We start from the raw sequence: 250,107 nt of genomic DNA, 5'->3' as shown, positions 1-250,107 counted from the left end.
GAATAGGTCACTCACCTCCTCCCTGCCCTGCCAACCCAGAGCCACTCTCAATTGCCATTTTTAAATCTGTTACACCTCTTTGTCACTCAGTTTTCCCCATCCTTTCTTCTGGACCCCAAGGAAAAGAATAAAGAATAGGACTGGCTATTACTATTTAGTGATGGATACTGAGATAGCTAGTATTTTTCAAGGACTTTGGCATGTTATAGATTAAGAAGTCAACAAGATCCTGGCAAACAGGATATATGCTGGCCAACATTTACTTAAGAGATGGGAAAGTGAGGCAGAGAAGTTGAGACTGTGCCCAGTGCTACAAGAAATCACTGGTGGGTCTGGAAATAAACCTCGGATTGCTCACTCCTGCCCTGGGCTAGCCATCCCCATGGCCTGCGTTCAGGGGGCAGCTGCGCGTGGTCTGCAGTAGACACTGCCGAGTGTCCTGATCTCTCGTGGGGTTTGCCAACCACCAGAACTTCCTAGCACAGCAGGGGACAGGCCGCCTCTACCTATAGCTTTTCTCTCTTCCCTGGAAGAACGTTTCTAGAAGGTGTAACTGATGGCCTTCGCTTTCCCAGGTGAAAGCCCAGAGCAAGGGAAGTGCCCTGGGAACATGGGAGAAGCTTCAGAGTAAGGAGGACAGGACAGCCCGGCACCCTCCTCCACGGCCCACCTTCCTATGCCGCCAGAAGCCCCAAGTCTCCACTCTCTTCCTTTTCTCCTTCCACGATGTGTAAAAGGTGAAAGAGAATGTGGCATGTGTGGCACTAAAGGAAAGAAGAAATGTAACCAACTAGTATTTAAGCCTATGGCAGGGCTAGCACGGGCTTCAGGCCCGCCACCGGTTAGCCTTTCATCCTCCCCGCATCAAAGTGGTAAAAAACACTGCCTTTGTTTACAGAAAAAAATACTCCCGTTTCTATGAACTCCGGCTGTGAGCAGGGGCACACGCTGGCCATTTCCCTCCAGGTGCTGGATCACCTCCTCCTCAGGGAACTAGAAGCTCTGGAGGTAGCACTTCAATCCCTGTAGGTCTCCACACTCAATGTGGGGGCAGCTACTGTCGCAATGAGTTCAAAGCCCTTTGCTGATTGCTGTCTTCCCACCAGGATCCCAGTACGTCGAGGGAGAGATTGTATCCCACATTTTGATCCTTTAAATTCTTTGGAGGATTAACCAAGGAAAGGCCAGCTCCTTACCTTATTGCTTCAAGTTTCTCTGTTTTGAAAACAAATGTTATATATAAACCATGCTCCAAGCACACTCAAGAAATGGAAGTGATAGAGCAAGATGAATTATTCGATTTGTAAATTGAGAAAATATAATTCTTACTTTGAATGAAATCAGTCGACAACTCCTCACTGCAGAATGGAGGATCAAGCCAAGAAAATGCAAACCAAATCGCAGAAAAGGGCCAAGAGCAGATCTTGTTATCGAGATCCATTCGCTGGGCATATTTCTGAGTTTATTTTTTCAAAGTTCTGCCCGAAAGTTTCCTTCCCTTTCACTATGGAGAGGGATCCAGAATTTTTCCAGACTTTGCAGTACCTTCAGCTCCGGGTTCTCTTTCTTTACTCTTTCCACCGTTACTTTTCTTTCTTTCTTTTTTTTTTATCCTCACCCGAGGACATTTTTGCATTTATCTTCAGATAGAGCGGGAGGGAGAGAGGAAGGGAAGAGAGAGAGAAATATTGACGCAAGAGAGACACATCGAGTGGCTGCCACCCACACGATCCCAACCGGGGCCGGGGACAAACTGCAACCGAGTTCCGTGCCCTTAGTGGGAACTGAACCCGGGACTCTCTGGTCCGCAGGCCGATGCTCTAACTGCTGAGCCAGACCGGCCAGGGCTACCATTACTTTTCTATTTCAATTCAATTTTTTTCTTGCAGTTCCTAACCTGTACAAGTATGCCCCCCTTAAAGAAGACCTGGGAAACACATGTCCAAATGTACAAAACAAATAAAATAGGGCTGGTCATTCACACAGATTAAAAAACACCATTTAATGAATTCACCAGTGTTCTTTAAAAAGGAAGACTTCCCCCAGACACGTTGTGAGGTCTACAGAACGTCTTCATCTCAGCACCATCTCATCAGAAAACAGCCAAAGGCCCTTCCATACCATGGATTCATATCCATCCTTGGAAGCCTGAATAAAACCTTTTTGAGGAAAAAAATGTAACAACTGCAAAAATACATAAACATTTAAAAAGTTGATTTCAAAAGTAGTCTTAGCAAACAAGAGACATCTTTGTAGTGTCCATATATAACTTTTTATTAAGAAAATGAACAAAATACATTTTCTCCATATGTACATTACATACAACAATTCTACACAAATGCAACTGTTCAGCAGATCACTATTCACAAAGTGGTGCTGATAGCACATTCATCAAACCTGGGATCAGAAGATACTGTACCAAACAAACGACAGTCGGGACAGACTGAGCAAGAAGTAAGCTGAAGCAGAGAGGACCATGATGGGGATGGGGAAGTCGGCAGAACACTCAACATAGCTCAACAATGACTGAGAACAATGATGCTAAAAGAGATCTGATGCTAAAAGTGCCCCAGAGCACTTCTGTTGACAAGTTACAACTAGCTCACGCCTGTGGTCCCAGAGTTCCCTCGATTTCCATTTCTGATTTAGGTACCTCAGCTTCCACGTTGCCGCAGAAGAGGGTGAACGAGTAGAACCCTGACAGGTTGCAGTTTTCGCCTTCACACACTAAGAAAAGTTGTCTCAAATGAAATACAGAACTTCTGAAGCTTAGCTGGTGAGCACAGAAATCCATTTCTTGAAGAGACACTTGGCTTATGCATGATTAAAGGAACTCTTGCTTCAAGGACTCCTTATTTACATGTATGGTCCTTTTGCCGGTTTTCCTTTTGCTTTGCTTTTCCTTTGGCCTTTCAAAAGTACCTCATCATTTTTGGGTGTGGGTTTAATTATGGTCATATTAAAAAATACATAGAAACAGAAAGCTCCTCATGGGTATGAATATGTTCCAAATGTCTGTGATGGTGTATACAGAGATTAAAAATTAAAATGAGCTTTTGGGCAATATTTTATATCCATAATTCAGGCTTAAAAGATACATGTCAACACAATTATTTTCAGACTGTCTAGCAAAAAGCGATGCTCTAAGGGTTACAAGGTAGGCACGAATGCTTGTACCCGTCCTCCACACATGGGTAAGACACAATGGGAATGACTGTGTCCATTTTTTTTTTCCAACTTTTTCTGGCCTCTACCATGTTGAATGACAGAAGTCAGGAAAAATAAGTCTCATCAGTTAATATATAGTGGTTTTCCTTCTTTACAATTAGTTGTTTCCTAAATTTCTAGAATAAACATATTTATAATCACAAACATCAATAAATGTTACTAAAGGTCTCATAAAAGATACTGAACACTCTCCGACTCCCGGAGGAGCTTCAGCGCGTGTCTCCGTGCAGGACGGGCCGTGGCAGAGGGGCCACCCACAGCGCCAGCGAGCAGACCGGAGAGCGGTCCACGGCTGTGGATGGGGCTGCATCTTCCTTCTCAATCTCATTTCCAGTCCAACTTTGGTTTTGAGGATCTACATCTAGAGGGATCTTAATTCCTGGCCACTGAGTACTTCTAATTTATAAAAGAAGTAAGAGTCAACTGAGAAACAACTCTCACACATCCCATTTTGGAAGATGGGACAATGTTTGCGACCGAGACGAAGACCACGACAAGAAGAGGAGGTCCTCGCCTCGGCCTCCTGTGCTCTTCTTCTGAGGCTGTAGGCTCAACTGTACAGATTTTTGAAGTGGTAGCAGGGAAGAAATCTCCTTAAGAGAAAAATATATACAGCTGACCACTGAACGAGGTGGGGGATAGGGGCCCTCAACTCCTGTGCAGTCAAAAATCCATGTATAAATTTTGACTCCCCCAAAACTTAATTACTAACAGCCTACTGTTGACCAGGAGACTTACCAGTAACATGCAGTTGAATAACTAACACAGATTTTGTATGTTCTATGTATCGTACACTGTATTCTTACAATAAAGTAAGCTAGAGAAAAGAAAATGTTAAGAAAATCATAAGGAAAAGATATTTACAGTATTTATTTTAAAAAAAAAACACTTATAAGTAGACCTACGCAGTTCAAACTTTTGTTCAAGGGCCAACTGTGTGTGTGTGTGTCCATGTATACATACATATATATATATATATTCATAAAGGAATCTGCTCATAGAAACACGTCACATTATATTGCAATTTCAAAATTGAACTCAAGACTATAATAAAGAAAAATTAATACTATACTATCTAATTTAGACATTTCAAAAGACATTTCCACAAGACAAAAAAGCAAGCTGGCTACAGAGTGACACAATCACAGCATCTCTTGGCCAGGATAAGTATAATGGTTAAGAAAGTCTACTTTTATTTCTCTAAATGGGTGGTATACAATTGAAGGAGAACACAGTTTAAAACTGGTTAGTCACCAAAATAATATTTCTGGGAAAGGAGGAAAAAAAGGAGACCACATGCACGACTTTTAAAAATATATCTTCCCCATAGACTACTCACAATTAAACTTTTGCACTTTCATGTCCTACTATTAAAGTTGGGGTTGGGTAGATAACTACTCTAGTGAAGTATAGCTAAGTGTATATAAAATTAAGCCAAGCCTTTAAGAGAGGAAAGTACCCTCGGGCTTCACACCGTCAAGCCCCTTCCCCTTTCACCGCAAGAAGGTAAAGACAGTAACTCCGAGGCAAAGCGCTGAAACAGGCATTTGCACACACCTGATAGCCCAGCCCTGATGGTGTAATATCCTCTCCTCTCTTTTGTTGCAAAATAACTCATAAGACCCTGCCAGCTGCAATGGAATTAGACTTACTCTAGATACCCTCTCTAATTTGATTAACATTTTACCGATGTGGAGGCAACCTAAAGAATAAATCTGACTTATCAAATACTTCTAAAGCCAGGCCCAGAACTCATGTATTTCTTGGCCAAATAGAACAAACAGAGACCTTTGGGATTATTTATAATTAATTTATTTTAAAACATGGAAACTAAATCGATGGCAGTTCAATTCTGTATGGGTTATACGTTAAGCATGAAATGACAATATATTTCCTATTTTGAAGGGCTTGAAAACGAACACTAACCAAATGACACTAACTGAACAAAGACTTTCTTGAGAAGTTAACAAAGGAGAGAGATACAGCTCAAAATTGGCTACTTGAGCAACTCTTTAATCATGCACACAGGCCTGTTTAGTTTATCAACACCGTGTTTTCCCTTCCCGCCAATTAATTTGGCATTCATTAAGCACTGACTGAAATGAAGAAGGATGATCTCCCCAGGCTGTATTCGCGTGGCAGAAGCTCAGACATCCAAGCTAACTGCTGCGACTGCTAGCATCCCAGATGGCGCAGAGCGGTGCTGCAGCAAGAACTTCAACTCAACGAAAAGCAAGTCCCGTGGGAGCCAAAACTGCATGTTGAAATGTTTTTGTGCTGGCTTTCCCTCTGGATCCTTATCAAGGAACTAGCTATACATAACAAACTGCTCACCTAGTTTAAGATCTAGAGCCCATTACCCTGGGTTTTCTGTTTCAAGATCTCTAGCAGGTATTTGGGAGAAGGTGAGAAAAGAAACTAACCAAGAAATGCTGCTTCCCAATGACTATTCAGAATAACTCAGCTTTGATCCCTTTTGATAAGTCTTCTTTCCAGCACTGCATTAATAAAATTTATTTAGGGTTAGAATGGAAGAGTTTTATTTTTCATTTACATTTGTGGACCTTCAAATCCATAGGAAAAAAATGTTCCTTTTTCCTTTTCTAACATATCCTCATTCTCTCTAGCTCTGTTCCCAAGGCTCAGTATCTCCAAGTGAAAAGGCCATAGACAGGCAGAGTAGGATACTGCAACGAATGTTTAATGGTTCATTAAGATGGTTGAACAACAGACAAGAAGACAGACAAATTATTTCACAATATAAGTGATATCTTACAAATGGTCTACTTCCCCACTAACATTTCTCCCCATTTTTGTTGTTCACCCTATAACTCTCAGACAACATCCACATGACGTCCTGTTTTAAATCAAGCCAGGCAGTGTTTGAGGACATGAAAGTATATTTGCAAACTTTATTTCCAAATAATGACTCTAATGTGAAAGGTAAACTAGAACTACCCTTTGATTCTGGTGTTTTCAAGCTCTGAACTGGATCCTGGGTCAAGGCCTATAACCTGAGCAGAAACAGTGGTATGATGTCCCGCAAGGGCACCTCTCTCTGCATCACTAGAAAATCTGGTTTACAAAACCTCTCACAGCTCCTCAAGGGCTGTGGGATCTCTCTAAAGAGAGCTTTATCATTGGCTATGACTAGGAATAAAATTTACTCTACTGGAATTTGAGCTAAATCCACATTGTTGAGGGGAAGAGACATTTATAAGTCTGTATTATTTTTATTTAAGAAAAAATGGCCCTGGCCAGTTTGGCTCAGCGGTTAGAGCGTCAGCCTGCGGTCCGGAGAGACCTGGGTTCGGTTCCCGCTAAGGGCACGTACCTCGGTTACAGTTTGTCCCCGGCCCTGGTTGGTCGTGCGGGTGGCAGCCACTCGATGTGTCCCTTCACGTCGATGTTTCTCTCTCTCTCTCTCTCCCTTCCTTTCTCTCCCTCCCACTCTATCTGTACAAAAAATGGAAAAATATCCTCGGGTAAGGATAAAAAAAAAAAAAAATTAAAAAATAAAAGAAAAAATGAATACCAATCATTTTATGGCAATCAAAGTTATTTCCAATGCTCAATTATATTGGAAATTAAAAGTCAATTCTTAACACAAATTACAACCTCAGCAGAAAATCAGTGCTACTCGAAGAGTTAGGAGTAGGGGGAAAAGGCTAAGAAGTACAAAAAAAGCAAAAACAATAAGCAAACGGAAATTCTGGTGATGTGCCAAATTCAACGAGCTCTGCTAGGAAATTTGTACCTTCTCAATAACTCTATGACTATTTCCTAGTGCCAGGGAAAGCAGCCAACATTGATTGGTTCCTCCATTAAAGCTGCCACAACTGTATTACTATCCCCAAATGAAAACAATCAGTATTTTAATAGCAATATCTAAACATTATTAATGTGCATTTGTAATTTCACTATTCTGTTGTCATAAACAAGGATGAAAGAGTATGATGCCTCAGAATGATTAAGACCTTTTTTTCTCGAGCAGTACAATGCTTGTAAGCAATGCCACAGAAAACCTAGAAAGTGTAGGGCTAAAACAGCCAAGAATAAAGTCAGAAAAATAATGAAAACACAATTCACAGTATTTGGTGAGCAGAAGGAAATCAAGGTTAAAATTGTGTATAAATAAAATCTCTAAGATAGCACTTTTTAAGAAAAATGAAAAGAGCATTGGTGAAGAAATCCATAAATTGTCAAAACATACAATGGCAACATCACTCAGCTAATCTAGTTGGCTCCTAATTAATTATTTCAACAAACTTGAAAACTTCCACCTTCAACTGATATACCTTCTGACTAGAAGTTTTAGAAAGCCAAGTCATTTCAGTATGAATATAAATCACAGGGAGATATAGGCCACAGTCAAAAATCACAAAAGAATAATGTTATCTGACTAATTAGGAATATAAGAATCTTTGAAAGAGCCCAAAAAACTATTCTACAAATACTGTCATATGCAGACCCTCTAGGATACTTCTCTGATAACTATAAGCCTTTTCTGAGGAAACCTGCACATCCCAGATCAAGGCCATTTCAAGAATTTAAAACTTAGTGAAAATGCAAGCAGGAGTTTCTGCAAAAAGATGACACTGCCAATGAACATGGACTCTTAAGAAAAGAAGGGCTATGAAGGGCATCTTTTTTATAGCTAGATGACTCTGTTTAGAGTACACATCATAATGATCCCCTGGCCCCCACAGAATCCAAACCGTAGTTCTCAACTGCTCTGCAACATTCAACCAGCTAACGAGTTAACACATTCATTCAGGGTATCATCAATGACCCACAAAGTGACTCAATAAATTTCATATGGTGGCAAGAATAATTATAGGATAACTTCTCAGGTAATTCAGAGAACAGTATCAGGAACATACATACTCCTTTCTAAGTGCTTTTTCCATCCACTAAGCATCATTCTCCATCTCTCACTAGAAGATTAAGTATCTCAAATTAGTCTTTGTTTGCAGGTTAGATTTTAAAACTGTTTTATTACATGAAACTGAACATGCTTCTGTAAAATAGCACTTTTATGGCAGATGTGAAAAGACCCACTGGAAGGACTAGCTAGCATCCACTTTTTTCAATATACATATTTCACCTAAGAATAGATTCACAGCCTTGAATCACTGAGCTATGAAGCCAACGAGCCTGTCTCTGATAAACCAAATAATTAGCCTTCTAATGTTCTCTATCAGTTTTTACTCATTAGACATGGATAGGCCAGTTTTCGGATAAATGAAAGCCAGGTTTAAAAAGATGATCTTGCTAAAGGTTAATACTGTCAGCTTTAGCACAGAGTTAGGCACCCAAGTCTAAATTCCTTTGCTTGAATAAGAGATGGATATATTTGAATTAATCAAGCTGGCCACATGAGGTCTCTGTCATTCCACAAAATGCAAACACATTTTAGAAGTGCCTTGCAAATCAGATATCTTCTCATGAAGTACAAGCACTGAAAATGTTAGAGATCCAGTTTACTTCTAGTTCAAATAAACTTGTTCTAGAGTATTACTCTAAAATATATTCCCTGGAAAAAGAGAAATGGGCATGAAGTTGAAGCTAGGGATAATAAAATTGAACAAACTGTACCCCACTAACTAGCATAAGCCACGTGTTTCAATCTGAGATTTACTAAACTAGAATAAGAGATTTTTTAAATAGTAAAACAGCTACTTGGCTATCTAAACACCAAATTAGATTATTTAAATTAAATATGCTGCTGGAATTCTTAAAAAGAAATGTAGCTCGTCATTAAACATGTAAAAATAAGTTTCAAATCAGGGATGTGAACCGTAGGCAATGTGTCAACCTTGGGCACGGATATAAAGAAGCCCTACATGCTCCTACACTCATTACCGGCAGTCTGAAGGCCCACAGTACAAATTCTGACTTACCTAGCCAATCAGCTCAATACAGTCTCTCACTTAAGCACCACTAAATAGTTTGCTATGATTCAACCCCATTTAAACATGTTAGTGGGGAAAAAAACACCAACAAAACCACCAGAAATGAAGAGGAAAAGTTCCACACCTAGGTAAATTAAAAGATAAAATTAAAATAAGCATATGTAACAAAACAAACCAGTACTGTCGGGGGAAAACTAACAAAAACAATCACTGAGGTCAAGAACTGAGTTTCCTCCAAATATGGAGTGTAAATGAATGAAAGAAATGACAAAGCACTATAAAAATAAATGGCCTTGGCCGGTTTTTCTCAGTGGTTAGAGTGTCAGCCCGCAGTCCAAAGAAACCCGGGTTCGGTTTCCACTAAGGGCACATACCCCGGCCCCGCTTGGAGTTGTGCGGGAGGCAGCCACTCGATGTGTCCATTTCACGTCAATGTTTCTCTCTCTCTCTCTCTCCCTCCTACTCTATCTGAACAAAAATGAAAAAATGTTCTAGGGTGAGGATAAAAAAAATAATAATAAAAAAAAATAAATGGTGGAGGGAAGCAGAATTTCATTTGGTTAATGTTTTTAAAGTGCCAGAATTCAGAGAGCAAAATTCAAAGTTTTAAATTTAGAAACTCTTATCAAGTTCAATTTCTTCCCTATCAACATTGATTTGTACTTGTTTTCACAAAATGAGATTCAATTGGCTACCATATTAGTGATATTAATATTTTATGTTCTAGAACAGGGGTGGGGAACCTCCTTTCTGCCAACGGCCATACAAAATTATCAATTTAAAAATTAGCCTGCTACATTTGGCCAGGCTAATTTAGTGAGCCCTGTGATGTTAGGTGGCATTGATTTTGCTGGCCTTTTGCGGTCTGTGGGTGGGACGTTCCCCACCCCCGAGGTTAGACGGTCGCTCGAGAAAAACTACAAGTGTGTAAGTAAATTCTATTTGCTCACCTGTAAAGTCAATTGGTTATTCTGCAGCTATACAATTTGGTACTTACTAAATTATATACTATATCTTTCACAAGGTAAGGTACAGATCTAATTGTTTCATAAATCACTACTGATTGCTTTGGGAAACGTGGAGAGGTAAGGAGCCCAAGATTCAAGCCTAGAACTATGAAAAATATATTTCTGTCCATCCCCAAAAGAAGTGACAACATGCAATACAGTGAAGATGGATCTCAAAGTCTCATTCCTATATGAGACTTTTCAAAAGTGCAAGTCAATTTCTTCTTTCTTTGGTGAGACCTAATCTTGCTACTCAGGGACACATTGAATTTTATAAAGTCATTCACTTTTAAGAGCCACTAGATCGATGGACATTCATTATACTTAGTCTGCTTTAAGCATGGTGGGTATCAGTTGCACACAGCACATTTTTTGAGCAAATGTAAGCGCTGGTCAGGTGAAGGTTTCCTATACTGCATTCCACAGCACCTCACAGAATAATATATATCTCCACAACACCCAACAACAACAAAAAGGAAAAACCCATCTGATTTGTTTTTGTTTTTAGTTTAATGTAAATTATTTGCATCATTATTTTTCTTTTTCTTCATTTAAAAAAGCCTGGTCTGTGTACTTAGTGAAATGCCTGTCAGTAAAATTCCACTGGACAACTACACATCATTATTCTTTAAAATATCAGTTATGCAGAAGATGTACAGAGCCAATGTACATGGATAAACAAAAGCAGAGCTCTGGAAACCCACCCTCCCAAATGAAAATGCTACAAATTAATAGCACAAGGAAGTAATGGAGGTCCTGGCTCTCCGCAGCTCTGTCAGAGGAAAAAGTCACTTTCTTCCAAAACTGCTACAAAGATATCAACATATTAACCACTTCTAGAATCCTCCTGCTGGTAACTTTCGTAATGGCTCTTAAAGGTTCTGAAGGACATGCTTCTCAGTTTAAGGTTTCTGTGACTCAAAGCTACCATAATATCCACTATAGAAATACTATAGACCAATCTCAGATAAGTGCCTGGACCAACCTTGGGTTTCATTTTTTAGTTCTATGCCAAAGAGCATAAATTTGAGCCCCCCATTTCCCCTGTTGCTTAATGTAATACAAGACTCTAGTCAACAGACACAGACACACACACACACCACTTTTACATGTATCAACTGCCCTACAGAACTATATACTGATAAGAATAAAGTAAAGAGGTAAACAAGTGACACCATTTACAAGCAGCTGTGTGATGCAAGGTAAAGTGAAATGGGAAGGGAGGAGAAAGAAAGGCCAAACACCCAACAACACAATCCCAATTCTTGTAGCACTGGGTCTGTTAATAGTGCTTACTTGCCCTAATTTTATAAAAATGAAATAAAAATCAGGAAAGGGTAAACTACCTGATTATTATTTTTTATACTCATTATTAATTCTTAAAAGTTAAAGTAAAAATATATATATATGTATATATATTTAAATGGAAAGTATACCAATTTCACTTTATTATTAACTTAACTGAGAAATGGGATGAGGAGAATGGGGTTGAGGTCAGGTATGAAGAAAGAGGATTAGAACTTGTGATGGTAAAGATCCCTCCAAAGTTCTGGTGCAGTCCTCAGCATTGCAGCCTAATTGTCGGTCAATAGTTGAAATCCAGAATACTGAAAGCAGACTCCTGTTCTCCATTTCTGTCCAGTGACTCTTCAGTTACAGTGTGATGAGGTCTACCAGGTTGCCTTTAGGAGGAGTCATGCTGTCAGGAAAGAAATTTACTAAGGTGTCAAAGAGCTGAGTTCTTTGAGCATAGGTGTGATCCACATCCGAAAACCCTGGTGAAGGAGAGATACAAAGAAATTCATCCACTGTGTTCAAAACTCAACATGTAATAGAAAAGCCAGTTGAGAAAAGCAGTAATGTATAATGGAAAAAACAACACCCAAACAGTCTTTAAAACCAGAGACATGGGTCCTAACCCCAGTTCCTACTACCTGGCAGTATTTTAAATGCACTGATGTGAAAAGAACCTAGCCAAATAACCAGCACTTTAATAACTAATATTGCTTTCTCTTCTTTTCCTTGCAAGCATTTTCCTCTTCTAGTCTGAGGATATTTCACTCCTTTTCTGACTTTTTAATGCTTCTGCCCCTCCCTCCATTTTATTTGTTTGTATTAGTATGTATTAATGGATCCTTTTCTTGTTCAATGTTATATTCATTACTATCATTACTCATTTTAACACTCACATGGTCCCAGATTTGGCCAGTGAGTGCTCTTTTGAGCTCCTGTCTTTTTAAAATATCCCCATTAATCTTTGAGTACTTCCTTACTTTCTGGTAGCTATCCAAGCTCATCTTTACATAGCTCTGGAGTCAGCTATTTTTTCATGGAGCCCTAATTCCTTTTAGTAGTGACTGGTATCTAGAAACCATAACAGTTGTGCTAATTACCAAGGGTGGAGGTGTTCCCAGGCTTATATACATATATGTACACACATTATATACATAGTGGTTTTTTTTCCTTTAATAGAATCATGAGTTCATGTTTTTATTGCCAATTCCAAGTTTTTAAGAACCTCACAGGATTTTTTCTTTCCTTATCCATTCTATTTATGCCTCCTTTCTCCCTCTAAGAAAACCAACTCCCAGAAACATCATCACATTTACTCATTCACTCAACCTAAAACATGTTCCAGAATTATTATACCCATACCACTACCAGTAAACCCTCATGATTCTTTGCTTTTGTCTTTAGAATATATCTGAGAGTATGTAGTCTAAACACCATACTAAAAAGGTTTAATTTTCTCTCCACCCCCTGTTGTGTGATAATGTTATTATTAATTTGATAGACAGGGTTGTTTCTCTTTGTATTGAACTTTAGGGTTTTTCCCTTGATTTCTTTATTTGTGAAAATGTTGTGGTATGTTTTTTGTTTTTAATATATATTTTTTTCTTTACTAATATTTTAGAGAGAGGCAGGGAGAGGGAGAGAGAGATAGAAACATCGATGAGAGAGAACATCAACTGGCTGCCTCCTGCATGCCTACCACCGCCCTCCCCAGGGATCGGGCCCACAACCTGGGCATGTGTCCTGATCAGGAATCGAACTGGCAACCTCTTGGTGCATGGGCTGACACTCAACCACTGAGCCACACCGGCTGAGCAAATGTTGTGGTATGTTTTATTTTCAAGAGAAGGTATTGATTCTATGATAGTACTCTAATGACATAATACCATTTTCATGAGCTCAAATGATCTAGGAGGGAAGGAAATACTTCCTACTATGTGCTAGGTACTTTGTGACCGCGTTTTGTTGTCACAAAAAACAATAAAGGAGTTATCGCAAACCTCACTTTCAGATGTAAAAACTTAGAGAAATTCAGTAATAAGGTCCCACAGCTGGTAAGGGAAGAGAATGGAATGTGAACCCATGTCTATCTGACTCCAAAGCATTTTTATTAATTAATATTCACCGAGTGCTTATTAAGTGTTGGCAATGTACTTAAGTTCACTTATTCCTCAAAATAATATCTTTTACTTTTTTCACCTTTTATCAGTGAAGAAATTGAAATTTACACTATCATTAGATGAATGGTTACATTATGGTAGACCTTTATCATCAGTAAGAATACAATAGAACTAGTGTAATTTCATGCAAACACCTCTAGGCTACATCATTAAAATTAAAATTTACAATGCAGAATACATATTTTCCCATTATATAATAAATAAAACCAGAACACACAAAACTATGTACCTATGTGTGTGTGCATATATACAGTTAACTGTCATTCAGATTCCATGTTTATGCATCTGCCTACTCACTAAAATGTATTTGTAATCCCACGATCAATACTCATGCACCTGGAAGAGATGCTCAGTGCAGTGAAAATCTGAGTCACCACATGCACACGTTCTCAGCTGAGGTCGAAATTGGTGATGCTCTGTCTTCGTGTTTCAGCTCTCATGGTATAAGAAGTCTACTGGTGCCATATTTTTTGCACTTCTGTGCTTTGTGTAGTGATTTCATTGCTTACGACAGCCCCCGAAGTGTAGTGCTGAAGTGATGTCTTGTGTTCCTAAAAGCAAGAAGGCCTTATGTGCCTTATGGAAAAAATTCGTGTGTTAAATAAGCTTTGTTTAAAAATGAGTTTTGAATGCTGTTGGCTGTGAGTTCAATGTTAATGAATCAATATAAATATATAAATAAGGTATCTTTAAACAAAAACACACATAATGTAAGGTTATGTACTGACAGGCTGACTAACATGTGGTGACCAGAGGCTTGCAGGAACCTAACTCTACATGCCCCATAGGAGGAATGGTTCCATATCACTAATTCAGTGTCCTGTGGACTTTATAGAACATAACTACTGCAAATAACAAGCATCAACTATATCTCTCTGTATATATAGTTGTGTTTGTGTAAAGATCTGTCAGGTATGAATGGTTACACTTGAGGAGTGGGGGCAGAGATTGAGGAAAGCTGTTCAAGGATAATCTTAAATTTTTATCTATAGTCAATGTTTTTTTTTTGTTTTTGTTTTTTTAATACATTCAAGAGGGGTGGAGCACTAGGAAACTCATAAACAGTGACAAGACTACTTAAATGTCAGAGCTAGGACAAAAAAAAGGTTGTACCAATTCTAAATCTTGTGTCTCATCCTAATCACTGTTTCTCAGATCATTTTCACCACAGAATGAAATGAGGAACTAATCACTCAGAGTAATGAAAACTGGTAAAGCTCAATGAAAGGTAATATAATTAGTGGTCTAGGGACTGAGCTATCAACCCATACTACTAAGGCTTGAATTCTGGTTTTGCCACTCACTAGCACTATTCCTGGACAAGTTACTTTAGAATACTCTCTGTGTCCTAGTTTCTTCATATATAAAAGGGGATCGTATTAGTAGCTACTTCACAGGGTTCCTGTGGAGATAAAATGAGTTATGACATGTAAAGTGCTTAGAATAGTACCTAGTCCCATAGTAAGTGCTCAGTAAATATTAGCTATCACTTTATCACTAGTATGATGACTGGAGACACAGACTGCTCTAAAAAGAAAGTGACCTATTAGGAATACATTTTTAAGTTAACATCCTACACAGATTAGGTAGTTTTTCCTATTTATGGAGAAGTAGTAGTTGTAGCAAAATGTCTCTTCTCTTGGATACAGGTGTCTTTATTTACACTTCCTAGTCCTAATAAATATATTATTATATAAACATGCTCACTATAAACATGTGAGCTACAGACAAGGTTGAAGAATGTATCTTGCTGTAATCTAAATTTGGTGGGCTATAAGGGCATAGCAAATTCTGTGAAACTGTTAAGACCCCTTATTCACAAATGTCACATAATGCCAATAAGCACTAACTATCTGATATAAAATGTTTTAAATAGTTATCTGAATTCATACATGCACACTGTATTTGGACTGTAAAACTTATAGAGTGAGGTATAAAGATCAAAACGGCAGTACACTGTATAGACCAGATTCCTCCTACTTGTCACATACATTGTTGCAAATACACTTAACTGATCCAAAGCATACTTTATAGAAACAAGACTCTGCTCTTAAAATTAGCAAAATGACTGAGAGGTCTAGTTAGATTCCTGGTCAGGGCACATGCTTGGTTTTGGGCTCAATCCCCCCGGGGGGGAAGGAGAGGGAGTGCAGGAGGCAGCCGACCAATGCTTCGTTCTCACATCAATGTTTCTATCTCTCTCCCTTCCACTCTCTAAAAAATAAAAAATCAATAGAAACATATTTTTAAAAAATTAGCAAAATGTCTAAGTTCAAGCTTAAAAGTGCCCACAGCCACCAGAAACTCTAGAGAGCCCTAGCAGCGGTTATTCTTCTCTGAAGTAATTTTTTATAACTAAGATGCCAGCTACTTATAAATAATTATCTTTTTAATTCTTTAAATTTTATATAACATTAACAAATACTTTTATTTCATTCTAAGAAGTTAAGATAAATTGGATAATTTGGAAGAGAGTCAGAAAGTTAGGCTGAGGCAAATTTTTTTAGAGAATTTAGAATATGAAATATTTGGTTTATCTATATACTAAGGATGTATACATCTACACATGAAATAACCCATTTGATTTCAAGTCCATGTGGAGTAAAGGTAAAACAATCAGAAAATGAGTGAGAACAAGAACCGGGAACTCTAAATAGGCATGAAACCTATAACAGGTATTTTGTTCATAAATTTTTATGCAAAGTACTTTTTGTTCATATTATTGTCAGATTTCTCCTAATTAAAATTATCATGCAATGCGAATTTGCTCCTCATCCAAATTCACCAACAATACGTATATTTTTAAGGGAGTTAACAATAATAGTACCCTGAATGGAACACTTACTAAGCATTTTCTATAATTATTTCACTCAATTCTCTCAACAACTTGAGGTAAGTAACACTCATTACCTCTATTTTATGGATGAAGAAATTAATGATTAAAAAGGTGACTTGCCCAAGGTTGATCTTAAAATTAGCAAGTGACAAGGGTAGGGTGGCGGGAGGGATGGAGGTGATGAACCAAAGAACTTACATGCATGTATGCATAACCAATGGACACAGATAAAGACAAAACCCAACCATAGGGTGGAGGGGGAGGATGGGGAGGAGGGTGTCTAGGGGAAAAAAGGAGAAACATCTGTAAGTTAATAAAAATGGAAAAAAATAAAGTTTTATAAGAAAAAAATAAGAAACTATCTTACTGGGAAAAATTATAATTTTAATAAAGAAAATAATGTACCCGGCCGGTGTGGCTCAGTGGTTGAGCATCGATCCATGCACCAAGAGGTCGCCAGTTCGATTCCCAGTCAGGGCACATGCCCACGTTGTGGGCCCAGTCCCCAGTGGGGGGCATGCAGGAGGCGGCCAGTAGATGTTCTCTCTCATCGATGTTCCTATCTCTCTCTCCCTCTCTCTCTCTAATCACAATAAAGAAAAAAACAAAAATAATGTAGTGTTAAAAAAAAACAGTAAATAAAAAAAAATTAGCAAGTGACAGAGCTACCTAAACCTAGATTTTTTTTTTTATCCTCACCCGAGGATATTTTTCCATTTTTTGTACAGATAGAGTGGGAGGGAGAGAGAGGAAGGGAGAGAGAGAGAGAGAGAAACATCGATGTGAAGGGACACATCGAGTAGCTGCCACCCGCACGACCAACCAGGGCCGGGGACAAACTGCAACCGAAGTACGTGCCCTTAGCGGGAACCGAACCCGGGTCTCTCCGGACCGCAGGCCGACGCTCTAACCGCTGAGCCAAACTGGCCAGGGCTAAACCTAGATTCTTATACTATGTTCTCATCTCTTAACCACTACACATACTGCCTTCATTCTGACAAAGCAGAAAACAAAACCCCACAGAAATTGTCCCTTTCTGTATTTTTTTCTATTGTGTTTGTATTGTTCTCAGTGCATTTGAGGTTTGTTTGAAATCCAAGTAAAACAGTTTCTGACAAAATATATTAGCTGGCAGAAGAAAGGAGTTAAGCTAAAGGTAAAATATTTGCTGACAACAGCCTAACATCTTTAAATGACTGCCAAGAAATTCTTGTGCTAAAGGCTAAATATAAGTCAGCCACAGACATTTTAGTGCTGCCCACTGATAAAGTAAAAATAATGGCTCTGGGCTGTGGTATCCATACATAACAAGTCACATAATTCATTCAAACTGAGTATCTATGTGCCAGGCTCCCAATTCACTTTTCACTAAATCTGTTTCAAATGATAAAATTCAAAAGTGCATGAACTTTCTAAAATAATACTTATACCTAGATTTTCCATCACAAAGTTGAGATTTCTAACAGCCTGAAAACATTTTTTAAAAAGCCCTTATGGCCCAGCCGGTGTGGCTCAGTATTTGAGCGTCGACCCATGCGCCAAGAGGTCGCCGGTTCAATTCCTGGGAAATGCCCAGGTTGTGGGCCCAATTCTCTCTCTCTAAAATCAATAAAAAAAATTAAACTGATACCTCAAAGTGTTATTTTATTGCAGAGATAAAGATTAGTATTCATATTACATATCCTAGAAAACTTCAATACTGGTGCTCAACTCTAAGGCACATAATAATAGCAGTGGCATCAATGGGATTAATATGCTTACCATATGACCATTTCCTATAATGACAAGGGAAAAGCTAGAAATTCCCATACTTCACAAGGCTACTACCTTGCTGAAAAGTAAAACTACAATGACTTACCCTAACAAAAAAGATCCTTGAAAATTCACGTGACTAAAGCTCTAGGTTCTGGAACTGCTACAAATTCCTCATTTTACTACAGTCTAGTTTACTTTAATAATTCATTAATACTAAATCAGAGTACTCCTAAATGAAGATGGATGTTTAAGAAACATCAGTCTTGGTTTCTTTAAGAGATACTTTAATTTCGTCCTGATCGGATAATTCAGTTTGTTAGAATGTCGTCCAGATACACCAAGGTTTGATCCCGGATCAGGGCACACACAAGAATCAACCAATAAATGCATAAGTGGAACAACAAATCGATGTTTCTTTCTCTCCTTCTCTCAAATTAACCACAAAAGAAAAAAGAAACACTCAAGTTTCAAGTAGAATTTGTCTTGAACAGTTAAGATACCAGCATACAAAAATTCCCATTTTCAGGAAAAAGAAAATTTATTTTCTCTGCTCCCAAAAGATTTATTTCATTGCCTATACCACACAACTCCCGAAATAACAAACTGAGAGGAAAAATCATTCAACCAACAAGTATTATCTCCTAGTAAGTACATCAGTAATACAGCCTGCATTCCAAAACAATGCTATGCAAGTTAATTTATTTTGATCATGCTTCTATTGCCATCTGTTTGCATAATAACAAAGCAATTGGTGTAACAGGAAAAGCAAACCAATTTATGAACTGGTGACTCATGCTTGAATAATAATCTTGTAATAAATTATTAGAAAATTTGCATTTTACCTTGAAACTTGCTCCATTGTTTAGATGAATATCTCATCTTATGTTTCATTTAAAAGAAACCAAAACCCAACCTACCAAATGCTAGGGCATCTGGCTGAATACACTACCCTGGAATACTTACCTAGAGCTGTGAAATCTGAACCAGATTTGAATAGAGCTGAAGCGAGGAGCTGAAACTATAAAAAAAAAAAAAAAAAGGAGCAAATTAGTTAGCTAAGCACATTAGAGAAAAATAACTTCTCAAATTTTGACCTTTCATTAGCTAATGTATGTCTCTGCAGTTAAGTCTACCAAATAGTGGCAAGAAGAACACCACATTTAGATGAAAGATGCTGACTTTTCTACTGGACTGCTCATCATTTTCCAAAATATTAGACTAAGTCATGGAATTATTTTATTTAAAAAATATATTAAAATATGCCCTGGCCGGTTTGGCCCAGTGGTTAGAGTGTTGGCCCGCAGACCAGAGTCTCGGGTTTGATTCCGGGCAAGGGCACGTACCTCAGTTGTGGTTCAATCCCCAGCCCTAGTCGGGTCACATGGGAGGCAACCAGTCAACGTGTCCCTCTCATGTCGATATTTCTCTCTCCCTCCCTCCCTCCCACTCTATCTAAAGATAAATAGAAAAATATCCTTGGGTGAGGATTAATAAAAAAAAAACTATTAAAATATGTATTTATTAACAAACAACTGGTGAACTGAAATAAGAAATAAAAAAGAAAATTAGTCATTTGGGAGTCTATCCCACATGAATAGATTGGTGCCCTGGACAGTTACTGAATTCTTGATACATATGCATTCTCATTTCAATAATAAATATGTTACTATAAAACACTTGTCTCTGCTGTGTAAATCAAAACTCTGAGGGAAAAAAGCATGATTATTATATATAGGCCATTCCTAAATTATAAGTTAGACTTGGATTCCATGATCATGCACAATGACACTGTGATGTATTACAGCTGTAATAGAAATAAATAATAATTATACATAATAATACAATAATAAACTATGATTCACATATTCACAACGGTAAACCTCCTTTTGCCCACACTGTTCTTTATATATGCTGGGTATCAGTCCTCTGTCAGAGATATCTACTATAAATATTATTGAGTCTGTGGCTTGCCTATTTTTAAATAATGTCCTTGCCTGGCCAGTGTAGCTTAATGGATTGAGCATAGTCCCAAGGACTGAGAGGTACCGGTTTGATTCCCGGTCAGGGCACATGTCCGTGTTGTGGGCTCGATCCCCAGCAGGGGGAATGTGAGAGGCAGCCGACTGATATTTCTCTCACGAATATCTCTATCTCTCTCTTCCTCTCTCTAAAAAAAAAATCAATAAAAAAATTTTTTAATGTCCTTTAATGAAATTTTAATTTTGTTGAAGTCCAATTTATCACATTTTTTATTTTATTAGTGCCTATGTCCAAGATATCTTCAATCTATCCCAGGATTATGAAGATAATCTGTTTTCTTCTTGAAGCTTTATTGTTTTGGGTTTTATATTTGGAGCCATAATCCATTTTAAATTAATTTTTTATGTAAAATGTAAGATGGGGGTTGAGATATCAGTACCATCTATTAAAAAGATTTTCCTTTCCCCAACAGACTTGGCACTCTGATCCAAAAAAAAAAAAAAAAAATCAATTGATTCCATACATGTGCATCTGTTTCTAAACTCTAGTCTGTTCTACTGATCTATTTGTCTTCCACAATGTCTTTACTATAGCTTTACACAGAATTCTGAAATCAAGTAGTATAAGTCCTCAAACTTTTTATTTTTACAAGATTGTTTTGGCTAGTGCAGGACCTCTGTATTTCTAAATAAATTTTAGAATCACTATGTCTATTTTAACAACAACAATGAAACCCAAATCGGCAGGTATGTTTACAGGGTCTGTATTAAATTAAAAACCAATATGGGGAGAATGGGCATCTTAATAATTTTTAGTCTTTCAATCAATAAATGGTATACATCTCTCCATTTACCTAGATCTTCTCTAATTTCTTACAACAGACTTAAAACTACATATTCAATTTTTTTAATATTACCATAAACAGGTTTTTAAATTTGATCTTCTAATTGTTCATTGCTAAGAAATATAATTGCTTTTTTCCCCTACGGAACTTGTATTCTGTAATCTTGCTAAATTCACTTAGTATATTGTTTTATAGACTGCATGGGGTTTTCTATGTATACAATGTCATCTACAAATGCAAAGAATTTCACTTCTTCCTTTCCAATCTATATGTTGTTTATTTTTCTTAACATGGTAAAGAAAGAATGTCTGTTCTTCATAGATGCCCTTTATGAGATTTAGAAAGTTTCTTTTTATTTCTAGTTTGCTAATAATTTTTATCATGAATGGGTTTTAAATTTTGTCAAGTGCCTTCTTCTTCACTTATTGAGATGATCTGTAGCTTTTCTCCTTCATTCTGTCAATGTGGTGAATGACTGATTTTCAAATATGAAACCAACCTGTGTTCCTAGGATAAACCCGAACTTGGTTATTGTACATTGAACTTTTTATATATTGCTGGATTCAATTAGCTAAAATTTTATTAAGAATTTTGTATCTGTATTCATGAGAGGTATTGGTCTATGATTTTCTTTGCTTGTAATATCTTTGCTGGGTTTTTATATCAGTTAAGCTGCTTCATAAAATAATTTAGAAAGCGTTCTGTCTTCTTCTGGTTTCTGAGGGTCTATGTGTAAAATTGGTGCTTTTTGTAATTTAAATAATTGACAGAATTTACTGATATAGCCACTGAGGTGCAGGGTTTTCATTGTTAGAAAGTGTTCAATTACAAATTAAATCACTGTAATTGACATAAAGTTCCTTAAGATTTTCCTAATTCTTCTTGTATCTGCTTTGGTAAGTTGTGTCTTTTAAGGAATTTGTCCATTTCAGCAAGTTGCTGAATTTGTCGACAAAGTTATTAATAATATTTCCTTATTACCTTTTTTTTCCCCTATTAATTAATTAATTAATTTTCGGGTATGTGCACCTAGCAGGAACTGAACCGGGGACTCTCTGGTCCACAGGCCGACGCTCCAACCACTGACCCAAACTGGCCAGGGCTTTCTCTTTATTAATATTAGAGAAAGGAAGGCAGAGGAAGAGAGAGATAGAAACATCAGAGAGAGAGAACATCGATTGACTGCCTCCTGAATGACCCCACTGGGGATCAGGCCCACAACCTGGGCATGTGCCCCAACCAGGAATCGAACTGGAGACCTCTTAGTGCACAGGTGGACGCTCAAGCACTGAGCCACACCAGCCGGATTTTCCATATTACCTTTTAATGTATGTAGGGCAGCGGTTCTCAACCTGTGGGTCGCGACCCCTTTGGGGGTCGAACAACCCTTTCGCAGGGGTCACCTAAGATATAATAGTAGCAAAATTACAGTTATGAAGTAGCAACAAAAATAATTTTACAGTTGGGGGTCACCACAACATGAGGAACTGTATTAAAGGGTCGTGGCATTGGGAAGGTTGAGAACCACTGATGTAGGGTCTGAAACGATTTCCCCTTTTCATTTGTGATGTTAATTTGTTTTCACTTTTTTAAATGTCTTTCTAGGGGTTTACCAATTTTATTCACCAACCTTTCACTTTTTAAAGATTTTTTATTATCTGTTCCTATTTCATTAATTTCCTATCTTCTACTTATTTGAGAGTTTAGTCTTCCCTAATATCTCAGGTTTATGGGCTCTACATATGAAGGATGGGGGGAAAAACTTGTCATTTAAAAATGTGATTAAGTGGAACTGATATGTATGGGCCTAGGATTTTGACAGGTACCTAATGATAGTACATAATCTGAATAAAGCCAGACCTCTCTTCCAAACTCAGACTTGTATATCCAACTATCACATCAACATCTCAAGTTGGCTGTTTCACAGGCATCTCAAACTGAACATATTCCTGATCCCGGTCAGGAGTCCCCACCCACCACCACAAACCAGTGCCTTTTCATTTGGTTGGCAATAACGCCATCCACTCAGGTCAAAAACTTTGGAGTCATTTCTTTCAAACCCTATTATCTAATCCATCATAAAATTCTGTTAGTTCTACCTTTAAATATATTGAGAATATGCTCTATTTCAACTACTACTACTATTTGGGTCTGAGCTATAATAATTACTTGCTTAGATTTCTACAATCTCCCTCATGGGTCTCTCTGCCTGAATCCTCATTCTTCTTCCTTAGTCTATTCTCAGTACAGTAGTCAGAATGATCTAAAACATAAAGCAGTTTACATCACTCCTCTGCACAATACCCTAAACTAGCTCTTTACTCATTCAGAGTAAAAGCCAAAGTCCCAGCAATGGCTTCCTAAGTCATTCACAGTCTGTTTTCCAATCCCTGCTCCTACCTCTCTGACCTCATCTCAGACTACTCTTACCCATTCTCTACTCCAGCCACAATGGCCTCCTTGCTGTTCTGAACAAAGCCAGAATGCACTCAGTTTTGGGTGTTGGTTCTAGCCCTCCCTCTGCCAGGAATTAATTACCTTCACCACTTTACTATCTTAGATCACTTCCTCATATCCTTCAAGTGTTTGTGAAAATCTCATTTCTAAATGAGGTCTATTATAATTATCCTTTTTAATACTGTAACTGCCTATTTCTCACCCCTTATCATTCCGATCTCCCTTTACCCTTTTCTATCCCTCTTGTGACCAGAATGCCTGGCATACTGTAGGGACTTATTACACATCTGTTAAATGAATGACACCAGTACTTTGGAAGCTCAGCAGAAGTGTCCTTAATAAATAATGTACAATTATAGTTGAAAACTTGCTTTTCTTGTTTCTTCTCTATTATAGAATCCTCTAAAAATGGTAGAATTAACTTAGGCATCCTTTTCTTGGGTCTTTCCTAGGAGGAGGAATGTCATTTTCATGAGTTTACTAGAAGCTCATCACTAATTCAGAATCCATGTTAGGGAGACTGGACAAAAGCAAAAAACCATTATTTGGTATATAATGGTAGTCCATCAGCATCTCCCCAGTAACAGGCAGAATGGTGATCACCATCATGATGATAACCATCCACTACAAAAAGAGCAAAATCTAAAAACCACTTTTAGTTGCTGATACAGTCATTTAGTATAGCAAACATTTTATAAAATGTACATAGAGCACAAAAATAAGCTACTACATACAGAAAGTATTGAATAGCAGTAAGGAATGATTTCTTAAAAGGACAATGAAGATCTATATAACTTACTAAAAATACTGTAAGTGTATATACTGGAACTGTCATCAAGGGATTTCTTTCCCCAAAATAAAATCCATTCACACATTTTTAAGCAAAATAATAATCTTACAAAAATCAATGTTAGGATGTTTTTAGTTTTCGGTTACATGAGATCAGACAGAGGAAAATCTCAGGGTGAGGGTATTGTTCTGAAAAGTTTCCGAAGTGATTCTGATGCTGACACACATGCACAACACCATTTAAACTAACTTCTACTGAGGCTAAACAGCTCCTGATAGAGAAAATTTTTAAGAAATAGAATGTAGAATGGAAATCTGTGGCATACAAAATCATAATTTGAGACTATTAAGGAAGGGAGACAAAGAAAAACCCACTACCAAAATTTTTTAAATTGCACTGTTTGAACTTGAGATACCTCCCTGTCCTGGTTTTCCCATTAGCTTGGCATTGAGAACAAACTGTCCGTTTTCTTTGGCCTGCTTGCAGCTCACACAGCTGAAATTATTTACTTGGCAATATTTTGTTTTGATTTGTTTTTTTAAAAATCAGAGAAAAATTAACATTCCCAGATTACAGCCATTTTGAACTACGGAGAAAACAGTAGAATCATGAATTGACTGAAGATGCAAGGAAAGACAATGAACTGTCTTCCCTTCAGGGAGGTTCTAAAGTGTGTCCTAATGATCCTCTATCTAGTGAAGGGTTGTAACCAATACTGAGTAAGAGAAATAGGACTTATTTTCACAGTAGGCAACTATATAAGAGTATCTCTTCGTTTTGCTGCCAAGGATAGGCAGGCTCTGCTGCTTAAATGAATCTGGTGCCTGAAAGTGGTTCAATATTAAATCTGAAACCTGTATCAATGCTGAACAGAGAAAAGTATTGCTTGATGTTGCTATTACAAAGCCAAAGCAAAGCAACAGCTAACAGGGAAATCATTCTAAGGGACAGAACTACATATAATCAGCACCAGTTCTGTGAGTGGAAGATAAAATGGATTGTGGTTCAGATGCTGCTGGAAGAACTCGAATAAGGACGGTTGGCAAAAGGAAAAAGTGACAAAAGGAATCTCAGAAGTTGGTAGGGAAACAGGTTGCAAAACCATGAAACTTGCAGGTATATTCATACAAATAATATTACATCTTCTGCTTCCATCCATGTTATATAACAAAAAACTGAAAAGTAATGATCTGCTACTAATTTCTCAAACCTAGGGACTACTGATGAGTGAAGTTAGTAGCCTATAGTCAAACTATGCTGCTACAACATTCGTATAACTAGATTTCTAAGACAGCAAGGATTCTACTTCCACCAACCTCTTTATTTTCTCCTTATAGAAAAGGGTTTTCTTTCTTCTCTAAGAGGGTTTTGGAGTATCAACAGAAGTTTATATTAAACCATTATATAATCCTTGAGTAAAAGCAGGGACTATGTGCCCTGCCGGTGTGGCTCCTTGGTTAGAGTATCGACCTCTGGACCAAAGGGTTGCGGGTTTGATTCCCAGTTAAGGGCATGTACCTAGGTTACAGGTTCGATCCCAGCCTTGGTTGGAGTACCATGCAAGAGGCAACAAATCAATATGTCTCTCTCACAACAATGTTTCAGCAAATATAAGTTGGAAAGACTTTTTTTTTTAAGTTCAATTTCTGAAGTTTATCACCACCTTTACCTCTTTTGTCTCTTCTGGGTCTGAATGATCCACAGTTATATAAAGATCGTTCTGTAAATATTTCAGAGCACTAAGAGGATCCACTTGGGCCTTTTCTTCAAACCTAGACAATGTAAACAAGAATAATAAATATCTGGAGTTATAAGAAAACATCAGAAATGTATTTCAGAGCTGGGACACTGTGTAGGAGGAGCTCATGTGGCTATCTGAAACCCTGTGTTTGGGCATCCAGAAATAGAAGACTGTCCTGTAGACAGTGTAGATGTGGAGTCCCTGGGATGTAATGGTGATGCCAGGACGGCACAGCAGCTATGTGCCTAGAGAATGGGTAAGGACACTTCTACCCTCCTCTTAAAACTATCATATCAGCTAAGATAAAATTAACCACAAAACATAGTAAATATGTCAAATATTTTACATAAACTTCAAAAAAGACAAATATGTTTCATAAAAAACAAGTAGAGAAAAAATAAAAATACTTGGTTAGATTTGTATAATATACATTTCCCCCCCACTGGAGGTGCTTAACAGATACTTTAGGAATAGAAATGAGTATAGTTTCTTTTAATGAGTATCATTAACACTGATTAGATATTTTTACTGAGACTATTTCCATGTCCCAGTCAGTAATAACAACAACAAAACTGCAGCAACTTATCATGCCTTTTTCATGTGCTAGACACTGTATCAAGCACATATCACTTGTTTATCCTCACAATAACTCTATGACAATGATAAATTTTATCATCATTTAAAAAAACACATGAGGCCCTGGCCAGTTTGGCTCAGCGGTTAGAGCGTCGGCCTGCGGTCCAGAGAGACCCGGGTTCGGTTCCCGCTAAGGGCACGTACTTCGGTTGCAATTTGTCCCCGGCCCTGGTTGGTCGTGCGGGTGGCAGCCACTCGATGTGTCCCTTTCACATCGATGTTTCTCTCTTTCTCCCTTCCTCTCTCTCCCTCCCGCTCTATCTGTACAAAAAATGGAAAAATGTCCTCGGGTGAGGATAAAAAAAAAACAAAACAAAAAACACATGAGAAACTGAAGCCCCAAGAGTGAATTTGGCCAAGATAAGAACTAGTAAGTGGCAGAAGGAGAATCTAACACAGGGTTATCTGATTCCAAAGCTGAAAAGAAAAATGAGTTCGCTTTAAAAAAAAAAAAAAAAGTCTGTTTGGGACTCTATCTATTTAAATAAGATAAAGTCCTTTTGTTATAGCACAATTATATATGGATTTATTTATAATAAATGTGTATGCTTTTCAATATACAGAGAAAAAGAAAAAGTAGACATTTAATTTCATTTGGGAATTAAAAATAATGAGCTTTTCACAATGGTGTTCAGGCTGAAGGCCTCAATAATTTCCTGTCTTTAGAGTTAATCTCAAAGATAAGGTTACCTGTATTTCAGGCTGGGGCAAAGACTAGCAAAATATTACAGTTCTCTTATACCAGACAGCACCATGACTATTAGCCAGTCTTAGAACCCTCAGAGTTACTTAGGCAGAGGTATGTTACTCTACCATCTTGTCCACAACAAATCAGACCAGAATTCTGGCACCTGAGACAAAAGCAATCACCTCAAGCTTGATGAGCAGTTTATAAAGTGACCTGGCAGAATTATTCCCAATAGGGATACTCTCTTCAGGGAACCCACTCTAAGAAGAAACTCTTTCTGAGAGAATCGGAAAGTGAGATATACAAGACACATATAAGGCAGACAAAACACAGAAGGTACAAAACAGAAGACATGAGATTTTTTTCCCTTCCTATCTTCCTACCGAAGCCAAAGAGATAAGGAGATAGTTATCTACCTACGATCAGATCTCTATCTATCTATCATCTGTCTATGGAAGAAGTCATGAGATTGAAGGAAAGCTGAGTCACGAGTAATCAGAACAGGGAAGCAGGCAGAATGAAGCAGAGAGGCTCAGTTACAAGAAACTCCTAGCTACTAGAATTGGTCCAGTATCCTGAACAATTCTCCATTATGCCTCAGTGTTCAAATGCTGAGGAAATGCCTTAATTCTTTGGATATTCTCATAATAAATTCTCTTTCAGTGAGGTCTCCTAAGTACATATGTCTTTCTTCTTTGCAACCTTAAATAACCTAACCAAAACACTGTACCCACCATCCTATTAAATCCAGTAAAGAGATCAATTTTCCTGGAAATTATGTTTTCTCTTCCTTTCCTAAGCTTTTTTGGCCTACAAAAATTTATCACTGGATTTGTGTTTGCAGTCTAAAATTATATTTCAGCCAACAATTCTGCCCTGTAAAAAGAACAGGAAAGCCCTGACCAGTGTGGCTCCATGGTTAGAGCGTTGGCCCAAGCACCAAAGCGCCTCAGGTTTGATTCTTGGTCAAGGGCATGTACCTGGGTTGCAGGTTCGATCTCTGGCCCCAACAGGGGTGCATTCAGGAAGCAACTAATCAAAGTTTCTCTCTCTCTCTGTGTCTTTCTCCCCACATCCCTTCTTCCCTTCCACTTTCTCTAAAAATCAATGGAAAAAATATCCTCAGGTGAGGATTAACATACACACACACACACAAAGGAACAGGAATAAATCCTATTAAAATTTTTTTCTTTTGCCCCCTTCTATCCCCCAGTCATCAACAAGTTTGGATCTATTTACTATATAATGTGCTACCATTAAGAACCAGGAGACACTTCCTTGGCATACAATATAGTCCCCTCCCTCCAATTTTATACTTAAATGAAATAGAATAAATAATTGTTTCCCATAAGAACAACAAAAATAAATAAGACAGCCCAGTAGTAAAGGGTAAGCTTCTATATAATAGAAGACCTGGTATCTAATTTAATATAAAATTTTAATTAAAAAATTTAGTAGACAAGATTCTTTTTTTATCCTCACCTGAGGACATTTTTGCATTTATCTTCAGACAGAGCAGGAGGGAGAGTGGAAGGGAGAGAGAGAAACATGAATATGAGAGAGACACATGGAGTGGTTGCCACCCACACAACCCTAACCGGGGCCGGGGACAAACTGCAACCGAGGTACGTGCCCTTAGTGGGAACTGAACCCGGGACTCTCTGGTCCGCGGGCCGACACTCTCACTGCTGAGCCAAACCGGCCAGGGCTAGACAAGATTCTTAAGGTGCCCTAGGAGTCATCCTTGACTGTTCTTTCTCTCATACCCGTATCAAATCCACCAAGAAATTCAGTTGTTGCAACCTTCAAAGTTTATTCAGAATCTTACTGTACTTTCTCAATTTCTTTTATGAGTATGAGTATCCCTTACTCTGCCTTCCCTCACACGGTGGCGGTCCTCAGAAAATGCCCTATACCCGCCCTGGCCGGTTTTGCTCAGTCGTTAGAGCGTTGGGCTGTGGTCCAGAGAGACCCGGGTTCGGTTCCCGCTGAGGGCATGTACCTCAGTTAGAGTTTGTCCCCGGCCCTGGTTGGTCGTGTGGGTGGTAGGCACTCGATGTGTCCTTTTCACGTCAGTGTTTCTCTCTTTCTTCCTCTCTCTCCCTCCCGCTCTATCGGAACAAAAAGCGGAAAAATGTCCTTGAGTGAGGATAAAAAAAAGAAAATGCCCTACACCCCTCTACTTTTCTCACTCTTCCTGAGCAAGGTGCTTTTCCTTACTGATGACTCATTAATGTAATACAGCCCATGCCTTCTCCCAAATGCTAACAGATGATCTCTAGAACCTGTGGTGCACCAAACTGAACTACATTAACCTGTTGTTTCTGAAGGATTCCCTGAGTAAAAATAGCCATGACCTTTTAGCCAGTTCTTCTGTCAGAAATTCCAGAATTGTTTTTATTAAAAGCTATGTCTGAATGTGTTATTCCTCTACTTAAAACCTTTCAATGATGCCCTTTCACTCAGAGTAAAAGCCAAAGGACCTGCACAATCCAACCTCTTTCTCTCTCTGAACTCATCTCCTACCATAATTACCTCACTTGTTCCACTTCTAGCACACTGTCCTCCTCAACTTATTTCTCAAATAATCCAGGCATATTTTTAACCTCAGAGCCTTGTCTATTACCTATCTGAAACCTTTTCCCTCAAATATCTACATGATTCACTCCCTCATGTTCTTTAGGTCTCCACTCAACTGTCTTCTTTGCAGTGAGGGCTATTCTAACATTGTTACTTAAAAATCACATCCCCAGCTCCCTCACCTGTATAAAAACAGTTCTTAACCTCATTTAGTAATTTTCATTAAGACTTACTATCTAACATATAAATTCCTTATTATGTCTATTGTTGATCTCTCTTCATTAAGAATGGAAACTTGGGGATAGGAATTTTTGTCTTCTTCACTGACAAAACCATAGAACCTAGGACAATGTCTAGCACTGGTAGGTGCTGAATAAATATTGCTTATATGAATATTTATTGATGTTTATAAAGACCCTGAAGTGGTTGCTTTGGCCATTTTACACACGACTGAAGTAATCTCCAGAAAGATTAAGTTATAAGGCTTGAACATCAACCCAAGGTTCAGGTATAATACTTTTCAAATATAGCTATTAGCTATAGAACTAAAGGCAAAAAGTAGTCAAAATCAGAAACGAAAAAGAGTACCATGTTCCATATTTTTATACTATTACTGTATTGAAAATAATCTATATAAATGAACAATCTATTTAAAAGGGTCTTTAAATATTCTTACATTCCCCTTCAAGGGCTTTTCTCAAGTTCTGAAATGAGCTAGCCTACTTTCTTTCCCATAGTAGAAAATTTCAAAAGTTGATTATTTGTCCAACCACACAAACTTGCTGCCTTTCAACTTCAGTCACTTTATTTTATGACTTATTCTCATACAACCTTTGCAAGAATGTTTGATCATATATTTAAAAGTGCAAAAGATAGCCCTGGCCGGTTTGGCTCAGTGGTTAGAGCGTCGGCCTGCGGTACAGAGAGACCCGGGTTCGGTTCCCGCTAAGGGCACGTACCTCGGTTGCAGTTTGTCCCCGGCCCTGGTTGGTCGTGTGGGTGGCAGCCACTCGACGTGTCCCTTCACGTGGATGTTTCTCTCTCTCTCTCCCTTCCTCTCTCTCCCTCCCACTCTATCTGTACAAAAAATGGAAAAATAGCCTCGGGTGAGGATAAAAAAATAAAAAATAAAAAAAATAAAAGTGCAAAAGATATGTTACTGGTCATTCTTTTATTGTTTATCCACTTCCATTTCTCACTCTAAACCTTTACTAACAATGATGTTTGTACTTAAAACTTAAAACATGCCATACTATGTAATATTTCAGATTCCCAAATCTTCATTTCACCTGCCCACTGGTATATTTTAAAGAAGGAAAACAACTGCTAAACTTGTTAGTTGAAGGTACCTCAAGCTTAAATCTTGTTAATAAAACAGAATTTATCTCTTGCCATCCAGCCAATGTGAAGATTTAGACCTTTCCTCTTATAGATTCTATAGAAAATATATTAATTATTCACAGTAATGCCAAAGAAACAGAACTACCTTCTATTATTAATTTATCTCTCAAGCATAATTTGTGAAAGCAGGGAAAGGAACAATATGATATGATAAAGTAATAGTCTAATTTATACCTAGAGAGATTTTTATGTATTTATATTCCATATAAAATATAGAATAAACACATAAATACACATATACGTGTGGGTGGGGGGTTGGCGGGGGTGGGGGTAGTGATGAAATGAAGAATTTTGGAGTCAGAATACTCAGGATCAAATCCCTTCTCTGTCACTTATGGCTGAGTGACCTTAGGTGAATTATATAACCCATTTGAAAATGTCTCCATTTTGCCCAGCTGGTGTGGCTCAGTGGTTGAGCGTCAACCCATGCACCAAAAGGTCGCTAGTTTGATTCCAGGTCAGGGCACATGCCCAGGTTGTGGGCCAAATCCCCAGAGAGGGGCATGCAGGAGGCGGCTGATCGATGTTCTCACTCATCAATGTTTCTCCCTCTCTCTCCCTCTCCCTTCTTCTCTCTAAAATCAATAAAGAAACAAAAAAAAAAATTTTTAATGTCTCCATTTCTTCTTTTATAAAATAGTGGTAACAGTTCTCACTCCATTGGTTTATTGTGAGAATAACATACAGGATCTAGCACACAGAAATTGCTCAATAAATGGTAGCTATTATCATCATTAAAGGCTAACCTTCTCCTCCCAAACTATAAATTTTTATCATTTAACACAATCAATAATCAAAAGGACAGACACATTTTCCTACATTTTTTAGTAGCTCATCACTGCTAAGACTAAAAGCAAACATGACTCAGAAGACATATATGAAAATGTTTGATTACAGGATTTTACAATTCAATGACAAAGGTAATGATGTAAAACTATAATTCTATTTAAAGTTGTATTCTGAAATATCAAATCATATTATTAATCAACTACATAATCACATTCACATTTAAAGTTATCAACAAGAAAAGCATATGTCAATAATCTAGAACTGATATAATTTCTATTATTTTAACAGTTGCAAAAATTTCTTGTTCTATATTTTAAAAATTTAGCATCAATATCTATTTTCACTTTGTATCTCCCTTTGAAAGAAGAAAGCAATAATAAGGAGAATAACAGGGCATTTACAAAAGTCATGATCTTCACAGTGTTTACACTGTCATGTTACTAACTTTTCAAAGACAAACTCACATCTCCAAAGCTTAGGTAATACTAACAAGGGCAAGGCTTCCATCATTTATAATCTCTCATAGTATCTCTGCTTGCTAGTTGATAAAGTTAAATACAAGTTTTCAGTGAATTATTTTTATACCTGTGTTTTCTTATGAGGTACTTGCAATGCCTCAGTAAGTAATCTTTTGAAGGCCTACACAACTTCAGTGACCAGAAGTCATCTAATCTCATTTTTGGGGAGCAAGATTTTCCTGGATTCCCACCAAATAAATAATGAACCTATAATAAAGAAAACAAACCAGATTTTTAAAAAAATGTGTGCATACTTAAGAAACTATGTAAGTCACAGTAAAATTTCTTCATTTTGCTAGTACAGTGTAATAGGTAATTTCCTTAGCCTTACTCAGATTTTTAAAAAAAATCAAAACATTACTTCCTTTCTATCAAAGGCTACTCGATTTTTCTCAAGTTTCCATTTTACTTTAAATGACTGTGGCTACTTCCTTAAATTACATTTTATATTAAAATAAGTTGTTACATTGCCACAATTATACTGACAATGGAAAATATAAAACAAAAGCAATGATAGTGTGAAAATTAATAAAGGAAACTTCAACTAAAATTGAAGTTGGGATAGGCTATAGAAGTCAATTACCCCAATAGTGCAAGATATCAATTACAGACCCTAACAGGGAGAGGTCCTTTCATTCTCAAACAGACAGTGCAACTGCTTTACTACCCCAGATGGAGGAGGGAAGATTTCCATTTTTATCTAGCAGGAAGCTCAGCCAACTGAAACTCCACAGCTCAGCCAATGAGAAGCCAGTAACACCTGAACTCTTTAGTTTTCTCCATGAACTTCCATTTTTCTCTTACTGATGACTCCCTTTCCTCATCCTCATTTCTATAAAAGACTTCCATCTTAAAAAATAGTTGTTTATTGATTTTAGAGAAAGTAAGAGAGAGAGATAGAGAGAGAAACATCGGTTGCCTCCCAAATGTGCTCTGACCAGAAATCGAACGGGCCACCTTCTGGTGAATGGGACGATGCCCCAACCATTTGAGCCACACCGGCCAGGGCAAGGCTTCCATCATTTATAACCTCTCATAGTATCTCTGCTTGCTAGATGAGATGCTGCCAAATTCATAAATTGCTTAATAAAAGCCAATTACATCTTCAAATTTACTCAAATTTTATTAACAGTAGTAAGGAGCTAATCCAATGTACAGTTTGCTTAGAGGATTATCAAACTAATCAAGTGTTGATTATAATAAATTGTATCTTTTTTTAAAAAGACATGTCAACCTGGCTGGTGTGGCTCAGTTGGTTGGGCATCATCTCATGCACCAAGAGGTCCTTGATTCAATTCATGATCAGGGCACATGCCCGGGTTGCAGGCTCAATCCCCAGTAGGAGGCATGCAGGAGGCAGTTGATCAACATTTCACTCCCTTTCTCCATCCCCCTCTCCCTCTCCCTTCCTCTATCTCTAAAATAAATAAAAAACAGGAAGGCAGGAGGGGGATGTGAGCAGGAAGGAGGTGGTCAATGGGGAAAAAAGGAGGACATCTGTAATACTTTCAACAATAAAAAAATAAATAAATAAATAACATATTAAAGCCCTGGCCGGTTTGGCTCAGCAGTTATAGCGTCGGCCTGCAGTCCGGGGAGACCGGGGTTTGGTTCCCGCTAAGGGCACGTACCTCAGTTGCAGTTCGTCTCCGGCCCCGGTTGGGGTCTGGTGGGTGGCAACCAGTCGATGTGTCTCTCTCACATCGATGTTTCTCTCTCTCTTCCTCCCTCTCTCCTTCCCACTCTATTTGAAGATAAATGCAAAGATGTCATCAGGTGAGGATTTAAAAAAAAAAAAATCCTGAACACTAACTGACACTAAACTTCAGAATGCCAAACTATTTTCACAAGGAGGATGGAAAATATATGTCACTCACAGACAGAAAAAATAAAGACAAAAAGTTTTCTTACACAACGAAAATCTAAAATCAGGAAGTTATATGTAACTTTTCATATCATGAAACATGGAACCCAAATGCTGAAAACTGCACATCTTTTACTTAGATACCCACATTGTAGAGATAATAGGTCATGCTATGTATCTGTTCTATGCAACTAAAAAGCAACCACTGATCATTTTCAAAAGAGGAAAGTGCCAGGAATTATGGACTATGTAAAAATGTTTATTCTCTTAAGGAATTTTAGGGAAAAAATGATATTGAATGACTGCTACATATTCTATTAAATGCCTGCTATGTATTATAACTTTTTACTCAAATCCACTTAAAAATAATCAGAAACAGATATATTTAGGGATTCTTTCTGATTGTAGATCATGGAAAATTTACAGATCAATGTAGTTAGGATACCTTGTGTAACTCATCATATACAAGCTGATGGGCAAATCGTGGACATGGTTCTTCTTCCTGAAGACTTTTACTTGGATTATCCTTTGCAGCTTGATCATTTTTATAGACACAAGACCTGCAAGACATTGCTTTTAAGGCATGCTATCCTAGAACATTAGCAGTATACATAATGTTAATACAATTGTAGATAGCAAATTAATTGCATGTCTAATTACCAACAAAACAATGATAAATTTGTTTACATCAAATCTTAAAGTTCTGGTCATTCTCATAAAATAATCTGATTTGCTCGATCTGAATTCTGAAGTTCTTTTAATATCCATCAAGACCTCACTTAAGAACAACCGAACTCATGAAACATAATGAGCATTATGAAGACTCAAAACGAAGGTTTAAAGAGCAAATAACCCATCTATCTATTCACAATAAAAACTACAGTAGAGTTCATTTTTACTGTAAACAATGTTATATTTAAAAAATAATCAATTCCTTAGTTGCAGAGCATTAGCCTCCATTACTGAATAAAAGAAGTTCTCTGGAGTGCCTCTGTTTTGATATCATAAATACAACTACAAGTAACGATTACATTGGAATTGCAGCACAGACAAGAGCTCCTTACCAACTATTCCTCACTATGTCATAAATCCAGAATGAATTTCTGACATTCTCTTCCCTCTTTTCCTTGTCCTTGCTGAGTCCAGATAAGACATGTATTTCATTCAGTTCAGGGTCAATGGTTGCTCTCTGTGTGAATCCTGTCATTGGAACTATAAAATGAAAGAAAAAATAAATTGACAATATTCATATTAGATAACAGATTAGTGCTACTCTGTTAAAGATTAATAGATCCTTAACCTGCTCTATAGGGTAAGACCACAGCAGTTACTTTTTAACACACTATATAACTTTTTTTTTTGAAATCACCATCTAATGGTGGGAGGGAGAAAGAGAGAGAAACATCGATGTGCAAGAGACACATCGATTGGTTGCTTCCCACATAACCCTGACCAGGGCCAAGGACTGAACAACCACCAAGGTACGTGCCCTTGATCAGAATCAAACCTGTGACCCTTTGGTCTGCGGGCCGACAAGCCAAACTGGGCAGGGCAACACATTACATAACTTTAATATTAAACAATAACAGCCCTGTGTGGCTCAGCCGGTTGGAGCATTGTTTAGTGTTGTGCCATGCACCAAAAGGCTGCGGTTAGATTCCCAGTCTGGGCACATACTGGAAGGAATTAATTGATGTTTCTTTTTCTCTTCCTTGTACTCTCTTTACAATCAATAAACATATCCTTGGGTAAAGAGTAAAAAAAAAAAAAAGTAAAAGTAAAATAAAATAAACAATGGTTTACTGCCTTCTCCTCACTCCAGAATATAGGCTCTACAAGGGCCAAAGCTGTTTGGTTCACTATTTTGTTCCTAGTGTCTAAAATAGTGCCTGGCATATAATAGTTATCAACTATTTGTTGACAAAATAAATAAATGATAAGTACCAGACTGGAGCTAGAAAGAGGTATGCAATATAAACATTTTCATTGAGGAAAAGGGTAATACTTTAATTGATTTATTATCAGCTCTAATTTAATAGTAGAGATAAAATATTCAAATCTTGACCTGGAAAAACAAAATTTGACAAAAACTGAAACAGATTTTTTAATATGGTCCATCATTTAAAATATTTGTTCATGATGTATGATAAAATGCATAATTTCCCAGAAAAAAGTAAAATATTTTGGTGTATAATATGTCCCCAAATATACCCTGAGTGGATTGAACTCCTCAGGGTTAATGTTTTAGTTTTTAAGGAAATCCAGTAAATAAATTCTGCATTACCCAGAAATCTGTAAAACACTGATATGCAAATGCAAATTGTCATTATTGTTATTTGGAAGTATTAGTTAAAATATAATTTTATGGTTCATAACACAATTGCCATGTATCTAAAACAATGTCATCATTTCAACACTACATTTCTTTTTTAAAAAAGTTTTTATTGATTTTTTTAGAGAGAGGAAGGGATAGAGAGAGAAGCATTGATGTAAGACAGAAACATCGACAGGCTGCCTCCTGCACGGCCCTCATGGGGGATCGAGCCTGCAACCCGGGCATGTGTGGACCTCTCGGTCCATGGGACCAGCAAGGCTCAATCCACACTGAGCCACAGCAGCTGGGTTCAACAACACATTTCTCACAGACAAACAATGATCACATGCTCAAAAAGCTAAACAAACATCAAACTAAAAAAAAATATTTTAATCAATCCAGAAAACTATAGTAGGAGATGTTAGTCATACTGTATTTATTTTTTTCCTAGTTTACCTTAAATTCAAGTGTCCTTTTACATTCCTATTCAATAGATTTGAGATACTTTAGAGACTATCCAAATGTATTCCACAGTAAATATATTTAAAAATTACACACACACACACCCCCCCCACAATACATAATTACAGGGGTTGGCAAAAGGTTTACAATTGTTAGTACATAAAAAACAGAGTTTATTCTTGTATTATTAATTTGTATTGCAAGTGTAAACCTACTTTTGCCCATCCCTGTACATTTATACACATCCATACATAGACCTAACCTTAACAGTAACTTTGATCCTTGTGCCATTCATTCTCCTTAGTGGTTATGTCAAGTCTGGTATTTTTTTTAATAATAAGGCTTGGTAAATTTTCAAAAGTGTCAAAATTCTGATCTCTATTCCTAAGATAACCTTGAAAGAAAGATAAAACTGTAAAGAAATAAAATCACTTTTTATTAGTGGTAGAAGTGGAGGACATAATTGCCTATATTTACTGCACTTAAATTTCCTTGTCCTATTTTGTCTTAATATTTAGAATTAAGAATTCGATAACGTGGATTGGCAAACTATGGCTTGATCAGAACTGCCCAGGGTAAAATGAGGCCTCATCCATTCATTTACATTTTGTCTCTAGCTTTCACCCTGTATTAGCAAGGATGAGTAGCTGCAATAGAACACTTATGGCCTGCAAAACTGAAAATATTTACATATGGTTTATCATAGAAATAGTTTGTTGACCCTTGTTCTATAATCTTTTAAAATGTAAATATCAGAAATTATACCTAATAAACTAATGCAACAACTGCTTACCTTAAATAAGGACCCACTGAGTAAATGGAAATTTTTGAATGGAATGAAAATCAGTGGAGAAAAAATTTTTTTGTTTACTTGTTAATCTTCATAGAGGATATTTTTTCAATTGATTTTTAGAGAGAGCAGAAGGGAAGGGTGGAGAGAAAAACATCAGTGTTAGAGAGACCCATCAACTGGTTGTCTCCTGCCCCAAATGGGGTGACGAATTGAACCTGCAACCCAGGTAGTGCCCTTGACTGGGAACAAAATCTGAGACCCTCTGGCGCGCAGGTCAACGCTCTAACCACTGAGAAACACCAGTCAAAGAGAGAAAGAAATTTTGAATTCTATAAGGTGGGGGTAGAGTCATCAAAAAGAGGGGATTAAAAAAGTATTGGGCTAGGGAAGACATGTAAGAATGTAAAACCAAATTATACATGCTTCCTTCTCCATATTGTTATATTTTGCCTAAAAGCATCTTAGTATCAGAAGAGGAAAATGATATGGGTTGCTTAAGCAGTGGACTGGTTTACAATACTCAGGGAGGCAAGACTACCATGTTACCAGAGATATATTTCACATACCATAAAATTCGTCCACTTAAAGTGTACAGCTTGGTGTTTTTTAGTATATGTTCACTGGAAAACCATCATCACAATCTAATTTTACAACATTTGAAAAAATATGTTTTTACTGATGTTTTAGAGAGGAAGGAAGATACAGATGGAAACATCGATCTGGGAGAGAAACATAGATCGGCTGCATTCTGCATGCACCCTACTGGGGATCGAGCCCAAAACCCAGGCATTGTACACTATTTTAATTACTCCAAACGGAAACTATCCCCATTAGCATTCACTCCCCCTTTCCCCTTCACATCTCCTCATGGAGTGGCTGCATCATTTGACATGTCCAACAATTTAAGAAGGTTCTAATTTCTCCACATTGTCAACATTTGCTATTGACTATCTTTTTTACTATAGCCATCTTGGTATCAAGTCATATCTTATTGTGGTTTTGATTTACATTTGAATGATTAATGATGTTCAATATCTTTTTATGTGGTTATCAGCCATTTATATATCTTCTTTGGAGATATGTCTATTTACATTCTTTCCCTATTTTAAAATTAGGTTATTTGCTTCTTTATTACTGATTTTTAAGAGTTTTTTATATACTCTGGATACAAGTCCCTTATCAGATTTATAATTAGCAGAATTTTTTCCCCCATTTTATGGTTGTCTTTATACTCCCCTGATGGTATCCTTTGAAGCACAAAGGTTTTTCATTTTGATAAAATTCAATTTATTTATTTTTTCTTTTGTCAATGTGCTCTAGTATTGATTTTGTGCTAGCCAGAGTTATAGTGACATAATAACTCGTAACATTGTATGCTAAGTGCCGAAACAAAGACATTGTTGGTCAAAGCAAAACAATGAAAAACTGAAGTCAAGTGAAGATATTAAACCACTGGGATCAATATTGGTTTCATATTATCAAGTTATTTCACGTAAATAATCTTTAATCTTTACAAATTCTTTGAGGAACTATTTCAACAAAACAAACAAACAAACAAAGGGAATCCAAAAAAAAGAATGACATGAGATACAAGAAACAGTGGCAGTGATATATGACACAGGAAAAGAAACCTTGCAAGAAAATAAAGATCCATTAATTAATAATGCTGAGCCTCGTCTAATGCATTATGGAGCCCTGGCCGGTTTTGCTCAGTGGTTGGAGCATCAGCCTGCGGAGCAGAGTCCTGGGTTCGGTTCCCGCTAAGGGCACATACCAAAAAAAAAAAGTAATGCATTATGGAATAAAAAAGTTTTAATAATAGAGTATTTTCTTCCCTGTAAGTCCAATCACAATACCAGAATTTGTATGGTGTCCTATTTCCCCTCCCCTACTATGTTTATTGCTTAGAATTTTGGTCCTAGTGTTTTTCTTCAAGCAATAAAGTTTCTCAAGATAATTTCATCACAACTTATCACATATTCCTAATATTTCCTAGATTTTTCATCAAGTCTTGCTTCCAAATGGGTTTCCAATATGGCTTTTCATATGGCAAACTTTCTGAAGCAAATACACCTGAAAGTACTTTATTCTACCCTCACATTTGAAAGTTAGGAGGATATTAATTTCTTGGTTCAGAGTCATTTCCCTTGAGTACCTTTTAACTTAACTGTTTGCTTCCTTTCACTATTGCTGTTGAACTGTATGATATCTATCTTTTTATTTTTTTTTAAATCCTCACCTAAGGACATTTTTTCATTTTTTGTTCAAGTAGAGTGGGTGGGAGAGAGAGGCAGAGAGAGAGAGAAACATCAATGTGAAAGGGACACACTGAGTGGCTGCCACCTGCACGACCAACCAGGGCCAGGGACAAACTGCAACCGAGGTACATGCCCATAGCGGGAACCGAACCCGGGTCTCTTTGGACCGCAGGCCGACACTCTAACTGCTGAGCCAAACTGGCCAGGGCTGATAGCTATCTTTTTGTTCCCTTGTAAGTCGTCAGCTTTTTTCCCCTCTGAACTCAATTTTCCTTTGTCTTTGAAATTCTTAATTTTACTTTAATAGGTTTAGGTATGTGTTTCCCCTTATTTTCCCCTGTTGGCACACTACACTACAATCCCTTTCACTGATCTGAGGACTTTCATCTTTCCTGAATTCTAGGAAATGTATCTCCATTATTTATTCAATTATTCCACCTTCTTAAATTTTTATTTTTCTCTGGAACTACTGTTAAGATGTTGGTACTTGTGTAATTCTTCTCCATACCCTTTGGTTTTTCTTTTATATTTTCTAACTCTTTACCTTTTTTTTCCCCTATTTTTTTGTTTATTCTAATCTTTCAACTAAATAATTCATATCCATTCTATTTGTTGTAGTCTTCATTTCAAATATATTTTTCACATCTAATATTTCTATTTGGTACTATTTTTGTGATATTTAGATGTTATTGATATTACTAATGTGTTTCTTTATATTTTTAACTATACTGATCATGCTTATTTTAAATTCTTGGTTCATCTATTGTAATAGATCATATTTGTTGCCTTACTGATTTGTCAACTGCCTAGTTATATTGGTCTGTGAGGTAATGTTTTTCAGGATATCAGCTATTTTTCCTATTAAGGAAAAATGTATTCAGGGGTACCAAAGGCCAGACCTCAACTAGTATCAGAAGCAGTGAGTTTAAGAAAAATGAGGGAAGAGTCATAGGGTAAGGAAATCCTAGGCACTAAAAACAAGTGTATTACTTCCATTTACTATGACACCCCACCCCCCCACCCCCCGCCCCATGCAAGGGTTTCATCATTTCATACCCTTAAACCCCTGGGGGAAGTAAAAAGCAGTCTCCCTTGACTGGAAAGTGTGGGAAGGAAGAAATGAATTACTAAGAGTGGATGGTCATGAGACAGGACAGTAAGAAGCTAGGAAAATTCCTTGGCAAGTGGAATGGGGAAACTGAGACAGATACTTAAATGACCGAGCAATTTATAGCCAGATAATAAATCAGAAGGTCTTCTTATCCCTAACCAAGGACACTTAGAAGCAAATGGTTTTACATATCCCAGATTGTGCAGGGGCAGACCTACCTAGGTCTGGTCTCTCTTCGCTGACATTCTTTTAAGGTGAAACTGACCATATAATGACCCTGACCCCTCCCCTCCATAGACTTATTTTGATGAATTAGCATATTAAAGCAAACACTTAGAAAGCTGATGAATATTCTATTGAAATCCTCCCCTGAGAACTCCCCTAGAATTCCCACCTTTAGAAAACAGATAAAAATAAGACAAAGGACCTAGTGCATGCTCTCCCTGGAGCATGCCCACACCTTCACCCCTCTTTCCTCAGGCATGTACCTTTGCTTTCTTTCTCCAAAGCTCTAAGGATTCCCAGGAGACTTGCAACCAGGGGAGCAGTGGGCAACAGCAACTAGTCCTGGGCTAACCCCCTGAATCTGTCTTTCTCCAAGGGCTCTCCTTTTGCCCCTGTAACTTGTTTCCTGAGTCTACATAGCCCAGCTGGCTCACTTCTTCTGCCTCTGAGACTTTCTAAAGGGCCATGGCAGCCTTGCCTATACTCAACTCTTCCTCAGGTTTCCAAAGGGCCAAGGCAGCTCCACCTAGGCTCCCTCCTGTTGCTATGACTTTGCCTCTTCTAGCTTAAGCCCTTCCTTTGTTTCACTGTCTCCAGCTTTAATAAACATACTCTAAAAATCACCTGGACTCATATCCTGATATCTTTCTTGCATGAAGTCAAGAACCCACACATTCCCCCTGGCCAGGTGGCTCAGTCGGCTGGAGCTCATCCTGTACACCAAAAAGATCGCAGCTTCAATCCTCAATCAGGGTGCATAGGGGAGGCAACCGATCGATGTTTCTCCCTTAAAAAAACAAACAACAACAAAAAAAAATTAATCAAAATGTCCTTGGGTAAAGATTTTTAAAAAAGGAAGCCACATATTCCAGACCATGCTGCCAGGGCTAACCTATCTCAGTCTTGGCACCTTTCTGGTGACAGTCTACATCTATTTTCATCAATTCTTAACTCCATTAGGGTTTGTGCACTGTCATAATGCTGATCTTTGGATTCTGGGGCTAGTGGTATGGGTTACTCCTGCTAGTTTCTACAGAGAAGGAACTGAATGAAGTTGATTCAGGGGAGAGAAAGCCTTCTATCGCATTTAAAGAATTCCTAAAGGCCAGTTGTCTCTCCTTATTTTTCTAGAGTTGACTTTAGGAAAGAAAATCAGCAGCCTGTGTTAGTTTGCTACTTTGGCAGAAGTCCTTCTCACTTTATATTGTTTGAATTCTATATTTTAAATTATGCACATTGCATTACTCCTATAATAACCTTATAAAAATAAAAACTGGTTGGCAATAGACATAAGAAATAATGCTCAACGTCATTAATCATCAGAGAGATGCAAATTACAACCAGAAAGAGGTATTGCCTCACACCTACCAGAATGGCTGCCATCAATAAATCAATAAACAACAAGTGCTGGCAAGGGTGTGGAGAAATGGGAATCCTAGTGCACTATTGGTGATAAGGCAAAATGGTGCAGCCACTGTGGAAAACAATATGGAGGTTCCTCAAAAAATTAAAAATTAAAAAGAAAACTGTCTCTTGACCCAGTGATCCCACTTCTGGGAATATATCCTAAGAATCCCAAAACAACAATTAGAAAGAATATATGCACCCCTATGTTCATAGCAGCATCATGTTATTTACAATAGCCAAGATCTGAGTAGATGAGTGGATTAAAAGCTGTGGTACATTTACACACTGGAATACTACAGGACTATAAAAAAAAAAGGAACTCTTACCCTTTGCGATAGCATGGATGGACCTTGAGATTATTATGCTAAGAGAAATAAACCAGAGAAAGACAAATACCAGATCTCACTTACAGCTGGAATCTAATGAACAAAATAAACTGACAAACAAAACAGAACCAGAGGCATGGATATATGGAACAGACTGACAGAGGTCAGAGGGGAGGGAGAGAGGGGACTGGACAAAAGAAGGTGAAGAGAGTAACCAAAGATCATATATACAGAAAAAGAAAAAACAGAAAAAAATAAATGAAAATAAAAACTAGTTGAACAAAAATGGTATTATCAAAAACTAAAATGCCTAAAGATTAAAACCAAGAAAAAAGCTTTCATTCTAACATGTTATAAGTACTAATATATGTATTAGTACTAATTTACTAATGTATTAATTTTCTTCCCAAGAAGAAAACAAGGCTATCTTTTTAATTTAATAGTTTCTAATGGGTAGTAGCAGGGGGAGGGGTAAAAGAGGAGATTTGCTACATATATAATATTTTAAAAGCTTTTAGATTCAACTGCCAAAAAGCTTGACTGAATGCCAAGAAGCTTAACCAGTCTTTATAAAATGACTCACAAGGAAAAATTAATCAAACAGATCAGTAAACAAGATCATATGTTAATCATGAATACATTCTGGAAGGACACTTGTCTGAGAAAAGACAGAGTAAGAATTATACAACAAACCAACTATTACTGCCAACCCAATTTTAGAAACTTTCCAGGAAATTACAATGATACTCCTTCAACTCTCCTATTTTTTTGTTAGCATATTTGAAACTTCAACTAGGATAGCTAAAGGGGAAATCAAAGAACGTATTTTATCTGACAATCTGAATCACATTTTTTTTCATTCTTTTTCTTTGGTTTACTCAAATGGGGATATTTACCAGAATCTATAACATAAGGAAAATACACATGAAGGATAAAAAGATAACAAATACTTGTTTTGTTTTTTTGTGGTACGTGCCCTTAGCGGGAACCGAACCCAGAACTCTCTGGTCTGCAGGCCGACACTCAACTGTTGAGCCAAACTGGCCAAGGCATAACGTAAATATTTTTATTTTACGTTACTTTAATTTTAATTCCCAAGGAAGATATATTATTGCATTAAATCATGAACTAATCTGAACTCCATTTTTATTTCATGATCCAACGTACATAAATTATTAACTACTTTAGTTAAGACACAGGAAACATATTTTTCAGAACTGTCGCAAAAATATCAGATTTAATGAAAACAGCATTCTCAAAATTCTCTCTCTGTTAGGATATTCTCAGCTTCAAGTAACAGAAAACCTAAATAACAGTGGATTAATTAATCAGTTCATATAACAAAATTTTGCAAGTAGACAGTTTCACGATTATTTTAGCAATTCAACCAAATTATGGTATTAGGTTAACATCCTTACAATTCTCTGGGCTTTCCTCTCATTTTTTTTTAAGTTGTAAGTGCCACTTCCAAGCATCACTTCCTTAGGGAGGATATTTTCCTCAAATTATCTTCCAGAAGACTTTCCTTATGTCTCATTGGTCAGAACTGTGTCACATGGGAGGCAGGAAAGTGAAATAATCTGGCAAAGGAACAATGACTGCTGGAGACTAATCATGATTCATCCCCTGGGGCTGAGCAATTTGCCATTAAACAAATCATGGTTTGGTTAAGAAGAAAGGCTAATGGCAACCAACAGTATCTGCCACATTCTTATCTTTTAAATTAGGGACATTTTAAATGTTAAACGAGGTCCTATTAAGCTCTAAAAACAACTCTGTTTAAAACTTCTATTATTTTACTTGAATCTGGGTTTCTACCACTCATTATTTACTTTTTGTAAAATTCCAACTAGCTTTTCACACTCAGTATTTATTGATCTACCTCAGTTATATTAAGGCTACAATGAATTCAATTCACTGAATAGATCAACCATAATGTATTAACTGGTTACTGACTGGCAGACAATTTACTCTCACAAACAATATGACAATTAATACCTCTGTGTAAATTATTTTTATACAACTGTACAAGTATATGAGTAGGAAAAATTCCTGAGGGGGAAATGCTGAGCCAAAGAGTTCACGTATTTTATATCTTAATAGATACCAACATTCAGTGAGTGAGCTTTTAATTAAATTTATTGGCTATTTGAATGATTTTTTTCTTCGAACCATATATTCATGTCATTTGCCACTGTTCTACTAGAGGATTATTCCTTCTTTATTGGTTTGTAAGAACATTTGTTTATAGCAGGACATTAACTTTTTCTTAGTTGCAAGTTTGTCATTTACTATTTAATACAAGTATTTTTCCACATATAATTTTTTAATTTGTAAAAAAAATCTAACTTATTCTTTTTTTTTTATATATAACTTTGCGGTTTTATGTCATGTTTGGAAAGATCTCCCAATCCTAAATTATTAAAAACAATTAGACTCACAATTTTATTTCTTAAGTATAAAATGAATTTACCTAGCATTTTTGTGATACACAGACATTAGAGACCCAGAATTCATTTTATTTATTACCAACTCTAAGTAACATCTTAATGTCATTTATTGCATAATCCATTTTCCTTCTCTGAGGGGAAATATCACTTTATCATATACTAAATTCTCTTATGTATTTGGAGATACTTTTATACTATCTGTTCTATTCCATTCCATAAATTTGTACAAAATTGTAGCTTTATAAATATAAATTGTAGTGTTAATACTACTTCATTACCTTTCATTTTCAAAACTGTCCTTAGTGTTTTTGCATGTTTGATGTTTGTTTTAAGATAAACTTTAATTCACATTTACTATCAAATGACAAATTTTATATTAAAAATATGAATATTGTACTTTGATGAACTTGTAACTAGGAAAAAATACTCCTCGGGAGAATAAAAGGGGGAAATTATGAAAAGTTATTATTTTCAATAATGTTGAAAGGAAAAAAGTACATAATCCAGTTTTAGAATAATAATGGCATACCAAATATAAAAGATGCTAAATCAAAAGCAATGAAACCAAGTTACATAGAAAATAAACTCTACCGTTTCCTAGCTGAGTTAACTCATCTAAGTTAATAACAGCAAATCATTAGCCTCATAATCTTCTCTGTACTGATGAATCGGTCTTATTTAGGTAACTGGTAAAAGTCTAAAAGGGTCAAAAACATTAAAACCTTTTATGTTTAAAAACACAATGTCGCCCAGCTCGTGTGGCTCAGTGGTTGAGCATCGACCCATGCACCAAGAGGTCACTGGTTCGATTCCTGGTCAGGGTATGTGCCCAGGTTGTGGGCCAAACCCCCTGTGGGGGGCATGCAGGAGGTGACCAATCAATGTTCTCTCTCATCAATATTTCTCTCTCTCTCCCTCTCCCTTCTTCTCTCTCACTAAAAATAAATAAAGAAAAAAACGGTAAAAACAAAACAAAAAACACAATGTCAACAAGCACATTCCTAGGGCTTAAATGAAAATCAGTAAGATTTTGCTTTTAAAGGTTCATGAAAATATGTTTATAGATAAATCAGATCTTGCAGACATAACTAATATAGCACCCACATGTTAGTTTCATAGTCTGATAACAGAAGGGAATAAAATTGAACTGTCAAAATTTTGGAGCTAGATGAGGACTTAAGATCAATTGGTCCAACCTCTCATTTTCAGATGAATAATCAGGTCCAGAGAAGTTATATAATTTTGCCAAGGTTGCAGATGGATGAGTGGCAGACCCAGATGAAGAGACCAAGTCTTCTGATTCTTAGCTCACTATTCTTTCAATTATAACAATCGGCCACTATGGTTAGAAAAGAACGGAATAAATAGTGGCAGATGTGGGAAAATAGTCAATCAAATTTAAGGAACAAAACAACAGCCCTGGCCTGTTTGGCTCAGCGGATGGAGCGTCGGCCTGCGGACCAGAGTCCTGGGTTTGGTTCCTGATGGGGGCACATACCAAAAACAAAACCAAAAGAAAAAAGTAAACACATAACTACTACAGATGAGGAATTAAGTTGTAAGAGCTCTGTATCACCAGTGCTTGACCTAGCATCTGGCAAATGATGAAGACTCAATATGCTGTTAACTTGAATTTAATACAGATATGAGAAAGCAATCCTGTTATAATATAATAGACTGAGTTTCTTTAGCAAACCATGAAGCTCTGATGGTATGACAGACTACCTTCTAAACATAATTTTCAATTAGTGTTACAGAGCTTACATATGGAGAGTCTGCTAAACCCCTTGTGTTCACAGATTTATTGCCAAAAGTTATTCAGAAATAAACCCAAATTCTATGTGTCCTGAATTTTGATGTTAATTATGTATGTGTTAGACACAATACTAATAAATCCTTTCTTTCTAAGGAGCTGCCAATCCACTCATTTAAATCATAATTTTCTCCTGAGGGGAACAAACAATTGTTATACTCTGGCTAAAAAAAAAGAGTTGAGGTTTCTTCAAAATTTGAGATAATTCATTTAAATAATTATAAAGAACAACCATTTAAGACTGTATAGTATTTGACCAAATACGAAATTATAACAAGAAGCAGCAATTTTAGAATTAGACACATCATCTCTAATTGGTGGTCTCAAACGTTCAAACAAATTTTTTCCATGATTTCAAACAATCCAACTGAAACTCACATAATAAATGAAGTTTTAATCAAATAACCCACATTAATGAATCATAGATAAACAGTAATTATATGTTAAGTCCATCTCAAATTACAGTAATTAACTATAGTAAAAAAAAAAAGCTCTAGAAGGACAGTTAATAAACAAAATGTTTGAATAAGCTACAGAGCATCCATGTGATGGAATGAAATGAGTGTTTCTAAAAATATTAAATATTGTAGACATTTAAATAGTAACCTGCCTTGTCCTTAAAAGGACTTTTCATGCCTTACAAAATAAGATAAAATTAAATTTAAATGGACCTTTAAAACTCAGGTAAAAGTAATTCTATGGGAGGACAATACATTATACCAGCGATTTTCAACCAGTGTGCCACAAGGATCTTTAAAACATGCAATACCTGACTAGTCAGGGGCACTGGCCTCTTTTCCCTTAGGTTGTCAAATTTAAAAAAATGACAATAGCCATTGTCAGATTGGCAAAAAAATGTAACATTTTTTTGGTGTTCCACAGAATTTTAGGAATTAGTTTATGTGTGCCATGAAATGAAAAAGGTTGAAAATTGCTGCATTATACCCTAGTTCTCTGATGTGAGGTTTTCCAAATGGTCTAAATAAATCCACTGAAAGATTTTTTAGATCTAGAGTACTGAAAAGACTAATTGCTCCTTAAGAAATCTTAAATAGCCCTGGCCGGTTTGGCTCAGCGGTTAGAGTGTGGGCCTGCGGTCCAGACAGACCCGGGTTCAGTTCCCACTAAGGACACGTACCTCGGTTGCAGTTCGTCCCTGGCCCTGGTTGGGTCACGCAGGAGGCGGCCTCTCAATGTGTCCCTTTCACGTCGATGTCTCTCTCTCTCTCTCCCTGTCTTCCTCTCTCTCCCTCCCACTCTATCTGAACAAAAAATGAAAAAATGTCCTCGGGTTAGGATAAATAAAAAAGAAAAAAAGAAATCTTAAAGTCTATGTATTTCACCTGAGCTTTTCACAGGTTTTGACAAGCAGTCAAGATTATATTGCCAGATGAACACCTAGAACTGTGTTAACACTGCGGTTAGCACCATATGCTTTAATTCCTAACCTGGGCTTTAGGAGTGAGAGAATTTTAGGAGACAATGGTCAATAGGCTACAGTCTGAAAGAGGAAGACAAGTTAACTTTCGGAGGTGGGAGCAAAGAGTGATTCTGATAGGGAGAATAGCATGAGCAAATAAACCCAAAAAAAACCCAAAGGCAAGAAAAAGTATTCTATCTATAAAGAATTAATACTCAGTGGTCATGAAACAAAGAACTGACGGTAAGGTGGAGGAGGATATCAAGAATGGGGCTGGAACTAAGTAAGCTGGGCCATATCATTAAGGAATCTCTGAGTCAGGATGAGTTTAGACTTAATCATGGGGACAAAAAGAAACAAAAGATTTTAAGTAAGGAAGGAAAACCACCAGGTTTATATTTTTAAAAGAGATTTCTTATCTTAGTAGCAGTAATCACAAGGTAAGGTTGTCAGTCTACTTTTTCCACCCTATGCGCAACTATAAGCTCCACAAAAATAGAGCCCTAACTTACAGTTGTATCCCTAGTGCTTGGCTTATTACCTATCTGACACCTAGTAGGTGACCAAAAAAAGGTTATACAAATGTTAAAGCACATGGTTCTGCACTTACCTGGTAACACAGAACAGTTATATTCTGCTTGCAGTGTGAAGAATGGATTGGGAGAGGGATAGGGTACACAGGAAGAGGAAAGCTAGAAACAGAGGCCAAATAGGTGATGATAGCCTAAACCAGTTGAGTAGCAATGGGAATAGAGAGAAGATGGAGGTAAAACTGACATGATTTGATTACTGGATAGATCAGTGAAACTGTGGGTAGTACTGACATACTCTTGTGAAAACTGAGATACCCAATATTAACACCAGTTCAAATGCTCAACTCGGCCATAAAAATCTTCAGTTAAGGCACCCATTATAGATATAGTCTTTGGATAATGAAATTTATAGGCATATTGTCAAAATTAATCATTTGAAAAAATGTGTATGTACACAAGAGAGTGATATTTTCAGAACTTAGATCAAGACCCTATAATTAAGCCTTTCAATAACCTCCTATTTTATTTAGGGAAAAAAAAGATCAAACTTCTTGCATTTGTAAAAGGCACTGAATAATCAGACTCAACTATTTCAACCTTATTTCAAACCAACTTCCCCGATTCTCAATTTGCACCAGTCCCAACTGTTTCTATAATATGCTTTGGGAACTTTGTACTTGCTCTTCTCTCAGTTCTTAACATGGTTCTTCCTAATTCTCTATTTTTTGACTTAAATCTTTAAGATTACTTCCTCAGAGACGATTTACCAACCTACTCTATCTAAATGGGACCTCCCATGCTACTCATTATTATATCACAAATTTTTTTCTTCCCAGTACATAGAAGGCAACTGCAAGCTTCTCTCCACTACAATGTAAGTCCTTTTTGAGAAGGGATCTTATAACATGAAATCCATAAAACATACCTGGCATATAAAAAGCACTGAAACATGTTGGGAGGGAGGAATGGAGAGGGTCTTAAATGCTAGTAGGTGATCAACAAAGATTATTAAATTAATTAATGAATTTGCACTGTGGGATAACACATAAATTTAAAATTAAACAATGCATAGCAAAATTGGTGATTCTGATTTCACAAAAGTTGATTATAGCAGTAATTTAGAAAATGAATCCACTTCTCTTTTCTACAAATACCTCTAGTCTGTGATAATAAAATTATAACTATGGGAAAAAAATGACAATTTAATGAAAATGTAAAAATAGGATATAAAACTGTGCTAAACTTTATGCAATAAGTAAGTTTAAAAAGAGTAAAAGGAACCTCATCAAAATGTTAACAAATTACACCTGGATGGTTTGATACATTTTCTTTTCTTTCCTTTTTTCTTAATCTTCATCCAAGGATAATTTTCCATTTCTCTTCAAATAGAGTGGGAGGAAGAAAGAGAGGGAGAGAAACATCCATGTGAGAGGGACACACTGACTGGTTGCCTCCCACACGACCCCAACCAGGGCCAAGGACCAAACCACTGAGCCAAACAGGCCAAGGGACATTTTCTTTTTTGAATCTTTCTTATTTTCCAAATTCTCTACAATGAGCATGTTACTTTTATGATCAAAACAAAACTGAACAAGAACAACAAAAAATAAACAATTATCATGCTTTGCTTGCTCTAACCTAGCCATAACCATGAATGAAGCATTATACTAATTATTTTTTTAAATCTTCAAATGATAGTCATTAAAGCCTACTTATGACAGTAATATTTTGTTGTTGTTGTTAGTTTGTTTTTTTTTACTAATTCTCTGCCACTATTACTCTTTGTCACATTTTTCTTTTAATCCTGGGAAGCAGCTTAGAATGATGGGGGGAAAAGCCTTCTTTGGACTCAAACTTCTAAATCCCTGCTCTTTTTTTAGGTTGTGTAATGCTGAATACAGGTATATTACTTCACTGAGTTCAATTTTTCTCATCTGGTAAAATGAGAATAGTTAACCTCCAGTCAGATACTTATAAAGTGCCGTGCTTAGTGACCGGCATACAGTAAGGTCTAAATTAAGAGTACCTAGTATAATCTATCAGAATATTATCACCTAGCTAGATTAGAAGCACTATGAGATACCATGATCATCTTGTTCCACTGTATCCCTAGTCTAGCACTGAGCCAGTGTGTAGCCGTTTTTAACATATTGTCAAATCAATTACTATCTTCATTACCTTTTGTAGGTAGAGCTACATTAGGATTGTACGGAAATATTCCTTCTCTCCTCCTAGTTATTATTATTTTTTCTTTTATTGATTTTAGAGAGAGAGGAAGGGAGAGGGAGGAGAGAGACAGAAACACTGATGAGAGAGAACATCAACTGGCCACCTCCTGCATGCCTCCCACTGGGGGTCAGGCCCACAGCCTGGGCATGTGCCCTGACCGGGAATTGAATCGGCAACCTCTTGGTGCATGGGTCGACGCTCAACCACTGAGCCACACCAGCTGGGCATCCTTCTAGTTATTTTAATGAAAAGTTAGAATAACTCTTGAAAGCCAGAGAAGTCAAAGATTAAATCAATTATGTCCACACTATCCTATGGAAACAGAAAACAAATGAGTAAACAAGACAGACAATTTTAGATAGAATAAGTTATTAGTCATTTCTCATTGTATTTCTCTCCACGTTTCTAAATATGTTTAAGCTGGTACTTCAGACATCACCTACTGACTCCCTGTTACAGCAGATGAAAGACTGTTACCATACTGACACTATGCCCCTCACTCCCCTTACCCTTTCCTCTCATGAAATTGTATCCCAATAGTTGGTTAAATTGATTGTAGTTCTTGCATTATGACCATTACAGAAAACTGCTCACTGTAGAGCCAAAATATGTGTTGTGGTGTCTCCTTTCATATAAAAATTTTTTTCTCTATTATGGACCTATCCTTAATCTTTTACATCAGATGTTATTAACCTATTAACAACTTTTTATTCCAAATGCTCAAACATACCTATTGAGTCTACTTTTATCTGGAAACCTCAGGTGAAGAAGAGAGGTTTTCCTCCCTATGTCCTTCTGCTCCAATTTGAACTAGATGCTTATTAGGTTTGCTGTGCAGATATCATCTTTGGATGTCCTTTCATTGCTTTCCAATGTTAGATCCTTTTTCCCAGCTCCTGTTTTCTTTTTAATTACTTTTACTCTCTTTTGTTAGTGTATATAGTGTAGTAACCTCCTAAAAAAGAGTGAATAAAAGATCTATCATATTTTTAATCTTGTGAGGCAGACACCGTTGATTGCCTGACCCAATAGCCATTTCCCAAACTCCTTCCCCAGTGTACTATATAAATATAGGCTGGAAAAGCTAAATACTTGCTCTCCCAGACTCTGTTGAAGCCAAGTTTCACAGGTCTAGTCAATGCAATATCAGTAGGGTGCTTTCTGGGCAAGTTTTGTTTTCCTTCCTTTTCTTCTATCTGAAATGAAGTCATGGTGTGTGAGGTGCATCACCAACTTGCCATGAGGCTACCACATGTTAAGGATAGAAAAACAGAAAAATTAAAAAGAAGCTGGGGGCCTTCATGGCATTGTTCAAGTCACTGATCAGTCCCAGCTTATCTACCTTTGGACTTCTTATTCTGTGACAGAAAAATTCCCTATTTGTATAAGCCATGGCTCTCTATGTTTTCTATTACTTGAGGCAAACACATTCTATTAATAAACCTTACATATTGGAAAATAGTATTTCTTCCCTCTTGTTTCATTGGTGTTTTGGTTATAAACAGAATTCTAGGTTGATGATCATTTTCCTTCAGAATGTTAAGAACTTGTTCCCCCTTATCTTTTAGTTTCCAGTGTTGTTGAGAATTTCTATATCCACTCTAAGTCCTATTCCTTTGAATGCGACTGCATTTTACACTAGACGCTTTTAAGATATTCTCCTTGCCCTGATATGTAAAATTCCACAATGCACAATGATGGTTTTTGTTTCTGTAAATTTGATGTACTGACTTCTATAGATGTTCATTTATAATCTGGAGTCAATGCTTTTCAGTTTGGGGAAATTTTCTGCTATTTCTTTATTTCATAATCTAGTCTCCCCCATTTTCCATGTTCTGTATAGCTGAAGCAACTTTTTTTTTTTTTTTTTGCATTCATCTTCAGATACAGCAAAAGAGAGAAAGGGAAGGAGGGAGAGAGAGAAACATGGATGTGAGAGAGACACATCATCTGGCTGCCACCCACGTGACCACAACCAGGACCAGGGACAATCTGCAACCAAGGTACGTGCCCTTAGCAGGAACCGAAACTGGGACTCTCTGGACCACGGACTGACTCTCTAACCGCTGAGCCAAACTGGCCAGGGCTGGAGCAACTCTTATTAGTTCAATACTGAACCTCCTGGATTGATTTTCTAAGATCCTTATTTTCTCCAAAATTCCATCTCTATTTTTCAGATTTCTTATAACTCTTCTACTTTTTTATTCTAACAAAATTTATTTTCCAAATACTCTTAGTCTCTTTCATGGTGAAGACCCTAATACAGAAGATATTTAACTGATATTGAAAATGTTATGTGTATCATGGGCAACACCACACTATAGGGGGACTGGACTGTGAAAGTGGCCATTGTGTTGGGGACTAAACAGTGAGATTAGTCATTTTATTGGGGCATGGGGAATCCCCAAACAACAGTACCTGGAAATCTTTTCTCTGAGGCCATATATTTTGTCCAGAGGTGATTCTAGTCTTTTTCTAAGAGACATATGTCTGGTATCCTGGGAACAGGGACATGGCTAGAAGTTCCACTATTCAGTTTATAGGTTTAATTGTCCTATTTTCTACCCTGTCCCCTCTGCCTCCATAGAGCCTTTATCATTTCACTTTAACCCAGAAAACAGAGCGCTAGTAGGAAGTATGGGAGGAGGGTCTTGAAAGCAAACTACTTCACATGCACTTTCTTTTTACTATGGTGCTATCTTTTGTTAAAAAATTAAAAAAGTGTTTCCTCCTAAATATGAATAATTATTACAATAAAAAAATCTGTTTTTATAAATAATAGGTAAAAGGGAAAGCAAGTTGTTCTAAATTCTCACCCTATTGTTCAAATTAGGCATTTTAAACCACTGGACCTTAAACAAAAATACCATTCTTCTGTGTATACTAATCATAGGCAAAGTGACTACTATGTAGGGTAACTATGTATATCATTCAAAATAGGATACTTTTGAGAGTGAATGGGGCAGTATATATAATTACATCATGACAATATGCATAAAACTGTGACAATCTGCCCTGGTCGGTTTGGCTCAGCGGTTAGAGCATCAGCCCGAGGACCAGAGAGGCCAGGGTTCGGTTCCCACTAAGGGCACAGTACCTCGGTTGCAGTTTGTCCCTGGCCCAGTTGGGGTTGCGTGGGTGGCAGCCACTCGATGGGTCTCTCTCACATCGAAGTTTCTCTCTCTCTCTCTTCCTTCCTTTCTCCCTCCCGCTCTATCTCAAGATAAATGCAAAAAAAAAAAAAAAAAAAAAGTCTTCAAGTGAGGATTAAAAAAAAAAATTCAAAAAACTGGGACTATCTTAGACAAAACAGTCACCCTATTACTAGGACAATAATTTCTTAGATGCTGAGCTTCTAAACTTAAAAGGTGTTACCAATTACATGTCAGGACAGACGTATTCTTACTATGCTAATGCATAATATAAATCACTATACTGAAAACAGAAAGTGGAAAGGATTAGGAAATATAGAAAAATTTTTTATAATTGCAAAGCCCCTCCTCCCCAATAGATAGACATATAATTCCCTTAGAAATTCACATACTGTCTTTCTGCTCCAAGGGAATAATGATAATTCATATATTTTAAATACAATTGGATAATTTAGCTTATAGTTTTCTTCCTCTTAGTCAGAATTACTTCATTTAAAGAAATGGGGAAAGGGTGAAGAATGGTTAAAAAGAAAAGAAAATAGGCTATAGTATTCTACCTTACAAAGTAGTTAAGACATGAGAAAATTTAGAATCACTAAATGCCATTACCCATTCCAGAGTCTTTCTTGGTGCCATCTGATATTATGTCTACATGATCAGAGTCCACATCATAACTAAAGAAATCATTCAAATAGGTCTTCGATCGCTGGCCACCAAATACATATAGGCAACGATTTTTCTGAAAAATAAGAAGAAGAAAAAAGGCAAAGAACAGAGTAAATAGTCACTTCCATGAAAAACTCAGAATAATCTTTTAAAAATTTGAACCTCTGTTCTGACAGCTTGGCTCAGCAGTTAGAGTGTCAGCCCACAGACTGATGAGTCAAGGGTTTGATTCCCAGTCAAAGGCACGTACCTGGGTTGCAGGTTCGATCCCCAGCCTCACTGGGATCGTGCAGAAGGCAACCAATCAGTGTGTCTCTCTCACATTGATGTTTCTTTCTCTCTCTCCCTTCCATTCTATCTAAAAAGCAATGGAAAAATATCCTCAGGTAAGGATTAATAACAACAAAAACTTTTTAAACCTCTATTAAAAGTAATTTTATGACAGATTCCACTCAATGGGATACTATACTGATACAAAGAGAACTAAAGAAGTTTTCTATATAATGCTAAGAGGTGATCTTTAGTATAGCCTACTAAAGTAAAAAAGCAAGGTGCAGAATAATGTATGCAGGGTGCTGTCCTTGTATGAGAAAGGAGAAAAAGAAAAAAAGAAAAGAAACCAATAAAAGTCAGTTACTTCTTGGAGAAGGGACAGAACAGAAAGATAGGGATAAACACAGATCTCTCTTTAAGTACCTGGACGTATGGTTTTGCCTTTAGAACCAGGTATAAGTTTTTGTTTAATTAGAAAATAAATTAACTCAAAATAAAAAATATCTCTGAAATTAAAAAAAGAAAGCTATCTGTATATAAAGATATGATCACATTGACAAGTAGTATTTCTAGTGATTTTAATTCATGTTTTTGACTACCCTTTCCTAGTGGGTTATATCCTAAACTGAAAAAATAATAAGAAAGCAATTTTAAACAGCATTCAGTGATTTGGTTGTTAGTTTTGCTATTCTATAAACTATTAGAGCAAGTAACATAATATTGACATTAGGAAGGAGGATTTTAAACTTAAAAGATACACAAATACAAAATCAAAGATATTAAATTTAAAAACTGTAATCTATCATTTGAATCAGAAATATCAGTATAGCCCTGGCCAGTGTGGCTCAGTGGTTGGAGCGTAGGCCCATGGACCAGAGAGTCCCAGGTTCAGTTCCTGCTAGGGACACATGCCTCGGTTGCAGCTTGTCCCTGGCCCAGATGGGGTCATGTGGGTGGCAACCACTTGATGTGTCTCTCTCACAACAATGGTTCTCTCTCTCTTCCTCCCTCACTCCCTCCCACTCTACCTGAAGATAAATGCAAAAATGTCCTCGAGGTTAAAAAAAAAGAAGAAATATCAGTATAAACTCATAATTTAATTTTTCCCTTATTAAAAAGATTATGCATACATACACACACACATACTGGGAGGGCCACCTACTGGCCAAAGATAGAGAACAAGTTGGGCATCAAAGAGAATAATGACATCATTGGATTAAACACATCAAATATATAAAAATTGATGAGTTCATAATAATACTTAAAAAAATCTATTGGTTAACTTTAGAGCCTCAACTCAATATTAAAAAGTAATAAAGGAAAAAAGCAAACATTTATATTACCTATCCTATGCAGTTTACATATCAAGGTAGCCACACTGTTAATGAAAGTAAGTTTTTTGTTTTTGTTTTTAATGTGTTTTTACCAATTTTTTAGAGAGAGAAAGGGAGAGAGAGATGGAAATATCGATATGAGAGAGAAACATCAATCGGCCACCTCCTGTACATCCACTATTGGGGATCCAGCCCACAACCCAGACATGCAGCCTGACCGGGAATCGAACTGGGATCTCTCAGTCCATGGAGTGATGCTCAATCCACTGAGCCACACCAGCTGGGCGAGAGTAAGTTTTTAATAATACAATCAGTTAATAAATGCAAAAGAAATGATATAATTAAGAAAATCACTATTTGACAAATTCTCATGAAATCTAGGCAATGGCTATCATTAATGGCTGCTAGAGCCATGAGGTAAAATGTTGACAGGAAACTATACTTAATAATCAAGCTGATAAACAACCTGAATTCACTGAACAATTTTAACATCACCAACTACACATTAAATGCCTCTTGATATTTTGCTATCAGACCACCTATGAAGTATTGCTGCACCTCTCCTTTGGCACTGCCACCCCTAAAAATGGAGAGTGAATCTAAAATCAAGTACTAGACCTATTGGGGTGATCACTTCATAAGTTACATACATGTCTAATCACTGGGTTGTATACCTGAAACTAATATAATATTGTACGTCAACTGTAATTGAAAAATTGCTTTAAAAAAAGACTCTGGATTTTACTACCAGCTTACAGGAAATATGGATAAAAGATCATATTAAATGACATTATGAGAATAAAAACAGCCAAATCAATAATACAGGAAATTCTAACGCATACATGATTCAGTTTCTTTAACAAATAAGTGGTATATGGGGGCAATAAAATAGAAGGGGCAAACAGTTACGGATTAAAAACAATTTAAGAGGAAAAATTAGGGGACATCTGTAATAGGGTCAACAATAAAAATATACATATAGCCCTGGCCGGTTTGGCTCAGCGGTTAGAGCGTCGGCCTGCGGTCCTGAGACACCCGGGTTCGGTTCCCGCTGAGGGCGCGTACCTCGGTTGCGGTTTGTCCCCGGCCCTGGTCGGTTGTGCGGGTGGCAGCCACTCGATGTGTTCCTTTCACATCGATGTTTCTCTCTCTCTCTCTCTGTTCCTCTCTCTCCCTCCCACTCTACCTGAACAACAACAACAAAAAAATATATACATATATAAAAAAATTAAGAGACATAACAACCAAATGTAATACTTAGACTTTTTTGAACCCTAACTTGAATTTAAAAACTACGTAAAAACATTTTTCATCCCTGACCAGTTCGGCTCAGCGGCTACAGCATTGGCCTGCGGTCCGGAGAGACCTGGGTTTGGTTCCCGCTAAGGGCACATACCTTGGTTGCAGTTTGTCCCCGGCCCTGGTTGGCCACTCGATGTGTCCCTTTCATGTCGATGTCTGTCTGTCTGTCTGTCTGTCTGTCTGTCTGTCTCTCTCTCTCTCTCTCTCCCTCCCTCTCTATCTGAACAAAAAAAATGGAAAAATGTCCTCGGGTGAGGATTTAAAAAACAAAACAAAACAAACATTTTTCAGTATTTCAGAAAAATTCTATATATTCAATGATATTAGAAAATTGGTTGACTTTTATAATGGTATTGCAATTATGTTTTTTTTAAAGTCTTCAGCTGTTAGGGACACACTATAGTATTTACAGGTGTCTGGGATTTGCTTTAAAATACCCCAGCACTTAAAACTCAAAGGGTCATCCTCATTGCAACACTTTGAGGATAACAAGTCCCACCTCTGTGTTGATCCTTTTTGCGCCTTTGTGGTGTGACTCCGCTGGGGTGAGAAGGAATGTGTTGATCTGTGTCCCTACTCCTGAGGGTGACAGAAGTGTGACAGGATGCAGCTGGATCAGATTAGCAATTTCTGGGACATGAATACCTGCCTAAGTCTACCTACTATTTGTTTTCCTACCTTTGAGCCCTTGTTTTGAATAGGAGACTTACCCAGTTTACAAAAATCCATATACATCTGCTGTTTTTGTTTTGTTATAAAAGAAATACATGTTTGTTACAGACATTTAAGACATTCCAAACAAATAAAAGAAAATAAAAATCAGCTTAACCTACAAAAAAAAAAACTCAAAAAAATAAATGAAATATAAGTGGGGTAGATATATGAAAACTTAACAGTGAAATATTGGTAACTACTAAAACTGATGAGTACACAGGAATTTATCATACTCTTCTCCCCACTTTGGTATATGTTTAAAATATTCCATAAAATATTTTTAAAGTTATGTTCATAGAAAGAAGCCCAAGTTTCCACGGTAACATCTGAAAAGGTTAATGCAAATGTCTGTATGTTGGTTTTGCTGATAAATTTTAATTCTAATTCTATAATGTCAATTCTTAATTATTTACACTTAATAAAGAACAGCACAGGGAAAAATAAGAAAAGAAACTGATCTTACAGTTGCTAAGAGAAATAAATAAGTAGAAATAGTTGCAATATCTATAAAAGCAGTGAAGTTAGTCATAAAATGTCTAGATTGGTATTCAGGTGATAACTATTTAGGAATTACTAAATTGATAGGAAAGAGTCTCAATTAGTTAACAGTTTACTGTTAAAGAGTTCTATTTTTGTCTATCATTGCTAACACTAGTTATTTATTTCTAATGAAAAGTTTTGATCTCTTACTGAGGAATTGGATTTCACTTCTTTCTCTGCTGAGATGCACATGACAAAATAACATAACACAATGTACAGAATATTCTTACTGAGTGAAATAGCATGCAGTGTCCTATCCGAGACTGGATATCCTCAGGCCCAGCATTGCAGGAGTCCTCTCGAAGAAGTTTCCAGGTTTGACATTGACAGTTGAAAGCAAACAGCCCACTGAATTGTGGTTCGCTGGCTCTGCTGTCGTCTACGCTGCCATTGCATGTCAAAATTCTACCCCCAAAGGTGTAGATCATATGCTTTTCTGAGTCCATACACATCTATCAGAATAAAAGAATAGATTGAATAGTTTTAGATTGTTCTTGTCATATGTGCTGAAATAAAACTAATGTGTGTGGTTTTAGATTCTCAAAAAAACTGAATTTTGTCTCAATAACACTAAGTACCACCCCTGATTATCATATGCCCTCACTGCAATACTGCTAACCACCTGGCAGATGGATTTCTAAATACCTCTTCAGGTTTCCATTTTTCCCACTGAGAATAAAATATGTTGGGTTAAAGAGCTTTATGCTCTAAATAATTTTTACCAAATCAACCAATAAATAATACATGAGGAATTGACTTATAAACCGAAGAGTGAATACAGCTCATACTCTGGGTAAACAGTGATCACACACTCCTTTTAATCCTCCTTATAAAAACTCCTTTCTATTCTAGGCAAGCATCCTATTAATCTTGCTACCATTAAATAAGAGGGCAGATATGTGAATGATGATGCAGCTAAATTCATCTCTCTGCATTTATTTTACCAAACTCTTCAATGTTACAAAACAGTAAAACAAACAAAAAGACATTTGCAGCAATCAGTTTCCAGACTGACATCTATGGTGTGATGAGTCTTGCCTTCTTTTAACACAATACTATAAATTGTTTTCTTTGAGGTATATTATGCAACTAATGTTTAAAAGAACAGACTTAATTCTTTCAACTCAAGATTATAGTTTTTCATAAAAATATCCGAGAAAAGTCATTTGTCAGAAGATAATAAATAACAATTAAATTCTATTTCAAGTAATATTTAAGTACAAGTTGGAAATTAAATGTTGAACAAAAGTGGCATTTATATTTAAAGAAAAAAATTGTGTTCACAAAACATTACTTGGCTGAAGTACAAATACTAGCCATTGCATATTCAATTCTCTCCTAAAATTACTTCTATTTATTTTTGCATTGTTTTTAATAACAAGTTTTAATAATTGCAAAACTTGGTTTTAAAATTAATATTAAAAAGGATTCTAACCACCTGGCCAGTTTGGCTCAACAGTTAGAGTGTCAGGCCGTATTCCAGAGAGACCCGGGTTCAGTTCCTGCTAAGGGCACGTACCTTGGTTGCAGTTTGTCCCTGGCCCCGGTTGGGGTTGTGTGGGTGGCAGCCAGTCGATGTGTCTCTCTCACATCGATGTTTCTCTCTCTCTCTCTCTTCCTCCCTCTCCCCATCTCACTCTATCTGAAGATGAATGCAAAAATGTCCTCGGGAGAGTATTAAAAAAAAAAAAGGACTCTAACCAATGTCACCTCAATAAATTAATAAAATTAAAAAAAAAAATTCTAGCATCTCTCAATCTTTACCTACCACTAAGAGATCCACTCACTTGCTATTTCCCAGGTTTCTGGCAGACTTTCATAAATTAAGATGAAAATAGCCCAGTAGGTGTGGCTCAGTGGTTTAATGTCGACCTGTGCGCCAAGAGGTCGCTGGTTCGATTCCCAGTCAGGACACATGCACAGGTTGTGGGCCAGATCCCCAGTGGGGGGCAAGCAGGAGGCGGCCAATTGATGTTCTCTCTCATTGATGTTTTCTATCTCTCTCCCTCTCCCTTCCTCTCTCTCTAAAATCAATAAAGAAAAAATAAATACATAAAAAAAGATGAAAATATACTATACCTCAAGGGTGAAATCTTGGTGAATATGGTTGCAAAACTGAGATAAAGTTTCATGTCTCTGGCCCTCCAAAGAGTGTTTCCACTCTTTAATCTCAAATAACCCCTATCATTAAAAGCAATCAAAAAAAAAAAAAAAGCAATCCATACATTCCTGAAGACAACTTAGTATGGCCCCATTTACCTACTCTATATATATATGACTGTCTAGGGTTGCATTAAAGCTGGGTCACATTACCGTGTCCTAAGTATTTAAGGTTCAAGTCTCTTCAAACACCTGGGGATCATGCTGAAAATCCTGAGAACCTACATTACATAAACCAATTTACATTTTCATAAATTCAGTCATACTTATTTTGGCCAATCTCTGCTATCAGGTTTCCTATGGTTATCTAGTCCCTAAATTCTACTTCATATGGCTACAAAGGGATTTTTCTCTTTCTTTTTGGTGTGCCTGGAAGTTCCCATTTGTTTGTCTACAAAGGTAACCAGTTTTCTCTCTGAAGCTTTTAGGATTTCCTCTTAATCCTTGGTTCTGAAATTTCATTAAGGAAGTAGCTAGGCAGGGATATTCTTTTTCATTCATCCTGATCTACACCTGGTGGTGTTTGCTTTGTTCTGAAAATTCTTTCTTCATCTCTAGGAGTTGTCTTCATTTTTACCTTGAGTTTATTTGTTTTGGCATGCAGTCTCTTCTTCTGGAACTCCTATTGGGCAGTATTGGAATTTCAGGACCTTTTCTGTTTCTTAACTTTTCTCTTCAGCTCACTAATTTAGTAAACATTAGAGGTGAGTGTGTCCATACTGCTTTTCAGTTAATTTGCTGAGATTTTACAAAATCTTTAATTTGTAATTTTTCTAGATATATCTTTTTTATAAATGCAATAAATCACCTGAATTGCTCTAAAAATATCACTTAAAGGCTTTTTCAGTTTATACTACTGTTTTTCTTTGTTAATTCTTAATTTGTTGAGTTCAGCACCTGTCTCGTGGTATTAATTATATTCAAATATTTGAACTTGTTGTTGTTGTTCTAGTCCTCTTTGGATCTGAGAATCCCTCGTCACCTGCCTGTTGCATATGCAATCCTCACTAAGGGAACTGGGTGGGGAGAAATGAGATGTGATGCTGTGAAGGGTTCCACAGCTGCCTTTCCAGCTCCAAGGCCCACACTCAACACCTGACCGATGGACAATTACCACAGTTCGGTACTACTCTGTCAAACTGAAGAATGCTCTGCGGTTTAGTCTCCTACCGATCATCTAATGTTTGCCTCAGCTATATCAACTTTGAGACTGTGACTGCAACCTTATATACTCTAGTTTCTTCTGGTTGGATATGATCCTCCTATCTGCTTTCTATCTTAAAGGAATTCGCCCCCAAAATATTTTTAAGTTCCCCAAGGGCATTCTTTCTCATTTTCAACACTATTACTAATGTATTCTCTCGACATTTTATAGGATGTGGGGCAGGAGAATAATAAAAATATGTGTTCAGCCTGCCAATGATCTACACTGACCCAGGGAGAATGTCAAGGAGCTGAGATCTCCAATCCTTTGACTGGTTTCTCCTGCCAATTCTTGGCTAGTTCATATTCCTTTTTCTAGTAATTTCTTCAAAAAGTGGTCATACTTGAAAGACAGTTTGTCTAGATATAAAATCCTTGGCTCACACTATCTTTTCCTATCTTCTAGATGTTACTCTAATATTTCCTAGCACTGAATATAGCTGTAGAGAAATCTGACATCAGTTTCATTTTATTTCTTTTATAGGTTACTTGATAATTTTGTCTAGTTGCCCCTCAAAATGGCTCCTTTATATTTGAAATCCAATGTTTACTAACATATGTCTTAGAGTTGAATACCTAGATCAATCTTCCCCAAATATAGCACACCCCTTTGAAATGTGGAATAGTCTTCTTCGGAAAAAAATCTTCTTGAATTTTATTTATAAATATTTGTTGTTCCAATGTTTTAGTTTCTATATGTAACGTCTCCAATTATATGTATGTTGGCTCACTTTTGCCTGTCTAACTATAATTTTCTGGCTAATCTCTTTTAATCTTTATTTCTATATTATTTGCTCTTCTTATTTCTGTTATATGACCTTTACCTATTCTTCACTATACTCTATGTAGATTAGTCTTCATTTCTAAAAATGCTACTGTTTTTCTTCAATTTCTTTTTTTTTTAAATCCTCACCCGAGGATATTTTTCCATTTATCCTCAGATAGAGTGTGAGGGGGAGCGAGAGAAACACTGATGTGAGAGAAACACGTGGATTGGCTGCCTCCCGCACAACCCCTACCAGGGCCAGGGACCACAACTGAGGTACATGTTCTTGACCGGAATTGAAACTATGACTCTTTGGTCTGTGGGCCTACGCTCTAACCACTTAGCCAAATCTGCCAGGGCTTTCTTCAATTTATTTTTTGAGTTTTACCAGGTCCAATTTCACTTGCTCCTATTATTTGGTCATCTGCATTCTTGAATTTATGCTTTGTAGTTTTCTTCAGAGTTTCAAGCTTCAAGAAATCATTTAATTCATGTTGGATACTAAAATGTAATTTTCATTTGCTGTTGCATGAAGAAAAGTTTTGCTGTTCTTTTTCTTCTTATTGTTTTTCTTTAGAGTATCTTTAAAGATTTGGTGTTTGTTGCTTTTTAGGTTTTCATATTTAAATTAGTTGAATTTCCCTGGACTAGATAACAGAATGTTCCTATGAAAGGGTAATGTTCTTGCTCAAGGACTTCCTCCTCTGTTGCTACTGAATTAAATGGCTTCTTTAAAAAATACAGTGCATCTGTGAAGCCATGTCATTTTTAACTTTATGAACCCTCATCTGGGGTGAGGAGCTCTCAAGACTTGAGCTCCCCCAGTTTCTTCATTAGATATTGCAAAAGGAGCCACACTGTTCCCAGTTGTCAGGGTGTATCCCATACTTTTAGAAGACTGTGCTTTCTGGCATCTGGGCCTTTCTGGGTGCTTTCCACCCATTATCTCACTGACTCCCTCAGAGGCTGCCTTGGGTTCAACTTTCTACCCTGCTCATGACACTTCCCACTAAGATGTACCTCTACTAGACTGTCTCTGAACTCCCAGTTCTCCCCTATTACAGTGCTGTCAGTTTCAATACATGTTCTGGATATTTCAGTTGTTTTTTTAGCTAAACTTACAAGAAATTGGGAGTTGTGGGTTTTCTTTGGCTCCTGGTTTTGCTGAATATGTGTTTTGTGACTTGTGTTTTGAGTTTTTTTGTTTTAATCGTTTTTGTTTGGTTCTCATTGTTCCTGAAAATCACACAAAGCGACATCAAAGGCTTCAGAACTAAGCTGCCACTTTGTTCTTAATAAATCAAAAAATCTTTAAATTTTAAATTTTTAATTATGTTAAATTCAAAATTGCAAAGTAACTTAAAAATGTCTTCATGTCTCTAGCTTTCTCACATACTTCTAAAATGTGAATGTTAAGTGTCAAATCTTAAAGTGTCACGAACAGCCCCAAGTAATTTTAAAGTTCTAACTTACAGCTTTATTTGCATGAAACAGAATAGAAAATAGAGGCTTATAGGGATTATACAAGGTCACAGAGCTACTTGTTACCTGAATTAGTACTGAAATCCTGGTTTCTTCACCCCTAGTGTTCTGCTATAACATCTAATCAGTTGAAAATCGAACATTTAACAGAACCTAGGTTCCAAGGAACATTCTATTTTATTAAAGTTAAGAGAAACAAAGACCATACATAAGGACAATATATTTGTACTCAGAATACCCCTAAACTATTATTTTTTAAACTTGTAAAAATAAAGACATAAACACCTTTGTAAAAGAAATATGTACACAGTTGAAAGCAAGAAAATAGTTTCCCTCAAAATGTTATCTGCTGGTGTTCTGTTTTCAAAAGATCAGAACCAGCTAAATTTTTTTCGAGTTCTTACTTTCCACATGAAAACACTGAGGATGTCAGCAGGGAAGTGCAAAGCTTTGCAGAGCTCAGTTACGGAGAGCCAGCAGAAGTTCCAAATTCAATTTGGGGAGTACTTTGAAGACTAATGTTTTTGATTTTCCATGCACCACTTACTTGATAGGCATATAACCCACTCCTCTTTTCCTTACCATTCTCCTATCACAACTACTTATTAATATAAATATAGTATCAGAATACCTTTAAAGCACAGAATTAATAAAAATATGTAATAACAAATATAAGATAGGAGATAAGTTAGGCCTAAACTAGATTCTATCATAATTCTAATACCACCTCCCATTTCTCAAGTACTAGGTAAATGCTATGTTCGTCATTACAGTGTTACAGATTTTTTAAAAGTGTCTTTTCTCCCCCCTACTCCAAAAGAAACTTTGGACATGGATTGAATCAAGTAAAACTGCCTATAGAATTCAAAGTGGTTACTTTTTATTTGAGGTACTGAACTGATAGGGACTAAGTACTCAAATACAGATAACAATGATGGAGATGATGAGACTTATGTGGATAATATTAAAATGGCTAACAATATCGCTATGTGTATTCTTCCTGTTTACAACATCATTATATGATTTTTATTGTTGCTGAATTAAACTTCATCTAGTTTATGTTATATTATTATCTGTATTATAAAGTTTGTGATTATACACAAAGGTAAATATATTTCACCTGAATTGAAAGAAAAATGCTAGATTTCAAATTCCTGAACTCACTTATAAAGTAATTTTAAATTTCTTCCAAGAATGTAAACTAAAAAGTTTTAAAAGGGAAAACTGTTATTGTTATGATTTCTGGATATTTATTATACAACTAAGTTTGTTTTTCCTAATATGCACTGTTCCATCTACTCTTAAAAGTTTTTATAAATTCACATTTGTGTTGAAACCTCAGTATTTCATCCTGCACTATATAAGAGAAAAAAAAAATTTTAAGAATAACTTTATACCTACTGAAACAAGTTATTTTTATTATCTGTCATAGGTATTTGCAATAGAAATCACTGAGAGACAACTCAGCATAACATGTGAAATAATTAATTCTACCATATATTTATCTGTGCACCAAACCTGATGATCAAACACCAATTTCGGCCCTCCATCAGCAGCAGTATCCTCACTGAGTAACATCCATGTGTTAGTGTCAATGTCATAACGATAGAAGTCACTTTTCAGAGATTTGCTGTTCCTCACAGAGGAATCCAAATAACGGCCCAATGTGTAGATTTGCCTTCGTTGAATGTCAATGCACATTTTATGACATGATCTGGCACTAGGACCATTCTGTGGAGAGAAAAAAAAAAATTCAAAGAACATATAACAAAATAAAAGTAAATGCCTTTATTTGTTGACTTTCATTACAAGCTTTGCTCCGAAACTCATAGCAAGTCAACTAATAAAAGTCCAACACTAGGCTTAAATCTCTAAAGGAAAGCAAAAAAGGTAGTAGGAGATAGAAATCTTATCTTAGCAATGCTTAAAATCTACCCAGAAAGATGAGATGAACTATTCTGTACCCTATGGCATTCTGTTCATAACACTTATATTACATAGTCCATTGCATTTTAGTCATTTGTGCACAAAGTTTAATTATCTGTTATATGTTGATCTATTTAAAGACACATTTAGGCCTTTAAAATATTTCTTATCAGAATTTCTCACCAGAATCTAGCACAGACATTCCAAAAATATCTAGAATAACTGAATTTCATAACTAGAAAGAACCTTCATAAAATCTCTAGTTTAATTATTTCCTTTTCAAGACGAGGAACTAAACGCCAAAAGACAAGAGGCATCCTCCTGAAAGCTAGTAAGGCAGTGACAGAAGCAGAATGAGAATCCAAGTCTTTGACTTCTTCATCTACCACTTTATATTATATAAAACTGACTCTCCTGACTGAGTAAATAACCCGACTAGTGGAAAATACAACGAACCAATAAAATTTAATTAGTTGAGATCACTTGTATCACAGGACTGAATAAAAGGCAAAAATTATTGTGATATAAACCAAAAATAGAGTTCATGAAGGGAAAAAAAACACTGTCAATTGGACAGGAGTGAATTAGTTGAGAGGGGTAAAAGAAACCAGAACTAATATTTATTAAACATTTCCTAAATTCTGTCTATATTATTACTATGTATGTGTGTATATATTTTATTTAACCTATATAACTCTATAAGGAAATATTATCACCATTTCATAAAGTCTAAATTTGTCCACAGTCATTAAACTAGAAAGTAAGATAGAGAATCTAAGTCCCAGGGTAACCAAGGCAAAAACTGGTTCTTTCCACTATTCCAGGTTTTTTCCAGAAGAGAAACAAAAGAATTGAAACATAAGGTAGAAATAGGAAGCTTGGTGACTGGCACTGACAGAGGAAACTAGATATAAACTTGTAAGCAATAAAGAGCTATTAAAGGTTTCTAGAGCAGGATATAAAATAAAAAATTGGTACTACAGGAAGAGTAACCTAGCATTATTATTTAGAGTAAATGAAGCAATGAAGGAATTTGGCATAAAGAACATTATGTGTCATTATGTTTGACATTAGTGTCATTAACCCAGATATTATGTTGATTTAAATCTGCATTTTAGTATTCATACTAATTATTATTCTAAAACTTATTTTTAAAGATTTTTGTCAAGAAAAATCTACAGTAGATAAGGTGAAAGTTTTTGAGAAAGAATTTCTTCCATAATTAAAGAATCTCAAAAACAAATATGGGGTAGTATATAATAAATACATCAATATCATATTACCTAGAATGTGAAATTTGAAATTTTATTACAAAAGTAACAACTTCTTGCTTCATTTAATTGGCACAAGTGCTATTAAAATATTGAGCAATGATAACCTAAAATAAATAAATAAAAAATAGGAACCAATAGAATTATAAACCATTCAAAGGCTAATTTTTTAAAAAGAAAGAGAATATTAGAAATGAAAGCAGAAATATCACTACAAGTTAAAAAGACAGGTAAAAAACACAGGTAAAATTTGACAATGTAGATAAAATAGACATATTCCTTGAAAAAAAATTAACTTACCAAGAATGACAGAAGATGAAAAAGAAACTCTGAAGTCATTATATATATTGAAAAATGGCATTTACAGTTTAAAATGTTCCCACAGAGAGCACTAGTCCTACTATCTACACTGGTAAATTTTATTCAACACTTTAGGAAGAAATCATATCAAATTTACACAAAATTTTTCAGAAAAGGGAAAAAATCTTCCATTTTAAATCTGTATTGTATTCCATTCCTAATTCAGTTTATGAGGACAACATAACACTGAAACCAAGTAACAATATTACAAAGAAGGAAAAAGAGAAATAATACACAGGCAGCTAGTATACCTCACACACAGAGACACAAAGCTAATTTTTAACAAAATATTATCAAATAGAATTCAGCAAGATATAAAAAGGGTATTTTATAACTAAAGGGTTTAGCCCTGGCCAGTGTTGCTCAGTAGTTCGAGCATAGGCCTGTGCACCCAAGGTTCTAGGGCTCAATTCCCAGGGCACGTACCTGGGCTGCAGATTCCATTCCTGCCTGGGGCGCCTGCAGGAGGCAACCAATCTCTCTCTCTCTTTCTCTCTCTCTCTTTCTCCCTCCCTCCCTCTCTCCCTCCCTCCCTCCCTCTCTCCCTTCCACTCTAACTAAAAAGAATCAATGGAAAAGTATCCTTGGGTGAGGATTAACAAAAATAAACAAAAATGGAAAAAATATCCTAGGGCGAGGAGTAACAACAAAAAAAGAAAATAATTAAAGGTAAAAAGCATGACTGTGTCAATATATATAGAGAAAAACATTTTGATAAAATTCAATACATATTCATGAGGAAAAATTCACAGCAAACTAGGAATAGAAAAAAACGTCCTTAATCTAATAAAGAATATATGAAAATCCCAAATCTAATTTTCACTTAAAGGTGAAATACTGAATGATTTCCTACTACGATCTGAAACAAGATAAGGATATCTATTCTCATGTCTTCTATTTAACATTATACTGGAAGTCCAAGTCAGTGTACAGTAATAGGCATTAATTAAAAAAATAAAAGAGAAAGTTATGACAATAAAAAGAGGGGAAAAAAGGAATAAAACTGTTCCTATTCATAGATGACATGACTATTTATTGAAAACAGCCTAAGAAATCAACAAAGAAACTATTAGAAATCATAAGTGGATTTAGAAAAATAACATATATAGCCCGGCCTGTGTGGCTCAGTGAACTGACTGTTGTCCCATGGACTGAGAGTTCCCAGATCAATTCCCAGTCAGGGCACATGCCCGGGTTGCAGGCTCAATCCCCCTGGGGGAGTGCAGGAGGCAGCCGATCAATGTTTCTCTCTCACATCAATGTTTGTATCTCTCTCTCACTTCCTCTTTCTCTAAAAAAAAAAAAAATCAATAAAAACATATTTTAAAAAAAGAAATATAAAAGTAACATACACAAAGGCAATAGATGAAAACCAATTTATTTACTTTTCTTCCCCTCCCATTGACCCCCCTCCTTCCCAATTCCACCCCCAATCTGCTTTCCTCACGCTATTATTGCCTGTGTCCATTGGTTATGCATATATGTATATAAGGAATAGCGGTAATACTTTCAACAATAAAGATAAAAAATAATAATTTACCTCTCTATATTAGCAGCTTGTTTGCTGATAAAAAAATTTAAGTTCCATTTAAAATAGCATGAAAAACAAAATACACTGAGATCACTTTTAAAATATCTAAGACTTCTAACATGAAAATTCTAAGAGTACTGAGAAATATTACAGACTGAAATAAATGGAAATTTAACTATGTTCATGGATTACAAATCTATTATTAAGACATCAATTCTTTCCAAATTGATTTATAGAGTCATCACATTCGAAATCGTAATCCCAAGTTTTAGAAATTGACAATTTGATTCTAAAATTTATATGTAAATGTAAAGGACCTGGAAGATAGGTCTATTTGAATAGTTTTTAAAAAGAATAAAGAGGTCTTATGTTACCTGACCTCAAGGAGTGTTATATTGGTATATGAACAGACCAAAAGATAATGGAGCAGAATAGAGTGTCCAAAAGGAGACAGATATTTATTTTTTACAAAAACCAATAGGGAAGAAGATAGGGAGCAACCACAACTCTCAAACATTTCTAGCAGGAATATAAAATGATACAACAACTTTGGGAAAGCTTCAACAGTTTCAACAATGGATGCTAAAAGAATAAATGTTTGATGAGTAATAGTATGTTTTCATAATCTCAAAAATTATTTATTAATTGTAGAGTGGAAAAATCTGGAGGGCACTTTCCTTGACCAAGTGATCAAAGCTAATACCAGACTTCTGGTCAGTAAACGTGGTCTCTCACCTTCTCCCACAACCACATCAAAATTACAACTAAACTACAGGACAACTATCATTTAAAATTGCCTGACTTGGAGCTGAATGGAAGTCCTACAACTATGAAATTAAAGAATCTACATCGAGACTGGTAGGAAGGGCAGACGCGAGAACAGGCTGGTCCCAAACTCATGTGGGACGGATAAAAATCAGGAAGATATCTCACTATGAAAGTCCTTCCTTAGGACTGAGGGGTCCCTGTCCCACACCAGGCACCCAGCTCAAGGTTCCAGTGCCAGGAAGAGAATCCCCATCACTTCTGGCTGTAAAACCAGCGGCAACTGAGGCTGAGGGAGGCTGAGACTTCTGGAGCCCCAGGCAGCTCCTCTTAAAGGGCTCATGCATGGATTTACTTGGACTCACTCCTTCTGGGCTTCAGTGTTGGGGAGACAGCTTGAAAGGCACCAGAGACATACAGGGAAGAATTAAATTGTTCGGCATCGGGGTGAGAGCTGGAGGGGCAGCTTTCTCCTGGATAGACTTGTTGGGGGAGGCCTTGTTCCTTTGGTGAGTCCTTCCTTGGGGCAGTAGTTGGCAGCCATATCTGGGACTCCAGCAACCTGGCTCACATTGTTTGCCCCGCCCTGATGATTGCCCAACCTTTGGCCTCACCAAGCTGTATCCAGTAGCTTTACCAAAGGATTGGCCTGTCTTGGATTCTGCTTCAGATTTTCCTAAAATCTCTCAAATAAGCAGCATCTGGTCTCAGGGAGCCCCATACCTCTCATTAAGTGGCCCCAGGCCTGGCATTAGAAGCAGCCAGCCTTGGTTCACAGCTTGGCCTTTTCTGGGTACATCTAAGCCCAGCACAAGAAGCAGCCATTTGCAGATCACATTCAACAATAAAGACAAGTTTAAAAAAAAAAAAAAAAGATGAATAAAAAGCACCAATACCAGACAAACCTCTTGATAAGATATACTAAGGAGGACCCAATGTCATCTACATGGTATTCCTGCTAAAAATGCTTAACCTAAAATCCAATCCTAAGAAAATATCAGACAAACCCAACTGAGGGAGTCTACAAAATAATTGCTCTGTATTCCAAAACATTAAGGTCAAGAAAGACAAGGAAAAGTTAAGGAACTATTGTTCCAGACTGAAGGTGACTAAAGAAACATAATACTGAAATGCAATACATAATCATGAACTGAGTCCTAGGTCAGGGGTGGGGATTAGGGTGACAGTGGGACACATACAAAGGACATTACTAAGGAATTATTGGGATAGCTGTCTATATCTGAATGTAGATTGTTGATTACATTAAAGCAACTGTTCTCAGTGCAGTCTGGAGTCTTCAAAAACACTTTAGGGAGTTCACAAGGTCAATGTTATTATCATAACAATACTAAGACAAAAATTTGTCTTTTCACTCTTATTCTCTTATGAATTAGGTAAAATTTTCTAGAGGCTACATGACTTTTGATATAGCAATATATTGAATGCAGAAGCAGATATGAATCCAGCAGCCTTCTTGTAAGCCAAACATTAAAGAGATTTAGAAAACTATAAAACAATGCTACTTGATGTATAATGGTTATCTCAAGAACAACCTATGTGATGGAGTTGCAAGCTGACCTAGCTGCTTTTCCCATGCAACACTATATTTACTAAAAAGAAAACTAACAATCTAACTATAGTTATTCAGACCTTATGGCAGACATGTTTTGAAAAATAAATGAAGTATGTCATTTTGAAGCAAAACTGACAAAATTAAAAGCTGGCAATGATAAAATGCACATTTTTAAATTAAGCAAAAATTAGAATTTTTGAGCCCTGGCCAGTTTTGCTCTGCGGTTAGAGCGTCGGCCCGCGTTCCGGAGATACCCGGGTTCAGTTTCCGCTAAGGGCATGTACCTCGGTTGCTGTTTGTCCCCGGCCCTGGTTGGGTCGTGTGGGTGGCGATCACTTGATGTGTCCCTTTCACGTCGATGTTTTTTTCTCTCTCTCTCTCTCTCTCCCCCTCCCACTCTATCTGAACAAAATATCGAAAAATGTCCTCAGGTGAGGATAAAATAAAAAATTAGAATTTTTGAAAACTACCTGCCACTGTGATCTTGACTCATTCCCAATATTTTAAAGACTTTTCTAATGACATTGATAGCAATATTAACAAACGTATTATTTTTGGATATTATATAATAAAATGTCAACATTTGGAAGATGTGTCTAACTCAGCAAACCAATATTTTTCAAGTGACCAAACACATGGATAAAAATAACCATGAATAAAAGGTCCATTCAAAGAGCAAGATAGACCAATGTGTTTTAATGTAACAGAATATAAAAGGTTAGCTGATACGGCTTCAGAGTCTACAATGCAATTACCTTTAAGAAACAACCACTTGTTAATTTGGGACATGAGATAAAAAAAAACAACATGTGCAATTATCTAAAGAGGCTATTAAAATACTATTTTCCTTTCCAAAAACATATCTATGTGAGATCCAATTTACTTCATATGGTCCACACAAAACAATGTTGCAAGAGATTAAGTGAAGCAGCACGTATGAGAATCTAGCTGTCTTCCACTAGTCTGATATTAAAGAGACTTATGAAAATGTAAAATGAAACAAAAATACATTTTGGCCCAGCCGGTGTGATTCAGTGGCTGAGCGTCGACCCACGCACCAAGAGGTCACTGGTTCAATTCCTGGTCAGGGAACATGCCCAGGTTGTGGGCCAAATACCCAGTGCAGGGGGCATGCAGGAGGTGGCCAATCGATGTTCTCTCTCATCAATGTTTCTCTCTCTCTCTCCCTCTCCCTCTTCCTTCTTCTCTTCTCTAAAAATCAGTAAAGACAGAAAAAACAAAACACATTTTGAACCTATAAAAAACTTACTTGAATATCACTTGCACATTTAAAATAATTATTCTCTTTAAGAGCTGAGCCACCCCATTCTTTCAATCTCTCTCTCTCTCTCTTTGTTTAGAGGAAGAGAGAGGGACAGAGACGAAGAGAGAGGTAGAAATATCAATGAGAGACAGAACATTGACTGGCCACCTCCTGCATGTCCCCCACTGGGGATTGGGACCACAACCTGGGCAAGTGCCCTGACCGGGAATCGAACTGGTGACCTCCAGGTGCATGGATCAAAGCTCAACCAGTGAGCCACACCGGCTGGGCCCATTCTTTCAATCTCTTAAATGTGTTATTAGATACATATTTAAGTGAATTAAATTAATGTTGCTTTTTAATTGTATATCATACTTTTAAAACATATGCCCCAGGGTATCATCAAACAATAACTTGTCCTCACTGGTTTACAAAATAAAATTAAATAAATGAAATATTAATCTCAATTTTGGAAGGGATGAGCATTTATGGTAGGGCCATATATTACTATTCGACTCATAGACAGATCAACAAAGTAGTTTTGGAGTCTATCTATATGAGAACAGTAATAATAAACTATAATAAATCTAAACTCCAGCACTAGGTGACCACATATCTATAGACTTCAAAATAACAGAAACTATATTCTCGTTAAAATAATGCATAGTTTTTCCAATATAAGTTTAAAATATTAATTACATTCTAAAGATTACTTATGACATATATAAATGGTATAAAAGTAGTAACCATGCCCAGCTTCAAAAATAGAACATTAATATTACCATTGAAATCTTATGTAAACCAATCCCGTCCTGCCAAATAGCCACCCTCCTAAATTTTGTATTTATCATTCCTTTCCTTTCTCCACCATTAACTTTTCATTTAACTAATATCATCTATTTACTCACTGAAGAGTAAGTATATGATTTATGCCTTACGGAATTCAAAGTCTAGGTAGGAACACAGGAATGCAAACCACTCATTCAAGGAATATAAGGCATTAAAAGTACACACCAAAATAAAAGCTTCTAATTATGCGTGGAGAAGACAAGAACACTTCACAGAGTAAGTGAACTTTTGATCTGAGTTTTAAAGAATACGTAGTCATTTACTAAGTTAAAGCAGGGTGCATGGGAAAAAACTACTGCCAAGGACACAGATGAGAAAGTTGAGTAACTCCAGCAACTATAGGTATGGCTGGCATTCAAAGTCAGGAGATGAAGCTATAAATGGAAACAGGAACCAAATCATGATGAGAACTTTGAATTTTTTACTCTAAGCAAAAAAAAATTAAGGTAGATAAATTGCTTTTATGATTCTGATTACTTTGTTGTTATTCCAACTTCCCTGTATCTATGCCCTTTGGTTACCCCTCACTATACCATGACTCTGGACTTGGTCACATGATTTCCTTTGGTCAATGGGACAATAGCAAATTTGGTGGCATGTTCAGGTCCACTTCATCCCCTTTGCAGCCTGCCCCTGGCATGAGAACAAGTCCCAGCTAGCCAACAGAAAGGTAAGCAATTACCTAGAACAGAGCCAAGTAGTCACAGCAGAAGCTATCCTGCACTAGCTGACAACTAGCTCACTCCCAACACATGAACAAGCCCAGTCAAACCAAAAAAATGACCTAGACAATCTGTAAACCTTTGAGTAAAATAAATGTTTATTATTATTTGCCACTAAAGTTTTTTGAAGCTCTGAATGAAACAGAATACAACAGATAACTGAATGAACTTAAGTTAACCATGGGGTTTGAGCCCATGGAGTGTCATATGACCAAATATGTTTTCTAAAGACTGTAGTAATGAATGGAAAATAGATATGGGGTCAACAATAGAGGCAAAAATATTTTTTTTTTGTTTTTGTTTTTTTTTATCCTCACCGGAGGACATTTTTCCATTTTTTGTTCAGGTAGAGTGGGAGGGAGAGAGAGGAACAGAGAGAGAGAGAGAGAGAGAGAGAGAGAGAGAGAAACATTGATGTGAAGGGACACATCGAGTGGCTGCCACCCGCATGACTGACCAGAGCCGGGGAAAAACTGCAACCGAGGTACATGCCCTTAGCGGGAACCGAACCCGGGTCTCTCAGGACCGCAGGCTGGCGCTCTAACCGCTGAGCCAAACCGGCCAGGGCGAGGCAAAAATGTTTAAGAAAGAAACCATGAAGTTGAAATTAATGCCAAAAAGACATGTGAAATGCGTATGGGTGCTAGAAGTGTTGGAACTTAGGCACTAATTAAATACACTCTATGAATACGAAGGAGGATTTCACGATAAATCCTAGACTTACTGCAAGAATAATCATAGATGTAGCCCTGGTCGAAAATGCTCAGTGGTTATCACATTGGTCCAAGCACAGAAGGGTCCCGGGTTCGATTCCCGGTCAAGAGCACATACCTGGATTGCAGGTTCAATCCCTGACCCTTGTCCGGGCTCGTGCAGGAGGCAACCAATTGATGTGTCTCTTTCACACTGATGTTTCTCTTTCTTTCCCTCCCCTCACCCCCACCCCACCACTCCCTCCATCCCTTGTAGTCTCTCTAAAAATTAATGAAAAAAACATCCTCAGGTGAAGATTAAAATAATAATAACAATAATAATAATTACAGATGTAATCAACCTACATTTAAAATAGTTGAAGAGAAAAAAGTTAGTTTTTTTTTTTTTAGGTGCCTTTATTTTTGTTGAGGATAAAAATAATCATTTCAGAAAATGGCACTTTAATACTGAAAAACAAAGGTCATTTTTACATACTTTTACAGGAATAATAAACAGAAATTAGAATTTTAAGATATCTTTAGAAAGATACGAATGATTAATAAAGTTATTAATCCATGGAACACACAAATAAGGAAAGAATTCAGTATCCTGGGATTAAAGACATAGCACCAGATCTTTTTGAAATGGCCTTCCTAGATGAAATCAGTGGATTTTAAATTAGGTCTTTTTCTCCCACTTTTCACTTGCAGCTCCTACTGTTTTATTACAGTTTACTTTTAACCTCATAATCTGAAACATCTTAGACAGAAGGTACAATAAAAAATTCTATAAAGATTTGGCAAAAAACTGAATTAATTTTTGCTTTATAACAGTGTATAACTAACTATGTACTTATTTAATTCAAAGTCGTGAATCCAAGCCATACTATTCACTATGGAAATGCTTTATGGATATGTGTATCAACAGATAGACACACACAAATACATACATACAATTTTAGGTAAAAATATATATCATTTGTAAACCTAACATTTAGTCAAATAATGAGGGACCAAAATAGTGAGATAGTGAAGACATCCAAACCACAATTTTCCAGTGGAACTCAAAATAAGATGAATGCTTGAAACAAGAGTAGAGGTGACAGGAACATGACAAAAAAGACAGTTACACAGTTAAATTTCCAGGAAAGTAGTAAAAACTAAATGGTATTAGATACCCAATTCTCTTTATATCTGTAAGATAGATTTGTTCATGTACAAGTAGTTGATGAACCACACATAAAAGCTGGAATCCAAGAGTACTTAAGCCAAATTTGGTTACCACAACTTCTGCTATCACTGCTGACAGACATTAGAAAAGAATACAAATTATCTAGAAAAAGAAGTATACACCCGCACCCCTATTGCAATACTAATGGATGAAAAGTCTGAGAACTTGCCTCTTTCTCAGTGTCTCTAGAGATACATGTCCACTGGTTCTCCTTCACACTGTACGCCCAGAAGTCAGCAAGATCTTGTGTTCCATCCCAGCCACCAAACAAATAAACGGTCTCTATGAAAATTAGAAAAATATGTGTAAAAAGATAAAACTTAAGGACAAAATATAAGTCTAAGCACCCAGACCTAGCCAGTTGTCTCTAAGATCCTTTAAGAAGGTACATCTAAATAAACTTAAAAATTTTAAATTGATAACATTCCAAAGTATTTCAGACTAATGATTTCTTAAACATAAGTATATGGAAAGGCTGCTGTGGAACCACTGCTTTGAGAGACTTATAAAAATACAGACAATGAGGAGGCATTCCCTAAGATTCTGATTCCATAGGTCTTCCGTCGATAAAAAGAATCTATATTTTTAAAGTATCCAGGGTGAATCTGATGTGCAGCTAATGTAGGAGTTTCTGTGTTAGCCCACGAAAAAATTATATGTACCATCTTAATAACGTAGCTTCAGACTGCAGAAAGAAACAAAAAAGAGAAGAAAGCCCAGAGAAATATATAGTATAAAATATAACATAAAGACATCTAGCTATTTCTGGGGGGGGTGGGAAATCACATATTAACTGTTTTCTTTCTAATGCAACACCAAAAACAATAATTAGCTGGGAGTTAAAGTTAGATATCTTAAGAATAAAGTGATGCATATGGCCTTGGTATTCCCATGGAAACTGGGAGAAATTTTTTCCATATATACTGAGGTAAATTTAACTTCTCATAAATCAACTTTCCAGTCATTGTAGGTATCTTGAGAATTTGGTATCCTCTAACTCTGAAGTATCTAGTATATTACAAAACTGATTGCTTACTCAGTAAATAATGAAAATCTTTATACATAACAATGTGTATCATCATCTCATTCTTCTTTATATAATGAGTGCCTTTCCTTTCTTCAAATACCTTCCCTCTCCAACCCCCCCCCCCCCCCCCCCCCCCGTAAATAAATGTCTTATGCCTACTGGTTATAAAAGCACAGCTATTACTTTTTATAAAGTTAAATAAGACTGTACAGGGAACATGTAAAGCCATCTACTCTCTAATTGACATGCTCTAGTCCTATGTACGAGGAGACTGTCACCTAAGTTATGTCCCACCATAAAGGGTTACAATTCAAAGTGCACTTGGAAATACTGTAACACCATTTAAGTCTTGCCATTCATAAAGTTGGGCTGTCTTCTAAGAGGTTTCTCTCATACTGTCACATAATTTCAAACTTTAAGTGAATTTTCTAAGTGAAACATACCATTCTATGCCCCAAGAATCTTGGGAAATCAAAATATACTTCTAGATAAGAACAGACCACTGGAACAGGAATGAGTGCTAGTTCTAACTCAGTGACAAATCACTTAAACTCACTGGTTCTATTTTTTTTTTTTAATCTACAAAACTCTCAGTGTTGTGGTGAAGTTCTTCAGATATGTTACATGAAAACATTTTGAAGGTTGTCAAGTATGAAAAGTATTTCTACCTTTTAAAAACACAGAAATAGCCCTGGCCAGTTTGGCTCAGCGGTTAGAGCGTCAGCCTGCAGTCCAGAGAGACCCGGGTTCGGTTCCCGCTAAGGGCACATACCTCGGTTGCAGTTTGTCCCCGGCCCTGGTTGGTTGTGCGGGTGGCAGCCACTCAATGTGCCCCTTTCACATGGATGTTTCTCTCTCTCTCTTCCTCTCTCTCTCTCCCACTCTATCTGAACAAAAATGGAAAAATGTCCTCGGGTGAGGATTAAAAAAAAATAAAAACACAGAAATAAAAAATACTTTGTAGTTACTATGTACCACAGATGCAATAAAAACAGTACTATTGTGCCTGATTCCATGTCTAACTCAGTACCCAGAACACTGGCTCTGCACAAATGTGAAATAATGGAAATTAAACTATTAAAAATTGTCTTATCCTAGAACTACAAAATAATCCATTATCATGAGTTAAGTAACATTCTGTTTTCCAAATGGCACACAAGTAATGCCCAGATACATATAATTTTAAAGGAAAAAAATTGAAGACTTGTCATCTGCCTTAAAAATTATTTGCCAAGGCCTCACTATAAAGACACTTAACCCTGTTAAATTCTGAAGCCTGGAGAGGGAGGGGCTATATAACCAAAATAGCAATAGCAATTGACCTTTCGTTTTATAGTGTTTCTGGGCACCCTCTGGATAAGGTTATCCTGGTTCATTAACTTTAATAACCCTTCCTCTTGGACTCTGGGTTCTCAATGTTCTTTCTGAAAAGCAGGTCTCTTTGTACGCATAAATTCTCACAGCAAAGAAAACCCACATTTCTACAACAGCCTCATTGATAGCTGAGCAAAATAAAATCTGGCACAGAGCAAGCATCCCAATGGAGTTAATCCAAGATGTCATTCTTGTCCATGAATACTTCATGGTCCCAGTTGAAGTTTAATAGTAAAACTGAATAAATCAGACAGAAACAGGACCTTATGACATACCTGAATGAAATGCATAACAAAATTTTAATTAAATCACCTAATTATTTAATTCAAATCATTCAGATATTAAATATTATCTAGAAAAAAATACCAGCAAAAGTATTATTAAATGTATATATAAGAAACTTTTAAAGAGTATAGAAATAATTAGAGAGAACTATAGTGAGAAGTTAAGAAAAAGAAAACATTATTTGCAACAGGGTAGTAGTTTCGTTTACTGAATGTCCATTCTCATGCTTATAGGTTATATAACAATTCATGTACATCCCTGGGATAGTAAAATCCTCCTCAAGCAGCAGCCCTCTCTATTTTTTTCTTAAAGGAGAATAGGCTATAGAGGCTATCCATTTCTCCCAGCACTCAGAGGAATGTTAAGTCAATATTTTTTATTACTAATCTGAACTGGCAAGGCACTTTAAATGATTTTAGAGAGAAAGGAAGTGAGAGGGAGAGAGAGAGAGAAACACTGATGATAGAACATCGACTGGCCACCTCCTGCATCCTGCATGCCCCCCACTGGAGATTGGGCCCATAACCTGGGAATGTGTCCTGACCGGGAACTGAACTGGTGACCTCTTGGTGCATGGGTCAATGCTCAACCACCGAGACACACTGGCCAGGCTTGGCAAGGCACTTTAGAGAATAATTTTTTTTAAAAAGACATAGTTCCTATCCTTAAGGAGCTTACAGTAAAATCAAGAATATAAAACAAGTACATAAAGCTGGCTGGTGTGGTTCAGCTGGTTGACAGTTCAATTACCAGTCAGGGCACATACCCAGGATGCAGGTTCAATCCCCAGTTGAGGCACACACAGGAGGCAACTGATCAATGTTTCTCTCTCACATCGATGTTTATCTCTTCCTCTCTCCTTCTCCCTTCTTTTTCCTCTTAAAAAAAAAATCAATAAAAACGTATTTTTAAAACAAGTACATAAATCACCATGATTGCAGGGTAGCTAAGTGCCAAAAGAAAGGTAAAAAACTTCATGAGGCTTCAAAAGAGGGAAGCAGGTATACCTGGTTGAACCAGGAAAGGTTTCATGGTAACAGCGGTATTAACAGCACAAAGTAGCTTTGTTGACAGAATGCAGGACAAAGAAGAGTGAAAAAAAAAATGGTACAGCCCTCGCTGGTTTTTCTCAGTGGTTAAAACGTGAGCCTGCAGACCAGAGTCTCAGGTTCAATTCCTGGTCAAGGGTATGTACCTCAGTTGCGGTTTATCCCGGGCCCTGGTTGGAATCCTGTAGGAGGTGGCCAAGCAATGTGTCTCTCTCACATCGATGTTTGCTTCTCTCTCCCCACACCACTCTATCTGAAGATAAATGTAAAAATATCCTTGGGTGAGGATTAAAAAAATAAATACATAAAATAAAGGTACAGAGACAGAAAAACAAAGTGTTTTAAAAGACATGGGCTCTACACTGAGACAGATCTTGAACAGAACTGCAGCTCTACCACAGCTGTATGATCACCACCATGTTCCTTAACCACTAGTTTCCACATCTCTAAAATGGTACACAGCTCTTATCTCATAAAGCAACTATGAGACTTAAATAATGCATGCAAAGTGGTAAAAACTGTATAATGAATAAATGTACTGTTTAATTTAAAAGAACACAAAGGGTAGTAGGTGTAGATGAGGTTAAAAAGACAGGCAGGCCCTGGCTGGTTGCTAAGTGGTTAGAGCATTGGCCTGTGGACTGGAGAGTCTTGGGTTCGGTTCCCACTAAGGGTATGTGCCTCTGCTGCAGTTTGTCCTAGGCCCTGGCTGAGGTCGTGTGGGTGGTGACTGCTCAATGTGTCTCTCTCACATTGATGTTTCTCTTCGTCCCTCTCTATCTGAAGATAAATGCAAAAATGTCCTCAGGTGAGAACTTAAAAAAAAAACAAAAAAAAACAACCAACAGGCAGTGGCCAGAACATGGAAGGGGTTCAATGAAGAACTTGAGGCCACAGACTGGAATAGCTACAAAAGATTTTAGGCAGCCCGGCCAGTGTGGCTCAGTGTCTGAGCGCCGACCCATGCACCGAGAGGTCACCAGTTTGATTCCCAGTTAGGGCAAATGCCCAGGTTGTGGGCCAAATCCCCAGTGGGACATGCAGGAGGTAGTCAATTGATGTTCTCTCTCATTGATGTTTCTGTCTTTCTTCCCCTCTCCCTAAAATCAATAAAGAAAAAAAAAAAAAGATTTTAGGCAAAAATCTCATGGTCAGATCTCAACTTGCAGCATATGGAACTGAATGAAAAGGAGTGAAAGAAAGGAATTGGAAGTAAATTGACCAATAAGAGCTATGTTCAAAATTTTAAACCAATTTCATTCTAAGAGACTATAAATGAATCAATCATCAACCAATCAATAAACTATCATTAATCAGGCCACAAAAACTAAAATTCAACCATATTCTTTGGTACAGGTCTTTTTGGTACCAGTACTGAATAAACCCTACATCCTTAAGTACCAGCAACACTAAACTATATATCTTATGTACACTAAAAATAAGGTAGGAAATGTTAACACAGCAGTGTCTTCACACCATTTTTCACAAAGAAGCAGGCTTTTTATTTTAAGAGTCCAAATGCGATATCTATCCCCTTCTGATTTTTAGGGGATAAATTAGACTGTGCTGACTGCATTATCCTCCAAAAGATGGCACACTATTTTGTAGTTAAATTCATTTTTCCTCTTTGAAATAGTATAGAATACAAATACTGTGCACTAACACAGCGTGGGCTCAACCTTAGACAAAATTCATGTGTCAAACAGAAGACGTAGGAGAAGGGTTAACAGGCTTGTGAAGGAGGTTAACTTAATTCTTAAGTTTAATATAGACACTGAGAGAAAAAAAATCAAGTGGAAAAAAGTTTTAAGAAATACATATTTATAATCAAGATAAAAATTAAACATTGTGAGAGTATTTACTTTAAGAGTTTAATACTTCTAAAAATGTAGTTAGGAAGACCTTAAATGGACATAAGAAATTTTGAAGAGAGTAATAAATAAGAAGGGGAAAGATATTTTATATGCTTCAGCCATTTCCTTGAACTGGCATAACCCAGCAGATAGATATCAACCGTATGCATACACTCCCTTTTATTTATTTTTTATTAATTAATTTATTTTTGTTACAGATGTTTCTCCTTTTTTTCCCCACTGATTCCCCTCTCCCACCCTCCCCACCCTGTCTCCAGCTTTGTTGTCCATGTCCATTGTTCGTGTATACTGCATATAAGTCCTGTGGTTTATCTCTCCCCGACCACTCCCTCTTCTGGAGATTGTCAGTCTGTACCCCACTTCCACGTCTCTGGGACTACCCCATTCCTCAGACTCATACACCTCCCTTTTAAAATGGAGGTATATTCTTAGATAGAGCTATGTTTAAAAAACTATCTAGACACTCATCTTTTTAGTGAATTCAACATAGTTACTTTCTCTGCTAAAAAGTTGTATTTTCTGCCTATGACAGTATACATTATATTCTTAATTAATGCTATATAACAGAATTCCATTGTGATAATTTTATGAAAGGAAAAGATTCATATAATGTATAGCTACAGAAATATAGCCATATGAATATATTTGTAATTCACAATCAAAACCCATTTTTACCTACTTCCTTCAAAGGTTTCTTTAAGGAATGTAAGGAAAACCAAATCAATTATGTGGAATAGTATAACCTTAAAAAAAAAAAAAAAGGACTTGTATAGCATTGGTAGAGAATAGCCAAAGGAACAGATCTCCACAGAAGTGCTCTTCCAAGTGACAAGCACCACCCCCTCAAACTCCTTTTGTAGGTACCAAATACTGGGGCCTTGCCCAGGTCTTATCACCTATTCTGATTGAAAGAGTTAAAAAGGCTGGTACCATAAGTTGTCAAAATTCAGTGAGAATTACATAAGAAAGAACTTTCTAATAGAATGAATATTTAAATTTTCATCTGAACAGACTTGCACCTTGAAACAAAACAGACATGCCTTTTCTCTCTTTCTGTATACCTCATTTTCCCCAGAGCTGAAACCCAATTCAGAGTTGAAGCATGTAATTAGAGAGGTGTCAGGTACAGGGATTATAATCAATAAAACTGACATATACATCCAGTAGAACAAAATACTACATTCCTTCTCTACCATGGTATGAATGATAGAATTTACTTAGGAAGAAAGGTTTGAAAATTAAATAGTAAAATTTATGTCATCATATACTTTTTAAAATAGTCACTCTATTCTTAGAGCTGTAGCAAAATAAATATAAAAACTATAGACTAAAAAAGGAAAAGAAAATGTAGGTACTATTAAGTTTGTAATATCTAAGAAAGCAAGATACATGAAACAGTGCAAAGCAATAACTGCACTGAAATACAAGCCACTTGAAAAAGATATGATGAACTTTATGAAGTTTTACCCTAGTGAAAGTGTTCTTAATTTTTTGAGTTGAGTTTCTTTAATGATCTGAATTCATAGATTATCTTCCAGAAAAATATACATACAAATAAAATTCTGTATATAACTTCAACAGATTAGGAGCCCTGGCTCTGGAAACTTTCAAAATGCATACTTAAAATAACAACTGGGCTTCTCTAAACTCTATTTTACTACTTAGGCACCACTTCATGAAGATTAAACTTCCAGGTTTTTCAAACTCTACTTGGGAAAATCATTCTTTATTAGTAACCCTACCTACTCCTTATCAACAAAATTCTTAAATGGGGTTTACTATTTTTTTCTAAAAATCTTAAAAGTATACTTACAGCCGTGTCCGGTTTGGCTCAGCAGTTAGAGCGTTGGCCGGCAGACCAGAGAGTCACAGGTTCGGTTTCCGCTCAAGGCACGTACCTTGGTTGCAGTTTGTCTCCGGCCCCAGTTGGGGTTGTGTGGGTGGCAACCACTCAATGTGTCTCTCTCACATCAATGTTTCTCTCTCTCTCTCTTCCCCCGTCTCTCCCTCCTGCTCTATATGAACATAAATGCAAAAATGTCCTCGGGTGAGGATAAAAAAAAGTATTCTTATGGCTTCCCTTCCTTTCTAAAATTAGGACAATATATATAACAGATGAAACAAATATACCAAAATAATATTGGGTAAGTTATTTTCTCCTTCACTGCTTTTCAAGATGTTTTAAATTGTTTTTCAAAATTTTAAATTATTTAAAAATATTTCCACTGTGAGATTCTGTCAAAAATCACAAAACTAATCAGTATATACTGCATATTAATGTATTACATATAAAAATATAAATTATATAAATAATATATACTTTACATATAAAATATATTATTTCTTTTAACTCTCATTATAACAATTTATCATTCCCATTTTAATCAAAATTATTATAGCTCATTCAAGATCAAACAAAAAGTCAGGAGGATTCAAACCTAGTTATGTCATACACATACACACACGGCACCTCTCCCGTGAACTCAACCCCCAAACACTGTATTTGGTTGTTATGTAAGTAAGACTGAAATAGAAACGGTTCTTTAAAATATTTAGCCCTGGCCAGTTTGGCTCAGAGATTAGAGCATCAGCCCGTGGACTAATTAGTCCTGGGCTTGATTCCGGTCAAGGGCACATACCTTTGTTATGGTTTGTCCCCAGCACTGGCCAGGTCGTGTGGGAGTCAACCAGTCAATGTGTTCCTCTCACAATGATGTTCCTCTCTCTCTCTCTCTCTCTCTCTCTCTCTCTCTCTCTCTGTCTGCCTGTCTCTCTCTCCCCACTCCCCCTTCCTCCTACTCTGATGATAAATAGAAAAATATCCTTGGGTGAGGATAAAAAATAAAAATTAAAATATTTACAAAAAAATACAGTCTCTTTGAAAATGGTTAAGATCAACCTGATTCAGAGTGCATTGGTAGTCTGGCCAGTGTAGCTCAGTGGTTGAACATTGATCCATGCAACAAGAGGTGGCCAGTTCAACTAACTCTTGGTCAGGACACATTCCCAGGTTGTAGGCCCGATCGATCCCCAGTGGGGGGCATGCAGAAGACGGCCAATCAATGTTCTCTCTCATCCATGTTTCTATCTCTCCCTTACAGTTCCTCTCTCTTTAAAATCAATAAAGGAAGAAAAAAAAAGTGCATTGGTAAATACATGATGAAATAAATACTTAAAGTATATGAAAGCATCTTGGTAAATTCTGCTTTAATAGTTTTATAATAGAAATAGAAGGATTTCTAGAGAAAAAATTCCAAGTATATCCCAGATTCTACTCTTGTTCTCAAATTAAATTCAGAAAGCACTAAATGTTACCCTAAAAAATGCAAAGCTCTATAAAACTTAATTTTTCCACCTACATCCCAAGCTAATGATAACTACAGCTTTAAGAAAGCACAATCTATATACTAGAATAAAACAAGCAGAAACATCACAAAGTGTGAATATATTAGAATATAACCAACTATATAAATTCACCTCAGAAAAATACCAGCATATTACAAGAAATGACATCATGAACATCAAGGTTCACAGCAATATCAGGTACAATTTCCAAATAAATAGTTTTCTTTCCACTTGAAGGATAATGGATTTAAAAATTTTATTCAATTCAGCAAATATTTAATGCATATCTACATACTAAGCTCTGTAGTCAAGAAAATAAATAAGGCAAGAGCCTTGCCCTTCCCCGTCATGAGGATAAGATCACTAGGGCTGGAGAATGAAGAGGGGGGAAATGAAGAGAAAAGAATGGGATACATAACACCTATACAAACAATTCTAAAACAGTAGTAAGAATGACAGTATGAACGAAGTGCTATGTAAATACAGAGGGAAGTAATTATTCTGCATGGACCTGTTCCCATTTCATTCTGAATAAAGACTAAAATTCTTACAAGGGCCTCTCAGATGCAATACAAACTAATATATCTAATTGCTAACTTGACACACCTTCTTGAATGTCTAACTGGCATCCCATACTTAACCTATCTAAAATGAAGTTGCTGAACAACCCACCATATTTGATCCTCTTGTTTTACCATCTTAGGGAATGGCTACTATTTTTCTAATCATTCAGGTCACAACCTTGATTCACCCTTCACTCCTTTCTCTCACACCTCACATCCAACCCATCAGCAAATCCTATCAGCTCTATATGATATCTTTAAAATACACCCAGAACTTGACCAACTATCAACATTATTATTACCACTCTAGCATGAGCCAATGCTATCACCATGTCTCTGGTGAGCTACTGCTTCCTAAAAGGTCTCTCTGCTTCTGCCCTTCACCCAACTTGCCTTATTAAAATGCAAAGTCAGTTCATAGCATTTCTCAAAATCGCCAACATCTTCCCATTTCACTCTGAATAAAGACTAAAATTCTTACAAGGGCCTCTCAGACACAATACAATCTGGTCCCCTCATTACCTCTCTAACTTAATCACCTGTTACTCTCTTCTTTACATACCTCGGATTTAACAACAAATAATTGTGGTGGAGGGGAGGCCAAGAGTAGAGGAGAGAGGTAAGAAACAGTTTTACTTCGTAACACTATTATTTCAACACTGAATACTTATGCTGAGTAAGAAATTTTATTGGAATACCCAGGTCAGCAATATTTACCACAAAATTTCAAAAGTTCATAGACGTATTTAACTCTTTAAAAATATGGCAATGGCCCTGGCCAGTTTGGCTCAGCGGTTAGAGCATCAGCCCACAGAACAATGAGTCGTGGGTTCGACTCCAGTCAAGGGCACATACCTCATTTGCAATTTGTCCCCGGCCCTCAATGGGGTCGTGCGGGAGGCAGCCACTCAATTTGTCCTTTTCACGTCAATTTCCCCCCCCCCCCCCCAATCTGAACAAAAATGGAAAAATGTCCTCAGGTGAGGATAGATAGGTAAATAAATAAATAAAAATAAATTAAAATATGGCAATGCCCCCCCATCAATAAACTCCACAAAGGCATACACAAAAATGTTGCACATCATTTCAAGAGTATCCTGGGCCCCTTGAAAATCCATTCATAAAGCCTCATTTAAGAAAACACTGAAATACCAAAAGGATAGAGAACGGTGACAGGAATATAGATGGTTAGCTGAAATAAAAGACTGGGAATGCCACCCTGGCCAGCGTGGCTCAGTGGCTAGAGCATCAGCCCTCGCACCGAAGGGTCTTGGGTTTCATTCCCGGTCAAGGGCATGTACCTTGGTTGCAGGATCAACCCCAGCCCCATTTGGGGCACATGCAGGAGGTAAACCAATCAATGTTTCCCTCACTGTCTCCCTCTCTCCCTCTCTTTCACTCTCTCTAAAAATCCTTGAAAAAAATATCCTCAGGATTAATAACAACAACAACAAAGATTGGGAATGCCAAGATATAAAAGTTACTTTTCAATGGTGTTTTTTGTTGTTGTTGGGTTTTTTTCTTTACTACTTTTGTTTTCTCTTGATCATAGCAGATTCCTGGATTACCCACTCTCAGAACTAGACACCTGTTTAAACTTAACCTAAAACACAATTGCAGAGTCTTGTGAAAGTTCAAACTTCTTTTTATGACTTCTCCTAGGACATCTTTCCTTACATTTCTCTCTGCTTCCAGACAACTGAATTCTCAGAAGCTGCACTCACACTGGACCCCAAGCCTAATTGCATCACCAGTTCCTCCACCCTATCCCACTCAACCCCCAAAACACACACAAACACACTCTTAACTCAATTTTATTAGAGAAAGCTTCTAAGATTTTTGATGACAAAAGAGTCATGTCACAAGTGTGGCATTATGCCATTCACTGGCTCCATTACCATTCATCTCTATGTTTTTTTTCTTGATCCCTTTCTCTGGTCCTAACAAGCAAGTTCTCCTTAGTATACTGCAAAGAATAGTTCCTTCTATAATCAGTTCCCCTCAGCATTTTACCTTGTACCCTAAAGCACCTTCCCAAATAAATAGTTCCTTTCTAAGAGGAATGCTGGTGAATAAAATTTTCTGTAACTTATATACTAATCATACAAATTTTGATACCGCATTTTAAAGTACAAAATTTTAAACCACTGGTAACTACTGCCCAGACATAACAAAGGCCTTATGGATTCCATTATATTTTCAAAAGGAAAAAAAAAACTACTGGAGACAATCTAAACACAACTTTTTATCTCTATTTTCATCAAGTATTCACTTTTTCTAGATTAAAAAACATTTGTACATAAAGCTGGTTCCTAAAGAAATAAGTGTATGGCCCTGGCCAGTTTGGCTCAGCGGTTGGAGCATTGGCACACGGACCAGAGAGTCCCAGGTTCGATTCCTGCTAAGGGCACATACCTTGGTTGCAGTTTGTCCCCGGTTGGGGTCCTGTGGGTGGCAGCTACTCGATGTGTCTCTCTCACATCGATGTTTCTCACTCTCTTCCTCCCTCTCTCCCTCCTGATCTATCTGAAGATAAATGCAGAAATGTCCTTGGGTGAGGAAAAAAAAAAAAGAAAGAAGCATATGCATATTTATTGGACCCTTACGTAGGAAAAAAAGATGTCTAAGACTCTACAGCTGAGTCAAAGCTGTTTCTGTGGGAGGAAAGAGAGGAGGAGCCAAGATCAGAAAAGCAAATCCCTATGCTTTGAAATGAACCTTTTCCAAAGAGACCCTAATAACAAGTTCATAGGTTATTATATAAATTTAGCAGTTAATTTTAATATTATAATTTCTCTTGTTATTTACAAAATATTTGAGAAAATATATTAATTAGTCTATATTATCTACACTGAATAATTTTTATTCTTATTTTATGAGTCAACTTATTTATTCCTAAAGCACTATGATTGGATGAATATTGGCACTCTAGTAACATTTTCTAAAATCAGATAATGAAGTAAAATTATAATGAAGTAAATTCTTGATATTATTTGCTTTTCAAGATGGTAATTTGAAACCTATTATAATTTTAGCTTTAACCTTTAAATATAATGGTATTTAAGCTGTCCTAGCCTTAGGAACCTAAGAAAAAATTTCAATACCAAATTATAGAAAATGTAAAAGGCAGCAAAAAAGAATAACTTACATAATTATTCATAGAATTATTCATAGTGTTTAGCAATTAAAAGATCAACCAAACTTAAGTTACCTAATTTGATAGTCTCTCCCTCTAAGATATGTGTAGTGGGTGTGTATATCTATATACATCTACATATTATGTGCACATATGTATGTATATATTGCTTCCTTCATTGCTATAATTCCCGTAGTATGGTGTTAAAATATAAATGCACTGAAAATCCAGAAATATGTCAGTTTACTATGAAAATCAAATATAAACAAAACTAGACACACACACAGCTACACATTACATTTAAGTTATCTAATTTCATTTGTGCAGCAGCCTCTTCTCTCTCACAGGTCACTGCCTAGTTTAGATTATACCCGTGGCTAATGCCTGTTTTCTTTGCTACTTGATTATGGGTAATAACATTTAAACTTTGTAATTAATGGGAAGAAGTACATTCATGTTTACCTGATATTTTAAAACGTATAAATTTTTTTTAATTTGCTTTCCATTGCAAGTATCCCTCACCTGTTTGAACATCAATAACCATCTGATGGCCCCCTCTCATTCCTGGTCTGTTATCTTCTCCATCACCTGAAGTAGAAACAATATTTTCCTTTAAAGGAGTAACACAGAACCACCACAAACCCAGAATAACTTTATTCATTAGCCTGTAATGAGCAGTAAAAATAACTTGCACTTATTCTTTCAATTCTAAATAAAAGAACTCAAAAGAAATAAGATGACTCATAGCTATGTTTATAATTATTACCTTGCTCTTTTTTCCAATTGCTTTCAGGCTACTAATGCAATTGGAAGCTATTTTCAATGTATTTATGTCCAATGCCATAAATCATCAAAGACATGGGATATTCCGCAAAAACCTAAGACAAGAAAAATCTAAACTATTGCAGTGACAAAGTGAAGTGGGAAACAATTACAGAATTAGATATTAGGTCTATAATTCAGGCATAGCTGATAAGTAGAATGGACAGTTTTAAAGTTTACAAAACCGGCTACTGAAAACTAAGATGTTATCAAGTTTTATACTAATGATAATTATTTTTATTGTGTTAACTTTGTGTCAGTACTTCAGAAAACAGTTCCCACATAATAGACAACCTATTTTATATGAGTACTGACTGAGAAAACATAAGAGTTGCTTACTTTGATTGTTATTTCCATCACTGAGCTTAATAGGCAGGTTTAAATATAATCAGTGAAATTTTCAAACTTCTGTAGGAGAAAACTATTGCTAAACATATCTTATCTTACTTTATACCAAATTTTATATAAATGAAGACAGAACTTCATTTCAAAGGTTCATCAGGTTACAGGATTCTAATGTCTTACTTGATATAAACCAGAAAACCTAAGGTTTTCTTTATAACTCTCACATTAATTGAAATATATTACTTTGGCTAACAACTTTCCATGTATTAGCTTCCTCTTCTGTAAAATAGAAAACATACGACTTTTTACTAATTTCACAGGGGTACTATGAAAAAGACTAAAATGTTAGTTTGTATATATAAAAAATAAGATGCAAAACTAAAGTTTTCATTATTATGGTACTCAAGAGCTAATCATTCAAAGGTTCTCTGCAAATTCTTTCTCCTTTCTAACAGTTAGTTTTAGAGTTTTCAGTTCATTATCATTGAAGTTTTGTCCTTTTCTTCCTTATTCCCCCAGTCTGTAATGACACTTGCAAGAACAGATTAAGAAAACATTAAAATAAATTTATTGTTGGTATGCTTGTATTTTATATATTTAATCCATTAGTTTTCAAATACATAGTTATACTCTATTTGCTACAACATGTTTCTTTGAAGAAAATTACCTCACATATAACTGATAAAATAGGAGAATGATACTCCTATAAATGCAGAAATTATGGAAGCTCACAGTATATTCATGTTTAACACTAACAGAAGAAAGCTTTCTCACAATTAGTGAAGGCCTCACCCACCAATCAATATATGACGACCAGTCCTGGCCGGTTTGGCTCAGTAGTGAGCTCGTTGGCCTGAGGACCAAAAGGTTGCAGGTTTGATCCCCAGCTTGGTCAAGGTTGTGCAGGAGGCAACCAATGTCTCTCTCACATCAATGTTTCTCTCTCTCTCTTCCTCCCTTCCACTCTACTTCGGGTGAGGAGAGATATATATATAGAGAGATATATATATATATAATGACCATAGGAAAAAGCTGAGTATCTATAGAACTGCCTTGCTTTCATGTAAGTAGTTACATTAACACTTCTACTATGTTAGCCATCTGGCAAAGTAGTGAGTGCAGATGAAGTGACAAAAACTCTCCTCATCTGAAAAAATAGGTTAATGAAGAAGACTACACCAGACTTTAAGTTTTGATTAAAACAGTCTTTATTAGAAGCAAATGCCCTCTAGGTTCTACAGTTCTAAGAAGTAAGCATGAGCCCCAGGATTTAAGGCTCCAAACTCATTTTGATGCTCAATATAAGTGCCTACAAAGACTTAATTATACTAATATTATTTATTTTTATTAGGATTACTACTCTCGTTTTTATTAGTATCTGGATATAAAGTTCCATAGATCTAGAATGGTATGCCCAATTTCTACTTTTCTCACAAGCCCTATTAGCTTTACTGAGCAATTTTACAGAACTTAAGGTTTTTCAGAAATACATTTGGCATCAACACAATGGCCAATAATTTTAGTGTCTCTATAAAAGTAGTTTATGATGGTATTCTATGTAAAAACCACCCAAAAAGGTTTAAAAGGAAAATTTAATATAATAAACTAAGTCTGCCATCTAGCTAAGGAACCTACGTCTTGTTTTAAAACCAGTTTCTCATTAACAGAGCACTGTGAAATTTGAGCTACCTTGGGAAAAATGAAACTGAGACATTACAACAAAAGCATCCACAACCTAGAAGGTAGGCTTACCTTTGGTGCTTTTGGGAATGATCTGACTCCATCGTGGCTTATATTCCTGCTGACTGATATACTGATTGAACAAGCCATCTGCAAATATCAAAGAATGAGAGAGAATTATACCTTAACCAGCTTATACTTTTTATTATAGCAAAAAAGACAAAATCGCCCAGCTGGTGTGGCTGAGTAGATTGAGCATTGTCCCACGAATTGAGAGGTCCTGGTTCAATTCCGGACAGGGCACATGCCCGGGTTGTGGGCTCAATCCCCCATAGGGGATGTGCAGGAGGTGGCCGATGGATTTTCTCTCTCACATCAATGTTTTTCTCTCTCTCTCCCTTCCTCTCTCTCTAAAAAAAATCAATGAAAACATATTAAAAATAAATAAATTCTTTAAAAAAAAAAAAGACAAACTGTAGAAGCCTACATAAAGGGAAATTACTAATATGTCATTATTTCAATAGTACATTTTCATAAAATGTGTCACTTCAGTCTCTATGCTACCTCTAATATAAAAATTAAAGTATTAGCTGACACAACCATGTAAAGAAATTGTTTTAATGGCAGTTCATATTAAACTTACTATGCTTTCCCCATTTTATCACTAGAATCAAGGGGAGTAGAGAAGAAAGTGGAAGCTCCAACAACTTTGGTTTAGGTCCTTATATGTTGGGGGTGGGGGACTAATCCTTTAAAGTGAAAATTCAATTCTTATAGTTTTCTTTGAGTATAAAACTATATAAAGATAATAGTAACAGTTATTAATATATTTATTGCATATTTACTAAATGTTAGAATCCATGCTATCTTACGCATCTAATTTAAATCTAAAAACAACCTGATGAACAAGACATTATTATCTCCACTTTACATATGGGGAAATGTATAAAGAAATTAAGAAACTTAACCAAAACCACACATCTATTAATCAATATTACACATCAATACATTCTTAATGTACTTAAGAGGAGTTGTTCACCAGTTACTATAATGGTCATGGAGATTGAACTCCCCACACATCCATTCTACCCCAAATAATTATCAATCCCTAATCCCATGCCCCTCAACAAAGATTAAGAAAGATATGGGACATCATACTGGCTAATGAAACATGAGGATTTTCTGGGGGGACTTCTAGATGTTAAACAGATGTACAGAAGAAAAAAATCTACTTTTATTCTTCTCAAAATTTTCTTATCTGTATGCAATATACACAATTGCTAGTCAATCTGTAGAAGTATGAGAATGAAGTCAATTCTATAACGATGACAGAGCAGACAAAGATAAAGAAACTGGATCACTGAACTAACCAACCACGAAAACTACCTGTGGACTTATTACGTGATATAATAATTCCTTACTTTTTAAACTAGGGTTTTCCTTTATAGGAGCCCAAATAAATTATAACTTATAAAGTTACCTTTACAATAAATTCTTTCATTTGACTCTGATTTCAATCTGAATAAAGATTTGCCCTTTTCCTTAGTCACTGAAAGTAAATACTTTCCCAAAGAACTTATAAAACTGTCTGTTCGCCATGATTTGTATACTCGCCAGAGACTATGTAATACACAGAAATAGCCCTAATCTCTTTTCTGGGTAAACATGAAGCTCAATTGGAACCACACCCATCCACTTTCAAGTCTTTTCATGGCTTTAATGGGAACTTCCATCCGTATACTCTAGTTTCTCTTTGTCTTTGCCTTTGGGACTTTTCAAAATTCTTATAAAAAGAGTTATAATATTCTTCTCTCCTTTTAAAATTAGTACTCATAAATTAGCATTTATATTTTGTTAAAGTAAGAGGAACAAATAGATTCACAACTTATTTTAGTGAGTTTCTATAATATAATTTACTCTCCATGGGCTTTTCTGACAGTTCTTGCCCCATTCAGCCTATTTTAACCAATACTCTTTTCCCATTACAAGAGCTGGAAATCCTTATTTAAGGTAAAATGTTGTGGGGTTCCTAATAATAGTAAAGATAAGGTTATAGTAAAAATATTAATTACAATTTATAATTATATAAAAATAAAACATAGTAATTAAATGTTACTCAGTTTTGAGAAATGCATATAAAAGTTAAATACTCCTGGGAGGGGAGACTGGATGAAAGAAGATGAAAGGATTAGTCAAAGAACATATATACATAATCCATAGACATAGACAACAGTGTAGTGATGGTCAGAGGTAAGCTGGGAGTAGAGAAGGGCAAAGTGGGGGAATAATGGGACATCTATAATAGTGTAAAAAATAACAAAAAAAATGTTAAAAACTTTTTTACAAAACTTTAAACAGATGAGATAAAATTATTCAAAAAAGAATAATTTTAAAATATACACTAATTCTACATAATGGCTACTAGAGAGAAAAAAACGTAAAAGATGGGACTATATAGAAATGAGTAGAAAACTACGGGAGATAAGCAAATTGCAAACATGAAAAATACAAAGCAGCCCAGCTGGTGTGGTTCAGTGGATTGAGCATCGTCCCATGGACTGAGAGGTCCTGGTTCAATTCCCAGTCAGGGCACATGCCCAGGTTGAGAGCTCGATCCCCAGTAGGGGGTGTGCAGGAGGCAGCTGATTGATGTTTTGCTCTCAGATCAATGTTTCTCTCTCTCTCCCCTCTCCCTTTCTGTCCCTAAGAATCAATAAAACTATTTTTTTAAAATACAAAGCAAAAATATAAAAATTTAGAAAAGTAATAAATTTCATCTCTGGCAGGTTTGGCTCAGTGGTTAGAGTGTTGGCCTACTGACTGAAGGGCTAAGGGTTTGATCCCCCACCCAGGTCAGGGTTATGCAGGGGGCAACCAATCAATGTGTCTCTCACATTGACATTTCTCTCTCTCTCTCCCTTCCTCTCTTCCACTCTATCTAGAAATCAATGGAAAAAGTATCCTCGGGTGAAGATTAAAAAAAAAAAAGTAATAAATACTTTAGTTAAGTCAAGTAAGTTCCTTATCTGAAAAAATGGTGTTTAAGAGTTGAATAGGTCCTGAAGTTCATTCCATATTCAGGCATACTAGAATTTCACCATTATTAGAACCAATACGTTTACTGAAACTATGTACATCTGGCTGATTACACCTTATGTTTATCTTAGAAAAGTCTGTATCTCCTCTTTTTCCTTAAACCTTCTGTGACTACTCCGAAAGAGAAATCACAATCCCACTGGGGAAAATTCTTCTATAAATGCAAAAGGATTGATCATAGAAACAGCTCTAATCAGATGAAAGATCCCATCACTGATCTTAAGTCATTCTGAACACTGCAGGTAAATTCAAGTCTCTAATTGCTTTTTCAACCAATCCTAGCCCCACTCTTACTAACTGAAAAGCTTACAAATACTCTACCCATCAAGATCTTCATGCTCTTTTTCTTTTATCAAACACAACTGTCCTCTTTTTCTTTTATCAAACACAACTGTCCTAAGAAAATACAGTAATTTTCAAAGTGAAAAAACTCTCAAACATTATATAGTTTTTATAAAATAATTTTGCAAATACACACACAGATAAACAGATTGCAAAAATACAACACTGCCCTGGCCAGTTTGGCTCAGCGGTTGGAGCATCAGCCTGTGGTCCAGAGAGACCCGGGTTCAGTTCCCGCTAAGGGCATGTACCTCGGTTGCAGTTTGTCCCTGGCCCTGGTTGGGTAGTGCGGGTGGCAGCCACTCGATGTGTCCCTTTCACGTCAGTGTTTCTATTTCTCTCTCTCCCTCCTGCTCTATCTGAACAAAAAATGAAAAAATGTCCTCGGGTGAGGATACAAAAAAAAATACAACACTGATGCCAAACAGTTTAGAGTAATTTTTTTGTTTGACAAGACTAGGGTAATTTTTGATTTGGGGGTTTCTTCTTTGTACTTATCTCTTGTCTGGATTTTTTGCATCAAACACTATAATTACCAGAAGAAAAGCTACAAAATAACTCTTTTCTCAACCTTGGGAAAACTCTGTAACATATTGTTATTACCAATTTAAGCCTTTTCACATCTTTTGTTACCCCAGAAATGTCTATTCTTCACAGCTCACTAGACATAACCATGCTTCCATAAGCAGTACTTTGTATACTGACATTAGCTTGTTTTTTTGTTTGTTTGTTTTAATCCTCACCAGAGGATATGTTTTTATTGCCTTTTTTTTTTTTGAGAGAGAGAGAGAGAAACACTGATGTAAGATAAAACCATCAATTGGTTGGCTTCCATATGTGCCCCGACCTGGGGTCAAACCCACAACCTAAGTATGTGCCCTGACAGGGAATCAGACCTGCAACCTTTTGGTACAAACAACCTTTTGGTACAAACCCAGCCAGGGGACGTTAGCTTGTTTTAACAAGGACAAAAGAAAGCCCAAATATGTCCAAAGGATTTATAATCAGGCTTGCAGAAGATATTACTTACAAAATTTAAAATATTAAGCACTCCAAACATAAAATATTAGAAATTATGATCTTACTCTAGATAGATAAAATTAATATTCTCCTGTATATTGATAGTTAATAGCATAGAATCAGAGATGCTCAGTATATAATAAATGCTTAGAATAGAAAAAGGGGGGGCGACTTTCCTAGCTACATGGTTGTCATTTCCTCTGAGTCATTTTAGTGTTACGAAGTCCCTTACATTTAAACAGTCTGCTCATAAATGTCCTACTTTCAATAAAGCACATTCTTAGTACATAATGGCACCCTGAGAAGTCATACCAGTTCATACAAAGCAGTTAAGCAAACATTTTTAAAAACTGTTTTGAGCCTGCAGTGTGGCTCAGTGGATTGAGCATCATCCATGGACTGAGAGGTCCCGGTTCAACTGCAGCTCCAGGCACATGCCCAGGTAGTGGGCTTAATCTCCAGTAGGGGACAGGTAGGAGGCAGCCAATTGATGTTTCTCTCACACTGATGCTTCTATCTCTCTAAATAATCAATAAAAACATATTTTGAAAAAATTGTTTTGAGAACTTTTTAATTTGCCTCCCTCTTTTCCCAATAAATTCCTTTTGTCTTCACTAGTCTAAAAGTTACACAATTCCCTTTGATACATCTTATTCTTCTTTGGAGACCATTAGAAAAGCTAAAGAGCCTGGCCAGTTTGGCTCAGCAGTTAGAGCGTCGGCCCACGGACCAGAGAGTCCCAGGTTCGGTTCCCACTAAGGGCATGTACCTTGGTCACAGTTTGTCCACTGCTCCAGTTTGGGTCATGTGGGTGGCAACCACTTGATGTGTCTCTCTCACATCAATGTTTCTCTCTCTCTCTCTTCCTCCCACTCTATCTGAAGATGAATGCAAAAAAAAAGAAAATTATTTAGATATGGCATTATCAAATCTGGAAATAACTTTAAAAAAAGATCTTACCAAACAAAGAAATTACTTTTATTGAGGATGAAGACACCACAAAGGTTTAACTCACTTACTACTTAAAATATACCTATGCAAAGGTCATTAATTACTGAAAATATTAGAAAATCATGGTTTAGAGAAGTTAAATAACATGCCCAACAACTGTAAAGAAAAAAGTATAGGGCCCTGGCTGGTTTTTGGCTCAGCAGTTAGAACGTTGGTCTGCAGACGAAAGAGTCGCAGGTTAGATCCCGGTCAAGAGCACATACCTCAGTTGGAGTTTGGTCCCCAGCCCTCCCTGGTCGGGGTCGTGTGGGACTCCACCAACCAGCTGACATGTCTCTCTCAAGTTGATGTTTCTCCCTCTCTTTCTCTCTCTCTCTCTCTCTCTCTCTCTCTCTCTCTCTCTCTCGCTCTCTCCCTCCCTCCCTCCCTCCCTCCCTCACTTCCTCCCTCCTTTCCTCTCCCTCTATCTAAAGATATCCTCGGGTGAGAATTTTAAAAAAAAGGAAAAAGTATAAAGCCCAATTCCAAAGTCCAAAACGTTTTCAATTCTTCAGACTACATGTGAATAAAGATACATACACATATAACAGAATAACACACATATAATAGACTAGTTTTTAAATGCAATTTAAGATAAAACACTATATTAACAGACATGGCAAAATGAAAAAAAACACAAAAAAACAAGACTTTGGGAAACAATACTTACCATACCAGATCATTCTACTACAATATTAAACAAATTCATTATAATAAAAGAACAATAAAATAAAAGGAGTTGAAATATATCACTTATGATTTAAGATACTGGCTACTCTGGCTAAAGTTTGCTTTGTATATTTTGATTCTTCTCTGGAACACTGGTTTGCCATTACTCCAGACTACTAACTTAACAGAAGCATTCCTGTTAGCTGTAAGTGGTTCCTTATCAATGGCCAGTTTGTGAAGCTAGCTGTTCTACCAAGAAATCAAAACAAAACAAAATCAAAACCAAAATAAAAAAATTCTTCTTTTGGAGAAATCATGGCTTCACATAAGACACAAAAGCTAGCCCTGGCCGGTTTGGCTCAGTGGTTAGAGCGTCGGCCTGCGGTGGCCGGTTTGGCTCAGTGGTTAGAGCGTCGGCCTGCGGTCCTGAGAGACCCGGGTTCGGTTCCCGCTAAGGGCATGTACCTCGGTTGCAGTTTGTCCCCAGCCCTGGTCGGTTGTGCGGGTGGCAGCCACTCGACATCGATGTTTCACTTTCTCTCTCTGTTCCTCTCTCTCCCTCCCACTCTACCTGAACAAAAAATGGAAAAACGTTCTCTGGTGAGGATTAAAAAAAAAAAAAAAAAGACACAAAAGCTAGGTATGGCTCAGTTGGTTGGAGTGTTATCCTGTGCACCAAGGGGTCACAGGTTTGGTTCCAGGTCAGGGCACACAGCCAGGTTGGGGTTCGATTCCTGGTTGGTGTGGGAGGCAAACAAGCGGTATTTTCTCTCTCTCTCCCTCCCTTCTTCCTTCCTCTCTCTCTAAAATCAATAATAATGATAATAATAAAAAACTAGAAACATAAATTCCAGCCTTCTCACATCTCTCTACACTACAAATATCCAACTCTTATTTTACCTTCTTGACATTTTCATTTTATAATATTAAATCACCTAACCACTGCAAACAAAATAAATATTAAAAACAACAACAACAACAAATGTGGCATGTTGCAGAGAAACATGATAAAGAGAAACCTCATTTAATCTATTATATATTATAATACATATTACTGCCCCCTGCCAGGAAAACTAGGTTATCAATAAATAGCCCAGATCAAATCTGGAGCAGCTTACATTTAGTCACTATTTTCCATGAAATAACACGCTTCTTTTATACGTTCAAAAAGAAAAGTAGTAATACAAATGTTTATTAAGGCTTTGGTAAATAGTAAATTCTGTTTCAAAACCGTAAAAGACATGTTAAAGAAACTTTATTATTTAATAGAACAAGTTTAAATTTTAGAAATCAAAGTCATAAGGATGAAATCCTTTGAAACAATCAAAAAAATGCTTCAAACATTACAGCAGGGTAAAAATTTTTCTCAAAATACAATGCTTTCAGTACCTTGTTTTAATGTAAAAGACCTCCCTTTCAGGATCTAAAAACAAATGAAAAGTCCACATCGATCCCAAATACTCTTACCATGCTCCCTGTATTTCTAATTCTTGAAAGTTCTTGCTAAAAGCCTTTTGTTTTGATTTTCTATATAATTCAGCAAAAAAAATTTAGGCTCTCTATGGAAACAATGACATTCTCATTAACAAAACTATAGCAGCACCCACACTGTTTCAAGTCTTAAAAAACAAATTAAAGTGAGTCATTTAAGCATGGCCGCCTACATTTTAAAAATTACTTCTATGCTTTAAAGAGAAAGTCAGGCCCAGCTGGTGTGGTTCAGTGGTTGAATGTCAACCCAAGCACCAGAAGGTCACCGGTTTGATTCCTGGTCAGGGCACATGCCCAGGTTGTGGGCCAAATCCCCAGTGGGGGAGCATGCAGGAGGCGGCCAATCAATGTTCTCTCTCATCGATGTTTCTTTCTCTCTCCCTCCCTCCCTTCCCCTTCCTCTCTCTAAAATCAATAAAGAAAAGAAAAATTTTTTAAGAGGAAAGAAGTCAGGCAGTTGCCAATATTTTTATATGTCTATTTTTGACAAAAATCTAAAGTAGAAAATTAGAAAAGTGAAACTATAAAAAAAGAAGTAAAAAGATAACAAGAGATTTTCAAACTACTTAAAGACTCTAGGTCCAGTACTACCTCATTTGTCCCTTGTGATTATTATAAATAAACACATTTCATACAGTCCTAACTAGGCACAAACTGTTCTTGTCTCCAACAGTGAATACTATCTTAAAAAGTACATGACTAAAAAATGAAACTTGGGAAGGAAGCCTTTACCAAAAGAAAAAAATTAATGTTCAAACCTCATCTAAGATTTTTTTTAAAAAGCATAGATTATAGTACTGCTGTCTGATTTCTTCATCAAAACAAATATTCTGTTTAAAAAATTAAAAATTCACTTATAAGTAAATAATGTGTCAAGCATAAAAACCTTTTTGATAATCAAGAATAATAAGGCTGGGTAAAACAGACTTTTTAAAATAATGCATTTCAGCATTTGTTCAAATTCTGAAGAAACAAATATGAATTAAGGCAGTTATAGCACAATAATAAATAATGGGGAAAACGACCCAGTAAATATTCACTAGGATAGTAAAGCATAGTGGTAAACAGCATGAATTCAAATCTTACCTCTGCCACTTGCTAGCTATACTGTCTTAGACAAATTAATCATTCTCATTTATTAAACGGGGATAACAATAATACTTACCCTAGAAGGTAGGTATGAGAATTAAATAAATTAATTCATATATAGGGTTTTATATATTTCTTTAAAACAAGTTTTTTTAATGACTGATTGTTAGAGAGAGGCGAGGGGGGCGCAGAAAGAGATAGAGAGAGAGACATTGATTTGTTGTTCTATTTATTTATACATTCATTGGTTGTTTCTTGTATGTGCCCTGACTGGGTTTTGAACCTGCAGCCTTGGGGTATCAGGATGACACTCTAACCAATAGAGCAACCCAACCAGGACCTTATATAGAGTTTAGAAGAATAAATGGCACGTTGTTAACACTCTCAAATACGTTAGTTATGACAACAATAATTATGTAATAGTTAAAACTATACTTGGCAGAAAACTAACAATCTTTTATGCACAAAATAAGAAATATAACACAAAGGCTAACATAAGTTAACAGAAGGGAAAGCAATTGGTGTACAAGAATAATAAAAGAAGCTATCTGGAAAGAGCTGGACTTGAAGAATGAGTTAAGAGTGAATAATGATGTAAAGGAAAGTAATCATGTAAGGCAATACACCATAAACAAAGGCATAAAGACATGAAACAACAGGAATATGGAAAGAAGCCATGTTTCCAAAAGCAGGATGTCAGTCAGGTGGGGGTGGTGGGATGGGGGGAGAGATTTTACATTTTGAATATTGCTGAGAAGAAACAGTATCCTAAAGGAAAAAGCAAAAATCTTGCTATCCTAGAACACAGCCATAGCTCCTGACCCATAAGAAACTCATCTAATTCAAAGATTAATAAATAATAGAAAAATAAATCAACTCAAGAGTTATAAACAGACATAAAAAGGAAAAGCAGGAAACTATTTTTTAAGTGGCAAATGAATCTGATTTAACAGAAAAATGCAGGCATGTAACAGATGAAAATGGTCAAATACTTTTGCATGAATATATAAAAGTTAAGTAAGCAACCCTCTCTATAAAACATGAGCACAAATTAAAAATATAAACAGTTGAAAAGTAGAGATATAAATAGTTGGAAAAAATATGGTACAGCAATAAGAGGAAATCAAATAGGAATTGTCAGAGCTGAAAGAAAAGAGAAACAAAAACACGAAAACATCACAGAAATGAAAGCCAAGGTGTAAGACCCTACTAGTAATATAGTAATGGATGTGAGATAAAGAATTCAGAGAAGCTTGAAGAATTCAACATAAAGGTGTCTTTAAAAAGAACAAATGAGAACATTAAAGAAACAAAAGACAGATAAAGGCAACATACATTTACTTAAAAGAAAACCAAAATACACTAAACTAACAGTGCTGCCACACTGGAGTTGCCCTGTTAATATAACTTTAAAATAATCTAAAACTAAGATAAAATACATGGAAAAAAGATTAAGTGAAAGGAGCAACAGTTGAAAATTATAATACATTCTTGATAGGAACAATGAAAACTGGTTAACAGCAGAGTAATATCCAAAACTGTATTTGAAGAAAATAACTGTCAACCTAGAATTCCATATCCAGCAAAAATATCCTTCAAGAAAAGATAAAATTTTCAAGCACATAAAAACTGAGAGAGTTAATCTGCATTAGAAAAATTTATAAAGGAAGTGTTTAAGGCAGAAGATGATCCTCCTTTTAAGATCAACAATGCAAATAGTGATGGAGAAAAAAATTAATAAATATCTGGGTGAAAAATGAACATTGCATAAAACACAAACAGTACTATTTTATAGAGTCTTTGAATAAAATTTCAAAATATAGGACAATAGCATGAGTTGGAAGGTGAGAGTTGAAAGTTGAGAGTTGAGAGCTGAAAGTCCATTAAGTTCTTGTATGGGAAGAGAGAAAAGGTACTAATGAATTGTGTGTATACTTTTTGTAATTCCTAGACTAATCATTAATAAAATACATAGAGAGTGAATTATTTCCAAATAAATAAAAAAAAATATAAAAAGATTAGAAAGTAAGACAACAACCAAAAAGAAGAAAGAACAGACATGAAAAAGAATATAAAGGAATATGGTAGGTTTAAATGTACATATTTATCAGTAATTCAATCATGTAAATAAATGGTCATATCATAAAGGCAACAGATTAAAAAAAAAAATCCAACTAAATTTCCAAAAGATACTTTTTTTTTTAAATCCCTCACCCTAGGACATTTTTGCATTTATCTTCAGACAGAGTGGGAAGGAGAGAGGAGGGAAGAGAGAGAGAAAAACATCGACATGAAAGAGACACATTGAGTGGCTGCCACCCATACAACCCCAAACGAGGCCGGGGACAAACTGCAACCAAGGTACATGCCCCTAGTGGGAACCGAACCCGGGACTCTCTGGTCCACAGGCCAACGCTCTAACTGCTGAGGCAAACCAGCCAGGGCGAGATATTTCTTTTCAAAAAGGATACAGAGGGGTTGGAAAAAAAAACGCCCTGGCCGGTTTGGCTCAGCAGTTGGAGTATCAGCCTGCGGACCAGAGTCCCGGGTTCAGTTCCCGCTAGGCCCTAGAGGCTTAGAAGCACGTACCAAAAACAAAACAAAACAAAAACAACAACAACAACAAAAAGATGGAAAAAGACAGGCTATACAAAACAATTGAAAGTAGATGTCCTTTTTTTTTTTTTAATGTTTTTATTGATTTGAGAGAGAGGAGGGGAGAAGGAAGGAGAGAAACATCGATCAGCAGCCTCCTGCAAGCCCACAACCAGGACATGTACCCTGACTGGGAATTGAGCCACCAACCTCTTGATACACGGGTCGATGCTCAACCACTGAGCCACACTGGCTGGTTGGAAGCAGATGTCTTAATTCAAGACAATTTATATCTCAAGGCAAAATATTACTAAAGATAAAAATACATTTCACAATGAAAAAAGATTTAATTCCAAATAAAAGAATTTAAAATTTATATGTGTCTAGAAACATGCCTTTAAAATATATAAAGCAAAAACAATTAAAGAACTATAAGAAGTAGTGGGAAGTATTAACACATTTTTCTTAGTAATTGCAAAAATTAGAAAGATCAATATTGGTAAAGAAGATTTATGCAACATGATTAGCAGACTGAACCAAATAGACATACACAGAACTGTGCCCCAACAACTAAAGAACTCACATTCTGTCCAAGTGTGTGTGTGTATATATGTGTGTGTGTGTGTGTATATTTTTTTTTTTTATAAAAAAATGAACTAAGTGAGCCATGTAGTAAGTCTCATCAAATTTCAAAGGACTGAAATCATACAGAATATGTACTCTAACCACTATTCATTCACACTAGAAATCAGTAACAAATAAAATAACCAGAAAATCTTTAAGTATTTGAAAACCAAAAACTTCCTTTCTATATAATTATGGTGCACAAAATAACCATATTATTTCATAATGAAATCACTGAACTGGATAAAAATAAACTTCATAGCACAAATGAAAAATAAGTAGAGGTGCTGGTGGCAAAACGGTGCCAGGTGTTAGACTGGTACTTGAGTTCTGGCTGAGAGAGAATTCAGAGCCAAGACTCAAAACTATAACAGAAAATTTATTTAGAAAGTCACAGAGGTAGAAGTGAGCCATTGAAAAAATGGGCTCAGGCCCTGGCCAATTTGGCTCAGCAGTTAAGTGCATCGGCCCTCGGACCAGAGAGTCCCAGTTTCAGTTCCCACTAAGGGCATGTAGCTTGGTTGCAATTTGTCCCCAGCCCCGGTTGGGGTCATGTGGGTGGCAGTCACTCGATGTGTCTCTCTCACATCGATGTTTCTTTCTTTCTTCCTTCCTCTCTCCCTCCTGCTCTACCTGAAGATAAATGCAAAAATGTCCTCAGGTAAGGAGAAAAAAGAAAAAAAAAAGAAAAAATGGGCTCAGGAAACAAGTTACAGGGGCAAAAGAAGGGCCCTTGGAACTTAGAAGAGAGCGAGCTAAGGAAAACGCACCTGCAGGGGAGGGGATGGGGAAAGGTGCAGACATGCTCCATAGAGAGAGCTGCACTGGGTCTTCCATCTTGATGGTATTTATCTAGAGGTCTCAGGAGAGGATCCCAATAGAATATTCATCAGCTTTTCAGGTGTGTCAGGATCGTGGTCTCTACCCATTGGTTGGTGCCAGGGAAGGGGTCATTAGTCAATGCAGCTGTTACTGATGTCAGCCATAGCATCCCTTATCTGGTTTTGCTGCTTTTCTGGGCCTGGAGCTGAAACACAACTGAGGCCTAGATGTATTTGACACCGGTCAAAACCTCACTGTCCTGGAGGCTTAATGCTTAAGGGCTAGTCTCCAGACTCCTTGTTTGTACCCCCTCTAAGGGGGTCTAACCCACATAACTAGCAATATTTCAGAGAAGGGAAGGTCAGGGTATGAACCACATGACCAGTAATGTGTTAAGGAAGGAAAGGTCACTCTCAGGGCGAAGTTCCAACCCAGCTTTGCCCGTTGCTAGGTACCCAGTGACCTTCTGAACCTGGCCCATAGTCCTTGCTTTGTTCATGCCTGTCTAACTGCCTAGAACAGCGGGAAATTAATATTCTTAAATGGGAAAATAACAATGTCTGGAAATTGATAAGCTAAACATCCATCTCCATAAGACAGCAAAGTAATCCCAAAGAGAGAAAGAAGACATTAAACATAGAGCATAAGTCAAGGACATTAAAAATAACAGAAAGAATCAACAATTCAGAAATTAGTTCCTTCAAAAAAACCAGTGATTTTGATATAATTCTGATGAGACTGTGTGATGGAAAGAAAAAAAAAACCAAACAAACTATAAGGAATAAAAAAAGACATTTCAAGAAATCCTGTAAACATTAAACAGACAAGGGGATATCAGGTATATTTTCATGCTCACAACTTTGAAATTTTAAGTGACACTGATAAATTCATAGAAAAATGTAACTTGTCAAACCAAACAAACAACAATCCTGAATATCCTACAAGATTTAAAGATACTGAATTGATAGACAAAAAATACTCCCTCCAAGCAAATTCCAAGAACAGAGAGCTCAATGGTAAGTTCTATCAAGCATATGAGAAAGAAATAATTAAAATCTTACACATAATCAGAGAATAGGAAGAACAGGTTAACTCTTCAACCCATTATGTGAGATTAGCCTAACAATGATACGAAACCTGAAAAGGAAGGTAAGAGAAAAAAAAATTACAAGGCCAATCCTACTAATGCAAATAGCTGGAAGAATTCTAACAGAACATTAGTCAGTCTACATCTCAAATACAGCAAAAACCAATCACTTTTGTTTTTTAGTTTAACATTAGAAAACCAATCACTATGATTTCACATATTAATAAAGTAGGGGGAAAAAATCATATCACAATGAGTAGAGAAAAAGTGGTAAAATTCACTTTTTATTAATTCACTTCTATTAATTTATAACATAAACTCTTAGCAATCTAGGAATCTGATACAGGATCTCCGAAAATCACATTTAGATCAAAAATCATATTAAAAAATAAAATGTTGAAAGCTTTTCTTTTGAGATTATGAAATACACCAGGAAATTTACTATCATTATGTCACCTCAACCTTGTACTAAATATCCTGTACCAAAGACTAAACACAAGGAGAAAAAAGCGTGAGGGTTGGAAAGAAAAATAAGTCATTATGCATAAGCCTTTTAAATGGAACAGAAATGAAACACAGCATAGCAAAATTTGTGATACAGAACTTAGAAACTCTTGACATCAAATGCCTATATTAGAAAAGAAGGATCTCAAGTTAATGGCCTCTGCTTTCACTTTAAGAAACTAGAAAAGCAAATTAAAACCAAAGCATGTAGAAGAAAGGAAATAAAGACAAAAGAAATCAATGAAATAGAAAGAGAAAAATACACACACACAGAAAAGACAAAAGAAACCAAGAATGTTTTCTTAAAACAACATGAATAGATCTCTAGCCAGACTGCTAAGAAAAAGACAAAAATTACCAATATCAAGAATAAGAGATGACATAAGGTATGAAAAGGATAGTAACAAAATAGTATGAACAACTTTATGCCAATAAATTCATCAATTTAGATGAAATGAGCATATTCCTCAAGACACAAACTACCAATGCTCACTCAAGAAAAAATACAAAATATAGTCCTAGAGCTATTGATAATACTAAATTAGCAGTTTAAAAACCCTGCCACAAAGGTAACTCAAATAAAACTTTTAAGGAGCAAAAAGACCTACCATATAATTAATAACCACTGCATAAACCAAGATGAGGGAAGAGACAGATTTAAGAGAGAAAAAGAGGAGGGGAAGAAGGAAGAAGGGAGGGGGGAAGGAGGTAAAAATGGAGAGAGGAAAGGAGATAAAGATTCCCCAAGTTGAAACTTTGGGAAACACTCCAACTACTGAGCCTATTGGAGTGCTATTTATTCAACTTTAGTCCACCCTTATCTCACAAAAGTAAACTTTTATTTCAAAAGGAAATAAAATAAACGCTGCAAAGGGAGGTTTTCTTTGATAATTTCCTTTTCCTAGGTGATTACTTTTTCCCATTATCACTGGATTCTACCTTTTCTCCTTGGCATTGTCAGAGAGGAAGTAGCAATGATTGGTTCAGGAACCACCTCTAATGAAATTAAATGTAAATGCACGATGTTTCTAGGCAAATAAGAAGCTAATTAGACACACTTTCTTAAAATACAGACCATACTTGAAGAGTGTAGTAATACACTACATATATGAAAAGTAATTTTTGTTTCTTCCATTATAAGATGCTTGATAGAAGATACTTTTGATTCTCTCAACTTTCCTAGTTAGCAAGCAGAACTCCTTGCCCTTCTCTGCTATGTTTGTAGTGGAACAGAAGCCAAAAAACTCTGCAGTGTTTACTTCCTTATTTGTCCAACAAATTATCATCAGTGAAGTCAGCAGCAAACTGAACAACCCTGGAAGGAATGTTTATTAACTAAACACTGTTACAAGCCAGTTGAGGAGTACATAAAATATAACTTGGCTCTAAGTTTCAAGAATAGAGTTACTACCAATTTAACTCTGTTCCTTCCTAGAGCAGGAATGTAAGTTAAGTCTCTGGAGTATCCGAGTTGGATGTGATATTAAGAAATTATCTTAAATGAGTATATAACTAAATAGTTTTAAAATATAACTGCTTTTAGCCTAATAATTACAGAAAGTTGTCAGTGGTTTTTGTTGCCATTGTTGTTGTTTACTTTACCTTAACAAAATATTACATGACTTAAAAGATTTGAAACAAAACAAAAAATCCATAAAATTACTTGTGCCTTTCTTATTCTATAAGGTTAAAAAATACATAGAATTAATTCTTTGAAATGGCATACACACACACACACATATACTTTCATTGGTGGCAGTTTAATGGTTTGGGAAGGATTATCATACATATTCTATTTATATTCCAAAGTATATTCTATTTCAAACATAATCATTTTTTTTGCAAGTATCAATTAAATAAGCAGTAACAATGTACAAGGCTGAGAGGCAGGAGGGTTGTTGTAACTCAATGGAGCTAAAAGCAACTCATTTTAAGTTAACTTTAAATTTACAAAGAAGGCAATATTGGTTCTGTTTTCTTCCATTGTAAAATTCAACCAATATCTGATGAGTGAGTACCTAATAATACTGAATGATAACAGTGATAAGATTAAAGGATATAAAAGCAGTGAGAAAGTCTGTTTTTCTTTATTTCTTTCTATAAAAAGATTCACCAAATTTTATTCCTCAAGTTTCATATCAAGCATTAAATGGCTTTTACTCACGTTTCTGGCACCAAGTGTGTGGGGTTTTATCCTTACAGCAACCATTTCTCTAATTCTCTAACACCAACTAGGTATCCAACAATTCAGTTTAATGCTTACATTATCTACCTGGAGTTAGCATCAGATTCCACAAGTTAAATGGCTCAGTCCCACAAGACAATCCCCACTTAGATGCCAAGCACAAGTCCCAGGCCACTGAACTTGTAACACACAGGCTACAAATCATGGCTTCCCACAACTCCCATCAAAGTTCAATAACTCAGAGTGATCACAGAATTTAGGAAAGTGCTTTACTTACTATTATTGGTTAATTACACAAAATACAACTCAGCGATAGTCAAATAGAAGAAAGGGACAGGGCAAGGTACTGGGAGAAGGAATGTGCGCATAGCCTTCATGCCCTGTCTGGGCATACCATTCTCCCAGCACTCTGATGTGTTCACCAAACTGGAAGCTCTTTGAATTCTGTTGTTTAGGGCCTTTTTCTTGAGGTTCCATTTCGTAGATATGATTGATTAACATAATGGCCATTGGTGACAGAACTTAATCTCTGACCCCTCTCCCCTCCTCAGAGGTGTGTGTGTTGCGGGGGAGGGGTGCTACTGAAATTTCCAGTCCTCTAATCTACACGGTTTGGTCTTTCTGGAGATCTGAAGCTATCTAGGAACCCAGCCACCAGTCGTCTCAGCATACAAGACACTCTTATCCCTCCACTGATTCCAAGGGTGTTAGGAGCTGTGCGCCAGGAACTGGAAAAGGATGACACTGTATAAAGCAATGATTTTCAACCAGTATGCCACACGAATTTTCAAAACATGCAGTATCTGACTATTTAGTCAAGGGCACTGACTTCTTTTCCCTTAGACTGTCAAATAAAAAAAATGACAACAGCCAACACAACAACATCCGTCCAGTATGAATGAATCAAATTGTGTCTTATTTTTTTTGTCAGATTGGCAAAAAAAAATTTTGGTGTACTGCAGAATTTTATTAGTTTAATTGTGCCATGAGATGAAAAAAGTTGAAAAGTGCTGCTATAAAGCAGCAGAGATCCCTTTTTATTTTTATTTTATTTTTTAATCCTCATCCGAGAATATTTTTCTATTTATCTTCAGATAGAGTGGGAGGGAGAGAGAGGAAGAGAAAGGGAGATAGAGAGAAACATTGATGTGAGAGGGACACAATGACTGGTTGCCTCCTGCATGACCCTGACCAGGGCCAGGGATGAGCAACCGAGGTACATGCCCTTGGGCGGAATCGAACCCGTGACTCTTTGCTCCACGGGCTGACGCTCTAACTGCTGAGCCAAACAGGCCAGGGCCAGAGATCCTTTTTTAAAATAACAAAACATTTCAGACCTTAAACATTCAAATGGGTGTCATCCTCTAAAATGGTTACTTTGTGAGATTATATTATGTTCTAACATTCACATTTCTTTCAAAACCAGATAGATAAGCCAAGAATATCAGCAATTATGTAGCATTCACACCACAAAGAAGATGTTTCCGATTTAAATTTCCCCATTCACTATAACTGTGGACTAATAACGTTTTTTTGGCTTATCCAACCATTTCCTTCCTCAAATTAGACTAATAAAAAATGACATTTTGCTATCAACAAAAATACATAAAAAATAGTCTACTAATACTGAAGATAACATTAAAAGCCTTTTTCTAATATGGTTTCGTGCTAGTCAAAGTTAGCATTCATTCATAAGTGCACAGTATCCCAAGATGACAACTTAGATTTACCTATGTGAAGCCAATGTGTTTCTTTTTTGTTTTTCAAGTCTCATTACATTATGGACCTAGATAAAAGAAATCCCTAACCAAGGACCTAACAATCTTTATAGTAAAAAGACAGGGGGAAAAAAGGTAATAACTCACATAAGCCTACATTCTTTTTTACAAAGTTTCTTGTATATACTTGAAATCACCCTAGTAACTAAGTTTGATATTTATGACATACCATTTACAGCTTTTTCAATCAGCTCTTCACAAGCATCAAAATCACCCTTCAACACCAGTTTATCATGCAGATCTGTTAACATAGGATGTTCCAGGGCAATCTTGGTTTTCTTTTGCAGTGATTCAAAGGCTTCTGTATAGTTATGTTGTCTAAAATGTTTTAGGCAAAGGCGAATGGCTTCCTGTTCACGGTACTACTGGAACACAGGAAAAAGTATGAAAAGAAGAGATTTGCTTAGTTATTACTATAGGAAATAATAAGTGACAACTAATCTAAAGTGAGCATTTATTATGTTCTAAGCATTGTACTAACCCTATTCATTAGTATCATTATTATTTCTACTTTTAAATGGCAAAACTGAAGCTTAGTCAACTGTAATAACCTGTCAAAGGTCACAAAGAATGTAACAGAAAGATATGAATGAGATAAAGATATACAGTTTTCTGTACATATGTGTATTTCACGAAGATGAAAGATATAAAAAAATGAAACCAGACCTAATTCTAGAGCCTAAACTTTCAAGAAAAGCAGAAAAAATTATTTATGAAATCCCACTTAGGACTGTAAAAAGTATAACTTCCATAGCTTTTACTAATCAGATTATAATGTTGGTATTGAAAGCACAGAAACCATTAAGTAATATACATAAATTATACTATGCTTTTTATTCTTGGTTCTTAGTATTATTACTTGAATGACAAATATAAAATATTTATGTATTTTAAATTCATAAACAGGTTTTATGACTCAAAATCATCAGAGATTATTTAAGTTTTATAATTTTTTCTAAACCTGAGCTACCTCATCCATTTAATAGCAATAAGTAAAAATCTCAATGAACTAGAATCCAAAAAGAGGAATGTTTAATTTACTGAGTATTTTCAGTAAGAGGATGAATGCCAAAAATACAAGCTCATATAAAAAATTTATAAAAATAAACAGTAAGTTCAAGAATGTTTTGAGATTTCTAAATTTTCTACATAAGAATAAACAAAACTAATGACACAGAAGCAATGCATGATAAACAAAAATATGATTTACTTGTAAGTAATATCGTTTAATAAGGCAAGAAAATAAGGTGCTACCTTTTAGGAAGCTTCACAAGAAAAAAAAAAAATCAGTATTAATAAAAGGTTATCAAAAACACTGTTCTTAAGCACTGTAAGTTAACCAAGATTCCCCTCATCGAATAATAAAAGAATGATTCTATATCCAAACAAATTTTACATTATTAGTTTCTAACCCTTGGCCTATAAATAAAAATTTATCATAACTATCCAGAACCTTATTAAACAGTAGTAATACCTTCTTATGGTGTTGACTTTAGGAGTCTGAATTACCTCCCCATTTTAAATTTTCTATCAGGTGGTATATAGATACACAGAAGAGGATTTATGAAATAACAATTTTAATGCTTCAAAAAAGGACTGAATCTCAAAGAAGGTGAAGACTTTCATTTTAATTTCTAGAGTACAGAGTAAATTCAGAGAACTTGAAAAGTAAATGTGGTTGAACAATTTTAAGTTCTCAAATACAATCTTTCCACAGTGTTGGGGAAAGAGGTGAAATTTGTAACCTCCTGCAATATTAAGAGATTCATGTGAGTTTATTAAAGAAAATATACACTTATACCATAGGCTAAAGGGAAATTTTATTCAACTATCAGAGGAGCTAAATCTTTTTTATTTAAAGAAGTACCATTAGAAGATTTTAAGTATATACTATCTGTTATATGAATTACACTGTAAAGGTGATTTTTAATGTTTAAAAACATCATCTTTAACTTAAAAGAACATACAATATTACATAAGATCAAAAAACATACAGAAAATACTAAAAGTCAGCACCTATTTTAAATTGAATATAATCAAATGCCAAAAAGTCAAAAGTTCCTCAATTAAACTAACGAAGAAAAAGCTGAAATTCCATACAAAAAAACCTATATTGTTTTCCAATCTCCTATGAGAAATCATTTACTACAAATAAAAATATCAGGAACTAGTGATTAGATCAAAGCTTTATCACCTCATTGACAAGAAAGAGCCCCCCCCCCCCCGCACCAAATTAGCCAAGAGTCAAATAAATATACATTACAAACAAGAATAAAGCATAAAATATATTGGGGGTAAAAAACCAGAAGGCCTATTTCTCAATTACTTAAACTCCCATTTCTCAGGCTGTATCAATTAGATAAAATGACCTATGAATAAAATTGTTAAATATAATTTTTACTCTTCCCTATAAGCACAAGATCATATTTATAAAAACTGTTTCAAAATATTTTTTTTAAAGCAAAAATTTCTATTTTACTCAACACAAATATAATGAAGAACTATATTATAATAACAGTAATTGGCCTGGCTGGTATGGCTCAGTGGTTGAGTGTCAACACATGCACCAAGAGATCGCCAGTTTGATTCCCAGTCAGGGCACATGCTCAGGTTGTGAGCCTGATCCCCAGTGGGGAGCATGCAGGAGGCAGCTCATTGATGTTCTCTCTCATCAATGTTTCCATCTCTCCCTCCCTCTCTCCTTTCCACTCTCTCTAAAATCAATAAAGAAAAATATATCTATATTAACAGCAATTTAGAACCAAAACTATCCCATTAAAAACTGTATTTAAATATTTCAATCAATATAGGTTAAAAACAAAAGTCAGGGTCAGATGGGTATAATAATCTAATGGCAAACTCTGGATCCAGAATGCCTGAGCCTATATTGGCTTGAACACTTTATAACTGTGTGACCTTAAGCAACATACTTAACCCTCAGTGCTCCATTTCACCATGTATAAAATATGAATAATAACTATACCTATCTCACAGAGTTGTAATGATTTAATAATAAAAACTGCTTAGAAACTGGCAGAACATAAATGCTTTAAAAAGTTAATTGATTTATCATAATAATTATCATTATTCTCAATATTTTAAATTATTTTCAATGAAGACAAGAGATTGACACAATTCTCTCTTTATAGGCATTAGAAACATAACATCAGGATTTTAAAATATAGTCCTACCTTGCTATACCAGTTGAGACAAGGTTGTACTACATCAGGATCATCAATGCCACTAAGTTCAACATACCAGATGCTAAAGTTAAAGCTGGGTCCCCAGGATAAGAGTGGAACTTTGAGGAGAAAAAAAAAAAGAAGAAGAAAGAAAAGGGAGAAGAGAGGAAAAGAAAAAAATTAACATAGTTCAAATAAAACTTTAGCAAAGTAAAATCACTATTCAAGCCTATTAGGACTCATTCAACAAATTTCTGAACACTTTCTATATGCCTAGCATTGTACTATTAAGTGCTGGGGCTTCAAGAGCAAAAAGAAACATCATGAGCTTCCTTTCATTATAAAAATACAGCAAGACCTTCAAATTAAAGTGGTCATTTATATGCCCCAAAACAACGAGCCAGGACTAGATTGATTAAGCAGGAAAATTCTACCAAACCCACAAGAAACAAATACTTATGATATAATTTAAACTATATCAGAAAGAGATTGAAAGATCAAAGTGGCATAATCCTGAAAACAAAACCAGAAGAAATAAAATGTAATGCCAATCTCTGCTCTGAATACATATTAAAATTTGTTTTAAAAGTTGCAAAAAATACTACCAGGTTTTTATTGTTTACCAAATAGAATTAATTTCAGGAATAAAAGGATGGTTAAATAATAGGAGCTATGGTAATGTAATTCACAATGTTAACAAAGTAAAAGAGAAATGAATTTGATTACTTCAAATGGTGCCACGAGTAAACTAATAAAATTTATTTCTAGTCACTAAAAAAAGTACCTCTTAAATAGAAGGCAAAAGAAAACTTCCTCATCTGGATTATTTTTTAAGTATTCAAAAGCCTAAAAATTTAAACCTAATGGAGGAACATTAAGTTTTGCCCTTCAGGCAAGGAACAAAACAAAGAGGCTCCATATCTCTACTATTCGATACTATATGGAGATTTCAGCCAGTGCAATAAAGAAAAAAAATGCAAATTAAGAAAAAATACTATCATTTGAAGATCATATAGCTATCTACCTAACAAAATTCAAAAGTTTGTATGCAAAGTAACATATAAAAATCAACTTTCCTGCTTTGGCTGGTTTGGCTCAGCAGAAAGAGTGTCAGCCTGCGGACCAGAGAGACCAGGTTCAGTTTCTGCTAAGGGCACGTAGCTCAGCTGCAGTTTGTCTCCAGCCCTGGCTGGGGTTGTGTGGATGGCAACCAGTCTAGGTGTCTCTCTCACATCGATGTTTCTCTCTCTTCCTCTCTCTCCCCACCCCACCCCCTCATCTGAAGATAAATGCAAAAATATCCTCGGGTGAGGATTAAAAATATCCTCGGGTGAGGATATAGGTTGTTACCCATAACAACCCACTAGAAAATATAATGAAAAAGTCCTCTTTATAATAGCACAGAAAGCTTAAAATATCTCAGAATAAACTTTAAAATATACAAGATCTATTCAAGAAAACATAAAATTTTACTTAAGAACTGAATAAACAGAAAGACATACTATATTCCTAGATGGGAAACCACAAATGTTGTAAACAAGTTGATTTCCATCAAATTAATTATAAATTTAATGTAATTGCAATCAAAATCCTAAAGGTATATATTCATTTTTTTCTTGACATGTAATTGAACAAGCTAATCGGAAAGTAATACAAAAATACCCTACATAGCCTGACTGGTGTGGCTCAGTGGATTGAGTGTCGTCCTATGGACTGAGAGGTCCCGGTTCAATCCCCAGTCAGGGCACATCCTCAGGTTGTGGGCTCAATCCCCAGTAGAGGGCGTGCAGGAGGCAGCTGATAGATGTTTCTCGCTCACATCGATGTTTCTATTTCTCTCTCTTCCTTCCTCTCTCTCTAAAAAAAAATCAATTAAAACATATTTTTTAAAAAAAGAATACGCTATATAATAAAAAAAAACATACTGAAATAATACAGCAATGGTAAGTTTGATATTGGTGAAGGAAAGGAAGGTAAATCATTAGAGAAGAATGTATTCAAAAATCTCTTAAGGATTTAAAGGAATTTAACATAGGATAATCTGTAATGAAAGAACGGAGTAGAGGATTTTCACATATGATCCATGAGCTCCTGGAAATCCCAACACTTTCAGGAGGTCCCATGTAGTCAAAACTATTTTTCACAAGACAAGGACTGTATCAGCCGTGTGTGTGTGTGTACACGCTGACATTTGTACTCATGGTGCAAAGGCAATGATGAGTAAGACTGCCAACACCTCGGTAGTGCCATGGAAAGTAGCATGAAAGTAACTAGAATTCCTTAATATGATACACATTGCACAGTATTCCTCACCATCACACACTTGCAGCTAAAAAAATAAAGGACAATTCATTGAAGAATATCACCGATAATGCAGTAAAAATTTTAATAAATCCTTATCATTAAGTATACATCTTTTTAATATTCTGTGTGACACAGTGGGAAGTACACATCAAGCACCTTAGCTGTGTACCAAAGTATGAAGGTTACTGCAAGGAACAGGACCTGTACACTTGTTAGTTGTGAGCTAAAACAGTCATCTGTCCAGCTATTCCCTGACCTCCAGGATATAAGTTTTTTTTGAAAGACCATCTATGCTTTATTTAGATTTCAGTATATGTCAGATATTTACCTGTCATTTCAAAGAAAACAGCTGACAGTATTTGTTGCCAAGGATAAAATTCAAGCTCTCAAGGGAAAATTCTAATTTTCGAAAATTGTTATTCACCACTGTGAGCTTAATTACTTTCCAATACTTAAGACTTTTCTGATGAGATTGATGGTGATGTTAATGAATATAATTTTTTAAAAATTATACGAGATGTTTTAACATTTAAAAGATGTGCATAACTCAGTGAATCATATTTTCTAGATGACCAATAATGATGTTACAAAACCATGCATGGATAAAAGATTAATTCAAAGTGCAAGACAGACTAATGAATTTTAATGTAACACTGATATGGTTCAGAATGAATAATGAGACTACCTTTAAGAAATTAACACTTGTCAAATTTTGATTAAGTATCAAAACAGAATGTCTGCTATATCAACATCAAGGGTACTAATTTCCAAGTCCATTACTCTTTTTTTTTTTAAAGCAATATCAAGACTCAAAAAGCTAAGATGTACTAGTCAGATGCTTTCCCATATTGTCATCTAAAGGAAGCTGTGTGAGTGAAAACACACAAAGTCAATAGCAACCAGTCATTAGGATATATGACAAACTCCTGGGATGTTTAATAAGGCTTTCAATTTATATATGCAAACAACAAAAATTCCAAGTTTTATACCAAAAAAATACTAAATTATTGTTTTGGTATTCATTTCTTTATGTAGCAGTAACATTTAAAAAGTCTATCTACTACATGACAATAATAACCATTATGTAGTATAACAGTCAGAATAAAAGAGAATTCTAAACACAAGGTCCTAAGAAGATAGTCTGTAAGTATAACCAGACATCTAATATTAGTTAATCTGTGTCAACACTAAAAAAGTTTAATAAAATAATAATGATAATATTAATTAGAGATCTGAAATCCTCTCTCAAGTACCAGGTTCAAGATCAATAAAATCAGTATGAAAAATTCTTTCTATTATATCTATTCAAGTCCCAGTAAATGTTTATTTATTAAAACCTTTCGAGCAATTATGTTTGTTTTTTAAAAATATGTTTTTATTTCTTTTAGAGAGAGAAAGAAAAACATAGATATGAGAGAGAAACATCCATAGGCTGCCTCCTTGCCCTGGCCGGTTTGGCTCAGCGGTTAGAGCGTCGGCCTGCGGTCCTGAGAGACCCGGGTTTGGTTCCCGCTAAGGGTGCGTACCTCGGTTGCAGTTTGTCCCCGGCCCTGGTCAGTTGTGCGGGTGGCAGCCACTCGATGTGTTCCTTTCACATCGATGTTTCTCTCTCTCTCTGTTCTTCTCTCTCCCTCCCACTCTACCTGAACAAAAAGTGGAAAAATGTCCTCAGGTGAGGATAAAAAAACAAAACAAAACATAGGCTGCCTCCTTTATGTCCCCTACTGGGGATCAAGGCTGCAACCTGGGCACGTGCCCTGCCCGGGAATCCCGGCGACCTTTCAGTGCATGGGACAATGCCCAACCAACTGATCTACACCAGCCAGGGCTCAAGTAATTATGTTTTAGTGAGATTTCTTCTATATACTTAATAGCCCAACAGAAATATTTCTAGAATAAAATTAATCCTAATTCTTAACACCTTTCAAAGAACACTGTTGGGTTGGAAGTTCATTAGGAAGTCATAGCAGAAGAACAGCATACATTATAGATGAATGAAGAATATACAGTTGAGCCCTGGCCAGGTGGCTCATCTTTTTGGAGCACTATCCCATTCACTGAAAGATGGTGGGTTCAATTCCCAGTCAGGGCAAATGCCTGGGTTGCAGATTCCATCCCAGTTGGGGCATATTCAGGGGATGACCAATCAATGTTTCTCTCTCTCTCTTTTTCTTTCTCTCTCTCTCTCCCTCCCTTCCCCACTCTGAAATCCATTTTTAAAAATACATATGCATTTTTTACTAATACATTATATAAGATATAGAGTCAAGTCTAATAATTACCATAATTTTAAAATTATATTTGCTACATTATAAAGTGATGGGAAAAATTTGTAACTTCTATCTGTGACAAGTCATAATTATTGCTAATATTCATAACCGAATTATTGCTTACATTCATAAATGAAAGAAATTATTAGAAGCTGAATATATTAGAAGTTAGAGAACATAAAGATGCAACTTTTCTTCCATCAAGTTCATGAAGCCATTGATTAATCCCTCTAAACTCCTGTACAATATACTCAAAGACTATATATATATTTAAGCCACACTGGCCGGGCTAAGAATTAAACTTTTAAAAAATAAAGCAAAATCTTTCAAACATATTACTATAGAACAAATATATGAAGTAGTCAAACATATTTTTCTTTTAAGGAGAAATCTAATAATTTATACCAACTAGGTTAAACAAGTATCTGTGCTAAATCATCACCAAAAGAGAGCTACCCATCATTTAAGTGCTTTATTGACATGCTTTTTAAATACTAACAGAACACACAGGCTTTTAGTTTCATATTTTTCTTAGATTGTTTTTTAGTTTGTTTTGCATTTATCTTCAGAGCAGGAGGGAGAGAGGAAGGGAGAGGGAGAGAGAGAGAGAAACATCCACATGAGAGAGACACATCGAGTGGTTGCCACCCACACAACCCCAACCCAGCTGGGGACAAACTGCAACCCAAGTACATGCCCTTAGTGGGAACCGAACCCGGGTCTCTCTGAACCGCGGGCCAACACTCTAACCGCTGAGCCAAACCAGCCAGGACTTTAGATTGCTTTTTTTTAAAAACACTTATCAAGAGAATGTTGGGAAAGGTTGGAAAACAAAGATACTGCAGACCACTATTAACATTCTTTAACAGAAAAGTGGGAAATATGAAGTTATCTAAATATTAACATCCTAAATATCAGCTGAGTTAATCAGTGTCTACAATTATTTGGAAAGCTCCAATTAACATTTCGCCCAAATACCATAAAACTAATCCACCAGAGCAAAGTGAAAAACATCATTACGCCCTATAATTAAAAGGTTGAGCCCTGGCTGGTTTGGCTCAGCAGTTAGAGCGTCGGCCTGCGGTCCAGAGAGATCCGGGTTCGGTTCCCGCTAAGGGCATGTACCTCGGCTGCAGTTTGTCCCCGGCCCTGGTTGGTCGTGCAGGTGGCAGCCACTCGATGTGTCCCTTTCACATCGATGTTTCTCTCGCTCTCTCTCTTCTTCTCTCTCCCTCCCACTCTATCTGTACAAAAAATGGAAAAATGTCCTCAGATGAGGATTAAAAAAAAAAAAGGTTGAGCCCTGGACAGTTTGGCTCAACAGTTAGAGCGTCGGCCTGCAGTCCAGAGAGACCCGAGTTCGGTTCCTGCCAAGGGCGTGTGCCTCAGTTGCAGTTTGTCCCCGGCCCTGGTTGGTCGTGCGGGTGGCAGCCACTCGATGTGTCCCTTTCACGTCGATGTCTCTCTCTCTCTCTCTCTCTCTCTCTCCCTCCCACTCTATCTGAACAAAAAATGGAAAAAAATGTCCTCGGGTGAGGGAAAAAAAAAGGTTGATAGAAAGGGCGGGATAAAGGTCCAAATTCTTGTCTTTAGGCAGATGAATGTCTAACTGGTCCATAAGAAACCTCTGTTGTCTTATTATAAAATTTTAAGAAAAGAAACTAAGCAACTACGTGAAATAGACTTTTATAGATACTTTTTCTAATGAATAATACTAGAGGATTAAGCACTATAGAAGCAGTAGTAATAGATAGTTTCCTTCAAAGAAAACTAATGACCACAGAAAGGTACAAAAAGCACCAAGAAGATAACTTAAAAAAAAAAAAAAACCAAAAACAAAAACCACTTCATTTTACATGAATAAGCAAAACAGAAGTTGAATAAATACTTTAAAACTATAAAAGCTAAATGTATTATATTAAAATATAAGATATTTGCACTGCTTATACATTTGAAATAGAACTGTTAAATCTGTGCAAGAGTCTGTTAAGAACTGGGTGGTCTGCATGCAGAGAAAAGAATTACTCATTAACGAAAGAAGAAACACCAAGAGTTAAAATTCTTCCAAAAAAAAAAATTTGCTTGTTCATAAATTCTCACAGGAAAACAGGACACAGGTTTTTACTTACAATTATTTATTATAACAACAGAAACTATGGTTACAAAAACCTCCACAATATACTGGACAGCCCAATTATTTTAAAAATAGTTTTCCCTCCATAAGTAATCTTTATTAAGACCTCAGATATTCTTTTTGCCCAAGAGAACTATCTGACTTAATGAAATAAACAGGCCAACTCTTGATAGAATAGCAAACAATGATTATGAAGTATACTGTTTGTTCCAAAAGAGGAAATTTTCTTCCAAATAAAATATGGAATTCTGGCTTTTGCTATTATTCTTTGACGGATCTGATTCGTTTTAATTCCAAATTTACCCATATTTCCAAAGGTATGCAATATAGATGGAAATGAAAGATTCAAGCCCCTAATTTTTCTACCTTCTGTTAAATAATAAATCTTCAGGAAAACAAAATAACCCTGAAAATATTACTTTTGAGAAGGCATTACAGCCCTGGCCGGTTTGGCTCAGCGGTTAGAGCATCGGCCTGCGGTCCAGAGAAGGCATTACAAATACTTTCTCAAGCTAAAACACTTTGTAAATAAATACATGCCTTAGGCAGTACTTTTCAAACGTTACAACTTACTACTTAGGTCATGAAATTAGTTTTACGTGTTTGAGCAACATTTCACTAAGACAATGAAATACAAAAGAACGAAGTAGAGAATATAATAAACTGCCTTAAGATATTCATCAGTGGTATTTGATTTAAAAATGTTATCGCTTTAGCCCTGGCCAGTTTGGCTCAGCGGTTAGAGCGCTAGCCTACGGTCTGGAGAGACCCGGGTTCGGTTCCAGCTAAGGGCATGTACCTCGGTTGCAGTTTGTCCCTGGCCCTGGTTGGGTCGTGCGGGCGGCAACCACTAGATGTGTCCCTTTCACATCGATGTTTCTCTCTTTCTCCCTCTCTCTCCCATCCACTCTATCTGAACAAAAAATGGAAAAATGTCCTCAGGTGAGGATAAAAAAAAAAAGTTATTGCTTTAGAACAACTGATAAAACTTCAATAAAATAATCAAATCACTATATCTCTCATAAAATCTTCTAATAAACTCGAATTAGAAAATATTTGGAAATGGTTCCACTTGAAATAACTGTCAGTTTCAGATTTATAAAGTAGAGGTCTGGAAACTTTTCCTATAAATGTCGAAATAGTAAAAACATCTGGGACTTTGTGGGCTATGTGGTCTCTTGCAACTACTGAACTATATATACCTGCAAAAGCCAGACATAGACATTATACGAACAACCTGTGTGGCAGTGTTCCCATAAAGTTTTAATTAAAAATCAGGGGGCCTGCAGGATTCAGCTGGGGTGTAGTTTGGCCACTGATGGGATAATGAATTTATTTCTATTTTAGAATGCTAAAAACCTTACCTATTTTAATGAATCGACAAGGAAACATCTGTTCATCAATTTTATGCTTCAAGGTGAATGTTTCTTTGTTATAATCATTCTTTAAGCCACTGTGAAAAAAAATAAGATTATCAAATCTGATTTCAAAATTTAGAAAATGCACTAAAACCCACATTAATACCATACTCAGATTTTAAGGTTAAACCAATGCTAAAAACAAATGATCAAAGAAGTAGTTGAACATGAGAATATAGGTCAAAATTTGTACGTTCAGCCCTGGCCGGTTTGGCTCAGCGGTTAGAGCATCAGCCTGCGGTCCGGAGAGACCCGGGTTCGGTTCCCGCTAAGGGCATGTACCTCGGTTGCAGTTTGTCCCCGGCCCTGGTTGGTTGTGCGGGTGGCAGCCACTCGATGTGTCCCTTTCACGTCGATGTTTCTCTCTCTCTCTCTCTCTCCCTCCCACTCTATCTGTACAAAAAATGGAAAAATGTCCTTGGGTGAGGATTAAAAAAAAAAAATTTGTACGTTCACATCAATTGCATTATTACTGTGCTCTCTTAATTATATGAGAGCAAATGAAAATGTTTAATATTAATTTTAAAATGTAAATGTGTAATGACCTATTGTCCTTAATGTATAACTGAATATAACATAAAATATTCAAGCATTAAGAAAATTTAAAAAACAATTCACCCTCATATTTTACAACTTAAAACAGAATCAAATACTAAAATTTGCCCAGAGATAATTATTTAATACTGACTGAGATGCCAATGTTCGCTTTATAACTCAACAAATTTTCAAAGATAACCTATTCTATTGGTTTAATTGTATCCACTTTTTCCTAAATTTAAAAAACAAAAAAACCCATATCACCTCTCCAATTAATTTAGGATTGACACAAGTATTTATGGGAGTCACTTACCATTAGGTTGCCTTATGTCCTGAAATACTTTCATTACACAAATCAAACACAGTATAAATGTAATATTTACTTATATACAGTATTGTGCTAATGGGACATATCATGTCACAAATATAGTCTAAAACCACATGGCTTTATTTATCCATTCCACTGGCTATTTGATTTTCATTATCTAAGGAGTAAATTAACGCTTTCATTTTGGTGATCTATGTTGTTAAAACTCAAATTAACTGAGCTCTTCTCAAGTAGTAGGCACTGTGCTGGGTGCAGACACAAATGTTTTCTCTTTCTAGTCTCCAATTGAAAGTAATCTCCCAGAATATTACTTCCGAATTAGGGCAACCAATCTTAATATTTTAGATAAAATCTATATTAAAAAAAATTTTTTTTCCCTTTATTGATTTTAGAGAGAGAGGAGGGGAGAGGGAGAGAGAGGAACATTGATAAGAGAGAACAATGACTGGCCACCTCCTGTATGCCCCCCACTAGGGATTTGGCCATAACCTGGGCATGTGCCCTGACCAGGAATCGAACCGGTAAACTCTTGGTGCATGGGTCAATGCTCAACCACTGAGCCACACTGGCTGGACTAGAATCTATGTTTTTACAGCAAAAACTGATTAAAGCTAAATGCATTTCTAAAGTCATTACAATCCAAAACTAAGAGTAAAAAAATAAATAGAAACCTCCCCTCCCCCCAATTTTTATTCTTTCTTGTTGGTAAAAATATTAACTAGTATCTGGTGATTTTAAAAAAAAAAAAGAGCTAACTCAAGCCATAATATTAAAATAAGTCACTCAGAAATAGAATACTGAAAATATTCTTTTCTTCCTTGAAAGAAAAATCAAACCATGCACATTTAGCTACAAAGAGACTAAACTAAGACTGCACCTTGTTTAGAAGGCAACTCTTTCCACCCCATAATCATTTTCTGCCTCACAATCATAACTCACCTGGACAAGAGCTCTGTCATATTTTCTTCATTCATTCCACCAAAGACTTTAAATTTCTTCAAATTACAGACATGCGTTTTCTCATATTTTCCAAATGTGATATTCTGGACTATAGCAGGCCTTTCAAGCTTCAGAACCAAGTACTAAAAAAAGGAATGACCAAATTATATCCTCCTCTATTTAAAAAAGAGAGACAACTCTAAAAGTTAAAATTTTGGACACATAACAGAAGTACATATAAGGTCTATTCTGTCCACCCTGCATTGGTAATTTTTTTTTAATGCTAAAAAATGGTATGCAAAAGCCTTATATAGGCTACCACAACACTACCACTTTTCCCCAGGAAAATGCATCATCATGAACACTGTAGAATTGTAGATGGAGGAGGACAAAAGGACTAGTGGGACAACTTATAATCCAAGGAAAGCCATTGAATAAAAGATGTAACAGACTATGAATAACCAAATAAAATAATATTAGAATGCAAAAATTAAAATTACATTCTTATCTACTATAATAGCAAATTCAGTGTTCAAAATCAGTGATAAAATTTTAAACCTAAAACAAACAGGAGATTTACTAATCACCCCTGCCAATTTTATAAATCAAAAAACCTAGACCTACCATAAATATGTCTAATGTAACTCAAGTTTTCCTACTATACACTGGAAAAAATGGGATCATTCTACCAGTGAATTAGGAAACTCATTTTACATTATGCAAAATGTTTTCAATAATAAAAATTAAAAATGAAACTAACACTGATTGAATACATGGGGAAACTATTCAGGAAAACGATTCAGATGTTTGTTGGAGTGGCTTCATGTTTCATATTAATGGGTAATACAGGTGATAAAGGTAATCAGAATGAAGTTGGTGATCCTACACCTCATTCCATACAGAAAAATTAAATCAATCAAATTAATCCCAAATGGATCCTTTAAGATCAAAGACCTAAATGTAAGAGCTAAAACCATAACACTCTTAGATGAAAATGAGTAAATCCTCATGATTTGAAATATGACAATGAATTCTTAGATATGACACCAAAAGTACAAACAATAAAATATAAATTGGATTTCATCAAAATTAAAGTTTTGTGTATCAAGAAATTGAAAAGACAACCTGCAGAACAGAAATATTTGCAAATAAATATATCTGATAAGGGTTTAATATCCAGACTATATAAAGAATTCTTTTGTTTATTTGTTTTTCCATTGACTTTTAAAGAGTGTGGGGGAGAGAGAGAGGGAAAAAGGGAGGGAGAGGGAGGGGGCGAGGGAAAGAGAGACAGAGAGAGAAACATCAATGTGAAAGAGAGACATCGATCAGCTGCCTCCCACATGACCCCGATGGGCCAGGGATCGAACCTGCAACCCAGGTACATTCCCTTCACCAGCAATAGAACCCAAGACCCTCCAGTCCTGGGGCTGACACTCTAACTCCTGAATCAAACTTGCCAGTGCTATAGAGAATTCTTTTTTTGGGGGGGTGGGGGGGACGTGCCCCTAGCGGGGAACCAAACCCGGGACTCTCTGGTCCACAGGCCAATGCTCCAACCGCTGAGCCAAACCGGCCAGGGCTATAGAGAATTCTTATAACTCAACAACAAAAAGACAAACAACCAAATTTAAAAATGGGCAAAGGATTTCTATTGCCCTTTCACCAAAGAAAATAAACAAATGGCCAATGGGCAAGTGAAAAAAATGTTCATTAGTCATCAGGAAAATGTTAATCAAAACCATAATGCAATAAAACTTCACACCCACTAGGATGGCTATAATAATAATAATATAAAAATAAAGTAAGTATCAGTGAAGATGTAAAGAAACTGGAACTCAAACATTGCTGGTGGGAATGTAAAATGGTGCAGACAATGTAGAACATAGTTTGGTGGTTCCTCAAAAGGTTAAATATATAATTACTATATAGCCCAGAAATTCTACTTCTAGGTATATAAAAAGTGAAAAAAGGTATTTAAACAAACACTTGTATGTGAATATTCAAAGCAGAACTATTCACAATAGCCAAAAAAATGCAAACAACCCAAATGTCCATCAACTGATGAGTGGATAAACAGAGGGAATTATTCAGCCATGAAAAGGAATAGAGTACTGGTATGTGCTACAATGTGGCTATACCTCAAAAACATGCTAAGTGATTTAAATCAGAAACAAAGGTCTTATATTGTATGATTCCATTTAGATAAAATCCAGGACAGGTAAATCCATTGAGGTAGAAAGCAGATTAGTGGTTGCTAGGAGATGAGTTAAGGGTTGAAGGAGAGTGCTTAATTGATACTAGGTTTCCTATGGGGTGATGAAAATATTTTGGAACTAGATATAAGTGACAGTTGCCAACACTGTCAATGTACTAAATGTCACTGAGTTGTACACTTTAAAATGATTAATTTTATGTTGCATGAATTTCACCTCAATAAAATAAAAGAATGAAGCTGGTGGTGACATGAAAGATGACAGTAAGATCAGAGCTAATATTTTGTGAGCAGTAACACTCTCTTTTGTCACATTGCTCAGGTTTTTACACACATTATCTCATTTTAATAGTAGGAGGAATAGGAGTAGTATTTCAGTAACAATAATTGTCCTCTTCATCCTCATTTCACAGATAAAGAAATCCTGCCTTGGAAAGGCTAAATAACTTGACTATAGTTACACAGCTAATAAATTACAGAGCTGAGATTACAAATCAGTCCATCAGATTCTGGTTGACACTGTTGTTTGGCTGGCTGATCCAACCTCCATTCTCAACCCAGTTCTTCCTAGCCACCTTCCAGTCAAGGGTAAATATATGACAAAATTCTGGTCAATGAGATGTAAGCAGAAGTTTGCTGTGGGATAAGTTTTGCTTTCTGAAGCAAATGCTACCTCTCTGCTATTTGAAGTTACAGCTACAACCACCACCATGCAACAATAAAGAAAAAGATCAAGCCCTGGCCGGTTTGGCTCAGCGGTTGGAGCATCAGCCTGCGGTCCCGAGAGACCCGGGTTCGGTTCCCGCTAAGGGCATGTACCTTGGTTGCAGTTTGTCCCCGGCCCTGGTTGGTCGTGCGGGTGGCGGCCACTCGATATGTCCCTTTCGCGTCGATGTTTCTTTCTCTCTCTCTACCTCCTACTCTATCTGAACAAAAAATGTCCTCGGGTGAGGATAAATAAATAAATAAATAAATAAAAACATTAATTCACAGTACATTGTGAAAAGTTATAATGCATCATTAACCGATCATAACCCCAGAGGAACCACTAAAAAACTAATCAAAAAAAAAAAAAAGAAAAAGATCAAGAGAATCTCAGAGATAGCCATCTGTGACCCACTCAACTTTCACCAGCAATTACCTAACTCTAGTTTTCGTGTGTGTGTGTGTGTGTGTGTGTGTGTGTGTGTGTGTGTGTGTGTAGTGGCCATTTAACCCACTGTAATAGGACCTTCTGTTATTTGAAGCTAAAAGCATTCCTGATTCACTGACTCCAAAGACAAAGCTTTAACTGCTACACGATAACAGCTGTTTAGGTTTATGTAATGTTTATACTCTAAGTAGATGTATGACACAATGATTCAACACTTACGTATCTTACGATGTGATAACTACACTAAGTCTAGTAACCATTTGTCACTGTGCAGTTAACAGTTATTAACTATATTCCCCCAGACTCTTTTGCCTATCTCTCAAACCCCCTCCTCTCCAATAACTATCAGTTTGTTTCTGAGTCTATTTTTGTTTTGTTTGTTCATTTGTTTTGATCTTTTTTAAAAATTCCACATATAAGTGAAATGTGGCATTTTTGTCTTTCTCTATCTGACTTATTTCACTTAGTATAACGGTCTACCCATGTTGTCACAAATGGCAGGATTTTATTCTTTTCTGCTGCTTAGTAATACTCCATTGTATATATACACACCACATCTTCTTTATACATTCATCTTTTGATAGTCACCTAGTTTGCTTCTGTATCTTGGTCACTGTAACTAATGCTGCAGTGAACACAGAGGTGCATATACCTTTTCAGACTAGTGTTTTCATTTTATTTGGATGAATACCCAGAAGTGGAATTGATGGGTTGTATGACAGTACTATTTTTAATTTTTTGAAGAAGCTCCACACTGTTTTCCATAGTAGCTGAACCAATTTACAGTCCCACTAACAGTGCAGGAGGGTTTCCTTTTCTCCACATCCTTGTCAAAACTTGCTATTTGCTGCCTTTTTGATAACAGCCATTTTAACTGATGTGAGGTGGTATCTCATTGCAGTTCTAATTTGCATTTCCCTGGTGATTAGTGATGTTAAGCAAGTTTCCACATCTGTTGGCCATTTGTAAGTCTTCTTTGGAGAAATATCTCTCTTCATATCCTTTGCCCATTTTTTGATTGTTTACTTTTTGCTCTTGAGTTCCTTATATATTTTGGAAACCAACCCATATCAAATATATTGCTTGCAAAAATATTCTCCCATTCAGCAAGTTGATGCCTTAGCTGTGCAAAAACTTTGGTTTTTTAATCCTTACTCAAGGGTATGTTTTGATTGATTGATTGATTGATTGATTGATTGATTGAGAGAGAGGCATCGATGTGAGAAACATCGATCAGTTGCCTCCTATATGTGCCCCAACCAGGGATCCAACCCACAGCCCTGGCATGAGCCCTGATGGAGAATTGAGCCAGCAACCTTCTGGCTATGGGACAATGCTCCAGCCAACTGAGCCACCCAGCTAGGGCTGCAAAAGCTTTTTAAAATCGATGAAGTACCATTTGTTTATTCCTGTTTTTGTTTCCCTCGCTAAGGGGACATATTCAAAAAGGTATTATTAAGACTGATGTCTTTGATTTTATTTTTGTGTATGATGTAAGAGAGTGGTCCAATTACAGTTTTTGCATTTATCTGTCCAGTTTTCCTATCATCAATTGTTGAATAGACTGTCATTTCTCCATATTCTTTTTTAAGAATAATACATTGACTTTTTAAATTTTTTATTTTTTTTAGAGAGAGGAAAGGAGAGAGAGAAACATAGGTGTGAGAGCACAACATCAATTGTCTGCCTCCTGCACACCATCCCCTACTAGGAACTGAGCTCAAGACTGGGCATGTGCCTTTGAGTGGGAATCGAACTGGTGATAGAACCAGCAACCTACAGGTGCCATGGGACAACGCCCAACCAACTGAACCACACCAGCCATGGCATCCATTGAATATTTTTGCTTCCTGTCATAAATTAATTGACCATAAAAGCAAGGGTTTGTTTCTGGGCTCTTCACTGTTTCATTGATCTATCTGCCTATTTTTTGTGCCAGTACCATGTTGATTATTATAACTTTGTAGAACATTTTGAAATCAGGGTGTGTGATACCTCCAACTTTGTTCTTCTTTCTTAAGATTGCTTGGCTATTCATGGTCTTTGTAATTCCATATAAATTTCAGGATTATTTGCTCTAATTCTGACAAGAATACTACTGATATTTTGATAGGGATTACACTGAATCTATAGATTGCTAGGTATCTGAGGTATTTTATCCTTTTGATACAATTATAAATGGGATTGTTTTCTAATTTCTCCTTCTGATTGCTCATTACTAGTGAGTAGACTTCTGCATATTAATTTTGTATCATGCTGTTTTACTAAATTCATTTATTAATTCTATTAATTTTTGGTGAATTCTTTAAGGTTTTCAATATACAGTATCATGTCATCTGCAAAGAGTGACGGTTTTACTTCTTACTTTCTGATTTGGATGCCTTTTAATTCTTTTTCTTGTCTGGATGCTGTGGCTAGGATTTTCAGTACTATTTTTGTTTTAAATCCTCACCTGAGGATATGTTTATTGATTTGAGAGAGAGAGGAGGAAAGAGTTAATATCGACTGATTGCCTCCTGTACACGCCTGGACAAGAGATCAAACCCGCAATCTAGGTATGTGCCCTGACTGGGAATCGAACCCACAACCTTTTGCTGTATGGGATGATGCTCCAACCAACTGAGCCACCCAGCAAGGACTTCAGTACTATACTGAATACAGTGGTGACAGTAGACATCCTTATCTTGTTCCTAATCTTAGAGGAAAGGCTTTTAACTTTTTCCCATTGAGTATAATGTTAGCTACGGGCTTGTCATAAACAGCTTTTGTCATAAGCTCCTTCTACACCCACTTTGCTGAGTTTTCATCACAAATAAATGTTGAATTTTGTCAAATGCTTTTTCTGCATCTATTGAGATGCTCATATGATTTTTATCCTTGATTTTGTTGATGTATCACATTAACTGTTTCACAGATATTGAACCATTAAAATGTCCTTATTATAGAAACTGAATAGGAAAATTGAGATCACTATTCTTTTCTTTAAATTTTTTTTTCTTTATTGATTTTAGAGAGAGGAAGGGAGAGAGATAGAAACAGAGACAGAGAGAGAGAGAGAGAAACATCGATGAGAGAGAACATCCATCAGTCTCCTCCTGCATGCCCCCCTGCCCCCCCGAGGATGGAGCCCACAACCTGGGCACGTGCCCTGACTGGGAATCAAACGGCGATCTCTTGGTGCATGGGTGGATGATCAACCACTGAGCCACACCAGCCAGGCTGAGATCACTATTCTTTAGTCATCAATCCTTTTTATCCATGTAATATAGGTGTGGTAATATGATCTTTAGTAATTCAAAGTTTCTTAAGAATACAACTGTTAATCATAGAACTGACTATACAGGTAGGCAAGAAAGATTTCACATCTCTTTGTCATTGTCATTAACGCACACTCCCCACCCCATCTTTCTCTCCTCTTTTCTTTCTTTATTCATCCTTTTAAATCTTGGTTTAGATGTCAGTTTTCCCTGACAAATGATTAGTTAGGTAGTGTTGTAACTGGTAAAAATGTGTCTTTATATAATATGTTGTATACCATCCACCATCCCATCTATGATACCTCTAAATCCAATAGAAAATATCTGCTTGTATATATAATTTTATTAATAACCAAATAGAATTTATTAAAAAATTATATAAATAACATGTAAAAATCTCTACTCACAAGTAAAATACAATGGTCTGACAGAAATACACCTTATTAAATTTTTAATGTATACAACTTTATCGATAAATTTCATAATTTCCATTTTTCCAAATCTTGAGTGTCAATGCTGAATAGTGTTACTATTAAAGTGTTGTCCCATAGTTTAAATAGGTTTCCTTTATTTTTAATTTAGAGAAGTAACTGCTGTATATATAGTAATAGAAACTGTTAAAAATAACTTTCATGAAGAATAAACATTTTAGAAAAACTTTTAGAACCTACATATCAACCTTTAAATTTCATATATATGTGTTGAATACATTAATTTTAACATAAAACATAATAAACTGCAATCTCTTTACCCAAAAGGGAGTGGTGACATGCACAGAAAAATCAAAGAAATATCACAATGATTCTTAATTTAGCCACAATTAATCAACCAATGAAAAAAATTTTAACATTCAAAATTTGTTCTCAATTTCAGCCTAGACAGATTTGTTCAGTGTGAGAAACATAATTTTAAAAATAATATTTAATCATATAAATAATTACAATTTATAAGGAATAAGGATGATACAAAGGAAGAAAACATGATGGGGGAGCTGGTAGTAGGACTTACTTTAGAGCTTTAGATGGGTCTATCAATAAAGTGTCTCTAAGGAGCTAAGACTTAAAAGATAAGACATAATACATTAGTTTCCTTGGGCTGCCATAATAAACTACCACAAACTTGGTGGCTTAAAACAACAGAAATTTATTCTCTCTCAGTTTTGGAAGCCAGACAAAAGTCTGAAAGCAAGGTTTTGGCACGAACATATTCTCTTGGAAGGCTCTAGAAGAGAATCCTTCTTTGCCTCTGCCTGTGGCTCCTAATGTTCCTTGGCTTGTGGCAGCTGAACTCCAACCTCTGCCTCCATTTTCACATGGCCTTCTTCCTTGTATGTTTCTGTGTATTCTCCTTTTCTGTGTCTAATAACAACACTGGTCACTTGATTTAGGGTTCAGCTTAATCAAGGGTAATCTCACCTTGAAATCCTTATCTTAATTACATCTGCTAAAACTTTTATTCCAAATAAGATCACATTCTGAGGTTCCACATTATCTTGGGGCGGGGGGGGGGGGGGGGGTGTCACTATTCAACTGACTACACAGAGCCAGCCAGTCAAAAAGGCTTACGAAAAATAAGTCCCAGGTACAATTAAAAGGTCAGCATAGTTGAAGTTTAGTAAGCAGGGTAAAGAATAATACATGTTGAGATGAAGAGGTAGGTAGTCACCAGATCATTCAGAGCATTCTATGCCATTATATGAAGATTAAATTATAATGCAATGGGATCTGTTAAACACAATGGGAAAGCCAAGATCTAATTAACATTACACACACACACACACACACACACACACACACACACACACACACAGTATGCTCTGTGGAGAATGGATTAGAGGAACTGGTAGACCAGTGATGCTGTTATATCAGGCAAGAGATGAAATAAAGGAGACTTAGACTAGGATAGTATAGAGATGGAGAGGATTACAGTTTTGACATATTTTGGAGATAGAATGGATGGGATTTAGTGGTAGTTTGATATAGTGAGGGGAGAGGGAGGTATCAAGGATGATTTAGTTTCTGACTTGAATAACAAGGTATTGGGACTATCATTTACTCTGATGCTTAGGACTGGCAAAGAGACTGTTAGAGTATGGAAGTGAAACTAGAAAAGTTCAGGTTACATAACCGTATGCCTCAGGCTGTATAATAAATCACTCCAGTGTATTAAAACAACAGTGATTTCTGATTTCTCATGATTCTGTGTGTCCAATGGACAACTGTCTCCAGGGGCATCTCTGGGACTCAATTGTGTAACTGTATCAGCTGGTGGTTAGCTGGGGGGCTGGACTTAGTTGGGGTGGAGGGTTTGGAAGCTGGACTTAGCTGAGATCTCCTGGCCTATTCATGTAGGCTTTTATCCTCAAGAAGGCTACCTCGGCTTTCTTCAGAGCACAGTGGTCTCAGAGTTCCAAGACAGAGAGAGCAAAAGCTACAAAGCCTCTTGAGGCCTTGCTTAGAAGTTACAATAACATTTTCATAGAATTTCCTGCGAGTTAAAACAAATCACAAGGCCAACCAAGATCTATAAGGTAGGGGAACAGACTACACCTCTTGCTGGAAGGAGCTATAAGTTGCTTCAGATTGCTAAAACCTGAAGAAATAATTAACCAAATAGAACATTATATCCAAAGTAGATTCTAGAAAAGGCCCTCAAGACCTAAAATTCCATCGTGATGATTTTGATTTTTTGGAGTCCTTTTTTACTCTTTCTAATTCTCAAACTTGTTCAAGTTATGCTAAATTAATTGTTGGTTACAGTATAGTCACTCTTCATTATTTATGGATTACATATTTGTGAATTTGCCTACTCAGTAACATTTATTTTTATCACCAAACTCAATACTCACAGCACTTTCACAGTCATTCCCAGATACATACAAACAGCAAAAAATCTGAGTCTCCTGATGCACACTGTCTCAAGTAGGTCAAACAAGGGATGCTGTACCTTCTTGTTTTAGCTCTCATAATATAAATAAGTGTCCTTTTCATGATCTATTCCGTGCCACATTTTTTATATTTTTGTGCTTTCTGTTAGTGATTTCACTGTCTAAATTGACCCCCAAGTATAGTGCTGAAGTGCTGTCTAGTGTTTCTAAACACAAGAAGGCTATGATGTGCCTTACAGAGAAAATACATATTAGATAAGCTTCATTCATGCATGAGTTTTAGTGCTGTTGGCTATGAATTCAATGCTAAGGAAAAAATAACATATATAAAATAAAGTGTCTGTAAACAGAAACACACATAAAGTTATGTATTGATTGACTGATGAAAATGTTGGGACCAGGGGCTCATAGGAACCTAATTCTGTGAGTTATAATGAAAGATCCACCAGACTGGCAAAATCTAAAAATCAGCCATAGAAAGATGGAAAGAATACAATGCATAGGAACTTGTATACACTGCCAGTTACAGTATAAATTATACAGCCATTTTGTAAAACAGTTTTGCATTGCCTGATAAAAGATGAACATGGGCCCTGGCCAGGTAGCTCAGTTGGTTAGAGTGGCGTCCCAATACACCAAGGTTAGGGGTTTGATCCCCGGTCAGGGCATATACAGGAAGCAGCCAATGAATGCATAAATAAATGGAATAACAAATCTTTCTCTCTTTCTGTCAAATCAATTTTTAAAAGCTGAACATACATATACCTATGGTCCAGCAATTCTACTCTCAGGTATATACCCTAAAGAAACTCTTCTACATGTGTACCAAGAGATAACATACAAGAATGTTCATAGCACCCTGTTCATAATAGTAAGAAACTGTGGTTTAAAAAAAAAAAAGCTTATCAACTACAAAATAGATAAATACATTCATCATACTCATATCCTGGAATACTAATCAGAAGTGAAAATTAAACTCCCATTATACCCAGCAACATTAATAAAAATCATAATGGTTAGGGGAAAAAAAACAAAGCAAGTCACAAAAGATTAATAATGAGTGATTCATTTTACATTTATAAAAAGTAAAAGCCAGACAAAGCTATATCATAGGATATTTATAAATATATACATATAATAATGTAAGAAAATGCTTAACGAAATATGAAATAGTAATTACTGGAATGGGGTTAGAGGACAGATATTACATGGGGCTCATAGGAGGCTTCAAAAAGTTGTGGTCAATTTTCATTTCTAAAGATGGTTGATCAGTAAATAGGTATTTGTTTTATTATTTTTTATATTGTATATATAAGCTGTGTATATTCTTTGGACATATATTTTGCAATAAAACATTAGGTGATTCAAAAGGTATGCAAACACTGAAAAAAACAATATAAAAGAAAAGTACAGAGACTAGGTTTCTCCAAGAAATACTCTAGAATAAAAAAATAAAGTAAGTTTTATTTATTCATCTGCTTTACCTATGAGAATATTAACATTTCCTCAAGGATATGGACATAATAAATGTTAATACTGAACGTGTATAACTGAAAAAATACTTAACTTTAAATCCAGATTATTTCAGACACCACTTGTCAAGGAAAAAAATTAGCTCATGGTCCTGATGTCATCTAAATATACTACTTAGTGCCCTGGCCGGTTTGTCTCAGCGGTTAGAGCGTCGGCCTGCGGTCCTGAGAGACCCGGGTTCGGTTCCCGCTATGGGCGCGTACCTCGGTTGCAGTTTGTCCCCGGCCCTGGTCGGTTGTGTGGGTGGCAGCCACTCGATGTGTTCCTTTCACATCGATGTTTCTCTCTCTCTCTCTCTGTTCCTCTCTCTCCCTCCCACTCTACCTGAACAAAAAATGGAAAAATGTCCTCGGGTGAGGATAAAAAAATAAAAAATAAAATAAACATACTACTTAGTAAAATAACAAACTATATTAAGTTTATTTTCCCTAAAAGGTAGTCATCAATTTACTGAGTCAAGTACAGCTTACTAACATTTCCTTAAACATATAGAAAATGACTTGATTTTCAGTGTAGAAGTCACAACCTTTGCTCAGATCAACACTCCAATCAATTACTGCTCAGAACAGTAACAGCACCATAACCAGTTCTTTGTAGTTAACATTTTCCTAAAAAGGGATCAAGAAATTTAATTTTGCATCATCACTAATCAAGAAAAAATATAAATTACATTTTAAATATTCCAGTAGGAAGAAGTAAAAAGTCTGTTTCATCAAATCCCATACCGCATTTGCCTGTGAAATAAAAATACTTCCAAAATTTAAACAAACAAAAGAGGAAATAAAAATTTACCTCACAATTTCAAACACTGAATAAACTATTAATGAATTCCATATAAATATCAATCAAGTACCTATTTAAAATTTTTATATCTAAATGGTATCAGGAGCCACACATAATCTTACCTGGGGAGGATAATTGCTCTCCGAAGACCACCTTGAAGATTGGTCATTTGGTTTATCCACTAAAATATTCCTGAAATAAAGAAAAGAAAATTATAGCTATTAATTGAAGAATAAATGAACATAAATATGCAAAGAGGAATAATCTACCAGATGCTAAAATTATTATCAACTTATATAATATCTGGAACTTGAAAAAGAAGAGAAAATAAAACAGAATAAGAAATAGAAAACATCTAGTATGTAGAAGATTCTAAAATATGATAAAGGTAGCATTTCAAAACAATTGAGAAAACCAACAAAAACATAGTTCTACTTCATACCAAGGGACAAAATTAACTATAGATGTATTTAAAAATTTAAGGTAAAAACAAAGCAATAAAATATCTAATAATAAATAAAATACCATATATACATATTATATATTATTATATTAGATACAACTATATTGTGTTATTATATATTATATCATTACATATTATATAATATGTATATAATTAATTTTGGATTAAGAAAGTCTTTTAAGCCCATCATCAAAAGCAGAACTGTAGGTGAAAAAAGAAACTGATATAAATAACTTTGGAAGATGGTGCTTTCACTGGAAAATGTAAACTAAAGACAAATGAAACCATACATACAAACTGTATTTTATTTGGTAAAGTTGTCTTTCACAGGAATATGGGTTAATTCGGAAATACTTTACATATATACCAGGTTGAACAAATAAGTAAAAGGATAATAGATAGTAGGAACCAAGCTTCTCACTTTGGCATGGGAAATTACAGAAGAGCAAGAGGTGGGAGGTTAGAAAGAATCAGAGGTATTGGATTAGGGTCACAGATATCAGTGTGAACTCATGTTTAGTTTAATATAAATAGATTCAGAAGTAATAATAGATGTGTGTACACATACACACACACACACAACACAGTGTTCTTACCTCTGTTCACTAAGAGGGACTAGAACTAGTGACACCTCAGTAGCAATAAGCACACCCAGCTCCCAGATCTTTGTTTCTACATACCATAGTCCAATAAAGCAAACAGGGATTGTTGGGGATTCTAGGGTCAGGGCAGGGAATTCAGAAGATTAAGCCCAGAGCATCACGTAATATTAAAAAAAAAAAAGAATTGGGGCATGTCCAAGGGATGCTGAAGAAATCAACATGAAAGAAAAATAAATGGTCAAAGCTGAAACAATGTAAACAACAAAATAAATAATGTAATATTGGATTATAACCCGAAGTATAAAATAAATATCCACGAGTCCAGACTGATATTCGCCAGTCTAATGATTAGAAATACAACAAACTCAAATTGAAGAACATTCCACAAAATATGATCAGCAGACTAAAAACTCTAAATATAATAAAAAGCAAGGAAAGACTGAAAAATTGTCACAGACCAGAGGAGAGTAAGGAAACATGACAACTAAAAGTAGGTGACCCTTGAACAAGATGAGTTTGAACTGCACAGGTCCACTGAGATGCAGATATTTTTCAATAAATAAATGCAGTACTGTGACTGTATTTCTCTGTTTCTTATGATTTCCTTATAACAATTATTTTCTCTAACTTTATTATAAGAATACAGTACATAAAACAAAGAACATACAAAATGTGAATTACCAACTGTTTATGTTATTGGTAAGTTTGGGAGGGGTGTCAAAAGTTACATGTAGATTTTTTACTATGTGAGGTCAGTGCTCCTAACCAGCATGTTGTTCAAGGGTCAATGATATCTTGGATGAGATCCTGAATCAGAAAGTGGACATTAGTGGGAAACTAGAAATGCAAATAAAATGTGGGGTTTAGGTAATAGCAATGCAGCAATGTTGATATCTTACTTGTGACAAATGTACCATAGTAATATAAGATGATAGCAAAAGGAGAAACTAGGTGAGTGGCATATGGAAACTCTGTACTACCTTTGCTACTTTTCTGTATAGTAAAGTCCTCCCTTAACACAAATGAGTTCTGTGACTTCAAGTAAAACAACGTATAATGAAACCAATTTTACTATAAGGTAAATGATATAAACAAGAGTTAAGTTCCCTGAGCATCTCATCAACATAATAAGGAAACAATGTTATTTGAGGACATGCTATAAATGTAAAATCATTTTCAAATAAAAAGTACTTTTAAAAAGTTAGGTCTATACCTGGCATATAGAAGGTACTTAATAAATATCAAAAAGATGAGTAAATAAATTTTTTTAAAGGCAGAACTATACAGAAAATAATTATTTTACATATACATCTCACAAAGGTAAAAATACATACATAAAACAACCTCAAACAAGATCAAAAGGCAACCAACCAACTAGAAAAATAAAAGCAATGTAAAATACAAAAGGTTAATTAAAATTTGAAAATGTAAAGAGCACTTAAACACAAATACTCTGTATAAAAATAACCAAGACCCAAATATTTAGAATCAATAATAACCAAAAATTGGAGATTAAAACAAAGATGTTTTATCCTTATAACAATGTTATTTATCCTTACAACAATGTTATTATCCTTATAACACTGGGCTCACAACCTCAAAAAATTAATGCTATTTTAATTATAGTCTCAATTGCTGGCTAGAGCCAGTAAATGGTACTCTCATATTTTGCTGATAGGAATGCAAATTGAAAATACACATCAAGAACATTTCAAATGTGCATCTCCTTTAAATAAAAATGATGACAACCATGATGATTCTAGCATCTAACATTTCTGAGCTTTTTTTTATATCCCAGACACTGTTCTCAGTGTTTTCCATATATAAACTATTATCTTCAATGTACAGATTAAGAAACAGAGAGATAAATTAATTTGCCTAAATATACACACCTAAGAGGTAAGGATCTGAACCCAAGGCAATCAGATTCCAAAGCCAATGCTCTTAATCACCACACTATACAGCCTCAGAATTATTTCACTTCTTGAAACTTAACCTAAAATATAATCCAGGAGATGTAAATCATCCACATTCATCACAGCACAATTTATAACAGCAAACTGTAAACAACCTAGTTGTCTAACAAAAATTCATTAGACAAATTATGATATACCTATAATCATAATCATGATGTATTCTACAGCCTGACTTTAGTATAACTGTGAAATGTCCACTACATACTAAGTGAAGGGAAAAAGTAGTTTACTGTATATACATGATGAATTGTGTGTTATATGTAATAACAGCATTCATGCATGGGGAGAAAAGACAAAGAATATATATTAAAATAGCTCTCAATGGTGATATTAGAGTGACCTTTTTGTCTTCTTTGTGCTTCTGTTATCAGTAGGGTACCCTCTGTATCCCCACTTATTAACGGTAGCAGTGAGGTTCTTGGGGTGCGAGAGGGAAAAGAGTTTCCTGTCGCCCCCATGGGAGGATGAGGTATCATGGAAAGTTTATTGATGATATAAAATTAAGGGGGCTCCCTTCCAAGATCCCATCTCCCTCTGTCTTGCCATGGAAAAAGTCCAATCTTGCCTTCAGAAGGGTTAGGATTAAGGCCACTGCCCAGAGTCTCTGCTCCATATTAAAGCATAGTCCAGTCCAGCATCTAGCTAGCTTAGTTTGTGTTCCCTGCAGTTCATAAGTCCATTACATATAGGGTCCACATGGCCCATGGGTCATGTGGCTGCTTAAGGCCACATGGAGGGCTAGTGCACAGGTGAGTGCAGGTCACAAAGCAAGAGAATGCAAGGGAGCAAGAGCGAAGCAAGAGAGAGACTTCCTTGGGGATTTTAATTCTTTGTCTGGGAGCTTAACCAATTAACCCTTCAGAATTTCCCCCACTTGTATTGGCTCCACCCTTCTAGCCAGTGATCTTTGTTCCCCTGACTAGAATGGCAGGCAAGTACCTTCCCTAGGTCACCCCGACTTCCCTGCGCACGCATCCATTTTCCCCTCTGTTCAATCCCTTCATTAATATTAATAACTAGCTAATTATGACAATAACATTTTTATGTACTTTTCTAAAATTAACACATATTACTTTCATAATCAGAGAAAAAGGTGTGCTTTCTAAAGAATGAATTACAAAATACAAAATAAAATTAAGAATTCTGTATGAAAAGATTGCACTATGGTCAAGAGCTAAAGCTAAAAAACTAGAACTGAAAAAATATCACTCTGACATGAATGTTACAAAGCATGATAGAAAACCTAACATATAACTGTGGAATCACAAAATCAACAAAGTATAATAAAACTGGGCAGGGGGAGATCAGATGACATGTAAATGAGCTTCATCTTTCATAATTTCTAACAAGAGATTTAAGAATATTATTTAAATTTAGAATTAAGCAAGATGAAAACAGAAACATATTATAAACCTTCTAAATCATTTGAGACAGAAATCAACAACAAAAGAATATACAGCAAAAAGCAGAAAATAAAAGACTGAATAAAAGCAGGAAAAATTAAACACAGAAAACTTAAAATAAAATGACAATATTAATACCAAAGATTTATTACAGCCATACACAAAAATGGCCTTAAATAACATAATGGGGTATCTATTGAACTGGGTGAATAGTAGAAACATCTCTATCTATTCATATAATAACAAGGTGACTCATAAAAGGTAAAAGATGAAAACCTTGTTAAAATTAGGGAAAATTTAAAGAGAAAAGTATTAGCTGTGTGAAAATAATAATTATACAATAACAGAGTTCAAATCATGATGATTATATAATTTGTGAGTCCTTTTTTTTTCCTTTATTGATTTTAGAGAGAGAGGAAGTGAGAGAGAGACAGAAACATCGATGACATCGACTGGCTGCCTTCTGTATGCCCCCCACTGAGGATTTGGCCCACAACCTGGGCATGTGTCCTGACCGGGAATCGAACCGGCGACCTCTTGGTGCATGGGTCAATGCTCAACCACTGAGCCACATCGGCTGGACTAAAATTTTGAGTCTTAATTAAACAAAAACAAAAATAAGCACTCTCCTGCAAGAAACATCAGAAAATAGTTTAGGGCAACGACTATTAACATCAGCCCTTCATCAAGTTCTTTATTATCCTTCCTTGTAGACTTCTCAAAGACCTATAAAACCCACCATCACTATTGGTATAGCTTTCCTTCTTAATTCTAAGGACTAAGCAGGAGACATTAACCTCTCATATTACATATGTCAATTACAATATCAGTTAATTACAGTCGGCCCTTGTTTATCGCGGTTAATCAGTTCCAGACTCTACTGCGATAAATGAATTTCTGTGAAGTAGGATTCTTTATTTATAAATAAAATATTTTTGCAGTTAGAGCATAGAAAACCTGTTTACAACCTTCTAAATATGTTTTTAACATTAGTAGAGCCCTCTAGATATGAAATAACACCCTTTACTCACCATTACACTCATAATACCAAATATATTAGACAAAATAAGAGAAAATGAGACATATTGGACATTACAAGTATATTATTATTATACATTTTATTATACACACACACACAGTTCTTACACACAACCACCAGCCTATGAAAACAGTACAACTTGTTCAATGATGAAATGACGAAGATGAAGAGATGTACTGCACAGCAAAGAAAAGCAAAGTTACTGCTCCTCTGAAGGCACACCTCAGAAAGAGTCTTCGGGTGGTGCAGTATCTTCAGTAGGTGCGTCATCATCATCGTCGTCTTCCACTGAAGGAGCACTAGGAGTAGGCAGTGGGTGTCTGGGTGCATGGCTGAAGAACATCGTGATAGGCAGTTGCTGGTGCTGTCTTTTCATACGTGTGAGGAGGCTTTTGTAGCGTTCTATCACTTCATCAAGTGTATTCCAGAACCGCAATGCACACATCATTTGTGGGTCCCATTTACCAATCACGTCCTGTACTACCTTAATAGTTCTCACGACTTTGCAAGAGATTCTCAAGCGTAAGGCCAACTTTCTCCTCCTGACCCCCAGGAAACTCTTGCTGCTCTTCCTCCTCCTCACTCGCAGACTAGTCATCTCCACCAGATCCTCGTCAGTTAGGGAATCCAAGTATGTTTCCAGCAGCTCATCCACGTCATCACTGGTCATATCCGCGAAACCTTCTCCTCCCAGTATCCAGGCTAGCCTAACTGCCTTATCCACTGCCAAGTTGCTTTTATCCTCTGGGGTGAATCCTCTGTAGTCGTGGACAATTTCAGGCCACATCTTCCAGCTGGCCTTCACAGTCTCCGTCTTTATGTCCTTCAACACGGCCTGGATGTTCTTCAGACAGGTCACGATGGTATACTGCCACCAGTACTCCTTCAGCAAGAAGTTCTCCTCAGGGTCTAAGCCTTTGACGAGGTGCTGCAGGGTGTTTCACATGTAGAGAGCCTTGAACGCGCAAATAACGCCTTGATCCGTGGGCTGGATCAGTGAAGTGGTGTTGGGAGGAAGGAAGTCGATGTGCACACCGTCATAGGATAGGTGTTGTGCATGACCTCTACCACTGTCCATGAGAAGGACATTAAACCCGAGTCCCTTCTCTGTGAGATACAACTTGACTTGGGGGATGAAGCACTCGTGGAACCAGTCCGATGACAGCTGCTTCATGATCCAGCCCTTGTCATTGTGCATCCAATGCACTGGCAGCAGGTTCTTGTTTTTACTCTTCAGGGCTCTAGGGTTCTTGGCCTTGTAAATAAGGGGGGGCTTGAGCAAAAATCCCTCAGCATTTCCACACATAACGATAGTCACGTGATCCTTATACGCCTTGAAGCCACGGACCTTGGCCTCATCCTTGAAAATGAATGTCTGGGAAGGCATTCTTTTCCAGAACAGTCCTGTTTCACCCATATTGAACACCTGTTCTGGATGATACTCACCCTCCTCAAGGATCTTCTGGAACATACTGTTCACACAGTCTTCTGCTGCAGGCTGGTCAGCAGAGGCAGCTTCTCTGTGGAGAATGACACTCTTCAGACGATATTTCTTCTGGAACTTCTCAAACCAACCCTTGCTCGCCTTGAAATCCATGCACGTTGCAGTAGAGGGTCCTGGTTGAGGTTCATCCACTATAAAGCGCTGGTAGAGCAGCCTCGTCTTCTCTCGGATGACCAGTGAATCGAATGGAATGTTTTTCTTGCAGCTGTTGCTGATCCAAACAGCTAGGGCAGACTCCGTTTTCACTATGAACTTATTATGACTTGTCACAACGTGCTTTGCTTCCTTGTTGAAAGAGACAGCAGCCGTTGTACGGATGTTCTTTTCATTTTTACAGATGTAGCGAATGGTACTCATTCAAGTCGTAATGCCGGGCAACCTCCACAATTTTCTTGCCATCTTTGATCATATCCAAGAGTTTCACCTTCTCCTAGATGATAAATATCTTCCTCTGGTGCTTAGTTTCATCATCAGAAGGCTTAGAAGAAGCAGCACATTTAGGAGCCATCGTGGGGCTTAGATAAAAGTTCTCAGAAATCGCAAACACTTATAAGAGCAAAGATGTTTCCGATGCATAGTGATGTAGACGTGTGTATGAGAGAAACAAACTTGCACGAGGCTGAGCCAATCAGTGACCAGGATAGTAAGAGGATAGGATAGCCAATCAGTGAACAGCACACTCTGATTGGTTTGGTTTCACCACACCCAATTTTTTGGAAAAAAGTTATTGCCCACACACATAAGGAGTGGTGGAGAGGTTGCACCTGGAGTTGAAGGATTTGCGGGGGTGCTCGAATACATAGGCCTACAGTCCATATGTACAGTAGTTTTAATTGTAATTGTAATACAGGGGTGTATAATTGACTCAGACAACTGAGTGCGCACTGTATCATTTTCACTGTCTCAATCAACTTTTTAATGAATATATTTGAAAAAAACGCAATAGAGTGAAGCCATGAAAGTTGAAGCACGAAATGGCGAGGGACAACTGTCTCTCTGTATCTAAAAGGAGAAATAGCCAACCCCCAGCCTCTGCTGTGGAGCAATCACAGGTACATAAGTACCTGTGATGTTCACTTACAACTATCTCAATGTCAGCTAATCCAGGCTGGCTAGTGACTATGGTAAGGCCAGTATGAAAAAAAATATTATATGACAAAAAAATTGTATACATGAACCAATGAAACAGGGAAAAGATATACAGAGTAAGAAGCTCTGTTTCTAGCAACAAAAAAAACAAGACCAAAACACCGTTTTAAGTCCTTCATGACTAATTTTAACATTTTTATTATTGTCTGAAAAAATAGACAAAGGATAAGCAAAGGAAAGAAGTTATAGAAGACACAATTCAGTATATAAATTAAAGGATTAAATAATAAAGATTAATCTACTTAGGTTAAATTAAATACCTGCCATTTTAAAACAGTATATTTAAAATGCAAAATGCAAATAATAACTAAGAACTGGTCAAGAATAATTGATAAGGGAGATGGGTTGAGGACCAAATTGGCTTCCTATCTCCATCAGGGTTAATTTAATTTTAAAATATACACTTTTATTCCTACCATTGCAGGCTGAAAACTGAAGGTAATAAAAATAAACCACATTAGTGTCTTTTAGACTACAAAGGCAAGGCTGTAATTAAATTCTTCCAGTAAGATTACTAAAATTTATAGTAAAACACATAAACAAAAGAAATATAAAATACAGTGTTACTTTTTCCAAATTCTATGTCTCTCTTTGGCATATTTTTTAAAATACTATATCTATACCTATCTATCTATCTATCTATCTATCTATCTATCTATCTATCTATATACTACCAATTAAGTGTCAGAAACAAACTATTAAAATTCATTATGAGAAGATAATTTATTGGACATTTTGGGTTCAATTCAAGTCAGCAAATTAAAAATCTGTTTTTGCTTAAACATGCTCAAACCCTAAGAGTTTTTAAAAGAGTGTAGGATTCGCCCTGGCCGGTTTGGCTCAGCAGTTAGAGTGTCGGCCTGCGGACCAGAGAGTCCCCGGTTCGGTTCCCGCTAAGGGCACATACCTCGGTTGAAGTTTGTCCCCGGCCCTGGTTGGGGTCATGTGGTTGGCGACCACTCGATGTGTCTCTAACATTGATGTTTCTCTCTCTCTTCTTTCTTCTCTCCCTCCTGCTCTATCTAAAGATAAATGCAAAAATGTCCTCAGGTGAGGATAAAAAAAAAATAAAAGAGTGTAGGATTCAAATCTAAAATATTTTCCTTTCTGTAGTTACAAACACCCTACTAAAACCCGTACCCTTTTGTTAAATTATATGATAAAATGGATCTCGAAGAAATCAACTTCAACTGGAATCATAAGACCATGAAGCTTGGCCACAAATTGGTTGGACAACCTTAAGTACATCACATAATCTCACAGGATTTTTTTTTTTTTTTTATCCTCACCCGAGGATATTTTTCCATTTTTAGTTCAGGTAGAATGGGAGGGAGAGAGAGGAAGGGAGAGAGAGAGAGAGAAACATCGACGTGAAGGGACACATCGAGTGGCTGCCACCCGCACGACCAACCAGGGCCAGGGACAAACTGTAACCGAGGTACGTGCCCTTAGCGGGAACCGAACCTGGGTCTCTCCGGACCGTAGGCTGACGCTCTAACCGCTGAGCCAAACTGGCCAGGGCTCTCACAGGATTTTAATTCCTTTATCTGCAGTGCAAAGGAAAAGGATGAATTCCTTGGTCTCAAGTTTCTTCCCGCTCTTATAAAGGCAGGGAAGTTTCACTGCACAATTCTATGAAACACCATTCATGAGGCCACACTGACATTCTACAATTCTATGAAAACCTTTACATCCATCACTCATATTATCACGTATAATCCTCCTTCTACGCATCAGTCAGTGATAATATACAATCCAATGATTATAACAGAGCTCATTATGTGTGATCACTTCACTGGAGTAACACCAAAACAGTACAAGAATGGGTACCTGCGGCCAATGGGATTATAATCTATTTTTAATAAATAATAAATGTATATAGCATAAAATGAGACACACAAAACAGCACACAATAAAAACCCATAATTCAAAATACAAAATATTCAAATCAACTTTGAATATTTCTGGATGTAGAGAGTTAAAGAATATACTATAATAATTATAACTTTTCTAAATATCACTTATATTTGTACATACTATAGAGGTTTAAGACTCATTTCCAAATACATTCCAATTTTCACATAGGAGCATAATGGGGAAGGGGCTCTACCTATCATAAACTGAAAAAGCATTTATTCAACAAATATTTACCATGTTCCATATGCCAGACACTGCTAGGCTCTGGGAATACAGTAGTATATAAAATAGACAGAATCCTTATTTGTGATGCTAACATTCAAATGAGAAGCTGCAGAAAACAGAGTTGTAACATAATTAGACTGATGAGTACCATAAAAGAAATGGGGCTAACACTGGACAAGAGACTTCTTTTATTTGGGGCAGTAAAAAAACTGCTGTGCCCTGGCTGGTTTTCTCAGTGGTTAGAGCATTGGCCCACAAACCTAAGGGCTGTGGATTCAATTCCTGGTCAAGGGCATGTACCTGAGTTGCAGGTTCAATCCCCAGCCCCAGTTGGGGCAGTTGCAAGATGCAACTAATCAATGTGTCTCTCTCACACTGATGTCTCTCTCTCTCTCTCTCTCTCTCTCTCTCTCTCTCTCTTCCCCCTCCCTTCCACTCTCTCTAAAATAATCAACGGAAAAAATATCATTGGGTGAAGATTAACAACAACAAAAATGCTAATTACACTAATTACAAGGATCCACTCATGTAAAAATGAAGGAAAAGTTAATTCTTCACAAAGGAACCAATAAGTTTAAAATCCTAGCAACAGAAAATAATCTGACCAAGGAAATCTGAGAACTGGGTGAAGTCAGATAATGTCCTCACAGGCCCCAAGTAAAGGCAAAGGCGGCAGGGAATCTCTAAGAGGATCTGAGAACATACAAAATCAAAAACAAAAAAACAACAAGGCTGATTCTAGACTCCAAGAAGATTTCAAAACTATCCTACAAATATATTCTTAATTTTAGAAAGACAGAGACCCAGCCTGAAAAGAACTTTCAGGGAACAGAAAACAAATTAAGCAAAGCATACAGAATAACAACTCCCCACAGCCCAGAGTGATAAGATTCATATTCTTTTTTTTTTTTTTTAATCCTCACCCGAGGACACTTTCTCGTGTTTTTGTTTTTTGTTTTTTTGGTTCAGATAGAATGGGAGGGAGAGAGAGGAAGAGAGAGAGAGAAACCTCGATGTGAAAGGGACACATCGAGTGGTTGCCACCTGCATGACCAACCAGGGCCGGGGACAAACCGCAACCGAGGTTCGTGCCCTTAGCAGGAACCGAACCTGGGTCTCTCCAGACCGCGGGCCAATTCTCTAACCACTGAGCCAAACCGGTGAGGGCAAGATTCATATTCTTAATGATTCTTGGTGGGCAGAGGTCCAAGCAACAATAGACCTCAAAAAGTACCACAATAGCAATATATATTAAAGGTGCCTCTTCACAAAGTAAAATACCTGGAAAACATAGATATAAAGGCAAAAAGCCTTTAAAAGGCTCAAGAGAGTCTAAATTTTTAAAATACTTCACAAAGAAGAGAGAGACCTTGAGCACAAAGCTCTAAAACTACATTGGCTCACCCATCCCTTCTGCCTACTTAAGTTCTTCCTTCAAGAACTACTGGAATACTAAAATGAAAGCTGAAGGAAAATACTAAATGTGAAACAAACATTTTAACAGATTTTTAAAAAGTGAGAAAAATATGGCCACCAAAAAGGATGATTATTATTTCAAAATGACCTAAAATTAAGAAAATAGTTGAAGTTTTTAAGCAGCAATAAATCAAAATTACAACAGTTCAGAAATATTATGACAATGGGAAGAGCTATTAAGATTCAAAAAATGAGGGAGAATAGTTTTCAGAAACAAAGGCTAAATTAGAAAGAATACAAAAAGAAAGAGACTTCCCCCACAAAAGCCCAAAAAAGAAAAAACAGATTAGAAGATGAGTGAAAATAATGCACCAGCAACCAAATAAAGCAACAGTAATTAGGTGATCCAATAAATACATAATTGGAACCAGACAGGTATTTCAAATTATGCTGCAAGCAAATCTTCCTAAAGTAAAACCTGAATCTACACAATAAAGGAATACACAGTGATTAAGGAACTTTAACCTAGAATATTCCTAATATAAACTATTAGACTTGAAAGACTTTTTAAAAGTGTTTTTATTGATTCTAGAGAGAAAGAGGAAGAGAGAGGGAAAGAGAGAGAGAGGGAGAAAGAGAGAGAGAGAGACAGAGAGAAGTATCAGGCTGCTGCCTCCTCTATGCCCTCCACCAGGGATCAAGCCTGCAACCCAGGCATATGCCCTGATCCAGAATCGAACCAGTGACCTCCTGGTGCATGGGACCACACTCAACCACAATGGCCAGGACTAAAGACTTTTTAAAGTCATTTAAGCATCCAAGTAAAAAGACCAAGTCACTTAAAAGAAAAAAAAAAATCATGAAGTCAAGAAACTTCATAACAGTCATATTTTATACCCAAACACAATGAAACAAAAAATTTTTAGATAATCAAGCACAAAAAATAATGTGAGTCTAGACTTTATATACAGTATAGTCAAACTGTGCTTCTTCAAATTTAAAAAGCATGGACAGTTAATAATATGTAAAAGTTCTTTGAGCCCTTCCTGAGAAACTACAGTAGTCCCTCGCCACTTCACGCTTCGACTTTCGTGGCTTCACTCTATCCCGAGGAATAACTGTATACTGAATAAAGAATCCTACTTCATGGAAATTCATTTATCGCAGTAGAATCTGGAACTGATTAGCCACGATAAACGAGGGCCTACTGTACTAAAGAACTATATATATCCAAGAAATGACTTGAAGATATTCAGGATAAAATCTGGTCATATGAACTAAAGATATTTAACTACAAATATTTAATCATAAAGATAAAAACGACATAACAGTATGTAAATATGTTCAGCAACAATGTATAAATAATAGACTAAAAAATGGGAGTACGGACAAAATAAGTGGACATTAGAGTAGACCAGAGATTTTCAATAGGTGTACCTCAAGAATTTTTACTAAAACATACAATACTTGACTATTTAGTCAGGGGCACTGACCTTTCCCTTAGACTGTCAAATTTTTAAAAATACAACACCCGTCCGGTACAAATGAATCAATATTATACCTATTTTTTGTGGCAGCTCAGCAAAAAATGTATGTTTTATTGTCCCGCAGAATTTAGTAATTAGTTTATGTGTGCCATGAGATGTAAAAGGTTGAAAATCACTGGAATAGACATATTAACTGCCTCACAAATATTAAGTCCTAGAAGAAAAGGATCATCATTTAATTTAGATGCTGGGAGAGAGGAAGGACAGAAGTAATGAAGAGGTTCCTAGCTTACTTCCTTGGGGAGACTTAAGAATGTTATATTAAAAGACTGAACTGAAGGGAAGCAAAAACAAAACAACAAAATAAACCACACACACACAAACACACAGACTCCATCCTAAATGCCAAAGGAAACTTACTTTAATAAGAAAAAGACACAGTGAAAGATTTTATGTTCATGTGTATATGTAAAAAAAATATGCCACAAAACACTAGGTTAGAATTGAGATCGATATCAATAAACAAAATTGGCTTATTAGTTAATAAGGCAAAAACCCAATTCTATGATAAATACAAGAGACATAAATAAAATAAGGTGATTTCAGTAGTTATATATTTTTAAAAGATTAGCAAAAAGAGATCAGGAAAATGCAGATAATAATGCAGGACTAAAGGGGGAGCAGGTGGAGGTGAAAGAGGGTATATGGGGGGATAAATGGTGATGGGAAAATAATACAGGATTAAAATGTTTATATAAGACACAATGAAATTCAGAGCCATAAGCAAGAACAAAAGAGTACTTTAAATAAATCGCTATAGTTTACAATATACAATAATGCTAGGTATTATTAACAAAATTCAAACTTCAAAATGAAACACCAAAAAATAAATAAATAACTTTCCATGTAAAAAGTTTTAAAATTCTATAAAAATAATTAGGTCAAAGGAGAACTACAAAGCAAATTATAAATTTCTACAAAATAAAAGCAATAACAATGCGACACTTTCCAATGGAGCTTTCTGCAATGATGAAAATATGCTGTATTTGCACAGTCCAATACTAGTCACTAGACCCATGTGGCTATACAGAACTTAAAATGTAGTTAAATATCACTGAGGAACTAAATTTTTATTTAATGTTAAGTCCACCTTGAAATGCTACGTGGATTTAGTGGTTATCAGATAGTATAGCTCCCTACAGTACAGTAAAAAAACAGTAAAATTTAGTAACTACATCAACATAAACTAAAAATTAAACATATGAAAAAGTTTAAATGAAAAGGGAATAGGCAGCAAAATACAAATATCAAAAAGTAACATCAAAGTAGAGACTATTTTAAGAAACACACAGCTACTTTGCACAAGCCAATGGAGATAACTGTTAAAACTCAGATGAAATCTGTAACTCTTTGGGGGAAAAATTGTACCAACTGACCCCAACAGACAGAAAGTCTAAGTAGAGAAATTTCCAGAAGAAAAAGAGACGGTTATCAGAACTCAACCATCAAAAACACCAGGTACAGGTAATCCCAGTAAGAAAATCTATTAAAACACTTAAAAATAAGTGTTTTATTTCCAATATTACTTAAACTTTTCAAAAACATTAATAAAAGATAAAGGCACATTTCAATGAAGACAGCATAAACAGATATCAAACTTGATAAAGACTGCTAATAGAAACACAGAGATAATTACAAATCCTCATTTATACTAATATAAAAAATCACATATGAAAATCTAAATAATAAGTACTAGAACAAAAACCTACAGCATTAAAAAGAAAAAATCAAGACCTAATAAAGATTCTTCTAAAAATGTAAGGGTGGTGTATTATTAGTCTCCTTGTTAATATAATTTATCACAGTAATACAGATAAAGAGAAAACTTATTCAAACATCTCAATACATGCCCCGCAAAAAGCATTTGACAAAGTTTAACACTCAATGAAGACAAAAGCACTAAATTTAAAAAAAGCAAAAAAGTTGACGGATACATCTTTAACGTGTGTGTGTGTGTGTGTGTGTGTGTTATCTCCATCACCCAAAACTAGTACCTTATTTAACAGTTAAACGTGAGAAGCATTTCTGCCAAAATCAAGGACAAAGATGCCCATCATCACCAGTACTATTAACTTAAAATTAAGGTATTAACCAATACAATTTTTAAAAGAGAAGCTTTTAAAAGGAACTTTACAAAGGGACTTCCATATTCAGCGCCAAAATCTAAAAGGCTGTAAGTCATCTATCACTCCCATTTATATAACAAAATAAAAGCTGAACAAACTGAAAATCAACCTTTTCTTTTCTTTGGTATGTGCCCCTACTGGGAACTGAACCCAGGTACTCTCTGGTCCACAGGCCGATGCTCCAACCGCTGAGCCAAACCGGCTAGGAAGAAAATCAACTTTTCTTAAATCACTCAAACAGCTGAGGTCACTGGGGAAACCACCAGCCTGTAATCTGGAGAGACAGGCAAAGTCAGAATCACAACTGAGATCAGCTTACTTGAAGCTGAAGCTACTGGAGCCAATAACTGGTAGGAATAATTAAAAGGTCATTTTGAAAAATTTCTGGAGACTGAACATGGACTAGCATGAGACATACACTTCTAGGGCATTTTCTTAAGGACCCCCTCTCCACTTTTGCAGGTTTTACTTCCAGTAAATGAAGATGAGAGTAAAATCCTTGCCTGAAACAGAGTAAGGGAAAGCAATCATTTTTAAATACCCCCAGAGTATTCATAACAAAGGCCAGCCTTCTAAAGGCAACTAAATTACCAGAGCCTTATACTACCTGGAGAAGGGCAATTAGCCAAGTCCAGCTTCCTCTAGCCTTCCTTTTACACATAAGGGGGAAAAAAAGAAAGGCTAAGAAACAGTTCCAAAAGTAAGAGTCCAGACTCAAACACAGTAAAAACTGAGATGTAAATTAAAATTAGAGAATGCTTCCCCACTCCCTCACACCTAACCACCATAACAGGATTAATGTATAAAAACAGTAAATTACAACTGACAGAGCTATAAGTCATGAACTCTACGTAAGCAGAAGTTTTCAGGGAGCCACTACCCCCCTCAAAAAAAAAAAAGAAAAAACTGGGGAAAGAAAAGAACAAGGATGCTGGAGGAAAATAAAGCCTCTAGCACCTAGGGAAACATCAAACATTAAACAGACCAACTTCTAACCCGATGAACATAAAATCTCAAACTAAAAAACCTAATTATTTCAGTTCCTATTACCCAATATATCTAGCTGGCTTTCAATAATAATAATAACAACAACAACAACAACTTCAAAAGCATACTGAAAGGCAAGAAAAAACAGTCTGGAAAGACAAAGCAAGCATCTGAACCTTACTCAATTATGACACGGGTTTTGGAATTATCAGATAGGGAACATAAAACAACCATGACTAATACTTATGATTAAGGGCACTAATGGACAAAGTAGACAACATGCAAGACTGACAGGTAATATACAGTGGAAAGTATCGGTGAACTTGAAGATATGTCAGCAGAAGTTCCCAAAATAATAAAGAAAAAAAAATTTAAGGAAAAGTATATCAAAGAACTGGAGGGAAATTACAAAAGCTATAAATATGCATAATTTCAATAACACAAGGAGAAAAAAGAAAAAAGGAGCAAAAGAAATATTTCAAGTAATAAAGGCCCTGGCCAGTATTACTCAGCAGTTAAGAGTGTTGGCAAATATATTGAAGGGTCATGGGTTCAATCTCTGGTGAAGTACAATCCCCGGTCCCAGTTGGGGCACATGCTTGGGAGGCAACCAATCAATGTGTCTCTCTCACATCAGTGTTTCTCTCTTTTTCTTTCTCTCTCTCCCCCCGCCCTCTCCATTCTCTCTAAAAGTCAATGAAAAAAATATCCTCGGATGAAGATTAACAACAACAACAAAAATAAATAAATAAAATAATAAGGGCTGAAAATGTTCCAAAATTAATGACAGACACCAAACCACGGATGTAGGAAGCTCAAAGAAAACCAAGTAGGATAAACACCAAAGTCTACACAAAGGCATTATTATATTCAAACTGCAGAAAACCAAGAAACAGAGAAGGTCAGGGGGACAGCATGAAGTTTCCTCAAAAATTTAAAAATGAACTGGCATTTGACCCAGTGATTACACTTCTGGGAATATATCCTAAAAAGCCTGAAACACCAATCAGGAAGAATATATGCACCCCTATGTTCATAGTAGTGCTATTTAAAATAGCTAAGATCTGGGAACAGCCCATGTGCCCAACAGTAGATAAATGGATAATAAAGCCATAGTACATTTATACAATGGAATATTATGCGGCTGTGAAAAAGGGGCTCTTACCCTTTGAGACAGCATGAATGAACCCGAAGACTATTATGCTAAGCGAAATAAGCCAGTTGGAGAAAGACAAATATCACATGATCTCACTTATATGTGGAATCTAATGAACAAAATAAACTGATGAACAAAACAGGTCCAGAGGTATGGATGCATGGAACAGAATAACAGATCTCAGTAGGAGTGTGGGGGGCACAGAAAGAGATTAACAAAAGAACGTATATGCATATATGCATAACCCATGAGGTAAGACAGGAGTTGGGTGGAGGGGGGCAAAAAGGAAGAAAATGAGAGACATCTGCAATACTGCCAATAATTTTTTTTAAGTGTGGAACAATGAAATAAATTGTATATAAATCACTTAAAAGAATAAACAAATTTTTTAAGTTTTCAGAAATTTCCCTAATTAGTTTTAGAGAAAACATTATGTCTACTAATTGGGTTTGATGACTTAAAAAAAGTGTTTCTTTCAGATCCAGCAGGATTCATTTATCTAAAGATATTTATATCTTCAGAACTCACCTGGGTGGATGACTGACAGTTTCTATGTCTGACACATATAAAACACAATAGCCCAAGTGCAACTACAGCCTATGGACTAAAGGGTCTTGGGTTCGATTCCTGGTCAAGGGCACGCACCTGGGTTGCAGGTTCCATTCCCAGCCCTGGTCGGGGTCACATGGGAGGCAAACAGTTGATATGTCTCTCTCACATTGATGTTCCTCCCTCCCTGCCTCCCTCTCTCTCTCCCTCCCTTCCATTCTATCTAAAAATCAATGCAAAAATATCCTCGGGTAAGGATTAACAAACAAACAAACAAACAAATAAAATGCTCAAAGAAATGATGATGCAGCCCTGATGTTTGGTTTTTATTATTCATCAAACTTTTTTAAAGACTAAACATCACAAGAAAAACTTTGAAACTATGTATAAGGACAGATGTTAGCTGGACTTACTGTGGTGATTTATTTCTCAATATATTCAAACATCAAGTCATAATGTTGAACACCTGAAATTGTTACATGTCAATTATACCTCAATCTTATTTTATTTATATGTGTGTGTGTGTATATATATATATATTTTTAATTTTTAATCCTCACCCAAGGATATTTTTCCATTGATTTTTAAATAGAGTGAAAAGGAGGGGCAGAGAGAGATTGTTTGCCTCCCACATGAATCTGACTGGGGCTGGAGATCGAACCTGAAACCCAGGTATGTGCCCTTGACCAGGAATCGAACCCGTGTTCCACAGGCCAACACTCTAACCACTGAGCCAAACTAGCCAGGGCTATACCTCAATTTTTAAAAACGTATTAAGTACACAAAAATATATGGATATGAAAAAAAGACTTGATAAAACTAAATCAATATCTTAAGGGATAAAAACTAGGTGACTTTTTAACATAGAGCATTCTTGAGTTTTAAACAAATTTACACACTGAAATGTATGTGTCCACAGAAAGTAAGTATACTCTACATATCAAAAGCATTTTTCACAATCACACAAGAAGATTTTTTTTTTATTTCTCACCCGAGGACATTTTTCTATTTATCTTCAGATAGAGTGGGAGGCAGGGAGAAAGAGACAGACAGAGAAACATCAATGTGATAGAGCTACATCGACTGGTTGCCTCCTGCACACCCAACCAGGGCCGGGACAAACCGCAACCAAGGTACATGCCCTTGACCAGAATGGAACCCGTAACTCATTGGTCCGCGGGCCAACGCTCTAATCGTTGAACCAAACCAGCCAGGGCTAATTTTTGATATACTATAAAATAATTTGTTTTATAATATCAAAAAGATAATAAACTTTTATAATGTTGATACAAAAAGAGAAGATAATAATTAAAGAAAAGACCCCATTTACAAAAGCAACGAAATAAATTAGATATAAACTTTCCAAATGTTTTAAAAATCTTTTAAAATATTTTTTAAAATATCTGAGGAAAATGTTAAAACAATCCCAAAAGGCATATAAGTAAACATGGAGAAAAAAAAAGATATATGATGTCCCTACACAGAAAGAATTATCATTATAAAGAGGTCAATTCTCTCCACATTAATTTATACCTTAATTTCACCTAAAAATAAGAAGTTTTTTCCTGAAACCAAGCAATAAATAAAATTGATAAAATTCACACAGATAATAGTTTATATTAAAAAGTAAACCAGTCCAAAAAACCTGAAAAAGAGCAAAAGAACAATGAGGAAGAATTAGACCCTACCATATGATAAGCATATAATTAAAACAGTGAGGAATTTCTGCATGAACAGACATTTATGAACCAAATAAAAAATATCAAAATAGAAATTTATAAAGTGTAATAAATGAAGATAGTATTACAAATCAGTGAGGGAAAGTATAGAATTTATAATAAATGATATTAAAACAAGTGCATAGCCATTTAGAAACAACAAGATTTAGATTTATACCTTCATCCTGGCCGGTTTGGCTGAGCAGTTAAGAGCATCAGCCTGTGGACTAGAGAGTCCCGGGTTCAGTTCCCTCTAAGGGCACATACCTCAGTTGCAGTTTGCCCCCGGCCCCAGTTGGAGTCATGTGGGTGGCGACCATTCGATGTGTCTCTCTCACATCCATGTTTCTCTCTCTCTCTCTTCGCCCCTCTGTCACTCCTGCTCTGTCTGAAGATAAATGCAAACAAATGTCCTCAGGTGAGGATAAAAAATAAAATAAAATAAGAAAAGATGTATACCTTCACACTGTACACCATGTTAAATTCCAAAAGGATCAGAAAAATAAATATAAATTATAAAAACATACAAGTACTGGTAGAAAACATAGGTAAATCATTACAACTTGACGGTGAGGACATACACCCTAAATATAATTCAAAATTCAGAAAAAAAAGTAAAACCTGACACATCCGCCTAAATAAAAATACAACTTTCATAAAGTAAGAAATGAAACCATCCCTATTTGCAGATGGCATGATTTATTTACATGGAAAAATCTCAAGGAATTTATCTGCAAAACAAAACTCCCAAAACTAGTGAGTTTAGCAATGTCGTAGAATACAAGAACAATACACGATGATCAACTATATTTCTATGTATGAACAATGAACAAGTGGAACTCAAAATTTAAAAACACCAAACCATTTACAGTTGATTCAAAGCAAATGAAATAAATATAGCAAATCACGTACAAGAGAATCTTTATCCTGAAAATTACAAACTGCTGATGAAAAAAATCAAAGACAACTAAATAAGGGGAAAGACATACTGCATCCATGGATTGAAAGACTCAACATAGTAAGGATGTCATAAGAAAAGTATTATAGCCCTGGCCGGTTTTGCTCAATGGTTAGAGCGTCAGCCTGCAGTCCAGAGATACCCGGGTTCAGTCCCCGCTAAGGGCACCTACTTCGGTTGCAGTTTGTCCCCAGCACTGGTTGGGTTGTGCAGGAGGCAGCCACTTGATGTGTCCCTTTCACATCAATGTTTCTCTCTCTCCCTCCCACTCTATCCGAACAAAAAATAGAAAAATGTCCTCAGCTGAGGATAAAAAAAAAAAATTACAGAATTGTAAAATCACAGAAGTTACAATCCCATAAATCAAATTTGAATTGGAAATGGCAGTATGAATTCAAGATATATTTTACTCGTCAAAAAATATTTCTTTCCTAGCTATGTTCCCTAAAAAGGTATAAAAGGAATGGCAATCCTGTAGCAATAAGCATCCCTAGTTTCCAATTGTGAACATCATTCCCTCATCAGGACATGATAAATAAAGGACATCTTCCTGTGCCAAAAAAACTAGAAAATAAACAAAGACTAATGAGGTCATGTCAAACAAACAAAAGAGCAAGCCTGAAGGGGTTCCCACTTTCCAAAGATGTAACAATCTGGCATCAGAAAGAATGATTACGGAAATTTTAAAAAACACAATGAATATATAAATAGCCTAACATTCATAAATGCTTTTCTTTTTAAAAAAGAAAAACATTGATCGGTCTGTGACAGACCTGAAAAGAAAAGAAAATAGGAAAAAAATAGACACCTGGAGGTATTTATCAACTCCCTACTCTAAAAATTCGTCATTAAAAGGAAAGAATTAAGCATTTATTTTGCTTTTCCAGTAAAACTGTGTTTCAGAGTAACAAAAAAGCTGCAACAGATGAAGGAGAATTCTATACAGGAAAATTCCAGCTAATAAATGGGAAAGGAATAACAGAATTCAAAAAATCCAATTTTGACACCTTTAATGAAGCAGCATATTCTAACAATTGTTATCTTTACATATTAAAACCATTAATGAAAGTTAAATAGGAAACGTTACAATAAAGGAATCAAGTTGTCGCCCTGGTGGGTTTGGCTCAGCGGTTGGAGCACCGGCCTGCAGACCAGAGAGTCCTGTGTTCGGTTCCCGCTAGGGACACATACCAAAAAAAAAAAAGGAATCAAGTTGTCACTCCAGACTTAATATCTCCTAAAGTGACATAATAAAAGTATATGGCACCACCTAGGGAGTAATCTTTTTAAAAAATTGATCCTTCAAACAACAAATGCTGGTGAGGATGCGGAGAAAAGGGTACCCTAGCACATTGCTGGGGGGAATGCTGACTGGTGCATCCACTATGGAAAATAATATGGTGTTTCCTTAAAATATTAAAAATGGAACTGCCATTTGACTGAGTGATCCCACTTCTTGGAATATATCCTAAGAAGCCTGAAACACCAATCAGGAAGAATATATGCACCCCTATGTTCATAGCAGTGCTATTTACAATAGCTAAGATCTGGAAAGAGCCCAAGTGCCCATCAGTAGATGAGTGGATAAAAAAATTGTGGTACATGTACACAACGGAATACTATGCAGCTGTAAGAAAGAGAGATCTCTTACCTTTTGAGATGACATGGAGGAATCTGGAGAATATTATGCTAAGTGAAATAAGCCAATCAGAGAAAGACAAGTACCACGTGATCTTATTTGTGGAACATAATGAACAAAAAAAGCTGTTAGACCTAAAGAGATGCAGAATCATGGAAGTAGGGAACAGACTGACAAACCTCAGAGGGATATGGGGTGGGAAGGAAGGGAAGAGATAAACCAAAGAACTTACATGCATATATGCACAACCAATCAATGGACATTAGGTGGGGGAAGGCAGGATGGGGGTTGAAACAGGAAGGAGAGGGGGTCAGTGGGGAAAAAAGGAGGACATCTGTAATACCTTCAACAATTAAAAAAATAAACAGAGAAAAAATATTTTAAGAATTGATCCAAAATCTAAACAAGTGTTCCACCTTATTCTCAGTCCATATAAAGTATGAAAAAGGAATTAGTCAAATGACACTACAAAGAAGCAACTGGACATACCCAGAATGTGGGAACCTCTTAAGGACAAATGACTTGGTTTCTTCAAGAAACCACTGGATGAAAGAAAAATAGCAGGAGGATAGTAAGACTGTTGTGGCTCAGTGGATTGAGCACTTCCCTATAGATTGAGAGGTCCCCATTCAATTCCCAGTCAGGGAACATGCTCAGGTTTTGGGTTCAATCCCCAGGAGGGGGCATGCAGGAAGCAGCTGATTGATATTTCTCTCTCACATGGATATTTCTCTCTCTCCTTTCCTATCTAAAATAAATAAATAAACGAATAAAAATTTTTTTTTATTTTAAAGGGACATAAATAAATGAACTTTTAGATCCTAATTCAAACTATAAAAAAACATTTTTCAACAAATACTCTTAAATATGGACTGGGTATTAGATATTAAGGAATCGCTAATAAACCTATTAGGTAAAATGATGTCATTGTGGTTATGAGAAAATGTCTCTGGCAGGGAAATTCAAAGATGGCCCCAAATAATCCCTACCTCCTGGTATTCATGCCCTGTAATTTGCTTCTAACCAACAGAATATGTTAAAAGTTATGGGATATTGCCCTGGCTGGTTAGACACAGTAGTTAGAGCGTGGGCCTGCAGACTGCAGGGTCTTGAGCTCGATTCCCAATCAAGAACACATACCTGGTTTGCAGGTTAGATCCACAGCCCCAATTGGGTTGTATGGGAGGCAACCAATCAATGTGCGCCCCCCCCCCACCCGCTTCCCCCCTTTCACTCTATCTAAAAATTAATGGGAAAAAATATCCTCGGGCAAGAATTAACAAAAAAATAGAAAAGTAACAGGGTGTCATTTATGGGACTAGGCTACACAAAACTATCACCCTTGTTGGCTTTGATGAAGCAAAATACCATAGTGGCCCTGGCTGGTTTGGCTCAGCGGTTAGAGCATGGGCCTGTGGACTGGAGGGTCTTGGGTTTGATTCCCGGTCAAGGGCACATACCTGGGTTGCAGGTTGGATCCACAGCCCGGGTTGGGGTTGTGCAGGAGGCAATCAATTAATGTCTCTCTCTCACATCAATGTCTGTCTCTCTCTCTTTCTCTCCCCCACCTTTCCTCCCTCCCACTCTATCAAGAAAATCAATAGGAAAATATCATTGGGTGAGGATTAACAAAAACAAACAAAGAAACAAAGAACACAATAAAACACCACGTTGGAGAGGCCCACACAGACATGAACTAAGGGCAGCATCTAGCATCTGGTCAACAACTTTCAAGAAACAATCCTGCCAAACACAATCACATGAGCTTAGAAGCAGATTCTTCCCCACTCAAGTCTCCAGATAACCCGAGATTGTCAGTTCCATTCCTGGTCAGAACACATGCTTAAGTTCTGGGTCAAATCCCCGGTGCGGGGGGGGGGGGGGGGGGCATGCAGGAGGCAGCCAATCAATGTTCTCTTTCATCAGTGTTTCTCTCTCTCTCCCCCTCTCCCTTCCTCTCTTTCTAAAAATCAATAAAGAAAAAAAAAAAAAAAAATCCCTGGCCAACACCTTGACTATAGCTCTGTAACAGACCTAAAGCAGAGGATCCACCTAAGCTATGCCTGAAATCTTGACCCTCAGAAACTGTAAAATAATAAATGTGTATTGTTTGAAGCTACTAAGTTTGTGATCATTTGTTACTGAGTAATCGGTAATTAACACGATGCCTCTTCTTGATGTATATGAAAACATTTAAGAATGAAATAATTTTATATGCATTTTACATTAACCTGAAAATATACCAGAAGAAAGAAAAAGAGAAATAGATTTTTTTTTTTTATCCTCACCCGAGGATATTTTTCCATTTATCTTCAGACAAAGTGGGAGGGAGGGAGAGAGGGAGAGAGATACATCGACCGGTTGCCTCTTGCACAACCCTGATCAGGGCCAGGGACAAACCACAACCAAGGTATGTGCCCTTGAATGGAACTGAACCCATTACTCATTGGTCCATGGGCCAATGCGCTAACCACTGAGAAAACCAGCCAGGGCCAAATAGATGTTTAATAAAAAGTAATGCAAAATGCTGATAGTTGTGTAAGGTAGGAACATTAGTACTCATTTGCCTCTATTGCTGGGTATGCTTGGAAAATGTTCATTAAAAGGTTTTTTGAAAGAATGAATTAGTGAAGTAATAGTGGCAGTAAACACATACAGCTCTTGAGAGTTTAGCTGTGTAGGGAAGCAGATAAATGAGACGTGATTAAGGCAAAAGTTTTTAAATACTAATGAAAGTTGGTCTAATGGGCATTGAATGGGGGCAGGAGTAGGAACTGACTGGTAGAAATGTAGGAAAGAAGAGATAACAGAATGAACAAAATCAGAATAGGATTCAAGGTATACATGAAAGAACTAATCTTAAATGATCTCTTCCATTTTCACAGCCAAAAGGTGGAGAAAATTAAATGCAGATAAATTTCATAATGCTTAAGTTTAACCTGGACACATAACAATATCATCTATGATGACAAAACACTTATATTAATAAAATCTACAATTTTTTTTCACATTGATAATATACTCTAGTCATGTAGAGAATATGGCTGGATTTATTAAGATGTGGACTTTCAACTCTGTTCTAATGCTTCCTTAATAAACGACTTTGATTAAGCTATTACACACTCTTACTGGCCCAAGTTTCTGCATTTCAAAATTAATACCTATACTACACTCTAAAGAGTCATTTTGAAAATTGCAGGATGTCAATAGCAGGCATATGCTTATCATCACCCAGAGCAAAACTCAAGTGACCTTATTATTACCAAATACTTCAAAATGTTTGAGCCTGTAGCAATTATCTCTAAGGATTCAAAGCACTTTGGGATCACATACTTATGTGTGCACACTCCACACAAATAAAATGCAGCAACCACTGGGGAAAAGAAAATGGTAACAAAATAAACAAACATTCCCATATAGAATGGTTAGATAGGAAACTCTCACTAAATCAGAAAGCTAGCAAATGTAGTTTGGGGTCTCAAAAAAAACAGGAAAATCTGCTGAGACAGTTGTATAAAAATATTCCTCATTTGCTGAATATCTCAGAAGGCCTGAATCATAATTTTTTCAGAAAATTAACTGGCCCTTCAGAATATATTTCAAAAGTAAAAATTGTCCTTTTCTACCTAAAGCAAAGACCATTAAAGTAGGACATGATCTGGAAAAGGTTTACTGCTGCTTAATATGCACGTTCTTCAAATCTCAGACAAAGTAACAATATATCTACAAAGAAATTAGAGAGATTTAAGATACCAAACTCTATCCAAACACCTTCAAAGGCTACATTTATATGTAATTAACTATAGGAAAATAATCATGATCACCTTCTTACTAAATCAACTTCTCAAAATATCTTTGTTGGGCAAGTAATTTTGCTTAATTTGAGTAACTATATGTGTAATGGGAGGTGGGGGGAGAGGGATTTATTTAAAAAACGATTCTGTAATATCAACACCTTGCTATTATCCTGTGCCAAAAGGGCTTTAAGCATCTAATCCTCTCATTTTGTTCAAAATAAATAAAAGGCTAGAGAAACTAAATGACTGATCCAAAACTACTAATTAATTGGTGGCAGAACTGGGATTAGAATTCAAATCTTCTATTGCTGTTCAGTTCTCCCTATGCTACATTGTTTTGATTTTTTCATGTTTTCCTTTGTACCACATCTAACTCTGCCCCCCCCCCCCCAGTTTAATGCAATAATTGTATTAATGGTGAAAAGTCAAACCAATATTAATTAATCCAATCTGTTCATTTTATGAGAATTCTCCCCTTACCCTCTTAACAGATATCTTTGACCAAGGCCTTAAATCCTATAGCACAGCATTTTTCAAATTCTGTTCCTCAGAGATACTACTACAAAGGATCTACAAGCATTTAAAAAATATTTTTAACTATTTTAAAAATTCATTGAAAACATTCTCGCTGTTCTGATTTTGTAATAATCAGGGCAAGCTAAACATTTGCTATATTAAGATCATGCATGTGTCCTCAGACCTAGTTCTTTCCCTAGGTCTAGTTTTATAAATGCTGGTGATAAGCCAAGAAAAAAAAATTCAAAAGTATTTTAGACCAAATATTACCATACTGGATATCACCGTGCACAAAAAAACTTGTTTACCTTGTTTTTGTGTTAGTTTTGAAGTAAAATTTCTCCTGACATCTCTGTATCAATATGAACTTTTCAAAGTGTGTCACTGATTTATATGGCTTTAACTGTATGCTCCTCTTTTATTTATTTATTTTTTTTAGAGAGAGAGGAAGGGAAAGAGAGATAGAAACATAGATGTGAGAGAGAATCATCCATCAGCTGCCTCCTGCACACCCCCAAATGGAAATTGAGCCTGAAACCCAGGCATGTGCTCAGTCCATGGGAAGATGCTCAGTCTACCGAGCCACCGGACCAGGCTGTATGCTTGTCTTTTAAAAATTCAGATCTACATATGTCTGTTCATATAAAATTCACAATTCACAACTATAACATAATTAATAGTTGGATAAGGCTTAGGACTGTTTAGTTTTAATGTTTTTTTTCAAAGATTAATAAGATATGTCATATGCCAAGTCACATTATAGATCACTGTAGCACAAAAAATAAATTTGAAATGCTTTTCTGACTTTTTAATTATATGGAATGTAAGCAGTTTGATGATATAACTTTGAAAACAAGTTTATTACAGATGATAATCAATTCTCCTTATTCAACTTTCAGACAACTCACATGTACATGTATCTTACATGTTTATAGCTTTCAGCCTTTCCTTTATCAAATTCAGAATGTTCATCAGTTAATAAACCAATAGTTTAAGCTACTGTGTCAGCCAAAATCCTACATGCCAACATGCCCCACGTTTCCAAATCACTGCCATTTTTATACTTCAGTGTCCATTTTGACAATTTTTAAAATATTTTATTGCAGTTCTATTGTTTTCTAAGAATGAATGGAAAATGAAAATTCAAAAGCCTACTGGTAATATTAATTCAACTAAAACAATATTGAGCATCATCAGGTGATCCAAAAGACAATTTCAGACACTAAGTAGACTTATCCAGCTTAAATATAAATGAAACACTAAGAAAACAGTTAAAAGATCACATCAAAAGCTAAAATATAGGTGTGTCAAGTATGAATTTATTCACTCTCACCTCTAAATTCACCCTTTTTGCCTACTCTTTCAAAATGAATTTGGGCCCTGGCCGGTTTGGCTCAGCGGTTAGAGCGTCAGCCTGCGGTCCGGAGAGACCCGGGTTCGGTTTCCGCTAAGGGCACATACTTCGGTTGCAGTTTGTCCCCGGCCCTGGTTGGTCGTGCGGGTGGCAGCCACTCGATGTGTCCCTTCACGTCGATGTTTCTCTCTCTCTCTCCCTTCCTCTCTTTCCCTCCCACTCTATCTGTACAAAATATGGAAAAATATCCTTAGGTGAGGATTAAAAAAAAAAAAAAAATGAATTTGGGCCCTTTAAGTAGTTTTCCTTTGCCAGAAGAGGGGGTAGGAGAGTCACGTCAGGAAATAAGGGGTGGTTTTGCTCCCTTGTTCAGGTATGCTTGCCCAGAAGACTCCTGCACTAATAGATGTTTCTCCAGCATGCTACTCCTGCAACATATGTGGCTTCCTTAAAGTGTTCATGTGAGCAGCTCTTTTAGCACCAGGTTCCTACATCAGAATGTATACTTCTTGTGGGTATGTTTTTCAGTCTCTTGACATTTAGCAGGCCTTTTCAAACTAATGACTTCAATCTTCACCTCAGAGAAAATTTCCTATTTTTTAATTTCTACCTTCTCTATGTTTTCTGGTATCTTTCTACGCCTACTATTAGGTATAAAAGTGCAAGGCTGCTATATATAGTTGCACAGGCTGCACTTTGCACAAGACCCACTGAGAAGTAAAAGATGAAATCCAGCCTGTGTTCCACTTAACCAAATCCTACATCTTGGTCAAAAAGCATCGCCTGTTCATTAAGCCATGTGTCAGGAAAATGCGAAAGTATACCTTCTGGATCAAGACTAGCTACCATGTCTAAACTTTTCATTAATACTTTCCTTATCTTCTTTTTGTTGTAGATTTCAGCTCTTTTTCTATGTGTATGTATGTAACTATAGAAAAATAGATGTATATGTCCACAACTCTAACACAACTATTATTTTTGTGACCATTTCATTAAATTCTAGTATTTGGGGCCTAGGCCCTAAGAATAGATTATTTTATGACCTGGGGGCATCAGGATTTTAAAAAGGTCCCCAAATAGTGCTGGCCAGTTTGGTTCAGCAGAGTATAGGCCTATGGATCAAAGGGTTGGGGGTTTGATTCCCAGTCAAGGGCACATACCTGGGTTGCAGGTCTGATCCCCAGACCAGAAGGGGTCATGCGGGAGGCAACTAATCAATGTGTCTCACTCACATTGATGTTTCTCTCTCTTTCTCCCTCCCTTCCTCGCTCCCTCCCACTTTATCTAAAAATCAATGGAAAATATTCTAGGTGAGGATTAAAAAAACAAACAAACAAAAAACCCTACGCCTATGTTTAAGAAAAATTATCATAAAGAACTTAAGTTTCATAAATATCTCCCATTCAATATTTCACATATAAACAAACTGTATTAATTTCAGGAAAAAACATAACAACTTTCAACTAACATCCCAACACAAACTGCTTAGCAAAGTACATGTGAACATATGCAAGTATGTCTCCATGTTAAGCATGTACACTGATATCTTATAAGATGAAGATATCTTAAAAGGTAAACACATGACTGTGGTAGGCAGTCAGAAATACATGAGCAGAGCAAGGGAAGATAGGGCAGGTATGGAATGTCACCAGGGCAGAAAGCTCTGGGCACCCAGCAACAGGCAAATCTGGGATAGGACCTTTTATATCGCTGGTCATGCAGTTCAGATCCTCCCCTGACCTTTCCTTCCCTGGCATGCTGCTAGTCATGTGGGTTAGGCCCCATTAGAGGAGCAACAAACAAGAAGGCCAGAAAACAGGCCTTAAGCATTAAGCCTCCAGGACAAATGAGGTTCTGACCCACACCAAATACATCTAGGCCTCAGTTGTGTTTCAGCTCCAGACCCAGAAAAGCAGCAAAACCAGAGAAGGGATGATATAACTGACTTCAAGACCAGCTGGATTGTCTAATGAGCCCTGCTCTGGCACTAACCAATCAGTAGAGACCACAACTCTAAAAGGACACACCTAGAAAGCTGATGAATATTCTATTGGGATACTCTCATGAGCTCTCCAGATAAATAGCCTCAATATGGAAGACCCAGTACAGCTCTCTATGGAGCATGCCTGTACCTTTCCCCACCCCCTCCCCTGCAGGTGCATTTTCCTTGTCTCTCTCTTTCTTTTAAAACCTGAGGGCCTTTCTTTGCCTCTGTAACTTATTTCCTGAAGCTCATTTCTTCTAAGGCTCATTTCTACCTCTGTGACTTTCTAAGTAAACTTTCTCTTATAGTTTGAGTCTTGGCTCTGAATTCTTTCTTAGCCAGAACTCAAGTACCAAGGTTGCTGAACTGAGGTCTGGTCTGACTCCACTGGTCTAACATCTAGTGCCATTTTTGCTGCGCCAACAGACCAATCCATATACATGTACTCGGAACAAAAATAAAGGAAGATAAAGGACTAACTAAACTGTCACAGAAAGTTTTCAGAGCAATAGACTTGAAGTCAAGCAATTTACTATCTAATCCCAGATGGTCACTTTCCTTATAACATGACTTCAATTCATGTGCATTAATCAATTTCCTGACACCGCTTCAATAACAGAAAAAAAAAAAAAATTAACTAACAACAGCCTGGCAGTTCCTCAAACAGTTAAACATAGTTACCATATGACCCCGAAATTCTATTTCTGAGCATTTACCCAAGATAAAAGAAAACATAACCACACAAAAACTTGTACACAAATGTTTATAAGCAGCATTATTCATAATAACCAAAAAGTGAATCCAACCCAAATGCCCATCTACTAATGAATGAATAAACAAAATGCTGTATAGATACAATATAATATTAGCTATAAAAAGGATGTAGTATTAATTCATGCTACAACATGAATGAGCCTTGAAAACAGTATACTAAGTGAAAGAAGCCAACCACAAAGACTACATATTATATTATTTCATTTATATTAAATGCCTGGAATGGGCAAGTCTATAGAAAGATAGTGGTTGAGGTTCATCCCCAGCCCTGGTGGGGTCGTGTGGGAGGCAACCAATCAATGTGTCTCTCTCGCATAGATGTTCTTTTCTCTCTCTCTCCCCCTCCCATTCTATTTGATGATAAATGTAAAAATATCCTAGAGTGAGGATTAAAAAAAAATTTTTTAAATAGGTGCAAAAGGTTCACTTCCCTTCCTAGTAGTCAAATCATATACACCACTTTTATTCTGAACCATGAAGCACATGTTAGGACAAGAAACAATTTTAATTAATGTTTGATTTTTAAGAAATAGAGACTAAGAGAAAAAAAGGCAAACACATTTACAGATGCATTACATTTTATTATCTAAACAATGTTAAATATTTAAATAATATGTAAACAAGAATAATTCCAAATCAATGAAATTACCTAAGGTATAAAAAACACTTTTAGCCCTGGCCGGTTTGGCTCAGCGGTTAGAGCGTCAGCCTGCGGTGCGGAGAGACCCGGGTTCAGTTCCCGCTAAGGGCACGTACTTCGGTTGCAGTTTGTCCCCGGCCCTGGTTGGTCGTGCGGGTGGCAGCCACTCGATGTGTCCCTTCACATCGATGTTTCTGTCTCTCTCTCCCTTCCTCTCTCTCCCTCCCACTCTATCTGTACAAAAAAATGGAAAAATATCCTCGGGTGAAGATAAAAAAACAAAAAACAAAAAACACTTTCATGCCCTGACCTGTTTGGCTCAGCGGTTGAAGCATCAGCCTATGGACCAGAGAGTCTCAGGTTAAATTCTAGTCAAGGGCACATCCTCAGTTTCTATTCGGGGTCCCTGGCCCCAGTCAGAGTCGTGAAGAGGCAAACAATCGGTGTGTCTCTCTCGCATTGATGTCTCTCTCTCTCTCTCTCTCTCTCTCTCACTCTCACTCTCACCACCCCTCCACCCCCCACTCTATCTGAACATAAATTGAAAAATATCCTCAGGTGAGGAGTTAAAAAAAACAAAACACTTTCAATGGTCCTCCCAATTTTCATATTAATAAATTAAAACTATAAAGGTAAAGATAAAATATATCTAAATATTGTTCCCCCTGTCTTCTAACCTTATAGCACTTATCTGTATTCCCAATTGGGCACATATTATAGTCATGGGAAATAGTAAAGGAGCTTTGGTAACAGAAGTCAGAGGCCCAAGATCAGAATCCTATCTCCTACCCTTTCAACTCTTAGTGATGGGCACATTAACTACTTCTCTAGACCTCAGTTTCCCTAGCTGTAAAGAAAATAATATTTATCATAGAGCTTTTGTAAAAGACTGAATAAAAAACTACAAGTGCTAAGCATAGTGCCTGAAGACTAGTGGTGGTTGTGACTAGAGGCACATGCAATAATTTTTTTGTTTTGTTTTGTTTTTATCCTCACCCAAGGACACTTTTGCATTTATCTTCAGATAGAGCAGGAGGGAGAGAGGGAAGAAGAGAGAAACATCAATGTGAGAGAGATACATCGACTGGCTGCTACTCATATGACCCCAACCAGGGCCAGGGACAAACTGCAACTGAGGTACTTGCCCTTTGAGGGAACCGAACCTGGGACTCTCTGGTCCAACTGCCGATGTTCTAACCGCTGAGCAAAACCAGCCAGAGCACATGTAATAGTTCTTAAGTCAGAGAACCTGCCAAGCCTCTTGAAAACTATATGACCTTGGACACATTACTTAACCTGTATGGACCTCAGTTTCCTCATCTACGAAACAGGTATAATACCTATCTCGCAGGTTTGTGCGAAGGATTAAATAAAACTATATACAAAAACCATCTTGCAGTAGTAGGTACTCACTAAACTGTAGTATCACTATTAGCTATAGCAATAAACCTTTGACTATAGGGATTAGCAGTTTACAACGTAGTCTTACATATAAGAGTGTATGTAATTCTAAGAATTACTCATCATTTAAATAAGTGTATATTTCTGTTAATTCCCAAGTTAGGTGTAAATTTCAGAAAAATAAAATACAGGCAAGCTTTCTTAAGCACACTAAAAAAAAATAAAGGGGCACTTCATTAGTTTCAAAGTAAAAATATGTTATATATAACTAGATCTGCTTTAACATTTTTTTGTTAAAATATTTTTTTCTTTATAGATTTTAGATAGAGAGAAAAGGAGAGGAAGAGAGATAGAAACACCAGGAAGAGAGAGAACATCAGTTGGCCACCTCCTGCATGACCCCCACTGGGGATTGGGCCCACAACCTGGGCATGTGCCCTGACCGGGAATCGAACTGGCCACCTCTTGGTGCATGGGTCGACACTCATCCACTGAGCCACACTGGCCGGGCTGCTTATTTTTAAAATCCAAATAAATCTAAAAGGGTTAGAAGGGGAAATGTTTGTTTCTTTCTGCTTTTGAGAGAAAAGGGGGGGAAATGCTAAGTCCTAAGAAAGAAAATAGAGATCTGAACTTTTCTTTTTCACAACTTCATGTCTTTACACAACTAAAATGTAAGCACCTTTAATACAACAACTCTTTCAAATCTCTGAATTCCTGTCTCCACCTTTTATAGAAGCAGAACAACAATGTCGTTAGGACCATGGACTATGAAGCCAGACTGCCTGGTTATTCCTGCCTCCATCTAGCAGTGTGACCTTAAGCATGTTTTAACCTCCCCATGCCTGTTTCCACAGCTAAAAAAATGGAGATTCCTCATACAATTGTTGTAAGGATTAAATGAGTTAATATCTTTAAAGTGTTCATAAGAAAGGCTAACATACGGAAAGCACATTGTTTCCTTTTGTTGTTAATTACATTATTACCCATCAAAATGCCTAGATCTGTGACTTACAATAACAAAATATTTGCTACTCTATAGACAATTTCAACAAATGGCTACTTAATATTAGACCTGCTTACAAAGTACTTTAACATGACTGTGGCCTGTAAAGATACAGCAACTGCTGTTAGGATTTTAGGGCAAAGGTAAGGAAAGTCCATCCCTTCTTATACTTCCTATCATACAAAGCTGTAACAACATCCTCACTTGCTAATAAAAGTTCAGTACCAAAAGACTTTTTACAATTTAAGTATAGCATACACCAACCCAGCACACAAACTAAAACTCAAGCTCTGTAATACTCAACTAGATTCCGTCAAAGAAAAAGTTCAGATCACTCTTCTATTAAAATAGTTTAGTGCTTTAAAATAAAAACTATACTGCATAAGTCAACAGACTATCATAGGCATTAACTAAGACACTGTAAATTAAAATATTTGAAAGTTAAATACATATTAAATACTAGTTTATAAATATATTTGAGAAAATTACAACAGATTTCTCCAATTTCAAACAGCTACTGTCTAACCCCAAAACTAGTGCTCTGGGGCCAGGATAAGAAAACTAAGTCACAGTAAAGTTTCCATCCCACTAAATCATTTCCTGCTTGAAATGTACTCTTCCCTTATTACTGGTAACTCAAATGAGACTTGTAATATCCAAGGCTTACTCCAACACCAGAAATTTATGGACTGAAATCCTGAAAGTATCCTAACCCAAGAACAGGAAAATGTCCCCACAGTTATTACATCAAAGAATGCCACCCAATTCCCATCTGTCTGTAATCCTAACCTGGGTATAGAAAAATGATGTTCATCTTCAGGTTCAAGAATGTTAGCCCTGAAAATCAGAAGTCAAGTACCTAAGGCCACATTTCAACTCCAGTTGAAGGCTAGAATGTTAACCTGGCTCCCTCTCATATTAAAAGTTTCAATCAGCATCAAGCGGTCACAGCCATACAGAAGCCATCAATAGGACACAGAGGCCAGATCATACCACAGGTCACTTGGCACCCTTCACTGAACCAGATCCTACTGATCTGGCGAATAGGGCAATGGCCTGACAAACCAAAGATGGATTCTTCTAGCCACAGCTTCATTTTGAGATTCTTGATGGATTTGACTAAAGAAATCAAATCTGATAAAATGTGAAGATTTTTTATTTTTGGTTAATCCCACTTGAGGATATCTTTCCATTGATTTTTAGATGAAGTGGGAGGGAGGGAGGGAGGGAGGGAGTGGAAGGGAGGGATGGAGAGGGAGAGGGAGGGAGGGGGGGAGAGAGAGAGAGAGAAAGAAAGAAAGAAACATCTCTCACCCAGATAAGTGTCCTTGACCAGAATGGAACCTGAAACCCTTCAGTCCGCAGGTCAGGTCGATGCACTAACTACTGAGCAAAACTAGCCAGGGTAAAATGTGAAGAACTTTTGAAATATAGGTAGAAAACTTCTTTGAACATGCTTCACAGATCTAGTCACTTCATTTGTTCAGTAACATAAAAATGCATTATCCATAACCTGTTTTGTTCATAAAATCATTCTGGGCTAGCCCTGGCCTGTGTGACTCAGTGGTTAAAGTGTTTGCCCTGAGTACCAAAGGGTCGCAGATTCAATTCCCAGTCAAGGGCACAAACCTGGGTTGCAGGTTCAATCCCCAGCCCTGGTCAGGGCACATGTGGGAGACATGTTTCTCTCCTTCTCTCCCCCCCCCCCCCAACAAAAGTAATCATTCTGGGCTAGTAAGATGATGGTCCAGGGGGACAGCTGTCACTTTTCTTCAGGTTATGCACGGGTCTTAAAACTTGACTAAGTCTGTTTCTCTATCTGTGTTTAAAACTGGAATTAGCCCTGCTGGCATGGCTTGGTTGGTCATGCCTGGTCCCATGCACCACCAGGAGGTCGCCAGTCGGATTCCCAGTCAGGGCACCTGCCTGTGTTGCGGCTCCATCCCCAGTAGGGGGCGAGCAGGAGGTGGCCAATCAATGATCCTCTCCCATCGATGTTTCTCCCTCCCTCCCTCTCTCTCTCTAATCAATAAAAACATACTTAAAAAAAAAACAAAACAACAGAAACCTGGGATTAGATCTGTTCCTTCTCTCAAAAGTAAGTTAAAGATAAGGAAATACTGTATTACTTCCAGCATTTCAGAAGGAATTTGCTACAGAAAACCACAGGCAATGTGCTCTGTTAGTATATATACAATGGTAGTAATGGAACTCTAAGATCTAAATCGGAACTCCAGACCACGCCAGCGTTGGAAGTCAAGTTCACCGAAGTATGACTCCTGCACGTTTGAGTTTCCAGGCGGGGAAACTGGTCTGTGTCTGCGTGAATCCATGTTCGGAGCCACAATATAATGGAACTCTTCTGTAATGGCTCTCCCGCCCACTCCCTATCTTTTTCAGAACGACCAGCCGGGGAAGACGCGCCCTGCAGATCCCACGTCTCCCCGCTTGCAAGGATCCGACGGGACCGCGCAAGTTTGCGGGCTCCGGACTTTCGCCGCCCGCCTGCGCTCGTCACTTTCAACGACCCCTCCCCCTCGGAAACTCCTCGGCTCGCCTTCACACTTTGTCCCCGCGGCAGCCGGCCGGGCGCTCGGCCCCGCGTCTCCGGCCGGCTCGCACGGCTTTCGAACCGTCTCCACCAGTGCGCCCGCCGCCCGGACCCCAAGAGCTCCGACTCCCGTCCCACCTCCCTGAGCCGCCGGTCCCCCAAACCCTCCTCAACTCCCAAGTCCCGGGCGCAGCATCACCGGCTCCCGGTGGAAGCGCCCAGGACCCGCCGCAGACCGCGCCCCCTCCCCGCACCTCGCTCTCCCCACGCTAACCCCTCCCTGAGTCGGGGGCCGCCAACGCTCTCGGCTGCTGGACTGACTCCGGAGGCCGCGCGTCCCCTCACCAGGCCCCGCTTGGGCCTCTGGGCTCGGCGCCCTCCACTACCCGCCCGGCCCAGCCGGGCTTACGCCAAAGAGTAGAGCAGCACCAGCCCAAGGCCCGGCACTTACTCGGGAAGGTAGGTGGAGGAGAAGGAGCTCCACTTGTGTAGCGCATAGGGCAGAAGCCGGCACTCGGGCGCCGCAGCAACAGCCCCGCCAGCCGCCATCTTGTCAGCACCGTAGCGGCCGCCGCCGACCGCGCCAGAAGGAGGGGAGGGGCGTGGCCTGGTCTTAAAGGGGCCGCGGCCCACCTCGGCGGTTGGCAACCTGGGTCCCGGGTCCCGGGTCCTGCTGCCGGGAGGGCTGAGGCGCACGCAGGGCCGCGATTCTCTCCAAGTTGACTGACCGAAACGAGGACGGGAGTGTGAGCACCCGAGGGGCTCTCCAAAGGATCGTCTTACAAGCTGGGGTAAGGAAAAGGCCACGGATACAATGAAAAGGAATAAATGGTAGCTGTGGGCCAGGAAGGGACCGGAGAAGCCGCACTTGGAGAAGGGACGCCTTTGCGACTTCGGAAACCACTGCCCTCCCCAGTTCATACATCCTTTGGGGACACAGCACTGAAGGCGGTTGGAGGAGCAGAGCCAGTGCCCTTTCCCTCCGGAGCTGTCGCGTTGCAAACGCCCTGTCCCCGAGCCCGGAGCCGCGCAACAGGAAAAGGAAATGCCGCGTCCCCTGCGCGGCGGACACTTGCTGCGAGCCTCCTGCGAATCGGTGCGACTGGGGTGCTCGGTCCGGACACCCCACCCACCCCAGGCCAGAGACAATGCTGCAGCTGTGGGACACCAGTTTTCTAGTGGGGAAGTCTGCCCACTTTCAACTCAGACAGACATTTAGCCCGAAAGTTCCAACAGAGCCAGAGACAGAGTTTCAGGAACAGGATCACAGAGGGAGTAGCAGTCCCTGTGCTCCGGGTGCCATGTGGGCATCCCAGCAGCAGCTTCTTCTCAGAGAAGGAGCCCTCGCTCTAAATACCTGGCTGTAGATAACGCTCCCATCGGGTACCTGTATGTCTGGGTTCTGCAGGTGCATCCCTTGGCTTGGCCTTTGGGGTCACCAAAGTACTTGTCACTCATTGTCTGAGAGTTTCTACCCCTGAGAGCCTGGACAGTCTCTGCACCTCCAGCTGTCGTGAAAAAACTCATGCCAAGTCAAAACACCGCAGTAATTGTGGTCTCTTCCCGCTGTAATCATTAACCTGCCCAAACGTCCTCAAATCTTTTCCTGACTTTTTATTGCCATAGGGAAAAACTTAAGAGTGGCCTCCACTAGCATGTCAGGTCGGGAATGCTAAATAGAAAGGCCACAGGACGGCAACCTTCAGAATCACATGTGCGTTGAGTGTTGCAGCGGGTTGGGAAAGTGTGTGTTCCTTGAGGGAATGCCCGAATCCCAGTGGCTCCAGCTGGGAGTCCAGAGACAGTGCCGAAGGCCAGAGGAGGTTAGTCCCACAGATGATGAGTGGTTATCTTTGGGGGGAAGAGATGCTTTTAAGGGGAGGAGATTAACATGGTGACTCGGTTCAATTAGTTTGGGGCTCCTCATGTGCTAATTCCACTTCTTACCCTAATGTCAGTAGAGTCCTTCTTTTCCAGGCATAGAATTATGGTTTATAAGTGATTTTTTTTTATCCTCACCTGAGGACATTTTTGCATTTATCTTCAGATAGAGCAGGAGGGAGAGGGAGGGAGAGAGAGAGAGAGAGAAACATCCATGTGAGAGAGACACATTGACTGGCTGCCACCCACACAACCCCAACCTGGGCAGGGACTAATTGCAACCAAGGTACTTGCCCTTAGCGGGAACCAAACCCGGGTCTCTCTGGTCCGTGGGCTGACGCTCTAACCGCTGAGCCAAACTGGCCAGGGCATAAGTGATCTTTTTTAAAACAACACATATAAACCAGTTCTTCCTAGGTGACTTCTGTGACTTTCAGTGACTTTCTGTTCCCTTTGGGTAACATCAAAAGGTCTTAGCAGAGACCTTTCACATCCTGCCTTGATTACCTCTCCAACTTCCTCTCTCTCTCCTCTCTCCTTTACACTCTTTACTCCAGCCACACTAAACTAACACACTGAATTGACTCCTATAACTTGGGTTCTCTCTGGCCTCCCTCCAGGGCTTAGTCTAAGCCCCACCAGGAATACTCTCCCCCATTCTTCACCTGGCTAACTCCTGTTCCTTTTTCAGATTATTTCATTCTGGAAAATCATTCCTCATCACTTATTATCGGGTTAGGTGCCATTTTCTACATTTTCCTTGGCACCCTGAATTTCCCTTTATATATTAGCAAACATTACAATGTATTTTAATTCCCTCTTTATTTCTCATTCTCTCTCCCTAAAATGTAACTCCCATAAAGGTAGGAATCATGCATATCTTGTTCACAGTTATATCCTTAGTCTTGTTAAGAGTGTCTAGCACATAGTAGATGTTCAATAAATATTTCTGGAAGAATGAGTGGATTGTGCTAAAAGAAAACTTGAGTTACAAAGGACTAGAATGCCAGAACTTAGACTACAAACAGGTGTCCCTGAGGAATGACTGCCATGGAGAATGTGAAGACTCAGGATAGCATGGCTTTCGTACAGCACAGATTTTACAAATGGTAAAGTAATTGAAAGCACTCGTATGTTAACATAAATACAGATAGATCTGATACTGGATCCAAAATTTGTGTAAATGTTGAGATAAAATAGAAAATGAAAGAAATTTCAAATTTTACAGGAGTCTGCTAGTAGCTCCTATCTCCCAGGTATACCCCTTCACCTCCTCTGTCTTTGAGGCATTACCTTTGGTGATGGGGTTTATTGTAAGGGTATACGGGGAAGTCCTGGAAACTGTCAGCAGCCATTTAGTCTCTCTAGTTCCCCCACTCTTCAAAGATTGGAACATACTGATTGCCTCATGGAGAACTGGATAACAGATCATCATCATTTTTCAGGGATTAACAGCTTGTGACCCAGTCATCTTGTCATCCCAAGATGACAAGAATGGAGCTTACATTCTGATAGGGCAACATATAATAAATATAATAAACAAATAAATCAACTAGATATTTTTAGTTTGTGTATGTAGATGCTAAGAAGAGACTACTACACTGGAGTAATATTTAGATTGGATGGTAAAGGAAAGCTTCTCTAAGAAGGTAATATTTGAGCTAATATCTGTACAGTGAGAAAGTGCCGGCCAAGCAATCGCTGCATAGAAAATGTTCTAGGCAGAGAGAATAAACAAGTGTAATGGACATACAAGTAGGAAAAGGGTTGGTGTGTTCAAAGAAAAGAAAGTGTGGTTGGAGCACAGTGATGGAGGGGGAGAGTGTAGTTAGAATAAATAAGGCCCTAACAGTCGTGGTCAGAAGTCATGATGTGGAAATGTGAAGGGGAAACCTGTGCAGGGATTCTAGCCAAGGAGTAGCAAAATTCACTTTACATTTTATAAAGATCACTCTACCAAAAAAAAAAAAAATGTTTTTTAAAAGGTTGGAGAGGCAAGATGGGTTGAAGTAAAGGAGTTATTATAATAACCAGGCAAGAAATGATGATGGCTTGGACTAGCAGAGGAGATAGAAGTGGTTGATATGTTTCCGAAGTTAAACCCACTAGACTTGCTAATGAGGGAGAGAAGGCAGGAAGAAAATGAAAGAATCCAGGATAATTCCTGGGTTTTGGGTTTGAACCACTATGTAAATAGTGCTGCTTTATTGAGAGGGGGAAAATTGGGGATGAAACAGTTATGAGGTAGAAGGAATCAAGAATTCTGACTTCAGCCCTGGCTGGCATGCTCAGTGGTTAGAGCATCAGCCCACACACTAGAGGGTCCTGGGTTTGATTCCTAGTCACGGGCACCTACCTGGGTTGCAGGTTTGATCCCTAGACTCGGTCAGGGCGCGAGAGGCAACCAATCAATGTGTCTCTTTCACATCAATGTTTCTCTCTCCTCTGTCTCTTTCTCCTCCCTGCTCACTTCACTCGCTCTAAAAATCAATGGAAAACATCCTCTGGTGAGGATTAAGAACAACAACAAAATAATTCTGAGTTCAATGTACTACATAGGAGATGCCTAATAGATATCCAAGTGGAATTGCCAAGGATCAAATGTGGGGACCTATATTCATCAGAGTCTTATATCAAGTCACCTCATAGGCATTTGGCCTTCTTCATATCTAACCAATCAATGGTTGCTTTTTTCTTTTGGCTTTGACACTGATTCCTGGGTCAGTGAATTTTTCTCTGAGTAGCATAGTCACCCTAGCTCCAGGTATAGCAGCTCTATCTAGAAGAAACCATTAGTGGCCACCTTCCACAGAAGGGGCTGGAGGAGTACAAGATTAGTCTAGGAAAAGAAACCAAGAGTATATGTTGAAAATCTCAGTTTCAGTCCCAATTCTGCTACCTTTCTAGCAACGAAACTGTGGAAAGTCACTTAATTTCTCTGAGTCTCATTTTCCACTGCTATACAGTGAATTTAATAAAATCTATCTTTTCTATTTCACAAGGGGGTTTTGAAGATCAAATGAAGGGAAAGTGCTTGTCTACTGTGATGTAACATAAGTTCTCATTTAATTCTCACAGAACTCTGAGAGAGAAATATTATTATTCCCCCTTTCACAAATGAGAAAAATAAGACTCAGAAAGGTCAAATAACTTGTGGTCTTCTGTTTACCATTTGTGCCAGATGTGTGGACGGGAAGAGAGTGAGACAGGGGTATTTGTTCCCATGACTCCCTGCCTGCAAGGCCACTCTAGGCTGACTGGCCTTTACAACCAAAGGTAACAAGCCCTCCTCCCAAGTGGCTTCTCCACAGCACTCTCTGGTTCTGGGTTCCAGTAACCACCCTCTTTTTGCTCCCTGTGGTTTCCCAGTATGTTTTCACGTCTTTATAAATAGTCCTTTTATTAAACCTCTCAAATTGCCCAATTGCAGAATGCCGTCTGTTTCCAACTAGGACCCTAACTGATATAATAACTTATCCAAAGAAATATAGCTAGTAAGTGACAGAGCCAGAATCAATTTGGTTCAAAAGCCCATCCCATTTTGATTGCATCCCATTCTTCTCAAATGGAAAGAGACTTAGTAAACTGTAAGGTACTATTCAAATACAAGATATTGTCAAATAATGAAGACCACCAGAGTTTAAAAGCAAAACAAATACAGCTGATTTGTTTCCAGGCAAAGGCATACACTAATTAGCTGAAGGGGGAAAGATGTTTTTAATTGTTAGTAATGGGGTTTCATGGTTGTTACAGTAATTAAAGATTAAAACAAATACTCCAAATAGGCTGGAATAAAGCCATACTTTTGTGCATGACTAGTTAAAACAAGCCCCATACTTCATAGGTCAGGGGGAAAATCTTTACATAGTTCCTGTAAGGGTCTTACTTTAGCTTACTAGGGTTGTTCAAAGTTCATGGTTTCTTTATTATTATTATTATTATTATTATTATTATATTATTATTTTTTAATCCTCACCCAAGGATATTTTTCTGTTTATCTGCAGATAGAGTGGGAGGGAGATAGAGGGAGAAAGGGAGGGAGAGAGAAACATTGACGTGAGAGGGACACATCGACTGGTTGCCTCCCACACGACCCGGACCAAGGCCAGGAACAACCTGCAACCAAGGTACATGCCCTTGACCGGAATTGAACCCGAGACTCATTGGTCCGCGGGCCGATGCTCTACCACTAAGCCGAAGCAGCCAGGCAGTTCATTGTTTCTTTAAAGTTTTGGCTGGTTTGAAGAGTTGAAGCACAGCACAGCAGTCAGTGTCTTATCTCCTAGGCAAGCTGTGCTATAAATGGAAGAATTTCCCTTTACAATATTATTATGCAACAAATGAAGAGACTAATACCCAAACATGTTGGAATTCATGCCTAAATTCACATATACAACCATGCTGTTTACAGGTCTGAATCCAGAACCCATGTGCCTAATTCTCAGTCACTTTTTTCCTAATGTTATTAATGGGAAATGTTACCTACATTATACTTCTTTAAATCCTCTATAATTAGCACATAGTAGAGTCTCAAGAAATCTTTCTTGAATTCAATCTGTTTGTCCCTCCTGAATTTCTTCTCACTAATTGTGTTAGTCAGTTGAGGCTGTTACAACAAAAATATGATAGACTGGGTGGCTTAAAAAACAAACATTTCTCACATTTCTGGAGGCTGGGAAGTCCAAGAGGAAGGTGCTAGTATATTCAGTATCTGATGGGAGTCTCTTCCTGGTTTGCAGATAGCCACCTTCTTGCTTCTGCCCCTGGCCCCCTAAAAGGCATGCAAGCAACCCTAAAAGTATTGACACATTCCAGCATCAACTCTAAAGTCTATAAAGGCCAAAGTCTTATCAAACTATCATCTAAATCAGATATAGGAGAGACTCACCCTGAGTCAAAATTCCTTTCCAGCTATGAGCCTGTGAAGCCAAACCTGCATAGGATAGACCTTCCCATTCCAACAGGTAGAAATAGGAGGGGCAGCAAAGGTGATTAGTCCCAAGCATGTCCAAAACTAGCAAGGCAAACTCCATGAAATCCCAGGGCTCAAGAATAATCCCATTCTCTTGATATTCTGCCTTCTGGACTCCTTCTCCCCAACCCAACTACTCCCCTCCCCCCCCCCCCCCCACACACACACTTTCTGAAAACCTCCCCCACCTCTACCCCACAGCTCTGCCAAGCTAGAGACACATCCCCAGGACTCTCTCTGGTGGAGGTCATAGCCAACCACTCCTGGCAGCCAGGGCTTTGGGTGGGGGCTGTCTGGCCTGTTTTGATGCCCCACCCCCTTGAAACCATAAAGGTAGCCCTGATGATGTCTGAATTGCCTTCAGGGTCATTCTTCCCTTGTCTGGAAGAATAGCTTTGCTTCCAACCAGGTCCTGTAAAATTCAAGAAGTCCCACAGTCTTGCTTCATTCTATCCCCTTCAGTTCAAACCTGGGAGCTCGTCCTGGGTTGGATGATTAGGTCTGTGGTTCACATCCACACTGATCTCCTTATCAAATGGTCAGTTAATCACACCCTGATGTTCTTTTCCAAACACTACTTTCTTATTTTTTAAATAATATGGACAAGCTGAGAAATTTCCATAGCTTTAAGTGCTTATTTCTTTTTCTTAACGGTTCCATCCTTAATTCATTTCCCTCTTTTTGCATTTTACTCTAAGCAATCAGGTAGAGCCAAGCCACTTCTTCAACACTTGGCTTAGAAATCACCTCAACTAGATGTCCAGTTTCATCCCTTGTAACTTCTACCTTCCACAAAACACTGGAACACAAACACAGTTAAGTTCTTTGCCACTGTATAACAAGGACCACTTTTCCTCCAGCTTTCAATACCATGTTCTTTGTCTCTGCATGAGAAAAGAATGGTCTTTACTGTCCATATTTCTTCCAACATCCTGTACATGATTATTTATGTATTCTCTAAGAGGATAGGCATTTTCTCTCCAGCTTCCCCAGAACGACCTTTAGGGGTTCCTTCACAGCAATATTGACTTTTTCTAGCATGCACGCAGTGTAAGGTCACTAATGCCATCATTAGGCTCCACCCTCAAGACCTCATCTAAAACTAATTACTTCCCAAAGGACCCATTTCCAAACAATGTCACATTGGGGATTAGGGCTTCACCGTATGAAATTTGAGGGAACGCAAACATTCAGTCCATACGCATCAATTTGTTATTGTATTTTTTAAAATAAAAGGAATGTGCTTAGGGATCATCTATAGATCAGAAGACTAAAAAGAATTAAAGGAGTCAGAACTGTCCGTCTATTTTATGGTCAGTAGATGAAGAACATCACCATGGGGATTAGAAGAGGGAACTTGCCCAAGTATAATTCCCATTGGACATTTCTTGCATGCGAGCAATTTGCACACATTATCTCAGCTAATCCTCACAACAGCCTTGCAAATGAACTCATATTCTTGGGGCTTCATCAAATTCTTATGTGATTATACAGTTCTCAAATGTATGCATTCCTAATATCACCCCATCATTCAGGATTCTGAAGGCCAAGCAAATTAATCTGTTGTATTCCTAAAGCTAACTGTTCTAACTCAATCTTCTGCTCTCTCATGGTCTCCATATTAACTCCTTTCAACTTTGTTATTGTGGTTTGAAATCATTTCTTTGAGCACAACACTGCCAAGAGGAGCAGATGAAAAGCAAATGCCAGTGTTGTGTTTGCTAAGTAAGGGGATGTCCCCTTTATTTTCTAGGATAAAGGAACTTCAGCCCGCTGGGGCCTTCGCCTTAGTCACAGGTGAATATTGAGACTGGCTTCTAGTGTGAAGCTTGGGTCTGTCTTCTCCCAGGAGGTGGCAGCAGCAGCAGCCTCAGCCTGCTGGAGAAATCAGCCAGAATTCTTCCTTTTGCCTATTGGCACCCAAACCCAAAAATTCCTGGTTCCAGCGACCGACCACGTTATCCCTCCTTTGGTTTTTGGAGGTTGGTTGGAGCCGGGGCAAAGGAACTGGCAGTGATTCCTCTTCTAAGTGCCTAGTTTTTATAAACACTTTGGTCTGGGCTGTGACCTTGAAGCAAGTGTGAAGGAGGACCAGGAAGTCTTTGGCCAAGGAAAAGAGCTTCAAAAGGAAATGGTAACTTGAACACTTCCATCCGCACAAGAATAAATCCAGAAGACTCCAGCTTACACTTTGGTGCCACACTAAGAATATAGATTCCAGACCCAGCCTCCCGGCTACCAGCCAGCTGACCTTGTCATTGAATCTGTCAGAGCTGCAATTTCTTCAGCCAATTAATGTGGACTAGGTGATCTTTAAGTGCCTGCTAATTCTTGAATTATGAGTTACTGCACTTTTATTTTCTCGATTAAGTAAGGCTGGGCCTTCACCCTTTCAGAATTTAAAAGAAATCCCAGACACAACAAAGCACTCCTGGTTCCAAGTTAATCCCAGGTGAGCACATATCCCGGTTTGCTGAGCACTGCCAGCGGCCTGGGAGGCGGGCAGGAGTCCCAGGAAATGCCTGAACACCACACAGCTATGGATGAACTGTCAACTGCTGGGAGTTGCTTTGCAAATTACCACATCTAAGCGAAGCTGACAAAATAATAGTCCAAAAAGCAATTAACACTGATTCCAAATGTATTTGAAACTAAAAGGTCTTTTGGGAAAAGTGAAATTGCTCAGAAAAAGTTATCCCAGCCCCCTGGGTAGAGACATGTTTGAGGTTAAGGGGATTCTTGAGTCAGGGTCTGTCAGTACTCTTGTCCTATCACCAGTCTTTCGTGAAGGAGGAGACAGAACTAGCTCCTCTCATCTCCCCACCCCCACTCTACCCCCCCCCCTTCATCTTGGTCGCTGTCACCTTCATGGGACTGCTTACACTTTTATCCATTCATTCAGTAATCACTTATTGGGCACCTACTATGTGCCAGGTGCTTGGAATACGCCTAGCTATAATGGGTTCACAATCAAGTAATCAGACATTAAATGAGCTAAAATAAATAATTCAGAAGAGATTAGCATATAAAATATTAAGAAATAATAGTGGTGGTAGCAGTAGCATTATCTTATAAAGAACACAGGCCAAATGTATTTCCTAATTAAAGCTATCCCTAGAACATAATAGATTAATGTAAAGTAATCTCATCGCCCTATAGGTATTGGCCCCTGTGGGTTTGTCAAGGCAACCTTCTCTTCCTACTTCACATGAAAGCCATCATGTTAGAATCCCATCCTGTGTCAGGAAGCTTTGGCCCCAGAAGGCCACTATAAATGGAAATATGAATCTGTCACCTGGTAGATACAGACTAGGGCTGAGTAAGGACAGCTTCCTCCTCTACCATTTCCTCCTGAGAATATCAGCACAGGTTACAGGCAGGTTAAACAGGTTTAAGTGTTACTGGAACAAAGGGGACTGGGAATGACAGAAATAGGAGAGATGGTAGCAAATTCTAGGTTGGCTCCACACTAGAAAAGAGAACCATGTCCATCTTGGAGAGCAGGTCCAAGAATAAGGGAACACGGGGTGTCCAGTGGGACAACAAACAAGCGGAAAAGAAGCAAACCGTTTCTCCCGGTTCCCGCACATCTCAGATGAGCCTGAGATGGTCACCTGAAGTTTCTCTTCGGAGAGGTACCAGATGCCCTCACAATGTTGGCATTGGGTCAGATTCTTCCTCAAATGCAAATGTTTATAGAAACCTTTCTTATCATATTGATAATATTTGTTTATTTCCCCCTGTATATTTCCAAATAAGCTCAAAATGATCTCCTCCCCCAACCTCTACAACCGATTTTCAGCCATGCCAGTTACTAAATATATAGCACAAGGGTTGAGAACCTCTGGCCTTTGGCTTAATTTTATCCAAGTTAATGTTCAGGCCACTGCTCTCAGAGCCCGAAAAACCAGCATTATAATGGAATTCTGGCGAGCACATTCAGAGAAACCGCTAAACACTGGCTCTCGCTCTTGGCTGCATGTTGGAAGCACATGGGAAACTTTTTAAAATCCCCATACCACATCCCAAACCAATTACATATTAGGTGTGGGACCTTGGCATTGATATATTAATCTTAAGTTCCTCAAAAGACTTCTATGCGCAGCCAAGGTTGACAATTTTTCCTGCTTATGTCTTAGGACAGTGGCAGGCAAGACGCCTGGTAACTGACACCTGAGCTCTCCTCCTGCCTTTGGAATTTCTCCTGAGAAGTCTGCATCAAGAAACCAGAGACTAGTGCTTACAGCTCTCTTTTAATTTGCCTAGTAGATCTTCCAGTTTTTACCAGAAGGCCCCCAAAAAAGAAACCAGATACCGCAGCAGCAGCTAGCTCGGACATCCACTTTGTAAGGTTTCCATTTCAACTTTACCACCTTATTCACTAAGTCTATGTTTAATATGATTCAAGTACTTAAAAGAGCTGTGAACAGTAGTTAACAGTATGTCCAAGAGAATTGGAAACAGATGATGGTGATACAAATGCCACGCTCTAGAAATCCCATGTTCATCTTTAAAACAAACAAATGTATCTTTTTTTAATCCCCACACAACTCAGTCTTTTCCCTCTCCTTCTTCTTTATGCATTTTTTTCTTCCTCTTCCTCTCTACCTGGCTCCTTCACTGCTCTCCCATTCTGTCACTGTCTGGTTCCTGTTACCCCTTGTTTATCTTTCATTACCGTCTGCATCACGCTGTACCTTCTGCACCTGAATCCATTTTTTCACTCTCTCTTCTCGTTCCTTACCCACAACATACACTGTCTCCTCTATTTCATCATCTTTCCCACTTACAGCTCCTTAACTGACTATGCTGTAGAACAAAACCATTGTCAGATATTTATCATATTAAATAAGATATTTTGTTAATTTTAAAAGCAGGTGAGTTCTGAAAGTGCTATATTTCTCTCTCCAAGCGGAAAAAAAAATCTTGTCATAGTTAGCACTCCTTAAATACTAATAATTATTTTTTATAACTTCCTGTATTGGTCCTAGATTACTTTTTTCATGTAGTTTAGTGACCCTCAATAGAAAAGTGTTTCTCTGTTCTTCAATAATCCCAACAAAAACAGCTGTTATCAGTGTAAAAAGAGAAACAAGCTAAAAACAGTTGTTGAGTGTATGTACCCTGATTTGCATATTCAGTTGCAAAATCATCATGATTATTATTGTAATTGCAGAGAGGAGGCATTTAAATAATTGTTCAAAGTGTCTTCTTGAGGAAATAACCAAATCAGGACCAGCTATCACAAACCAACCTACAATAATAATCTTGTATATGTCCCTTCAGTATTCATAGCAACTCTACAATAATAAATTTGTGCATTCATCTAATGTCCCTAAGCAACCTAAAAAATAACAAACAAACCTTGATCAGAGCCACTGTCTCACTTGGTAGTTGACCTGTGTATTCAAACAGTGTCCTGGCACAACCTTAGAATCAGAAACCACCAAACAAAAATTGCACCATCAATTCAAAGACAGACTGGGGTGGGCAACCCAGCATCCACCTGCTATGTTATGACAACAAATCTAGGTACAAGTAGAGTGGAAACCAGGTAGATAGGTCTGCACAAAACTAAAACATTTAGGAGATTACCCACAAAGATAGACAGGTTTTATTGACCTGAAATTTGTAAACAAACAGGAACTGTGCAAAAGAGGAAAGGCCTTTTTTTTTTTTTTTTTTTTTTTTTTTTTTAGTGAACTTGAGAAAGCCGAAAGCATTTGAGATTTTCTCTCCCCAAGATACAGCTGTGAAATGACTAATAGGAATTAAGTGAGCCTACACCAGGAACTGAATGTGCCACTTCACTGGGAACAGAAATTGTTCCCCTGATAGAAGCTGTCCTCTCAGATTAGTACCTTGGGTGTTTTAAAGAGGATCAGCCAGACACAAATATGGTGCATTTATAAAGAGCAAGAATCGTCCAACTCCTTTGCAAATTTTCTTTATATCTCAGTATTTCTGAATCATGTTTATACCTTAACTTCCATGATCCTGAAGAAACTCAGGAGAGAGGGAGAAAGAGAAAGAAAATGTCCTATAACATCAATTTTTCCTTGCCGGGCTTTCCAATAGGAGTCTTGCTGAAGGCTTGGCCTGAGCAATTTAAGAAGGGTGAATGACTCAAGACTGCTTTAAGAAAGTTGGGAACTGCTTTGATTCAGTCTTCCTAGGCTCTAAAAATCATACACCTGCCACATCGGCGTGGCTCAGTGGATTGAGCATCATCCCATGGACTGAGAGGTCTGGGTTCGATTCCCGGTCAGGGCACATGCCCGGGTTGCGGGCTTGATCCCCAGTGGGGACGTGCAGGAGGCAGCTGATCGACGTTTCTCTCTCACATTGATGTTTCTGTCTCTCTGTCCCTTCCTCTTTCTCTAAAAAATCAATAAAAACATATTTTTCAAAAAATCATACACCTCGTTGCAGTGGCTCAATATTATTTGTGTCTTTGCATCCCCAGCTAAAATCAGTTTGCCTACATACAGCCTTGTCCTGTTTCAGTAATTAAAATATTTTCCATAGAAGTATCAGAAGGGACACTGATTGACATTTTGAAAATTGTTTCAAGGCACAATCTATGTACAGCTGTTTGAATAATGCTGTTTTGTTCAAAGTTGTTTTTTTATAATATTGATGAGGACTTCCGGTCAGGATGGCAGGTAGGTAAATGCGGTACCACGTCCTCCCACAACCACATCAAAGATACAACTAAACTACAGAACAACCATCATTCAAAACCGCCTGAAATCAAGCTGAATGGAAGTCCTACAACTACGGAATTAAAGCAGCAGCCACATCCAGACTGGTAGGAGGGCGGAGGGGCTGGTCCCACACCCACGTGTGGCGGATAAAAATCAGGAGGCTCAAGCGGCTGGAAAGGTCCTTTCTGAGGACTGAGGGGTCCCCGTCCCACACCAGGCGCCCCGCTCAGGGTTCCAGTGCCAGGAAGAGAATCCCCATAACTTCTGGCTGGAAAACCAGCGGGAACTGAGGCTCAGGGAGGCTGAAGCGGCTGGAGCCCCAGGCAGCTCCTTAAAGGGCCCGCGCACAGACTTATCGGACTCTCTCCCTCTAAGCTTGGAGGGGAGGCAATTCGAGGGGCGCCAGAGACATACAGGGAAGAACTGAGCTGTTTGGCACTGGAGCGAGGGCTGGAAAGGGGGCTTTCTCGGGGACAAATGTGCTGTCAGAGGCCTTTGTTCCTTTGGTGAGCCCTTCCCTGGGGCGGCAGACAGTCGCCATATCTGGGCCTCCAGCAACCTGGCTCACACTGGTAGCCCCGCCCTGGTGGCTCCCTGAGGCCCCGCCCCACCCAACTTTCAAGCCCACCCAAGCTGTTGCCACTTGCTTAACCATAGGATTGGCCTGTCTTGGATCCTGCTTCAGGTTTTTCCTAAATTCTTTCAAACAAGCAGCATCTGGTCTCAGCAAGCCCCATACCTCTCATTAAGTAATACATAGAAACAAACACAGGGAGGCAGCCAAAATGAGGAGACAAAGAAACAGGTCCCAAATGAAAGAACAGAACAAAACCCCAATAAAAGAACTAAGCGAAATGGAGATAAGCAACCTAACAGATACTGAGTTCAAAATACTGCTTATAAGGATGCTCAATGAACTTAGTGAGAACCTCAGTGAACTTAGGGAGGGCCTCAAGAGCATAAAAAAGGACCAGTTAGAAATCATGGGTACACAGTTAGAATTGAAGGAGGCATTAACTGAAATAAAGAATAATTTACACAGCTTCAAAAATAGAGTATGTAAATCCAAGGAACAAACCATCGATTTGGAATATAAGGAAGCAAAAAATCCCCAATCAGAGCAGCAAAAAGAAAAAAGAATCCAAAAAAATGAGGATAGTGTAAGGAGCCTCTGGGACAACTTCAAGCGTGCCAACATTCGCATCTTGGGGGTGCCAGAAGGAAAAGAGCGAGAACAAGAAATCGAAAACCTGTTTGAAACAATAATGGCAGAAAACTTTCCTAACTTGGTGAAGGAAACAGACATACAAGTCCAGGGAGCACAGAGAGTCCCAAACAAGATGAACCCCAAGAGGCCCACACCAAGACACAACATCATCAAAATGCAAAAGGTTCAAGACAAAGAGAGAATCTTAAAAGCAGCAAGAGAAAGGCAGCTAGTTACCTACAAGGGAGTTCCCATAAGGCTGTCAGCTGATTTCTCAAAAGAAACTTTGCAGGCCAGAAGGAAGTGGCAAGAAATATTCAGAGTGATGAAAAGCAAGAACCTACAACCAAAATTACTCTATCCTGCAAAGCTGTCATTTAGAATCGATGGACATATAAAGACTTTCCCAGACAAGAAAAAGTTAAAGGAGTTCATCACTACCAAACCGTTATTATATGAAATGATGAAGGGTCTTTTTGAAGAAAAAGATAAAATGTATGAACAAAAAAAATGGCAATGAATACATATCTATCAACAATGGAATCTACAAACAAAATGAACAGATAGAACAGAAACATTCTCATAGATACAGAGAACATTTTGTTGGTTGCCAGTTGGGAGGGGGGTTGGGGGAATGGGTGAAAAAGGTGAAGGGATTAAGAAGCACAAATTCATTGCTAGACTGACAAACCTCAAAGGGAAAGGGGTTGGGGGGGTGGGAAGAAATAAACCAAAGAACTTATATGCATAACCAATGGACACAGACAATAGTGTGGGAAAAGGTGGGAGGGGGGCGGGAGTGGGGAGGAGGGGGTCAATGGGGGAAAAATGTGGAACATCTGTAATACATTTTACATCCAACAATAAAGATTTGGAAAAAAAAACAAAAACAAAAAAAAAACATTGATGAGATGCCTTAGGAACTTCACTTTCATTTATATCAATCAGCCCATGGTAAAATTGGTTTCATTACAAATCATTTTTTTGCTTAAAGTTGCAGATGCGATTAATGACATTAAGTGAGGACTTACTATATTTGTATTCATTGTGAAAGACACCAACATAAAAATAAATTTAAATGTCAAAAATGTTTAAAATGGAAAGAAAGCATTGTTAACTATTTCTTGTTAACATTGTTAACTGTTTCATTGTTAACGTATTCTTTCCATATAGCACATATAATATATACACTGATTTTACACAAAGCAGGTTATATCAAATACAGTGTCCTATTGTGAGATAATAGAAAGTACATATATTGGTCTCTGCCTCTAGTTGGCACAGAGGTAACACCCTGGTAAATTCCTAAGTGATAAGAGCACTAGGAGTCTTTTGTTATTCTAATATTTAGTCTCTGCTTCCTGACACAGAGTTCCTAAATCTAGGAACTACCTGGGTGATAGGAGTGTCTTTTGTTCTAGTGAGGTGGGCTCCTAAATGGCTCCTGGATGGGGGCTGGTCCCCAGAAAGACCAAGCTATGATTAGAAGCTTGGAATTTCCAGACCTACCCCCCATTCTCCAGAGAGAGGAGAAGGGCTAGAAATGGAGTTAAAAACTGATCACACCTATGTGATGAAGCCTCCATAAAAGTCTCAATAGTATGAGGTTCAGAGAATTTCCAGGTTGGTGAACACATCCACCGAACTGGAGGGTGATGCAGCCCAATTTCACAATGACAGAAGCTCCTGCATGAAGGTCCCTCCTAGTTCTCACCCAATGTATCTCTTCATCTGGCTGGCCATCTGTATCCTTTACATTATTGTTTATCATATAATAAACTGGTAAACATAACAAAGAGTTCCCTGAGGTCTGTGAGCTGTTCTAGCAAATAACTGAATCCAAGGGGGAGGAGGTCACACGAGCCTCCAGTTTGTAGCGGAGTCAGAAGTTGTGGGTAACCTGGGGACTTATTACTTGAGATTGGCACCTGAAGTGGGGGGGGAGGGGTCTCATGGGACTGAGCCCTTAATCTGTGGGATCTGACACTGTCTCCAGGTAGATTGTGTCAAAATTAAATTAAATTGTAGGACACCCAGACGGTGTCACAGAGAACTGCTTGGTGTGAGAAGTGTTGTAAGCGTGGTGGTAATGTGAGAGAGAAGGAGAGACACCCAGGAGGAAGAGTGAGTTTTCCTGAACACCTATACCGAGCTTTATTTCTTTAATAATATATCAGAAATATTTCCGTGTCAGACATACAGATCTTACGAGGTCTTTTAATCATTGAATGTGCCATAATTTATTTAACCGTTGCCCCACTGATGAACATTTCAATCATATTCATTTATTGTTATTATAAACAATGTTTCCATTAATATCCTTACACATATGTTATTGGGAACTTGAATGAGTCTATCTGTAGGATAAATTCCTTTAAATAAGTTGCTAGGTCAAAATATGCGTACATTTAAGATTTGGTTAGATATTCCCAAATTGTAACCCCTAAATGGTTCCAATCCACCTTTCCATCAACAGTGTAAGTTTATTTATGACTCTGCCAAAACTGAGTTTTATCAAACTTTCAACTTTTTGTCAATCTGATAGGTGAAAATGGTATCACATTATTGTGATTTGCACTTTTCTCACTAATGAAGTTAAGTGGTTTTCAAGTAGATTTTGCCATTCTTATTTTCTTTATAAAATATTTGTTCATATTCTTTCATTTTTATGTTCATTTTTCTTTATAAAACTATAAGATCTCTTTATATAATAAAGAAATATATACTTTTCCTCTGGGGTTACAAATATTTTTTCTTCTGTGCTATTTGCTCTATTTACTGTATTTTCTTTTTATTGCCATATTCAATTTTACCATATAAAGTTTTGTAATGTTTTACATGAAATTATTTATCAGCATTTTCCTATTTTGGCTTCTGAGTTTTGTCTATGTTTTAAATATTAACTCTCTTGCAAGAAGAGTCTCTTTAGAGTTGCCACTTGAATGCACCAGGGCTTGATTTGAATTCTGCTGCGTCATGGGATACAGGTTAAAAAATTAGGCTTTACTGTGGAAAGAGGAAACTTACAATGTCAAGGTCATTGGGAGAAGGGAGGGCACAGAGACCCCCATCCTCTTATTGTCCCTGGCTGACCTTCTGGCCTCGCGGAATGGTTTGTGTTCCAGGAAAGGGAACTTTGCCCCTCTTTTGGTCTCCTTGTATGGAACAACTATGAGAGGAGCCTTATCAGTGAATGGAAAAATCAGACTGTCTTGGCACCAGGCAGCCTGGATTTTGGTGCCAGCTGTTTACCAGAGTTGTCTGGGAAACACACACAAGCTGCCCAGCACCTAGACTTTTGGTCCTGTGGGATGTTACACAAGAGAAGGGAAGCCAGTGGTCCCATGGGAAGCTGAGCTTGTATACAGTTCCTCAGGCTGGGAGCAGCCCTTTTCCTCAGCACCAGCATCCCATACCTGGTCTGAGCTAGCTCATCGTCCAGGCAACACAGATGGAGCACCCAGACTCATTTAGAACAAGCCTGTTCTTTGCATTACATTAAATCAGTAAGGTGTCAGGTACTGGAGATGAGATGAACTCATTTTAAAGTTATCCCCAACTTTTTATTTTGAAAAATTTCAAACCCATAAAGTTGAAAGAATGATATAATGAATACTCTTCACCTAGATTCACCAGTTGTTAACATTTTGTCACCTTTGCTTTATCTCTTTCTATAAATATACATTTTTATCCATTGAAGCATTTGGAAGCATTTATAACAGTTCATTCAAAATAATTCAGCACACATCTCCTAAGAATAAAGGCCATTTACCTACATAACAGCAATACAATTTTTCAGACCTAGGAAAATTAGCACTTCAATATATTTAATTCCACATTCAAATTTCTCTAATTGTTCCAAGTGTCTTTCATAACCATCTTTTTTTTTTTCCTTTATTAATTTTTTTTTAGAGAGAAAGCAAGTGAGAGGGAGAGAGAGATAAACATCGATGAGACAGAACATCGTTTGGCCGCCTCCTGCATGCCCCCCACTGGTAATCAGGCCCACAACCTGGGCATGTGCCCTGACCGGGAATCAAACCAGCAACATCTTGGTGCATAGGTTGACACTCAACCACTGAGCCACACCGGCCGGACTATAACCATCTTTTTATGTTTGACTCAATATCTTAACAAAATCCATACATTATATTTGATTCTATCTCTCTAGTCCAATGCCCCAAGATGGACATTTAGCAACGCCTGGAGATACTTTTTTTTCATTGTTTTCTTTTCTTTTTTTTTTTTAGAGAAAGAGGAAGGGAAAGAGAGAGAAACATGAATGTGAGCAGAACATCTATCAGCTGTCTCCTGCATGCCCCTCACCGGGGATCGAGCCTGAAACCTAGGCATGTGCTCTGACCAGGAATCAAACCGGGGCCCTCAGTCCATAGGACAATGCTCAATCCACTGAGCCACACTGGCTGGGCTGGAGATGTTTTTGATTGTCACAACTGGGGGTGCTAATAGCACCTAGAGTATAGAAATCAAGGATAGGTGTCTGCTAAATATCCTACAATATACAGGACAACCCCAACAAAGAATTACCTGGTTCAAAATGTGAATTATTGCTGAGACTGAAAAACCTTGTCTATCTGAAATAGTCTCCTTATGTTTTTGCTGTTTTGTTTTCTTTTTTCTCATGACAATGACTTTTGGTGTCCAGGCCAATTGTAAGGTAGAATATCCCACATTCTAAGTTTTTCTGATGTTTTCCTCTTGATTAGTTTCCATTTAAACATATTTGGCAAGAATATTATATAGGTCATGTAACAGCTATTACTATGTAATGACTCACCCCAAAACTCAGTGGCTTAATATATATATATATTTTTTAATCTTCACCCAAGGATATTTTTCTATTTATCTTCAGATAGAATGGGAGGAAGGGAGAAAGAGAGAAACATCGATGTGAGAAAAACACATCGACTGGTTGCTTCCTGCACAACCCCAACCAGGGCCAGGGACGAACCGCAACTGAGGTACATGCCCTTGACCAGAATCGAACCCGCAACTCTTTGGTCCACAGGCCAGTGCTCTAGCCACTGAGCAAACCAGCCAGGGCTCAGTGCCTCACTATTTAAAGCCATTGGCTAAGTCATTCTGTTGATCCAGGATGGGTTCAGCTGATTTAGGCTAGACTCATTCATGGATCTGCAGTCATTTGGCAGATTGACTAGAGGCTGGCTGGTCTAGGATGACCTCAGCTGGGATGACTTGGCTCAGCTCCATTCACCTATCATACTTAGTAGGCTAGCCCTGGCCTGTCCTTATGGACGAGACAGGGGTCCAAAAGAGAGTGGAAGCACGCCAGATCTTTTGAAGCCTAGGCTTAGAATTGGCACTCTGTCACGTCCACTGCATTATGTTGGCCAAAGAAGGTAACAAAGCCAGTCTAGATTCAAATGGTAGAGAAATAAACTGTACCTCTTGATGGGAGTTGCTGTAAAGGCATTGCAAGGGGTGTGAATGAGGGAGGGAAAGAATCCAGGCCTTTTGCGATCAGGTTATCAAAGTGATATTGTATATCTCTTATTGCATCAGATCAGAGGTACAGGATGTCAGATTGCCCCACTATTAGTGATGTTCAGTTCGATTCTTGATTAAATGGTAACTGACAAAGCTCTGGCTTTCCTATCTGTAAGCTGATATTTTGAAACGAGGTGTCTATCTTCACAGCTGTGTTACTTTCCTGCTATAACAAAGTACCCACAAATTGCTGGCTTAAATCAACAGAACTTTATTGTCTCACAGTTCTGGAGTAGCACTATGTAAACAATGTGTCTGCGGGACTCCTGAAACCTTAGGGGAGAATCCTTCCTTGCCTCTTCCATCTTCTGGTAGCCCCAGATATTCCTTGGCTTGCCGCAGCAGCACTTCAGTTCAGCCTCCATCTTCATGTGACAGTCTCCCTGTGTCTCCGTCTTCACGTGACCATTTTCTTAGAAAAACATCAGTCATATTGGATTAGGATCCCACCCTACTGGAATATGACCTTATCTTAACTCATTATATCTGCTACGACCCTATTTCCAAATAAGATCACATTCTGGGGTCCTGGGGTTTAGCATTTCAACTTACCTTTTTATGGGAAACATAATTTAACCCATAACCCCCATCAACTCTTCGCCCAAAGGTTTTGTCATCCATTGATAGTCCTTGATTGACTCAGTTATTACATTGGGGATTGCACAACAGTGTTTTTTTTTTTTTAGGCCTCATCATTTCTTCAACATTTATTAGCTGGCATTCTTCTTTTAAAAGGGTTTATTTTCGGTCCGGCTGGTGTGGCTTAGTGGTTGAGCGCCAACCCATGCACCAAGAGGTCGCTGGTTTGATTCCCAGTCAGGACACATGCCCAGGTTGTGGGCCAAATCCCCACTGGGGGGCATGCAGGAGGCAGCCAATCCATGTTCTCTCTCATCAATGTTTCTCTCCCTCTCTCCCTCTCTCTCTCTAAAATCAATAAAGGAAAAAAAAATTTTTTTTAATAAATAAATAAATAAGGTTTGTTTTCCTATTTCTTCCCCATCTCTTCCCTCCCTGCAGTTTTTAAATCACTTTGAATGTTTGGCTTTTTCTTGTTATCACTTTTATATAACCATCGCATGATGTTTTATCCAATATCATTTAAACCACCATTGTTGTACAACCATACAGACAAAATTTGGGTGATCAAATTGTCTCAAATTTGGCTAGTAAGAGCTCATGAAGTCAACTCTTAATGAAAAAAAGTACAATAAGTATTTAAACTTTTATTAAATTTAAAATTCTTCTTTTAAAAATGTGACCACTGTTAATCTATTCCATAGGACTTACTTCTGCTGTCCAGATAAGTAAGAGCTCATAATTTTCTCCCTGAGGAAGCTATGTGATTTCTCCCCATGAGGGAAAACAAAAAACAAAAACCTCATTGTCATTCCTAAAGCATGGCCATAAAAAAAAAAAAAAAGTTTTCATTTATTGAGTATTCTCTGCTTTACATGTTATTTTAATTGTCATAATAACTGCCTAAGTCATGTTACTACATATTACATATAAGAAATCTGAGGCTTAAAGTGAGATACTGGAGAGAACATGGATTTTGAAAACGGATGGTTTGAATCCTGGCTATATCGCCTCTTAGGTATGTAATTTGGGCCTTGGTTTGTTTATCTCCACTATGGTGACGATGATATTTGCCTCTCAGGTTTGAGCCCAGCAGCTTACCTAACCTAGAGTAGGTGTTTATTAGTTCTGTTCCTTCCATTGCCTGATGACAGGCCATGACTTCTAGGTCATGTTGGATAAATGACAGTGCCACAGGGTGTATGAGCAATTAGTCAGGAGTTGATCAATCTCATTAATTCAGAATATGCTCATTAGGAATTAAAGATAGCTTGACCTGCCCTGGCCTGTTTGGCTCAGCAGTTAGAGCATCGGCCTGCGGACCAAAGAATCCCGGGTTCAGTTCCCGCAAAGGGCACATAACTCAGTTGCAGTTTGTCCCTGTCCCCTGGTTGGGGTCGTGTGGGTGGCAACCACTCGATATGTCTCTCTCATGTTGATGTTTCTCTCTCTCTCCCCTCCCCATCACCCTCCAGCTCTATATGAAGATAAATGCAAAAGAAAAAAAAAAAAGGTAGCTTGACCTAAGTCTCAGCTAAAATTTATCTTTAAATATCTTTGAAAAAAAAACAAACACCAATTTGATAATCAGTTTCTTAAAATAAATAGTGTTGTGGGAAGGAGATCATATCTATTTAACCTAAAAGAACAACTTTTGGGGAGATCTTCTGCACTTTACATGCACACTAGGAAGTTTATTTACAAATCAGTCTTCAAAATAGGCTCAGCTTTGTTGAAAACAGTGAATTCATTCTTTCCACAAACACTATTGAGTACCTACTGTGTCCCATGCAATGTTCTAGGCACTTGGGATACATCAGAGAATAAAACAAATATTCTTGCCCTTGTTACCTTCTAGTTGGGAAAGAAAGGTGAAAGACAAATACATTTGCAAATCATATAGAGTATTAGAAGTAGGTAAGTACCAATGGAAAAAAATAAAGCAGGGCTATAGAGGAGGGGATTCAATTTTAAATAGGGTTGTCATCATTTAAAAAGTGACATTTGAGCAGAGACGTGAAGGTGAGGAAATTGGTCATGTGGCCATCTGGGAGAACCGCAAACACAAAGCCCTTGGGCAGGAGTGTGCTTGGCCTGCTGGAGGCACAGCAAGGAGGCTACTGTGGCTGGAGTGCAGTGAATGAGGGGAAGTGTTTTATTTATCTAACAAACACTTAAACAGCCCTCACTGGTAGACACACAGAGTCTCTCTCTCTCTCTCTCTCTCTCTCTCTCTCTTAGCAACCCCCACCTTTCCCCATCTTAATCCTTTAAGGCATGTACCTTTACTTTCTCTCTCTCTCTCTCAAGCTCCAAAGGCCCTTTGTAACTTATTTCCTGAGGCCACTCAGCCTTCCTGGCTCCCTTTTTCTACCTCTGTGACTATCTAAATAAACTTTCACTTATATCTGGGGGAGAGGGGGAAGCCCTTATTAGGAGTACTATCCTAAGCATTTGAAAATGTTAGCTCATCCTCCCAATTACTATGTAAAGTGGATGCTGTTTTTCTCTTTTCTAGATGAGGAAACTGAGGCCCAGGAAGGTTAAATAACTTCCCCCAAATCATGTAACTATCAAATAACAGAGCTGGGACTGGAGCTTACATAGTCTGTCTCTAAGAGACTTTTGGAGCTTTTAAGCACCAAAGTTGTTGTACTGCCTTGTAGTAGTAAGAGATGAGGTCTGATAACTGAGGGCTAGATCCCATAGGTCATTAAAGGCCATTGGTAAGGATCTGAGTGATATGGGTTTTAAACAGAAGAGTGATATGTGTTTGTTTTTGTTGTTCCAGAAATTTCCAAAGCATTTAGGTACTTTAGGTATGTATTACTCTTGGCATTTAATATACTGGTATAAATCCAAAAGGGTATCAATTTATGGGAACAAAGAAAATATGATATATATAATTTAGAGATGACGTCCCATCAAATACTATTTGTATAAGGGTAATCTCTTCTGTTTTTAAAGTCTTACAAGAACTTCTTTATTGTGGATCTAGAAATACTTATGTACTTGGTATGCATGTGTGGGGGGGGGGGGGCACCAAGGCAAAGTTTTGACCAAAAAAAATTTTCCCGCTTTGAAGGGGGAAAAATAGATAGGAGCAAATGAACTATTTAAGATATAGCCTAGCTACATACCAAGGGTGATGGGTTAGTGGTGCTGCCCTCTAGGGGGTTAATGTGTCAGCACCTGATAGTGGGTCACCCACCTTCACTGGGGCTCCATGACCTCAAGTGCAGAGTGATTCAGGGCCAACTGCCTTTGAGAGTATCTAGCGGACTCTGGCTCAAGCTATCCGCCTGCTCAAGGAGCATTTAGGAGCGGTACAGGCAGAGCCAGCCTGGAGAAGAGAAAGCATTGAGAAGATCACGGTTATCCAAGAATGACAGTGATCATAATACTTGCCAAAATTTATTTAGCATTTACTGTATGCCCAGCATCATGCCAAATGCTTTATAAGCACGAGCTATGTAGCCAACGAACGCTTGAAGAGATTAAGTAAATTGTCCAAGATTATAGGCAGCTGTGATTTAAGCACAGCTCTACCTGCCTCCAAAGCCCAGTCCCTACACATTTATTCTGTACTGTCTAGGAATATAATTCTCTATGCTTATCCCTTCTGTAACCTTCAAAACGCTGACTTTCTGGAGGCGGTTCCCGTTCTGAGTTTCTAGCTGCCTGTTGGACTTAAGTGCAAGCTTTAGCCTTAACCTTTTGTTGTACTGTTCAGTTTATCAGACACATCTTATGTGCCTCATCAGATTTCGGTTCCTTGTTCTGTCTCAGCCACCACGGCAGCTGACTTGCTTTGTGTGGGCCCACAAAGTCTTGCTACTTTATCTGCCACTTTCCCAGCCTGCCCCCACCCTTGACTGCCGCTGGACAACCAGGCTCACCAGTTACATGCCATGAATTCTCTCTCTACCATATCATAGAGCATTGGCTGTGACTTGCTGAGAGACTAACAACGGGAAAATATGACGTAGCATAGAAGTATGAGGAAAGTAACTCCTGGTGTGGTATATTTTGATCAGTGGGAAATAGGAGATGGGAGGGAACCACAAAGGTAGATTTTTTTTTCTTTTCTCCCTCCTAAGAACTTACCTGGGCATGTTTTCACCATATAGCATGTCTGGAGATAGTCTGCATGGACATGCAGGCATACCTACTGTCTCTGCAGATTGTCCAAGCATCATCTTGCATTACTTCTCATCTTTCTCTGTCTCTCTTCCCTTTTTGTCTCACTCTTACTGCCCTGGGATTGTATCTCCTAAATGAAACATTAGCATTAATTCTTGGTTGGAGTTCTGTTTTTCTAGAAAACATAGGCTAAGATATCCAGACTCGATTTCTTTCTATGGTACCACCGTGGCCTAAATTCTCTTGGCTCAAAGCCAAGCTTCCAAGAGCTAGTAATAGCTAGTACTATTGTCATTTTTGTCAGTATACTTGATAGAATTCATGTTTTCTCCAAAAAGGTGCAGTTTATTTTTAAAAAAATAAAAATAATTGAAAGGACCCTTGGTGGTAAAAAGATTCTGAACCAGTAGCTCAAAACTAGCATTAATCCTAAATCCACTCATGCCCTGAGGATCTCACAACTTGCTTTTCCTTGCCCTGGTTTGGGTCCCCAGTATTTTTACTTGGACTGGACTACTGAACACCTTCCTAATTAGTCTCTGTTCCCACTTCTGATCTACTTCTGAATATCATTGCCATCAGAAGTATATTCTCCCACTTCTGATCTAATCTGAATATCATTGCCATCAGATAAACAGTCCTAAAAGGTGACTTTATCTTGCTCCCCTATGTTCAAAAACTTTCAATAAGTTCTCACTTCCCATAAAATAATGTCTGAAGTTCCTTCCAAAACTAATCCTCACTCAAGTCCCTTACAAACCATGTGACTTACATTTCCGCTTTACTGCCAACTATAGTCTTTCTCTATGTGAATCACACCACCAGCTATTCAGGCCTGCTTGCTCTTTCCAAACATGTTGCACTGTTCTAAGACTACCATGCTTCTGCTGTTGCACTGGACAACAAAATTACTTGTGGGTTTTGGAACTACCACCCCCAGGGAGGTATCAGAATGCCTCCCACATCCATAACCACCTCCTAGGGATTTTTAATAAGATACCAAATTATGTATCAATTTATTCTACCATTCCAAATAAAACCATTTAGTCCAGGAGCTGGCTCCTAACCTAGGCCAGTAAACCTATCTCTGCAGCTGAGCTTATCAAAGAAGCTCCACCTAACAGCCTGTACTCGATGGTGAGCAGCCAACTAGTCGGGTCCTCTGGGGGAGTTAATATGAAGTAGAGAGAGGAAGTCATCAGTTAGCAGCAGGAGAAGCTAAAGGATACACCGTGGGAAGAAACAGTGTGGTCCTGTGGAGTAGAAACCATGAAGCAATAGAAGCTGTGAGCTAGACAAAGGACTAGAAAGTACTTAATAGCAAGGGCAGCAGAAGCAGAGTCACAACAATAGCAGGTAGAGTACAAAGCAACAGATATTTACTGCTGAAGAACCCACAAGATAACCCAGCTGCTATGGCTGTATTGTGTGCTGAATCACCTTCCAGTTCCCACTGGTCATTACTTAGACCTAGACTGAGGCAACCTGAGTCTCTCTCTGTTTTGGAAATGAAATGTTGTCTCCGGTATCTGTATCAGTCAAGATCATAGCAGGAAACGAAAGGCAACTCAGTCGGGGTTTTGAAAATAATTGAAGACACTGTTGACAAGGATGTAGGCAGGGTTGCAGAAAGGTAGGAGGAATATTGGGGCACCCGAGGACTAGCAAGAGTGGAAGCCCAGGGCTGAAGAGAGAAGGGAAGGAGCTAGTGTGGTGGGAATCTAGAAAGAGCTAGAGCCATGAAGGGACATAGCTGCCACCAGAATCATGGTGCTAAAGCTGGAGGAAAGAAGTATATCACTCTCTTTTTCCTCGTACCCTCTGATGCTTGCTAATGCCTCCCACTGGCCAAACCCTGCAGTAAGACAGAAGGCAGCAGAGCTCAGGTGATGCCGTTTGCAGGTAACAACCTCATGAGACACAGAGCAGGGCAGAGAGGGATAGGTGGGCTGTCATAGCTGACTAATGACCTCTCCAAAAAAAATATGTCCATGTCCTAACATCTGGAACCGCAGAATATTACCGTATATAGCAAAAGATGTGCTTAAGTTTAGGCTCCTAGGTAGAGGAACTTATCCTAGTTTATTTTGGTGGGCCCTAAATGCAATTGTATGTATCCTAATAAAAGAGAAGTAGGAGGAGTTCTGGAAACAAAAAGGAAGGAAGCAATGTGACCTCAGAAGCAGAAATTGGAGTGACGTGGCCACAAGCCAAGGAAAGCCTGGAGCCATCGGAAGCTGCAGGAGGTGCGGAACAGACTCACGGCCTTCGAGGGGAGCTGCTAAAACCTTGATTTCAGACTTCTGGCCTCCAGGACCGTGAAAAAATAAAATTCTGGGGCGTTTCTTTTTTTGGTATGTTTGTCTGTTGGTTTTTGTCTTAAACAACAGAAATTTATTTCTCACAGTTCTGGAGGCTAGAAGTCTGAGATTAAGATGTCGGCAGGGTTGGTTTTTTCTGAGGCCTCCCTAAAATTCTGTTGTTTTAAACCACCCAGTTTGTGGTAATTCGTTACAGCAGTCACAGGAAATAAATACAGGGACCAGCCAAATGGAGAATTACCAGCATAAAATCTATTCAGCTCGAATGCCATATTGACCACAATAATGTCCCTGATCACCTTGACTGGAAATTCTTTCGCCTACCTTCTTTATTCCCCTTGGTACTTCTTTTTGGACAACTCATGATCCAAGTTAAATGCTCCCAAATTATAGTTACTTCTGCATACAAATATCTGCTCATCCTAATCAGATTATAGCATTCTCCTTGAGAACAAAAACCTTGTCTTGTACATCTTTGTAGCCCATGAAAATCCTAGCACAGTGCTTTGAACAGAGTGGATATTCTGTAATTGGTAAATGAGAAAGAAAAGCTTCCATTTGTCCATCTGTAAATGGAAAATAACAATTTCCACTGACTTGCCTTTCAGAGATAATAATGGCAGTGTTTCCCGGAAACAATTTCTGTACCTGTAACGAAATGATATATCTGAAACACCCACTCCTGCTGCAGCAGTCCCTCAGAAAAAATTACATTTAGTTGTAGCATGTCCTCCATTTCACGGGGGGCTGAGTCTCCCTGCCGTCACCCAAGGAAGAGGCAGGAGATCATTAAGAAAATGTAAGTGCTGAATATTGATGTTCTCTCAGGAACTCTGATTTATCCAATAAATATTTATCAAAGGACTATTATGCTAAAGTACAATCCATAAGTGCTGGAAACACACACACACACAGAGAATAAGGCACGGTCCCAAGTAATTGTCACACAGTATGTTAAATGCTTTTTATAAGAACAAAATACTATGGGGCCAGAAAGAAGAGAATGATTAACTCTATGGATGAGAGTTTCACACACACACACAAAGTCACATTCAAGCTGGTTTTTTAGGACTTCATCAGGCACAGGCAAAGTCAAGAGCACTGGGAACCAAGAGAAATAACTTTGCTGGAGCCGTTGCCAAGCAAACCACACCCTCAGCTCAGCCCTATTGTATCCAGCCTTATTTTTATTCATTATCCTCATAGTTAGAGGATGGTGAGAAAGGAAGGGAATGCTGACTGCTTCCCTACTTTGCATCTAGATTTGCATCAAAGAGAGGAGATTATCAGGAGGAAAAGTCCAAATAGCCATGCAATAATGAGTTAACAAACACTCTTATCTTTCCTGAGCGTCGACCTCAGTTCTGAAAACGAAGGTGGGTAGCCTGTGAGGGTGTGGTAGCAGGGCACGAATAGCTCAGAGGAGAGTGGGCGAGGAATGAGAGCACCCCTTGGTCTCATTACCCCGGACGGTGGGCATGTCTTTGTGGCAAAGCCCCCTTGAATGAGAATAATGGCTGAGGCCCTTTTTCCTCCCATAGACTGACCTTCAGATCACTCCTTGGGGAACAGCTGTGTCGGAGGCACCGCCCAACTTCTCTCCCCAGTCAGCCCTCCGAGGCCCTGCGACCAGAGCTGTGTTGCTGGTGAGTGGGAGGAGAAAAGTCGGGAAAGCAGCCAGGAGCGAGGGAAAGACTGACCTAAACCCACCAAGGGGGCAGAGAGTTCCCCATCCTCACCGCGTAGCTTCCACTGGAAAATGGGGAAGCTGAGAAACCAGATTCCAGCCTCAGAGTACAGATCACTTGTCCTTGTTTTCTTAAGAAGCCTCTACCTTCCAGACCTTGCCAGGAAGCTGGCGGCATTTTCACGAAGCAGTAATAACAAGGACAGAGCGTTCTAGCCTGCTGGAGCCTGCTGGCTGGTCACTCTTTCCACTGCCTTTTGTTTTCATGCATCATTCCCTCACTTGCTTCTCAGATTCCTCCAGGCTTTGAAAAAGCCACAAATGCTCCACACAGTGACACCACCCAGCAGGCTGGCAGACCTCGCTGACAATGAGCAATGGCGCGTATGCAGGCCCTGCCAGCCGACACCCAGTTGTACACCTAGTAAGAGTCCAGAAAGCGACCCCCTTCCCCATCAGCTTAGCTGGTAAAGGTGGGTCTTTTGAAAAAGTACCACTCAGTGGGCTGGTAAATCATAGACCCCTGTTTGATGCACAACGCATCTGTGAGGTATGTTGGACGGTGGCACATCTCTACCCGCTCCTCGAGGATCTAGATGCAGCCAACACAGATGTTACCCACAAAGCGACAGAGTGCTCTGACTGCCAATTCACATACCAATATCTTAGATTGTGCATATATGCACACAGGGAGCAAAAGCTCCCAGTATTTGTATTTCTGTCACCTGTGGCCTTTTCAAACCATACTCCAGAGCTACCCTACCGAATCTGAAAATAGGGCCCAGATATGTATATTTTTATTTTTAAAAAACTTGACGGTATTGGTTAGAATGTGGGAAAGAGAAATTCTCATATATTATTGATGAGAGTAAAAATCAGTCCAGCTAGCCCTGGCCGGTTTAGCTCGGAGGTTAGAGCGTCGGCCCACGGACCAATGAATCTCAGGTTCGATTCCGGTCAAGAGCACATACCTTGGTTGCAGTTGTCCCTGGCCCTGGTGGGGTCGGGAGAGAAGCAACCAGTCGATGTGGCTCTATCACATCACTGTTTCTCTCTGTCTCTCTCTCTCTCCCTCCCTCCCACTCTATCTGATAATAAGTAGAAAAATATCCTCGGGTGAGGAATTAAAAATAAAAAAATCAGTCCAGCTACTGTGGAGAGCAATTTTGTGAAGCTGAGAATGTGCACACAGTAAACCCTCGATTTAACGGACTTCAGATTTAATGGACAAAATTTCTGGGCTGTATGTTACATGTGAAAATTAACACTTAATTTAAAAATAATTTTAACCAAGATTTGCTTACAATTATCAGGTTATTTTTTGTTATGAATTCACTGTTATTCTGAACACATTTTAGCGACTAAGTCATATGTTGAAAAAAAACACTAGTAATTTCACTGACATAAATATTACATATCTGCAACTATAGTCTACATGTTTAAATCCAAGAGTCACTTCTCCTAAACAATATTCGTCCAATGATTAGCACGTGATCACACTGCACTGCGTGCTCAGTAATTGGTTCTGTGGTGGCAATTGGTTGTGGTGGAGTGGCGTGACTTTCTGCAGTAGTTTTCACGCGTGCTGGCCTGTGTTCCGATGTGAGCTAAGCTACACCCCAGCCACTTACAGTGACATGGATGCACAAATTTACCAGACCTATTCAGTATACATTTAAAATCACTGCAAAACATTATAATTACACAAATGTGCTTACATAAGTAAAAACAGGTAAACTAATTTGTCAATAAAAAAAATATTTTTTTCTTTTATTGATTTCACAGAGAGACGAAGTGAGAGGGAGAGAGAAACAAAAACATTGATGAGAGAGAACATCGATTGGCCACCTCCTGCATGCCCCCCACTGGAGACCTGGCCCACAACCTGGGCGTGTGCCCTGACCAGGAATCGAACCGGCGACCTCTTGGTGCATGGGTCGATGCTCAGTCACTGAGCCACACCAGCCAGACAAATTTGTCAACTTTTTAACCTACACATTTGGAAAACCTACTTTATTATATAACAGACTTGCTGCTTTAACAGACACTCCTTCAAGCAGAACTCTCACACATGTGCCCACTGAGGTTTATACAAGGACATTAATTATATGATGACTTGAAATAGCAAAAAACTATAAATATCCATCCACAGAATATATTCTAGAACATTTATAGTATGGGACTATAATGTAGTACCACATAGTATAATATTAATATATCATAAAGAAAGGACTAGCTTTACAAGTATCACATGGATAAATCTCAAAAAACATGATGTTATGCCCTGGCTGGTGTGGCTCACTGGTTAGAGCATCGGCCTGTGCACTGAAGAGTCTCAGGTTCGATTCCCTGTCAAGGGCACATACCTGGCTTGCAGGTTCGATCCCTGGCCCCATTTGGGAGGTTTGCAGGAGGCAACCAATTGATATGTCTCTCTCACGTCAATCTTTCTCTGTTCCTCTCTCTCTCTCCCCTCCTTCCCTTCCACTCTCTCTAAAAATCAGTGGATATGACATCCTTGGGTGAGGATTAACAACAACAACAAAAATTAAAATGATGTTGAAAAAATAAGTTTCAGACAAATATGTATAATATATACATCTTTAAACACCCAAAACATATATATTGCGTAGTAAAAATATAAAAACATGTGAGAAGGATTCCCACCATCTTTAAGAGATTGGTTACCTCTGGGTAGAGGTGGGATGGAGGGCCTTCTTTTGTAACTAAAACATTTTACCTATTTTTAAAGAAATCTTAAGCAAATATGGCAAGCGGCTATAATTTATAAAATCTGGATAGTGTCTATATGTCCCACCAGTGATTCTGAAGATCTTCCAGAGCAGAGAGATCTTTTGAGATTCTTAGGATTCAAAAACACTGAAAATAAAATTTGTTTATAGGGCTAAGCCAGTCCCATAAACACAGATGACACTATTCAGCCCTCTTAGTAACGTATGCACTTTGAGATGTTTTTCACTAGTGGAGGAGTTGTTACACAGATTCACACACACTCTCCTACTCAGACCTCCTGGGTCTGTGAGCATTCTTGACACAGTCAGAAGTGCAATGGAATGAAGCTAGAGATCCGTCCACATTTGGATACCATTATTATAATCATCAGAGAATCCCAAACATAGCTGAAAATCAGAATCACCTAATAAAAAGTTTAATGCCCTTGTCCGTGCCCCAGCCTCTGAGAATATGATACAATCGTTCTGGGGTGAAACCCAGGGATCTATATTTTTAATAGGCTTGTCCAGAGAGTCTGATGGTCAGCCAGGTGTGAGAAATGAGGATAACTAAACATGAGGCAGAGTAGTAAGAAGTTAGGAAAATTCCTTGGCAAATGGAATGGGGAAACTGAGACGGATAGCTGATTCAAACTGGCTCCCTCCAGTACCCTGACTCACCAGCTTCCTTCTCCCTTGCACATCCACTCCCTTAGGCATTAAGTCCTCAGGACAATGAGGTTCTGAGCTGTAATCTTAGGAACAAAGCCTCGGGTCTGTTGACAATAGAGACAGAGTTCTGGTCAAACTAAAGATAACATCTAGGCCTCAGTTATCTCTGGTTTGAGATAACTGAGAACTAAAAGCAGCAAAACTAGATGAAGCAACCCCAGAGGTGACATCAGGACCAGATTCAATGACTAATGACCAACCAGTAGAGACCAGGACCCGAAAAAAACACCTGGAAAGCTGATAAATATTCTATTGAGATCCCCAGAGACTTCCCCTAAAATCCCCACTTTGGGAAAACAGATAAAAAACCTAAGATGAAGGGCCCAGTGGGTGCTCTCTCTAGAGCATACCCACACCTTCAGATCCCTTCTTTCAGGAAAGCATCTTTGCTTTCTTTCTCCTAAGCTCCAGGGGCCCTTCTTTTGCCTCTGTAACTTGTTTCCTGAGTCCACACAGCCCAGCTGGCCCACTTCTTCTACCTCTGTGACTTTCTACATAAACGTTCTCTTTCACTTCTTGGCTCTGAATTCTTTCTCAGCCAAACTCAAGGATGGAGGTCTAACAATGCCACTAACAATCATGGTTATGTTTTATTAATGTTTTCAAAGAAGTTGGGATGGGAGAAAAAGAAGCAAGATGATTAAAGGAGGAAAGGGAGGAAGCAGGAAGAAAGGGAGGGACAGAGTGAGCTTTCAGATGCTTCCTATTCTATTTTCCTCCACTCTCCAACCTTAAATGTCTCTCCATCTTCTGAATTTTGCTAGAGCTCTAATTTTCTGTAAGTTCACTGGACAATTTTGCACTTCCCTTTACATTGCTGTAATGGGCTATTATTTACTCAATAGATTTATGTCTTATACCTTGAATTAGGCTATAAGCTTATTCAGGACAGGGACCATATCTTGTTTGTCTCTGTGGTTTCTATAGTAGTTAATACAATGCCTTGAGCAGCATAAACAGTAAAGCACCATGATTACACATAAAAGAGGGAACAAGTTTAGAGATGCGGTAGGATACAAGATCAATATACAAAACCCAATTGCATTTCTATACACTAGCAAAGAACAGTCTGAAAATTAAAATGAAATTCAATGTAATCCCTATCCCAGCTTTTTTTTTTTTTAGAAATTGGCAAGCTGATTCTGTAATTCATATGGAAATGTAACCCAGAATAAACAAAACACTCTTGAAGAGGATAAACAACACTGGAAGACACACATTTTCTGATTTCTAAATCTACAGCGAACCTACAGGACGAAGACATTGGCATAGTATACATATATAAATCAGTTGAATAGACTTGAGTATCCGCAAATAAACCCTCACATTTGTGGTCAATTGGTTTTTTGTTTATTTGTTTGTTTTTGACAAAGGTGTTAAGACAATTCAATAGGGAAAGATAGTTATTTTCAATAAACGGTGCTGGAACAACTTGATCTCCACATTCAACAGAATAAATTGGACTAAGCCGCATACCATACAAATAAATTAATTCAAAATAGATCATAGACCTAAATGTAAGTAAGAACTATAAAACTCCTAGGAGAAAACACAGGAGTAAATCTTTATGACCTGAATTTGTCAGTGGTTTCTTAGATATGTCACCAAAAGCAGAAGTGACAAAAGAAGAAAAATAAACAAACTGGACTTCAAAATTAAAAACTTTTGTACTCACAGAACACCATCAAGAAAGTAAAAAGACAACCCACAGAATGAGAGAAAACCTTTGCCCAAAGTATGTTTGACCAGAACCATATTCAAAATATATAAAAACCTAATACAACTCAATAATGAAAAGCCAACCCAATTAAAATATGGGAAAGCCTACAGCATTGTGAGAAAATAAATGTTTTGTTTAAGCTACCCAGTCTGTGGTATTTTGTTATGGCAGCTGTAGCAAACTAAGACAGTGGTTCATTTCAACATGTAACACTGATGTCATACATAAGAAAGGCCCATGCTTTGAATTACTGCATTTTGCAGGGTGGCATCTTTTAATCACTCATGTCATCAATTGTTAGAAATGTGAGAACTCTCAGAAGATCAAGTCCCGAGCAGTAGTTACCATGCATAGGCCCCGGAGCGCCCTGGCCTTCGCGAATGCCCTGTTCACCAACCCCAAGGAAGGTAAATACTTAGAAGATCTCTCCAGGCCCTCTGGATTTTCGTAAATTGAAAATTCATGAGATTGATCCCAAATGTGCTTGAACCTGGGGAAATGTCATTTAAAATGATGTTTAATTACTCAGAACTTTTAATAACATGGGGAAATGATTCTAATACATCTACTACTAAGTAAAAAGTCAGCATGTAAATGTAACATGTATAGATAGAATCACTTTATCTGTGTGATATGCATCGAAGAAAGACTGAATAAAAGACAGTCCAAGTTAACATGAATTTTTCTTTGTGGTGAGAGTATGGGTTATTTTTGTTTTGTTTTGTTTTTTCTTTATTTTCTCTTATTTCTGAATTTTCCAAAGTGAGCATGTATTATTTTTATAATCACAAAATATGCTTATATTTTAAAGATTAAAAACTGGGCATATAACCCAATGCTAGTATTGAGAGCCCTCTCCAGCAGACAAAGTGCCAGGACTCATAGGTCAGATCCAAGTGCTGCTGGAACCCTGCCGCCCACCTGTCCCCTTGGGACAGAGCCACTGGAGGTTGCCCCACGCCTGGGAATTCTGATTGTGTGTCTGCAGTGCCCTCCTGTCTGGAACAGATTCTCCTTTCAGACCCCTAACCCCTGATTCTGAACTTAGGTTTCTCTTTCTGGATTCGGGTGCCCACCCCTCTTTCTCTACCAACAACTCAACCTAACCTCTCCCACCCTGTGCCACACTGTCCCCCCACCCTTTTGTACTCTGAGGCCACCCACAGTGGCACACGGTTGGCTACCTGTGTCCTTCATGAGCAGAGCAGTTGAGAAGTGATACAAACAAGATGACAGGAGGAGGGCAAGAGAAGGGAAATACTAGGAGAAGTGCTTCTGAGGTTTCCTTCCCTTGGAGTCTGGACACTTCTGGCCCGCTGTCTAGTTTCTTGTTTCTCCTCCCTAGAGGAAGGGCGCAATCCAATTGGGGAATTGTGAAGCCTACACAGGACACGCTCAGTGTAGTTCCTCCTTTCTTCCCCTTCGGTATCTACCTGCCTACAGGGAGGGGCAGGGTCCCTTCCTACTCCAACCCTCATCCCTAGAATGAGAAGGCCTGCCTGGTCAAATGTTACTTGTGACTGGGTGAATAAGTCTACCTAAAGCTGAGATTCACTTAGTATTTAGTATTCCATTCTATCTCACAGGAAGCAGCAATCAAGGTAATATGCTGGTCTCCCTTTATCCACTCTTCTGTCTCATTTCTCATCTTGATCTGGATCCCAAAATGGAATTTTTTGCCCTGGTTGGTGTGGCTTGGTGGTTGGAGTGTCAGCCTGTGCACCAAAGGGTCACAGGTCCAATTCCCAGTCAAGGGCATGTACCTGGTTGCAGGTTAATCCCCAGCCCCAGTCAGGATAGGTGTGGAAGGCAACCAATCAATGTGTCTCTCTCACATCAATGTGTTCTCTCTCTCTCTCTTCTTCTCTCTCTCTCTCTCTCTTCCTCCCTTCTACTCTCTCTTTTTTTTTTTTTTTTTTAATCCTCACCCGAGGATATTTTTCCATTTTTTGTACAGATAGAGTGGGAGGGAGAGAGAGGAAGGGAGAGAGAGAGAGAAACATCGACGTGAAGGGACACATCGAGTGGCTGCCACCCGCACGACCAATCAGGGCCGGGGACAAACTGCAACCGAAGTACGTGCCCTTAGCGGGAACCGAACCCAGGTCTCTCCGGACCGCAGGCCGACGCTCTAACCGCTGAGCCAAACTGGCCAGGGCCCTTCTACTCTCTCTAAAGATCAATGTAGCCTGGCTGCTGTGGCTCAGTGGTTGAGCATCGACTCAAGCACCCAGAGGTCTCTGGTTTGATTCCTTGTCGGGGCACATGCCTAGGTTGTGGGCCCGATCCCTAGTGGGAGGCATGCAGGAGGTGGCCAATCGATGTTCTCTCATCAATGTTTCTATCTCTCTCTCCCTCTCCCTTCCTCTCTCTCTAAAAATCAATAAAGAAAAAACATCATAAAGATCAATGGAAAAAAAATATCCTCAGGTGAGGATTAACAAAAATAAATAAATAAACTTTAAAAAAAAGAATGCTATAGCCTGGCCAGTGTGGCTCGGATTGAGCGTCATCCCATGGACTTAGAGGTCCTGGTTCGATTCCTAGTCAGGGCACAAGCTTGGGGTTGCAGGCTCGATCCCCAGAAGGGGCGTGCAGGAGGCAGTTAATTGATGTTTCTCTCTCACATCAATGTTTCTCTCTCTCTCTCTCCCTTCGTCTCTCTCTCTAAAAAATCAATAAAAACATAAAAAAAAAAAAAGAATGCTATTTATGGGAGCTTCTCAGGGGCCTGAAAAGCCCGTTAAGAGCCATGTGCCCAGCATGAAGACAGGAGCTTTACACATGTTTGTTTATTTAATCTCCACAACAACCTCAGTACTTTACAGTATTTTCCTATTTCACATAAAAGGAAACTGGTGGTCAGAGAGGTTAAGAAACTTGCCAGGGGTCTCACAATGAGTGAGTGGCAGATGTCTCTCTGACTCCAATGCCCAAGTACTTTATGGATCAAACATTGTCTCTGGGTGCCACCAAGACACTCCTTTGGAACTGAGGTAGCAAGCTCATCTTTGTTAATATACTCCGTCCTAACCAACTGAGCTATCAATTGAGCAACACGCAAGGGAGGCAAAGGGGATACGACCAAAGGACAAGGAACAGGGTGAGTATAAAACTTTAAACCAAAAACATCAAGAACTATATCTTCCCTCAGATTTGTTGGAGACTTTTGGACAATTGACCTCCCCTGCTCCCCAACTTGTGCTCTGGCTTCCCTGGTTGTAAAATAATCCAATGATATCCTGACCTTCTTAAGTTAGACCACATGTCATGTTTTCCTGAGACTGACTTCCGCATAGTTGTCCTTTGCTCCCACTTGCTATTAAAAAAAAAAAAATGTATGTCATATCATCATGGAAAGCACATGGAGTAAAATAATAACTATAATGAATAATGAATCAGCTTAACAATCTATGAAAACCAGAAGTAGTGAAATGATGAACAGAAAATGATATTGAAATGCCAACTATAGGGGCTGACCCTTTAAATAGACTAGCTGAAGAAGATGTTTTGATCTGACCCTTAAGGGACAATCAGCTGGAGGGCTGAACCACAGTGACTGAGAGAGCCAACAACTCCCCAGATGCCAAGGGACCAGGCAGCATTTCCAGGAGTTCAAACCACTGCTACTTTCTTCTCATCTTCCCAACAAAAGCTCAGAAAGTGCAAGGGCACCCCACAGGTCACTAAGCACATTCCCAATCATCCTCCAGGGAAATCCGATGCTGAAAAATGGACCTATTCCAAAGTAGTGGTTCTTAAGCCAGATGAGGAATTACAGAGAAGACAGCCTTCCATGGAAAACACCCTGCCTCCAAATCCCCAATGTCTTCATTAGAGGACTGAAAACACAGGCATACCAGCTGGTCTCCACTGCTCCGAAGCAGTGCGGTACGGTGGCAGTGCCACAGGGCTGGCAAGCAAGAGACTAGCCTTCTAGTCGCCAGCTGTGCCAGATTTGAGCTGGGTGACCTTGGCAAAGGTGTTTAGCTTCTCTGGGCCTCACTTTTCTCATTTGTTAAATGAGGTTTGACTAGACTATGATGTTTTCTGCTTCTGAAATCCTATCTTTCGTCTTTGGATCTTACATTTAAAGAAAATTAAAGCAGGCTCTTGGGTGTTGAGTTTCTCAGAGATCCTGTGATTCCAGTGATCGTGCCTTCACCATTTCGGTATTTTTCACTGGCTTCCCTCCTTCCAAAAAATTAAACCTAAATTCTTTAACATGGCATTCAAGGTTCTTTGTGACCCACCATGCCTATCCAGCCACCAGCCCTTTGTGCCTACAGATGATGTATTTTCTACTCTGGCAATACTGGACTATTTGTGCTCCCCCATAATGCTCTTACTGCTCTATCCAACATTTATTAAGCGTGTACTCTGTGCTAGACTTGCTGGTAAGCAGGTCACATACTGTTCATTTTGCTTGGACTGCCTTGTATTAATTAAAGTAGAGCTTGCTGCTGTAACAAGTGAGCTGTGTAGTATCAATAGAGGTAATTTCTTAGTCATGTAATAGTTCAATGTAGCAAGCAGCCTTCCACCCAGAGTCCTTCTCTTTTGCAGCTGTGCCATCCTCTAAGCTTCAGTCCTTTACTTCCAGAGCTAACAGCTGGGACAAAGAAAGAAGAAAAGGCTCACCTACCTCTTAACCCAACCCAGAAATGGTGCACGTCACTTCTGATACATGTCCCATTAAGGAGAACTGGTCACCTGGCTAGATGTATAGGGACTTGGAAATTAGTAACGATACTTCTCAGAACATTTTCATACTATGGAATGAGAAAGCACAAGTCTTTGATGATCAACCAGCCATCACACACTATTCCTTGACTTGTCTACTTAGCAAAGGCTTATTCACCCTTCAAATCCAAGTGCTACCTCCTTTGCAAAGTCTTCCCTGACCTACGTAGGCAGATTTAGGTCCTTCTTTCCTATCGCTCACTGCACTTTTCACGTTTCTCCATTATGACAATTATCATAATGTACTGTGTGGTTTGCGCGCCAGTGTATTAAGTGGACTATGACCCTTGAGGCAGGAATCTTGTCTTTTCATTTTTGTATTTGGAAAGCTTAGCATAGTGCCTGGTAAATAGTTGTTCTACAGTGATATTTAATGAATTAATTAATATTATCAGTAAATAAAAAAATGAATGAATGATTACCCTAAAGAATAGAAGCTGGTTTTTACAAAGGAACACAGACCTTGGTTTAAAAAACAGAACTATTGGTTATTCAAGGTCATTTAAAGTACTAAAAAAGAAAATAAGCTTCCCTTATAAATGCTACAATTGTAGTTAATATTTTGCATTTTTATTTGTTTAGAGTATGTCTCTCCCATAAACCTCCATAAGGGTAGGAACCTTATATGTATTGTTCTTTGCTCTGATTCCAGCATCTAGCATCCTGTCGGGCACATAGTAGATACTCGATTAATAATTCAGAAGGAATGAATGGATAAAGGAATGAATAAGTACACAAATGAGAACTGCATCCTTAATCACGTGAGCCATATAATAAATATATAGCTTGGCTTATAAGAGGAAAGTATGGATGGGGCACTAAAAACTTACCACCACAACTCGAAAGACAGCAGAGTGCACATCAGGACTTTACCATCATCACTGTTTCATCATCCCCTTTGTATAAGAGGATGAACAAACATTATTGGAGGAAGCTAAAGTCTCAGTGGGAATGGTCGCCGATGAGTAAATGAGAACAAATGGATGTCTCTAAAATGGTTGCACTATCAAACAGCCTTTGTAAATTGGTTAATGAGAGAAGCAGGAAGCAAGAGTGCACACAGTTACGAAGTTGTGACAACCGTGACAAATACATTGATTGAGGGACCTATGAGAAGGGGGAACCATTTGATGAGACGGGCCATAGGCAAGTGCATGGGCAACTTCTGATCAGAACCTCTGCACAGGCCTTGGCCCAGGTATCTTGAACCTCTGGAAAGTCCTAAATATAATGAAGTAAATTTACAGTGTACACTGATTCGTGGTGGTAATGAGGTGGATGCTGATGTTGACAGATGGGTTTTCTCCAGAAACTGACCAAGACATTTGTGGTAGCGCTAGGCAGTAAGTGACCTGAGAAATAGGACAGGGCATTTTTTTTGCACACCTTTGATAACACACAAGAGCAGAAGAACTGTTGGCCTGCCTCAAGGAACTATCTGTTTTCCCTGTGAGCTGGGCATACAGCTAGCTCTCTTGAAGTTAGACGGAGCCATGTGACTGAGTTTTGGCCGCTAGGATGTGGATGGAAGTGATGGGTGCCAATTCTAGGTCTTGGCCCATAAAAAGCCTCCTGTGCAGTGTTCAGTATGCTCTTTCTCCACCCACTGGCTGAATGGTGAGGATTCTGAGTACCTAGAGGAACACAGAGTCTAAGTTGGAAGGAGTCTATGTCCCTGAATTACTTAGGGGATTGACCACCACATTCCACGCACTTCTACCCCTACCAATCCACTTTGGACTGTGACAACAACAATACATTTTGTTGGGTCAAATCATTGAGATTTTAAAGTCACATGTTATAACAATTATCCTAGTTTGATTAAAATACAACCCTACTTCTCAACTTTCAGGTAGGAAGAAACACTGTGGGTAAATTTCCGGAACCTCAGAGGATTAAGATAAAAGAAGGTATTAGAGAACACACCCAATATCGGCGAATATTGCATTTAATGGAATTCTGGAGTTAATTTTAAAGCCTTAGAAATTCCTACAGAGCTGAAGTCATGCCTGCCAGCCTCTGCTTATCTAACCAGTGCCTTCTGGACATTTTCACACTCTCTGGAGAACAGTGAATAACCATCTTCCAACTAGTATCTTATGTACCCCCCAACATGGCCTTGATTTAATATGCTTAGGGTCTAGTCAGATAATAACACATTTAAAACCTATCTTGTTGCCCTGGCTGGTTTAGCTCAGCAGTTAGAGCATCAGCCCAAAGACCGAAAGGTCACAGATTTGATTTGGATCAAGGGCACATGCTTGGGTTTCAGGTTCAATCCCCAACCCTGTGTGGGAGGCAACCAACCGATGTGTCTCTCTTGAATTGATTTCTCTCTCTCTCTCTCTCTCTCTCTCTCTCTCTCTCCCTCCCTCCCTCCCTTCCTTCCACTCTCTCTGAAAAGATCAATGAAAAAGTATCCTTGGGTGAGGATTAACAACAACAAAAAGACTGTTGTTATTTTTCTAAACACGGTGATTAAGAAGAAGAAAAAATAAATTCGTAAGTAACTTGGTGTTTGGAGATATATTTTAGAAATGATTATACAAGATTTGTTCAGCACAGTACTAATGAACTATTATGGGGGAGCCAGCAGGCACTGTGGCAAAAATGAGGTCTTTGGGTGCTTGCCTGAAGATGTTATTGGGAAACTTTTGTTTACTTACTAGACTTTGAAAATTAAATCATTCTTCAAGTAGCCTCTGGGTGTTAAGGACAGTAAATAAAGACGTGCTGATTGAAAACATTTAAAAACAACTTGTTACAGCCGTTAAAATAACATGGGATAAATTCAACCCCAAACAGAATATTCCGAATTCATTTGGCCCGTCCAACAGAAACACCACACTTTAAAGTTGGATTCTACCGGTCATCTCTCTGAAGAAGCTCCTCAAATGAAATTTAGCAGGAGCACGGGCAGGGGCTCTTGAAAGTGCTCTTAGTTGTAAATCTGAATCCATGAATGAAAAGGGGGCAGCTGACCTCCCTGTCTTGGGAGTGCCTAGAGAAAGGGGTGATCTGGGAGATAGTCGGGGCCTAGGGGGAGGAAGAATGAAAAGATTTAGGAGAGAGTCTCATTTTTCAGTAAAATCCCTGTGGGGCTGAGTTGGAAGAAGCGGACTTGGGACAGTACTTTTCTCTTCAGTAAGTAAATTCCGTTGCCCCATTTTCAAGGGGTGAAAACTAAGCCATGATGATCCTTTAACTTTCTTCATCTCTTCCACAAACTTCATCTTCTATCCCATTTCCCACATCATTCCATCCTTTTACTTCCCACCTAAAATCCCAAGTTTCCATAAACAGTACGGTAGCTAGGAGCGGACCTCGTACTTCTTACAGCTCATCACCAGGGCTATGTCAAAATCACATAGAAATCTAACAGAGGAGCAGGTTGGCGTAAGGATATGTGGTTAAGACATGCTAGCGAACTGAGTATCCTCCTCAAGTTAGGATTCATTCATCAACACAAAGATGTGCAATGTCCTTTTATATTCCATAGTCAGAGCCCTCCGGTTGGCAGGAGTTCCCAAGGGGGGCTGGTGTTGCTGGGCTGTTAGTGCTTCTCAACCTCTTCTCTCAATGATCAGATTCATTTGACCCCCAAGAGCTTTATTCTTTGAAAGACTTTTATCTACCTAATCAATCACATTTATTTTATTCTTTATTTATGTTTAGAGAGAGAGGAAGGGAGAGGGAGAGAGAGATAGAAACATTGATGAGAGAAAACATCGATTGGCCGCCTCCTGCATGCCCCCCCACTGGGGGTTTGGCCCACAACCTGGGCATGTGCCCTGACCTGGAATCGAACTGGCGACCTCTTGGTGCATAGGTCGATACTCAACCAGTGAGCCACGCCAGCCAGGCAATAAATCACATTTATAAAGAAAACATATTAAGTATTTATTACTTACCAGGTATTGTATTAATGGGTGCTATACACGTATTATCTAAAAATCCTCAAGTAGTCTGAAAAATAGAAATTACTAGCCCCATTTTACAAATGAGTAAACTGATATTAAGTAAATAGTCAAAGTCTTAAGCTAGAAACTAAATTCTGATTGGCCTCACCACTATACCCATATTGTGTCCAGTATACTCTCTCTACCATATAGAAAACTCACACAGCAACCAGAACATCTTCCTAGTGTGAAGATACAGTCTTCACAATGAGTCAGTGTAGCCTAATCTCCCCCATATTCCAGCCCCCCACTCCTCCAAAAAAGGAAAGAAGCTTTCCATTCTTTAGTCAACCTGTTCAGGCTTGTTGTGAGTACATATACATTCTTCTAGGCTTTTTTTTGAAGTACTGGGCATGTTTCAAGTAATTCCATTATTGTCCTTTATAGAACACCAAGAGCCTAGAGAATCCAGACAGGAAACTGGAGCTGGCAGTTAAAACAAGTGGGAGTTGGGCAGAGAGAGTTCAGAACACAGATTCCAGCACAGACCTCCTCCTCTGGATTCATTCTCCCCCTCCTTTGAGTCTATTGAGTATTCAGCGATACACCGTGGGCTGATGTAAGGCAGGGAATCCTCTGGGAACGTAAAGTTTGATTAGAATAGGGGGAGTCGTTGAAGAATGGCAGTCTAGGATGAGTGACAAATGAAGGGAAGAAAAGACAGGACTGGCCAGAGTGAGAGAAAGACATTTGATAATCTGGGAGACTCAGAAAGAAGCCAAGCCAGCTTTGTTGTGATTTGATTTTTTTAAAAACTCCCGTACAAAGAACGGAGGGAGAGGGACAAGGAGAGAAGCAGAAGAAGAGGAAAGGAAGGGAGAAGAAGAAGAGGAAAATAAAAAGAGGAAAGAGAAAGGGTGGCTAACCCTTTACACCGTTTAGTTTTATAAAGTATTGGTGGGGTCTTCACCAAATAAAGTCATCCCCAAGTGAAGGAGATGGAAAAGTGTTGGTCGGTCTTCCAGCCTCACTACGGTTGAAGAACTATTTTCTCAAAGGAACCTTCACCACCTCCCCTACCCAACTGGTATCACAGAAGCCAGAATCTTAAAAATTACAGAATAAATTAAGAAAAAGTATATTACTAATTCCAATAGTAAAATGAAAATTGTTAGTCCAATATCCTATGGTTAAATTCTGTCCTGCAATGCAGAAAATTCACAACTCCCCTATTTTTATGTTAGCTGAAAAACAAAATAACACACACACACACACACACACACAGCGATAATAACAAAAATCCCTCTCTGGGTATCTAAAACTACAGGGTAACCTTGAGCAGAGTTTAACTGACTTGGATATTTAATTGCTGTAAATAAAAGTGTTTGCATGGATATTAAAAATAACTAATTTTCCTCAGAAACTCAGATTCTTACTTTAAATAGCAAAATCCTTTAACTTAGTTGCTTATATTTTTAATGGATCAGTTATTTAGTTTATATTAACTAAAAGACAGGAGGTAAACATCGAAGGAAGAGAACAGATGCATTTTTTCCTTTCTCTAAAATTTAAACAGTACTCAAGAAACATCCGAAGCTCTGTCTATTCTGCATCCGAAGAAAATGCCCTTCCTTAATTTTTTATTATACAGTCTACAGTGTTTTTTTGGGGGAGGGGTTGGTTTGGCTTATTTTTTTGGCATGGGGCAGGGTAGTGGAAGTGGACAGGGAGTTACTGTAAACTGCCATAAAAGATTCTTCTGTATCTGAATTCCCAAAGTGTTTTGATTGTCTTTAACAAGTGTTAGCAAAAAGATCTATTTATCCATGGTTAAATTCTGGCAAATAACAAATTTCAGAGTACCTTCTTTTGGACTCAGAGAAAAAGTAGTCTCTGCTAGACTTCACATTCCAAAAATTTCTGCCTCGACTGACCATCCTTAGCAATAAACTTGAACTCTTGCGTCTACTGCATAAAGAGCATAAAACCTCAGTCTTAATCCTCTTATTCTTTATACAGGATAAAAGCTGTCCCCTAGGTGCCAGGCAACATCTCACAGTCCCTTTATCTGAACATTCAAAGTAGAGATAACCATTTTAAAATGATGCAAGTAGTCAATAATCCATTTTAAAAAAACAATTTTTTAAGAGGTTGCCATCACCTTAACCCACTGACTAATATTAGCCTCATCATTAGTGGGACAACTGCACATTTCGTATGGATACGATGCAATAGGAAGTACACAGTTATCACCTGAGAAGAATTCTTATCAAAAATGTTTAACCTGATTCTTATCACGCCTTTCTTGAGATTACAAGAAATACAGAGGACAGAAGAACACATTTAACAACACCATGAGAAAACAAATCCAGAAGGTGGGATATTTTACAGAATAATTGGCCAGAATTGTCAACAAGTCAGTGTCACAAAAATAAAATGTATATGAGTGTGATGAGAGGAGGCAGTTCCAGATTAGGACCCTTAAGAAACACAGTAAGCAGCCCTGGCTGGTCTGGCTCAGCGGTTAGAGTGTCAGCCCATGGACCAAAGGGTCAAAGGTTCAATTCCAGGTCAAGGGCATGTACCGGGGTTGCAGGTTTGATCCCTGGCCCCAGTGGGTTGTGTCTCTCACATCGATGTTTCTCTTTCCCTTCCACTCTAAAGAGCGGTGGAAACACATCCTCGTTTAGGAGTTTTGTTTTTTTAAAACCACAACAAGCAGAAGAAATATGTGGATCTTATTGAATTAACCATCTTTAAAAGATTGTTTGGGGGTTACTGGAGAGTTATTCCTAAAGGGTATAGAGTTTGTATGGGATAATGAAAATGTTCTGGAAATCGTGGTGGTAATTGTACAACACTGTGAATGTACTTAACCCACTGAATGATACACTGTGGGCTCCATCCCCGGGGCGTTCAGGAAGCAGCCAGTTGATGTTTCACTCACATTGATGTTTTTCTCTCTCTCTTCCTTTCCTCTCCTCTCTCTCTAAGAAAAAAAAAAAAAAAAGGTAAATTTTACAATAGGGAATATATGAATGTGGATAGGTATTAAATGCTATTGAAAAATTATGTGAATCTTGTTCAACGTGACAACAAAATTGTATTTACCTAATAAAGATGTGTTTATTGTTTATGGATGAATGCTGAAGTATTTGGGGTGACATATATAATAATATATATATGAAGAAAAAGAGAAAATAAAGAATATATGGCAAATTTTTGCAATTGTTTGGTCTAGGTGACAGATACTGGATGTTCACTATACTATTCTGATTCTTTTTCTGTATGTACTAGAATTTTTGCCGAGAGGGGAACCATGGACAAATCATCTCTGTTCAGCATCACAAACTGTGATTGGAGTGCTGAAAGGGAACCGTGAGTTACCCTGAGGGGACACTCTCTGGAAGGCCCACTTTCCAGGGGTAAGAAGGTGGGTGGCACAGGATGACATGGTGGTCATAGTCATGTGAATCTAACAGGGGTCATGCATATCAAAGAGCAGCCAACTGGCCAGTGGCTCAGCTGGTTGGAGCATCATCCCATACACCAAAAGGTTGTAGGTTTGATTCCTGGTCAGGGCACATGCCTAGGTTTTGGGTTCAATCCCCAGTTGGGGCACATACAGGGGGCAACCCATCGATGTTTCTCTCTCACATCAATATTTCTCTCTTCCTCTGTGTGTGTGTGTGTGGGGGGGGGGGTGTCTCTATTTCTCCCTTCCTGTCTCTCTAAAAATGAAACATATCTTTGGTGGAGAATTAAAATAAATAGATAGATAGACAAATAAGCAGCCAAAAGGAAAGTTCGAAGGGGCGAAGAAAATGTGTCACACCAAAACCAGAGCGCAGGAAGTCTGCAAAAAGAATCATTGCTATCCACTGTAACTGGCTCCCCAGTGACCCCCACATCTTCCCTCAGGGTTTGGTCTTTAATAGCACCGAAAGGTCAGACTGTTGCAGTTCTGGAAGCTAAACAGAGAGAAAAGAACTGTTTCACCAAAGGCACCGCATAGATCTTTTACAAATCAGTGCTCCAGAAAGCGAGTCACTAGGTTGTGTCTCCTCTAGAGCATTAGGAAGTTCATCTCTACCCTTATTCTTCTTCTTGAATAGAACGTTAGTGTACCTAACCTAGAAGAGCACTCAGAAGAGAAGGGAAGAAGACTTTGAAAAAATAACCACTCAGACACTTAATAAAGTAAAGCTCCGGGAATGTAAATGGATAGCTTCCCCTGCCCACAATATCTTATAACATCTGCAAAGCACTTCATTTATACCAACAATTATAACCTCGCAATAAAACACAAATCGCTTTAATAATTCTGCGATTTCTTTCCGGGTTAAAATCTTACTCAAAAAATCTCAAAATGAGCAGCTTCCTCTAAGGGTCTTTATTTGCAAGGAACTGTGACGTATTCTTACTCACCAAGGCATTCTGCTCAGGTTTGGTGTGATCCTGTCTTCTCCGCTACTTGCATCTCTGCGGCTCCATCAGGGAGCTTCCTCCAGTGAAAGAGCATCTAGGAGAGGGACTCACCTTCTCTGTCCTCTCCTTCCTCCTGTTCTGCAAGAGGAGACAGTAGTCTGATTGCAGGCATAGGGCCACAGTTACAGCAGTAGGGTATCTGGGGCTTCCCTCTCCTCCCCCCTCCCCTCCCCTCCCCTCCCCTCCCCTCCCCTCTCCTCTCCTCTCCTCTCCTCCCCTCTCTTTCCCTCCTCTCTTCACTTTTCTGCTCCCCTCCCATCCCTTTCCCTCCATTCTCCTCCTGCCCTCTTCCCTCCCCTCGCCTTTCTTCTGTTTCTTCCTTCTAGAATGGTCTCAGGAGGACATTTCTCCTTCATGCATGAAGTTCAGCCATTTTTTTCTCCTCTGTTTTCCCTAATGCCCTTAAATATATATATATATATACACACACACACACACATAAATATATAAAAGTATATATATACTTTTTACTGTACAATTACAGTTAACATACCATATTTTATTAGTTTCAGGTATACTACATAGTGATTAGACATTTATCTTACTTACGAAGCGATCACCCCAATAAATCTAGCACCCCTTTGACACCGTACATTATTGACTATATTCCCTATGTTATACTTTACATCCCCGTGACTGTTTTTATAACTGCTAATTTGTTATAACTTTAATCTCTTCACCTTTTTCTATCTCCCCAACCCCCCTCCCATCTGATAAGCATCAATTTGTTCTCCATATCTGAGTTTATTTTGTTTTTTAGATTCTACATATAAATGAACTTATATAGTATTTGTCTTTCTTTGACTTACTTTCCTTAGCATTATACCCTATAGGTCCATCCACGTTGTTGCAGATGGCAAGGTTTCATTCTTTTCTTATGGCTAAGTATTCCATTCATATATGTACCACATCTTCTTTACCAATTCGTCTATGGATGGGCACTTAGCTTGCTCCTATATCTCGGCTAGTGTAAATAATATATTAACAGAACATAGAGGCGCAAATGATCTTGATTACTTTCTTATCACACCCAGTGGAGCCTGATAAAATTGCAAGATTCAGGTGGCTTAGGGCAAGAAAATATGCCCGCCAATCTTCTACCTTGGCTGTGAGATCTAGGCCGGTTTACCAGAGAGCCCTGCTTTAGCATTTTAGGTGCAACCTGAATAACGAAATATTTAATTCTAGTCGCTCTGTGCTGTCAAGGATCAAGGCAGTACCTGGGCTAAGCCTGGACTTAGACATTCTTAGATACCTTGGCCTCAAAATACATTGTCTATTGATCTTATTTATCTATCTTTCTATCTACCTACCTACCTGGCTATCATGTTCCTCTCTATATATCTATTTATTAAGATATGCGTCACATACTATACAATTCATACAATTTAAAGTAAATAGCTCAATATATTTTAGTATATTCACAGAGTTGGGCAAACATAAACACAATCAATTTTAGAATATTTTATCACCTGCACCCTGGCCAGTTTGGCTCAGCGGTTGGAGCGTCGGCCTGCAGTCCAGAGAGACCCGGGTTCGGTTCCCACTAAGGGCACGTACCTCGGTTGCAGTTTGTCCCGGCCCTGGTTGGTCGTGCGGGTGGCAGCCACTCGATGTGTCCCTGTCGCATAGATGTTTCTCTCTCTCTCTCTTCCTCTCTCTCCCTCCCGCTCTATCTGAACAAAAAATGGAAAAATGTCCTCGGTTGAGGATTAAAAAAAAAAAGAAAGAAAAAAAAAGTTTATCACCCGGAAAACAACACCTTGTAGCCATCAGCAGTGACCCATTTCCTCCTAACCTCCTCCAGCAAACCTCAGCAAACAGATTTACTACTTTATTTTCTGTCTCTATAGATTTGCTTTTGTGGACATTTTATATAAGTGGGATTAATCTTTTGTGACTGCCTTCTTTTATGTAGCATGATGTTTTTAAATTTTATTTATGTTGTAATCATTCATTCATTTTTATTGCCAAATAATATCTATTGTATGTATGTATCATATTTTATTCAACCATTCATTAGCTGATAGACATTTGGGTTGTTTCTAACTTTAGGCCACTATGAATGCTGCTGCTATGAGTATTATGTACAGGTTTTGTGTTGACATATGTTTTCATTTTTTTTTGGTTGTATGTCTAAGAATGGAGTTGCTGGGTTATTATAATAACTTTATGTTTAATCTTTTGAGGAACTGCTAGACATATTTCCAAAGTGGTGTATCATTTTACATTCTCACAAGCAATGTATAAAGATTCCAGTTTCTCCATATCCTTGCCAATCTTTGTAATTATGTCTTCTTTATTATAGCTGTCCTATGGGATATGAAGAGGTGTCTGTCTCATTTTAAGGGATGTCTGTTTAAATTCTTTGCCCATTTAAAAACTGGGTTATTTGTCTTTTTATTATTGAGTTATAAGTGTTCTTTATATATTCCACATGTAAATCTCTTATCCAATATAGGGTTTGCAAATATTTTTTCCCATTCTGTAGACTGTCTTTTCACTTTCTTGGTGGTATCCTTTGAAACATAAATGTTTACATTTTGAATTTTAATAGTTTTACCTCATATTTAAGTCAATGGTCCATCTTGAGTTAATTTTTGTGTATGGTGTGAGGAAGGGGTCCATTTCCATTGTTTTGTGTGTGGATATCCATTGACATAGCACAATTCATTGAAAAGACTATTCTTTCCCCATTGTATTATCTTGGTACCCTTTTCAAAAATCAACGGACCAGAAATGTGAAGACTTATTTCTGGACTCTCTATTCCATTCTACTCATCTCCTTATGTCAGTATCATACTATTTCAATTACTGTCTTCCAACTCTGTTCTTTTTTCAAGATTTTTTTGGGGGTTGCATTTTTATATAAACTTTAGAATCATCTTGTCAATTACTGCAAAAAAAACCCAACAAAACAAAATAAAACCCAGCTGGGATTTTGATAGGGATTGTGTTGAATCTGTAAATCAATGTTGGTAGTACTGCCATCTTGACAATATTAAATCTTTTGATCCATAAATGTGGGATGTCTTTTCATTTCTTTAGATATTCTTTAATTTCTTTCAACAATGATTTATCGTTTTCAGGGGGGAAGTTTTGCACTCCTTTTATTAAATTTATTCCTAAGTATTTTATTCTTTATGATGCTATTGTAAATCAAATTGTTTTCTTAATTTTGGGGGGAGAATGTTTATAGCTAGTGAATAGAAATAAAACTGATTTTTATATATTGATCTTGCACTCTGCAACCTTGTTGAACTTTTTTTTATTAGTCCTAATAATTTTTTAATGACTTCCTTGGTTTTATTTATTTATTTATTTATTTATTTATTTATTTATTTATTATCCTCACCTGAGGACATTTTTTCATTTTTTGTTCAGATAGAGTGGGAGGGAGAGAGAGGAAGAGAGAGAGAGAGAGAGAGAGAGAGAGAGAGAGAGAGAAACATCGACGTGAAAGGGACAGATTGAGTGGCTGCCATTTGCACGACCAGGGCTGGGGACAAACTGCAGCAGAGGCACGCGCCCTTAGCGGAAACCGAACCCGGGTCTCTCTGGACCGCAGGCCGACGCTCTAACCGCTGAGCCAAACCGGCCAGGGCAATTCCTTGGTATTTTTTAATGTACAAGATGTCATCTACAAATAAAGATACCTTTTCTTCTTCCTTTTCAATCTGGATACTTTTTATTTCAATTTCTTGCCTAATTACCCTAGATACAACCTCTAGAACAATGTTGAATAGAAGTGGCAAGTGCAAACATCCTTCTCTTGTTCCTAATCTTAGGGGAAAGCATTTAGTTTTTCACTGTTAAGTGTGATGTTAACTGTTGTTTTTTAATAGATGCTCTTTATCATGTTAAGGAAGTTCTGTTTTGTTTTCAGTTTGTGAGTATTTTTATTGTGAATAGATACTAATTTTGTCAGATGCATTTTTTTGCATCTACTAAAATGATCATGTGTTGTTTTTTTTAACCATAATTCTATTGATAAGGTGTATTACATTAATTGATTTTTAGATGTAAAATCAACCTTGCCTTCCTGGGATAAGTCCCAGTTGGTCGTTCTATATAGTTTTATATTTTTCTTCCAATTTTTAAAAAGTGTAGTAAAATACACATAGCATAAAATTTACCACCTTAAACTATTTGAAGTATACAGTTCAGTGGTATTAAATACATCCATACTGTTGTGCAACCATCACCACCATCCATCTTCATGACTCTTTTCATATTGTAATATTGAAACTGTATGTTCATTAAACAATAAATTCCCATTTCTCCCTTCTCCCATCTCCTGGAAACCCCCCTCTGTCTCTGTGATTTTGACTACTCTAGAGACTTCATAATAGTGGAATCATATAGTATTTGCCATTTTGTTACTGGTTTATTTCACTTAGCATAATATACAAAGGTTCCATGTTGTAGCATATATCAGAATTTCCTTCCTTTTAAAGGCTGAATGATATTCCATTGTATGTATATATCACATTTTGTTTATCCATTCATCTGTCAATGGACACTTGGGTTGCTTCCATATTTTAACTATTGTGAAAATGCTGTGACTATGGGTATACAAATATCTCTTCAAGATCCTGCTTTCAATTATTTTGGGTATATATCCAAAAGAGAATTTGTTGGATCATATAGTAATTCTATTTTTATTCTGTTTTTTGAGACCCTCCTTCCTGTTTCCCACAACTTTTGTACCATTTTACATGATCACCAACAGGGTACCAGGCTTCTACTTTCTCTACATCCCTGCCACACTTGTTTTCTGTTTGTTTGTTTGTTTTTGTTTTTGTTTTTTAATCCTAACCCGAGGATATTTTTCCATTGATTTTTTAAGTGTTTAATTAAAATTTATTTTTATAAAGTTATCTGCTTTTCAGAAATATTTCTTTTAATAGATTTGTATATTGACATCTGTTGCAAAAACAAATATTGAAATACTGAAAACTTTTTAAAAATTTTGAATACAGATAAAGGTTGGTTTGTTTTTCTTTAAAAAAAAAAAAATATTTGGGCCCTGGCTGGTTTGGCTCAGTGGCTGGAGCGTCTGCCTGCGGTCTGAAGAGACCCGGGTTCGGTTCCCGCTAAGGGCATGTACCTCGGTTGCAGTTTCTCCCTGGCCCTGGTTGGGTTGTGCAGGGTGGCAGCCACTCGGTGTGTCCCTTTCACATCGATGTTTCCCTCTCTCTCTCTTCCTCTCTCTGCCTCCCACTCTATCTGTACAAAAAATGAAAAAATGTCCTCGGGTGAGGATAAAAAAATATATATATATATTTGGGTATTTTGCCCTGGCCAGTTGGGCTCAGCAGTTGGAGTATCGGCCCGTGGACCAGAAAGTCCTGAGTTCGGTTCCCGCTCAGGGCACGTACCTCAATTGCAGTTTGTCTCCGGCCCCAGTTGGGGTTGTGTGGGTGGCAACCAGTCGATGTGTCTCTCTCACATCGATATTTTTCTCTCTCTCTTTCTTCCTCCCTCTTTCTCCCCCACTCTATCTGAAGATAAATGCAAAAAATAAAAATATTTGGGTATTTTATTACTTTTTTTCCAATTTTTATTAATTTATTTTTGTTACAGACGTTTCTCCTTTTTCCCCTAGACACCCTCCTCCCCATCCTTCTCCCCGCCCCCACTGAATTTTAAATAGAGTAGAAGAGGAGAAGGGAGAGACAGAGAGAGAGAGAGACATCAATGTGAAAGAGACAGATCAACTGGTTGCCTCCTGCACAACCCTGACCAGAGCCAGGGATCAAACCTGCAACTGAAGTATGTGCCTTTGACCGGGAATTGAACCCTCAAGCCTTTAGTCCAAGAGCTGACGCTCTAACCACTGAGCTAACTGGCCAGGGCAAAACAGTAATAAGTCTTTTTTTTTATCCTCACCCAAGGACATTTTTCCATTTTTTGTTCAGATAGAGTGGGAGGGAGAGAGAGGAAGAAAGAGAGAGAGAAACATTGACGTGAAAGGGACACATTGAGTGGCTGCCACCCACACAACCAACTAGGGCAGGGGACAAACTGCAACCGAGGTACGTGCCCTTAGCGGAACCGAACCCGGGTCTCTCTGGACTGCAGGCCGAACCAGCCAGGGCAAAAACAGTGATAACTCTTAATGCCCAGACAGATACTTCCCAGGTGCATGATGTCAGTCACAAGAGACAGCAGGAGGAAATTGGACCAGGGAAGATTTAGTGAAACCACTTCTTCATAAACACAATCTACATTACATTCCCTGTTTTGGGGACCAGTACTGAGATAAATACTTTAACACAATATACTATTCCTGGGAACTAGAGCTCAGAGGATGTTAACTGACTTACTCAGAGTCACCTGAAAACCAGAAAGAGAACTAATTCTTAATTCTAAGAATAATGCCTGGTTTAGTGGTTTATTTTGATCAGTCTCTGCTGATAGTCAATGCTTGGAATGCACAAGGGAAATGGTTCTCAGAGCCTCTCTGTAAAGTTCTCATTTGATCAAGGGTAAAATACCAAGTTCCTTTATCTCAAATTCACCTCCAATTTAATCTTCATATTGTACCTACTTTTAATCAGAAACTAAATTCTGAACAGAATTTCATAAAAATGTTAGCAGTCAAGAAAATGGTTTATTGCTATTAAGATGATATTAGGGGACAATTTCCAGAATGGTAGGTGAGGAGCTCCAAAGATCCACTCTTCAACCAAATAACCATACTGGTGAAAATTACTTTTAAAGTAAGCATTTAAAGTTGTCCCACAAAAGGAGATGAAAGCCAAGAAAACCAGAGGCTACTTGTCACCACCAGTGACCTGCTTGTTAGGCAGGGTTATCACTCCAAGAGGAGTGGTTGTTGTGTCTGCCCCCAGTTCGAGAGCAGAATCTAAGAGATTTTGCTGGGGGTGGGGGGGAGGCAGGTGATAAGAAGAGAGTTCTAAAGCTCTCCACAAGAGAACAGACTTCATTTGGAATAGAGTATGGGGAAATCAAGCTGAAAATAGTTCTGAAAAACAATGGATATTTTGGTGAAAAGCAATTAAGAGGAAGCTGGTTGCAATAAGCTAGACTGTAGGCTATCTAGCGTACCAGAGAGAAGAAGAAAAAAAGACAGCTAAGAAGAGCCCTCCTGGGGTCAGAATAAATCTTGAAGACTGACCTCAAAAACTACCTCTGGATCAGATTGTGGAGCAATTTATGCTCCAGAGCATTGTTGAAAACAATAGAGCAATTAGCTAGCAACAAATGAAGCCTAACAGCTAGTGACCATCCCAACAGAGACAGACAACTTAACAGAGAGAACAAGGATAGAGACAGTCCAGGAGAGCTGTGCTAAAATCACTGTCATTCCAGGATACTGTGCACATGACCAACCATGCACATTCTAAGGAGCAACATCAGAGGTTTCACACTTCAGGGAACTAGACTGCTAAAATAATCTAGCTAAGTCACTAAACAAATAAAAAAGAAGATTAAAACAATAAGTTCATAAGCTCAAAAATAATAAGGTTGAATCAATATCCAGAGCTGTTATACTATGCTATCTAAAATGTTCAGTTTATAATTTAAAAAAATTATTACACCTGCAAAGAAACAGGAAGGTGTTTTGTGACTCATATACAGGTGGAAAAAAGCAGTCAACAGAAATTCCCTGTGAGAGGGCCCAGACACACAACTTAACAAAGACTTCAAAACAGCTATTATAAATATGTTCCATGAACCAAAAAATAACCATGCATAAAGAAGCAAAAGAAGGCCTGGCTGGGTGGCTCATTTGGTTGGAGTGTCATCCCATACACCAAAAAGGTTGCAGATCAATTCCCAGTCAGGACGCATACCTAGATTTGGGGGTTTAACCCCCGGTTGGGGTGCATATGGGAAGTAACCAATGTTTTTCTCTCACATCAATGCCCCCCCCCCACTTTCTTTCTTTCTAGAATCAGTGGAAATATGTCCTCAAGTAAAGATTTAAAAAAAAGAAGCAAAAGAAGGTATGATGACAATGTCTCACAAGGTAATCACTAAAGAGATGGAAATTATTCTTATTTTTTTAAAAAAGAATCCAGTACATATTGTGAACCTGAGAAGTACAATAACAGAAAACCAAAATTCACTAGAGGAGCTCAATAATATATTTGACCTAGCAGAACAAAGAATCAGCCAACTTAAAGATAGATAGATAGATAGATAGATAGATAGATAGATAGATAGATAGATAGATAGATAATTATTTGATCTCAAGAACAGAGAGAAAAAAGGATAAAGGAACATGAACAGAACCTCAGAAAAATCTGAGATACCGTTAAGCACATCGACATATGCATAATGGGAGTACCAGAAACAGAAGAGAGGAGCCAAAAAAAATCTGAAGAAATAATTGTTGAAAACATGAAATTTGATGAAAAACATTAATCTACACATTAAAAAGCTCAACTACCCCAATAGATAAAACATAAAGTGATCCACATCCAGATACAGCCTAGTAAAAATGTTGAAAAAGAAAGTTAAAGTGGAAAATCTTGAAAACAGAAGAGAAGAAAATCATTACATACAATGGAACCCAAATAAGATTAACATATTGACTTCTCACCAGAAAAAATGGAGGCCAGAAGGCATTGTGATGGCATACTCAAAGTGCTGGGAGGGGAAAAAACCCACAACCACCCCTGTCAACTAAGAATTCTTTATCTAGTAAAATTGTCTCTCAAAAATGAAAGTAAAATAAGACATTCCCAGATCAACAAAATCTGAGAGAATTCATTGCTAGCTGACCAGAGTTACAAGAAACAAGGAGGTTCTTCAGGCTGAACACAAGTGATTTCAGTCAGTAATTCAAATCCACACACAAAAAGGAAAGATCACTGGTAAATGTAATTATATATTATAAAAGACATTTCTTTTCAATGCATATTTCTTCTCCTTTATTTTCTAAAATGATCTAAAAGGCAATTATATAAAAGAATATATTTGACAATGATAGCACAAAGGAGGTGTGTGAGAACAAAGCTGAATTTGAGTAAGAAATGAGTTACAAGATGGTAACTCAGTTCCATAAGAATAAATGAAGAGAACCAGAAATGGTGAAGAAGAAGAAGAAGAAGAAGAAGAAGAAGAAGAAGAAGAAGAAGAAGAAGAAGAAGAAGAAGAAGGTTGATATAAAAAATTCTAAATGTAACTTTGTTTTCTTTTTTCTCAACTTCTTTAAAAGACATAAAATCATACTTTATAACAATTATTATATAGCTTGTAACAAAACTATAAACAAACAGACCTAACAGACATCTATAAAATGCTCCAATTATCAATAGCAGAATGCACATTCTTCTCAAGTGAATATGGACTATTTTCCAGGTTAGGCAATATTCTAGGTTATAAAACAAAACCTAATAAATTTAAAAGATTCGAAATTATGCAAAATATAACTTTTGACCACAATGGAAATAAATTAGAATCAATAAGACAAGAACATTTGGTAAATTCACAAATGTGAATATTCAACTATAAACTCCTAACTATCCAATAGGTCAAAATAATTTACAAGGAATATTAGAAAATACTTTGAGATGAATGAAAATGGAAGCAAAACCCATACTAAAACTTATAGAATGTATCAACGCATTTCTTAGAGGGAAATTTATAGCTGTAGATGCCTTTATTAAAAAGAAAAAGAAAACAAATCTGAAATTAATAACTTATTTTACTTTAAGAAACTAGAAAAAGAAGAACAAACTAAACCCAGATAAAGCAGATGAAAGAAAATAGTAGACTGGAGTGGAAATTAATGAAACAAAGAATGAGAAAAAGAATAGAGAAAAAAAAAAAAAAAAAAACAAAATTGCTTATTTAAAAAGATCAACAATATTTACAAACCTTTAGCTAGACTGACCAAGAAACAAAAGAGAAAAGACGCAAATTACTAAAATCAGGATGAAAAAAAAAGAGGGGACATTACTGCTGACTCTACAAAAATTTTTAAAATTATACTTTAAAAAAGGAGAAAGTGCCCTGGCTGGTTTGGCTCAGCAGTTAGAGCATTGGCTCACAGACCAAAGGGTCATGAGTTTGATTCCCTGTCAAGGGCACGTACCTTGGTTGCAAGTTCAACCCCTGGCCTTCCCTGGTCAGGGTCGTGGGAGAGGCAGCCAATCGATGTTCTCTCTCACATAGATGTTTCTCTCTCTCTCCCTTTCTTCCTTCCACTCTCTCTAAAAAAAAAAAAAAATAAAAAAATCAATGGAAAAACATCCTCAGGTGAGGATAAATAAATAAATAAAATAAAAGGGAAGACTATGAACAACTGTATACCAATAAATTAGATAACTCAGATAAAATGGACCAATTATTTGAAAGACAGAATCACCCAAACCTATAACAAATAAAGTGATTGAATTAGGAATTTAAAACTTCCCACAAAGAAAAGCCTCGTCCAAAGATGACCTTACTGTTGAATTTTACCAAAACCCAGCTATCTCTGGAACAAAGCTTGCCTCCAGTAGGATTTTTATGAGGACCTGTATCCCTGACTTCGTTTTTACCGACTTCTTAATAAAGCACTGCCACAAGCCATTTAAGTACCTTGGAGATCAAGGTTAATAAGTCTCATCAGTCATTAAGATCCCTCCAGAGATTAGGTTTAACAAATTCACCCACAGCACAAGGATTCTTTGGCCAAAAAAACTCCAGGTCTGAATCAGAGCAATTGACCAAACTAAGATCAACGCAGTTTGCTTACTTGCAGGAGCCAAACCATTGTCCTGCCTGCTAGGCAGTTTTCACAACATAGTTGTTTAAAACATTTGGGGTCCACTCTAATAAAAGTTATTGCCTAACGTTTACAGTGTTTTTGTTTTGAATGATAGTAAAGTTTTAGAAATAGCTATGATAGTTGCACAAGATTATGAAGATACTTGAATGCCACTGAATTATACATTGAAAAATGGTCAAAACAGTAAACTTTTTGTTATGTATATTTTAATACACACACACACACACACACACACACACACACACACACGGGGCCCCCTGGCTGCTTGTTCTCTGTCCAGAATTGTCCTCGAATTGTTTAACAATACCATCTAATTTAGGATTTTGCCAACACCTGAGTTTCCTCTCAAAGAGCTCCCAAGGTTTCCTGAGTATTACTGCCATCAGCATATATATGCTTGTTTCTCCAGAAATTTGGAAATTATACGTAGCTACTTAGAGTCCAGGGATGCAGAAGGGCGTGCGATGGGTGTATCACATTTGGAGTTAGCCTGAGTTGGCATCCACTTGTGTGTGCCCTCATTAACCAGCAGGATCATTAGGTGGCTTACTCTAATCCTTCTGGATTGTTAGACTTAATCTAAAATTAGGACAATACAACCCCAATTAACTGCTACTAGTTTGGAATATCCTTTTCTGACTGACCGTCTTTTTCCTGTTTATCTGTTAGCCTGCCACAGCCCTGTGACCCAGGGCTCTGGAATGGATCAACCCTCCTACTCACTCCCTCCTGCGTACACCACGTCTCTATGGAAACTGCTTGTCAAACCCTTCTTGGCTGCAGGTTCTGAAGACCTCTCATCTGTAGCCTCAGTCCTGAACAGATTCAGTCTTAACCAGCTAAACTTAGTAGCCGCTTGTGTTAGGGGCTCCATCCTCTCTAGATGGTGGGGTCTGGATTTGTCTTTAAGTCTCCTTTGGGGTACACCTGGGAGTCCCCAACGCCACTGAGCTGCCCTGAGCTTCTGCCACTGATACTCAGGCCAATGGCAGGGTCTCTGCCCTGGGTTCCTGCTTCAACCTAAACTCATCATCCTCTTCCAGCAAGCTTTCTCCTTCCTTCACCTCTCCACGCCCACCAGAGCTGAGAGCCATTCTGAGCGCTTCAGGCCCCACCAACGTCAGTAGGTGCAAGCTCCTTTTATCTCTCAGATTCATCTCCCCTCGAATCCTTATTGCCTCTGCTTTGGTTCAGGCCCACATTAGTTCCTTCTTCACTCACTGCAAGGTCCTCTTACTTCTCCCCTCACTTTTCTTGCATCCACTCTCCGCATTGCAGCCAATGAGAGAACTTCCTTAGAAAGCAGACCTGACACGTCCTTCCCCCACGGAGAGTCAGTTAGTGGTTCCCATCGCCCTCAGGATAGACATCAGACCCTCTTGCATGACACATAAGATGCACCTTCGTGATCTGATTCCTGCTCACCTCTCAGGATCTTCTCCTGCCCCTCCCACTGCCCAGTCTGACCTCAGCCACAACAAACCACTTTCCTTCTCTGAACAGCCACCTGCTCTCTCCTCTCTGCGACTGCACTGTTGCCTCCCCCACCGTGAGTGTCCTTTCCCTCCTCCTCTGGATAAGCCTTTCACAAATTCTTGGGGGAACTTTCCTGCCTCTTGAATCATAAGTGCCCCTTCTAAGTTCTCCTAGAGTTCCTATGTTTACTCCCTTTCTGCTTTTCTGCTGAACTGTCAACTCCCAGAGGGCAGAGTGCCCACCTCTAGCTCAGTGCCTAGTATATTCACTCAAATGTCTGTTATATAAGTAAAAGAATGAAGAATAAGCTTCTGAAATAAAAATTTCATCACATGCTGATTATAAATATACCCGTTCTCAGAGTCTTTCATTGTTGGGCTCCATTCATCCCTAGATTGGATCATCTCTGAGTTTGCTAACACTGCCAGGACATTGCGACTTGGACTGCTGGCCACTGTCCTTGGGGGCACTTTTACAAATGGGTCAGTTGCCTCAGCCCCGCTCTGGCTAGTCCTGTTTAGGAGCTAAACCCATGTGGCCGCTGTCAGCAGCTGAAGAGCCATTCCTAAGAGCTGAGATAGCGGGTCAGCCCTCCTCTCATTGTCCAGGGAAGATTCCTTTCTTGCTGGTTACGTAACATCACTCAGGCTATGTTTCCCTTAGTGGAGTCCAAGATTTGGAACCATGGTAAGAGGAGAAAATGGCAGATAACCTCAAAGATAGGAAAAGATCTATCATATTCCTCCAAGAGGGTGTTTTTGTTTTGTTTCGCGGTGGGGAGGGAAGTAGTAAGGGACATATGGTCATAGATAAAGAAATCAATCAAAGGGGAAGTATAAGGATCATTTCCCCCAAATTTAAATGGATTATATGGGAAAGAAGCCAGAAGAACAAAGACCTCTCACCAGGATAGGTGGCCACCCAGGTGGGTACATAGGGTGATGTTAAAGAGCATCCAACCTTCAGCCCTGTTCCAGTCATTTTTCCTAAATCAACACATCTCTCATCTTCCAGAATGAGAGCCCAACCAGCTTTTTGTGGATCCAGACCTGGATAAGATGAAAGAGGAGCAAATGTCCCCTCAAACTCAGTTCCCTTGCTACCAGTGTAAGGCAGCCGAGCCAGGGTACAACCTCACGTTCTCCCCAGCAGTGAGAAAGCAAAAGATCCATTAGATGGGGAAATGTATATGAAAGCACTTAGCACAATGCTTGGCAAATGAATGGGATTCAATAGAATTGACTTTTTTTTTTTTTTTTCAATCTATGCTCAGTGTAGGAAACCATAGGCAGTTTTGCATAAAGGAAGAATACTGGAGGAATATTCTCTAACGGAATGACTGTTAACATTTTGCCATTAGAGTTTCTTTCCTTTGATTCCATTAAAAAAACAAATATCAATTAGAGGCAAGACATTGTTTTCAGAACTTTCTATTTTACTATTAATGGAGGTATATATATAAATTTTAACAGGCAGTAGTGGAGAGAACTTCAATGCATCAAACATATAGATGGGGGAGAAAGTACAAATTTCCTATTTCTCAAAACTAGACAAACCTATCAGTCCGAATTGGAACACTATTACTCATAAGTTCTACCATATAAATAAACAATTTTAACTAGTATAAGGTTCTAGTCGGGATGAGAGAGCAAGTGCAGAAAGCAAGGAACAACCAGGTCACTAACCTCAGTGCGGAGGAGGAGTTTTACCTGGACACTTTAGGGTGGTGGGAGAGTCATCTGCTGAATGGGTAGTTGAAGAGGCGAAAGGAACAAAGAAATCGTAAGCACTTTTATGCATATAAAGTTTTTAATAGGCAGCTTCTAACTCCACTTAATATATGTTAATACTACCGAAACCTAGACCAGCACTCATAGTTCTTATTAAGTGTTCAACAAATGTTTGTGTGACCAAAACAAAACAAAATGGGTTCTTGTTAACACCAGTCAGAGATGTGCCACACTAGAGTCAATAACACTCTCAGGTTCATATAAGCTCTCAAAACAAAGTACTTGTGTCCTATATTTGCTGAGCTCTATCCCCCTTGTACTTCCTTTTTATGCTCAGTTCTCTGAGACATGTAGTCTTTTAGTACCTCCATTTACAGGTAACAGAGCCATATCAAACAGGTAAAGGGGCTTACTCAGATTAGCAAGACAATTATTGTTAGCCTAGAGTCTAAGCTTCCTGAGTCCAAACTTCATACACAAAATGAAAAGACTGAAAATAATCTTTATTGGGGAAAAAGACTTCCCTTACTATTTAAGAAAGCGTTATTACAACTCAGTAAGTGAAACACAAAGACCCCCCAACAGAAAATTGGTGAAGGACATGAACTAAAAAAAAGGGGGGGGGGGCTCCAGAACAATCACAGTCAGGCTTGTCTGAAATGTGAGTTCAGAGCCCTCTGGTAAGATGGCCTAGATTGGACTCCACAGCCAGGATGAAGATAAATGGGCCTTTTTCCTTGCCCTAATCCCAAACCTGGATCTTGCCATTTCAACACCCTCCACGGGGAGCGAAGACACGAGGAAGCCAGGGGCATTGGGAAGAATAGGTCAGCATTGTCTGCGCCGCGGGGATAAAATATCAGCAGCTGAGGCGGAGGAATGCCTAGGGCAGCATCACAGAGGCTGTGGGTCCCCTGATGTTCCTCGGGGACAGTCAGGCTTTGTCTGGCTCCCTGCAGAGCCCCTAGTCTTGCTCCTCAACGTGTGGTTAGAGAAATGTAGAACCTCAAGCCCTCACGCCAGGCCTCTTGAACCAGAATCTGCATTTTGGTAAGCGTCCCAGGGGACACTCAGGCACAGCGACGCTTGGGAAACTCTGCCCCAGCGGGCCTGGCTCTGGGTCTGCTCCCTGTATGTGCTCTGTGGACGTCTGCTGATTGAGCGACGGACAGGGTGATCTCCGAGGTCTCTTTCAAAAGAAACTCATCTGACTTACTGAAGATTAATCACTATCCAGCCGAGATGAATGAATTAATAACAGTGTTTTGGTATTGATATTTTCCATAGTGAGTCTAGAGTTTCTTATTAGTATCATTTCACCAGCCCAGGAGGCAGCAACAAAGCATAAATCCTTTATTCTTTCTTTGCCCTTTCTGGTCCACCTCTCATGAAAGGGCAAGCATTGGCAACGTAAAATCAAACAATTCGAAATGAGAATAACAAATCTGAAAAGGCTGGAGGAGAGTGCTCACCAACGTCAGGACATTGCTCTTTGACCTGCCTTTCCACAGAGGGCAGAGTCTGTGAGCTTTCACCTTGTACTGTGTGTGTGTGGGCGTGGGGGGGGGGAGGGAGAAAGAAGAGACAAGGAAGAGAAAGAAGGGACCGAGAATTAAGGATCCCTGTGCCGTCCTTTGAGCTGACACAGGCAGACGCACCAAATTGGACCATGAAAGTGCTTCTGAAGCAACTGCGTGCACCATCACCATTGTCATGATTGTCACTATCACTTTAATTCTACTTGCTGTCTGCCAACCTCTTTGCAGAGCAGACCATCTTAGTCAGGACCCAGCCCCAGTTTCAAGGTTGGCCACAGACTTCAGGCTGCCAGGAAACTAGTTATAAGAAGGGAGACAAAGGGACCCAGAGGATGGAGAGGCATTCTGAGTTCCACTAATGAGTGAGGTGACTCACAGCTGACTCAGACAAAGGAAGAGGGGAGAGGGGAGGCGGTGGAGGCAGAGCTCAAAGGAGCCCTGCCGGAGTACAAATGTGAGCTAGGAGGCCGGGGACAGGGTGTTATTTAGAGAACTGCCTGCAGCTCTGGCCTTGGAGGGAGGAGGGGATCCTGCAAACAGAGGAGAAAATTGCATTTGGGGCCAGAACGGAGTTGTGAATCTGAAGACTTCTGTGCCCTCACAAATGTGTAACATTCTCTGGTGACACTGCTGTGATCTTTGGCAGATCTCAGAACATTAACCCAATAGGAATTCATTGTCATCAGGTCCCTGGAGAGGAGAGGTAGGTAAATCAGGTACCACCCTCTATTTTCTAATGCTCTCAACTAGAAAAATAAGCCTCTTTTGACTTTCTTGAGTATTTTACATTTGGAGAACATCGTGATCCAACCTGTACTTATAGAGAGACTGTTGAAATGTTTGAATATATGAGTAAAGTGTCTTCTCTCAGACGAATGGCTAACTGAGGTTTTGAGTTTGAAGATGGCAGGGTCGCACATTGTTATGCAGGTTGGTAATGGCATTGTTGTATACGGACTGTATTCAATGATAAGGCTGCTCCACCACACACTACATCCAGGCCCCCGAAGAGTATGCATTTGTGAGATGGCTGGATGTCCGTAGAGACTACCTGCATGAAACAGGTTTCTCTTGGTGCGAAATAACCTACACGGAGATCAAACCCAAGACCTCAACCTCATTAAGTCAACGCAAACCAACTGTGCTATCTAAAAATAATTGTGGTTTATTACATATTTATATGTGATTTGATGACTATCGTTACAAATTATTCCCCAGAATGGCAATGTGGTGGGGGACAGGCAGGGGTTTCTTGGCAGTTTGTCCACCTGTGAACTTTCATTGAGATGAAAAATAATTTGCTCCCAAAGCAAAAGTGTTTCAACATTGCCTGCCCCCAACAGACAGCAAAAGCAGTTGGACACAGTTTTTTTTTGTTTTTGTTTGTTTTTTTAGCTTTGGTCAACTAGTTTTATATTACTAGCAGATTTGCTGTATTTAATTTAGGGTGCTTTGCAACTTTATTAACCCCAGCATGTCTGACAATTGCAAAAGCAATGAGAATGTTGAATGTGCTATTGAGAAGAGGCTTATTTGCAAATAAAAGAGATTAACAAACTAAGCATGGTAAGAAAAATCTACCAGTGCTGAAGGTGGGTAGGAGATGAATTATTAATCAAGAAGAGTGATCCTGAAAGAAAAAGAGATTCAAAACATGTAAAAAATGCTGGCTGGGTCTATGCAATAAACAGCAATCAGCAAGAAATAAGGAAAAGTAATCCAAGAAATGAAAATAATTTGCAGTGTGTGGTTAGAGAAATGGCATCAAATTTGAATGCCTATAATCCAAATATTAATTCAGGTAAGGGCTAACAGTATGTGCAAGCATTTCAAAGCCATGTGTGGTAAAAGCTCTCATTACGAAACTTTTGCTGAACAAGTGATAGTTCCATAGATTCAAAGTCTGTTAGCTCTATGCAGCGTTAAATTCCCTACGGAAGCTGCTGAGGGGCTTTTTGGCACTTGGCAAAACCCACCAAGGGCTATCTTGACTGATTTGCTATTTTTGATGAAGCAGCCCAGTAGAATGGATATCCGCAAGGAGATGAGAATGCTATCTAGTTTTAAAGCTTTCAAGGACCATCAAACCCTTTTTTGGTCGAAATGAGTCTTTCTAAACTTAAGTCACTCTTAGCCAGCTTTGTCTTACTAACGGCCATTCAGACTGTTTGTAAAATGTGTGTGTGTGTGTATATTTTTTTTTTGAAACATGCTTTTTTATTTAACATTGGGTAGTGAAATATTCCTTTAGCTTTTAACTAATTCTTTTCGCAGAATATATGTATTAATCCTCACCCGAGGACATGATTTTTTTTTTTATCCTCACTGGAAGACACTTTTTGGTATTTTGTTCAGATAGAGTGGGAGGGAGAGAGAGAGAGATAGAGAGAAACATTGACATGAAAGGGACACATCGAGTGGCTGCCACCCACATGACCCAACCGGGGCCAGGGACAAACTGCAACTGAGGCACATGCCCTTAGCGGGAACCGAACCCGGGTCTCTCCAGTCTGCAGGCCGACGCTCTAACCGCTGAGACAAACCAGCCAGGGCCCGAGGACATGCTTAAAGAGAGGAAGGGAGAGAAAGAGAAAGAGAGAAACATTGATGTGAGAAACATTAATTGGTTGCCTTCCATATGTGCCCTGACCAGGGATCGAACCTGAAACCCAGGAATGTACCCTGACATCCTGCCAGGATTTTGCATGGTATTTGAATGGCAGCTTGATATTCCACTTCCTTACTATGTTGTGCGATCCACCTTTTGCTGAATTCTTTAAAATGTTAATATTAACATTATTTAGCATAAATCGTTATGTTTCTCTGGATATTTCATTAGGATAAATTAGTAGAATGAAGTTGCTAGAACATGTTTAAAGTTTTAATATATTTCCAAATTTTCCTTCAGAAAGTTTTGTCAACTAAAATCCCTTCCAGAAAAATATCAGTGTTCCTATTTTCACATAACCTTGTCAATACTAAATATTATCTTTCTTTTATCTCTAATCATTTTGAGAAAAAAATATTTTTAATGTTTATTTATTTGGTTGTTATCGAGATTCTTTCTATGATTTTTTTTTTTTTTTTAGAAAGAGAAGAAGGGAGAGAGGGAGAGAGAAACAATGATTTGTTATTCCATTTACTTATGCATTTATTGTTTGATTCTTGTATGTGCTTTAACCAGGGATTGAACCCTCAATCTTGATGTATCGCGATGACGCTCTAACCAACTGAGCTATCTGGCCAGGACCATTTCTATGATTTTTTTTTTTTTTATTATCCTCACCCGAGGATATTTTTCCATTTTTCGTACAGATAGAGTGGGAGGGAGAGAGAGAGAGAAACATCGACGTGAAGGGACACATCGAGTGGCTGCCACCCGCACGACCAACCAGGGCCGGGGACAAACTGCAACCGAAGTACGTGCCCTTAGCGGGAACCGAACCCGGGTCTCTCCAGACCGCAGGCCGACGCTCTAACCGCTGAGCCAAACTGGCCAGGGCTCTATGATTTTTAATGTATAATTCTTGCCAATTTTTCCATTGGAATATTTACCTTTTAAATATATATATATGTTTCTACTGATTTTGGAGAAAGGGAAAGGGCGAGGGAAAGAGAGAGAGAAATACATCAGTTGGCTGCCTCCTACATGCCCCTCCACTGGGGACTGAGCCTGTAACCTGGGCATGTGCCCTGACTGGGAATCAAGGGCTGGAATATTTGCCTTTTAATTATTTATTTGTGGTAGCTCTTTATATATTAACAACAGTCTATCTTCCCCTAATTTTTCATTAGCCTTTTAACTTTCTTTATAGTGGCCACTGTTTTTCATCTCTAAAGACAATCCCAATACCAATTAATTTGCACAGTTGATGAGAAAACTAAATAAGAAAATATTTATGAAAATGCCATAAAATATAAAGAGTTTATATCACATAGTTTCAATATTGATGCTACCTAGAAATGAAGAGGGTTTGCCCACATGTCTAACATGAATTGTTGACAATTAAACTCCTATTTTTGCTTCTCCAGTATCTTACAAAACAAGAAATTAATTTAAACCTTTTATATCATAGTTATTAAGAATGTTATGAAAATAACAAAGATGTAGGATAAAAAAGCACCCTGAGATGCTCAGATGTTTCCATATAAAACCAAGCTGTTGCATTATCACCCTTTTACTCTCTTTTGAAAAGTCTAATTAATCCCGTATAGGCTCATTAGAACAAGAAAGGCACCCTAGTTATCACTACTGTTACCTCAAGCTCATAAGTCATGCCCTGCTCACCTGCCCAAGCAGTCCTTTTCTCAAGCTTTTCATTACTTGAAAACAAAAAGAGCCCGACCAGGGTGGCTCAGTGGATTGAGCACCATCCCGTGGACTGAGAGGTCCCGGTTGGATTCCTGGTCAGGGCACGCACCTGGGTTGTGGGCTCGGTCCCCAGTAGGGAAAGCAGTGGATCAATGTTTCTATCTCTCTCTAAAAAAATTAATAAAAACATATTAAAAAACAAAACAGATAAATCCACAAAAAACTCTTCTTCAATAAAAAGTACTTTTTAAAATTATATAGTTTTATAATTAATTAAGCACGCATTATCTAAAGGCATACATGGAGAAGTCTTGCTCCCAGTGATGTCTCCAACCTCCCTCTTGCTCCCACCCTGGTCCCTAAGGTTTCTTGTGACTCCTTCAGTGTTTCTTTATACATATGCAAGAAAATACAAATAAATATTATTATAGTTATTATTACTCTTTACATTCACAAAAGTGTCATACTATATATGTTGCTCTCTACCTGCTTTTTTTTTTTATCCTCACCCGAGGACATTTTTCCATTTTTTGTACAGATAGAGTGGGAGGGAGAGAGAGGAAGGGAGAGAGAGAGAGAAACATCGACGTGAAAGGGACACATCGAGTGGCTGCCACCCGCACGACCAACCAGGGCCGGGGACAAACTGCAACCGAGGCACATGCCCTTAGCGGGAACCGAACCCGGGTCTCTCCGGACCGCAGGCGGACGCTCTAACCGCTGAGCCAAACCGGCCAGGGCTCTACTTGCTTTTTTAAACTTAACAATATATATTGACTAGGAGACCTTCAATAGGAAGACCTTTAATGTAAGCCTAAGACATTCTGTGTCAGTTTTGTCACTGTAATTGTAGAAGCTCAGAGTTGGACAGTGTGGTAAAAGATTCACTAGTCAGTCATCAAACCTGTTTTCTCCTTTTCCTGGACACAGGGCTTCATTTTAAAGCCTCCCTTGAAGCCCTGGTCAGTTTTGCTCAGTGGTTAGAGCATTGTCCTGTGGACTAAAGGGTCTGAGTTTCAATTCCTGGTTTAAGGGTATATACCTGGGTTGCAAATTCAATCCCTGGCCCTGGTCAGGGTCATGCCAGAGGTAACTGGTCAATATGACTCTCTCACATCAGTTCTCTCTCTCTCTCTCCCTCCCTCTCTGCCTCCCTCCTTCTCTCTCCTCCACTCTATCTAAAATCCAATGGAAGAATATCCTCGGGTGAGGATTAATAACAACAACAACAAAATAAAGCCTCCCTTGCAGTTAGATGTGGCCATGTGGCTGAGTTCCACTGGATAGAATGTGAGCAGAGTTTACATGCGTCACTTCTAGGTCCAGCCCATAAAAATCTCCCCACACAATCTCCACATTCTTTCTTGTCTGTCAGCGGGATGTCAGTGCCTAGAGCAACTCATAAGCCACATGTTGAAGGTGGCAGAATTACAAGATGGAAGGGCCTGGTTCTTTGAACTACCACTTGAAAGAGAGCCACCCACAATCAGGGATACCCATTTTAGATATTATATGAGTGAGAAATAAATTTCCCATCATCTGAGCCAAAGACAGTTTTAGCTTTGATATACAGATTTAGTACAGCAGCTAGTATTGCCTTCATTAACACAGACAATAATCTTAAAGTCCCTCTAATCCAAGATTGGCATATGGCAGGTGCTCAATCAATACATTTGGATAAATGAATACTTGAACACCCTTGAAGATAAATAACCAATTCACTATCCCATTGGTCAGTTTAATACATTTCTATCAGCTTGAATAATTGGAAACTTACTTATATGGACAAAAACTCAACACCCTTAACTTGTACCAATGTGACTGCCCTTCTCAGTCACACAAAATAAGTCTGAGCCTTCTTCAAGGCAGCCTTTCAATTATTTGACAATACCTCATCCCATTCTCCCATGACAAATCCTTTGTCTCCAAACTAACTAATGTAATGTTTTTCATTGTTCTTCTTAGGTTATAGTTACTGAAACTTTTATCATGGCCTCTACCCTCTTGTGGGCACATTTGGGCTTGTCATTGTTTCCTGTTCAATGGGTACTCAAGTCAGAAGGTCATTCTCTTGGTAAAACTGACCAGCCACAAGGGTACCATTGCTCCTCTTACGCAGGACTCTATAATTCAATTAATGCAGCTTAATATATATATTTACAGGGGTTTTTTTACTTGATTTTTACAGAGAGAGGAAGGGAGAGGGAGAGAGAGAGAGAAACATTGATGTGAGAGCACGACATCGATCAGCTGCCTCCTGCACACCCCCCTACCGGAGATCAAGCCTGAAACCCAGGCATGTGCCCTGACTGGGAATAGAACTGGCAACCTTTTAGTGTATGGGACGATGCCCAACCAACTGAGCCACACTGGTCAGGGCAACACAGCTTAATATTTAACCGTCTCTGAAGTCAACACATCACCTGTTGACTTATTTCAAGCTTGTAGGCAAGCTTCCTCTTCTCTTTCCTCTCCCCTGCCTCCAACATACACACTAATTGGATATCCTCTATGACCTTTTTTTTTTTTTTTTTAATCCTCACCCGAGGATATTTTTCTATTTTTTGTACAGATAGAGTGGGAGGGAGAGAGAGGAAGGGAGAGAGAGAGAGAGAAACATCGACGTGAAGGGACACATCGATTGGCTGCCACCCGCACGACCAACCAGGGCCGGGGACAAACTGCAACCGAAGTACGTGCCCTTAGTGGGAACCGAACCGGGGTCTCTCCGGACCGCAGGCCGACGCTCTAACCGCTGAGCCAAACTGGCCAGGGCCTGTATGACCTTTGACAAATATCTTCTCTGAGACTCATTTTTCCTGTGAGAAATGAGGTGGTTGGTCCAGGTGCTCTCTGAGTTGTTGTTGTTGTTTCTGTTGTAATATTCTTTGAATCTAAAACAGGAAGTTCCTGGAGAGCTCACGTTGTACTTTCATGCAGAACCTTTCACCGATAGCAGCCGGACAGTGTAAATCTGTCCTGGAAACATTAAGCTCATCAAACAACATGAAACTGCAGGTAATTTTTCTCAGTTGTATTAAGCTTACAGTCACAGAGATCTGGATAGACTAAGGCTGAACTAGAGTGATCAGAAGGAAAAAAGAAGGCACAGGCAGAACAAAACAGGGAGAGCACTAGAATCAGGGTGTGGTTTTCTCTGAAGGAACTCTACATCACTTTTTTAACCCAAGGGAGAGTGACCATGAAAAAGGGGTTGGACCATAAAGCCTGCTGTGATGTCTCATCTCACTCACACACTAAAAATCCCTCAGCCGATGGGCCAAAAAAATGCACTTGGTGTATTGGGGAATTGACCCATGTCTCCATACCCCTTCCCTTGGTAAATTTCGTAAAACAACATCTTCCATGATTTTAGCTGATTAATTTCTCCCGGTATTTCTGCCTGACAGTTCTCCATCCATACCTATGAGCCTGGGTCCACTTCCGACCCTGCACTGAGATTCTACGCATTATTATTTGACCTCTTTTGAAAAACTCATTGCCAGCTTCCTAACCCATCTGGGCACACTCCCCATTGGGGCCTGCATTTCCTGTGGATGATGTGTTGGTTTCCTAGGTGACAGAATAGACCTGTTAGCTTGTGGCTTCTGACTCACTCACTGCAATGGACGTCACGAAATCTCGGCTGAACAAGTGGATACTGATAAAAGCATGTGCTTCAGGGAGCAGCAGGGCACTAATGGTTAAAACCATCTCGTTGTACCAGCTCTCCCTCCCACTAAGCGAGCCAACAGATTGACACAAATACCAGATGTGAACAAACAAGCAGCAGATTTGAAACCGCTCTGAATGACCAGTCATATAGGAGTGCACAGTGGAGTCCTATTTACAGCCCCAACATTTTGTTCCTTTTCCTATTTAGAATTTCCTTCCCCGCCCCCTGGAACGTGGAAGTACCAGGATTCTCTAATGAAATGTCAAATGGAGACGGAAAAGGGATGTGGAGAGAAGCCATAACCTCACCAAAAGCTTGTTTACTAAGGTGGCATCTCCTTTTGATTTTTCACATTTATTCCCTGAGAGGGGAAAGTAAACTCACAGTGGACTGGCCAATTACCGGAGTCCAGAATAAAAAATACAGGCTGTCCAGCAATTAATCTTCCGAAAAGCTGGACTTCAAGAAGCCTAGAGACAGAGACGCGCGCGTGCACGCACACACACACACACACACACACACACACACACGAGGAGAGGCAGAGAGAGAGCAAGATTAACTTTCTAGCTACCTCTTTTGCTATAACTGATCCCAGCAACATACTGAAATAAAATTAAAAAAAACAAACAAACATGAAGAGTTCCTTTGTCCTTCATATCTGAACTACTGAATGGATTCTTTAAATTCTTGAATTCCTTAAATGACCAGCAAACATAAAGGTTCCCTCCTGGAGATAATGCACCTTGTTTTCCACGGAGCCTTGAGGGATGCTTTAAATAGCATCAGCAAGCATCCCAACGAATTAGACAGCAAATGTAGGTTAGCTTTATTTAGACAGATAAAGACGAGCAGAGAAAGTTGTCTGGTTCAAGGGCAGTGCAGCCTGGCAGCATTTCTCAGAAGAGGGGATTATTGCCTTGGGAGAGAGGGGTATTTTGGGCAAAGAGCAAAGTTCCTTGGATCACTAGGGGAAGAGATGCTAAGTTCTTCAGTACAGAGGAGCGGCAATTAAGAATGGCCTGCCACTTGTTGAAAGAAAGATCTGTAGATTTAAGATGTAAAGGAGAACTTAGCATCTATAAGTTCACACACACATTGCTCTCCTTCCCATTCTTTGAGAACACCATCAGAAAGGACAGGCTTCCCCGAACATAAGCGGGGGTAGAGAGTTTATGAGACTCCTCTCAAATGGGACTCGAGGTCCTCAGCAAGTTCCAAGTTGGGAAACACGTGCAGATGGAGAACCCGTGGAGATGTGGAAGCCCAGAAACAGGGAGCCTGGCCAATCTGGGAGCATTCACTCTTTAAACAAAAATGTGGGTGCTCGGGAAAAAGTTACAGCAATGGGTTTGGTGTAGTTTTTTTCTCCCTCTCCCCCCATACCCTTGGATTATTTTTTGAAAACAAATGCCTAAGGGAAGGCAGTTGGTCTAGGGGAAAAAAACAACAACTTTCTGGTTTTGTTTGTTTTTACTGTTTATGGCATCTTCTCTTTCTAATTTTTTGTTGGTTTCGCTTCAGTTGGCAAAAGCCAAATGATATTTGACGTCAGTTTGTAGCCCCATTACTAATTAGTTTTCAAAAGAAAAAACAATTTTGATTAGCAAATTTATAATATTTAAATAAATTGTATTTAAAATGGGTAATGGTTTTGAGTAAACCAATTTATACCTAATCCATTTGTATGTTTCTAAAGTGACACTGAATTTAGACTTCTAAAGAAAAATTTCACATGGAAGTAGGGAACAGACTGACAAACCTCAGAGGGATGGGGCATGAGAAGAGATAATGCATATGTGCACAACCAAAGACATTAGGTTGGGGAAAGCAGGAGGGGGGTAGGAGCAGGAAGAAGGGAGTCAATGGGGAAAAGAGGGGGACATCTGTAATACTTTCAATAATAAAAAATAAAAAGATCTTCCTCAGGCCCTGGCATGTCTGGCTCAGTGGTTAGAGCGTCGGCCCATAGACCAGAGAGTCCCGGGTTCAGTTCCCACTAAGGGCATGTACCTCGGCTGCAGTTTGTCCCCAGCCCCAGTTGGGGTCGTGTGGGTGGCAACCAGTCGATGTGTCTCTCTCACATTGATGTGTCTCTCTCTCTCTTCCTCCCTCTCTCACTCCTGCTCTATCTGAAGATAAATGAAAAAAAAAAAAAAAAAAAAGATATTTCTCAGAATTAAAATTTGTAAAAAAAAAAAAAAGAGAGAAAAATTTCAGGACGTCTAAAAATATGCATAGATTTCCATTTTCCCCCAAACTAGATGTTTTCTTGTTAAGCATCTCTCACATCTTCTGAAAATTATACATCTTTATGTATCACCAAGGTAGCCATCATAGATGAAATATTATAACCTTGTCATGAAGCATAATTTTGTTTTGTTTTTAAAATTTTAAACTTTATTCTGAAATAGTTTAAGACTTACAGAACGTTGCAAGAATATAGTCCCGTTTGTTTATTTTTTCCTTTGTTTCTCTTGCCCTAGGTGATGTACGGGTGAAAGTTCTGCTATGTGAAATGTCTGAGGTTTTGCTGCCTATGGTTACTTTTTTTCTTTATCCTCACCCGAGGACATTTTTCCATTTTTTGTTCAGATAGAGTGAGATAGAGTGGGAGGGGGGAGAGAGAGAGAGAGGGAGAGGGAGAGGGAGAGGGAGAGGGAGAGGGAGAGAGAGAGAGAGAGAGAGAGAGAAACATCGACGTGAAAGGGACACATTGAGTAGCTGCCGTCCGCACAACCCAACCAGGGCCAGGGACAAACTGCAACCAAGGTATGTGCCCTTAGCGGGATCCAAACCCGGGTCTCTTGGAACTGCAGGCTGATGCTCTAACCGCTGAGTCAAACCGGCCAGGGCTGCCTATGGTTTGTTTTAGGATTTATATGGTTTCACAACCTACTTTTAAGTCTTTTATCCATTTGGGGTTTACTCTTGTGTATGGTGTAAGTTGGTAGTCTAGTTTCATTTTTTGTGTGTACCTGTCCAATTTTCCCAACACCATTTATTGAAGAAACTGTCTTTACTCCATTGTATACTCTTGCCTCCTCTGTCAAATATTAATTGAGCATAATGGCTTGGGTTAATTTCCGGGTTCTCTGTTCTGTTCCATTGATCTATATTAGTACCAGGCTGTTTTGATTACAATGGCTTTGTAGTATAATTTGATATCTGGTAAATCTAAACTTCATTTTGAATTAGGTATTTGTGCCACTTTCTTTGTACTTATCATTCATTCACTCATTTCATTCATTCCTCCCTTCAACAGTTATTCACTGAGCACCTACTGTATGCAAAGAGAGTGAGCTTACTTGCTTGCTTGCTCCCATTCTTCATAACTGGGTGCTTTTTTCCTCCTGGTCAATTTCTCTCCCCTTTGTCTACCCCAAGCCCAGTCACTAGTTACCTGGTAAACTAGCATATGGACTAATAATTTATTCAACTGAGAAGTACTGCTTTGTGTTTTAACTAAAGTACACAAAACTTCCTCTGTTCACTGCCAGAAACTCAATATACTTTTAACTGTTTGTGAGACTGGCAAATCAGTGAATCATTGGAAGGCATTACAATTCCAACAAGGGGATAGAAAGCCAATTCTATGACTATATTTATAAAGTAATAGATTCAAAAGACTCATATGAGACCTGATGCCAAGCTTATTCCAGTGTTTTATTAACTTTTTATAAAACCCCCTCACTTAAAGCTACTCCTATAAATGTTTTATTTGTGCAGTTACAAGGATCTAATCAAAAGGAAAACTACTCTTTTACTTCTTTTTGGTACAGAGACTAACATTTCTACGTAAATGGAAATGGAAAAACTTAATAACATCCTGAGATCTATATTTCTTGCTCTGACATCTCAATTGCTTCACTATTATTAGAGTATCTTTATTTAAAAATTTCAATTTGTGCTAATAATTAGACCTTTAAAATGTTCTTCAGTAAGTCAATCTCAGAACCTGTTTTTAATATTTTTAAGTGCTAGAGAAAAACACTTGAATTTGGAGTTGAAGGCAAGTTATAATCAATCACTGGTCCAAATAAATAAGATCTGATGTATGTAACAAAAAAATGTAGCAATTTTTTGTTTGTGTTTTTCTGTGTTCTCCATGTTTACTGCACTAAATATTACGTCCGTGATTTAAAATGCTGTAAAGAAGAAAATATTGTAATAGTATTTGACTAGGTACCGTAAGAGTCACAAATTGTATTTTTATTTTGTGACATTTGTGGCTCTTCAGTGTGACCTTGGCATTCTTCCTCTTCTGATGCAACTTCCTTCTCTGTTTTGTTCTGTTTTGGTTGAGGTTGCTTCAACCTCCCCCTTCTCTGAGCAGTCTTTCAGCTTGTCTGTGAGATCCTGAGCTGTCACTTTGTTTTCTAAATATCCACTTCTATTTTCTGTGGCAACACCTGCAGATAAACATCTAGCCATCCATCCAAATGGACACTCATCCCCACCCCCCAACTCTCAAACTCCTACACACACACACAGGTGAACATGCACACGCATGCTCAACTCCTCCCCCTCCCCCAGGGAGCTCAAACCACTCCAGTTGTTTTCTGGCCTTAGCAACAAAAGCAGCAGCAAAGCTTCTAATGCCAGTTCTTTGATCGGAACCAGCACTAATAATGTTGCTGCTTCCACGGAGGAATTTGAGTCGCCTAAACCAAGGAGAAGACAACAGTACAGGGTAAAGATGGCAGAGCCAGATGCTTCAGGCTGTGTGTAGCCATCAGAAGGGAAGAAACAAGAGTTGGGGTTCCTCTACCTGAAGTGCTTTGCCCCCATTTTCTGTTGACAGCCATGTACTGATATTGCAAGACTCAGCTCAAGTATCACACCTTTCTGAAGCTTTTCCTGACACATTGACAGTCCTCTCCTCTGTACTCATGCAATACTTGCTTAATTAGATGCTTGTCTTTCGCCCCCAAACACATAAGATTCAACCTTTTAAAGGCACAGACCTTGGTTGATTCATCTTTTATCTTGGTACCTGGAACACAGCAGGCATTCAATAACTGTTTGAGGGATGAATGGAATCTACTGCTTTCCTCCCATGGGTGAAAGTAGCAACTGACTTTTTGTGGAGTGGGGGAAAGAGAAGGGTGTTCTAATGAGGGTCTTTTCTCCTCTTTAAAGTTAACCTTGGACATGAAGAGGTCAGTGTGATGGTGTGAGGATGACCCTCCACATGAGAAAATAACAACAAACAGAGCAATTGCCTTGCCATCATCCCCATCACGGGGATTTCTTCAGGCAACCAACAGATAAGTCCAATTCTACTTCCAAGATATTAAGCCTTTGCAAAACTTGCAAGTGTGAATAAGAAGAAACTGTTGTTGCATCAAGGAAGGTTGCATTAGCCAACAGAAAATGTGGCAAATATCTATTAAATTAATACAATTCATGTTCCGGAGTAAAATGTTTCAACATTTAAAATGCTTTAATATCAAGGGAGGGTCAGAATAAGGCAGAACTGTGGTTCTTTACTTGCAACATCTCATTTTAATTCTCACAAAAACCTATAAAAAATGTTATTGCCTTCATTTTACAAGTGAAGAAAGGGAGGCTAGGAAATGCTAAGAATTGGGAAGCTGTCTTAGTACTAAAATGCAGCAGAGCTTAGATTTGAACCCAAGTCTGTCTGGCCCCCAAACACCACCTCCACTCCTCTCATTCCTCTCAGGGGCTATTTTAAAATAGTGCCATCCAGTTTGCAGGGAGGTTGAAAAATAAAGACTGAATCTTTATTGAGTACTGACGATGGGCCACACCCGACGCAGGGCATGTGGGCAGACAGAATGACCCATGCTCCAGTGAGGGAGCTGAGCAGCTAGTGCAGACAGCTGACCCATACATGTGGGCTGAACACTGGCTAATGAAATAAGCCAGTTTCATTCCCGGTCAGGGCACAAGCCCAGGTTGTGGGCCGGATCCTCAGTGGGGGGCATGCAGGAGGTGGCCAATAGATGTTCTTTCTCATCAATATTTCTTTCTCTCTCTCCCTCTCACTTCCTCTTTCTCTAAAATCAATAAAGGGAAAGAAATTTTTAAAAAAGAGAGAAGGGCTGTCAGGAAGGGGGCCCTCGGGACTGCTGGAGAACCGAGCGGGGGAGGGGTGGCTCCGGTTGCACAGACAGCAAGGAAGGTTTCGCAGAACACAGGCCGATGGAGTTCCGAGAAGGCTCCGAGGAGGCCAGGGGAGAGGTCGGCAGGGCTGGGATGCTGCAGAGTAAGGAAGGGAACTTGTTACAGGAGCTGGGTGGAAAGTTTAGTGAGGTCAGTGTACAGTTGGAATAGTGGAAGGCAAAGGTGGTTTGGAGCCAGACCACGGAAGGCTGTGAATAAGAGTCTGAACTTGAAATGGGGAATTATTGAAGGTTTTTGAGTAGGGAAGGCAACGAGCCAATCAAATCCTTGACTAAAACATCCAAAATGATTGCTCAATCCATCCTGACACCAGATCACAAGTACATAAAGTACACCAAGCAGAAAATGCAGACGATCAATATTGTTAATCAAGACTCAAAAGAAACT

The 250,107-nt window shown here is 38.0% G+C and overlaps 1 protein-coding gene and 2 non-coding genes across 8 annotated transcripts; 2 read left to right on the top strand and 1 right to left on the bottom strand.

The window, feature by feature from the left end:
* Nucleotides 1-11,556: 11,556 nt before the first annotated feature.
* MKLN1 (muskelin 1) lies at nt 11,557-220,051 on the bottom strand. Of its 6 annotated transcripts, XM_036246260.1 has the most exons (19): nt 139,309-139,412; nt 136,474-136,543; nt 132,157-132,206; nt 124,524-124,666; nt 122,666-122,754; nt 114,603-114,712; nt 111,581-111,773; nt 93,192-93,269; nt 90,795-90,860; nt 77,789-77,901; nt 66,954-67,166; nt 60,055-60,276; nt 55,605-55,734; nt 35,567-35,714; nt 34,948-35,062; nt 32,706-32,845; nt 25,955-26,057; nt 19,178-19,232; nt 11,557-11,925 (listed from the first exon to the last, which is right to left on the bottom strand). In XM_036246260.1, the coding sequence occupies exons 4-19, from the start codon at nt 124,556-124,558 to the stop codon at nt 11,804-11,806; spliced, it is 1,932 nt and encodes a 643-aa protein (XP_036102153.1). In that variant the 5' UTR covers nt 124,559-124,666; nt 132,157-132,206; nt 136,474-136,543; nt 139,309-139,412; the 3' UTR covers nt 11,557-11,803. The 6 variants fall into 6 exon arrangements, with proteins under 6 accessions (XP_036102153.1, XP_036102151.1, XP_036102154.1 ...); XM_036246258.1 differs by lacking the exons at nt 132,157-132,206; nt 139,309-139,412 and adding an exon at nt 220,029-220,051; XM_036246261.1 differs by lacking the exons at nt 132,157-132,206; nt 139,309-139,412 and adding an exon at nt 173,200-173,321 and having other exon boundaries at nt 111,581-111,776.
* On the top strand, nt 163,136-163,267 carry LOC118620578. Its single transcript, XR_004957482.1, has one exon. It is a non-coding gene; the product is annotated as a small nucleolar RNA SNORA72 (small nucleolar RNA).
* Nucleotides 183,836-183,898, top strand: LOC118620576. The gene has a single exon (XR_004957480.1). It is a non-coding gene; the product is annotated as a U7 small nuclear RNA (small nuclear RNA).
* Nucleotides 220,052-250,107: the final 30,056 nt, after the last annotated feature.

The sequence above is a fragment of the Molossus molossus genome, unplaced genomic scaffold, assembly GCF_014108415.1.
Source record: "Molossus molossus isolate mMolMol1 unplaced genomic scaffold, mMolMol1.p scaffold_m16_p_7, whole genome shotgun sequence".
Taxonomy (NCBI): Eukaryota; Metazoa; Chordata; class Mammalia; order Chiroptera; family Molossidae; genus Molossus; species Molossus molossus.
The sequence above is the reverse complement of the archived record's forward strand: the minus strand, read 5'-3'. Positions and strand labels throughout refer to the sequence as shown.

What these genes read in the sequence shown, in the direction of transcription:
- MKLN1 (XM_036246256.1), bottom strand. Translation starts at nt 173,297, where the DNA reads ATGGCGGCTGGCGGGGCTGTTGCTGCGGCGCCCGAGTGCCGGCTTCTG. An exon ending in ATGACAGAGCTCTTGTCCAG is followed by an intron (nt 122,755 to 124,523) that starts GTGAGTTATGAT and finishes TTTTTTTCACAG; the next exon opens with TGGCTTAAAGAATGATTATA. An exon ending in TTGTCGATTCATTAAAATAG is followed by an intron (nt 114,713 to 122,665) that starts GTAAGGTTTTTA and finishes TTCTCCTCAAAG; the next exon opens with TTCCACTCTTATCCTGGGGA.